The sequence below is a fragment of the Ixodes scapularis genome, unplaced genomic scaffold, assembly GCF_016920785.2.
Source record: "Ixodes scapularis isolate PalLabHiFi unplaced genomic scaffold, ASM1692078v2 PGA_scaffold2__306_contigs__length_199485367, whole genome shotgun sequence".
NCBI lineage: Eukaryota > Metazoa > Arthropoda > Arachnida > Ixodida > Ixodidae > Ixodes > Ixodes scapularis.
This window is the reverse complement of record NW_024609857.1, coordinates 169,656,516-169,900,308: the sequence shown is the minus strand read 5'-3', so window position 1 is coordinate 169,900,308 and position 243,793 is coordinate 169,656,516. Positions and strand designations below refer to the sequence as shown.

General features: G+C 45.9%; 4 protein-coding genes across 5 annotated transcripts; 1 reads left to right on the top strand and 3 right to left on the bottom strand.

Moving 5' to 3' along the window:
- Window positions 1-5,387: 5,387 nt before the first annotated feature.
- LOC8029092 (diacylglycerol O-acyltransferase 1) lies at window positions 5,388-159,800 on the bottom strand. Of its 2 annotated transcripts, none has more exons than XM_029978203.4 (15): window positions 159,544-159,800; window positions 74,252-74,339; window positions 68,603-68,643; window positions 68,463-68,548; window positions 67,226-67,278; window positions 67,068-67,170; window positions 51,244-51,381; window positions 41,106-41,183; window positions 38,005-38,108; window positions 34,575-34,655; window positions 32,175-32,219; window positions 23,900-24,012; window positions 14,090-14,243; window positions 13,968-14,030; window positions 5,388-6,275 (listed from the first exon to the last, which is right to left on the bottom strand). In XM_029978203.4, the coding sequence occupies exons 1-15, from the start codon at window positions 159,663-159,665 to the stop codon at window positions 6,114-6,116; spliced, it is 1,431 nt and encodes a 476-aa protein (XP_029834063.2). In that variant the 5' UTR covers window positions 159,666-159,800; the 3' UTR covers window positions 5,388-6,113. The 2 variants fall into 2 exon arrangements, with proteins under 2 accessions (XP_029834063.2, XP_040358122.1); XM_040502188.2 differs by lacking the exon at window positions 159,544-159,800 and adding an exon at window positions 74,412-74,668.
- Window positions 159,801-173,695: 13,895 nt separating this feature from the next.
- LOC120842656 lies at window positions 173,696-179,082 on the bottom strand. Its single transcript, XM_040213807.1, has 2 exons — window positions 177,969-179,082; window positions 173,696-174,434 (listed from the first exon to the last, which is right to left on the bottom strand). Exon 1 carries the CDS (start codon window positions 179,069-179,071, stop codon window positions 178,025-178,027), a length of 1,047 nt encoding a protein of 348 aa, XP_040069741.1. The 5' UTR covers window positions 179,072-179,082; the 3' UTR covers window positions 173,696-174,434; window positions 177,969-178,024.
- Window positions 179,083-187,354: 8,272 nt separating this feature from the next.
- LOC120842657 lies at window positions 187,355-191,042 on the bottom strand. The gene is made up of 2 exons (XM_040213810.3): window positions 189,356-191,042; window positions 187,355-187,451 (listed from the first exon to the last, which is right to left on the bottom strand). The coding sequence occupies exons 1-2, from the start codon at window positions 191,032-191,034 to the stop codon at window positions 187,355-187,357; spliced, it is 1,776 nt and encodes a 591-aa protein (XP_040069744.3). The 5' UTR covers window positions 191,035-191,042.
- Window positions 191,043-193,255: 2,213 nt separating this feature from the next.
- Window positions 193,256-198,035, top strand: LOC121836653. Its single transcript, XM_042291612.1, has 3 exons — window positions 193,256-193,283; window positions 193,380-194,271; window positions 197,993-198,035. Exons 1-3 carry the CDS (start codon window positions 193,256-193,258, stop codon window positions 198,033-198,035), a joined length of 963 nt encoding a protein of 320 aa, XP_042147546.1.
- Window positions 198,036-243,793: the final 45,758 nt, after the last annotated feature.

Below are 243,793 nucleotides of genomic sequence, written 5' to 3'. Positions count from 1 at the left end.
GAATCGCTCCAACCAGTTACTTTCCTAACTGGTTCCAGTGCACTCCATTCCCAACTGGGAGTCAAACCAGTTGACTCCCAACTGGGAGTCAAACCAGTTGACTCCCAACTGGGAATGGTTCAAACCAGTTGACTCCCACCTGGGAATGGTTCAAACCAGTTGACTCCCAACTGGGAATTGTTCAAACCAATTGACCCCTCAGCTGGTCCCAGTTGGTACCAGTTAGTCCCAGTTGAAACCAGTTGAGGTGCCAACTGGTCCCAGTTAGAAATTTTCGCCTGGGCAGCAAAACTTTTCGTGGGACTTTCGATTTTGGTCGTCATTACAGCTAATGGATCAGGCATTAGCCTTGGTGAAGACGTCGAGAACGAGAGCTTTTTCGAACAAAATACGACGGGGCAAGTTAGCTGACGTAGGTAAATGTTAAACCTGATGATGTTGCCCAAGCCTCGAGTAAAGTCTCCATCTTTAGCTTTCTCGTATGCCTATTGGGCAGTCAGAGGTTTCTGCTGGGGGAGTTTTTGGCGACAAATGTTAAATTTTTCACCCGCACATGGATGAGAATAAAAATCTCGGGGGCCGCTGATGCGTTTGTTCTGAGCATTTCTTGACACACTGGTATATTTCAGCGTCTGTACGGCAACAGAACGACTCAAGACCTGCAAATAAAGCACGGGTTGTTAATTGCTTCTTTCATGAAATAGCAGACGCTCATAATTCAAACTCGCGTTTGATTAATATGTTGCCCGCGGGACGCGATTTCTATCAGAAAATCTACTTCTTTCTTTTCGGGTCCGCGCAACGAGGTAGTTGGTTCCGCGACACATCGTAGCAGACGAACCCTCCGTGGTCTGCTCCCGCTCCTTGCCGGACTCGCCGGAGCGAGGCATGACGGGATTGCATTTTGGCGCACGCCCGATTTTCTCGGTGCAGCGAGTGCATGCACGCGTGTGGTGCTGCCGCTGAAACGAACGCGGAGAGTGCAACCACTCGTGGAGTGCCTGCCGAAACGAACTCGCTTTACGCCGCGAGTGGGCACGCGTGGACACGAGTGCCATGAAACGAGAAAGTCACGGATTACGTTTTGTGGTAGTCACTTTTATGGAAAGGCAATGGTAACTATTGTTAATGTAATTCCTTGCCTTTCTTTTTTAGTAACGTGAAAAAGTCTGGACGAAAACACGCGCGCGTGTTCGTAGCTTTTAGCGAGTTCGTTTCACGGCACTCGTGCCCACGCGTGCCCACTCGCAGCGTGGAACGGGTTCGTTTCGGCCGACACTCCACGAGTGGTTGCACTCTCCGAGTTCGTTTCAGCGCTGACACCCCACGCGTGCATGCACTCGCTGCACCGAGAAAATCGGGAGTGCGCCAAAATGCAATCCCGTCATGCCTCGCTCCGGCGGGGCCGGCGAGGAGCGGGAGCAGACGACGAGGGTTCGTCTGCTACGATGTGTCGCGGAACCGAACGGGAAAAAAAGTAGATTTTCTGATAAAAATCGGGTCCCGCGGGCCACGAAATCAAACGCGAGCTTGAATTGTGAGCGTCTGCTGTTTCCCGAAGAAAGCAATTGACAACCCGTGATTTATTTGCAGGTTTTAAATCGCTCTGTTGCCGTACAAACGCTGAAATATACCAGTGTGTAAAGAAATGCTCAAAACAAACGTAACAGCGGCCCCCGAGATGTCTATCGCCATCCGTGTGCGGGTGAAAAATTTAACATTTGTCGACAAAACTCCCCCAGCAGAAACCTCTGACTACCCAATAAGCATCAGAGAAAGCTAAAGATGGTAACTTTACCCGAGGATTGGGCAACATCATCATGTTTAACATTTACCTACGTCAGATAACTTGCCCCGTCGTATTTTGTTCGAGAAAGCTCTCGTTCTCGACGCCCTCACCAAGGCTAATATCTGATCCACCTATAATGACGATCCAAATCGAAAGTCCCAGTTTTGCTGGATATTCCAACAGGCTAGTTTTAAGCCGTACCCTTTCAGTGGTTCACGCATAATACCATGCTCAAACGGATCAAGCTTCTGCTCGGACAGCATCATCAGTTTTCTTCAGTGTAAACGGTATAAGAATAACCAGCTGCTTTGTAGACAGCTGGTTGCGGAAATTTACGCCGTCTGTAACTACCTCTACGGCAGCCGAGCTGCTTGAAGTCATCGTAACTATAAACTACAGGTTGCAGCGACCAACGTTCGTAGATAAACGTTGGTAGCGACTGCATTCACGCATTCCCACGCATCACTCCGAACAGAAAGGCGCTAGTTTCGGTTTGAAGCCGGCGCCTTTTCTACAACATAGATGGCGGCAGCATCAGTATTCTGCACTCGGTGCATTTGGCGAGTTCGTTTGAGTCCAGTTTTCCGTGCAACACTCTGTGAGTGCCATAAGCGCCAACTACGGGGGGGCAGTGGGGCTCGTGCCCCCCCCGGACGGCTTCACGGGGGGGCAGAGCCCCCCCCCCGGCCCCGGCCCGGGATTTTTTTTAAAGAGCTTGGCTTGGGTCTGCGCCCATCGACAGTGGACTGTTGGCCGTCCTGACTGGCAGCTATTTCACAGGGGCCTGTTTATTCCCGCTTCTTATTTCCTTTCAGGCTTTTAAATGGTGGATCTCGGGACAGTGACAGGTCAGACATTCAGTGGAAAATTCCCCTCAAACGGAGTTAGATGCGCGGAATATGTTGTCTGAATGAACAGCTGAAGTGCCCGCTTCAGCTATGACAGGCTAAAAAAAGTCTTGAAAGCGTCGCGACATCTCTGTCGGTTTTTAGACAACAAAAATGCTGAGAATAGGAAGCATCCCCGACACAGTGAGTCAGTGACTGATTCTGCAGACCTGCTCGCCAAGAAAAAAATTTTAATTTCTTGCGCGTCTACAAATGAATGCCCTTTCGGCCAAGAAAATATTGTACACATTTTTGATTGGTCAGTGAAGGGCTTTACTACCAGTCTTGTCACCGAACAGCGACTCGGATACTCGTCCAGAAAACAACTTTTGGCGGAAAAATTTGTAACCCCAGCTTCGCACAAGGTATAGTGGTATCAAATGGTCTTTGCTACCGTCTGAGAATTATTTTTGGCAGTGTACGATGCAGTGTACGATGAAATGCGCGAGCAGATACGTCGTTAATGCTTGTATGTTTGCTCTATACTTTTTTTTTAATTGTAAGCGTTTTCTAACCGTTGCATTGAGAATTGCTCAACGTGTGCCTCGTGTGTCTGTTCATTATAAATGTACCACACGAAAATAAAAATATTAAAATATTTTGGTTACAGCAGATTCATTTTCTCCTGTTCACCATTTTCAAAATTAACACTTTTGGTGCGCCTGCGTATCCACTCGGGGAGTTTGGTACTATATGGGTATCTCAAAATACACTTTACACACAAAATGGCCTGCAAAATTTAGATCCTTGGTGCAACAAGTAGGAATATTCCTGAAATACGTGTTTTACTGGTCACATTTATGCAACAAAATTTTAGACCCGAACTACCCCTGCAGAAAAAAAAAAGATTCGCTTTTTTGTACTGGTAGTTTAGTCTTGCAATATGTTTGCATAAATGTGGCCAGTAAAACACGTATTCAGAGAAATTTCTACTGGATGCGTCAAACCGCTGAAGTTTCCGGGTCATCCTTTTGCGGAGCGTCTTATTTGGGGACACCAGGTAGTTAGCTGTCACAATGTCCGCGTCCGTTTGTTTATGTCCTTGTCCCTTTTTCTCCAGTCTCGGGTTTACCGAAATGCTCGGTAAAGGCTCCAACTGCTGCAGGTGACCCTTATGGGGAGAACCCACGGAACAAATAAAACAAGGACCTTCTCCTCCTCTCCCCCCCCCCCCCCCCCCCCCCCGCAGCCTCCCCCTCCCCCCTTTTTTTTTTTTTTGAGCCACATTCCGGGTCTGCCCCCCCCCCCCCCGGGAAAATGGAAACTCTACGCCGCTGGTGAGTGCGATGCATTCTGGGAGAGAACTCGAACGGTGCCAGTGCGTGTGAAACGAACTCGCTATTTGACAGCGTTGTATACGAACTATGAAAAGAAGTACAGACGATTTAAAGCAGGGCACCTGACCGCCGCCATGTGTCTGCTCGTGCTGGCAAGTGCGCGCGCATTTACAAGCTTGCCAATGCTTAGTTCACGCGCACGCTGCAAATGCTTGCATGTGCTGATGCCAGTGAAGCACTAGCCATGTATGATGGTTCAACACATGCTGGCTTGACAGCTCCAATTCGCTAGTTTGTAGATCTCAGTACCAAATAAAAACTAACAATAACTTTAATACATTAGCATTTTTGACCAGACCTGGTTTTATCCCAAGTAGCACACTTCCTTGGCCCAAGCTTGCGCCAAACTGGCCCAAGTATAAGCCGGGAAAGTGTGCAGCTGCTAGGGATGTAGTGCTTCGTTTGGAATCTTGCTCACTTGTTATCAGTTCAGCACTAATTTGCTAGAGTATCACCTGCGTTCTGTTCATATAACATTAATGTGAGAGGTCGAATGTCATGTGTCTACTTTCAGCTGCTACCAAGGGTGAAGTACAGGATGTTTGGCTAGAGTAAGTGTTTACCGATATCATACAATATAGGGGAAGTGGGTGTAGCCAACATTGGCTGAAAATGTGAACCAATATTGGTTAATATAGGGGGCATCGACGTAGCCAATATTGGCTAGAAAATCTGTACCGATCGTGGTCAACATTGGGGAAGTTTTCGTAGCCAATACTGGCAAGAAAACATGTGCCAATAGTGGTTAATATTGAGGCAGTTCGTGTAGCCAATATTGGTAAAAAATGTGCCCCAATATTGGTGCACATTTTTACCAATATTGGGAAAGTTGCAGCAAATATTGGCTAGAAAATGTGCACTAATATGGATCAATACTGGATCCACAGTAAATGACAATATGGGCACACAATGTGGCAATATAGTGCCATGTTACACTTTCCCATATTGGCCAACAGTAGGCTCGTTCGATTTAACCACACCTGCTGCACCGGTGCAGGTAAATCGAACGAGCGTATTGTTGACATTGTTTACCGATATGGGACGAATATCGGCGTGCTGCCAGGGTTAGCAGAATGTCACAAGGTACACACTGTAGCCCCATTTGGTGCAGGAATCCCATCGACAATTATAAACATATATACCCCAAACACGACGCGCGATTCTATTCAGTATCCCTTTAAATTCAGTTTTTAGACACAAATAACAGCAATTTTGTTATTCATTTAAGCTTAGACTTGAGCAAATAACAAAAATTCGGTGGCACTGGATGCATTCAAGATGCTCCAGCAGGATAAAAATTTGTGTCCTGCACTTTTTAAAGGGAGCAGCACTTTGGGCATCAAAATGAATTCAATAGATTGTAGCTGAAGCACATCAACAACGAGGCAACACTGTTTTTTGTACAACTCGCTTTTATCACACTTGTCGAATAGGTACATTAACTTTTCCCTACTGAACTCAATCATGGCATAGGCGACACATTGACATGTGACATTCATTCCGAAACGTGCGCGGTAACAACTGAGATAACATGGTAAAAATACTCTCAAAACAATAACAGTACCTGAATTCTGCAGAAGTGACTTGCATAGGGTATGGACGACTAGACTGCACTAAAATTATGGCGCCATTTCGATGACACTGGGGAAAAGAAAACATCGGCTGCACTTTCTAGGAACCTCAAACTGCAGGGCGTGCACCTTTGCGTTGTGCAAAAGTTGAAGATTTGCATGCCATGGTCCCATTATTTGCCAGCGCAGGAAGGGTAGCAACCCTGGCACTGACTGTTTCTATCTTATGGGCACGCTGTTGGACCGTGATGCAATGAAAGTACACATTTGTTCAGACGACGGACCTGTAGAAAGAGTACCCCCTCGGCGCCTGTAGACGAGTAGAGTGGTGCAGTAAGTACATTTTTCCAAGGGGCCTTCAAAAGTGGCTCCCCCTCGAGACGACAGACACTTCTGACACGAGATAGTCGACATCGTCTTGCTGAGCGGCTTTCGTTGACCGAAGAATGGCTCAGCCGGTCCACGACTTCAGCGAGCCACAGCGAACAACCCACCGATCGGCGAGAGGCACAGGTTCTGCCGGTTGGGACTAGGTGACTCTCGGCATCCCGTAGTTAATGATGTAGTAATCGTGGTAGTACATGAGAATTGCCAGAGGTTGGCCGATCATGAGGGACATCCAGACGGCCATGTTCCCCAGGTTGCGGTACCGGTTGCGCAGGCAGTTGTCGATGAAGAAGGCAAAGGGCACCTGGAAGCGAACACATCTGTTTCTGTAGAGCAGGGTCTAACTTATGCATCGCTTAATTCTAAAAAGATGTGGCTGATCAAAGGGCAAATGAGGTATCAATAAAACGAAGCCTATGCAAAAAAAAATCTGCGCAGCAAAGATTCATCATGGATTACGAGTAAGGCTATTGGCAAATAAGCAGGCTGTCGAACCAAATCAAACTATGATTTTTGACCCAGCTGAAACAAATCCAAAATCAAACCTTTGATATTGAACCCAAACCGGAACAGAACCACAATCTCGGGCGGCGGTTACCGGTTCACTAGAAAACAGTTCGGCGTAATCAAATTTAAGTCGTGCCTGATTTTGCGAGTGGCAACATGAGGTCCATTTTAGAATTCGGGGCTGTGGCATCAGTGGTACTGATGCCAATGTTGGCAAAAACACAGCAGCAAAAATAAGAAACTCAATCGGTTGTCAGCGCGCGTTTCTTCTGCTGTGAAACACTTGAAGGCGCCAAGAGGGCTGGACAAGCGACGGGGAGCATGACACAGGCTGCGTGGACATCAATTGGTACAACTACGAATGCTCTTCATTTTTCTCTCCTTACATTTTACAGCTGTAGCTGGCCAAACCCAGCAGGATTTCTAGGCAAAAACCAGAGTGATCGTGGGAAAGAGAGATAAAGCCACTGTGCTACCACTCTCTCCCCCCCCATCACTCCTCACACAACCACATTATCTATGATGTGCTATTGCTCCCCTGCTCTCTGTCCCCCCTCTTGCCACTGCAACTTCGGGGTTCTAAAAAATGCTCCAAAGCGCCCGCAAAAAAGAGCTGTGGGCTTGGGCAGCGCTTGCTCAGCTCTCCCTCTCCCACCCTTCCCAGACATGGCCAGACCACGCAAGATTCAAGTGTGCCGCTCGGAGCAGAATAGACGGAGGTCCGCAGTAGCACGAGCATAGCAAAGGCTGCAGTATCCGACTATCACGCACGAGAGGCAGCGTGTGAGCACTTTTGACACCTCTCCTGAAGCACATTTACACTTACTCTGCAAAAAGCAAAGCTCCGAAAGCAAACAGCCCGGCTATAACAAACACCGTGGGAATCTTAAATCAGTTCGCTATATTTGTTTTTTGCCATACTGTTGAGACCGGTTATAACGAAGTCGATGGAAATCGGAAATCACTTCGCTATTCCCACTTCGTCATACCTGAACTCCATAAAACTAACATGCAAAAAAAAACACCTAACACGGGTCATCACTGGCACATGTTTACCATGCCTGCAGATCCCTGCACGCGCTCTCTGCTCGTTTGAAGAAAAGATCCTGTGAGCTACATACGGACCATGTCGACCACTTCGACGGCCACAGCGGAGGACAGCGGCAGTGGATGGCACTTTTTACGTTTATGCGCACTTCGTCGAGGATGATGCACTTTTGTTTCAAGGAGATTGCCTTAGTCCTCCCGTCAAGGTGCCGGCAGTGCCAGAACTATCATTGAGTGGCGGTGATTTGCCGAATCGGTGCTTGAGCGAAGTTAGACTTTGGCGTAGAGAGCGACCACATCGACCAGTGACATTGACATTAAACACGAAGCCAACAAAGAAGCGCATAGAGCATTGAGCTCGCGCTCAAGAATGCATTTCGTCGCTATAGAGAGCCTCGATTTAAGAGAGGAGACAACTGCTCGATCAAGGTTACATGGTTTATGGGCCGCATTTGCAAAACAAGCAGCAGTTCTGCTGCTTGTTTTGCAATTGCGGCAAAACACTTTTGAGTTGTGTTTTGCAAACACAACTCAAAAGTGTTCACCGTCTGCAAACGTGTCCGCCCCTCCGCCGGTTTCCTCGCCATGCTAGCCACGCGACAAATGCGCCAATCTGCCCAGGAGGCGTCGTTCATTAAACTGCAAATGCTCTCTATGGTTGAAGTTGCTCCCTCTTCTAAATTTAGGCTCTCTCCGTCAACTTTGTCGGTACGTTGTCGCTAGCACTCCAAACGCCCCTATCGGCATGCCACGACGGCTCTCTGCGTGCGATGCGGAAAAGTCGCTTTTCAGATACGGATCGGGGAGCAGACGATGATGCAGAGGCTGCCGCCAGCGGCCTTACTTGCGGCATCATTTGCAACCTCTTCTGGGTGGCTGCTCAGCCATGGCAGCAAAGTGCAGTGGACTGCAACTTGCTAAAATTTCCGAACTTGATAATTTTTTAAGTTATCACAAAACTTATCTTCGTTGTATCCGCAGGAGCCGCTCAACTTCTTTCGCTAAAACAGACACAAATATATTAAAAAGTGCAACAAGAATGGGAAATTATGATCGCTTTGCTGCAGCTGCTATTTCGTTATAACCGACTTCGTTATAACCGGGCTCTACAGTATATGTAAACTTAAATAAAAAATACTAAATCAGCTATTTTAACACGTGATAATAATGCACTCCAAAGTAGCCGTCGATCTGCCAATGTATGCACCACGCAAGAGATGCCTTCACGACCGACCGCCAAATCATGTCAAAGTGTGGGAAAAAGCTTTGTCTGAGTTCGGCCCGTTTAGCCTAGCGAAGTACTCTCGGAGGATATGTGCCCATGTTGCGAGATGGAGGGCCGGAAGACAGAAAAACCCGGAACGGAACCGCCAAAAACCTATAATGCCCCGCAGGACATGTGCACGTCATGCATACCGCGGAGAAGGCGAACTCGCCGAGCAGTGCGAGTTCCTCCCTTGCTCGGACAAAGTGTAGCAGATGCATTAGTTGCGTTATTGGAGCCCAGCTGTTTGTTGTTCTGCTTTGCTTCCAAAAATACACCATAAAATGATTTTTTTAAAATTTAATCTGAGTTTTTTTGGGTTTTTTTGTTATTATATTGGTAAAGTTTTTAAGAGTTTTCATTAAAAGCAGTTTGTCATATTCAATATATCCGTTTTTTTCGCTATTTCCGGGTCTGTTTTAAGTGGGCTGCAGTTCTAAAGCCCGTGGACTAAGTGCACATATCCTACAGCACATCTTTCGATAACAGCTGCTGCTGCCAATTGCAGCACACTTTGTTTTTGGTCGTTAGCTATATTTTATTTCAATAATCTTTCGACTGTCCTGCATTGTCTTTCTTATCTGTATGCTGTATGCTGGCTGATTGACGTTGCTGCAAGTACTGTACTTTGGTGTCTGTGAGTACGACCCCATAATTTGCATAGAGTAGTGTTTGCAACAAAAAGTCATGGCTGCAAAACAAAATTAGCATACCGTATTTGCACAAATATAACGCAAGTTTTTTTTTCGGAATTACCTGCTCCAAAACGCACCTCGCGTAATATTCATAATCGAGTTCAGCCACGAGGCGCACGAGTCTGGATAAAGCCAAAGGAGAAAGCCATCCCTCCGGCTCAATGCACGAGATCGGGTGGGAAAAGAAGTTGGGGTGTGGGAGGGAATTTACTCGCTATTGGGCCATGTGAAGGGGGAATAGAAAACATAAAAAAAACATTTTTATCGCTTTTGTGTTTGTACAACACACTCTGAAAAGCACGCCGCAGAAATGCAGCGCACCATGGGGGAATGTGGGCACTGGCCAATTCAAGCCAAGAAAAGTCAACACAAGCCAAGCCAAGACCAAACACAGAGTTTGCGCAATCGTGCAACACGAAGTTTGTTTATGCGGTGGTACCAGAACAAGAATCAGTGTGATTGTGTATAGGGTTCCACAGTCTTTTCTCTGCTTGCGCATTGTTTAGTTTCTCCTCCAGAGTGGTCTGGTGCTTGTGTGTTGGTGCTTCTGCTTCGTGCCTTGCTTTGCTTCTGGGCTGCCGAGGAGCCCATGCCAAACAAAAAAGAACTACCAGACAAAAAACGCCCTGCTGCTGATTATCTGCGTAGTTGAGAAGCGGATTGCGAACGGAAGGACCTGAGCAGTGAGGACAAGTGCAGTCAAAACATAAACTGATATTTCTTTCATTTCTATTGCCTTTTCACCTCTGCTATGCCCCCGAGTGTGGGAAATCCAGGCGGCCTTGGCTTGCGTTATAATAGTAATAATTTTTTTTTTCTCTTTGAGGGCATCAAAACCTGCTTTCACGTTATATTTGTGATCGGTATTTTTTAGGGGTGTGCAAATACTGGCAATTTTCAAATTTGAATCATATAAAAATATTTGAAAAAAAAAAAAAAAAAAACTTTGAATATTAAATATGTTTTATTATGAATGTACCACTAAGAAATAACAAAAAAATATGTAAATAGTCTTTTTTAATATCTTCAAATCCAAAAATGATGTTAACAAGTTCAAGTAAATGAAACTGCCTGACTATGAAGCATATCACCGATGCAACTGGAAACACAGCTAATGTACCTTGACTAGTAATCAACTGCCAACTCTGTACATGAAAGCAGAGAAAAGGTGCAACTGATAAGTTATGCAAACTGACAGAATTAAAAGAGTGTACAAAACTGCACATGTCTGCTAGCTTGTAAAAATGCAACCTGTGTCGCAAAAACAACTGGTAGCGACCTTTTATTAAGAATATATTTAAAATTGTCTTTGACTAGCCAGCAAAATAGATATCAGCTGCTAATGTAATTATTACAAATTATCACGCAAGAGAATCGCTCCACATGTTCAGTATATACGCGCTTTCTTTTCACGGTAACAACTGCTCCTGCAATACAAATTATAAGGTCACTAGAAAAGTGACTCACAATGCAGCTTGGCCAAACGAAAACCAAAACCTGCTCCTTTGTTGTGAGTTAATACATACGTGTTTGCATGATTCTAATTCACACTTTTTTTTCCCGCCAAAATCTGTGCCCAAAAATACATGCGTGTTACAATTGAAACCAAAAACCAAAACTCACAAGAAAAATGCAATACTCGGTGTAAGGTACCCAGCCCCATCGCCATTGTGACCATTTGTTTACATTTACAAAGGAAAATTGGGGCTCCCTTTCGCATGGCTTATAGGCCCAAAGTCTCAACCCTGTCTCTCAGTGGGTCTGGTGCTGGGATAACGCCGACAAAGTTCAATCAGAGAAAAATTGGCGACTTTTTTTTTCCCCCGAAGGTCATATTGGTGATATCCCACACTGCCTGGTGATAGTTAGGGGGAGAAAATTGGCCTTAGAAGGGTGGGAGGAATCATGTTTTTGTCGTTTTAGATTTAGGCTAGGTGGCGCAAGCTACCGCCCGTTACAAAGGGTATAGGCATTAACATCCATCCATCCATCCATCGCCATTTTGGTATCCGTATCACGTGAATTCTCTCGCGTTTACGGACTCGTGTCTGCTGTTAAGATGAAAAAACAAAAGAACTAGCAGGTTTTATTTGAGCGAATGGCCTTCACTCCAGTGGGAAAAGATAACAACGGAGTAGCACTGCGGGGCCTCCTGTTCCCAGCGACTTGACGAGCTCGCAAAGTGTTGTTTGGAAGACGACCCTCCCAGAGGCGATGGTCGCGCACTCTTACAAGTGTGGGAAACGTGGCACCTAAGACGCCTTAGACGAAAGCAAGAATTACCTATCTGAAGAGCAAACAACCATCGTCGGACTCCGACAAAGGCAACAAGTGCACAGAATTTATTTTTGTGTTGGCGTGCGTTTCATAAAATCTGTTCTATGAGGGGAGTAAGGTATGTGTTCAACCTAGATTAGTTTGCCTGCATGGTAGAATTGACATAAATTTACTTTTTGAATATCTGGGAGATAGATCTGCCTGCATGTCAGATTTGGGTGCACGTTAGAATTGTGCAAACATGGTAGTTCTACATATAACGTAAACGGCAAGGGTTCATAAAAAAATGGCTAAATACCTGCAATAGACCATTTGCTATATTAGCCAAGCATCAAGGAGAATGCAGGGATTGGTGTTCCACACGCCACACACGCACGCCTTCCTCGTATGAATGATTCAAAGTAAATAACCAGAATAAAGCGTTGACGAACGCGTGTGCAAGGTGCCATTTGTTTTAGGTATTTGCTTTAGAAAAGGTACAGCTGCAACGGAAAAAGAGTAGCACAAGTGACCGACGACCGGAGCGGCAAAATCGCGACACGCGGCGCTATTGTTCCCGAGCGCGCCAATAGCGAGAGTGCCAGTCACGTTCCATGTCTCAACGGGGGGGTGGCCGGCAAAAAACAGCCCATCCTAAAGCCCTCATTTTAACAGCTATCTTATCTCTCAATTTTCTGTCGGCCACCCCCGCGTTGAGACATAGAACGTGACTGGCACTCTTGCTATCGGTGCGCTCGGGAACAATAGCGCCACGTGTCACGATTTTGCCGCTCCGGTCGTCGGTCACTTGTGCTACTCTTTTTCCGTTGCAGCTGTACTACTGCCGAGGCCAGCACGTGCAGCACATGGAACACCAATCCCTGCGTTCTCCTTGATGCTTGGCTAATATAGCTATAGGTCTATTTTGCGCGACTAAACACTGCTTTTTTTTTTAATGTTCAGGGCATGTCCCGCACGCAGATTATTCACTGTTTGCTCGAATATTCAGCCATAACTAAATATTTTGAAATTTCCGAAGATTCATATTCGGAAATTTCGATTATTCGCTCCTCCCAACATTTTTGTTTCACTGTCCCACTTTCCGCAGCACGATTTCCGACGACCAGACTTCCGTCTTTTTAAAAGAAAATGACACCAAGTTAAGTAGGAATATGACCTCGAAATTTCAAATTTTTATTAAAACATGCTTTTTAAGAAATGTTATACAGTCACCGACCGATTTCTCGGATGCCGAAATTTCAGACATGCCCGATTCTTCGTATAATTTTACGGAACCGTCGCTCGGCCTATAGAATTAATGTATTGTAACAGCGACTGAAAATCCAGAAAACGCACACCTTGTTGGTAGATTTTTCGGCTTTTTAGCGGCCATCATAATGCCACCACGAAGCAAACAGCTGCCATTTTTTGTTTGTTTCGGATTGGCCTGTAGCCTTGACACCATGTTCTAAAACATGCCCTATGCTAGGAGGCACTGTCCATGCAATACAGAAGTTAGGTGAAGGCTATAATCAGAATCATCAGCTCTCTTTCTAAAAATAGAGGTTGACTTAATTGGCACTTTTGTTTTCTGTTGTTCCCGGAGGAATCATGGTCGTCTAAATGCCCAGGCACTGTTCGCTGCCATTCCGCACGTGCCTTCCTGCTGTCGTCCTTAAAGGCCGACGACCAGACTCGAGATTCTGCAAGGCAGAAGACCCTCCTCTCCACGCCTTCGGGCGAGGGAAGCGAAGGATGGAAAGAAGGGACCAAGAGGGGCGGGCGTGGGTGGAAAGGGTAGGAGGGAGAGGAGGAAGCGGGCGAAAAGTGGAAAGCGCGAACTGGTCGTCGGTCTTTAAGCAATGTCAAGTGGCGTGACTGACTTATTTGATAAGTCTCCATATTGCTTAGTGCAGGAAATGCATGGGTTGCCCCGGTCTAAGGTATAGAGCTATGAACCGGTTTACGCTTAGTGAACCGGTAACCGTACCAATATTTTGCAAGCACAACCGAACCGGGATTGAACGAAATGCAAAACTACCGAACTCTAGCAATAACCTGTTCGGCACCCCGCTAATAAGAAGTCCTGTGAAAATGACACACGGACTTCCAATGCATAAAAGAAAAGGAGCGGCGACGTTGTCCTGGCAGGTAATTTCCGAGGGAAAAGCGGCGACGAGCGGTTTTGTGGTGGCAGACGTAAGAGCCGCCGAGGAGAGCGCCTCACCTGAGCCAGCATGCCGAAGAAGGCCCAGACGCGGAACATCTTGAGGGGCACGCTGACCAGGTACTGTGGCAAGAGCGAGCACATGTGACGAATGCCTCCTTCAATTGGACGTGGCCGCTCACCTCGTGGAAGAAGGCGGACAGGAGGAAGACCATGACGCAGGCCCGGGACCTGGACATGCCCGCAGCCACCAGGGGCTTGTACAGGTGGCGCAGGCACCACTGGTGCACCGGGATGTTCCAGTTCTGCCAGAAGTACTGCACAGTCTCGGCGTTCCTGGGATGCAGAAGCCACACAAATGCACAGCTCAGCGTCCCGTTCTGTTCATGTACCCAAATGACGTCGCAAAATCCGGAGTGCCGCGTGGTTGGTTGGAGCAATCCTGGGGGTCGGCCGTAGAAGTTGCGGCAAAAAGCACGAGCAGACGCGAGTGTCGCTCTCGTGGCAGCGTCCCGACTCCTTGCTGCTGAGTTGGACCTGCAGCTGAACAGGCGCCTCCCACATCCACATTTTTTGACCATGGTAAACACAGCAGTCGAACACCCATCCCATAACATAGCCGACGGCCTCGTCGATTTTATGGACATTCTCTATTGTAGCCATCCCTCGGCTCCAAAAAAAGGTTTCTGGTCCCGTCGCAGGCCGTGATTATAAACTCCATGCGACGCGACCAATGCACCGCCGAGCGGCCGTTACCGAAGGTGGGCTGCGAGTACTCCGGCGAAACCAAACCATGCCGCACACATCAGTATGCATCGAGGTTGGAGCGGTACGAACTGCCATGTTGTTAAGTGCTCCGATAATTATGCGTCATATCTCACAGTGACCGAGTTTTGTAGAGTGGCGACGACGACGACGAAACCACGCAGTACGATGAGAGACGTTTGGTCTCCTGATCGTGTCTGCCGTTTCACGTGCGGTGTTTGCTTTGGTGCTGGTAGTGTCCGCATATTTCTGCACTGATAGGACAAACTCGAATCCCTTACCAAGCTCGCAGTGCCTATTTTGTCGCACGCGTGCCAACCAAAAACGTTTTGTCCCCATTGTATGTGTCGATGATATTTCCAAACCACTATCGTGCCCGGTTTGTACTATCCAAAGAAAAATAGACCATGAAAAATTGACTCCTGCACGAAGCAATCTAAACTCTCTGTGAAAGGTATATTTCACAGGTCCGTTTTTTTCTTGTAAAATTTCAAAACAGAGCTCCCTTTCTGTAAAAAAAAATAGGGCCAAGAAACTTACCAGGGTCCACAGCGGGCGGCGACGCAGGGGACCAAGTCGAGCGGTGGGCGCACTTGACGCACATATTAAAATAGATGGCGTCGGGAGCAGCGTTGGAAGGTGTAGCCAACCAGCGAAAGAAAGCAGATGACACGCGGACGAAATCTGTCAGCAGCAAGAACGGCAACCACACTTTTCTTTTTTTTTTTCTTAACTTCAAGTTTTGTTTTTATTGTCCACATTTATTTTTAAATCCAAAAGTGTCCCACAAAAAGATTATCTTCATTGTAGTAAATCACGGTTGCTGCGAGCAGTCTCGATAAAGAGGTAGCGCCATCTATCAATATGTGAAGCAAACGCGCCCCGCCGCTCGACTCAGTCGTCTGCGTCGCTGCCCGCCAATTACTCTGGTCAGTTTTTTGGCCCAATGTCTTACAAAAAAGGGAGCTACGCTTTGTAATTTTACAAGAAAAAACCGACCTGTGAAATACACCTTTGACAAACAGTTTAGACTGCTTCGTGCAGGCGTATATTTTAGAGCGCAGCTCCTAGGCGCCCGTTTCTGGCTTGAGCGGTGTCACCGTCGCCGTCGGCGTAATTGTGCGGTGCATTATGGGTTAATTTCCCCGCTAAATCTAGCGGAAAAATTTTCCCGCTAAATCTAGCGGAGAAATTTTTTATAGTCCATTTTAGGTCGAGCCTGGTGACCTCACATACCCTATACATTGCAATCCACTTATAACGATATCACATATAACAATGTAGTGCTTATAACAATCAGTTTTTAGAGTTTCTACTCTAAAAACGATCAGATTATACTGTAATTACCCGATTCTAACGCGCACATTTTTTCAAGGAAAATACAGCTAGAAATGCCAGAAGACGAGGAGCTCAGCCCAAGCTGGTGTTTGTCCAAACGGCGAGTCCTCCTTTCATCCCTCCCAGAGAGGACCATTCGGTGCACACCAAGTTGCGTCTCGAAGCAGCAGCCGCAGGGGCGATGACGCACAAGATGGGAAAAGTCCAAGGCGTGCGCCCAGCGAGGGAGCAGTACCCCAACACCAACAGCGACGCCACACACAAAAAACAACAAAAAAAAAACATTCAAAGCAAAAACAAGAAAAACAAACACTGAGGGTTCCGAGGCACCCTCCCCCCACCCACAAAGAAAAAACAATAAAAAAAATGCCGGGAACGCCGATTTCGGATCGCTCCCCCTCCTCTTCCCTTTCCCGGGTTACGGAACGCCGATTTCGGATCGTCCCCCCTCTTCTTCCCTTTCCTGGGCCACACACTCTACGAGGTTCCGATCCCATCGGGTTGCCTCCGGCTACGCGTGTTGTAGCTGTGCCGCGGTGGTCCCAGGAACTCCTGAGATCGTTGGTGCCCGCGAATGCCCCTTTGCGGCCGCTTGACCGGCTCATCCCCTTCCCTGGGGAAAAAGGGTTTCAGTTCGCCGATGTGAACTGTCCCGCGGACGAGATCAGAATTCTGGTCCCTCAGCGTGTATGTCAGTCGAGACTTCTTGGAATCGATGACAAAGGGGCCAACCCACTTGGGGGCCAACGCCGCCGAGAAGAATTTCCTCGCATCGCTCTGCACGTGACTTCGCCGCAGAACGGTGTCGCCCACCTCGAACTGCGCATCGCGGTGCGCTTTGTCATAGGTGTTCTTCTGCTCCGCCCGCGCGCGAGCCCTGTTTCCGCGGGCGGCGTCCAGCGCCCGCGACAGTCGCTCTCTTGTGCGCGTCGCGAAATCCTCGTACGAGGGCACCGCTCTGGCCGCGCTCTGTCGCGGGCGAAGAACCGCATCGGTCGGCGTAGAGAGTTCTCTGCCGAAGTTCAAAAGCGCAGGCGTGAACCCAGTGCTGCGGTTGAGGTTGGACCGCAATGCAAACGAAATCGAATCCAAATGCAGATCCCAGTCCCGCTGCTTTCGAGCATACGCCCCGAGCAGCGGCTTGATGTCGCGGTTCCGCCGCTCGGTCACATTTGCTTGGGGATGGTAACACGAAGTCTTACAATGCTTAATCCCGAGGGCCTGGCAGGTTGCCGCGAAGACTTTCGAGCAAAATATCGAGGCGTTGTCACTCACCAGTCTCTCGGGGAACCCGTAGCGACACCAGACCTCGGACAGCCTGCTCAGGACTCCCTTGGCTGTCACCTTCCGCATTGGAAACATCTCGACGAACCCGGTGAAGTGGCAAGTTACTATCAACACATGTTGATAGCCTTCGCTTGACCGCGGCAGGGGTCCCATCAAGTCGCAGGCCGCGATCTCCCATGGCCGCGTACTCACGATGGGCTCGAGCAGGCCGGGTGGTCTGCCGCCCCTGGGCTTGCGCTCTTGGCACACTGCGCAGCTACGGACATAACGGCACAGCTGCCCCTTCATGCCCGGCCAGGTAGCGAAACGGCGCAGCTTATGCCACGACTTCGGTGCACTGCCATGACCGTCCGCATCGTGGTAGTGACGCAGCGCTGCCACTCTGAGATCGCGGGGAATCACGGTCTTGAACGACTCACTTGAATCGCTCTCTTCCGGGAAGTAGCGCAGCAGGACGCCGTCCCCATCGATCAGGTAAGACTCCAGCTCACCTGCTTCAATGTCTGACTCCTGGGCGGTGGCACTTGGCCCTCTCGGTGTTCCGGAGTGCCGAAGCGTCTTTTCGCCCGTGTGGTCAGGATCCATCTCTTGCCTGAGCCGGTCGAAGATAGCGCGACAAAACAAATCGCTCTGCTGTGCTTCGTACAGTTCCGTTCGGTTGAACGCCGGTCCCAGTGAGGTAATCGCCTCAGCCAGCTGCGCGACGTCGCCACAGTGGGGAGCGGAGCGCGAGGCGGGATTTTCCGTCTCCCGGGGGATGGCCCCGCCTCCATAGTCTGCTGCCTCGCGCGGTGGGGGATCCACGGGTGCGCGGGAGAGCGCGTCGGCCACCACATTTGTCGTGCCCTTCCGGTACCGAATTCGGTACTCGTACTTCTGCAGTGTCAAGGCCCAGCGCGCCAGTCTTCCGGCGGGTTCCTTGATTCGGGAGAGCCACGCGAGGGCCATATGGTCCGTCTCGATCGTGAATTCCGTCCCCTCGACATAATGATCGAACTTCTTAAGAGCAAAAATGATGGCGAGGCATTCGCGCTCACTCACCGTGTAGTTCTTCTCCGCCGGGTTCAGCGCCTGGCTGGCAAATGCCACCGGGCGGATCTCTCCCTCTGTCTCCTGCAGGAGCACCGCGCCGAGTCCCTGGTCGCTGGCGTCCGTCTGGATCGTGAAGGGCCTATTCAGGTCTGGCAGTTTGAGGGATGCTGTACGCGCCAAGGCCTCGGTCAGCTGGAGGAACGCCTCCTCCTGCGGCGCCTCCCAGCTCCAGGGAGCAGCTTTCCTCAGCAACTGCGTGAGGGGTGCCTGCATGGCGGCGCAGTTCGGGATGTAGGCTCGGTAGTATCCTATCATGCCGAGAAAACGGCGCACTCCCCCGACATCGGTAGGGACTGGGAACTCCAAGATCGCCCGCAACTTGTCCGCGTCGGGGGGAACTTTTCCTCTCTCGATCCGGAATCCCAACAAGCTGATCTCAGAAGCTCCAATTTGGGCTTTAGTCGGGTTTAGTGTGAGGCCGGCGATTCGTAGTTTGCGCAACACGTCCTCGAGGTGACGAAGGTGGTCCTCGAAAGTTTCCGAGTACACAATGATGTCGTCCAGGTACGCGAGCGCGTGCTGCCACTTGGCATCTCCGAGCACCCCGTCGATCAACCGCTGAAATGTCATCGGTGCACCTGTTAATCCGAACGGCATCCGAGTGAACTCGAACAAGCCTCGGTGACACACGAATGCAGTTTTGCTTTCGTCGCCCGGGCTCATCTCCACTTGGAGGTAGCCTTTGCTTGCGTCGAGGGTAGTGAAATACTTCGCCTTCCCCAGATTCGAGATGATTTCTTCTATGCTCGGAAATGGATACGCATCTTTTACGGTCACCGCGTTCAAGCGCCGATAATCGACGCAGAGTCTCGATGTTCCGTTCTTCTTGGGCACCAAAACCACCGGGAATCCCCAGGGTCCTGATGACCGGCGAATGATTCCCGACTTCAGGAGCTCATCGACTGCGGCGTCTATCGCTTTTCGCTTCGCCAGGCTCACAGGACGCGGATTGGACTTCCAAGGGCGTGCGTCCCCAGTTTCAATGCGATGTTGCACCTGCTTAGTGCAGCCCGGCTGTTCGGTGAACATTTCGTCAAAGTTGTGCAGCAAAGCCGCCAACCTCTCTCGCTCTGGTCCGGACAGTCCATCGGCATTGGCCAACGGGTGGCCCATTTCGTCGCAGTGCTCGGCGGAGCTCGGAGTTGGGTGACTCATGGGCATGGCGTCGTCGCGGTCGGTTCTTTCCCATTCTGTCGCTTTTCCCAGCGCTGCCGCCATGGCCCCCATGGAGCGCTCTCGGAAACTTGAAAGGGGTGCATGTGCCTCCTCTCGGTACCCGCCACTTGCCACGTCAATGATGATGCCAGTGTGGGCCAGGAAATCCCGTCCCAGAATGATGGGCACTGTCAGCCCGGCCAAATGGACGAACCGCTGTCTCTGCGCGCGTTGATTCCAACGTACCACGAGACGCACTGCTCCCCTCCAAGTCGTCGACCCACAAGCCAACTGGAAAGTGGTCTCCCCATGCCTCACCCGAACGGACTTCTGTTGGAGATGCCTGAGGACCTCGTCCCCAATTAGCGACGCACTAGCCCTCTATCCAGAAGAGCTGCGAACTCCTTTCCCGCCACCGTCAGGGAAATAAATGGGGCCGCGGTGCTTGTCGCTGCTCCGACTCGATACGCCGTCGGCACGCACACGGTCGAAGGGGTGTCGGGGACCCGCTCGTTGGTCTGTTTCGCCGCCGATAACTTTATCGGCGGCCTCCTCCGTTTCCCGGAATCTCCCTTGTGCAGTCGCGCCTATAGTGCCCGATTTCGTGCCACCGAAAGCAGCGGCCTCACCAACCTGGGATAGGATTCTCCCCAGTGGGACGTCCGATGCGCTCACCCCTTTGTGGCAGCGGGTCGGCGGCAGCCTGCTCCTGGGCTGCGGCGATCCGTGGTGCGCCGGTCGAACGGAATTCCGTCGCGTGGACGGCCGCGCTCCCTCCTCGGCGCGATCCTGGCTCCAAGGTGTCATCCGTGAGCCCCCAGGGATTCCCGCTCGGCTCCCCGCTGGCCTCCGCCATTGCGGCCTCCCCCCATCGATACCCACGTGGCACCGGCCCCTGCCACGCGCATCGGGGTTCGAGCGTGTCGATTGGTGCTGGGGGAAGGTGGTACCTGCGCTCCGCCAGTATGTCGGCCTGAACCCTGCGCGCCTCCTGTGCGAGCTCACTCAGACTTCCGAATGGGCGCCCACGCAGATACCGCGAGAAGGTGGGATGCGCCTGCCTCACCACCCGCTCGACCTGCTCCTGGTTCGTAGCATTCGGATCGGCGATCTGCAGGAGTTCCTGCATTGCCCGCAAGTACTCTCCGAGGGGCTCAGCGGGAGCCTGCGTTCTTTCCTCCAGTTCCCTGCGCATTCTTGGCAGGTAGTCTGCCGGCAAGAATTCTTGTCGGAAGAGGGCCGTGAACTCGTCGAGTGTTCCGGCTGACTCGCCCACAAGGCGATGCCACCTGGCTGCTGGGCCTACAAGAGCCACCGGCAGAACTCTGCCTAGCGTCTCCTTCTCTGTCAGGCCGGTAGCCTTCCGATATCGCTGGATTTCCAGCAAGAAGTCGGTCGCGCTCAGAGCTCGATCGCTGTGTCCGCTGTACTTTGGCACCGGAATGCGGATGAGGGTTCTTGGCGGCGGCGTTTGCCTCTGCATGCTCTGTAAGGCCTGAGCGAACGCCGCAACCAACGCCGTGGATTCACGGGACATCTCCGTGCTTTGCGGCATAGACACGACCGGCGCTACCGTCGGCGTGTCCGGACTCGGCGCTGCGGTCATCGCCGCGCCGTTCCGCTCCGCCAGCCCCGTCGATGTAGCGACGTCGGCCAAAAACATTAAATCTGTGAGGGCGAAATTACCCGTGGCCATCTCGAACAGTTGTTTGGACGTACCCTTCCCACTTTCGCAGTGCCGCGGTATAAACTCGCCAACCAGGGGGACCGCCCCGCGTGAACTTCCACGCAGTGTCGTCGACGGACGTTGCGACTGTAATTACGGCTCGCCTGCCCCAACGTTGATGCGCCATTTGTAGGAAATCGCGTACCGCCGCCGATTCGCCATTTCCCACGTGGTCCGTCAACAAACCGAGTCCAGCCTGGTTCTTTCACGGGAGCGGGATTCCGCTCCCCGTTTATTCGTACAATAAAACACAACACTACAAAACACTCAATCTGAACTACAAATACAAGCTACACTACACAATTATTTACAAATGCACGTTCAGGCTAAAGCTAAACACAAAGGAGGCCCTTAGGCCTCGCGTCCCGCGATATCCTAGATCCGGTCGCCACCCACTTGCCTGCCAGTGCCTGCGTCTCGGTCGCGTCCGGAGTTCTTAGAGGCCTCTCGCCCCCTGCCCCACCGAGTATATCTCTCGATGGGCGAGGAGGTTTCTCCTCGCCTGCCACGGGGGCGCCTGCAGCGCCCTCCAGTGGCTGGGAGAGAAAGCGGCGCGTCGGGAGCCGAATTCGAGATCCCGATTGACCCCGCGGCAACACGACCATGTGATCGTGTCGCGGCCAAGATTGGCCGAATGGTTTGATGGGCACCCTCGTGAATTCACGGTGCGCCATAACCTAGCAAGGCTCCCGATTAAAAAACCGCATAAAAGAACCAGGGACGCAGGTACACACGGGGACTGCTGAAATCGGGGTCGCCGCCGCTCGCAACGGCCCGACGGGAAAACTGGCCGCCCCATTAACAGAGACGCCTCCGCTTGTGGCGCTGAACGCAGTCGCTCACGTGGCGCCGCCTAGCCTTGCCGGCTGCCTATACTCGCGAAAACAAGCTCCGCAGGTATTGCTTCTCTGCGGTGCACCGGTGCTCGGAAAGAAGCGCACTCAACGAGGCCGCGAGAACAAAAAAGTATGAATTAAGCGAAAACGCCGTTCGAATTAAGCGGCTTTTAAATACATTAAAAACGTAGCGGGACAACCAAATTTTCAGATCTGTTTGAATTAACCGGAAGTAAGAAATATCCGAGTTTGAATTATCGCGAGCCTACTGTATGACAGCAAATGAAGCTTTCTAAGAAAGAAAAAAAAAGAAACATTCAGCCTTTCCAATCTGGTGAAGAAGAAAGAGCAGCGGAGCTGTAGCTTCTGTTCTCGGCGGTGGCTTTCCAGGCGAGCGATCTCCTCTTCTATCGCAAAAAATCTGAAGCGCCCGACGCAGTGGAATTTTAAGCGATAACGGCCTTGTGTCGGTTGCGGAACCATTCTTGCTGCTGTGCACATTGCCGCCCGTTCCGTTCCCGCGCTTCTTCCTCCGAAAAAATGTTGCCGCCATCTACGAGTGACGGCGGCAAAAAAAGAGTTTTGTGTCAACATTTGTTTGGTACTGAACACAATCCTGGGGAAACTAGCCCTTAACAGCTCTGCTGTAAAAAAAGAAATCAAGCAACATGATTTATGTTGAGGAAAGAGTTTTCAATTAATCTGCATTTTACGATATAATATAAATTTACAGTGAATCTTTCTTTTACACTGTTTTCAGTGATTGGGCGGATTAAAGAATTCATTTCCTGCGCTCAAAAAGACTAGTGAAAAACAAATAACGGACTTGTTTTGATAAAGTGATTTAAATAATACATGCATCTGACATACATTTGATTTAAACTTGGACTATAACAGATTAACTGATGTTTAAAAATTATAATTTCTTAATTTTTTTTTATTGAGACATTACCAGTTTCTTTCATTAATTTTATCGAAAACAATTCTGGCGTTTTGTTTTGCAGGCAGCTGGTGCCTACCAACAACCCCATATGTGAAGAAAGGTGATAACCACATCCAAAAGAAGGCTGGTCAAAAAAAGAAAGCACACAACCTAAACTGCCATACTCAAGCGTCGACTGCCCAGTGAGTCCAAGCATCAATGTAGTTTTCTTTAGATTCACATTCTGACTTCTTGTACCGTCCAAATCTTTCTTCATGAAGTACAGACTGCAGCCACACAGGTCCTGAAAGATCGTCGTCACATACGATGGGAACGTAACGTCTTTGAGGACATCCCTTCAACGAAATGGGCACTGCATACCCGCGAGTGTGGGATGGCATTTCAGTTTGTCCCATTGGCGCTAAAATATGCAGGCCTTTCTGGCACAAAAACAAACAGCGTGTAAAGCCACAGTGTAAGATGTGTCAGCTATGCCGACACATTGGCAGACATGATCGGGAGACGAAATTTCTTGCATCATATGCCACGGATCCACCGTTGTTGCTGCCCCACAAAACAACGGTGAGTTGAAAAACAATAAAATGTTGCCTCCACAAGACATGACGCACAGCTATTGGAGCACTTAACGACGCAGCAGCTCGTGCTGTCGACCCAGTGCAACCGCACCGCTTCGACTTCAATGCGTACCAAAGTATGCGGAGTGGTTTTGTTTCACTGGGGTTCTCACTGCCTACCTTCGGTAACAACCACGCGGCGACGTGCCGTTCGCTTCGCATGAAGTGAATCGCGTAATGCACCGAAAATTGTGGCTTCCAGGAGCTGGAGTCCCAATGGAGGCCAGGGAACTCACCACCAGTCCTTGTAGAACTCTCGGTCGGCAAAGCGCATGAGTTCCGCCAGGGTGTTGAGGGTGGAGTGGAAGAACCAGTAGAACATCAGCAGCCAGATCAGGATGTTGGGCACCTGCGGGCAACAACGGGGCAGCCCCACATACAAGATCAGCCGAGCCAGTTATTCTTTCTTTTGTTGTTGTTGCTGGGCGCAGCAATGGACCTTTTTCCAGTAAGCTTCTGCGCATGCGTACACTCCCGCTGTCGCCATTTTCGCAGGACACCGGGACGCGGTGCCCTGCGAGAATGGCGACCGCAACATTATCTTCGCGCGTATTTAGTCTATTTTTACGCTTTGTTTTTAGTATCGGTAGTAGGGGATATAAAGCACTGAAAACCGATACAACGGCACGATGCCAACGTGTTTTGACGGGCGGAGGCGTGTTGGGCTGCTCTTCTATTATAGTTCGCAGACAACTCCCCAGACGGCGCTCGTTACTTGAAAAAGGTCCATTGTGTACGGACGAGCAGGCAGTTAGGTTGCTCATGTGTTCTAGTCTGTTTTATGAGCAGGCGACAAAAAATTACAAAGACACGTTAGAACTTTGCATAGACCCCGTCTGCGTTCAACGCAAAACCAACAACGCAAAGATTAATGACTACACAAACATGAAGAGGTTGCAACAGTATTGAAAAAGCGAAGAGGTTATTTGCTACTTGTGGGAACATGTAAACGAGCGAGTAGGTGAAAGTCACGTGTGAACGAGAGTGAAAAAGCGAAGAAACTCTTTGCGATTTGTGGCCCCCGTTGCGTGTCCTATGTATGCCGCTAAATAGGGGAAACGAAAAGACGGGTCAGGAAAGTGGTTCTACAATTTTAAAGATAAAAGAATACGCAGCTTGGATTTTTATTTTTTTATACCCTTTCTCTCAACACAAGCGAAAAAAAAAATGTACTGCCTTTCCCCAAATTACTGTGATTCTGCCGCTTATATCGCTGAGGAAAAAACAAATTTGTTCCCGATCCGCGGCCACGTGTGGCGCTCATTAAAAGCCCCAGTCACAGGGAGTACGCAAGTTTTCGTGATGCCATCTGTCAGTGGTGAACAAAACTACACTTTTCCCTGCTATCCTCCCTGTGTTTCCCACGGTGAAGCGTCTTTTGTTTCAATTGCTCACTCCGACTTCCAACGATGGTAGGCGGGTGCGGTGCTCTACTGTAGCCGAATCGGCCCTTGAAAAGCCTACGATTGCAAAAGAACGGCTGGGGAAGCCTCAGGTAGAACAGAACACGGTACTCCCAGTGACAACCCTGGACACATACAGGGCGTCACAAAAGAAAATTTACACTGTCTTTTTTACCGCAAAAATAAACTAGGCATCTCTGAACGCTCATTCTCCGCCCAAAGGTAGCGCTAGAGGTCACAACCAGATGCCAAAGTTTCAGCCCGATCCGATACCTTAACCCAAAGTTATAAGTGATTTTCTGAAAATTTCAATGGGAAAATGGCGGCCGACGGAGTTTTCGTATACATGGGGCTCTATGGCACCCGAAACCGAAAATGGCCAAAAATGGGCTCCATTTTCCCATTGAGATTTTCAGAGAATCACTCATAACTTTTGAATAAGGTATCGGATCGGGCTGAAACTTTGGCACCTGGTTGTGACCTCTAGCGCTACCTTTGGGCGGAGAATGAGTGTTCGGCGATGCCTAGTTTATTTTTGCAATGAAAAAGATTGTGTAAATTTTCTTTTGTGACACCCTTTATATCCAAACACTTTGCAAGTTGAAGGGGAAGCCAGCCTTTCATTTGTTTTCCTGTCTTAATAAAAACTAACACATGCAATAAAAATTTTTTTTCTTCTATTCTTTATTTTATAAGTGATATTAAACAACTCCCAGAATTAATTGGCCAGTCTGTAAATCACTGCAGTGCCCTTTTCAATAATAAAAATGCATAAAAAATCGAAGAGAAAACAAAAAGCACGAAGAGATTTGGAAGAAATTAAACTCTTGTAAGTTCCACAACCGGCAAAGGACCGATTAAACCCCAGTCTTCATCACCATCATAAAACATTGCTCTCCAACCTTTCGGCATCTTAAAGGGGGTGTGAAATGTTTCTCCGAAATTTTGAGCTACCTATACGTCTAATTGGAACCCTTGTCATTTATTATACAACTCACATTTATTCGTTTGATTGTCCTAACTCATTTACTAGCACTAAAAAAATCATCTTGGTTTCCCGGGGAGGTTCCGTCTCGGTTTTACAAATGTGTCAAGACAGGTAACCAATCGGGAAGTTTTGTTGTTTGCGCAAGATGGCAATGTAGACCGGACGTGATGGGCGGAGGTTCAGATACCACTCCAACAGCGGCCCCATAATTACGTCGGGCACTCAAGTCAACAGATGACATCTGACGTCAGATGTTAGGGTGAGATACTTGTAAGATGGCCTGTTACACCACGGTCGGCTTTTAGGTTCCGAGGCGTACACTGACACCGCATGTTGTTAGGGCTACCATGTGTCGTGCTACATAGGAGAGTTTAAGAAGGAACCGCCGTCAACTTCGATCGGTCAAGCCGTGTCCGTATAGGATTGTCAAATGACGAGACTCGGCGACCAAAAATTGCTGATCCGTTTGCAGAAAAAAAACAAAAACAGGAAGGCTGGAAATATAAGCGAAATAAAAAGCCTTTGAGTACTTGAGAAGTGGCAAGTCAAGTTTTTACTGAGAGGGATTGTGGTAAAAAAAAAATGGAAATCTCACAATCATAAACGCAGTCATGGCAAAACCACACGAGGAAAAGTCGTAAACTATGCAACGTCTTAAGACTACACACGCGAAAACAAGCAGCCCAAGACGGATGCACCGGTAGTGGAGAGCTCACGCCTGCGCGTCTGCCCTTGTAGCTGATTTAGCCAAGTCCTCTTGGAATTACGTATTATAATTTTTTATTGCTTCACTTTATGTTTTATTATTATATAACTCTACTCTGCAATGAGGTTACACAACCGCATTCCACAACGTGTGCGAGCCGCGGCGGGACGGGCAGCATGGTTACGACGGTCACCAAACGACAGGAAACCTAAATCTGTTTGAAACTGAAACTGTATCCCAAAAGCGCGACGTAGTGGTGTCCAACTAACACAACAAAGCCAATAAATATTGTTTTTATCGCTCCCAATTTGTTATTGCAGTGCCTAGAGTGCTGTCCGACGATGTCCTTGAGGAACGATGAAATACCGTCCGGCGGTCCTTTGTGCCCACATTCGAGTGTCGCCCTACGGTGCTCCTACCGAAGAAATGCCGTCTTTTAGCGAAGGATGTCTTCATAATGAAAAACCTAGAGACAAAGCACAGAGAGGACAAGGTCAACACAGTGTTGTCTTCTCTGTTCCTTGTCTCTAGGTTTTTCATTAGGAATAAGCACCAGCTCGCCTGCATTTTTACTCTAATTTCATTTATGTCCCGCTTTGGGCACTTCGTAACCGAAATTAGTATGCCTACTTTCGCTGCACTTTTTTCTGTGTTAAATTTGCTTTTATGAGTATACTCAGATTCCATAAAACTTTCTATGCAACAAATAATATCTGAAAACCAAAGAATGACATCCCTGGCTCGTTTCATAGCCTAATGCAGCGGTTCTCAAATGAGGGTCTGCAGACTCTTTGGGGTCCGCAAAGGCATTCAGGGGTCTGCAAAGCCCTGCCTCATCATTCAAGCCTGGCAATAAAAGTTGTCTTTTATCTGATTAAAAAGAAGTGTCCAACTTTCGGGCGAGTTTTCTAGTGTATATCATACCTCAGCAAACCTCACTCATGAGGGCCCTCACTCACCCTCACTCACCCTCATCTTCACAGGTGAGGTGAGGGTGAGTGAGTTTCTGAAACAGGAAAATTCATGAGTGTGAGGGTGAGTGAGGGCCGTGAGGGCTGTGAGGGCGGTGAGGGCCGTGAGGGCTGTGAGGGCGGTGAGGGCGGTGAGGGCCGTGAGGGCGGTGAGGGCCGTGAGGGCGGTGAGGGCCATGAGGGCCGTGAGGGCTTTGAGGGCCGTGAGGGCGGTGAGGGCCGTGAGGGCGGTGAGGGCCGTGAGGGCTGTGAGGGCGGTGAGGTCCGTGAGGGCGGTGAGGGCGGTGAGGGCGGTGAGGGCGGTGAGGGCCGTGAGGGCCGTGAGGGCCGTGAGGGCCGTGAGGGCGGTGAGGGCCGTGAGGGTCGTGAGGGTCGTGAGGGTCGTGAGTGCGTGAGTGCGTGAGTGGTGTGAGGGCGGTGAGTGCGTGAGGGGTGTGAGGGCCATGAGTGCTTGAGGGCAGTGAGTGGCATGAGAGGCGTGAGAGCCGTGAGGGTCGTGAGCGCATGAGGTGTGTGAAGGCCATGAGTGCGTGAGTGCGGTGAGTGCGTGAGGCCCCTTCAGATCGAGCATCTTTCTCAGCAATTTTGGTGTTAATGGCGGGCTGTTCTCTAGTTTTCCTTAGATCGGCATGAATTGCTGAGATCGGGTCCGGCTCGAAATAAGCAAGCAACTCGGAACAATTCGAATGCGTTTGAAGCGGCTGCATCCAATCAGGGACGCAAAATTTTCTTGTGATACCTCGTGCCGGTGATGATGACACCGAAAGACTTGGTTCTGGTTTGAAATCGATCGTTCTTTTTGGAAATAAACTGTTCAAGAAAGGTGCATTAGTATTCTTAACGAGATTTAAATGTATAAAAACACGTTTATAACGCGTAATTGTGTCTAAATAGTGCAAGAAAAATAAAATTTTATGGTGACGATGGCAAATTGCAGCAATTGGTTGCTGCGTGTGATCGCGGGCGGCCCGTGTTGCTGGTGTTGCGACGTAAAGTTTCTGGGCGAATTTGCCCCATCTGAAGCTGGCCTGAGTGGCGCGAGGGCCATCAGTGCGTGAGGGGCGTGAGGGGTGTGAGGGCCGCAAGGGCGGTGAGGCGCGTGAGGGCGGTGAGTGGCGTGAGGGCGGTGAGTGGCGTGAGGGCCGTGAGGGCGGTGAGGGCGGTGAGGGCGGTGAGGGTGGTGAGTGGCGTGAGGGCTATGAGTGTGTGAGGGCCGTGAGGGCGGTGAGGGCGGTGAGGGCCGTGAGGGTGGTGAGGGCCGTGACGGCCGTGAGGGCGGTGAGGACCGTGAGGGCGGTGAGTGGCGTGAGGGCGGTGAGTGCCGTGAGGGCCATGAGGGCCATGAGTGAGTGAGGGGCGTGAGGGCCGTGAGGGCGGTGAGTGCGTGAGGGCCGTGAGGTTCAGTGAGGGTGAGTGAAGGGCTGAAGGTGAGTGTGACTGTGAGGGTGAGGGTGAGTGAGGGGCTGAAGGTGAGTGTAGCTTTGAGGGTGAGGGTGAGTGAGGGGCTTAGGTGAGTGTGGCTGTGAGGGTGAGGGTGAGTGAGGGCGACCTAAAATGCCGACCTCTGGTGTATATGTCAATGAGAGAAGTCTGCTTCACACTAGCCCTTAGTAATATCCACTTAATAAATCTTTATCGTAATTAATCTATAACTTGCTCTTCCCCACACCACGAACGGGGTCCTCCATCATCTCCGCCGATCATCAAGGGGTTTGCGAATCACCACTGGTTGAGAACCCCTGGCCTAATGGCTAGCCTGCCTGGCTAGTATTCTATGGTCTCACAAATATTTAGGTGCAATATTGCGTGCCTTAGAGAAGTTCTCTCAATTTTTCGTATGTTATTTTTGTTGTACTTTGTAGAGGTTGTTGTCGCCACTCGACAGTTTTGAGAAGTACTTTAAGTATATTGTACTTAAGATATACTACTTCAAGAAGGTTTAGAAATTTGCAGTTTACTTGAAGTACATTATCTGAGTATGTACTTGTGCTTTACCTAAAGAATTTTTTTCTGGTACTTTCCGAGAAAAGTACAACCCCCGACTTCAAAATACGTTTCCCAAATTTGATCTCGGTGAAATACAGCTCTTTCAAGAAACATGCGCTTGTGTCCTTGGCTTTCCCAGTATTATAAGCAACTTCTAAGGTTGAATCAAAAAGCTCACAAACCTCTAAAAAAACAAAACAAAAGACATTTTTGTATTATTATGTGAAAATGCGTTATTGTCTTTCGAGACGTCATCCGGCCATTTTTGTGAGTAAATTAATGGTGGCTATAAGGCCAATAGAGTTAAGTGCCTTATAAATAGGGTCCCTTGTTATTTCTCGTAAAAGCCGGAGGTGGTTTTTCAGAGTTAATTTTTCACTGCAAATTCGGGGTTTATCATAGTTTACGTTCGTTTTTACTGCATTCGAGTTTTTGAAAATTCAATGTAAAATATATTTCTGCAGCTGCGTTTGACGTTTTGCATGGCGATGAAACTTTAAAATAGCCAAGCTCCTGGACGTAGTCATTGGGAAGCATAAATGCTTTAGCTAGATATGAACCTTCATGTTTCATAAAAGGAATCCTATTAAATATACAGGTTCACATCCTTCACTCTTATAAGAACACAAAAAGTTGGGACGCACACGAGCTGGTTTAGGACAAACTTTTGAGATGAGAAAAGATGATGGATAACACAACACAGTGTCTCAAACAAAGCCCTGAGCTGTGTTTGAGACGCTGCGTGTTCTGTTGCCCTTCGTCTTTTCCCCAGTCTCAAAAGTTTGTCTTAAAAAAAAAAAAGCTTTTTTTTTTTTCTTTTTAATTTAAGAAGCACAAGAGTATGGTCCAAACTGGAAGCCAGAACAGTGCTTTTATCGCCACCCAGAAGTGCAGTGACCCATTGTACCGCACAATGTACTGACTCCCTCTCGTCAATGGTCCTAGACTAAAAGAAAGAAAACAGCTGATGGGGCCTGTTTTCAGGGCTACTAACCATGTGCACTCACAAGCTTTATTTGCAAAATATAGCCATTTTTGCCCTTTTTTTTTCCGCCATCATGACCTCGAAATTCCGAGTTTTCTGCATAAATTTGAATTGACGAGAATGTTATCGGCGAGTATTTTCACGAGTTTTTCGGATTCATCCGAAAACACGGGAATCTTATTAATGTAAGTTGATTGTGTTGAATGGTCCATCGGCGAGAATAAAGCAATTACTATGTGGCCAGTTGACTTTATCCCATATCTGCCGCTATTTCCGAAAATAACTAATGCATTACCCTTAAGGCAATGCATACCAGTTAGAAAAAAGAAAAAATCTCTATAGGGAAATGAAAGGACATCTTAAAAGTTTATGTCAAAAAGTACTTGTACTTTACTTTGAAAGTACATTGTATTTATAGTACTGTGCTTCAAGTACATTGCACCCAGTGTACTTAATACTTTACTTGAAGTATATAAGCTCTCATTTACTTTGTACTTTACTTCTAAGTAGTTTCTAGATCTACTCTACAAAAAACTGGCACTTAAGAATGTGAGATTTAAACTCAAAATTTATTTTAAATCACAATCGCAACCTTCGAGTGTCAACTGAGGGAACTTGAAGAGATTGCGCACCTGCACTGCGCACACATAAACATACGACAACTCGCCCAAGCATCCATCCTCTCAAAATAGATAAGAAAGCATGCTCCTCGCTCCTGCAGCATTTGTCTCGCTCACTCTTTACGTTGAAACAAATTGTTGGCGAGGGGCTGATGGAACACATGTCAGAATAAGCGTTGTACTTAACACTTTCGGATGGCACTTAAAGGCAAAGCTGGAGTGCCAAGGATGACACCCTAGACACGGCCATTTATTATGCGAAGATTAAATGAAGTTGAATGTCTGTTCAATCTTTTCACATAACTACCATGACATTTTGTCGTTCGTTCTGCCGTAAGATGTCGAATGGTTGTTACAGACAGTCCAAAGAATGTGATATTTAAAGACTGTTCATAAAATGCAGACGCAATATTTCGCCGTAATACTTGGGAATGAATGTCTTTGTGGTTTAATGAATATAAGAAAATTAAAATCCGACAGATACACTTTCTTTTAATTACCCCTTTAAAGACGTGATGCAACAAACTATTTTACTCAGAAAAAATGTGAACACTAAAAGGGAAATTTAAAACCAATACAGAGAACCTTATTAAGATCATTAGACAAACTGACAAAATTATGATTTAGCTGCAACTAAAAAAATTAAGTAATTTAAATCACAATTTTGTTCTTGCTAATGTAAAAGCACTGCAAGTGAATCAGGGTTGACTTGCTTACCGAGACCTTAATGTTTGGCTTCTATGAAAGAAGAGCCTAAATGAGAATGAAAATATGAGATGATCTTAATATCAAAATCGTGGCTTTGAGTGGGCCAGTCTAGAAACCCGTCTCAATTTTGACCCAAGCACTCACCGCCAGTTTAAGAAGTCGTTCCAACATGGCCGGGAAGTTCATCTCCTGTGGCAGAAAGAATAGCGGCTCACGTCAGTGTTGTGCACATAGCTCAAGAGTAAAAGGCTAATTCCTGTTACAGGTTCCACAAGTTAAAAAAAAAAAAGAACCTGCTTCTGTTACAGTCCCATAAGCATAACATATGGCTCCACTTAGGTTACACTTGTGGGCTATGGCAAACGTTGTGCCAGGATCACCTCTAAACAAAAAAAAGCCCCAAAAAGAGCAGGGTGTGTTATGTTATGAGGATGGTTACCAACCTTACAAACAGTTGTAACCAAATTTCAATTTTTATTTTACACCCAGAGTACACAGGGGAAAAAACTGCAATAATGCAGGTTGACAGGGCGCTCTAGAGTTGTCAGCTTGGTGGGCCAAAAGTCATAAAAATACTTCAACGGGAATTAAGAAGATGCACACGACAAAGAATCCACGCAGAGAAAAAAAATTAGTACAAGGTAGAGTATAGAAAATGAATGGTGTTTACCTCATTGCGAAATTCCCTCGCAAGTTCAATTAGGGATTTTCTTAATCTACACTAGAGCGATTCAGTACTACAACAGAAAACTTCAATATCACAAGGACTTAATTTTCACGAATTAAAATAAATTGTAAGAACTGTAGGAGACAATAGCACAAATACAGGGTATGACCAAGATAATCGCACAAATGCAGTATGTGACTGATACAGGAGGTTCATACAGCAGTTCATCCCGGCTGTGAAACCTGGTTCTCGCAAAACATTCCAAAAAGTGGCACTTGCACAAATTTATTAACTCAGGCCCATGCACCCTGTACAGCCAGCTTAACAGAATATGGAAGGCCGTTCAGTGATGTGATTGGTCAGAGTCACTTCGGAGCACCTTTGGGAGCAGCAAAAACTACTTCTGGAGCATAAGCACATATTACATTTTTATTCATGCCAGTGCAAATACCATGTTAGCATTTGTGTGTTTATGTCTATTTTTCCTTCCTGCTTCTGCACAACCTTTTGATAGCATCAATGGCACGGCAGGGTTGGCTCCCTAGCTACAACTTTAATTGCAAATAAAAGCACAAGGCCCAGTAACAAGATGCTAATTGATGGAGGGCAGTACAAACTGCTGTGCATGGTTATTTTAGGTGCGAAATCAAACGTAAACCAAAGTCCACTGAAATGATGATATATCAAAATAACTTCAACCAGCTAAATTGATGTTTTCTTTTAGTTCTAAAGGTAGCAATAAAACTGCATTTCTTAATTTGTGCAAACTACAAAGCTTTTGACTTCTTGAAAACAAAAATGGATGTCTAAACAAAACATGCTAAAAAAAATGCCAGCGAATTTCTTTAAATTATTCACAGGCTTGCATTTACTGTTACAGCTAATTCAGTTGTAATTTTCTGTATTCACTGTCCATCGAATGGATGGAACATACATAAGGGTAATAACTAAAGACAGTAAACGTAAAGATTAAACATATAGAGCACCTCGTATGAGTTGCTTTGCAATACTCAAGTATCCTTAATGAACCTTGAATGTGAAAAAAAATATTGTCAGAACATCGCAGTATATCCTACATGCCAGCCGCAGTTTTTTCTGGAAACCGTGGCAACGTCCTGCTTTGGGAGAGTATTTCCCCCTCAGCACGTGGTGCACTGCGGCAAAGCATGACACGTAAAATTGCGACGCCTGCAATGCGGTTGTTGCTTCACTGCAGCAAGCAGTGACAAGTGCACGCAACAATGCTAGCTATGCGGAGAGCAAGTCGTCTGCTTGTTGTGCAGCAGTTGCGGTGACGTCAGAAAGACGCCAAGCTTCAATTGGCTCTGATTGAAGGATAGTGGGTAGACCTGTATGTAACCTGCTTCGAGGTCTACTCACTATCCTTTAGTCAAAGCCAATCAGAGCTCGGCATTCTGACGTCACCACAACCCCTGCATAAGAAGCAGACGAACTTGTGCTCCGCATTTAGTCAGAGCAGACACGAGCACGAAATGTACCGCGAAACTCCTGGCTATACTGTGACTGTTTGAGATCAAATAGAATATGATGTTATTAAGCAATAGTGAAAAGTTTTGGAAATTCGCACTGGCCTACCATAACAATCCGGCCATGTAACTGGGCCGGATTATTATATTCTTAATATTAATAAAGCGTTTCCGCTCAACGTTGACGCAAATTTCTCACATTTCGGCAAAATGTAGCAGGACGTAGCAGAGTAAGTGCTTTGGCACAGTTTGACGCAAATGGTGCGGCAATAATATCGCTGCCTTTCTACTTCCACCGACGCAAAACCTAACGGTGACGCTCTTAAAACAATCCCGGGAATACCGCTCCACAAAATGCCGCGGGAAGGCGTGCAGAGGGCGACCGCTCACCTGGAAAGGCTTCAGGGAATTCTGCATGATGGGCACGATCCACTGCTGCGCGAGGGCGAGGATCAACTGGAACAGCAGCAGCTGTAGGCAACAGCGACGGCTCAGGAAAGAAACCAACCCGATCTACAACTAATTGCGTCCACAAAATCCGAACAGTTAACTTCCTTTCGCAATCCTAGATTCCATTCTTTAGAATTGCAAGAAACATAAAAAACCAACACTGACGAATTTCCTAAATTTCATAGCACCTTTACATGCTCCGCTCACCACGAAGTTGCTGAGGTAGTGCGAGTCAAGCGCTCGCCGCTTGCACAGAAAGCGCGTTACAGACAGGACGAATATTCGCTCTCGGGTTGGCGTCATCTTCTTAGATTCCGCAAAGACCTTTGATGAGGTCTTTCACGACAAAATACTGCTCAAACTGCACACGACACTTAAATCCGACTTGTTATTAAAACGGTTCGAGAGCTACCCCAGAGAAAGAGAGCAGTTTGTCTCTTCCAACAATACTTCTTCCACAACATTGCCTCTCATTTCAGGTGTACCCCAGGGTAGAGATCTGCGAAGGCTCGGGTTTGCCTGAAAGCCCGAGGCCGACACGACAGTCGGGTCAGGTTCGGGCCAATGTACAGGGACACCGTTTGTCGGGTTCAGACCAATTTATCCCGAACTGCGTGGGGCTCGGGTCGCTACTTGACATTCTGATCCTTCTATCCATGCCATCGGCCATCAAAACCAAGACAACAGAAGAACAAAACGAAAGAATGCGAGGACACTTCTGGCTACTCCGCAGTAAAGCCGTTTCACGTGGCCCAATCCCGCTTGCGATTTTCGCGATTTTTGGTTGCGATGTTTGTTGCTCGAGAGAAGGCAAATGAATAAAAGCTGCGGAGAGTGACTTATGTGCACGCATACTGTGTCCACAAGCTCTTTGCCGCGTGAGAATGAAAACTGCAAGCAGAATCGCACCACGTGAAACGGGTTCAATGCTGAAAATATGTGTGCAACTTTCAACTGCCATTTTCTCCAAATGGATTTTTCCACTGGTATTGGCACTTACCCCAGCGATATCTCGGGAACAGTTAAATAAGTTTGCATGCATTTTTTTATTCTGTTCCTAAATAACTTTGTGAGGGCATGACAAGTTTCCTTTTTTAGCTCTGATAAACTAAGATATGACCAGCAAAATAAAATTCAATTTGTCATGACCTGGTGTGCCTATCCAGAAAGGCTTATAGTAAATTTTACATTCCCACTATGTTCTGCTATCTCTCCAGGCCTGGGATAAAGGAAGCAAGTGAACCATCCTTAAACAAATGTGCAACTAAAGACTTTAACCCATAGGCACAGCTTTATGAAACATAGCAGTTACCCTTATATATGTGCTATGAATGTACCTTGAAAATTTCACACAAATAGCACTGAAAATAAAAACGTTCAAGCTCAATGCCAGCTTCTCCCTTAACGTAATTCCCACAGATTTTCCATCTCCCCACACTGCGGATCCATCACTTCCGCCGATCCACAAGCGGTTCCTGAAACATCATTGTAGTAAAATTTTCAAAATTAAACTGTGGCTGTTAAGCGAGAGTATACGTTAGGCCGGGATGCCCCTACAACCTGCGTTCAACATCCGTGGTAACTTTCTTCTCTTTATTTTTTTTTTTAATTCGAGATTGAAGAAAGAACATTTGCACACAGCAAGGTTTGTAAATCCACTCAATTTCAATTAGGTAGAGCTACACATCTTCATCAATTTCATTTTGCGTCCCATCCGTCATTTACTCCCTATCCCAAGGCATTGGACATTCTGAGGTCAGAGTCCATAAATATAATCAGACTAAAATTAGCCTGTAGATGGACAGGTGGAAGCTTGGGAATAACCTTCACGAGTTTAGCTGGGTTTTCATTTAAGCATGGTGCAACAGTAGCGAAAGGCTTGACGAAACTGTTTGATTAGAAAATATTTGAACACAACCACTATTTGCTTTGAATTCGCTTCAAACTCAAAATCCACTATTTGCACATGACTAAAAACATCACAAAAAAAGCCACTAGTAAGTTACAGTATTTGAAACAACGAATGTTGTCTACAGAACCATTTCTAAACCAGCCTTTAACATTTGAGTAAATATGTTAGTGCTTTTTTTGTTTTGGTTTTGTTGCTCATACATGGCTGCCACTCATTGTCTTTGGAAAATGCTGCACCATGCTCGTGAGATCCAGTGTTCATCGCAATGCATGGTAGGCGACTTCATTTTTTGCCTAGGCTTTTACTGCAATTAAGCTGATTTTCATATTATGCCCTTCCTATTGTAATCTGGCCAAGGAATTATAGTATCTGTCAATAAATAAATGAATAGGTAAATGCGACAAGCTGGCAACTTACGTCTGCCTCACAATATGCAGACATACTCCCATATAGCTCGATCCGGAATATACGTTGACCCGTATACTGGAGCCTTTGCAGAAAATATAAAAAAAATATTCAAACATAGATTTCGTTTTCAAGGAAGTGGAGTGGAGGGAGACTTCCCAGTCGCTGCCCCAACTGAAGCTTGCTGGAAGTGCACTGCCACGTCCAGCTTTATCCTTCCCATTAGCTAGAAAATCCCCATGAAAAACAGTGCAAAAAACACAAGGACAAAGAAAAAATAAGCCCAAGGTACACCTAAGCACTTCTTATGAGCTGTGAATACGAATGCATGCAAGCCACTCGTCCGCTCCCTTTTTCGTCTGCTGCGTACTTTACGTCGTCGGTCAGTGCGTGCTCCCCTGGGTGCGCTGACCTTGGACGCTCCATGTTAACGCCGCACCGCTCCGTGTTAGCACCATGGGGTGAGTGGTCGTGGAAACTGACGAGCGCAGCGGCCAATGGGAGCCCCGTCAACGCGCGCCAGTCAATGGAATTGAAGGCAAGATTCATCAGCTTTACTTCGCTCCTTTGGGACCGGGGAAACTAGGTGCCGTTTTCGCGCTTCAAACTGATGACGTCAGCTCGTTCCATGGGACAGCTGACGCTTCCGCATTAAAACACACAGAACAAGGCGCTGTATGTTCTTTCCTCTGTGCACTTCTGTTTTTCAACATGAACATACACCAATTACCAGCCCAACCATCCATTCGAGAAAATCACTCTCACTGCAGGTCGACCTTCCTTGGTTACAACCATAGAATGATACCATTTCTAAAAAGAAAAAACACACCACAACCGTCGGATAACATTAAAAAAATAAATGGGGAAGCTCAGTGGCCTCCTCCGTCTCAGCAACGACAAGATGTCTCAAATTGTTACACTACAGTCAATGCATTCTTTTACCACTACTGTTAGAACTTAAAATACCATTTTAGCTTGCATCTCAGTCTCGCTCCTTCCCGCGCACAATTCCCAGTCTCCAAAAAATAAGTATGAAAAGCAGCGGCAACGCACCGACTCGATGAACCTCCGGAAGAGAAAGCGCTTGCGGATCCTCGATGAGCGAGGAAAGTTGAGCTCGTAGCAGAGCGTTGGCACAAACATGAAGTAATAGATGTCTGAAACAAGCAGCACCAGGAAGCAAGATTAAAGGCCTGCCTCTAACCACTTCCATGAGCCCAGCCCATAAGTTCGTGCATTTCTCTAAAAGCACATGCCTGATTATAGGCAACAAGCAGTATCTTAAAGGAGCTGTGCAACGATGGCTCTGCCACAAGAATCTGTAGCTTGTCACTTTTTTTTTTTCTTTATCTTAGCCCAAGTTGGAGATAATGCATTGCCTTCCCCCCGAATACACTAATTCTGTTGTTTAATCGCAGAACAAAAGGAAAGGCCTATTTCCCGACCTGTGCATGGCAGCTAAGGGAACCATCTAGTGACATTCTTAGATGCGTTGTGGTCAAGTAGTGAGTTGCACAAATAAAAACTCAGCTAAAAGCTAGTAGGTTCTATGAATTTGTTGTCTAAACGTGAACAAACGCGTCAAACGCCCTGTATCGTCGCCAAAATTCTATCGAATGAAGTTTCTATAGCGTCATCTAGCCAAAGTCGAGAAAGCCATCACCTCTCCACTGAGTTCATGATGAATAGACAAAACGTTTGCCCTAGATTTCTAGCTCATCTGAGATCAGCTGCCCGCTGTGAACCCCCAGCAATGCCTACTGGTTGTGGTATTCTGACGTTGTCCATCCGGAGGCTGAAAGGTATTCTGAATCGAGGTAAACACCTATGGACTGACCAACCGAAAATGCTTATTCTAACCTACGGAGAACTTGCGTGTGCTGGCGGGAAGAATTCTCGCTGCAGCACTGCACTTGCTAGGGCCGCTAAAGACAGAGCACAACCAGAAGCTCTCCAGCCTTCTCGAGCATGTCACTGTGCACACAACTTAAAAACAATAAAAAAGTTGTGAAAGAAAACATAAACTACCTTATGTGAGGAAATATAATATTCTGGTCTTCATTCTTGAAGCAACAGAGACTAATTCCAACAAGTATTAGGCTAATGTCCGAAAATCATTGCACAGCCCCTTCATAGTGCCAAAACATACCATAAACCTTCTACCAAAACAAACTTTAATGCATGATGCCCCCTAAAAATACAAAAGTTTACAGCATTTTGTTCATAAAAAACTAAACTGTGCACCGCCGAACGTTCAGTCTCCACCCCAATGTAGCGCTAGTTGTCCAAACCAGATGCCAAGGTTTCAGAAGTAACCATTATTTGAATCAAGAAAGTAATAAACAATATTCAAGACTTTTCAACAGTAAAACGAAGGCCGGCAAAGCCCATGCAGACGTTGGACTGAATGAGGCAAACTATCGAAAACAGGCCCCATTTTCCCATTAAAACTTAAGAAAATCCCTTTTGAATAAGATAACGGATACAGTCGAACCCATTTATAGTGAACCCGAATACACCAAATTGCTGTCTACCGTAAAATACCGAGCATGGGCCCCATGTCACGTTAAGGGCCCACCCCCTATTTTTGAATGATTTCAAAAACAAACAGAGGACACATCAACCGCCCACCCCCAAATTTGAGGGGAATTTAAAAAAAAAAATATGCGAAGGACATGGCAAGCGCCCAGTCGCCGCGGACGGCCGCTATCTCCTGAAGTTGAAGCGACCAGCACAAGTTATGAGTCACGACGGCGCGGGCGAAGGGCGCCGCGGGAATCGGGCGAGGCTCCGGTGCAACACGGCAGCACTCCGGTGCCGCGCGAATCGGGTTCAAATGGCATAAATAAGAAAAGATACAGGCGAGCTCGTGTACAAAGGAAAAGAGGCAAAGGCACCTTGGCAAGAGTGAAGCAGTGCAGATACATTACGTTGGAAAGGAGGATCTAGCGAATGGAAAGCCGCACAGAGCTTAGCGCGTGTGCTGCACACGTGCCGTGTGCCCGTGTGCCTCTGCCCCTCCGCTTCCGCTTGTTGTTCGGTGGTTCGGATTGTTCCGTGTTCATCGCGCTGCATTGCTTGCGTTTGCTCAGTTCGCTTGTTTGGACGATGCACTCGTATACGGTCGCTAGGAAAGTCGAAATTGTTGAACGGCATAGGCGCCACGGAAAGAAGGAAAGCTGGACATCGCATGAATTCAAGATTGACCGTAAAAGAGTGCGCGACGCAGAGAAACCTAATGTTTTGTTCCGACTCAAAAGAGTTTTTTGACAGCTTCACTGACGAAGACTAGAGTTCATTAGAGCTTCCTTTTTTTTCATTTCTCTCAATAAACTGTTCCTATCCATGCTTCTGCAAGGTTTCTCTGCTTTTATACGTTCGCACGCTCAAGGAATGACGGCCCTTTTCCAAGTGCATCAAATGGCCGCCATTTTTAATTTGGCGGTCGGGCCGAGCAAGGGCCCACCCGACTATGCGATCCTTCTGCGTTTTTGCTCTGGGACCTTACAAGCGCCCATCCCCGAGTTTTCCGCGATTATCTCATAATTTTGAGTGGGCGCTTGCTCGGTATTTTACGGTATATTGAACACTCAAATATTAGAACAAGATTGCGTGTAAACAAGTACCTTTATAACGAAAAACCCATTGGCTATTTCGAACTAAAAAAAACGTGACCTTCGAAAACGTGCGAGCACCCATCCCGTATAAAAAGAAAATTGCAAATACACGAGTGCCCCTTAAAAGAGAAAGGAAAAAGGAATGTACAAAGTTAAAGCCTCCTAAACAGCAAACAAAAGGAGTGAAAGGAGCAGAAAAGACAAAGAGAAACAAATACAAAAACGAAAAAAGAATAAAAAAAAAAAGTCAAGGTCAGGACACATGGTTCAAAGCAGTCTCCATTGATTGTTTTACTAACTAAAAAGTTAATTATTGAAAACTAATTGAAAAAAATTGAAAACAAAAAACTGATTGTCTTTAGACTAGTCTTTACAATAACGTCCTCCTCTCACAGAGGCAGCCTCATGATCACTGCCAACATTACTAAAAGCTGTCCATCAAAAGTGTGCCCGAGAAAAAAAAAAGAAAAAGCAGGACAAGAAACAGGGAGACCAGGTAAGCTGCTGTGCAAGGGCATCACAAATGCAGTTCCTTACCGTAGAGGTTGAGGTTGTCAGGGTACGAGACGGTCTGGGTAGTGCAGCGACCATTGTCCACAGGCTGTAAAAGCGACTCTGGTGGAGAAAAATACCTGCGTGTCTAGCTAGGGACACTCGGAAAGAGGGGCAGACAGGTACGTGAGAAGCTTCACTGAGTGCACACCAGACATATCAGACAATAACAATGTATCGCACAGTGAAAAGGTTTACGACATATTGGTCACAGCTAAGGTACCGTAAAATACCAAATAAGCGCTCACTAAAATTTGAAGATAATCGCGAAAAAATAGGGGATGGGCGCATGTGAGGTCATTAATTTTACATATCTATGTACTGTGCATATTTTTTAAGATATTTCAATTTTCGGGGTTGGGCGCTTAGTGTGGAATAGGCGGATGTACGGTATTCTACGGTAGTTATTTAGCATAGTGCTTCGATATTCAGGTAATTAACTAGTTTTCAATAATTAGTTTATTAGTTAGAGTAACTAGTTTTCAATAAAAAAAACTTTTTGGTTAGTAAAACAAAAGATACAATTTCACTTACACCACTAAATAAGTCACTTTTAGAAAGACAAAGCATGTGGAGCTGTTTTAATGCCTCCCAAAAAAGGAATCAATGTCCAACAATCCTACTGAATAATGCCCCAGAATAAGAAAGGTAGCGCCATCTTCTCCCTCCTCCTCTGACGCGCACACCTTTTATCTTTATGTTTTGCTTTTCTTACACCCGCGCATCGACTGTAGTGCCGCCTGGATCGGGCCAAGATAGCAGACGGCCTTCCTATACTTGAGTCAGAGCGCAGTCAAAGGCTGAAAGACACGCGCAAATACATACATATAGTCTAAAAGCACACGGTCACGGTCTACCAGCCTGTAGGAAGGGCTCAAAGAAAGACGATGAAAGCCGTGACGTCGCACAGTCGGCGTTATTCGATTGGCGGCATGAGCTCATAGCATGCACTGCACTCCGACAGACTAGGCATTCCTTCTCCCTCCTCCTCTGACGTACATACCTTTTACAGCGGAGCTGTTAAGGGCTAGGTTCCCCACGATCGTGTCCGTGTATGTCGACACAAACCTACCTCGACAGCTGCCGCCATCTATAAGCGACGGCGGCAAGCACACAACCAGTATGGTTTCCGCCGTCGCTCGTAGATGGCGGCAACCTTTCCAGCTATAATAGAAGAATGGATAGTTGGGTGCGTTGGTGGAAATTTATCGTAGGAAACAGTGCGAAAAACAGACGGCGACGAAGAAGCACACAGTGTATCGAGTACAGTTCCGCTGGTCTCCCTTCTTCACGAGAGTGGAAAGGCTGAACGATTTTATCTTCATGTCTTGCCTTTTTACACTCGCGCATCGACTGTAGTGCCGCCTGGATCGGGCCAAGATAGCAGGCAGCATTCTTCAAAGGATGGCGCTACTTTTCCGTATAAAGGGGCTTTACTACTAACTGTCTACTAGCGCTACCTACCCTGCTGAGTTAAGTACAGTCAGAAAGACGGGACTGGGTTCTTTATTGGTTATTAAAATTCAGCGTGTTGCAAACTGTCATCCTCGGGCTGCCAAGAACATAGCTATCTCAGTGATGTGATTGGCCTAAGCCGTTTTGGAGCACCTTTCGGAGCAGCCAAAACACTGTTTTGGAGCACCAAAAGTGGCTTTCGGAGCAGATATTCTTAGAACAGGGATGGGCAAAATACATTGAAATATGTATTGAAATACAAATACAAAATACTTCGTCAAAAATGTATTTAATTACAAATCTAATTTCATTTCCAAAAAAGCATTTAAGTACAAGATACAAATACAACCAAATGTATTTGGTCTCCTCCAAATACTTTTCCAAATACATTCATTCCTCAAAATTCGCGTCAGCGACTTCAGGGCACCTCCAACAGGTTTCTGAGTATCTCATTTTAACTTTGCATAGCACACTTGGGAGCTAGTGTGCGAGGCTCTAGTAACGTAACAGAAATATAATCACAAAAAAAATGTAATTAGCTTGGACGTAATAGGTGAAAAAAGTACAGAGCTTCAAGCAGCTTTTTTTGTCGACTACATTTTGGTATAGACCAACAAAGAACCGAGACGACCAAGACGCGCAGCACTAGCTAGAGAATTTTTTATTGTTGCAACTCGCACCAGTTACGAAAATCTGGACGACCCGCGCATTTAGAATGTTCCAGGCAAAAATATGGATGGAAATCAGGCTGGAAAGCATCACGACTTGTCATAGGCACTTATTTAGCCAGTCGGACTGTGAACGTCGATCTCGTCACTATTCTTGCCCTAGACTAGCACCGTAATCACAAAGTCACTAAACGCTTGTGCTTGATTGAGACACTGCATTCGGTGCAGAACGTAGTTTTCTTCCTACTCTGGACAGTGCCTTTAAAATAAAGCCGGAGGAGAAAAAGAAAAAAGCCCCATGGCCGAATAAAGGATGGAGACTATATCTTACAATTACATGCATAAAAACAAGAATTGTAACTTTGGCAACAACATTTATGTAATAGAGGCAAGTGCGACATTAAAGAGGACACCTTCTCAGTACAGTGTAATTTTCTTGGTTTGTTATTGGAGTTGAGATGAAGAAACAGCAGCTTTGGACACGTCTTAGGATGAGCAAAATGAGTCGTGACAATAAATTTGAGGGATGTATTTTTGCCCACAAAATTGTATTTAATTACAATTGTGTTTGAAACACCCACGTTTTAGTATTTAAATACACACGTCAAATACATTACCCAATTTGTAATTAAATACAGATTCAAAATACACAAAGTATTTGAAATACGTATTTCAAATACTTGTATTTAAAATACTGCTCATCCCTGTCTTAGAAAAATAAAAATATTTGTTCTAGGTGCTGGACAAACAAAGTGCACTTTGCTCGCCGGAGTAAACGAATTATGGTCAAGTTCAATCAACTAGGAGTCATCCAAGATGTAACTGAAATGTCAATGACATGACACATTTTGCAGCGTTTCAGTTAAATTATACATATATATGTACCCACTATAGATAGATAAGAACCAAACTTCAATGTTCAAATTTATTTAAAAAACAAACTTCAAATATTAAAATTTGTTTGAAAATAACCAGCTTAGTAGTAAATATCACAGCATTAGGTTGACTAGTCATATAATATAATAAATGGAAGCAGTCCCCGACTGATGAAACACATAGCTACTGCAATGCAATGCGAAATTGCACACAAGAAAAAGGTGCATTACAACTATAGCGGGTACTTTTTGCTTTTCAAAACTTTCTGCAAAGCTGCCGCAAGCTTCGGTTTGGCTTAGGTTAGTAACGAATGTCCACTTTCAATGTCTCCAAAGAGACATTGAGACATCTTACAAGTGAACAGTGCTGTAGGCGTTGCCGAGAAATTCTAAAAAACCGCTTGCCACCGTTTTACTGATTCCCGATGTGCCAGATTTTCGTCAAAAATAAACATCAAACCGTGCACTGCAAGCGTCCTGGCCGGTGCCTCTGTCATGCAATCATGTTCGCAAGCACGTCAGGGCAACTTCGGCAGGCTTGCAGCTGCACGTGCTTCGTCGCGCGAGTGGAGACGGCTGTTCGATCGAAACCGAAACCATGCCACTCCGTTCCGTCACCAACTGTTCTCCATAAATGTATGTAAAATGTAACTGTCCCGCATGCGATAAAACACAGTTCAGCGGCGCGTGCTCGCAAGGCCGGCAGGTGAGGTACAAGCTAAACATACAGAAAAAAAGAACCTGAGCACATCGATGCAGGACATCACAAGTCAGGGTCAAAACGTTCTTGGAGCACTTTGTACAACAACTGAACTCGAGACAAACAAGCGCGCTGTGTGGGTTCAGCGTGCAGACATTGCCTTCTTTGCTTTAGCTCACTTCTCTTCACCAACTTCCTTGCGCGACAGATTTTTCATGTACCGGGGTCCCTCTCGAAAGAAAGCCAACCAAGAGAAACCTAGGTAATCAATACTTCCACAGAGCAGTCTTCGAGTTAAAAAGGGATCTTTGTAGTAGCGCATGTTTTAAACAAGACCGGGAATGTTGATGAACATGCGGCGGTCCTTATGTTTCAGTTTAGGAAGCTCCATATCTGTAGCGACATGCAGACTGCAGGCAGGACCAAATATAGTTTTCCCACGGCGACTGCTTTCAGGAGCGAGTGCTTCAGCTCAAAAAGTAAATCCCGCCGCGCAAAAATGTAATTTCGTCTCACAGTGTGACGGGATGGCTGGTACCCAGCACGTTAGCGTCGGGGCGTCCGCACACGCCCATACTTATCGTTAAAAAAACCAAAAAAAAACGCGAGACGAGATTTACGAGACGACGAGAGCGCGGAAAGAAGGCACGGCAAGAAAAACCATGCGAGACCGGATGGACGATTGATGTAACTAAAGCAAGGGTGCAGCCTGCAGGCGAGCTGGTTCAATACTGACATTGGAGTTTTGTGCCTGTCCTACGTCCCTTCTTTTCTCCGCCTCCAGGGTTTCAATGTCACGATTGATGCAGAATACTTTGTGTCAGGTGGCTGCTTACGCCACCTAACTCACGCATACTCCATTACGGTACACAGTTTAGTTTCGGTTTTGAAAGGCGACCATAACTGGTCCTCTGGTGCTAGGCTTGGCGCAGATTACCCATATTTTTGCAAAATGTAGCAGGGTGTAGCAGGGTTAGCCCCTTGGCGCAGTTTGGCACAGCAATCACATCACTGCTATCACAAGGTACTAGATGCATACCTGCCAACCTGTGGACTTTCAAATTCGTAAAACTCCCGACACCGCGGGGGATTAGTCAGAGGCAGGCACTTTTCGGGATGAATGATGGTTTATTCTGTTAGCAATTTTTCTGTTGCCGATTTCGCCTGCTTTAGAAAGTTCTCAGAGTACACTTGTTCGACGCACTCCCCATTCTGATGCTCCTTCACCATGAGGAGATTTTCGAGGATCCTGTTGGAAACTGAGGAGCGGAACTCCGTCCGGGTCCTATTTACAGTGCTGAACAGTTTTTTGCATTCAGCGTTGCTGTGGGGAACTGTCAAGATCCCCAGCATGAGCACTGCACTCCTGTGAAACATGGGCGTTCCGTCGACACTTTGAATGTCCCCTACCTGCACCTATTGTATGTCGCTCCTTGGTTCGCTCAATATATCCAACAAAAGGTTATTATATGCTTCCAGGTTGGCGAACTCAACTTGCAGTGCGTCCAATGCCTCAACCTTTGACTCATTGCTCCGCCGAGGCAGCAGTGCAGGGAATGCCGTAACAAAACGGCATATGCTGCTGATACCGAATCCAAACTTCTCTCTCTTTTTGGACAGCATGACACATGTGAATTTCGACATGTAAGACTTCAGGAACACCTGAAAGTACATTTTTTGAGGTTTGGAGTCTTTCATTGCGCCGCGAAGCCACCGCAACTAGGGGAATGCTTTAATGATTCCACGTGCAACAAACACAGACGCGGGACTGCTTGCCACGAACTGACCGAAACAGCGAGGTCGAACCACGGCTGAACATGCCGAAGCAATGTGCGCCACCGAACACACAAACAAAGGCTTTGGGCTTTGAATTGCTTTTGGATCCGTGGTGGCCATCTGATAGACGGATAGTAGAAACCACAAAGCTGCCATGGACGGTACCTATCTAGGGCAGAGTGGTCAAGGTACTGCTGGTACCTTTACCGCTGATGGCTGTGCAAAGTACCGCCAGCAGTGGACTCTTTTTAGCATTTTTTTGTAAAATTCAAAACAAAATTCGTAAAATCATAAAATTAGTCCCAATTCATACATTTTACAGAAGATTCGGAAGAGATGGCAGGTATCTAGATGTCACGTGATCCTCTACACAACAACGGGTGGGATTGGGGCAGGCGTGTGCCGGGTGTATCTCAAAACGTCCCATTCGCATTTGAACCTTGCGCATTTCGACCGATTCTCATTTGGTCCTTCTTGTTTGAACCTTCTCATAAGATCCGAATCGTGTTTTTCGCAACTGGGCCCATTCTCATTTCGCCCGTTCGCGCTACGACCGAATGGCACTAGTTCGGCATGCCTCTAACGTCGTTATGCCTTCGCGGCTTTGTTGATGAGCCTTACCTTGCTTGGACCCCCAACACACCATCAGATATATGTTATGTGTAGAGGTACGCACTGAGAATCGTACATTGACGCCTGCTTCCCTTCCTCTAAGCAAACGAGAGAAAAAAAAAAGCGATGAACATTTAATTTGGAAACTTTGTTTGAACAGAAATGGCATACATAATAGCAGTGGTTCTCAACCATGCATGTTTCTCGGACGCCTTGTAGAAAGGCGGAGGTGATGGAGGACCGCATTCGGGGTGAGGGGAATAGAAATGTATAGGTTATCATGATAATTATTTAATAAATGGAAATAACTAATTGCTAGTGTAAAGTAGACTTGTCTCATTGGCATACACACGAGAGTACTCTCCCGAAGATTGGAACGTTTCTTCTCAACGTGAAGAAAGACGACTAATATTGCCGTGCCTGACTGCTGAGACAGGGCTTCGCGGACCCCTAGGATGTCTTCGCAGACCCCCCTTTGAGAACCACTGCATTATAGAAGTGGTGGCATTGTCCCAAGTCGAGAGACCTCAAACAACGCGACATTTCAGAATATGATCTGGCTGCAATAAATAGTTGGTCTGCTTTATTGTCAGCTAGTAGCTTTTCACGACGACCTTGACGCACTGCTAAAATCCTTAGCAGAGAGAATATGCCTGTAGTGAGGAACACACATACACACACACACACACACACACAAATTATGTCAATGTATTAATATTACCCTAAAGAAACGACTTTGGTATGAAAAGAGCCAAGTGCGACGGGTCAAAGTGAGATATTTTTGAGAATGGCTGTTTTGAAAAGGGCCAGATGGAAAGGGTGAAACGAGAACGGGCCGAAATGAGAAGGGTTGGAATGCGAAAGACGAAACGGGAAAGGACCAAATGCGACAGGTCCAAGAGAGAAGATCTTTTTGAGAATGGTTGTTTTGAGAAGAACCAAGTGAGAAGGTCGAAACGAGAACAGGCTCAAATGATAACCACCCGCGTGTGCCAGGCGCAAATGTCGTGTGCAACACACTCTTCACCACGTTTTAGTGTCTACGACATTCGACGACGTCTGCACAACTGTGGCATAAGTCTGAGCACAAAGTATCAGTAGTGTGGACAAAACTCCAAGCAGAGTGTCTAGCAAATTATTCTTTTGAAATTCCTGACTTTTCCAGGTCTTCCCTGACAATTTCAAGTGAAATTCCCTGACCACTGTAGAGGCGGTTAAATATATAATACCATTACGATACAAGTCATTGAGCATTGAGCACTGTGACAATAATTTTGCATGGGCTTCATTAAACTTTGATATTCTGAAATATTCGGGTTCGTCCAGTATGGATTAAACAAGCACTTTCTTGCCGCCGACATCGTCAGTGAAGAGGCCACTTCCAGAAACACGATGAAAACACAACGCTCAACCACACACGTCAATAACCGAATGGCAACATGGCCGCCAGATGCACACTTTCAGTTACGCTCGTCTTAAGGTTTGGAATGGGGTCGGCGGCTTTCTCATTTTTTACTAAATCTAGAAGCTCTAACTGGATCTAGTCTAGTATCACGCTCTCAATTCAATTCAATCCAATCCAATGCAAGGCAAGGCAAGGCTTGGACTGGATTTGTCGGCTCTTCTCTTTGCATCGGGTAACTCACTCTACATCAGGTGAGCAGAGCCCGCGCTCCGCTCCAAATTTATTACCGATTTTTCTGCCCCCCAGTCCTCACGTCTCAGGGCACTCGACGGCATTTCTGGTTCATTTTTCATGGCTGGGCTCGCTTTTCGACAATATCCTTGAAAATTCCAGGATTTTTCCCGGTAATTAAAATTTCCCAAAATTTCCCCGGTAACTAAAATTCCCGGTTTTCCAGGTCACTAGACACCCTGTCCGAGAGAATAATCACAAACGATGAGACGACGACGGCAGTTGTGACGCGGGAGACGGCGCTAACGGCGGGGCGGCCGGATGGCTCCCAAGAAGCGCCCTGCGCAGGCGCAGGCACGAAAATCACGTGGACACCGCTGAGCGCCGAGAGAGAACGTTGCTGATGTCACCCATTACACTTGGCCGGAGAAGTAAAAACAAACAGAAGGGGCAATGGTGATGAAGTTTAGCTCAATGTTGGCTACGCCCACGCTGTGTAGCCTTGACTGCGTCTCTGGTTGTGCCTCAATTCGCCCGCTCAATCAGCCGATTTCGGCAACTTGGCGAGTTGCAAAGTTTGCCGGACCGTTTAAGAAACATTTAGACAAAACTACGTCGTAATATTTGACGTGTGGTCTTCCTAAGTGATACTAAAAAAGACTGCACTGTTAAAAAAAAAAAATGAAGCTGAGTTGCTTTTTACTTTGGCGATTTTTTTTAGCTACCCCAAATAACTATATATCCTGAATCCCCGGCCTTTACCCTATCGAGTACGCTATTTAGTAGAGCGAAATTCTGAATACTTATTGTGAAACCGGCAAATGAAAATGACAACACAACAAAACCAACATTCAAATATACCCACACTTTTTAGTGCTGTGACTTCAGTGGCAGGCAGGATCGCCAGTCGAACGGGCAGTGCAGAAAATGAACAATGCAGAGCGTTTGTTTGGTGCTAATGCGCCAGTGCTGGAGCGAGCATCCAAAGTATTCATTTGACGCCATGAAACTTCTTGGAATCAGCTGGGAACAAATCCAAACAGTCCAAAGAGTGAACCCCTCCCTGCCACTGGCGTCACTTGTCGTTGCTGCCAGTAAAGACTTTCAGTTTGAAAAACACTATGAGGACCGAAATTGTGAATTTGATAACTTTGCAAGAAAAAAAAAGGAATATTTTGGAATAACAGTTTAGTTATTAAAGGGGCACTGACACCGCAAAGGTCGTATTTTTTTATTGTATAAAACGATGCAAGTTGCAGTCATAGATATGCAAAAAAAAACGTATTGCGAAAAAAAATTTTCCCACACGCGCCTTTTTATTTTTGGCGTTTGATTCTCCCGCCTCTCGCCTCCTCGCTTCTTTTGATTCGTGACGTCAAGAATCATGAAATTTAGAAGCTTTGTAGGCGACATCTTTATAACATTTAATAACGGCAATCCTAAAACATGTTTTTTAATGCAACTGCGAACGCACTACGGCCCTTCTTTTTGAAATACCAAAAATCGGGAGTTTGTTGTGGTGCCGTCTCCTGGATTTGTATCCTCCCACGGAAAACAGGCGACACCCCTAAAAACCGGTCCGCCGCAACGCCGGCGCTCGCTTCTTTCCTCCTCGCTTTGGGTCGCCATGGCAACAGCAGGGAGTCGTGAAAGAAAGTGGACTCTCAGGACTCCGCAATATTTGACGTCATCGCACCGGCGCGGATCGCACGAGAACTTCAAATTCGGCATTTGGAAATTGTTTTTTTACTTCAAAAATACTAAATTCCCAAATTTCAAATTTTGAGGGTAATGTCCCGCATCGTTTTCAATCGTTTCGGATAATAAAAAAAAAAAAAATTTTGATGTGTCAGTGCCCCTTTAATTCACCGACGCGTGTTGGTGTTTTAGAAAATTTCCAGACAAATCGTGGACCGCAAAGAAAACGCCGTAGTACTCTTTTAATGGCACAATGCTACATAGACAGCTTATTTTGCAATTTTTGTACCTAAAACTAGTACTTTAAAAATTAATTTAGAAATATTATTTAACCTTTTGCAGTCAGTTTTTGGATATATGGCAACTTAGCAGCTATTATGTGAACATCGTTTTGTGGTCAACATGCACATGACCACAAAGGCTAACACCAGAAATACAGAAAAAACTCTCGTACGACTTTGTGCCATTTAATCGTGCCATGAAAACAATTTGGTAATCATACAAGCTGTGAAACGGCTGACATGGTCAAGTTTCGTCTTGTCCTCTTCACTTCTGCGTTCATAAACAGCAAAATGTCTATTCAGTGCAACAGACAAGGAAAATGCCAAAAAAGCCAACTTATTGTGCTCCTCAAACTCCCGCTTGCCAGCTAAGACGCGAAGAAGCACGGGGGAGCAGCGTGGTGCTCTCATTACAGCCTTACTGTCGTTTCCGGAGGAGGACCGCCGCTTGTGGTGCTTGTGGGAGGCCCTCTGTTGGCGGCACCACAGGTTCACCATGTGGTACGAGACCACCTTGAGGAAGAGCATCGTCACAAAGCCCAGGGCCATCGACGAGGCCACTGTAAGAAAGCACCCCCTCAGGGACCGTAGCAGCGGCAAAAGGAACCATGCTCCTACGAGCGCTAAACATTTCAACACCTCGGGCTTTGGTGCACTTGCCGAAAGTGACGAGAATGGCAGGCTCAAAATAAACAAAAGGCCACAGTTAGACACGTAATCAGAGATACTAATGAAAATAAACCAAGTGCGCGAGGCAATTTAAAAAGAGGCACTCTTTAATTAATTAATTTTAAGCTCCAAAGTAAATCAAAATCGTGTGGAATACAAGATTCACAATTCTGATTTAGCCCATACTGGTAATGTATGCGATAGCACTTTTACTCAGATTGTGGAATATCTGGAGGAGGGGTGTGCCGCACAAAGCGAAACGGTACATTGGTTACTTTAAAATTGCTGGACTGGACATGCCCGACACGTAGCGATTTACTTCTTTGGAACCTTGCCATTGATAGATGGCTTCTGTGTGCCACTTAAATTCGACTTTGGCGCTCGGGAACAGGTGGCACCATCTCGTGGATAGCCGAAGGACTGTACCGTAACATCTCTAAAGATGCCCCACCCCCGAAAGATAACCAGCCCCCTATTTTTGGCACGACTCGACATTGTTTTAAAAACACCGAAAGATAGCCCACTTTCAGTAAGGACAGGGCCCTGGCCAATGGTGAGCTCGGCAGAAATGGTGTTACTTGGCCAATAAGAGAAAACTGCTGTCCGGGAAGGACAGTAGTTTTTGGTTCATCACTTCTCCCCGCAAAAGTTTGCAGCCAACAAAAATATCAAACTAAATGTTTCTTTTCAAGTTCTTTTTTTATCACACAACGAAAGTTAGCCTTGTCATTTTCACCCAATTTGCTTTCAATTTTAGGTGGGCTATATCTCAGGGTATTACGATAGTTTCAATTTTGATTTAGTTTTCCACTTTCTTAGAATCTATCTAAACTACATTTCTGCTTGGTGGTGGAACTTGCCAAATGAGGCATCCTGCTGACATTGGGACCATATCTCGGCAAATTCATTCATAAACTCGCTCATTCACCTTCGTTCACATTCACGGCGTGAGTCTGAATGGCTCTGAATGAATTCTAGAATTCGAAAAAAATCATGATGTGATGGTGAATGACTTCGTGAATTTGAATGAATTCGTGATGTGATGGTGAATGAATTCGTGAATCTGAATGAATTCGTGATGTGATGGTGAATGAAGTCGTGAAGTCATGATGTGATGGTGAATAACTTCGTGAATTTGAATGAATTCGTGATGTGATGGTGAATGAAGTAGTGATGTGATGGTGAATGACTTTGTGAATTTGAATGAATTCGTGATGTGATGTTGAATGAAGTCGTGATGTGATGGTGAATGACTTCGTGAATTTGAATGAACTCATGATCTGTTGAGATTGTGAAGGACTTCGTGAAGTGAATAGAATTCATTGTGATGTGAATGACTCAACGAATTCGTGACGTGATGGAGAATGGCTCGTGAGCACGATGAATTTGTGATGTGCGTGGTTCGTGAACTTGGTAAGTTCGTGATGGGAAGTAATACCGTGAACTTAATTCTCGACGTGATAGTAAATGCGGTTATGCATTCAGAATAGGCGGAAAACATGTTACGCAGGTGCTTGCTTGCTTGCTGGTTGTTTCCATCCTTCACCGCAAACCACAGTAACCCATTTGACTTTAGCGGTTTGGGCTTCAGTCTCGCTGCGTAGCCGTGCGTGCCTCAGCGCGGTGACCCTTTGTCGAGCAATTTCGTAGCAACAGCGTTTATAAGGGAAGTGCGGTGGCAGTGGCAATGAAGGGGAGGAGAGGGGGGGAAGAGAGCAGGCTAGTCTTTTTTTTTTTTTTTGGCACGTGACACTTAATTTTGCCGTTGTTCTGAGCGGTTCCTCATGAATCAATTGAACTCCTTGCCGACCTTGTCCTTCCGTGTCTCGGGGCATATGGTCCGGAATCTCTGAAGGCTCTCGCTGTGCCGCTTCGCTCGCGAGTCGTGCGTGGTGCAGCCGCGCTATCAGCGGGCAGTGCGTGGTGCAGCCGCGCTATCAGCGGGCACTAATAGCAGCAAGCGCCGCTTCGTCTACGCGGCGCAGCCATGTATCATTTCAGAAGAGACGAAGCCGAAGCCGACGTCACGAGCAGGCGCACCTAATCCGGCGCCGAGACCATATCATGTGACCTCGCGGTTCCGCGCGGCGGCGCACGGAGTGCATTCATGTGGCATGATCGCAGCGCGGCATTGGCTGGGTTGGCGCTCTATCAATGTGGGTTGTGTTTCGCGCACTCGAAATACCCCACTTCCCCGGTGGAGTCAGGTCCTGGTCTCAAATGGCTGACACAAAAAGGCGCCATAGTCCTATTCCGCAAGAAGTGCGAACTCGTGAAGGGCTACCAGCCATGAAGTCCAATTTAGTCAGAATGAACCTGAATGACTTCGTGAATTATGCGGAATGCATGATGTAATGGTGAATTCGTGTTGACCGTGATGGTGAATAACTTCGTGAAGTGATGGTGAATTCGGATGAATTCATGATGTGATGGTGAATTCGGACGAATTCATGATGTGATGGTGAATTCGGATGACTTCGTGAAGTGATGGTGAATTCGGATAAATTCGTAAAGTGATGGTGAATTCGGATGAAGTCATGATGTGATGGTGAATTCCGATGAATTCACGATGGTGAATTCCGATGAATTCGTGGTGATGGTGAATGACTTCGGGAATTGGTGACGTGATGGTGAATGACTTCGGGAATTGGTGACGTGATGGTGAATGACTCCGTGAATTCAGAGGTGACGGTGATGTGATGGGGATGAATTAATGGCGTGGATGAACGCCGTGATGTGAAGGGGATGAATTTTCGGCGGAGTTTGAAAGCAGTGATGTGAAGGGCATGAAGTTTTGGCGCGGTTGAACGCCGGGATGTGAAGGGCCGTGACTTTGGGAGGTCGGAGTACCTTGTGACGTGAATGCGAATGAATTTGGAGACGTGATTTTGTTCGTGATGTGATGGTGAATGAAGGGCCACTAAAATGCCGACCTATGATTGGGACTCAGAAAGAAGGCCTCAATCGTGCGATTTAGCGGCTTTTGTACGTGCTTGTCCATGAGTGTGTATGGCTTTTCTTGTCGTCCCTTCGTCCCTAGTTTAAATTATGTGTAACTGCTTTTGTTCCTCGTTTTTTGGATAACAGCAGCAGTGAGGACTGTGGATGGTGTCGCATCATTTGATTTGAGTTTTGACCATACTTGGGTAGTAATTCAATTACAGTAATTAAATTACTGTAATTTAATTACTTTTCCTGGTAATTTGTAATTGTAATAATTACTTTTGGCTAAAAGGAATTGTAATTGTAATTTAATTACTTTGTAGCGTCAGTAATTGCTAAATTTCAGGCACAATTACAATTACTTTTGCAAGATTTTGTGGCGGCGGCGCTTTTCCCCCCTGGCCACGGAGACGACAGCACAGCCAAAGCGACAGGGGAGAGAGCGTCTCCCAACCTGCTAAAAAAATATGGAAAAGGGGATGGGAAAGAAAGGCTGGGATAGAACGGAATGAAGGATTTTGTAGACTGTAAAACGATTTAATGAAGAATTTGAGAAATAATTTGATAAATGAGGGCTACATTCGCGTCCGTTTTCGTTTCTGTCGTAGTTGAATCTGACTCTTCGTCTCGTTTGCTTCCTGTTGCTCCTGCTTCTAGGGGTCTTTCTTATTTCTCATTCCCACACGGGGGCATCGGAGGTCGAAGTCGAGCTGGTTGGCTCCGATCACATCATCCGGTTGAGGCGGGGAGGTTCGAGGTTCTCCTTACGCGTCTTCGCCGCTAGCATATTCGCTTACATATTTCAGTCAAGTTTGGAACTTTTTTGTTCATGAAATTATTCTCTTTTCTTTATGAGTTTTTCACGTCCTTCTCCTCTATCTCGTATGTTCATACCACTAACAGTAAGTCGTGCTACTCTAACATCGAGGCGAAGAAGGAAAGAAGCAGCAGGTCTCATTAACACGACGCACCCTGCCTTACTTCCAACTGTTGTTGCTACACTGCTCTTCCTTCTCCCAATCCTCGTCTACCTTTTTGTATAAATCTTCATTATTTAGTGTTCGCTCTACCTAACCCTTTCAACCGTTTGTCAGCCTGATTGGACGAGATTCCAAAACTTACAAACCGCGGCTTTAGCTGTAGGGAGCTTGTTTTTGCATTTGTTGTTCGTTGAAGGCTTCTTTTTTTTATAAAGGGCTTGGCTTGCACTTTGTTTTTACACCTCTATCGTGACCCTCCACGCGTTGTCCTCTCGTCTTGGCCTGTGGAACCGTCCCGAGGAGCGCAGTGCTGCTTTGCATTGAGAAGCTGCAACAGTCTTATCTACAATGGAAAAGGAAAGGCTGCCGGGGCCTTGTTGCGAAATATTCTCTAAACAGATTAGCACCAATGTAAAAAACTATAATCGTGAGGAGCAAACTCTCCGCACCGTTTCTGAAAACAAATTCAATAAACCGAAAGGCGACCTCCAATTTGCGGAAACACTTGCAGGTAGGCAACTTTCTTGTTACTTTGAATAATACTCACAGTTATAAAAAAAAAATATTAATAGCTAGTCTATATCTTCCAGCTGAAACATGCTCAAGTAAATCGTGAAATCGAGACGTCCAAGAGGCCGCAGTTTTGGAATAATTCGCGGACTCTAATTTTCGCGACGCGGTGCGGTCGCGATATAGATTCCAATGTGTTTACATTTTTTTTCGCGAATTGTAGGCGATTCGCGAAATTCGCGAAAATAAAGTCGTTTGCAGTGTATCATGAATTTTTCGAGGTTGTTCTTGCCATGCTAAATTCAAATCGGTCTTCTTTATGAGACGCATAACATCGATACAATCATTGCTATCCTAACGATTAGCTACATGACGATCCTAAATTTATTATTTATCTCAGGAGCTTTTTGGGTGTTACCGTGCACTGAATTAACCCACAATCCCTGGCAATAGAGTTGCTGTTATTGTGACACTAGTTTTGTGGAAGCGACCACAGTTCGTGTGCTACGGTTACCCACATCCGGCATGTTACAGGTCCACAGACAGGGAGAGGCAGCGAATCATCGTGGCTGAAATGTTTTCTTTAGTTGTCGTATTCTTTAAATGTTTGACGTCGTTTACAAGTTTCTCTTATTAGCCATTTTTACGTGACTTTTATGATACCAGTATTGTCGCATATTTGTTTCCTTGTATTATTTTTAAGTTTATTTTTTCTTGATTTGACTTGGATACCCTTTGCATAAGCTCTAAGGAGATTCACCTCGCACCTGTGAATTTTGTCGCCATTTTTTTATGTTTTGAGAATATATGAACGCAGGAGTTCATTACTCCAAACTATTAAGTTCTATAATCAATTTAACAAATTTCATAAAAGGAAAGTACAATGCACGACATTTATACAGCGGCCATATAACTCGTTTACAGTTATATGGCCCAATGTGGGGGGTAACTCTCGGAAATAAGTAATTGTAAAGTAATTGCATTACTTTTAAAAAGTAATTTGTAATTGCAATGAACTACTTTCGCGTAGTAGTAATTGTAATTGTAGTTAAACTACTTGTGGAGCTAAGTAATTGTAATTGTAATTAAATTACATTTTGAAAGTAATTTATCCATGTATGGTTTTGACAGCAACACCTCATCTCCGAGGTCTGGAATACAATTAAAACTTAATTTATATTGAAAATAAACTTTTTCCGGCTTTAAAGAGGGGGGGTGCAACGATTTTAAGATTAAAGGAATTTGCATCTCGTCATCTTTACTTTGTTTATCGTGTCCCGGAGGATAGAGAAAACATCTCCTTCCTTAAAAAATGTTGCGATTCCACTGCATAATCGCAAAGCAAAAGTCAAGCTTATCCCCCCACCTGCAGCCGCAAATGGCAGCCAAAGGAACTATGGCGAAAAGATTACGTGACCTCGCTCGGCTCTAAGCTGCAGCATAACGCCTGCTAATGTACGCAGAGAGAGGGATCGAGAGAAGACGTCCTCCGAGAGGGCACACGGGAAGCTACACGGCACCCTGAATCATGTCACTAGAGGTGCGACCAGGTGTGACCCTGAAGACTGGGAGTGAGTTGAGGGATGCCAGAAATGCCAATATTTATCTTTTTTTTTTACACAACTAGGGCACGCAGGCGAAATCGGTTTTCTGTTCTTTACATCTGAAGTGTCAGAGGGCAAGTTCCAGAAATTTTTGACCGAAGTCCGGAAATCGTTGCACCCCCCCCCCCCCATTAAATATGATAAACTTGTAGTTTTAATGTAACAACATCTAGGGAGTTACTGCATTCCTTCAGTGCTCACACGTCGAGAATGCGATTTACACGCGAAAGAATTTAGTCCCTGAAGACGACACACACCGCCAGTGCATGAAGGAAACCTTGAAACCCTCGAGGAAACAAATGAAGGTTGTTCTTTTTCTGTCACCACAATCCGTACTCCTGTGAGAGCCAGCCGGGGCTCACACTGAAGTCCGTATACTCCACCAGAGACGCAAGAGTGTTCTTTTCGATCGAAGCACGAACGATTTCCACATTTTCTTCGAGGGTGAACACGTTTTGTTCTTCAGGGCTTCATTTGACAGCGACTTGTGCATTCACGCTTGAAGATCACAAGACACGCAAGTGTCGAGTAGAAAGCTCGTGCCGGAGGTGCGACGACTCAAGTTCTTTCTGCTGTTCTTGTCATTGCGACACCTTGCTGTTCATATCTGCCGTGCCTGTTGTTAGGCATGACCAGGGATGAGCAAAATACATGTAAATATGTATTGAAATACAAACACAAAATACTTCGTCAAAAATGTATTTAATAACAAACCTAATTACATTTCCAAAAAAGCATTTAAGTACAAGATACAAATACAATTAAATGTATTTGGTCTCCTCCAAATACCTTTCCAAATACATTCCTCAGAATTTGCGTCAGCGACTTCAGGGCACCTGCAACGGGTTTCTGGGTATCTCATTTCAATTTTGCATCGCACACTCGGGAGTTAGTGTGCGAGGCTCTAGTAACGTAATAGAAATATAATCACAAAAAAATGTAATCAGCTTGGACGTAATAGGTGAAAAAAGTACAGAGCTTCAAGCAGCTTTTTTTGTCGATTACATTTTGGTATAGACTAACAAAGAACCGAGACGACCAAGACGCGCAGCACTAGCTAGAGAATTTTTTAATGTTGCAACTCGCACCAGTTACGAAAATCTGGACGACCCGCGCATTTAGAATGTTCCAGGCAAAAATATGAATGGAAATCAGGCTGGAAAGCATCACAAGTTGTCACAGGTACTTATTTAGCCAGTCTGCCTGTGAACGTTGATTTCCTCACTACCGTATTTACTCGCAGAATGAGCGCACTTTTTTTTTCCGAAAAATCGATGCAAAGTTGAGGGGGGCGTTCATTGCGCGAAGTAAAATTTTTGCGTCCGTATTAACTCTAACTCGCATAATGAACGGACCTGTTATCCTGAAAAAAAAAAAAAATAACTTTTATGTTTTTCTTAGTTCCTTGGTTTTTTTTTTTTGTTTTCTTTTGTTTTTTTTGCCTCCTTTTGCAAGTTTTGTTTGCTTAGGCGTTGCTTAGGCGAGGGCTCTCCGCTTATCTTTCTAATCTCTTTGCCCCCCCCCCCCCCCCCCCCCTGTAACCAAACTGCGCTGTGCAAAAAAAAAAAAAATAAAAAGAAGAAAAAAAGCTCCTCTTTTTCTTTTGTTTGTTTCTCAGTTCCCTAAGTTTTTTTTTTTTTTTTTTTTTTTTTTGCCGCCTTTCCCAAGTTGTTTCGTTTGCTTAGAGGGCTTCTTCGCCCCTCTTTCTTACCTCCTTGCGCGCGGCGCGCGACTCCCGGTAACCAAACTTCGCTGTGCAAAAATAAAAAAAGCTCCTTTTTTTTTTTTCCTTAGTTCCGTGTTTTGTTTTTTTTTAGCCGCCTTTCGCAAGCTGTTTCGTTCGCTTAGAGCGCTTGTCTCTCTTACCTCCTTGCGCGCGGCGGCGCGCTAACCCGAAGTCCAGACTGCGCTGAACAAAAAAAAAAAAGCTACTCTCCATGTTTTCTGTTTTTTTTCTTGCTTCGTTTGGATCTTTGCGAATTTTTTAACGCCTTTTGCAAGGCGTTTTGTTCGCTTACGCTGCCCATGCATTCGCGACCTCGCTGCACCAGGATAGAAAAGTGCGTTCATTTCGCGCGCGTGGGGGGAGGCGGTCAAAATTTTGACGTCCGAGTTGGGGGTGCGTTTATTACGCGAGTGAAAAAAAAAGTCGAAATTTTGAGAGTCGACTTGGCGGGTGCGTTCATTACGCGAGTGCGTTCATTGTGCGAGTAAATACGGTATTCTTGCCCTAGACTAGCACCGTAATCACAAAGTCACTAAACGCTTGTGCTTGATTGAGAGACACTGCATTCGGTGCAGAACATAGTTTTCTTCATGCTCTGGATAGTGACAATAAATTTGAGAGATGTATTTTTGCCCACAAAATTGTATTTAACTACAATTGTATTTGAAATGTCCGCATTTTAGTATTTAAATACACATGTCAAATATATTACCCAATCTGTAATTAAATACAAATGCAAAATACACAAAGTATTTTAAATACGTATTTCAAATGCTTGTATTTGAAATACTGCCCATCCCTGGGCATGACTGTAGGGTGAACCTCTACTGAACGCGACCAAACCAACGAAGGTAAACTGAATGACTGGCGAACTCTACCAGTGCCATCTGTCGCATGCGCCATGAATGAGATAGCATGAAACAGCCAGTGCCATCTGGTATAATTGACTAAAAGCCACGAGTGCCAGGGTTTGTTTTCTCATAAAAATAAAACTAGGGTCGTGTGATTTTTACGCCGGCACTGCTTGAATTAACATTGAGGCATCCTAAATAAAATACCTACTCCTGAAATTACCCTTTTTTCCAATAATTATTTTTTGGGAGTGCATAGTTAGATTGGATTGAAGCTCAAATTTATTTTGTTATTTCGAGTTCATAAACACACGAAGCCCTATGGGAATCTGCGGGTAAATTAGAATTTGTTCATTAAATTGAGAATTTCCTAAAATCGAGTTTCAACTGTGTGCACCATCACATGCAACAGATTTCCTGAACAACACTGGTGCCACAAAAGCTAATTTGCCAACACAAAAAAAATAAAAGGCTTGAGGTACACTTAAGCACTTCTTACAAGTTCTTAATGCGAAAGCATGCACGCTGCTCTTCGCTCCCTTCTTTCGTCTGGGGCATACGGCGCGCTGACTTTGGGTGTGGAAAGGTGGAGCCGCTGCCTCGCGGATATGCAGCGCCATCGGGTGAGGAATCGTTGAAACTGATGTGCAGCAACCAATGGGAGCCTCATCGACGCGCACCAGCCAATGGGACCGAAGCCAAAAATTCACCAGCTTTACTTTGCTCTTTTGAGATCGGGGAAACTAGGTGCCGTGTCTAGGATTTTCGCATGGTTTCATAGCTGGGAGCTGGCTCCACTTGAAGAAAGGATTTAAGGTGCCATTTTCGCGCTTCAAACTGATGACGTCGGCTCGCTCCATAAGACAGTTAATGCTTTTGCATTAAAAAGAAATAGAATGTTTTAGATAGAGATAGAACTTACAGTGGTGGGTATAGGTTGACAGTACAATGAAAGCACAGAGGTTTCATCACCACTAATCCCGCATCCCCTCCGTTACGTCCAACCATCGTACCAGCTTGCCAATGCTACAAAAGGGGCATCTTACTTCTCAAGACCACCTCGCGTTGAGACGAAGGTTTTTTCAGAGGCAGTGGCTCTGCAATGTCAGAAGAGGGTATTGTCTCTTTGCACCTTCCAACCTGGTGTTTTGCCCAGCCCTCGGAGATGTTTCGTTCATCAAATATTTTGACGTCAACAAACACACGGTGGTCTGTGGTTTGCTTTCAGAAAGTGAAATTGTGAAAGCGGTTAGGCATGGAACGGTTGCACTGTTTTCCGTGCAAAGTGCCACTGATGCGATAATTTTGTTGATTGTTGTAGGGCAGCTTTTCTTTGGCACAAAGGATACTGCAGCGCCGCTGAAAAAGGTTTGCAATGCGTGAAGCATGGTTATTGCGGTGTGCCTACGTCACCTGGCACAAGCCACAGAACCGCCCGTGGGACAGGTGCCTCAAACCATGTTTATGCAAAATGTGTTAATATACAAAATATTACCCAGTGTAATGAATGCACCCCCCCCCCCCCCAATCTGCATCAATTTTCAGGAACAGAAAATGTGTTCATTAAACGGGTAAGTACGGCGCTTTATTTCTTCTAAGTAAAACGAGTTCCAAGAAGGTGAACTACACTAACCACCCTAATGGCGCGTTCACACTCCAAGCCGATCTGCAAACGCGAAGTAGATTTGTGCGTTTTCAACCGCAAAGCGGCTGGGATCAAGCGGTTGGAGCGCGTTTTTGCCTACCGCTTCCGGACCGATATATCTCAACCGCTTTCATGAACCACAAGGTGGCAACCAATCGCAACGCGACGTCAGTGACTTTGGAAACAAGACGTCACCTGTCGCTGGTGAGGCATCCAAGGCGCTGTAGTCCTAGCGTTACAGCAGACAAATCAACGGAGAAATGTGGTGTTCACGTCCGTCATTTGAACCCCCGCGAAAAGAATTCACTTGTGATCTTAACGGGCTTCGCACCGGTGATTTGGCTCAGGTAAGAGTTTGTCTATTATTCCGGGTGCCAAAGCCCGTCACTCACTGCCTTGTTAGTCTCTGCCCGTAGAACGTCAGAACCCGCCACCGATCGGTAGAAATGGCAGCTTTTGTAACCACTGAGGCAGTCACGTGAACTAGTGAAAGCTTTTGACACCGTGAATGACCACCACGAAGGCCGATAGAGACGTCGTGAGCCTTATTGTGTAGCCAAGGCACTACCGCGGAGGGGGCAGGGTACCTGCGCTAGCTTGACCTGTAACGGTTACTACTACCAAAAGAAATAAAGGGAACATACTTAAGAAATAAAGTGCCCGTACCAGACGATGCAGAGGTAATCCATACGGCATTTATTTGAGCTTAATGTCAAGCAAATACCGTATTTGCCCGAATATAACACGAGTTTTTTCCGAAATTACGTGCTCCAAAACGCACCTCGCGTTATATTCGGAATCGAGTTCAGCCACGAGGCGCGAGTCTGGAGAAAGCCAGAGGAGAAAGCCATCCCTCCGGCTCAATGCAAAATATCCGGTGTGAAAAGAAGTGGGGGTGTGGAGGGGAGTTTATTAGCTATTGGGCCACGTGAAGGGGCGAATAGAAAACATAAAAAAGCATTTTTATCGCTTTTGTGTTTGTACAACACGCACACGCCAGAAACTCAGCGCGCGCGTGCGCCATGCGGGAATGCGGACACTGGTCAATTCGAGCAGAGCCAGGCCAAGTCAAGCCCACACAAGCCAAGCCAAGACCACCGACCGCGTTTACGCAATCGTGCAACACGAGGCATTTTTTTATGCAGAGGGACCAGAACAAGAAGTGTGATCGTGTATCGGATTCAGCAGTCTTTTTTATGCCTGCGCATTGTTTAGTTTTTGCTCCCGAGTGATCTGGTGTTTGTGTGTTGGTGCTTCTGCTTTGTGCCTTGTTTCGATCGCGGGCTGCCGAGGAGCTCGCACGAAAGAAAAGGGAACTACCAGTCAAGCAGGTGCCGTGCTGCTGCTTATCTGCGTAGTCCGTAGTCCGCCAAGTGGATTGTAAACGGAAGGACCTGAGCAGTGAGGATGAGTGCAGTCAAAACATAAACTGATATTACTTCTATTTCCATTGACTTTTCACTTCTGCTATGCCCCCGAGTGCGAGAAATTGACGCGGCCTCGGTTCGCGTTATATTTGTAATAATATTTTTTTTTCTTCTTGAGGGCATCAAAACCTGCCCTAGCGTTATGTTCGTGAAAATATGGTAGTAGACTCAATCGATGTGCGAGTGACGGAAAGAGAGTCCGCCACCGACGAAGCCATGACCGGCTAGCACCGAACAGATTCCCCCGCACCGCAGTCCACCCCACCTCTCACAACTTCAGAAATGGTAAGAGCGAACGAGGGAGGAAAACTGGCCCTCTATCCCAAAAGCAAGGTTAGCCTATTCATGCGGGAAGGGTCCACTTTGAAGAAAATGTCGGGGACATCCTCTTGTGAGTCAGCAAGGCGTGCCTAGCTGGGCTTTGCTTGTGGGCGAAGTCGAGGGAAACACAGGCAAGTTTTGCGGGTCCATGTCTCTTCTTTCGTTGCCTGAACTCATGATGCGTGCAAACATCCCGAAAAGAAATCTTCAGAGTGCCAAAATAGAAAACTTTTGGCTTTGGATCATGGAATAAAGTCGATTTTGGATTGTAAAACAGGGTTGCCTAACGCAAGTCTTGAAAGATCAAGCGTGATCGCCAAGAAACCGCCAACCGTTTCTCGCCAACCGCCTCTCGGTGGTTCTGAACAGGGTCGCTAGCAAACCGCATCCGCAACTGCTTCGCGAGCGTGGATCCGCTTCCAGTGTGAATGTGCCATAACTATGGACTACCATCAACAACCGCCAAAGATATTTCAGAATTGGGCTGTGACTGTCGAAAGCAAGTAAATAAACAGAAGTCCTCTGGAATTTTATCAATCCCTCCCTGGAGTTTCACGAGGCCTTCCCAGGAGTTTCACGAGTCCCTCTCTGGAGTTTCAAGAGTTAACCCGGTCCCAACAGACACATTATTCTCTTACGTATGCCGGAACACGTATAGATTTCCGCTTCCGGTTCCGATGTCACCACTCCGTTTTTACATGTTCCGGTAGGCCTATTGAAAGTTCAAATATTTCTACCTTTTCGGGTGCTTGTATTGTTACGTAGGTGCCCGTATTGAGAGAGTGGTCAATCATAAAGCGCATTCGCCGTATTTTCTTCCTGCTCCATTGTCGGTGATCACTTGCTTAAAGGGATACTTCAACGAAATTTGAAATATTCCCGTCGTGTTCAAAAATAGGTTGAATATGATCCACAATATCCCTAAATGACAATCACACGTTTGTATTTTGAGCCTGGTGGCTGCATTTTTCGTTATAAACGGCCCACTCCGGCAAGCGCTCGGAGAAGGCCCAGCTTAGAGCATGTGACATTCAACGCAATCGTGATGTAGGTCGTCTCAAGACGAGCAAAGCTACGGCGAGGCTGACGTTGAGAGGATGGCCTAGTCGTTCCAGCCACCGAAGCGGCTGCTTTTGTGCGAATTTTGAGTGACGGGTTAATCTTCTATAATCTTCTAGGGGGACAATAGCGACTTCTGCGACACACAATAGGGATTCTCTGGAAGAAGGGAGTTCCTCCTTCCCCTCTTCTCTCGTCGTGGCCGGAGACGAGACAACCTCCGTCACTAGCTGTCAAGGTTCCTAGACGAGCATTACAAACGAGGCGTCAGCGACATCCACCAGGTGCTCTTTGCTAATCGCTTAATTCGTTTTAAAATTCATTTTGACACTTTTTTAACAAGATATTGGTATGTTCCATGTGACACTGCTCTTTTGAACACATATAGATAAAAAAATGAGCGCCGAAATTTCGTTGTAGTATCCCTTTAAAGCGTGCTTGACAAATGAATGACGCACTTGCAGAGCGCAGGGCTGGACAGGCGCTGTTGGCTTCTTGCAGCAATTTTTCTGCGCTTTACATCTCTCTCGTCTTAAATTTATGTCGGTATCCATTTTTGTGCATGGCAGTTTCTGCGTGACGACTTGAAAATTCGCCTGGTGTGCCACCGACGAGTGTTCAACATCCTTAAGCTTGGTTGACCGTGCAGATGAAGTGCCTGTCGTCCGGAGGAACGTTTGTCGGTGCCGCTTTTCTTTCTTTATTGGCTGTATGCCTCTGACAAGTTGTGTCACCAACGTCGTGGTGGTGTGAGCTTCACTCGCGGTGGTTTCTGTGGGACGGCGTGAAAATGCTGTGCTCACAACTATCGGTGCTATACAATGTGCGAGTTGTTCCAGTGTGCCACCGTCGTGCTGCCTCACCAGAATCCGTCGAGTCCTCTACTGGCTTTATTGAATGAAGGATGCATATTAAAATGATGCATTCAAAGCAATATTTATTTATCTAAGAAATGAGGTGTTTATGCCAAGTCTCGCAGTTTGTGATCAGTTGAGTGGTAAATCAGGTGAGCAATGACGGCCTCGTCCTACCATTGTCGTACATAGAGGCTTCGTAGGAAAAAAGGTGCAAGGAGCCTGCAGTCACCCACAACGACACAAAGTAGAAACATTTCTGTCCCTCTTCTTCACATTGTGCGAAATAGTGCAGGTAGTTTTGCTGCCTCACGACGATGTAAAACCGATCGATGTTGCTGACGTTTCCATGTCACAGAGCAGGCCATGCGCCATCTTCTCGACAGCGGAGGCACTTGCAGTGGCCGCATTACACCAGTGGCCAAAGTACCTGCGCCAGGCTCCACAGCATTGCCTATCCTTTCCCTCCTTCACCTCTTTATAGGTGCACAGGAAGGCGTATATTTATAGGTGTACCGGTGTACATAAGAGAAATATGTGTTTGGACCGCGCTTTACAGTAGTCCTTCTCTGGAGTTTCATAAATCCCTCCCTGGAGTTGCACGAGTACCCAAGGTGTCTAGGAAATTATTCTTTTGAAATTCCCTGACTTTTCCAGGTTTTCCCTGATAATTTCAGGTCAAATTCCCTGACCACTCTAGAGGCGGTTAAATATATAAGACCATTACAACATAAGGCATTGAGCATTGTGAGGATCATTTTGCACGGGCAATCTAACTTACGTATTCCGAAATATTTGGGTTTATCCAGTCCAGCTTAAACAAGCACTTTCTTGCCGCGGACATCGTCAGTGAAGAGGCCACTTCCGGAAACACAATGAAAACACGACACTCAACTACACACGTCAATAACCAAATGGCAACATGGCCACCGGATGCACTTTCAGATACTTTCCGGTTGGACTGGATTGGAGTCTGCAGCTTTCCCATTCATTACGAAATCTAGTAGCTCTAACTGTATCTAGTTTAGTGTCGCGCTCCCAATCCAATCTAATCCATGGCTTAGACTGGAGTTGTCGGTAGTTCCCTTTGCATCGGGTAGCACACTCTACATCGGGGGAGCAGAGCCCGCGCCTCACTCTAAGCAGAATTTATTGCCTACATTTTTGCCCCCAGGTCCTCAAGTCTGTGCTCAGGGCACTCAATGGCGTTTCCGGCTCATTTTCCCTGACTGGGCTCGCTTATTGACAATATCCCTGACAATTCCCTGATTTTTCCCGGTAATTAAAATTTCCCTGACATTTCCCAATCACTAGACACCCTGATACCTCTCTGGAGTTTAATAAAAAGTCCCTCCCTGGAGTTTCACGAGTCCCTCCCTGGAGTTTCACAAGCCCCACTCCGAGCTTCACGAGCCCCACTCCAAGTTTTACAAATCCCACTTTGAGTTTTAAGACTTCGAGTTTTACGAGTCCCATTTTGAGTCCATGAGTCCCTCCTTGGAGTTTTTCACAAATTCCTCTCTGCAGTTTCATGAGTACCCCTCAGCAGTTTCACGAGTCCTTTTTAGGAGTTTCATAAATCCCTCTCTGGAGTTGCACAAGTCCCTCTCTGGAGTTCCACGCGTGAGGTAACCGAATGGTATTGCACGGCACCTACCTGGGTTGCACTCATAGGTGAACACCACCACGGGAGGAAGAAGCAGGATAGAGGACAGGTTGAGGACCTGGATGTGCCTGGCAGTGCCCTCGGACAGCATACCCTGGAAAAAACCCATGTGGCAGCCGGTGCTGCCACTCTGCGAGGGACTTGCTTACCGTGGAGAGCAGCTTCTCGACACCAAGAGCGCAAAGGATGCACAGGTTGAGACCTGTAGGACAACCAGGCAACTTATATTTCTTGACAACTTTATATGCAAAATCTTTGCAAACAGAAAAATTGCAAAACATTCATTGCTCAAATATGTCGCCCACGGCAGGGAGTGAACGGACAAGTTTGACCCTGATTTCAACAATTAGTTTCCGCAAAAAATTTTAAAAAATGTTCCGTTTGGTTATTAGCAAAATATTAAGCCCGCTAACATACCGCAATCTACAATACCCTATTTTCGAGCGTACGACAATCCCGCTATGCGCAAAGAAATTTGGAAGGGTCCCAACCGCGACGTGTCCAATATTTGTAGCTTCTGCACATTTATTAAAAATCAGTCTAAACTCGGTTTGTACTTGGAAACCTAAAACATGTAGTACAGCAAGTGGCAAGATTGTCGTTGAAACGGTTCCTGAAAGTGCACTTGACCGGTGCCTTTAGCGTGCTATAGTACCGATGCACCGAAAGTGGCAACAAATCGCATCAGAAGTTGCGATTCCAGCAGTTTGTTGTGGAAGGCCTGCAAAAAGGACAATGCGAGCATCGTCCTAACTCATGGCTTCTGGGTTTTTCATGGATTGTCCAATCAAAGAGCGACCTAGAGCAGAACGGGCGTTTGCTGCATCCCCATCCGCCACCATTGAGGCCGTTGCAACACGAGCGCGACGTCGTCCGACGGAAATCAAGTGTCGAAAGTTTGCGGTGGGCGGTCAGAGACACGTTCCAGGCACCGCTCCGACGCAATGTGCGAGGGGACGCGACCAGAGGGGTAAAGAGGGGAGAATTCTAAGCGCCCACATCAATGGTCCCGAGGCCGAGAAAGAGAACAACGGAGAAGCAGAAAAAGAAAGGTTGGGGGCATTGAAACGCTCGACAGCTCCAACTTGTTCTAGCGTTTGTCAACTTTATTTCTTTTTTTACATTGTGCGATGCTTGTATTTTCTGCTAAGTAGCAAATAAAACTAAAACAATAAGTACAGATCTTGCAAGTGATGTTTTCCTGCTTCCTTGAATGGTTTAAAGCGTTGCCAGTGATCTGGGCCCACTGAAGCTGCCAATAAGACCACCAATGTTTGTGTCTATGTCTTGCCGTTTCAAAGCGGCCCCAATCCATGGGACCTTTCCCTCTAGATTATTGTATTGACTCTACGGCAACGGCGGAAACGGAAGGGCGGGCAAACCCACCTGCGAGGATGTAGAGGGGTGGCCAGACGCCCGGGTCCAGCAGCATGTAGCGCACCCATTTGCCGGGGTCCACCAGGATGCCGTACCTGCGTCGCCCAAGATCAGCGGCCGCCCCGGCAACCCCCCGGGGCTGCACTCACTTGAGCAGGTTCTCCAGCGCCACCCGGCCATTGGACAGCACCTGCGGTTGGCCAGACTCAATCTCGGATCTCAAGGAGCGGCACTCTTGGCAAACCACACCTAGGATTGCTTTTGCAAACATTCAAACGACTGCAAAAGTATGCTTAACATTGCACCCACAACCGCCCGTAGGGCGGAGAATTAGATGTGTATCTGTCATCTACAGATAATGCTGGCTGTTGGGCCGAAACCGGAGTATTAAGATTATGCGCATGTACAATGCACCTAAGCGCACAATGTACAGTCGAACCTTGATGTAACAAACATCTATGTAATAAAACCCCTGATGTAACAAAGTACATCAGGCATTTCATTGTGCAATGTAATTTAATGAAGTACATTGTGGTACATGCAAAAGAAAAGAAAAGCATTTGCAGGAAACACCCCCTGTGTAAAACAGCCGGCATGAGCCCACAGGAGACGTTATCTCTGGGGATGCAAGGTTTTTCAAACTGTTGTGATGAAGAGGAGAGACAAATATTTCATCTAGGCAATAATTAAAATCGACGAAGGAAAAGAAGTTTTCCATTAAATGAAAGTCGACGAAGAAAAAGATGTTATTCAGTAAATGATTGTTAGTCCAGCGGAGTGCGTGTGTTTGTTCCTTGTGCCTCTCTCTGTCTAGCATATTTCTTCCTTTGTTCAGCTGGCATATCCTAAAGTATGAATAACCAACCTGCTCAGCTTCAGGCAATCATCACGCAATCGTAACGAAGTACATACCTTTTCTAACCGCAAGTGTATGCACGCCATGTATTTCTTATCTCTATGTAATGAAGTCCCGTTCGCCGAAATTGTGATGTAAAAAAGTTTCACGAACAATTTGGCACTAACTTTTGGGTCCCAGAGGAGATTTTGGGAAGCAAACGCGCTGAAACGGGCCCCCGATAAAACGCAAAGGGTGAAACGGGCCGCCGATCTGGCCCAATGTAGAGTTCCGGAATAGGCTTTCTACGGGAGCCAGAGTTGCGCATCTGCTTTCCACGTGCCGCCGTGCCGCTATTAGCCGAGATCCGATCACGTGAGGAGCCGGATCAAGTGCCGTGCAAGAAAGTAGACGTTGCACGCGCCCCGGCGTACGTTCCCCTGCTTTTGAGCGCGCCTCGAATGCGCGGCACCGCTATTCGCCGAATTCAGTCATGTGAGGAGCAGGATCAACATGCTGTGCAGGAAAGACGGCGCTACGGGGATGAATGCGCAACTCTGGCTCCCGTAGAGAGCCTATATAGAAACTCTAGCCCAATGCTGCAGAGGGTGCCCTCTGGGGAGAAGTCGGCGAATCTGGCAAGTGTGGTGTAGTACAGAACAACCACTAGAGGACACTAGAGCTGCCACAGTTTCGTCCGTCGGCTTCGTTCGCGTTGCGCAGTTCGTTTCGAAGCCTAACTAAAAGCATGTGTTTCTCGTTGTCCTGGGCGATGGAGCTTTCAAGATGGAGCCTTCAAAATGGAGCCGTCCCTGCCAACGTCGACCTCGACGACTTTTTATACGCCGACTCCGTTGTCATTGCGACGAAGGAGGTGACCGACAAGGCGATAGCTAGCGATGTTCGTGGAAACTCGCAAGACGGGGACGATAGCGAGCCTGATGAGCAAGATACCAGCGATGGGCCCAGTAACCGTAAAGTGATGGACTCCATCGATGCCTTGAGGCGGTTCACGAGCACACAGCAAGACAAAGACGCGATGCAGGCCGTCTGGATATGCAAACTTCACATGATGCCAATAATAATGTCAAGAGTGGCTCAGAAAAAAGTGACAGACTACTTTCAACCGAAAAAGAGGCGTCCTCGGTGAGTTTTGTGCACCCAGGAAACATTTGCGGAAACTTTCTTTAACAGCCCCGAATTTCTATGTAGCGAAATTTCAGTCTAACGAAGTAAATTCAGAATTTTACCAACTTCGTCACATTGAGGTTTGACTGTACTACTTTCAAGGAATGTGGCTACATCTACAGCACTCGCTAGAAGATAGTTTCATTTTTTGGTAGTTTGGGCAAAAAGGTTCCTGTACCATATTTTCTACACTGTAGTCCGCACGTAGTCAGTTGGAGGGTCCTTGTAATGGTGTAGCTGAGTACAGGTAGAATCGCGAACAGCATGAGCGGGAATGCTGGAGCAGGTGACCTTCGATGCATGCTGCGCTACCTCGAAGCTGATAAAACAGCGTGGTGAACAGGGTCTGCACGTCAGAGCTCACACTCTCGCAGCCCCTCTCCACTTCACAGCTTCATTAGCCTCGAGGCATGTATCAAAGACTGAGCTAAGGCGTTCCCGCTCGTACTGTTCGCGATTGTACGGCTACTTTCTATTTTCATGTCGAGATTTACTGATGGCTGGATACCTGCCTTTTTGTACAGTGCAGGCATCGCGATACAAAGTGTAGAGAAAGATAATATGGTTACATAAAGGTCAAAGTCACAGTTAAATGCAATGACATCTACAATTGAGAACAAAACAAAAAAAAACAATAGGAAAGCAGAAAGCATGGCGTAAGGAGAAACATCAGGGGACACTAACAACCACGAAAGTTTGTTTTATTTTTTTTTTGCCAGGCGATTCATTATGGTGTCAGAAGGCTACCCAATCAATGTTTTACTAAAGCGATGCGTGTATTTTGAATAAAGTAAAAAAATGCAACTGCTCAGAACCAAAACTGGACTGGGGAGGAAGAAGAAATATAGAGGAGTACAGAGTTGGCAAAAGTCACGTGGCTGTGCAACTATTTTTTCTTTCAATCAAGGTATTTTCAGCTTTTTAGAAGCCACAAAAAATGGGTATCATATTGATTTTTTTTATTTTTAATACTGAGTGTGGTGCTTTCGATGATTCACGACTTTGACTATCTTTGGTGGTTGTGTCTAAACCATAGAAAACGGCACGTGACAACGGAGAAGAGAGCGAGCGCGACTCAAACCGGCCAGTTCTCGGTCGGCAGTTTTCGGGCGGAGAGAATACGAATTTCGAGCCGCCAATTCTGTTGTGGGTAGTTGTGCTCTCATATGTCACATATAAATAAAAACCTTGGCGAGCATAAATACCCTGCTAGTGTCCCTTTAAGGGTAGTGCAGAAACCAAACTTGAAATTAGAAATGTGGTTGGAACACTTGGAAGCATCTCAGTTTTAGAGAGTAAAACAATGAGATGTTTACAATTCTCTGTAATGCTGAATTAGACCGTAGCTCTTGAGGAGGAGGAGGAGGGTATGCCCCTCTTCTCCCTTCTCTCCCGCTCCCCTCCCATTTAGTGGGAAACTTTTGCTAAATGTAGCGGAAAAATTTCCCCGCTAATTTTAGCGGAAAAATTTCCCCGCTAAATTTAGCGGAAAAATTTACCCCGCTAAATTTAGCGAAAAAATTTCCCCACTAAATTTAGTGAAAAAATTTCCCTGCTCAATTTAGCGGAAAAATTTAGCAGGGAAATCTTCCTGCTAAATTTAGAGGGAAAACGTCCCATGATGCAACGCACGGTTACGCGGACGCCAAGGTCGCTCAACCCAGAAACGGGCGCCTAAGAGCTGCGCTCTAAAAAGCACATAGGTATAAATTATTTAATTCTGAAGCTTTTACCACGCAACTCTTAGGTGCCCGTTTCCGGGTTGAGCAGAGTCAACGTCAGCGTAACCGCGCGTTGCATTACGGGACATTTTCCCGCTAACTGTAGCGGGGATATTTTTCCACTAAATTTAGCAGGGAGGGTACGTCCTCAAGAGCTGACGTCTAGTTTTGTATTACAGATTTGTAAACGTCTTTCATATTTTATCTTGATTTTAGTGATCATGCATGTATACCTCTGAGGAATTGACACTAAAAATCACTTTAATTCTTCAAGGTGTTAAACAACAAAAAATAATTGCAGCCTATACGTTTTAAAGAATGGGCTTCGTACGACAGGTCGTGTTCCCCGGAAGACTGTAGGGGACTTGGTACCAAATTCAAAGACGTCCAACGTCAGAGTTGCGTTGAGAGGCCAGCGACACCTGGAGACCTACTTGTTCAAAGATGATTTGGCCAAGAGCCTGGAGAAGCTTTTTCAAGCAAACTACTTTTATTTTCAACGTATTTTTACTGAGAAATAAGGCAACATACTACAATTCTATTAAATAGCGAACAAAAGAAAATGGCTCTCCCACGACACAACTCAGTAAGGAAGTTTTAAAAAGCTTTCTGTAAAACATGCTTATATGTGTAGTTCATTCGTGGAAAATTAAAGGGGTCATGAAACACTTTTCTAACTTTTTCCCTGTTTAGATTTCCTCCCGAACTCATAAATCGCACATTCTACCTAACGGTTCAAGAAGACTGAAAGGGGGGAGTCCCGTCTTGCTCGGACTCTCGTTTCTGTACAAGGACACAGCCATTCTCCCCCTAGAAGATTAGCTCGTCGCTCAAAATTAAGACAAAAGTTGCTTTCTCAACCCCGTTCACCCCGAAGCTGACAGTGCTGTGGAAGCTACGTGCTGTTGGGCCAGCCACACTTTTGCCACGTGATCACGCTCTCTCGCGCATACCGACCCGCAGAGAATGAGGTTCAATGATGAAAGGGAGGCTCCTGATTGGTCCAGCAAGTGCGTAGCTTCAACCACAATGTCAGCTTAGGGGTGAAGGGAATAAGTGAGGTCCGGTGTCGTGCGACGTGCATTTGGACCCGGTGACACGCTTTGGGTTGTGGAAGTATCGCAGTGAAAAGGCAGAGAGCTTATGAAGGGAAGGAGGTACGAAATAGTCCACTGTGTTTTCAAATTTTTGTTCCAAAAGTAGGGCTTTTGACTTTCTACCTTTTTTGTATTTGCACACTGAACCATGTGCTATTAGTAAAATCCCAACCTAAATTGATTTATCCCAGCCCAAAATTCGTGTCATGGGCCTTTCAACTTTACAAAATAACAGACTGAAGCAGCAGTTAGTGGAGGCTAGCAGCTATTTTCTAGTATTACTAATGTCGCCTCTCCTAACAATATTGCCTCTTGTAACAATATTGTTTTTTTCTCTCTCTCTCTGTCTGTCTGTCTGTCTGTCTGTCTGTCTGTCTGTCTGTCTGTCTCTGTGTGTGTGTGTGTGTGTGTGTGTGTGTGTGTGTGTGTGTGTGTGTGTGTGTGTGTGTGTGTGTGCGTGCGTGCGTGCGTGCGTGCGTGCGTGCGTGCGTGCGTGCGTGCGTGCGTGCGTGCGTGCGCGCGTGCGCGCGTGCGTGCGTGCGTGCGTGCGTGCGTGCGCGCGTGCGTGCGTGCGTGTGCGTGCGTGCGTGTGAGTGCGAGTGCGTGCGTGCGTGCGTGCTTTTAGGGGCCCATTCGGCAAGTCTCATTTTAGCACGCTAAGAGGCTTTAACACGGCTCTCCGCACGGCGCGCGTGTCCGCCTTTGACACTTATCCCATATCGTGCAAAGTTTACCTAGAATCGGAGGCTTGGCGGCAAGCCGGCCGGGTCATCAGAGGCGTGCTCCTTGCCCCGTTGGCTTGGCACGTTACCAAAACCGTGCCCCAGACAAACGGAAAACATTCCGATGGAACGATTGCTCACTGTCGAAACTTGCGAACAACCGTGAAGGAAAACTACGCGGTGCACGCCCGCGCGCGCCAGTCAAACACGCGGCGCAACGGGTTGCCGGACTCACCAGCAGGATGATGCAGAAGTTGAGCAGGCCACGGTAGTTGGTCCATCCCCGCGTGCCGCTCAGCAGCGAGTCCCTCGGCTTGTGGATCCTGCAGCAGAGCGGAGAGTTGGCTCATACCGATGTGCAGAGGACAAGTTGAACGGAACAGTCGGGCCACAACCTGTCCGAGAAAGGAGACTTGAGCTTGGGCACGAGCTTCTCGTCCACGTCGTTTGTATCCCCGCACGACAACATGATCCGCGGCACGCTAGAGCCACTAGAGCAGCTACAACCACGAAACCCCTGCCCTACTACGCTGTTCGTTGCGGCAACGAGCGCAAAAAGTGAGAAAGTGCGCGAGGCCGACCGACCAGCTGACGAAATAAACCACCAGACAGGCCAAAGAATCTAACGACGGAGAAACGACGGCGAGGGAAAGAAGAGAGGGGGAAAAGAGGTACCAGGGGTGGCACTCCGTTTTGCGATGATGAACGCAGATGGCGCTGCTTACATGATATCAAAAGAGCGGGAACATCAAACTGCGCAAAAGGCAATCAAAATGTCGTCAGCTTTATGCTGTACTTTTCTCTTTTCAACTTGGACTAAAACTCCTGAGCTGCTCACTTGGAAAGCGTGCTGGGAAATTCGCGAGCCCAGTGCAACCTTGTACATATTACAAAAAAAAAAAAAAAAAAATTTGACATTCTTATTACTCTTGGACTTACTTGAAAGGAAACGTAATTGACCATTACTGGAAAAGTAACCATTACTTTTTAAATAACTTAATATTTTCAAAACAGCCTTTTTTCTGCCAGTTTGAAAACGGGCCTCTCGATTGATTGTTCCTGGACACTATAGTAAACACTGACTGATTGATTGTTTGATTCATTCATTCATTGATAACAAACTAGTCATCTTCTATATTGACCACTTTTGGTAGACCTTCCCCTTATCGGAGGCTTGGTTCGAAGGGACGGCGCCAGGATCTTCATAATGGGGGGGGGGGCAGTGGGGAGGCCAACCAAATTGGGGGGGGGGGGGGGGGGGGGGGTGCTCTGAGGTGCCGTCGCCCACGGGCTTATCGAGATAGCTTATGCGGTGTGCTCATTAAAAAGGGAAATGAGGAGACACGAGAAGGAAGAGGGGGGGGGGGGGGGGTTATCACAGCAGTGACCTCTGCCCCCTGTGCTCATGACTCACAACCAGGTTTTGCTTGCCTTTCTGAGACAGTACGGAATTACCTATGACCTCGACTCCCCTTCGTTCACGTCTCCGGTCTCCGCTGAAGATAAGCGCCACACAGCGGAATGCGGAGAGAAAAGCCAGCAGGTGTCACAAAAGGGAGCTGCTTTTTCTAAAGCGCTCGATAGCTTACTCGCCCGCGGTACGACTTCCAGTGGCTGGAAGTTAATAGAAAAAAAAATAATAAAAGGCAAGAACGGCTCTAAAGTCTGGACACTCGTTCCATTGGGTTTTCAAGCCGACATCGTAGGCAATTATTTGTGTACAAAGCTGCTTCATCATGGGGTGGCAGAAGAAATTTTAGGCGAGGCGCCCGCCACCCCTCACCTTCCCTTGGCGCCGTCCCTGTTGGTTCGAGGATTCCTTGGTAGAAAGGTTGTGGATACAAAAAACGCCATTAGGAGGAGGAGGAAGAGGAAATAGTAAGGGTTAGCGAGTGGTTTGAACTGCGCCTTGGGTGCATTGGAACGCAAGGAGTCAGTGGGCAACATAAAGAACGCGCGATGACGAGGCAGCCGAGTCCGCGCCTTCATTGCTTCGGGTCAGGGGAAAACAAAAGCACGACGTGCGCAAGGAGCAGACCAAATTGCACGCCATGCCGTATTACTTTCAAAAGTATTGTGATTACTGCCCAATGAAGGTAATAAAATCATTTCAGAATTACTCTGAAAAGCAATCGATTACAAGCAATTGGATTGCTTGTAATCAGTACAGTACAAGTCTGGCCCAGTGCTGTCTTTCGTGTCGTCGCAACTAGAGCCGGCCGCTGGCCCTCTGGCGGACGAACGAAGAACTGGAGGAGCGGGGACGGTGGCGGGGACGGTGGCAGAGACTTTCGGCCTTTCTGCTGCTGTTCTGGTCGGCGTGTTCCTGCATTACGCAGTATTCACGAAAAAGCGAGTGCTTTCCCTAGTGAAAAATAGACCAGGCCAAGGGCTGGTGTGACTTGATGTGACACCAGACTTTTTCACAGATGTGATTTGGGACATTTTAAGGGTCATTCCATGTCAAGCGACCTAGGCGTGACGTTCGACCATCGCCGATTCTTTCGTAAGAAATTACAGGGGTTTCTTAAAGGGACACTGACAGGGTATTTATGCCCGCCGATATTTTAGTTGTACGTGACATATGAGAGCTCAACTACCCAGAACAGAATTTGCGGCTCGAAATTCGGTTTCTTTCCGCCCGAAAACCGCCGATCAAGAACTGGCCGGTTCGAGTCCCGCTCACTCTCTTTTCCGCGGTCACGGGTCGTTTTCTAAGGTATCGATGCGACCACCAAATTTAATCAAAGTCGTGGGTCACTGAAGGCACACACTCAATATTAAAAATAGAAAAAAATATGAAACCCATTTTTTTGTGGCTTCTAAAAAGCTGTAAATACGTTGATTGAAAAAAAAAGTTCCACAGACAACCGGAAGCATTCTGTGCGTTCGTCGTTTCGTGTATCGTGGGACTCGCGGGGACGGCGATGGCAGCGGACGACGGGCGTGGGACCTCTATTTCAGAACTGTCGTTCGCGGTACCGGCGAATTCTGTTTACCGTTAAAAGAGAAATTTGGGACTGATAAAAAGAATTGGTATTCATCCCGTACGACACGCCCGGCCACCAAGCCGATTTGCACGAAGACGTCGCCGAGCCGTCGCTCCCTTCTCGTGGCTGAAGACAACGCTCGCGCAAACGTCAAGCACGACGTGTCTACTTCGAGTTGAATATGCACGCGTACGATTTCTTTACTAGGTGCGAATGTCCCCAAAGCGGGGTGCTTCCCGACTTCGACCCGGGAGTGCTTTTGCTAGAGAAAAATCGACAGCAAACTTTCCAACTTACAGTTTACCGGCTGAATTATTACTAAGGAAAGAGAGCCACCAGAAAAGAGATGCTCAGTAGCTCAGGGGGAAGGACGTCCGCTTCACGCGCGGTAGGACCAAGTTCGATCCCCCGTGAAACTTTTTTTTTTTTTTTTCAAACATTTTTTGATATTTACATATTTTTTTTCTTTTTTTTACAATCATCACTGAAGAAAAACAAAAAAATAACAAACAAATGTTGTGGACGATACTTCGCAGAATTGAATGGTATGGGATTCCCGTTTTGACACGTGCGAACTCAATGTAATCACTTTCCACAAAATGCAAGAAGCATATAAATCAGGTAGCGTCCGCTTTCCGAGGTGCCCGTAAACGTTCTACAGGAATTGCGGCCAGCCATTGGTCCCGATCCCGTTGATCTTTCGGAAACTCTGTCGCACAATGCCACTTTTTTTCGGATGCAGGACATGTGAGCCAGCTCTTCACGCAACATGTTGAGTGTATTCTTTTCCGAGCCGATCATGGAAATTCACCACGGGCACTCACTACTCATCTCCAACTCCTCAATGTACAAAACAACTCATCTTGGAGTACAGAACAACGAGCGGAACAAACATAACTGCAAAATAATCGCACGGCGAGCAGTTCCCGCACGCCGCATCGCACGCCGCATGTCGTGTCGTCTGCTACCGGAGAGGAGAGAAAAAAAAAAAAACGCACAGTCGGGTGTAGCCACGTGACTTCCGCCACTCACTCTCTTCTCTCCACTTCTCCGACCTCCGTCGGGTTTCGGTTTCGGTTTTGAGCAGTTGCGTCTTTTGGCTTTATTAAAAAAATACGCTACTCTGTTGCAAAATATTAATTGGGTAGTCCTCCGACACCATAATAAAGCGCCTGGCAAAAAATAAAAAAATTTTTTTGGGGGGTGTCAGTGTCCCTTTAAGGGGTATTCACACGAGGGAGAAATCACGGGGACCTCTCCACGGCACGCGCATCCCGCGCCGAAAACGTCAGGATTTGCTGTGGGCAAAAGCCTTGCGTTTTCATCTCGTGATGCGCGCGCGCCGGGGAGAAATCTCCGGGATTTCTCCCTCGTGTGAATACCCCTTAGTCACTTGCCTAAATATTTTTGTCCACAAATTTTTTTTTGGCCGCGCTAGCGCTGTTCGAAATTCCAGGAGAGGCGCGAAACTAGGCACAAGTAAAAAAATTGCCAAAAGTACAGATCTCTAGTTACCGCGTACCCCTCTGCGCCAGTTATCTCCTCTTCTAAGGCATCATATTCGACAGATGGCTCGATTTCTTGAGCTCACTGATGTCGGTTGGATCCGTGGCCAGCAGGGCGCCAATCTCGTTGATGATTTTTGTTGTGGTGGCTCGCGGGGTAGTCCTCTTTCGCTTCAGGCGGTCGACGCCCTGCTGGCTCGTAGTAGGCATGATCTGGCCGTTAATTCTCGGGTTTCGCCACCAAAAACTGTAATAATTACTAGCTTTCTTTGTTCTTTCGCGACCAGACCAAGCTCGACGGAAGTCGGGAAAGTGCACCAGCACACATCTTTTCGGCTTCGACCCACAGAGAAGACTTCTTTCTTTTCTTAAACTTCAACAAGAATTCGCGACTCCAGCGACCTATAGGGGGCGCCACCACCAAACAAACATGGCGGCTGAGTCCAGGTCGCGGCGGCCCGGCCGGGCCACCTGAATGGGTGGCGCATTCAATTTAACAGATTTTCTTTTGTTTAATGCCCAATTTTATGGGTATTTGAACTGAGACAATTAAGTGTAGCCGGTGCGCATAAACTTGCCGAGCACAGTTTTGTTTTGCCGGTGTTTTTTTGTTCTTTTCGTGTCAAACTTTCGTTTCGGAGATTTTGTTCAAAACCGAAACTATGGGCTCCGGAGAGACGGTAATATACTAATCAGTTTTGATCATCTAAGGAAAGCGGCGATGACTATAGAATTGTTCCACAGAGAGTAACTTTTCAGCTAACTCGCATGCCTCGACCATGCGACTTATCTGTCCGCGAAATCGAGCTTTTGTACGTATCCGCGTTTAAGAAACAGCTCCAGTCGTCTGCACGGCCAACAACACAGGCTGCAGGAAAATTACGAAAATTAAGCAACCGCTTCTTGAGCCAAGGACCATGTTAACCCGCCGGCGCCCCACTAAGCAGCTGATACTCGTATTTCAATTCAGGTTTTAGTAGCAGTCGAGAAGTCATTTTGACGAGCGGGTTATGTAATACATTATGTACTATGGGGGGCGGGGGTTCCCACTAAAGCGATATTAGTATATCCTTCGGGTTGAAATATGAGCTTAGTTGACTAGCTATTAGGTGAGCTGCTGAATAAAAGTATATTTCACAGACGGAGACATACTACTTAAACTTAGGCAAATGGTTCTATAGCCGGCAGCACGGAGACAAACTGAAGAGAGCCTTCATTGAAGATCCACGCAGAACCTCTCTGCATTTAACTTTGCTTCGAATACTGAACGGAGAAATTTAGTATTTTTTTGTGGCCGGTCCACTTGACCAATGTAGACGTATATTGCTGCTGGCTTCGATGTCCTCGTAATATAAATATTGGAGGCGCGATAGGTCAAAATGCCGTGACAACATCTAACGTTGCGAGACTTGTCTCCCACCTTTTGAAAACAGACAATTTCCCTCATTCATCATTTGCAGCGAGCAAGTTTTCCTGAATCAAGTAAATGCGAAATCAGCCCAGCTCCTTCAGTGTGGTCCAGAGGCTTTTTCGGCGAAAAGCAGCCAAGATGAATAGCCAACGCACCGACCGGCGTGGGTGGCTCAAACTTGAAGCTAACCGAACACAACCAAACTCAAGAAAAGCAGCTATCGAACCTTCCCATTCACTTGACTGCAACATTGATGTTCCCTCCAGTATCAGTTACCAAGCAGTCGTCACTTTGAATGTGATTCGAGAGAAAAGTTTTTCCGTGATTCCTCCCCATCCAAGAAATCGAAAGCACGTGACCGTGCGCTGTGGAGTAAACGGGCTTTCAAACACGTAATAGAAGAAAACAATCTACTGAGGCTTCACCACACTAATGATCACTCAGGCGAACTTAAGAAATATTCGGACCTTCGTCAAATTACATTGTTCGCCACCGCGCCGACAACACGTCTCCGCGAAAGCCACCAGAGACGCGGAGGGGCGCGGAGCGACCTGGACCGGCTGGTTCCCGGTTTTCCCGCTTGGCGGCGTCTGTTTTGCTGGAGTCGCGAATACTGGCAGAAAGGGAAAGGGAAATCTCCAAAGAGGCGAGCGCCCCAAACTGCTCAAGGCCGCCTGGGAAAGTGCTGGGGACGAGGGGACACTTCTTGAGCACAAAGGAGCCTGCCGCGGGGCCTCCGGCGACCACCAAGACGGGAGGAAACGAGGCACCACGTCGGGGGACGGGGCGGCACACAAACTAGTAGAAAACACGCCCGCGGACGGGGGGAAAAGTCAACAAAAAACAACACTGGTGTCACATCAAACTGTGTGGTGTGCACACCAGGCTGCCTGGTGGGCACTGAGCCCGTGTGGTGTGACACCAGACTCTCTTGGTGTGCCCACCCGCCTGGTGTGCGGGTACACCAGCACTTCTGGTGGGCACACAAGGCTGGTGTGCTCGATATAGCAGCACTGCTGGTGGGCACACCAGGATGGAGTGCTCGATACACCAGCATTGGTGGTGGACAAACCAGATCTTCTGGTGTCATACCAGGATTCCGTGATGTCGCACCAGAATTGCCTGGTGTATTTTTCATAAGGATTAAAATAGCGTTTGTTGTAGTTAGTTTTGCAACAGCGTTGCACGAAGGGACCGGGATGTCTCATTTCATTAGGGGCTTTTAGTAGATCGCATACGCTGCGGATTTCGGGTCCTGCGGTGGGAATCACAATCTTTGCTCAACATGAGCGCAAACCTCCTACGTAGTGAAATTAAGAAATTTAGTTTTGTCAACACTGATCTCCATTTTCCATTCTCGACACCATGCTTGAATATCAGACAAGTCATTTTGCAAAAGGGTACAGTCGGTTACACTCATTACTTCTCTATAAATCACGCGCCCGTCCGCGTATAATCTAATAGTGAAGTTCAGAAGATCTGGCAGGTCATTTATGTAAATTAAAAACAACAACGGACCCAGCACGGTTCCCTGCGGAACTCCCGATTTAACAAGTTTCTGGGACGAACAGACGTTGTCGATAGCAACTTTATGTGTTCGGTTTGAAAGGAAGTTTTCAATCCAATATAACGGACGTTTCTGCTTGGTGTGCTTTTCGACGGCGATGTGGGGCTTTGTCGAAAGCTTTTCAAAATCAATGAAGATAGCCTGAGTTTTATATTTTTATGTAGATTATGGTGAATGTCCGTTAAAAATGAAAAGGAAAAGTTGAGATTTACAGGAGTATGACGCCGGAAACCGTGCTGGTTGGTCAAGAGTGTATTGTTTACACATAAATAATTAATTACATTGGAATAAATGACATTTTCCATCAATTTACTTACTACAGGGCTTAAAGATCTGGGTCTGAAATTTGTAGGAACTTCTTTTGCACCATCTTTAAAAATCGGAACAACCATAGTAAATTTCCAGTCAGCCAGAACAACAGCAGAATCAAGGGATTTTTGAAATATGCGAGATAGGAGCACACTAGATATGTCACTTGTAATCTTGAGCAACATTAGGTCAAGACCGGGAGCCGAGTTAGATGGTAAATTTGATATTAAGTTTGAAATTCCGTCATTTGTTGTAATGATCTGATCCATTTGGGTGGTTATGAGATATTCTGGGCCGTGAAGGGGTAATGGAAATAGTTAATCAGCAAAAACTGCACTCAAGAAAGTACAAAACCGCTCACAAGTCACGGTTGTCGGTAAACTTTTTCAAGAAGCGTCCGGCAAGCTAACCGAGTCATTTTGCCTGGTTTTGATTTATAGCGGACCAAGACTTGTGGAGGTTTGGTTTCATTATATTACAAAGATCATAATTAAAAAATTTATCTTTCGCATTTTTTATTTCATAATTGCAGGTTGAATAACACTCTTTATTTTTACCATCAAACAGCAATCTGAGACGCTTTTGCGGCACGAAAAAGCATATTCTTTTTATTGGCCAACCTTTTCAAACGTGTTCAAAACTACGTACGGGTTTGAAATGACATGTGAAAGATTAGTTTTAAAAGAAATTTGTCACGCAACTCAAAAAATTTGCACTTAAACAAAATCCAGTTTTTATTCAGAGACCTACAGTCGAATTCCTCTAAAAACCAAGCTTAAAATAGCGATAAATGTTGGTTAAAAACGTCAAGGTTCGACCTAGAATAACTAAATATTGTTTTGTGCCTCACGTTGTTGCTCACATGATGGTATGGAAAATTCAACATTAATAAATATGTGATCACTTAATGGTTGCATATACACATTATTTGCAACTGTACCGGATTTTGAAATAAGAAAAAGGTCAAGCATGGCTGCGCCACGACTTGCTTTGTTAACAATTTGAGAAAGTGAAAAAGAGTATATAACGTCAACCAAATCACGAGATTGTTTTGGAAGGTTCTGCCACGCTAAAAATGAAATTTTATCAGACAAAATAGGCGACTTAAATTCAGGGTAGTTAAAATCTGGAATACATTTTAGCGCTCAAAAAACAGGGACAAAGAGGCGAGAAACAGACAGCACAGTGCGCTACTACTAACAACTGATTTTATTACGTGAAACGACACTTTTATACCATCTGAGTTTCTGATTTTGCTCCATCACTAGCCAACTAGCCCAGCAATCGACTCTACTGATAGTTAAAATCACCAGAAATAATAGTACATCATTTGGTTATAAAATAATAAGCGAATCCAGAAAATCATGCAGTAGCGGCGCAAAATCCAAAACCCTTGGGGGCTTATAACGAGCAATTACAATAATAAACATGGTAAGCATTTTTATTCTAACCACAACGGCTTCAAAGCTTGGAAGAGTACCAGAACGATCAGTGTGGTATGTCGTTTTGACTGCTACGAGCACACCTTCTCCCTTTCGGCCTGCTCTATCATTACGAAAATTATTTTTGTTCTGCGCTGCTAAGGTTTACAAACTTGGACAAAGAAGGACGACACTTACACACCAAAGGCGCACAAGTAAGTGTCGTGTAAGTGTTGTCGTCTTTTGTCCAGGTTTGTAAACCTTAGCAGCGCAGAACAAAAATAACGAAAAACAAACTAGCCGAAAACCAAGCTTTGTTGAACTTCACTACGAAAAATAAAGTGCGATGGGTGTATGGTTAGTTCCGAGTTAGAGAGATAAGCAGTGAGCCAAGTTTCTGTTAAAATGATATTGTCGGCTGAGCATGAATGCACTGCCGAAAGAGGGTCGTCCTGGTTTGAATAAACGCTTCTGGTGTTGGCAACGAAAAAAAAAATAAACTTGAGTCGGGGCGAGAGCAGCTTTCGGGGGAGGAGGAATGCGGTTGATGACCGCGGGATTGCTATGCAGGGAGTGCTTTCATCGAGTTAGATTGCCTATCGTAAATGTACTTTAGGCCATTATCATCTTGTCATGACGACGCTCTCCTTCTTGCCCCTTGGAGTTTGCAAACGAACGTGACAGGTTTCTTGCGTTACAGACATCGATTGAATAATAATCACTTAACCGAAAACTAGTTCCCTTTAGTTTAAACGCTTTGGACAGGATCAGCTCTTCTTCTTTTACAAGTTTAATTTTACAATAATGGGCCTCGAAGACGGCCGATTTTCTCGAAAAGAACCAAGCCGGTGAGCACGCTCGATAGCAGGAAGGGAAATAACGACGCCAAGCATTTCGTTGCAAAAAGGAATCAGGCTTTCTTTCCTCAGCTTTTGCCCATGTTTCACCGCGAACGTCAAGGAGGTTGAAAAACAGAAGGTTGTTACGTCTAGATTGGTTTTCTAGGTTTTCGCATTTCTGAATCAGACGTTTAAGATCTGCACTGGCTCTCTCTTTCATTGTGGAAATTGAAGCGGCTTCAGCTTTTATCACTTTTAAGCAGAGACGTCTCGGTCAATAGCGTTCGTTTGTGTCCTCAAGCCCCCAAGAACTTTGTCAGTTTCTTTTTGTTTCTCTTGTATAAATATTATCCAATTTAAAATTGCTGCCTGACCCGCAGAAAGGCTGTTTAATGAGGAGAGAATATAAGAAAGCGGGGAGTTGTCTTCAGAAATTACAGTATCGGGGCCGGGATTAGTTTCAATATCCCCAGGCAGTAGAAGCGAGTTTGCTACAAAATCAGCAATATATGACATTCTCGCGGCACAATGAGATACGCCTCACAAAAATCAAACGAGACATCCATGATTTTGGAAAACATTCTCTACGCATGCGCAGCCCCGCGCAGACGCAGGTTCAAAAGTGTGGAGTATGAAAACACGCGATTACATGTTCGAGCAAAATAAGCAACGGCCGCCTCTCGAGAAGGGAAGACAGGTTGCGGTGAGAAGCCACCCGCTCTGCTTTCTTATAGGGAGCCGAGCAGCTTTTCATCTTGTAGACAGCCGACACAAGAAGCGCAACTCGCCACTCGTCCAATATCTACACTGTCATCGGCAAGAGACGGCACCCGACATTCTGCAATCAGCTGACGGTGACAACTGGGAGGTTATACATGATGATTGAAAACCTGAGACTAGTTTGAAAAATGAAAAATGAAAGTAGAAAGAAAAACGGACAGACAACGTCTCAAACTCAGCTAAAAACTTTATCGCCTCGACGTCTCTACGCCCCGGACGCCGAACGTCGCCACTACCTCTACGGCTGATCCTTGAACTACAAACAATACACCGGAATGACAATACACCAAACCGCAACCAATACATAAAAAAAAAAAAAAAACGTTATACAAACAGAAACCCAAGGTCGTCACCACCGCACCCGGAAGGACTTCGACGCGGACAATGTAACACCAGCACTTGGAAACACAAAAAGACCGTCTCTAACTCAGCCCCCCTTTCCCCTGTACTGAACCGTGGACTACACACAGTCGCCAACAATGCGCCCCTTTACGATCTTGAGCCCAACAATGCAAACAACTGCGAAGCATCTTCCTCCCCTTTTACGTTCACCCTACACTAGGTGTTTACAGTCGAAGAAACTTTTTTGACTCACTTCCACTCTGCAGTGACGCTTGGCTAATGCAATTTCCTGATGTTCTTATGCGAACAGTTCTCGCACAACACGTCTCATCTCCTCACGCTCTTTGTGTACGATTTCTGTCTCCGACCAGTTTGCTGTACATGCATTACACTCCTCGAGATGCCTTGCTAGTTCAGAGTTTGAAGCGTTAATGCGCACATTCCGTTTATGTTCTGTCAACCTATCGGTAATGCATCTTGCAGTCTGACCAACATATTTAAAGCCGCACTCCAAAGGAATTTCATACACTACTCCACTGACACATGGGACAGATCTGTCGCGATGCATTTTTTTACATTCTTTTTGTCCTGCCTCAAAAGGAGTCAGTTTAGCTAATTTGAAATCACATGTGAAAACGGTGTTAACCCCAAATCTCTCTGCACATCCCTTCAAGTTATGCGAAATGGCGTGAAAATATGAAATGGCAGCCCGTCGGTTCTTGACACTTCGCCTATCTTGCTTATCTTCGATCTGTAAAGCAAGCTGCCGTTTCATGAAGGACTCTTGATAGTCATGGATGAAGAAAGAATAAACAATTAAAACAGGGACAACACAACCACATCTTTCAACTAGCAACAGACGAGTAAACTTTCAACAGCGAGCAGCCGACTATACCCAGTAGGAGTAGGGGAGAGAAGTGGAGAGAAGGAAAGATAAAACACGCGAAGTGCAAGTCAGGGTGGTAGGGTTATCTCAGATTTTAAAAATTCAACCTCAGTTTTCGTCAGCAGGAGGGAAGGGTTAGACACGTTATTTTTTGCTGTGGTCATGGCGAATGATTCTATGATTTCCCTGCCGAATCTACTGTCATGCCCCCCAAGGATTTTTGTGTCATCAAAGAGGGGATGACAAAGCAAACACGAACGGGCATGTATGACTATGGGATGATAAGAATCTGGAGAGGCCTTAGAAACTTCGTTGTGATGTTCGCGGAGTCTGTGATTGGTGCATCTGCCGGTCTGTCCTATGTATTGATGGCCACAGCTCAATGGGATGGAGTAAACTTTCTTCTCTTTGCATGGAATGAATTTCTTTTCGTGTTTGACAGTGCAGCCAATCGGAATCCGGTTGTTGTTCACTTGTTGACAGAGTTGTTTAAGACGCATGCGGCACGAGAAGACAACATTCGTGTCGAACTTTGAGGCAATGGATTTTATCCGGTGGGCTGAATTGTGAACGTAAGGAATGACGGCGAATCGGGCTTTCTTTTTTGTGGCTGGTGACTGGCGATCAGGCCCGCGAATCATGCTTTCCATTACAGATCGGAGAAGGTCGACGGGAAACCCTGCCCTGACAAGCCTCATGTGCTGCAATTTGAAGCTATCTTCTGAAAGATGACAGCAAGACTTCGTGAAGGATGAAGAAAACAACGATTTGATGATACCGTGTTTTACCGACTTCGAATGGGCGCTAGAAAACGGTAGGACAGGTTTGGAAGACCTTTGTTGAAAGGCCCAGCAGAGTCCAGTGTCACTGACATGAAGCCGCAAATCTAGGTACTGAAGACCTTCATTCGATGGTTCTTCCTTCGTGAATGTAAGGCCTGACGAACAAGCGGAAAAAACAGCTGTAATGCTATCTGGAGAAGTTCGAGCAGGATGAATGATTAGGTAATCGTCTACAAATCTGAAAACATTGATAGCCGGCACTCCCCAGCCTTCCTTATTGTCTTTTTAAAGACTGCTCCATGTAATGAATGCATGACCTTTGTAGAGCGTTCTGGGTCAGAGACCGTCACTACCCCTGCCTTCACAATCTTAGAATGACAACTCCGGTTCGATAGGACGGGTTTGGTGCCTGTTTCCCATATTCCCAACACAGCCCACTGCCCACATGAATGCGTAAATTAAAAAATTCAATGACATTCTCCTCCGGCTTTTCCACAGTGAAACGCAGCTCTGGGGCCGCTGAACTTATTACATTTTGTACAATATCCGCAAGGTTATCTTGAAAAGTGCACACAATTATATCGTCTACATATCTTCGGACAAAACCTACATCTGGGGGCAACTCTCTCATCTTCTCAACCACAACTCTGTCTAGGGTGTTGAGGTAAAACTCGACCAAAAGTGGCGCGACCGACGATCCTATACAGACACCCTCCTGCTGTACGTACATCCGTTCATCATACTCAATAATTGTTGACTGCAGGTATCGGTCCAGAACTATGAGAAAACCATCTACCGACACTCCCGACTCTGACTGAAATTTCACTAGGAGTGCGGCTTTAAATATGTTGGTCAGACTGCAAGATGCATTAACCATAGGTTGAAAGAACATAAACGGAATGTGCGGATTAACGCTTCAAACTTTGAACTAGCGAGGCATCTCCAGGAATGTAATGCATGTACGGCAAACTGGTCGGAGACAGAAATCGCAAACAAAGAGCGTGAGGAGATGAGACGTGTTGTGCGAGAACTGTTCGCATAAGAACATCAGGAAATTGCATTAGCTAAGCGTCGCTGCATATTGGAAGTGAGTCAAAAAAGTTTCTTCGACTGTAAAGATCTAGTGTAGGGTGAACGTAAAAGGGGAGGAGGATGCTTCGCAGTTGTTTGCATTGTTGGGTTCGGGATCGTAATGGGGGGCATTGCTGGCGACTGTGTGTGGTTCATGGTTCAGTACAGGGGAAAAGGCGGTAGGTTAGAGACAAGAGTCAAAGTACAGGCTAGCTGGTGGAAGTCAACCATTTTGTCGTTTACCCTGAGACTGGCGTTTTTTTTTTTTTGAAGAACAGAAGTACTTCTGCTCTTTAAAAAAAACCCCAGTCTCAAGGTTAGAGACGGTCTTTTTGTGTTTCCAAGTGCTGGTGCTACATTGTCCGCGTCGAAGTCCTTCCGGGTGCGGTGGTGACGACCTTGTGTTTCTGCAACAGGGTACTGCGGTGGGCTAGTTGGTTCATACTTAGTGTTTGAACAGCGCAAAGACGACAGGAAGATAGAAGAGAAGAGGACAGGACGAGCGCTGTTTGTATAACGATTTTTTTTTGTGTGTATTGGTTGCGGTTCGGTGTATTGTCATTCCGGTGTATTGTTTGTTCTGTAATCAACCGTTGTGGTGGTGGCGACGTTCGACGTCCGGGGGAGGTGTATATAAGACGTAGAGGCAATAAAGTTTTCCCCTGAGTTTGAGACGTTGTCTGTCCCTTTTTCTTTCTACTTCACGATTTTCCGTTTTTCAAACCACAGTCTCAGGTTTTCAATCATCATGTATAATTTAGGCCAGCTCGCCTGCACTTTAACCGTTTTTGAACTGGGAGGCGTGCTTGGAAGTGTGACGTCAGCAAACGACAGCGCTGGCGCCTTCAAAAGCGACCGTCCCAAGGTACCTGACGGTACTGGGCCACTGGCCTAGAAACACTTCCTTTGATTTCCTGTTTCTCAATGCTCTGACTAATGCACCTGATGGCAGTCCGGCGTTGTGCCGGTGCGGAACATAATCGCCTGCTTTTCATCTTGTAGGTAAGACAGCGTTAACTACGTAAAGATGTCGGGCGTTGCATTCTGCCAGACTGCCAGTTTGCCTGCTTACTGTACGTGCGTTTCTTTTCTTGTCTTTGGTATAATGTCTGGGTCTACTGAATGTTTGGCATGCCATAAAACGTTGACAAAAGATACCCTTTGTATCTAGTGAGCCGAATGCAAGAATTGCTACCATGTAGGGAAATGTTCCGCTACGACCAAAACATTGTTTAAAAACATGACTGGTGAAGTTTGGAAATCCTGGTATTGTGCCACATGCAACACACGAACTAGGCAATTGAACAGTCTGTCAAAGCGATTGAGGGTGACCTGATGGCTCAGGATTCCCAAAATTTTAACTCGGCATCTATCATGACTAGGATGTCACAGATACAAAAAGTTGACTCACGTGTTGGGAACGATTGAAAGTGTGAAAAAATCGCTTAGTGCACAGTCGAGCAAAGGCGATGCCATGATGCAGAAAATCGAGAACCAGACTAGTGGAAAGAATGGAAAAGAGCTTGAATGAGCTTAGCACCAAATATGATAAGGTTCTCTCGATGCTAAAAACGCACGAAAACACATTGAAGGAGGTGACAAAGAAAACGGAAGACCTAGAAACGAGGCTAGAGCAAAATACCTATGAGATGATCGAGCTGAGAAATGCACTAAGCGAGGCGGAAATGTACTCTCGTGGAAAAAATATTGGGATTTAGGGAATAAAGCAGCAACGACAAGAAGGTGTAATGAAGATTGGTCAGGATCTTGCATCAAAGCTTTAACTTCAGGTTCCCGCTCCCGAACAGATCCAGGCCATGCACAGGCTAAAGGCCAGAGAAGGAAAAATCTTTCAGACACTGTTTAGGTTCACGGAGAGAGCGAGCAGGGACTTGTGGACAGGGCAACACTCAGGACTGAAGGAGTATTCATTAACGAAAACTAAACTAGAGCTCTTCGGGGGCTGTTTTGGGATACAAAGAATGTGGCCGAAGAAAAGTCGTACAAATTATTTTAGGTGCGCAATGGTAAGATATTTGTAAGGCAAAAAGAAGGAGCTTCTACTATTCGAATTGATAATGCAAGAGGTTTGAACGAAATTCGTTGAAATGGAAAGCTCATTTCATTAATTCCAAGATTCGGATGTTTATACACAACGTACAACAGTAGAGAATAAAAGTAATGGCCTTAACACTGCTACATATTAATATTAGAAGTCTGCAAAAACACTGGGATCAATTGAACGTATATCTGTTAGACAGGTTGAGTAGACTGGATGTTCTAATATTAACTGAAATAAATGTCGATGAAGCTGCCTGTCAAGGATTCAAATTAAATAATTTCAGTCCACACTACTTGTGCCGCTGAAAACGTAGACGTGGGGGTGTGTTGACGATTGTCCGGGACAACTGGGTCTCAAAGCGCGTGGAGGCCACATTTATTACTGCAGAAGTGGTAACAGTGTCAATATACCGGCAAAACGAGTCGTTTACAGTGTGTGCTATGCACATACCGCCCACCAGTAGCATAGTTCTCTTTTGCGACGAATTGAGTTTTTTTTTCTTCAAAATAATAATAATAATAATAATGAACTGTTACCTAATTTTAGCGGGTGATTTCAACATTAACATAAAAATCTGTCTAGGTGTGGGTCACCTCAATACCTAGATATTTTAGCTGAGTTTGGGTTGGATAATACTATTAACGACTACACAAGAGAAGAATGCCTAGTAGATAATATTACACGGAGTAGTATTCATCATATTATAGTATGAGTAAGTAAATTGAGAACACTATCTGGCAGGATTAAGCAAAAAGTTGCAGATCACTACTTTGTAATTGCAACCATAACCTCCTCTATACTGACAAAGCCTGGCAGATCGCCACGAGACGCGGACGCCGGAAGTGAAAAGGTAGAGCGGCAGACAACAGGCATGTTAGGGGCGCCCCGCTGCGGCGAGACGCCGAAACACACTTGTCCCGAGCGATGGAATGTTCGCTCGTGCTCCTCGCGTTCTTCGCGCTACCGCTTCTTTTCTCGTCGGGTTTGAAAACCACGTTTCGGGTCCTCGCCGCTTCAAAAGATGTGCGCTAACTACAGGCTCCCCGAGGAATGCTCTGTGCTACCAGATCCTCGCGCTCTAAATCTACCCCCTTCAGACATGGCATCTACGATTGCACACGCGAGATTTACTATTTTTATTCTGAGCTTCTAGCATAGATTTTCTCACTTTAGACACGGCGTCTTCATTTGTACACACGGCTCCCATGGATGGTGCTGCCATCTCATGACTGCGACATCAAATGTTTTTTTTTTTTTTTAAACGAAGAAGATGGATGCCTCCTGGTTCTACGGTGGACCGAGTAAGTGGTCTTGCATTTTTTAACCCCCACGCCATAAAATATTTCAAAAGACAAATGTATGGCGTTTATTTGTGTAAATGAGTGACTAGAGATGTGAAATGGAACAATACTTCGAGCAAAAATGAGCGGATTATTAAAGTGCAAAGGTGTTCTTGCGAGCGTGCGCGTTTGTACACAGAGTGTTCCAAGGACACTGTTTCGTCTCCTTTCTTTTGATTTGTGCTTGTGGCGTTTGCCAGTGTGTAATAGCAATTCTCTTTTTTGTAGACGTCCAAGACCATGCCAAAACATGACACAAGCTTCCTAACTCTTCTGCTGGGCAGCTCTTTGAGTCAATCGTAAATGGTGACGAGTCGGAGGCCGAACTATCCGACGATAAAGTCAACGAAGTTACCGGAGGGGACACAACTAACGTGGTATGTACCAAATACACTGTTTTGTTCTGTTTATTTTTATATTGTTTATTGATAGCTAAATTACTATTTTAGGGAGCCGGTACAGATGAAGAGATTGGTCGTTCCGGGAGCTTACTGGGATTGAGGACGACGTCGGAATTGATGAGGAATCGCCTACAAATAAACCACCCACCAAAAAGAAGAAGCCAGTTGTGACTTGGTCCACTAGACCGTTCGACCCGGTGGACACACGGTGTACCTACCAGCCACTTGGTGGTTCAACTCCAGACGAGCCGCTGCAGTACTTTATGCGGTACTTCACGGATGTAGGCTTTGAAGACCTCACAAGATTTACGAACATCTATGTCTTTCAAAATACGGGAGTTGAACTTTCTTGCTCAGTTGAGGAACTCAAGACGTTCTTCGGCATTCTCATGTACATGGGAGTTCTGAAATTTCCAAGGTGCGGATGTATTGGCAGGTTGGCACCCGCATACCAGCTATCGCAGACTCGATGCCGGTCAACCGATTTTTTAAGATTCGTAGTGCTCTGCACATCACAGACCAGAATGCAACAAGAGATCCGTCGAGCGCAGACAAGTTCTGGAAAGAAAGGCCTCATCTGGAGGCAGTTAGGACGCGGTGCCTGGAGCTGGAAGTACTTGAGCACAGTAGCATTGATGAGCAGATGTTGCCTTTCACAGGGAGGGTTGCTGCCAAACAGGTAATTAAGAGCAAGCAAAACCCTGTTGGCGTTAAAATCTTCGTTCGATGGAGCAGTGACGGCTTGGCACATGACTTTGAAGTCTACCAGGGAAAGGGCACCGGCATTAACCCTCAGTACTCTCATCTTGGACTTGGCGGGTCAGTTGTGATGAGACTTGTGGATAACTTTCCACATCACAAAGAACCTGAAGTGTTTTTTTGATAATTATTTCACTTCAGTTCTACTCCTGAGGGAGCTAAAGGAGATAGGCATCCTAGCCACAGGAACTATCAGGTCAAACAGGATGAGTGGCTGTAAGCTGAAGGGAGAAAAAGAGATGAGGAAAGATGAAAGAGGGACGATGGACACCAAGGTGACTGAAGAAGGTGACGTGGTACTGATCCGATGGAAGGACAACAACCTGGTGAACGTAGCATCTACACAAGTTGGTGAGGGTGATCTCGGACATGTGAAAAGGTGGAGTGCCTCAACAAAAGAGTACATTGAGATTGAGTGCCCCCAAGCAATCTTGGAGTACAATAAGTGGACAAGCTGGACTTCATCATGTCCCTCTACCCCTTTCGTGCCAAGACAAAGAAATGGCCTGAGAGTAATCTCACATTTCGCCTCTTTCGCTGTTGCCAACTCCTGGGTACAGTATGTGAGGGATGCGACCACGGAAGGCCTTCCGCGGAAGAGCGTCAAGGACATGCTCGAATTCCAGACGGACGTAGCCCTCAGCCTGGTGTTCTCCTACAAGCCAGTTGAAGAGAAGAGAGGACGGCCAAGCTCCGAAAGTGCGCAGAAGCAATCCAAGCCAGCACACAATGCTGAGCCTCTCCCAACGCACTCTGTGCGATTTGATGGCAAAGAACACTGGCCACAACATGTCGCAGCATCGTTTCCACAACGTTTTCGGAAGGAAGGCTGCAGGTCAAAGGTCACGTGTGCGCTGCAGGAGATGTAGAGTTTTCCTGTGCTTGTCCGCTGCGAATGACTGCTTTTTCGAATTCCATACGAAGAGCCATCTAACGGCTTTCTTTGGCAGGATCCCAGACAAAAGCGTTGAAAGTGTAGTTGTTTTGGGCATAATGTTCGAAATAAAGTAATTCTTCGGCCTTTCTGAATCTGTTGGTGATGTGTCACAATGTGTACAAATGAGGACGCCATCTCATTTTTTAATTTTTTGAACCATGGTCGCATTTAATATTTTTTTTTAAAATTAAAATAGTACCTTCTCAGTATACATATAAGGAGTTTTACATTTTTTACTTCAGTTTTACATAATACGTGACTGAAGGGGCTACGACCGGGCCCTACATGGCTCCGTCGTCGAACTGCCCGGTTTTGTGAGTATAGAGAAAGCTATGTTACAACACTACTGCAAGAGAAGATCTTTGAAAACTCGCGGACCGAAGATGATAATATATTTATTTTTGATAACAAAACTATTGACAGGCAAGGTTACGATTGGAACCTGCTCATTGAAAGTGATCTTGCTACATATACGCGACTAGTTGACAGATTCCAAGAAATTTATTCTAACTCACAAAAAAGAAAAGACTAAAAAAAAGATAAAAACGTATGGATTGATAAATATATAATGGAACTCTGCTATTTAAAAAACAAGCTTTAGACAAGATGTAAAAAAAAAACCCTGATAATGTACTCCTTAAGGAGGAATTTCGAGAAGTGAGAAATAAGGCAACAGCTACGATAGTACTAGCAAAAAAGAAATATTAGTTGAAGGAGTTCAAAGACTGCAAGGGAACTTCTCGAAGAATATGGCGACTAACATGGCAGTTATCAGATATAAAGGCTAAACAAAACATTTACGAATTAATTGCAAAAAGTATTGGAGAAACAACACATTTTCGAGTCCTTGAAACTCTTAACCATGCGTTCATTCATTGTGTACCAAATTTAAGAACCATGATAAATAAAAACAATGAGACTCTTGTCGATATCGGAACTAATGTAAATTCAGCGTTTTTACCTTTGATGACGGAGCACGAGCTAGAAAAAAAAAAAGATACTTTCTATTATGTCTTTATTGAAGCCAGCTGGACATAACCTAATAAGAGTGCGGTATCTTTACTGTAACTCCTATAAACTGAGAGGTGTTTTGTTTTCAATTGTTAATGGCATATTTGAAAGCGAAAATATTCCAGACAGGATGAAATTGGGGAAATTAGGGCAATTTTAGCGCACGCTAGCGCTACATTTTGCGCTTGCGTTAGCGCACCCGACGCATGAGAGTTTTAGAATAGCGTTTGTCCGCCGCGACGCAAAAGCTCAAGCATCTCGCTCTTGCAACGCCACCAAGATACAGTCACCGTTTTTATTTCACACATGAAATGCTGGAACTTGAGAAAAAAACGAGATTTTGGTCCAGAGTAACATTTTACATTTGTTTAAATGAGAGAATGCGACGCGAGCGGTTGACCGGTCGTGTCCGCATGCGTCGCCTCGGCAAGAGAGGTCTCGTGTACTGACCTTCGCTGTCTTGGCAAATGCATGTTAAACATATAGTAAATAACGCTAACCGCATGCTTGGATATTTGCGTCGTAACTTTTCTATGGCACCATCATCTTTAAAACTTCTCCTCTACAAAACTCCCGTCCGCTCTAAACTGGAGTACGCATCTTCGGTGTGGGACCCAGGCCTGGAATTTCTTACTAATAACTTAGAATCGATACAGAATCGCAGCGCGCGTTTTGTCTTGTCGAACAACTCCCGTTCATCTAGTGTATCCTCTATGAAGGCAACCTTGAACCTTCCGAACCTCTCTCTGCGCAGAAAAATATCGCGACTCACGCTATTTCATAAAATATATCATTATAACCCGCACCTCAAAACTGAACTTTTTTCAGAGCCATCATACGTCTCATCTCGTTCGGACCACCATAACAAAGTAGGCGTGCCACTTTGTCGCACTAACTTGCTTTTCGATTCATTTATCCCAAGGACTAGTAACGAATGGAACCACCTGCCCGCCTCCATCGCAATGATTACCGACGACTTCACTTTCAGATCCACCATTGAGTGTTATGTACTTCTTAATAACCGGCGTTGTCTGCATTTTTCATTCTCTGTTTCAATTTCTGCATTTACTACCTGTTGTTTGTTTTTATGTTTTCCACCACTCCCTTCTGTAACGCCCCCTGGGCCTTGAAGGTACTGAAATAAATAAATAAATAAATAAATCTTCGCGCGTCGCAAGCATCAAGTCCCCGGTGATTGTTGCCCACCTTCTAGGTTTTCCGAACCGAGTGCAATGTCGTCCCGTATTGAAATCGCAGTCGCGAGGATGCCGCCGACGTCGCACTCACGACGCCACCAATGCGGCCGCAGCCATGGTCCTGGGAGCCGCCATTTTTTAACTGTGCTTGTCTTGGCTTTAGCCAACTTCTCATCACCAATCCATCTTGGAAGAGCGCAAAGACTTTTTGCGTACGCACGCAATTCCCGGGAAATAGCGCACGCTAAAATAACGCACGCAAAACGCAAAACGTGGTCAGCGTTCGGCGCTTGCGACGTGGCGACGACGCTATCTCTTGCGTACGCAAAGCTTTAGCGTGCACTATTCTAAAACTCCCTATTGTCTATAATAAGGCAAGTACACAAAACAGGATTAAAAATAAAACTAACAAATTATACACTACTATCCATACTTCCAGCCATGACACACATCATGGAAAAGTATTCAGCAAAAGTGAGGACCTCATTCTATGACAAATTTTCTTTAATACCCTCAACAGAATACAGGTTTCGAAAAGAAAAAAAAAAACGACTTTGCTGATGGAAAAGTTTTCGGATATCATTTATAAGGCTTTAGACAATAATCAAATCGATATCTGTTTCTTGGCCAATTGGCCTTTGATACCATAGATTATTCAATCATGTTAGCAAAGCTATACAGAATGGGTTTTAGAGGGCAATTTTATGCCGCTCTCAAAAGTTACTTTACTAACAGCTTTCAAAAGGGTGAAGCTTACCGGTCAAATAAGTGATAAAATTAAAATGAAGTTTGGTGTTCCATAAGAATCTACACTGGGTTCTTCACTCTTTAAAATATATATTAATCACAAAGGTCACCTGGAGCTCAAATCAAATTTATTTCAATACGCAGATGACACTGCATTAATATTACCACACGAACAATACAATCTCGCTGCTCCTATATTCCAAAACGATATAGTAAACTAATGAGCTGGTTCACAAACAATGGTTTGTGAATCGCAACAAAACTAAACTCATCTGTTTCCGAAACCCTCATAAACAAGTTCCATTTGATGTTCTCATATTCCTTCATGATCAACATTGTGATCAGTACGACTGACAAAAAATGAATACTGTTATAACAACACCCTACCTTGGTTTGCATTTCGACGGAAATGTTTTACGTTTTATGTCACACAAAAACTTCGCGTTGTTTCTGCATATCTATCTAGACTTAAAAGTGGATGCGACGTCAATCTGAGGTGTGAGGTGTACCCATCATTGGGGGAATCTGTAATACGTTACACAATTACTACATATAGAACTTGTCTGATATACAAACAACCAAAAATTTATAATACCATTAAAGATGTTATAGTATATGGGTCAAAACATGAAGTGAATGAAACCAAGGATAAGAAGAATGCAGTCAGATTATTATTTTTTGAAAATGTTTTTAAATTTGTTGTTTTAAACAGCCATTATTTTTCTAAAGAATTCAAATAAATAACCCACAGGATAAAAACACTCCGGTACACAAAAACCTATGCGATTCCCAAGCTATATACAAACAACAACAACAACAGAGAAACTATTATTTTCCTGTAATAATTAATAGCGTTCCTAAAGACCTAAGCCTGTCATTTAAGAGGCAGATGTATAAAAAATAAGAGTGGTGTTTTTTTTCGGTTTGAAATGCTGAACAATGAGGTATTGCGTAAGAGCTTCGCGTTTTCTATCGGGCTTCTCTCTCTATATACGTGTGGATACCTGACATTATGTGTTTAACTTCGCAATGTTTCTTTTGTAGCCATTAAATGATTGTTATTGTCGAATTGGGCGTTTGTTAACAAGCGAATTTTCTACTTGGGCGTGAATTTCGTTGTTGACTGTTTTATTTTGAATGTTTTCTCCATGTTTTACTTACATTGAACCACCATCTGTGTCTACATGATGAAAATGTATGTACTGCCATGTACCGCATACAAGCCTATCTACGCTTAAGCGGTCAGGATTGTATGAGTGTTTTTCTTCTGTAATCAAATAAACTTATCTTATGGGGGAAGTACGGTACTCGTGTTTTGCGCATCTGGGGGCAGGACCGCGGGCGCAGAGGTGCGCTCCGATAAGAAACCGATACCTAGAAACGCGTCCAGATGAAGCGTTTTTATTTTTACGGAACGGCGTAAAATTCTGCCCCTGTCTTATATCTTTATAAAAAGAGTTAATTGAGTGGTTTTCGGTTATGCTTAGCAAGTTTCTAATTGAAACCATATATTTATTTTCGCTAATGAAAAAGTTAATTAACACATTTTACTTCTTAGTTGACTGATCGTTACTATTGGCTCCCTATACTACGTCCCACTGGCCGTATAAATCAGCTGCACAAACCGCATAAGTGTAGCTTTCACGTTTTTTTTAAACAACTCTGTTACATTTAAAAAGAAACACCCTGTATAAACGTTGCGCGAAATGGTAACGCGTGGCGGCAGCAGGGATTTTGGCCCACTCATTTCAGCGTCCCTTTAATGCTCTGTAGACAAAAGACAAGGTTGTGGCATCCTATTACGCAGTGCCTGCAAAGACCAGTAAATATTCTTCGAAGAGCCGCTGATGCACACCACAGAATAAACAATGGCACAATGGGCCGGAGACGGCAGGTCCCCCACTGTGCCACTGGGGCGCGTGGTGATAACCGACCCCCCCCCCCCCCCCCCCTCCCCTTTCCCCGTTTTTTGCGGCGACAGTGTGCAGATGGCTTGTCAGAAATAATAATCCGTGGCCACTCGTACAAGGTGCTTGGTGGCGCCCCACCGGGAAGGGGGGAGGGAAGGGGTTTTTCAACGGCGCATGTGCAGCCTGAGAAGGGGCTATTTTTCGTTTTTTCTGAGGTCCTATTAAACTTTCAGTTGTGAGGAAGTGCCTGTCTGTCAACGTGTCATCTTTTTTGTCTTCTTTTTTTTTGTGCGCTTTTTCTTTTATCCTGAAATACTACAAACTAGCCCAGCTTCACCCTGTTGTCGTTGTAGGTGTTGTAGTTTTCATAGGGTGTCCGTCGGTATCGCCAACTGGCTGAAAAAGATCGCCCTTCCGCTCTCGGGATTCGGGTCCGCTGGGTGGGAAGCGGGCGCGGTGCCACGGAGCTACGCCGCAGATTTGACAATCCGCTTCGTATACGGTATTTGCGGAACAAACATGGGCGCATGAGTCTCGTGTAGTGCCCGCTAAATGGCCACAGTTGCCGCGGACATCGCGATAGAAAATTCCTCGTCATTCAATCGTAAATTTGATTGGAGTTCATCGTTGAAATTAAAAGCTACGGCCGGGTGGTTACCCGTGCCCGAGATTAATACCCGTGCCACACGGGCAACTCGAATTCTATTTACAACGAATGCCATTTGTGTGATCGGCGAATCAGCTCGTAATCTGTCGAACGTGGAATGCGCTACGCCCGGAGTGACGCGAGCTGATTGGCCGTCCGCTCAAATGTCATTCGTTGTAAATGGCATTCGAGTTGCCCGTGTGGCACGGGTATAAAAGGGTTCAGCCTTATCCAACTATCCTATTGGCGACGTGAGCTATCGAAAGCGTCGCTGTGGTCGGCCCACCACAATTGGCCGAACGCTGACTATGACGTCAGCAAAGGATGTCTCATCGGCGGAAATAAGAGGAATGTAAGAACTTCAATTTTGACGGTGTTGGCAGTGTTGCTTTGAGAACGCTATGATTTCAGGCTTTCACCATGCTCCTTACAAACAACATCGAACTTGTTGTTCACAAGGTAATGACGTCACGAAAGGTAACCGAACGAGGGCGCCACCGAAACATCTCGCCGCTAATAAGGACTATTCACTGGGCGCCATATTTGTGGGCGATGTCTAGAGCGCATGCTCTGAACGAGCCCACATTAATAGGCTGCTAAGACCGGCAATCTTGAGGGTGTGGAATGCACGTTGCAAAAGAACTGTGGAAGCCCGCCATCAGCGCGCGCTCAGCAGTCGCGCACACAGCTATGGCCGCCAGTGAATACTCCCTACACCACCTAGATGACGGACCTGCATCATTACGTCAATCGTATACTCCGTTCTTAAGCTTAAACTAGAAGCTCCGCCTTCAGCGCGAGCTCGCTGGCTTTTGCAGTGCTTTGGTTGCGTGTGCCTGCGCGTTCACACTTGTGTTAGCAAGGTCAGAAAGCTCGCGCTGAAGCCGGAGCGTGGGTGAACGGAGCACAATGGATCCCTGAGCCGCCCCAAGCGGAAAATGTGCCGAAGCTTGTCGAGAGTACGGCAGAAAGCGGCAGTGCGCATCTTGGCGTCGCCGCTGTGAGACGCTGAAAGCCGCACCCGTCTCGCCGTTCGTCGCAGGGAGAAGCGTGAGGTGCGTGTTCGTGAGAACGAAGCCAAGAGCAGTGATTTCCCTACACTCCCCCCCCCCCCCCCCCCCCGCTCCCCTCCTTGTATTTCTGAAGGCACCCATTAATTCGCAACGATCCTCTCTTCTCAATGCCCCCCCCCCCCCCCCCCCCCCCCATCCCCCCTTAAAAATTTAGACCCGCTCCCCTCATTTCAATTCCTGGGGAAACCCCTGGCCAAGAGACTTCGCCGTCAAGGCCCCATGGTGCGTGAACGCGACAACGATGTCCAGCGACTTCACCTTGTAGCTTTCGCTTGGACCGGACTGGAGATTAACGCGGGTCTGTTCAATTGTTTCATTTAGGCTTCACGCAACTTGAATCTTTCATTAGACATCGCGGGCCCGTGTTGTTTAGTGGTTAAGAGCGTGGCTCACAATTTGTGCACCGAAATAATCGACAAAATAACCGCCGCATATCAAAATATTGACATTGCATAGTCCAGAGAAGTGCTCTGCCAACGTAACTTTGGCCGTAATGCATAGACGTAAAACGAAACCTTCTGTTTCGTGACTCACGTGGCAAACTGACAAAGGGCAACCCAACAAAGGACAAAGCCCCAGCGAAGGACGGAGCATTTATTAAAACCAGGCTGGAATCTTTTGGCGTGCTATCGAAACCTCGGCTACACGGAACCTAATCCACAACATGCCTTGTCAAAGCGCGTACACATCGTTCGGGATTCGAATCCGCCCACTTAAAAATGTATGAGACATTTTGAAACGACACGACGTGGTCGGGTTCCAGTTGTGAGCCCGAGCAAATATGTCAAATTGATGTCCCGATCCTTGATGCGTGCGGGACACGAACCTCGCTCCAAATGCACGTCCGGTGTTACGGAAATTGATCGCAGGCTGCTATTGTGAGAAATCACTTCGCCTCTCTTGGTTAGTAAAGGACGCTAAGTTTTATTGTCTTTATAGTTGTGGTTCTGCGTCACTTTTATTAGTTTGAAACATGCGGGAAGCTGCAGAAGTGCGGTAAGCTGGGCGAGTTGGTGGTCCTTCTCCTTGTGGCTCTTGTCTTTTTGTGCGCTGTTCTGTTCACTACGCGGGAAGCCAGTATTTTGCGAGAACCCACCATGCACCAAGATACCCTGCTTTTCTGATGTAACAATAAACTCACAAAAACGCTTCCTATTTTTTTTAAGAACCCAACACCTTTCTGAAGCATGCAGTCTCAAATACCGCTTTCGACAGCATCTAAAATATATTCGGCTTTAAATCCGCTTTTGTTAGTACTTCCATGAATTCTTCTTTATGAAATAAGTCTACAAAAACGTATATATATATATATATATACCGGGTGTTTTTGCGAAGACTTTCAAAAATCCTAAAAATTAGAGCGAATGAAAAAAGAAGAAACTCTCTTCGGGACCAAACTACCAGCCACAGCGGACGTCAGGAATTGCGAAAAACCTACTAATTAGCCAGATAATTAATTAAAACTTGTTAATTAACTTTTTAATTAGTGGAAATAGACATATGATTCCAATTAGAAAGTTGCTGAGCGTTATCGAAAACCACTAAATCAGTCATTTTCAGAAAGACTTTAAGCGCTCGAGAAGAGTAGTAGCGCACTAAAATTACCACTCGTGGAGCAGGTACAAGGCTGTGGCTAGATAAGAGGCGGAAAAATCGCGCGGGCGCCTTACCGCAACCGCTAGCCTTGTACCTGGTCCACGAGTGGTAACGTTAGTGCGCTACTACTCGTCTCACGCGCTCAAAGTCTTTCTGAAAATGACTGATTTAGTGGTTTTCGATAACGCTCAGAAACTTTCTAATTGGGACCATATGTCCATTTCCCTAATTAAAAAGTTAATTAACAAGTTTTAATTAATTATCTGGCTAATTAGTAGGTTTTTGGCAATTCCTGACGTCCGCCGTGGCTGGTAGTTTGTTCCCGAAGAGAGTTTCTTCTTTTTTCAATCGCCCTAATTTTTAGGATTTTCTAAAGTCTTCGCAAAAACACCCCATATAATCTACCACAAAGTTTGCTGTATTTTGCCTATCGTAAATGGCATTCACGGTTAAACCTCTACAAAATTTAATGCTGACTTCGACTGAAGTTATGCGCAATATATTTTGACGTGTTTGAGTTTTCTTTTTCACGCCATCCATGACATCGGCAGAAGCGAAAATAATGGCGCATTGGCCATGTGCGTCGATCTCACTTCAAATCAAGCGTAAGAAGCCGTTTCGCTCGCTATGACAATGCGTTTCCATAAATGATGCATCTGGTCGTGAATTGATCGAAGGATAACACGGTCAATAGAAACTAATAAAAAAAAAACGAAACTTCGTATCATACTCGGATTCAATTACTGTAATTGAATTACTGTAATTTAATTATTTTTATTGGTAATTTGTAATCGTAATTAATTAATTTTGGCTAAAAGGAATTATTGTATTTTAATTACTTTCTAGCGTCAGTCATTGCAAGATTTCAGACACAACTACAATTGCTTTTGCAAAACATTGCGGCGCCGATGGAACCTTTTTGAAAGCCTCAGCGTTCACACAAGTGGCCTAGCTCTTGGTAAAGCAATCTCACATAGAAACTCACACACACGCGCAAAATAAATAGCGTCGCATTGTTCTTTTTTTGTTGCTTTCACTGCGGGCTGAGAGGTCATCGTCCTTGCAGCCTACCTCAACGGCGCCATGTAGCGCCGCCTGCGGTGCGAGAAGAAAGCAATAACGTAAACATGCCAAAAAATATTGAAAGAAAAAAAATTGAGCTTCAGCTTTCAGCCGAGGTTGGGAATTTTATTTGTCTATGAAGTTATTTTTATTTATTTTTTGCCAGGTTTTTACGCCCCTCTTCCAGTACTGTCGCATATGTATACCTTTGTATTATTTTCAAGTTTATTTCATGTCGGTTTTACTTCGGATATTATTTGCATAAGCACTTTGGAGACTGACCTCGCACCTGTAAATATTGTCACCAATGATTCGGGAGCCCCGATTCGGTACTGAAATATTTCCGAGTCATTATAATTTACAATGCCATGATGTTTCTATGTGTATGTCGTCGTATTAGGGTGTGTGGATTTTACCTATATATTAACACTTGTAAAATATTCCTATAAAACTAAAATAGTCACATTTTTATTTGCAGGCTAACTAAAGTGTGTCCACACAATATTTTCTTCAGCGATGTGGCGTCTTGCAGCATATCAACTAATTTATTATTATTTAATAAAAATTTAAGAACGTAATACTTAATTTCCCCATACCGTCAAGTTCTATCATGAATTTAACGAAATTCATAAAAGGAGAGTATAATTTGTGAACATTGGAGTAAGGAATGAACAAATACGTTGCATTCTATACAACTCGTTTAAAGTCATATGGCCCAAGTCGGTTCGCTCGCATCAAGTAATTTTAAAGTAACTTCATTACTTCTTAAAAGTAATTTGTAATTGTAATTACTTACTTTTCACGTAGTAGTAAATGTAATTGTAGTTAAATTACTTTCGAAACAAAGTAATTGTAATTGTAGTTAAACCATTTTTGAAGCAAAGTAATTGTGGTTGTTATTAAATTACATTTTGGAAGTACTTTACTCATGTATGCTTCGTATGGAGCGATACGAAGACAAGGCTATTTCACGTCGAAGTGTAGCACTTGATTAGAGGAGACTGGAGCACCCTGCCCTCCCCAACGTTTCAGTAGCCCGCAAGCCACGTCACTCTGACATGAAAAAGACGTAACTTCATTATTTAGGGCCGTAGGAAAATTTCTGTTCTACGTATTCGAGGCCAGGTCAGAGACAGCAACATCGGAGTACCCCAGGGAGCTGTTCTCTCTCCGGCTCTTTTCAACTTTACCAGGGCACCCGCGGCGTGAAAGCTAGATAGGATCCCAGGAGTCAAATTCACAATATATGCAGATGATATTACCATCTGGACCTGTGGAACTACTGCAGAAGGAGGAAGGAAAACCCTTCAACAAAGCCTTGATACCTTTGCGCCATTCCTCAAGGACACTGGACTTAAACCTTCACCAGAGAAAATGATGTACATGGGCTTCGCCAGCCGAGGAAACCCGACTCTACACCTAACTTTCGATGGTGCAACCATCAAAAATGCGATGCCGCACAAAATTTTCACCTTCCATGCAATATCCTCGGTGGAATATATCACCCAATCACCACCACTCATTCGACGCATTGCCCATAAGATGGGTGGATCCGGAATGAACATCGCAAAGATTCTAATCCAAAGCATACTCACGTTGAAGGTCATGTATGGAGTCAACTACTACAAACTCAGCAAAAACAATCAGAATATGGTCGAAAATCTCCAAAACGACGCAAGACGCTGCATCGCTGGACTTCCAAAACATAACAAACTAGAGGAGCTGCTCAACTGCGTTCCCCTCCCCAATCTGCAGGACACGGCAAGGACTCAAGAAAAAACTCAGTGCGTTGCTTTTTGGCACTCCAAAGGGGTCAGAGCTATACTATTCGTCGCATGGGAAAAACATCTTCGAGCTACCAAAACTAGGCGGCTCCTGGAAAACAACGGTGCCGTTTCAAGCTGCCCCATCCCTGAGAACATGGGTTCAGACCACTCTGAGAGAAGGAAAAACAGAAGCAGATTGGCATGGTGGAGCAACTCAAGCGAAGTCCCTGACAAAACCGTTATCTACAGGGATGCGTCTTGCTACTACAGGGATGCGTCTTGCTACGTTATCTACAGGGATGCGTCTTGCTACGCAATAGTAGCGACAGCATTGCTACTATTGCGTAGCACCTTCCTAACAAAGGTGCCTGGTGCAGGATAGCGAAAACAACGAAGACTTCGGAGGAAGCCGAAGCTCCGGCCTCACTTGGGGCCCGTGAACACGTTCTCCAATCCCCCACCAAATAGATTCTCATCTATACCAACTCTCAGGATGTCATAAGACGATGCAGAAAATAAGACCCCACCAGTCCTAACGTCAAGATAATCCTTTTCATGGCAGACAAGCTTAGAAAGCTGTAGAACGCCCAGGTCATCATTCTCTAGATCCCCGGCCACGCTGGGATTCTTGGTAATGAGGCGGTCCGCCTGCGAGTGATATAGTAAATTACCTTCTCTTCAAGCCAACATTGGCCTCCTCCAAGCTAGGGAGCTAAATTAACGGACGGTGGCCAGATGTACGACCCCGAAGACACACTAAGAAAAGCCAAGCAAGATTCAAAGAAAAAAATTGCTCGGCTCACTTCCACAAGACCCGCACCCTATCGCCAAGGGCGTCTTTAGGAGACACACTGTGCTGCTAAGAATTCAAACGTCCAGCGCTACCACTGTCCACACCAGAACACTTTGGGAAGGCAGTGCTCTTAAAGCCAAGAAAGCGGACAAAAACAAGACCAACAATTCTTCGAATTCAAGCAACCCTACCAAGCCCGAAGCCTGCCCCCACTGCTCCAAGACCCTTGCAGCAGATCTCACCCATCTCCTATGGAACTTCAAAAACTTCAAGCACTTTCTTTGGATCAAAAAGTCCTCGATTCCCTCCCCCTCGGAAAAAGAGAAGTTTGCCATTCTTGAAAGTTGCATCAAGTTACCCACGGGGTAAAGTCGACATTTGAGCTAGTTGGAAGTCTAACATATTGAGGTATTTAGCGCACAAAGTAGAGAGAAGAACAGGGGGGCTAAGCTCGCCTTCGGCAGTAATCTCTCCGATGCGACATCACGAGGGAGGGGAGGAGCTTCTTTTGACTCCACCCCGGCGAGTTTCCCACTCCTCCTCTTACATTTCCGACCCCCCCGGCGGCGGCGAGTTCCCCAGCGTAGCTCCGATTTGTCTCTACGCTCCGCTCCTGGGTTCAATCCTCACCCCTGCCCCTTTGGATCTTGATGATCATCGCACCGGCGTGCGGTCGTGTATCACTCACTACTGCGTGGTGCACGTCAAAGACCCCAGGCTAGCGGTTGTACCGCACTGGCTAAATCGCTTATCTACAGGCAACAATGTCGGCATGTTCTGGCATGTTCTGCCGTATAAACAACACACGACCGATTTGTTCGTCAAAATACGCTGTGGAGGGAGAAAGATGAGAAAGAAATTACACAGTTGTTAGTCTGCGCCATTCATGTAGATTGCTTTTCTTCTATCCTCTTTTAGTTTAAATCTTATCAAGGGCGTTTCTCTTGCATCTACGCAGCGCATCAAACCATGACAATAATTGTAAAAGCCTGCAGGTAATGAGAAATTGCGTTCCTGGTTGCAGATTGCCGTAAAAACACATTCGTTTCTAGGATTCACTTCGTAGAATTTGTAGGTTTTACGACGGGGACGACGGTTCATTCACGGCTCCATCGCCTCAAGCCCAGTTCGCCACGCAGTTCATCGCACAGCCACCTTACCACGTATTTCGAGAGGCGATAGTGTTGTTGAAAATCAACGTCGTCTATGTCAAACACAGTGGCGTGGCTTAAGTACCTACACCGACGGCGAAACACGCACAAAAACGCTGCCATTTTGGACGCGCCTCCCTCATCTCGCGCCCAACTCGCCCAAACTCGCCTAGGTCGGAGCCGGCAAGCTTTTCCTATCCGCGGCGGCTTTTGCCACGTCAGAATGACGTCACAGCATCTCGCCGCGAGTTCCGAATATGCCACTCTCCGACGGCCTCAAACCCTCCGTTCTGACGTCACGATCTAGGGAGTGACGGCGCGTGTCGTCATGCACGGCGCCGACCAATCGCGGCGAGCGGCGAGTTCGGTGGGGAACTCGCCTTGATTTCTCCGAGCCGAGCTTAGCCCCCCAGTACAGAAAAGGGCGCTCTTTTCTGCCCTTTTCTTAATTTCTCTTCTTTGTGCGCCAAATACATATGAATATGTTACCTGGGGATCCAATAAAAGTTGGTATGGTCTTCGAGTCCCTGCTCCTGCATCTAGAGCAGTCGGGCCGGGGGTCGTCCCTCTAGGCGTGAATCCAGCGTGCGAAGCCCAAGCCCCACGTCACGCGATTGCTCGTTGCATTAAAGGGCAACTCCGCTCAATTCCAAAAAAATATGGGCTTACGTGTGATTCCATTTCACAAAGCACCACTAAACACCTCTACGTCTTCGGATTCGCGAAATGTGGAATATGATTCGTGCAATCTTAATTTAAATATCAGCAGATACCGAAACTTCGGTTGCGTCAGGCAAGATTGGTCTCGTGTCGTCAGAGTCATGGCCACGTCACGTCGAACCACGTGGTCTTGTGACGTTCCTGGGGGCGAGGTACAGGACACGTGACGCGGGCAGGTCGCTTTGAATGGCGTGAACGGTGATGGCCCGGGGAAGAGGGGGAGGGAAGAAGACAAAAGACGAGAGGGGGGCGGAGAAACCGGTCATGGGGAACAAGTTAGGAATGGTCGGGGAAAGTGAGTCCGAGCGGGAAGACACACCGAGAAAAGTGCCAGGGAGCGCGCTGGAGAGAGCGCAGGAGACAACGCACCAGAAAAACACAACGGAAAGGCCACCCGCTGACGTCAGCGCCCCAGGCCCCCGAACCTTGAGAATTAAGCCCGGATCGCCTCAACCGCAAGGCCATTCGCTAGCGTCAGCGCTCCAAGCAGCAGAACCCTTTAAGCCAGACCGGGAAAACACAACGGCCACCCGCTGGCGTCAGCGCCCCCGAACTCTCCGAGCCGAAGCCCGGATCGCCTCAATCGCAAGGCCATTCGCTAGCGTCAGCGCTCCAAGCAGCAGAACCCTTTAAGCCAGACCGGGAAAACACAACGGCCACCCGCTGGCGTCAGCGCCCCCGAACCCTCCGAAGCCCGGATCGCCTCAATCGCAAGGCCACCCGCTAGCGTCAGTGCTTCAAGACCCTGAACCCTGTGAGCCCCGGAGCCAACTCGCCCAGGCACCGGCACAGTGACGGACAGCCCGGGTCACCACCCCTTCAGAACGCCACGACGGTCGGTGAGCTGCGGGCAGCGCCAGCACCGACTCCTATTGTTATTAAACAGTAACTATCGTTTTTGCCTCGTCTCTCCTCACCTCAGCATGGGCCAACCAAAGGCGCGTCTGTGCCTCCCTTACGGGGGTCGTCACAGTCTCGACGGCGGGCGAACGCAGAGCAAAGCACAAGTGTCGTCTGCTCCGCAATTTTCGCCCATGTAGTTCGCTACAACAGCCTGTGGAAGCTTGTGAAAGACAACTCGCGGGCTGGTCAACTGATAATTCTAGCAGGCAGCGACACAACATCGTGAGCCTATGGATCTTTCGACATTCATCGCAGCTAGATATCGGAGATGCGGCCCGCGCTCGTATCGTAAACAAAACGTCCTTCTCAAGCTAGAGCAGCGGCGAGACCAAACAGACTGCTCCCAGCTCTGAGCTCCGATAAGCGCGCAGGGCAGCGCAAACTAGCGTATCCGCGTGACGGTGATCACGCGGACGCCGTTCAACCAACACCGGGAGGAGAAACTCATGACGTCATCGTTCAATCTCGCTCTGAAAACAAACAAAACGTGAGAATGACATAGTCATGCCTCTGACGTAGCGGCTCAATGTTGGCTGCTCCAACACCGTGGCATTGACTGCGCTGATGATTGCGCCTCACGTCGCACGCTTGAGTTGGCAGATTTCGGCGACTCGACTCATTTGAAAGTTTGCTGGCCAGTTTATTAAATATGTAGACGGAATTAGATCGTAATATTTGACATAAGGTCTTCCTATATGATACTGAAGAGGCTGCATATCTTTCTAAATATCAAAATGAAGCGGAGTTTCCCTTTTCCATTTGCTCTACACTTTTGTAGATTTCGATTGATCCCAGTTTTGTAATAATTATTTTCAGTAAAAAAATGTACAACTTAGCCGCGCGTTTCGTCTAAAATGAGACTATCCTTGTGTAAAATATTTTACTATTTATTTAATTACATGGAATGCCTGCGGCCCAAGCTAAAGAATTGAAGGTTTTGGCTATTAGTTACTTTGTTGTTCTTTTCTAAGCAATGCAACGTGAAGCACGCCGGGGAAATGTTCAGCCCCAGTCTGGCGAACCTTCGCCTCAAAATCCCCAAATTTCAGCAAGATCCAATCAATAAACTAATCCTATAACAGTCTTCTAGGCAGACAGCTCCTCATCGTTACCAACGGTACGGCACCTGTTCATATCTTTACCGCTTAACCAATTCATAGCGGTACGTAGCAGGCAGAAACTATTCACACGAAGGCTCCAGACTGCGGAGGTTCCCGATGTGCTCACTACGCTTATTTCCTCCCGAGAACGACAAAATGTCCAACGATGCTTTAACGCCTGGTGAATCTGCAAGTCGTTTTCAATCTCCTCTCGCAAACAGATCCGCCTTTTTTTTTTTTTTCGGACGTGTCTTACGCCGGTTCGAGCGGGTGGCGTAACACCGGCTTGCATTGCCATGCAGCGAGACAGGCGTAATGCCACGCTTATCGGAGGGGGTGCGACGTCGCGGTGACGGGCCCTCTGCCGGCCAGCGTGTCCAGCGTCGTCAAGGAAGTGGGCCCTTTTAGAACCGATCGGCGCCGACGGCCAGCGGGCGCGCGACCCCAAGGTCGACAACGCTAACCGATGAACGCCCGCCCGCTGCGATGTCCCGTATCCGCCGGAGTTTCCTGCGCTGCCGCCGCATTTTTTTTCCCCTCGAGGAAGTGAACAATGGCAAGGAGTGAACGTCTGCCTGCAATTATTGGCCTCGCCTCCCACCTTGTTTGTCGATCGAGACTTTAGGGCGCGTACGCTGCTAAGGTCACAAATTAAAATTATGATGCGCCTGACAGTGACGTCAAGTTAAGTTATGAGATGCGGAAGCGCCATGCCTCGTCTCACACTGACGCGAAGTGTCCGCAAAGACTGCAAGCAAGCTCCACGAGCTCGGAGCACGTGGAGCGAAAGCTCGCGCTGCAGAACCCAGGATCCTGGGTACGCCACTGCCCGTTTAGATCTGGATGAGCATCGTACCAGCGTGCGGTCGTGTATCGTTACTGCGTGGTGCACGTTAAAGACCCCAGGCTAGCGGTTGTACCACACTGGCTAAATTGTTTATCTCAAGCTGGGAGACCGTCGTCCGTTGAGACAGACCAGGTTTTAGGCTGTATAAACATACAGACAACACTTTGCTTGCAAGCACGCAGCTTTCACTGGTGTGAGAAAACGCAAGAGCCTCGCGCTTGTAGCCCTTTCGGTTAGTGGCCCTATTAAGACAAAGTATAGAAACCGATGACTCGTCAAAACGTGAATATGAGGTGATTTTACACCGCCTCGTGACCAACTCGTCGTGCTCCGTCTCTGCAGTGGGAAGTGAGGTACTCCCCTTCCTTTGAGTCTTCGCTCGGTCACGACATCGTTGCAAAAAGTTTAAAGGGCAACTCAGCTCAATTCCGAAAAATTTAGGCTTCCATGTGACTCACATTCACAAAGTACTACTAAACAACTCTACGTCTTCGGATTCGCGAAATGAGGAATATTATTTGTGTAATCCTAATTTAAACATCAGCAGATACCGAAACCGAAACTTCGGTTGCGTCAGGCAACATTGGTCTCGGGTCGTCAGAGTCATGGCACGTCACGTCGAACCACGTGGTCTTGTGACGTTCGGGAGGGAGCGAGAAAGAGGACACGCGACGCGGGCAGGTCTTTTTTCTTTTTTTCTTTTTTATTGGACGCGGGCAGGTCGCTTCGCATGGCGTGGACGGTGATGGCCCGGGGGAGAGGGGGGAAGGGGGGAAAGGGAGAAGACGAAAGAGGAGAAGGGGAGCGGAGAAACAGACCGATAAGCGCGCAGGGCAGCGCAAACTAGCGCATCCGCGTTACGGTGATCACGTGAGCGCCCGGTCAGCCAACACCGGGAAGAGAAACTCATGACGTCATCGTTTCATTTTACTCTGAGAAGTAAAAACAAGCAAAACGTGAGAATGACGTAAGCATGCCTCTGACGTAGTGGTTCAACGTTGGCCGCTCCAACTCCGTGCGCTGATGTTTGCGCCTCGCGCCGCACGCTAGAGTTGGCAGATTTCGGCGACTTGACTCGCTTGAAGGTTTGCTGGCCAGTTTATTAAATATATAAACGGAATTAGATCGTAATATTTGACATGGGGTCTTCCTATATGATACTGAAGAGGGCTACATAGTTTTCTAAATATCAAAAATGAAGCGGAGTTGCCCTTTAAATAAAAGGCCGGTAGAGTTAAGAACCTTAAAATTACTGGGAAGGGGGGAGAGAATACACTTAATGTCACCAACTTACATCTGAGTCGCGTTAAGGGATTAGAGGTTCGTCGCCAAGCGGGACTCCAAAGTGGAAATGTTCCGTGTAAAGCTAAAAAGTATTCGTGATGGCCGCAGTCACAAGCGGGACATTCCAGCAAAATGTGCAGCCCAGTCGGAGGACCGCTCAATTGTCACAATTTGCACCCTATCCTTGGCGAGATTACTCAACCAATTACAGAAAACAGCGTTTACAGCATCATATAACTCACTAAATTATGAACACACCCGATATAAAAAAATACAATCATTTACGATATTTAAAAAAAAGAATGCAGATCACTACAGGTAGGCAGCGATATTTAATTTCAATATAACGTAAACCACATTGTATTATATATAAAAAAAGAAAAAAAAAACATGCCATTTTTGTTTTTGGTGTGGTTAGGTGTTTGCGTATATGTTTACATTAAAATATAAAACAAGTCCGGAGTTCAGCACATTTTATATTGTTCGTTTTTTCGTGTTTTTTATATCTGCATGGTATCATGACGGTCCCTTTGTATGAGTTAACTTTGAGCGCAACGAATTCTTCATGTGCATTTACGTAAGTACTTCTGCGAACCGCAAGGGACAAGTGCCTCCTCATGGGTTTCCTTTATTTCGTTTATAAGCTCGCAGAAAGCATGCTGGCAAAATGAGTACATCAAGTCCACAAACCCCCAGCAGCCCAATTTGTCCAGGCTCGACACATTTCCCTCAGCAGGAAGATTGATCATCCGGACCATGCGGAAGGCACCCACGGTCAGTCGAAATCCCCGATGATGAGCAAGATCGAACAGTTTTGTCGCCGGAGGTACAATCTCCACCAAGCGAATGGCGGAGACAGCTCCGAGAGAAGGCGCGTCGTCAGTGCGCGCTGATTCAGTTTTGCTGCGTTGTCGTGTTTCGCTGCCCTCGGAAGAGCGATATGACAATGTTGATAACGGGCGCCACGACACGATCAGCGACCGTCTCGGACGCCAAGTGGGTCTTTGATATTGGTGGAGGCTGCCTCGCAGTGACGTCACACAAACAGCTATCGTTGTGGTGGTGCTGCTGCTGAGTGCACACCTTCAGCAGCATTTCCCACCTCCGTGTTTCTCGGCAAGAACAATCAAAAATTACCACTAGCAGAATACGCAAGCCACGTATGTAATACTGCCAACATACGAGCGAGTCACCAGGCTGAAAATTCGCAGAAGGCAATACCAAAGCGGTGCGAGAATATTCGTAGATTTTTGACAGTTTAGTTGAAGACTGATACGCGGAGGGAACGACAATGTACGGAAGAAAGGGGCGCTAAGCACACTGTTGAAATGGAAACGCGGTGCGTAGTCAATGAAGGGCACAAATCAACGCCTGCTCCGCTTCCAGGAGAAAATTAACATGATACAATCTGCCTGTTGTCCCTCTTGTTTCCCTTCTCCAGGGATTATTTTCGCCGTTTACTGCTCGTTTAGCCAAATGGCGTTATTGCAAGGTACTTAAGTTTGAAAGAATAAAAACACCAATGACGAGGACAAACAAACCAGTCCATACTTGTTTCCTGTCCTTTGTTTTCATTTTTTCAAACTACAGTATACCGCTCACAACACGCTCGCATCGACTCATTAAGGGATCAGACGGAGATTTGGAGATGATTTCTGAGTGTAAAATATTTCTTCGCGTAAAAATACCAATACCAGACGTAAAACACATTCCGTATTATTTCAATGCATTACTCTGGACCTTGTGGATGCATCTAGAGGAGATGTTATGAGCGCCGACTGGATAGCGGTGCTCGATAAGGACGATACCGATGGAGCATAGAACAGTTTGATTGGCCTTTTTCATAACCTATATACAACCCATTTTCCGATCAAATCCCTCATAAAAGCAAGGCGCATTTGGAAGTCACAGATAACAGCGGGTTTGCTGAGTAAACTTCACACAGAAAGCACACTATATAACAAGTTTGTGAAGACTAGAAACCAGGATGTTTTGTAAAGATTAAAATCGCATGAAAATGATTTAACAAAAAAAAAAAAAAAATCTACGCGCCAGGGTTTGCAATTATTCGGATGTTTTTAAATCTGCAAACGTACGTGTGAGCATCGTGTGGGAAAGGTTAAACTCAATTTTAGGCCGCAATCGTGAACGACATTTTATCGAGCAAACATAATGTAATAGCGCAAAACTGGTAGGTTGTTCGTTACCTGGCGCTTTCAAACATAATTTTGTGAGTATAGCAAGTCCAAATAATAGAAGTTTTACCTCTACGTTTTTGTGATGAAAGGCATATCGCCTCCTTACCTTTTCAACCAGTTAACGAATCGGAGACAATTTTTCTTGTTTTGCGATTGAAAAATAGCGGAAGCTGCGACGCCGACGGCATCCAATGAGAGCAGTTAAGTATGTTGTAGACCTGATAGCTTCATTACTAAGTCATATTCTGAAACTGGCTTTGGTAACATAGACATCCCCAAGCGCATGGAAATAGCTAAGGTTTCTGGATTGCATAAGAAAAGAGAAATAAAGTGGGAAACTGGAGACGCATATCAATACTACCTGCATTTTCGAAAGCACTTGAAAAGGTGATTCAGATCCGTTTGACAAAATTTCGTCATTCAATACGATGTGATGAGATATTCTTAGTATAGATTTAGTAAACGCTATTCAACTGAGGCTGCATTAACCGTTATTAAAAATTATCCCGCAAAGTTTTGAAGAAAAAAAAATGGTTTGGTGCATACTTGTGGATTTCACTGAAGTACTGAAATAAGGGCAGTAACGAAGGCTGGTAAATGGTCAACTTCTAAAACCCCTAGGCAAGAAAGAACAAATAAAAATAAAAAAAGGACAACACAACGCGTCTCAAGACACAGCTTGAGCTGTGTTTTGAGACGTCGTTGTGTTGTCCTTTTTTATTTTTATTTGTTATCTCTTGCCTCGGGGTTTTATAAGTATTTTTATTAAAACCTCTGGTTGCCTTAATCATAAATATTTGATTAAAAAAAACTTGACACTTATGCCATACGGGGACAGGAATTACAGATTTGTCGGTCATATTTAGAACACCGAGCGCAATATGTTTACCTAAATGGGAAGTTTTCCCTTAAAACCTTTACCTTGTGGCGTTCCTCAGGGAACACCAGCGTATTAGGTCCTCTGCTCTTTAACCTATATGTAAATGAGGTGGTCAACATTAAACAAAATTTAAGATGTGTAAACTACGGCGAAGATTATACTCTACTCGTTTCTACAGAGGACTGACCTGCTAGCGAAAACGGCTAATCTGACGTTGTCCAGATTGGAAATTTGGAGTCAGGAAAACTCATTACAAATTAATATAAATAAAACAAAGGCAGTTTTTTTCGCACAAAAAAAATTGGTCGGAATAACGAGAAATATTACTGTCAATTCAACTCCGATAGAGATTCTGAGTCATTTCAGAGTTCAGGGAATAACGTTTTTTTGTGAATATGTCCTAGGACAATCACGTTATTTATGTAATAAACAAATTATCATAAATTGCTGGACTGATATACCGCCAACGGTTAATTTTGCCAATGAACGTCATGTTCCGAATATACAATTCTTTGATTTATTCACATTTAAATTATTGCCATCTTTTCTGGGGCTCAACTACCTCATCTAATTCGGAGAAAATATATATCTTACAAAAGAGGCTGTTGAGGTCTATCGGCGACTTCCCGTTGGACTCTCATCCAGCTGGTCTGTCTAAGGCTTTCCGCGTTTATAAAATTCATAATTTATAGGTTTATAGACTTAGCAATGCTTTTATATTGAAAAACAGCAGTAATCCATGTTTCCTTACAAATTTAGCACATCTTCCTGTGGAGGAACGAGCCTACATCATCGTCACGCGGAACGTTGAGAGCTAGTTGCGCAGAGAAAAAAGTTATGGCGCTCAGATGATTAGATATACGCTGCCTAAATTACTTAACACATTAGGTCATAGGGAGTTGGGTTTATAAACATGTAATCAAAACAGCTTAAACAATCTTTCGCAAACGTTGAAAGGTAGTAGCCGCGTTTTTTCCTTCATTTATTACTTTACGATATGTTTGCTCTTGTTTAGTAGGTATGCGTACTGAAATCCTTCTGTTTTTAATTCAACTGTTTTTATGCATCTGCAGGTCAGCCTATTTAGAGAGTTGCAGGCCTCGCCAACCTGCATTTTTACAGCTTTTCCCCTCGACGCAAGGCAGACCGTGAATCTGAGGAATATGATCTTGTCAAAAACTCGAAGAAATTTTGGCAGGTACACAAAATCACGTTCCGGGAAGGATATTGGATCGAAAATTGTTTTGGATCATTATGAAAGTGCTACGAAGTGCATGCCTGCTATTTTTTAGATCATTTTAGTTCAGCCTACAAAGAAAGTAACCTACCGTCCGCTACTGCACCACGCTGCCTCACTCGAATGGATTCGGTGACCTGCTAAGTTACATTATTATCGATAAGAAATGTGTAAAGCTATGCATTAAAAATGGAAGACATACTATCTGCGGAGACGATGGCCTACCATCTGCAATCCTTAAACATTTTCGTGATATACTCAAGCCAATACTAACATCGCTACCACAAGGAGGACTTTCAATGTTCAGCTTATGACGCCATGTTAGAGCGTGTTGACCGGCTAACACTACATCGGCGTACAGAAGAGGCGGACCTTTTGTTTAAATTGCTTTCGATGGGCCAGCTGAACAGAGATTACATCACACAAAAAACAGACAAGCCCATTCACACTGCTGGACTTGCAAATGTTTAATGCTCCTCCTTTTGTTTTTCTGTTTACGTGTAATTCATATATTTTTTTTTATCGCGTAATTCAGAATTTCTTTAGGCCGCTTTTAATTTTTTTTCTTTAGTGTATGGAGGGGGAGGAGATGAGGTGGTTGCGCATTTTTCTTTCTTTTCTCCTTGACCAGACAGCGTGGCTCCCCATAGGAACGCTTCCTCCTTGTGGTGGAGTGCAACTGAAGGGGCACGAACACAGTTCTCCTCCTGGTCCTTGCGCGGAGAAGCGGTGCCCGGGCAAGGAGAAAAAAAAAAAAGAAGAACGCGCAACCACCTCATCCCCCAAAAAAGAGCAAAGATTGAAAAGCGGCCTTAGAGATTAATACAAATAAATTATGAATTACGCGATAAAAAAAAGAAAATATTGATTCCTCCCAAACAGAAAAAAGAAAAAGAGGCGCATTAAACAGTTACAAATCCAACAGTGTGAATGTTTTTTTTGTTTTCTTTTGTGAGGTGTAATGTTTGTTTAGCTGGTCCATCGAAAGCAATGAACCAACTAGCTCAGGTTAGGTCCGTGACAAGGTATGTTTTGTTTAAAACGTTCAATGGTCCGATCAATGCTCAAAACCTGTTTTCCTGAAGTGTGTCTTAGGATTCCATGTGTGCCCACTCGGCTTCAACTGTCTTTTTATACTTCCAGAAAGTTTAGTCTTCTCAGCCCAATTATTAGACTGGGTGAGTGTTGTAACCATTACCCTGAGAAACTTGATACTTTCAAATTGTGTCACAGTACATTGGTAATTTCGATTGTATACCTGCACGGGCGACTGAATAATTTGAGAGTGGTTCTGGCATGCCTGCTATAGGAATGCCCACACGTTGTTTCTTTTTATGCTGCTGCTTGGCATGAATTGTTCGCTTTTAGAGCCTCTTAAACCTATTTTACTTAAGTGCAATATTCATCCCTGTGCAGGTCCTAGAAATGTTATATTTGTTATTATTCTGTTCGTAAAGTATGTAATATCTGAACGATATATACTTACTGTATAGTGCATCCTTTCGCTGTTGTTTTATGCATTAATTTCCATTCCGTGTGCCAGTTCCAAGACCGGAAGGTTGTTCTCAGGCACTATAGGAACATTTACTGACTATTAATGCAATTATTATTATTAATATTAGTATTATAAATAATATAATTAAACCGATCCTTATTATAATAACGACCGGTGTAATTCTAATAACCTTAAAAACAGCAGTTGTGAAATATTTATTAAAAAAGGGCGCTTAATTTGACCTGAGCCTTTACCTTGACAGTGACCATGCTTGGAACACCCGCGTTTTATAGCAAACTCAGAAGTGTTACCTCGCTTTTGTACATTATTAGACATCTTGCTCTAATCTGTGTGCGCAAAGCTATCGCCAGCAGTCTTGTATACGGTGTTTTAAGGTATGGGATTACTATTCTTGCCAATGAAATGCAATACTTGCCATAACATAGCAAGTACAAATCAGTAATATTGTGCGGAACCCAATGAAGAGCGTGGCGTATAACTGTGACCTGACCGAATGTAGAAGTATCTTTGAGTATCTTGGTTTGCCTTCCTTCCAAAAGTTTCTCCTGAAGTCAGTAATATTGCGCCACTTTATGAGGTTCATTAAAAAAAACAAAAAAAACATATATGCCATCCCGAGTTCTCAGAGAAAGTCCTCGCTATGCTGTACCTCGTTCCTATACCCGCTACGGACAGGCTACTCGTGATATTCATGTCCCGAAAATAATTAATTCACTTCCTGATGACATTTTTACGTTTACCTCAAAAAAGCAACTCAAGATTTTCTCAGTGATTGGACTCTAGCTTAACTACTCATTGTTTCCTTCCCTTTATTTTGACGACCTTGCCAGAACCTTTTTACTCTACCTGTATATATCTCTACCGGTTCACTGTGATTGACTATTTCTATCAGATGAATGTACAAGTAGACTGACTACCCCCACCGGACAACAATGATTGTGTATCTGTGTTAGTTTGTTAACTTATTATGTACATAGTGACTTAATGCCTCTCCCAGGCCATGTCTTATAAGTCTTTTATGGCTTTGACGGGCCCGAAAATATCAGAAACGAACATGAAAGTGGAATAATAATAATAACAATAATAATAATAATAATAATAATTATTATTATTATTATTATTATTTTTGTTATTGCGATAAAATTGACTCTAGCAGTAAATTACAAATGAGGGCTGGTGTCCCCCAAGGCTCAATTTTATCCCCGTTGCTTTTTAACATTTTTATTAATGATTTCGCTTCAACAGTTAACACAAACACTGTGTTCCAATACGCAGATGATACGGTTCTGCTTTCAAAAAACTTGTGCTGTGAAAAGGCAGTGAACAACCTACAACGTAACGTTGTCAAAGCAATGTGGTGGTATTATCAAAATGGCATACCTGTAAATGTGCAAAAGACAAAGCTGATTTGTTTCAGAAATCCTTTGAAAACCAGAGAGATGGACATTTCTCATTTTTTGCACGGTCACGAATGTTCTCCGTGTAATTGCTCTGCGGTTCAATATGTAAATACGATTCCATATATTTTTTTTTGACAGTGACCTGTCATGGCAAAGTCACTTAGCTTTTGTCTGCAGTAGGTTACGGAGCGCAGCCTGCTTACTTTTTAATCTCAAAAGTATTGTCCCCGTTGAGATAAAGATAACAATAGCTCAAGCTCCCGCTTACAGCATAATCAGAAATGGTATAATTGCCTCCGCTTCCGTTTCACTGCGTTGGCAGAGCCGTGTTGACAGTCTACTGAAGAACATAATGTCAGAACGCCGAGCTCTTGTTGGCTGAATGAAACAAAAAAAATAGTGGGTAGACCTTAAGGTTGAGGTCTACCCACTATTCTTCCAATCAAAGCGAATCAGAACTCGGCTAAAGAGTATTGCGTGCCACTCTTCCTTTTTAAGTGGATCAGATATTTTTCATGACGTTGGCCTTCCTTTCTTTCCATCTTTATTTGAGCAGACGATGGTGACACGGCATTTTTGGAATTCTGATTTTAAAATCGAACGTGTTTCTCCGAGATTGTTAAGAAAAGGCCTACGCTTTACAGTGCCTTGGTGTTCATCGCGATACGGTGCGGCCAGACGCTGTGTGTATGTTGCGGATATTTTTAATCAATTACCGGAAGAAATCCTTTCCGTGACTTCAAGAAAAAAAAATTAAAAGAGGTGGTAGGGCTGCTATAAACAATGCCCGTGGTTTCTTGTTTTCTTTTGATTATAGGCTTTGATGCGCGCTTTTTTGGTGTTCTTTCATGTACCAAGCGTGTCTTACTTGTTTTTGCTTTTGTGTTTTGAGTGGGAAATTTGTGTTAATACTGTGCAAATGTTACCCTGAAATATGTCTGGTTTTTGTATACATACGTTTTTTTCAGTGTTGTTATAATTGTATTTTTTTTCAACGTTGTTACTGTCCCTCTAGCCGATGTTGCCGGGCCAAGTCATACAGGTGTGTTACAGACATCGACGGGCCTGTTTTTGACTGTATTAAGCGTTGTTTGACAATAAAGATATTATTAATTTTATAGGGGAGATCGGTGGCCGAGTGGGCTAGCGCGCACCAGCTCGGAGCACGTGGAGCGAAAGCTCGCGCTGCAGAACCCAGGATCCTGGGCTCAATCCCCATCCCTGCCCGTTTCCATCTGGATGAGCATCGTACCGGCGTGCGGTCGTGTATCACTACTGTGTGGTGCACGTTAAAGACCCCAGGCTAGCGGTTGTACTGCACTGGCTAAATTGCTCATCTACAGCTGGGAGACTCGTCGCCCCTGTGAGGCAGACCAAGTTCTAGGCTGTATAAACATACCACACAACCCAATTTTTTTAAAATTTTATTATTATTATTATTATTATTATTACAATTATTATTATTTCAGGGTGTCATTCCATAAGTTTATCGCTGGCTTTGATGTGCCCGTAGACATATTCATCTTTAACAGTCCAGCTGTGTCTATAAATATACTTATGCATTTATGTTTTAGTATTATTAATTATAATTATAGAACTACGAAGTGTGTCATGTAGATATCTTATATTCTACAAAGATGTGTCTGCCCTCTTGGGTTCGAAAGGTGATTGTTAATGCTTTGTGTTTTGGCCTACGAAGCTATGGTATCACTGTTCATTCGAATTGTTCTTTGTTTTGAACTAACAAAATTGATGGTGGCCTGGAGGGATTTTAAAGGGTACAGATCATTCGATACTCCTAGTGACGAAATGTTTGAATCTTTGAGTCTTCCGCGTTTTCAGCTCCTTTTCAAAGGTCTGTTATCAGCAAGGATATTTGGTAGAGACATTTTAAAACCCCTCGTGCTGTACGACGCGCTTTAAAGGGATGGTGAACCGGAATTTAGATTTCAGAAAACAATGCAGAAGATGTAGGCGGGACGCTACAATCCCTAGAACACTACTCGTGAGGCGATATCTCGAATCAACGGCCGTATTTTTGGGAAAAAAAGGTCGAGATTGAACGAGGCCGACAAGGTGCATGACGTCAAGATATCTCGTTTCCTCCTCTCTTCGCTTCGCCCCTTCAAGGTGGCGAGGCGGAGAAGACGTGAGGCCGTTCCCTCTCCTTCTCGGAGAAAGAAGACGTGAACATATCTGTCAAATTCGCCTCCTTTTTTTTTTGTTGAAAAATACGGTTATCCGTTTAATATAACGTTGTATGAGTGAGGTTTTGATGTTTGTAGCATCCCGTGGCACGCTTTTGCCGCCGTGCTTTGTGGAATCCAGATTTCTGTTCAGCACCCCTTTATAGGGACACTGACTGGGTATTTATGCTCGGCAAGGGTTTTATTTGTACGTGGCATATCAGAGCCCAACTGCCTAGGACACAATTTACGCCTCAAAAGTTGTTTTCTTTGCACCTGAAAACTTCCGAGCGAGAACTGGCTGCTTTGAGTCGCGCTCACCCATCTCCGTGCCCACGTGAAGTTTTCTATGGTTTAGACTCAATCACCAAAGATGATCAAAGTCGTGGGTTATCGAAGAGACACATATAATATTAAAAACAAAAAAATAAATGTGATGCCGTCTTTTGTGACTTTTGAAAGGCTGCAAAATACCTTGCCTGTGTGCTAACTCAGTTGAGGAGTGCGTTTTACTGTACTGCAAGGTGCGTCCAAAAGGAAATGGTATAACCCTAGCATCGTTGTCAATCAAGAAAGACGAAGAAATCGATGTAGCTTTGTGGGAACCTGGCGATCACTACTCAAGAAACAAATGGGAAGTAACGCATTGTGCAATGCGCTCAAAAAGTGCGTAACAAAGTACTTCTCCCATTAATTCATGCCACATGCTCAGCGGCTTGCTATAAGCTTAGAAAAGTTGCATCTCAATGCTCGTACCATCGTATTGCATTTCGGTTTGCGGAAGACTGGAGTGTCGTTCTTCCGCGAGTGCTGCAATGCGTTCATTGGAAGAACCAAATGGTTGTCTATCTCCACCTCACTATACAACGAAGTGCAAAACCTACAGCTTCGGGGTCGTCAGCGTCGACATCGTGCACGATACAGCCCACGCAACATTCGCTCTGCGAGCAGTTTAAGAGTGACTGGAAGAAAACATCCCGATGTTTACAAAACTTGTCCATATCTCCGACGAGGCGGCTAGTCATTTCGAAAATAGGTCTTAACTGTACGGGATGGTGAAAAGACAAGAGGTGACAAAACTAATTGTTTTCAACTACGATGCACGACAAAAGTGCGTGTGATGGCGTGGGGGAGTCCTCAAGCAAGTCTCAAGCTGATTGGGGCTAATGCGAAATGCTAAATCTGTCGAAAATTTATTTTAAGCGCAAAAATGCGGACGTTGATTTCAGACTGCATCTTGCAATAAGCGCCGGTTTATTAGCTAAAAAATACGCAGCATAATTGTTCCAAGTGAGGTAGATTTTTTAAATTCTCTACGTATCGCAGGGGGCGCACCTAACCACATCTACTGATTACCTCAAATAGTTCTTAAAAAAAAAAAACATTTTAGTACTAGTTCTTCTGTCCCAGAAAAAATGTATCCCTGTATTTGCATTTCGAAATACTTTACCAATTTTCGGACATATTTCTGACTCGTGCCTACGTATCAGAACCTTCCCATGAGTGCATTTCGTAATCACCATTTTAGGTGGCTTTGCCAGGTACATTAGCATTTGTACTTACAAATACTTTTTAGAGTATTTCTGCCCATCCCCGAGAACCCCTTTAGATGCGCTGGAACACACCGTAATAAAGTTGAAAGCTGAGCTAGTTGGTAGTTGTTGTACGTGGTGATAAAAAAAAAAAAAAGAGGCGCCAAAGGCACAATGGGGCATTGCTCAAGAAACTTGGAAGGCGACCTGTATGCCCGGGGGGGCTGCGGGAAGGAGTCGCGTGCAAGGTGATTGCGCTACAAGACGCCGGCCAAGCGGAAAAGAGCGAGGAGCGTGCGGGGCGAGCACCAAGGTCGCCACGCGGCGACGCCGTCAGATGCGACCAAATCAGAAGCTCGAAAACAGTTTGATCCAGACCTGGGTTCCCAGCCTCATTGTGACGTGAGCCGCGCTCTCAAACACACGACAAAAATGATCCGAGAGACAGCTGAATCGTGTAACCGACGTGTGGTCAGGCAACGAGTTTTTCGTCGATAGACCGACACGCTGTTTACCAACAAGCCCGCGTTTGCCCACACCAGGTGTGGGCACTGCGCGTGCGCAGAAACGGAATTCGCGTGAAGCGTCCGCACATGCGCAGTGCCGTCGACAGCGCCACCGCAGCTGCGTGACATCAGGGACGCGTGTTCGTCTATAATGTTTCGAGTCCGATGACAAGGAACAAACAGACATAAAAGCCACTCGTGGTTTCTTTCTTATTTTTTTGCGCAGCTGGCTTCGAAAAGGCACATGGCACAGCGTTGGCTCCGTGAATGTTCACTAATAATAAACGGCTTTAATGTAGCGCTTGTGGCTCTTGCGAACGGCACTACGCGAGAGTAGGGTGCTCGCCATAAACCCCCATTAAGACCGATTTGAATTGTCCGTTTTATAGGCTTTTACGACCATATGTTCTCGCTTCTACATCTATGTACGATTTCGCATTTCTGCGTGTCGTTCGTAATATTTCGAATATTGCGTTATGTGAGGGGCATCGGTGGCCGAGCGTGTTAGCGCGCAGCAGCTCGGAGCACGTGTATCGAAAAGTCACGCTGCAGAACCCAGGGAGTTGAATCCCCACCCCTGTCCGATCTCAATGAGCATCGTACCGGCGTGCTGTCCCAGGGTAGCAGCGCGGTACTGCTCTGGCTGAAGTTCTTTTCTACAGCGTAAACCAGTGTCACCACATCCTAAAGGCAGACCGAACGGAAGCTATACAAACATAAACGTCAAATTTGGTTTGGCTTTTGTTATTCGTGTTATCTTTCCGCTGGAAAACAGAGCCCTGGCGAGCGACACCCGAGTTACTTCTTCCTCTGCCTCTCCTCTCCAAATAAAGGGAAATAAAGCATTTGAATTTAAATAAAGGTATGATTAGGATTTGTTTACGTTCCCAGCGGTACAAAGTGACCCGGTGTAAGTCTCAATCTTTAATACTTTCTGAAGAAATTTTAACATAAATAATAGTTTTAACATTTGTTATGGGTTGCAGCGTCTTTTGTTCTTAATTCTATTTCGAGATTAAAAAGAGGAAACTTTCATTAGGGTTCTTTTAGGCCTTGAGCCAAGTAGGTGGCAATGGCGGCCACTAGGAAAGGTGCGAAATGGCTAAATTAGTTAGCTGAATAATTATGATGTTTCAATAAACATTTTTTTTTATATTTCCATCTTTAGATGCATTAATTGTATTTGGGGAATTGAAGCTCGGCCTTAACATAATCTAGCCATGCCGCAACCTTAAAAAAAAAAAAAAAAAAAAAAAAAAAAAAAACTGGCAGTGGGTATTACGGGGTAAAAAACGTCAGCCTTATTACACATGGCGACAAACCGAAACTAAGCGGGCAAACGCGCGCGCTCTTCGCCCGCTCAGTTTCGGTTCCAAGGCGTGTGGCACTTCCCCCGTAGCGCCCATAACGAATTGTTTAATTTCACGACACTGCTACACCATATTGATGTGGAAAATTCCTTCTCCAAATACATTATGCCCGAAAAATAATAAATAAAAAAAGTTAATTATACCGCTCGTTAATAAGCAACTAATTAAAAAATTCCGCTTCACTTCTAGCGATTGTCATAACTACCAACTTGGTCACCAGACTAAAATAACCTTTACAAGAGATCACATAAGAACTATCTGAACCAAGAAAAAGAAAGGTATATTTTGAAAATAATGACAATAACGGTCAGCTGAGCCTTGATAGTGAGCCCCGAAACTGCGGAGGAAGAAAGTTACAGCAGTAAGAGAAAGTGGGAGAAACGATTAACGCTTCCCCCCCCCCCCCCCCCTTTTTTTTTTTCTGTTCTCTTAGTGGAGTAATTTTCTTCCAGTCCACTCATCATGTTCAATATAGACCAGCTCGCCTGTACCCGGCCGAAGCATTGTTTTGACAAGTTATTTATACATAGCAGATTCTGTTTCCAGGGGCGGACTTACGAATAGGCAGAGTAGGCAGCTGCATAGGGCGGCAGAATATTTAGGGCGTCCAATTTGAGGCCGCTCACCAAATGAATTATCTTTTTTTTTTTTTTAAATCTAGCTCCAAATTTAGCCACTTTGGGAATTCTAGCTCTAAATCAAGCTACTTTTTGAAACTTTTAACTCCAAACTCAGCTACATATGTGACTGAATAATTAGTGATCACTGAATTTTATGCGTTTATTGCTATCCCATAGTTTCTTGAGCGATAACCTCTAAGAGATAAAACTACTCTTCTTCCAGAATTACAAGTATAAAGCTGGCTCGCCTTGGTCTTTGATTAGAAGGGGTCGACCGAAGTGAACAGATGTGCTTCATTTTAGCCCGGGAAAACTTTCGGCATTACTCCTACAATTGTGACTAATATGTAAAAAAGGAATACGTCATGCTAAAGTACTTTTTACGACAATTGCTCTTCATGACACCCATAACCTTGCGGTGAAGTCAACATTCCCGAGTCAAGCATTGATAGTCAAGACAAAAAAGCGGCTTATTTAACTGGTTGTCCCGAGAAAAAAACAAAAAGGCTCAAGGTAGACCTAAGCAGTTCTTATGAGTTGTGAATGCGAAAACATGCAAGCCACCCGTTCGCTCGCTTATTTCGTCTGCTACGTACTTTTCGTCGCCAGTCAGCACGCGTGCTCCCCCGGTGACCATGGACGCTCCGTGTTAACGGCGCGCTGATGGACACGCAGCGCCATGGGGTGAGTGGTCGTGGAAAGTGACGAGGGCAACGCCCAGTGGGAGCCCTGTTGACGAGCGCCAGCCAATGGAACCGAAGGCGATCACGGAAACTAGGTGCCGTTTTCGCGCTTCCAAGTGATGACGTCAGCTAATGGAACAGTTAATGCTTTCACATAAGAAACTGTCGACCAGACTTTGTACCCAGTGATTCTTTCTTTATCGGCAATCAATAAAAATTAAAAAGCTGAACTTATTTTTAGATTTTTTAGATAACGTACGTGTCTCGAATATCTCTAAATGTTTGGTTTTCAGCAAGCTCTGAGGAAGAAAGCGTCATATTTAACACATTATAATGCAAAAGATACGCACTATGATGCAAGAGGTCTAACGATATCTGTATACTGTGATTCTACGCTGCAACCATTGCGAACAAAAAAATAATAAAAAAAACTGTTTTATAGAATGGCAATCTCAATTAGTGTGGCGAACGTACGAACCGACCCTAATCTAATCTCAATGAGGGTTGGTTCGTACTGACAAAAGCGCGCAAAAAAACAAGGACAATGATAGCTGAGAGATTGCATTTTAAGACTCATGTTAATGCGAAAGCATTAACTGTCTCATGGACCGAGCTGACGTCATCAGTTGGAAGCGCGAAAACGGCAGATAGTTTCCGCGCGCCTTCGTTTCCATTGGCTGGCGGGCGTCCACGGGGCTCCCATTGGCCGCTGCGTCCTGGCCTCCGAGATCCTCAAGCGCGCGCGCGCTGGTACGGAGCAGACGACACAGGGAGTGGACGAGCAGACGACGAAAGGAGCGGACGAGCGGCTTGCATGCTTGCGCATTCAGAACTCATAAGAAATACTGAGGTGCAGCTCAAGCTTTTTTTTTTTTTTTTTTTTTTGACTATCTTGTTATATTGCTTATTTCTGAAATTTCTTTTTTATTAAAGTTTAGTTGAGAGTTGACCCTTGTCCTGTGCACTTCTCCTATACCTTGTGGCTGTATTTTGCGCGCGGCTTGCCCTTCTGACGGCAATCTAAAATAACTTTACATTTGTTTGGAAGACAATTGGGGCAAACAATTGGCTCATTAAACTGATCGTCTCAAGAATACAACAAAAAAGTTAACCAATATTTATATCCTGTAATGCTTCACCTTACCGGCATTCAAAAAAAGAAGTTTAAAGGGAATACATAAAAAACTAATTTTCACGGATCTCGAAATTTTAGTTTTCATTACATGTTTGGAATATATATATATTTTTATTATTATTAGCTACACGAACAACATATTATATAGCTTAGGTGTATAGCTAAGCACTGATAGTTGTTTCACCTCATAGTTCTTAATCCTCGGGGAAAAGGAGTGAATGACGGTGCCTTGGATTCTTCCAAGGCACCGTCATTATTATTCTTTCTCTCCCTCTTTCATAGTTCTTAACGGTTGATTTTCTACAACAAAGTGAATATGTCAAAAATTTTATTTAATCGCAAGTTTGCAATTTTGTACATAACTAAAATAAAAGCTAAGGATAGGCAATTTACTCCTAAAAAAATGGACAGCCAGTCTCTGCTACGTGAAACAATATTCGAAAAGGGAGTGCAGTCAACAGTGCAAGAAAACTATTAATGTTCCGAAAAGATTGAAATCGAGTTTGGCCTTTTTAATCATGGGACACTTTCCATAATAGAGCGCAGCTTAGGCGCTCGTTTCCGGCTTGAGCGGCGTCGCCGTCGCCGTCGCCATCGGCGTCGGCATCACCGCGCGTGGTATAATGGGACGTTTCCCGTAATAACGTCCCACGTGAAGTCACGTGTGACGTTACGAGGGTCATAAGTGACGTCACGAGGATCGCAACGGTCATGAGGGACGTCACGAGGGTCACGTGGATCCTAACGGTCATAAGTGACGTCACGAGGGTCACGAGAATCCTAACGGTCATGAGTGACGCCACGAGGTCGACGTCACACGGCGCCTAAATATGGCGGGAAATTGTTCCCCTACACGTAGCGGGGAATTTTTTTCGCTAAATATAGCGGGCAATTTTTTCCGGTAAATTTAGCGGAAATTTCTATTTCCGCTAAATTTAGCGGGGAAATTTTGCCGCCAAATTTAGAGGGGAAATTTTCTCGCCAAGTTTAGCGGGGAAATTTTTCTGCCAAGTTTAGCGGGTGATTTTTTTTCCTCTAAATTGGGCGGGGAAGTTTCCCGCAAAATTTAGCGGGGAAATTTCCACTATATTTAGCGAGGGAATTTACCGGGAAATTGTCCAACAATTTCCCAGTGAGTCCCCTCCTTACTCTTCCTTCCTATCCGTACCCCTCCCTTCTCCTCCTCAAGAGCTGCGCTCTAACTCGTCATTACAGAGAATTGTAAGCGTCTTTCATTTTTTTTTGTTTGAAAAAGCTCCAGGTTAATGACACTTCTACGTTCATCGCAGTTACGCTTTTCGCGTTCAAGGCGCAGTTACGTTGGTTGCAGAAATTGGACTAAAACATAACTTCTCTTTTTTTCCGGAAAAGCATGAACACTTTTTTTTTTTTTTTCTTGACAAGTTTGGTGGAATTTAGATGAAACCATCCTAAACATACGAGGTCTGGAGTTCGGTCTCTTCCTAGATCAGAAAGCTATGACTTGATCCGCAAAGACTTTGGCGGATTGATCCGTAGCTTCTTTTAATCCGGTCAGCGCCTCTTAAGCTCCTCGTGCGATCTTAAGCAGTGTGAACAGCTATGAAGATGGCCACGTCATCTGACCAGCTGGTTGCAACAAGGCCAGCCAGCGGGAACAGTGGCTGTTCCAGGATAATGCCCAAACCGTCGAAACCTCGTGATCGTGTGGCAACGGCAAGATAACAGATGAATACAACAGTCACGACAAGAAACTAATCGTCTTCAGCGTGTGCTCGTCGTAGCACCATCGATTTTCTCATCAAATAGCAGAGAGGAGAGAGCTGCAGACCCGACCTTTGTGCGACAGCACAATCAGTGGAAGTAAGTTATGCCAGAAAGATGTTGCTACATTACGTTTTAGCATAGCCTGGTAAGGGGTGTTAAGCCTATGATTCCTGTGGTCCAATTAGAGCGAATGAGTGAAGCAGGTGACCGTACTCAAGAGAGGGAATGCACGTAGACTTTGCGCCGCAACGTGCCTCTCAGCTACGCTCGAATTCGCTAGTCGGGGTCGCAACTTTTGCCCATTCTGTTTGTAGTACTGACTCAGACGGAACATTTTGCTCCAGTGGATGTTGAAGTGGATAGAACACCACGTGTAGAACACGCATTAAAAAAAGCTGTTGTTATATTATCAACCTTTTTTCTCTACCTTTTCTCTGGCTTTGTTCTCATTAGGTTTGCACTGGATATTGAGAGGTTTTTTGCTGCTCGACTGGGCCGCACTTGCCGTGACAACAAGCCGTGGGACAGCACAGACAAGGAAAGCACTTCTGTTTGTTCCCGTCTCGAAAAGAGTGAGCTCCAGGCGACCGGAAAATGTCGTCTTTTGTTTCTTTCGCCGCTGCTCTGCGCGTTTCTGGCCATGATAAATACGCTTGGATATTGGAAGATTAAAACGTAGCTTTACTTCAATTCAGAACGATGGGGGGAAACCAAAGAAAAAACTGCTTTTCTCAGCTTGACCAGCCCTTGGTACCCCTACAAGGCAAGCAACACCAACATAAGAGGGAAAAAAGATACAAAAGGCGACATCAACCAATAAAACAAACACGCAAATATACACAATGTAAGGTATGTTCAAGTAGCAAGTATTATACAATGTTAGGTATAACATTTTTGCTCAATGATATAACATCAGTTTCTATAGTGACGCGATATGATCAAGTAGCTCAGGAAGTGCACGTTGAATTCTTTGACGCCTAAAGCTTGTTCGTGATGGTGGTATGTGCCAGGGATGTACAGTGCCCCACAAACTTAACGCCGCCACTCGGTTTCGCAAATATTCATCCATTCAATTTCATTGCATGCTACCCAAACATGAAGTGATCGCTGCAGCTGCTGGAATACCTTCCCCTGGTTAAGTTTTCATCGGGGACGCAAATCTTCACCGACAATTTTGACTTCCATGTTCAGGAATAGCTCGAAAAGTGAAGAAACCGAACCATCTCATGGCGGCGTTAAGTTTGAGGCGCACTGTACCTGACGGGTTTGACCATTTGAATTTTGCAAATGAAGGTCAGCAATGGTGAGAGATGTTCTGAACTTTCCTTTCATTGTGAATAAATTTTTGATAATCAAGTATAGAGTATTTATTAAAGATAGGCAAGGATAGAGAGATAAAAGGGACGTCTGCTACATCTCGTATTATCTTTTTTTTTCAATATCCAGAGCATGTTTAAATTTGTTTTACCAGTAAACCCCCACACTAGATGCGCATAGCATAAGACGGGATAGAATAGTGATTTAAAAAGTTAAAATTTGTAACCTCTGGGTAAAATGTTTTTATATTTATTTATCACACACACCATTCTAGATAGTTTAGTGCGAACGTGTTTAATACGCTCGTTCCAAGACTTGTAATAAGAAAACATACAACGAGTTTTTACATTTTAAACATACTTATTGTATAATGTCAGTGCCGTATTTTAGGGTAGAACACGTGTTAAGTTACAACAACAAATCGTTGTGTGTATGCTTAGACAGCCGGAAGTTAGTCTGCCTCAGTGGGCGTCTGGTGTCTCAGCTGTAGATGAGCAATTCAACCGGTGCAGTACAACCGCTAGCCTGGGGTCTTTAACGTGCACCACGCAGTAGTGATACACGACCGCACGCCGGTACGATGCTCATCCAGATCGAAACGGGCAGGGGTGGGGCTCGAACCCAGGATCCCTGGGTTCTGCAACGCGAGCTTTCGCTCCACGTGCTCCGAGCTGGTGTGCGCTAGACCACTCGGCCACCGGTACCCCGTATATTAGGTTCTTGAGTGTAGTTTAAATATTATAGCCTTGCTCGTGCTAGCATTTATTTGAAGGGAGTTATTTTCATACCAGATTTTTTATTTAGAAAAGGACATTATTAGGTTTGCTAAAAAGATGTTCATTATTTGAATCAGAAATAATCATACTCGTAACATCTGCATAAATATTCAAATATACAGCAAAGTCACTGATGATTAGAATATTTATATAAAAAAGGGACCTAAGTCGATGCTTCCTTGGGGCACACCTCAATTAATATTAAGAAAAAAGGACCTATGTTCGCTTATGGAAACATGTTGTCAACGGTTCGCAAAATACGACTTAAGCCAGGAAAATTAAAAGCCCCGAAAGACACTCGAAAATAGCTTATCTAGAAGTATACCATGGCTGATGCAATCGAATGCTTTACGAAGTCAAGGAAAAAACAATTGTTGATAACTTATTTCCTAAATTGTCTAAAATAATTTCTTTTTGGTGCAAAAGTGCACACTCGGGGGACCTAAATTTTCTAAATCCAAATTGATATTCCATTAATAGATTATGGTGATCTGAGAAATTCGGTAATCCTTGAGTGCATTGGCTTTTCTCAGACGTCTGAAAAAATTGAAAGAATGGATATTGGACGATAGCAGCCCCCATACTATTTCTATCTCCTGCCTTAAACACTACTATTATATTTACTGTTTTTATGCCTGTGGGAAACATACCTCATGAAAGCCCTAAGTTAAAAATGTGTTAAACAAGGCACAATTCTGTCTACAACGAATTTCACGGGTTTAATGTTTATACCATCAGCATCGCAACTGTAATTGTTGTGCAAGTTATTTATCATAAAAAGAAACTTCATATTCATTGGTAGGATAAAAAAATATTGTTTAACAAACTCTGGGAATATTTTGTGCTGCATCACTGCAGTAAGTAACAGACCCAATGTTAACAAAATGACGATTAAAAGCATCTAATAGTGTAGATACACACTTTTCCATCCCATCATAACTAACTTTTTGATTCTATCATTGTTAGTATTCTTGCCCAAGAGAGCATTAGGTATTTTCTAGAGCAAGTCGGGATGTTTTATACATTCAGAATAAAAAAAAAGTAGGTTATAATTGTTTCGCTTCGCACGTTTCAATTCTACGTTTAGGCGGATACTTAGCGACTTAAATTCTGCTAGTCTGACCAAGTTTCTTGTTTTTAAAGATGCTTTATATAAGCCAGGGCTTTCAGACGCTTTAATTTTAAGTGATCTTTAGTAGGCCAGGGTTTACAGGCATATTTATTGGTTCCAACGAATTTTAATAGAAATCAAGAGGTATAAAAATCTTTAAAAATTTCGATAAATGTGTCATAGGCCTTATGTATATAATTTATATCTATTATACTGCTCCAGTTTACGCATTAAACGTTTCTTCTAAACGTATGAAAACTGTTTTCGTTAATATTTTAAATGCAGCTGGGCGTTGCACCCCCGTGACCTTCATTCTAGTTTATGAATCAGCATAGTTATGAACCTATGATCACCCAAATTTAAGCACATCACTCCAGCAGAAATATTAGAGCCATCATGAAATGTAATAAAAAGGTTGAGCATAGAACATGACGCTGTTATTCGTGGGATGATATATAACATTTTAAAGATAATATGCAGACAGCAATAATGAAATTCCGATCGATTATGTGATAGATCAAGAAAATCAATATTTAGGTCATTTCAAACTTCCAAGGATGACATTGCATTTGACTTCAATCATAGCGCTAAACAATTTTCTTAGAAATTCGAAGAAGTCGAACGCATTTTTATTTTGTGGGCTGTACAGAACACAGTACTCTTCAAGCTCTTTACGTATGAATAATATTTCGTAATGATCTGTATTTGCTGATAGTTTGGATACAATCTCAAAACCTGTGTTCGATATGAAGATGGATACACCACCGCCACGGTTGCGTGCACGGTTTAAATAGAAAGGTTTATACCCCTGCAAAAGCAAAAGGTCGCCGTCATCGCTGCACCAGGTTTCAATGAGCATGATGATATCGAACATGGGTTGAAACGTGTAGTCAACTTTCCGAAGGAGGTTGTGCGGTCAAGATGAAAATGAACAACAATCACAACACCCCATGCCCCAGAAGTTGCAGAAAAAATAAGTTGTTTGGCCCCGCTGAGCACGTTGTGACAGGGCAGACGTTTAGTGACCAGTATGGCCACATTTATTTACAACGGCAAACAATATACAGGAGAAAATAAACTTGCGTTAAAAGAATAAATCTTCACCCCTTTTTGGTCCTAGAGACGAATCTCCCTGAAAGCTTTCGCGCTTCATTTATAGGCGCCTGCGAGGGATCCCCTTTTCTTTCTAACCAGCACACACTGGGGCCACGAGGGTACAGAGGTTGTGACGTACACACCCCAGTCCACAGCACTGAGCACTCGCGGCCTACGTGGCCAGACACAGCGTATGCTCTGAGTACTGACGTGAGCGAGCTCCGGTGCTTTATGGCTATAGGCAGCTATACGTGCGCTGGAGTGTCGTATACAAAGGTAGAATGCCCAGACCCAGGTGCATTTCGAGTGCGTAGGTGAGCGGGTACCAGTGCCTGCTGGCGGGCTGCGCTCAAGTATAAGATTCCATGCGTACCAAAAGTACAAAGAAAGAGAAACAGCCGACTACGTCATGCACGGCTAGGAATACAATACTCCGCGAGAAACGTAACATGGCACCCCGTGAGAAACTTCCTCGTCTAAAGGCCCGTGGAATAGAGCTCGATCGCTTCAAGGGGAAAGCTGACTCGTGTAAAATTTGTACTGCGCGCCCTTCGGCAGAGTAGAAATCACTCACAAAGTGTACACAGGAATCACACTCACACAGAAAAATAAACCTTCAAACTTAATACGTTTTAAAATGTAGAAAAATGTATTCGGTTTTAGGTCGCGCTGACCGAACGTTAAAATAAAAGAATTTGAGAGATTTCTGTTTAGTTTTTCCAAAAAATGCGTTCACTTCATGTGGGTGGTAAAAGCAATCATGCATCGCCATCTCGAAATGTGAAGTTATACAAAATATGGCAGTCACAGGCACGTAGCCAGGATTTTGTTTCGGGGGGGGGGGGGGGGGGGGGGGGGGGGGGGGCATGACAAACTGCTGTATGTGGGGGAGGGGGGAGAGGCGGGTCCCAGAAAAATGGAAGATTTCGGGGGGGGGGGGGGGGGGGGGAGGGGGGAGGGTGAGGCCAGGGCCCCATGGGCCGCCCCCCTGGCTACGTGCCTCAAAGTATTCAACGCTAACTCATAATTTTTTCAACATCAGCCAGGCAAGTAATCTTAAGTACGTCAGAATTCTCATCTTTACGCAAAAATGTTTTGCTGCAAGAGCACCACACAGACTTGCACCCACCCATCTTTTCTGGGCGATAGCCGTACGCAGCAGTTTCTTGTTCAAGCCTGTTAAGTGTTCGTTCACATAAACCGATGACTCGGCCCCGCCGAAATCGAGGGATGTAGTGTATAGTAGTGACCGAGGGACGCAGTCATGTAGTTTTAACAAACGTTAGTTTGTCCATCACAGGGGTAGCTCTCAGATCGGCAGGATTGAGCCGTTGAAAGCGACTGCTTGGCTTTTGCCAGTCATGCGACGCAGAAGTGTGACCGTCTTTCCCTGGATTGCGGTGAATGGTCCTCAATGGTCAGGACGCAGTGACTTAACGCGAAGTTCCTGGCGGATGTTTGGCGGCAGCTGCAGGGAGAAGCTCGAGGACCAGAAGTTCGTCGATGACACTGGCAGGCTCTCCGGCAGGTTGAGGCATCGGACGCAGAAAGTGCGATGGACGTCGACTGCCCAGGTCCTCAGCGGGAACGTTCGGAGACTTCGGTTGTTTGCTTATCGCAGTCGTAGGTGACGTGCTGTACACTGCATGTTGAACGCCTTGCCGTTTGCTGCTGGAGAAATATCCTTAGCGACGTTATGATGGTTACGCCCCCCCAGCTAATGACGTCTGTAAGGTGGAACAGCGACTCGACCTGGGGAAGCCCTGGGTCCCAGTACGGCTGAGGCCGAGCGGCAGTAGCCGCCACTGGAGCTAGGCTGGAGGGCGGTGACTGCTTTTGAGGCGCGCCCCAAGACTCGTCCCGGGCATACATCAAGATACACGCTCGGAGACTTGTCTCGTGGAAGAGACGAGCCAAGTAGAACCGCCCGGTCGGTGCTTCCGGTCTTCACTTTGTACTCCGAGGCACGCGAGGTTTACTCGACCCAAGAACATCAACCTTTTTGTGTGCCGCATCTATGTGTACCTCTGACGCTATCAGTTTATCCAGCAGTGGAGGCAGTCCTAGAATTTGACGTATCTCGCGCACGCGGCACGAGCCATTTACTTTGTTCCTCGGTTAGTGTGCTCCCATGTTATTAGCAGCCCCAGTGCCAAGTCGATGAGGGAATAAATGTCGTTTTTGATTTCGTGCTTGAATATTCTGATATTTTTATTATCATATTCTAAATCACATGGCTTTAGGAAGGTATGGCATGTGCATCAGTGAACCCTCAATAGTTCTGAACCAAAGAGAAATAAAACTGCTTAAAAAGATCCCGCAGCATTCCAGGGCACATATGACCTCTATTTTAGCAGCAGCATAGACACACACCATCTATATCAAATGTGTACAAATCTCGGAAAATACATTAATCGTCCCGGTGATTTCCATGATTTCTCAGGTACATATTCGTCATCCGGAACTCCAGAATTTCTTTGTTTCCGAAGACACCTGTGTCTGCTATTGTCCGCGATGGCATTAATCATCTAGTCTTCAACTCCAAGAATTATCAGGCAATTTTCATCCTTCAAAACAAGCGTTTAAAAGAGGAAGCTGAAGAAACCAAAAAACAAACAGTTGAATTAGTCTGCGATTTCACATGTACGTCTTTTTTCTTTATCAATCGTCTTATAGTTTACGTGTCCAGCGTAACTTCGCGGCGCAGTACACACTTTTTTTGCATAACCTCATACGAGCGCGCAACTGGCGTGCTCTCGACCTGGTACAATTTTGGATTGCCCGCCGACACAGAGTATGCAACCGCCGAGGGTATGGGTAAAAAGGCTTAGAAACGGACGCCGTGCGTGAGGTAGTTCCGAATGATTCTTTTTGCCGTGTTACAATATCCGAAAATCTACGGTTGTCTGGCTGTCACTGGGTCGTCGTCGGGCGCACAAATAATTTAATAGGCTTAATAGAAATCGCGGAAAGTGTGCCACAAGAAGCTGGAGCGCGAGTGTGGCTGCAATGTTATTGAGCCTCGCATGTTCCCCAAGGATCCTTATTCATGAAATAAGTCGATGGCGAGCGTGGATTGCGAGGGCTTTGTATCAAACTTATCGTCACGTTTATGCTCACGACTAGTTCCTCTACGGCTAGAGGACCAATTCCAACCCGGTGCAGGTGCTCCGATTAGGTTATCACTGTAAGGTATGTTATCGTTTCATGGCATGTGGAGGGCACGAAGACGTCTACGTGCCACCACTCAAGATGCAGCCATGAAATGCCGAGAGCTTACCTGCATGGGCTACATTAAACTGCTCATATATATACCTTAGTTGTAGGAACTCAATAACAACACCCCACCGTGTTCGTCCTCGTTCTTTTGAGAAGGCAAGCTAATGGCCCTATCCACTGGAGAGGCATGACGGCAGCCCCGTAGCTTTCCCAAGCCAGCCTCCCGTGTCGTTCGCCACGCCACCTTCTCATCCTCCTCGCCAATCCTCTTTTCAAATATGAACCACACGTTACCATAAGATGGTACATGGTTGCGTATACGAACTGGGTGGGACCAGGTTCTACCGTGGTTGCTCATAATCGCGACAGCTGACTGCGCCTGCTGCCTTTTATTTGGTCGCGAAACAACGATACACTCGAACACTAATGTTATTTTTACACTCCGTTACCACCGTGCAAGTAGATGCTAGCGTTCTAACAACCTGTGTGACTTCGTTCCGCTTGAGAACTGTGTTTTGCATGGATAGAAATTTAGATACAAATTCCAACACCGAAACTTGTGCAAGCTGGCGTCAAAAGTTTTGTGGAGTGCTAACACAACCTCACAATACGTTTGAAAATGTTTTTACTATGTATCCCGAACCATATTCAACCATTCCGTTGAGTTTGACTATAGTCTTTTATTAATATCTATCGTGACCAACGTTAGACCACCCCAATTTCACTTGGCAGGGGTACCTGGTACAACTGTCGAAGTCATCAAATTTGAAGCAAACAAAACTCCACTCGACTTCGATGAAGTCCAGTCACTGTTGCAACAAACGGCCGAAATCCATTGTCTGATCAGCTCGGTGATTCTCGTAAATCTAAGGCAACCGCTTATAGAAGCTCACGTTAGCGCGAAGTCCGGGACGTAATCCAACAGGGGCAAGCTGGTGAACGAAACTCCGCGCGGAAGGTTTCTGTCGCCGTTCACACTGCAAAGTTGTATCCTGGTTTCGGCAACGCCACGCACTTTCGTTTACTCAAACCGCACACAGTGGTGGTTCATCGTCGCCCATCAGGGTCGTCTCGCCGGTCTCGCTTTCACGCCTGACGGAGAGGACGCGGTTCTCCGGAGCGCAAAGCTAGCACATCGCGGACCACGTCCTCTCCTGAAGTTTTGTTTGGAAAAACTTTCCGGACGCACGCTGGATCGCGACAAGCTTATCGCAGTCCGTCGTCTGCTCTTCGGGGCCTCGCCGCCTCCGCCTCGCCAGCCTCGCCTTCTCTTCGCTTACGTAAACCCTACCGGGCGGAAGCGAGCGTAATACTACGGTCACATCCTGTAGAACCAACCACCCAACTCGCATGTCACAGGTTCACATGCATCCCACGTGGGTGCAAGCATAGTTTAAATTTTTTTATGTCTGGGCATAAAAAAAAGTCACGTGATGCCCTCCGCGTGACTTTATCTACAGTCACTGAGGCTGTGTTCCAAATTTTACCCGAATGTATCCGAGTTACTCCGGCGCATCGTATCACGTAACAGCACAGATTGAAAAACGCTGGACGCGAGTAGGTTTTAGAACGTCAAGGGTACAAAACCTTCACCCTGGAGTAAGATCGAGTAAATTTTGGAACACGGCCTGAATGTTCCCAGGGTACCGAATGCCATTTAGTCCACTAACCGGAAGTCAATCCCGCAGAATTCAGTTCTGATTGGCTGGTTTAGCCCGGCGGGGAAGTTATCAGTCGGCCATTTTGTGGATCGGCCCAAAACAACAAAAAGCGTATATAAAATGTTTCCGCGTTGCCATTGTTACGCCGGGTACGTACGGGTACGCTCGATGAGCTAGGAGCAAACGGAAAGTGCGTCGATTTTTTCTATATCGCTTTATGTCAGGTAGACGCTAATCTGGTTCGCCAAGCAAAATTTCCGGTTCGCTTGGTCGCTCCGGTTGCGTTGGTGCTGCGTTTCAAACTCTACGCCCCAGGAGCTAAGCCCAACACTCGAGTTCGATATGTTTCGAGGCAAGAGAGAGAGAGAGATGAACACAGCGAAGAGCAAGTCACGCAAGGCTCGGAACGAAGGAAAGAACTTTAATAAAAACAAACCAGTGTCGCCACAGGCCAGGAACGAGGATTAAAGAGTTCACACGAGAACGAGCGCTACACTGAACATGACATAAACCCCGAGACTGCAGACAACAAACGGCACGAACACTAAAAGGACTCGAACACAGCTGTGTTCGAGTCCTTTTAGTGTTCGTGTAGTTTTTTGGCTGCAGTCCCGGGGTTTATATCATGTTTAGTCTAAACCAGCTCGTTTGTGCCCTTAGATTCACTTCATCAACGCTACACTCTATGCCCTTCGCTTCGACCGCACAGGGAAGCCATGTTGGGGATCGCGACTGGCGCGCCGCGACTCGGTTCTGGAACGAAGCTTGGGAGTTTCGGTACTCTGGGAACATTCAGTGACTCTAGCCCTATCATTAGCCAGCTCGATTCAACCGGCCATGTTCCAGCCAAGTTATTGTAGCACACCATAGTATGGTGGCGCCTGGAACGCGTCTCCGACTCGTAGGTTTACCGCGTCCATGAAAGTGGTCCCTCCATTTCCGCCTGATGACGTCCTAGATGTGTCATGCTGTCCTTAGCCACGATCCTGGCGGCGTCCCAACAGCCGTGGTGTATTTGGCAGACGCCCTGTTCTGCTGCAGGTCGCTCTCCGGTATGGCAGTCCAGGGAAGCTTCGGCAGTCAGAAGTTGGGACGCCGTGACGACAGCTACACTCGCATTCGCTCTTGCTACTCGCAGCTTCTCTTTAGCATTTCTAGGGCCAACCGCCAGGATAGCGACATGCAACAGCATGACACTCCGGCTTCTGTGGCGTCATTTGTTGCCACTTGGGGACCACGTTTGATGTTTGGGCAGCATAGGACGCTGAACGCACCACTCGAAGACGCGCTCCAGGCACCATGCACAGTCATAGCCCAGTGACGTTCCCCCCATATCCACACCGCTGCCTACCGAGATAGGTGAGCTGCCAGAACCAGCTGGATATTTCAAGCTTTAAGCCGCTAGACGGCGTCGTCGGCGCTGCAATTCTCAAGATGGCGGCGCCCTTAAAAAGAGGGTATTTCATAAAATCCAACCAACTAGCCCAAGTTCAAGCATTGCTGGGGTAACATGAAGTGAGTACAGATGATAAAAGTATGAACACTGTATACACTTAAAAAAATAAGAACTAAAACCGGGGAGCGGGCCACTATTGCTAACGCTGTAAAATTGCGCGACGATCACACGACGTGACGCGTTTAGACAGCGACAGCTGTGTTCCTTATTCGACGCTATGACGATGACGATAAATTGCCATTGCGCCCATCGTGCGTCTTAAAGAACCCCTGAAAAGAAAAAAAAAAGTTTTTTTAGACACTTTTCTGGGACAAGCGTGTCAAGGAATAAGTTTTACGCGAGAAGAAACATTACAGCAATATTAACGGCGAGGGATTTATTTGAAATTCTCCCCGCAAAGTCTATGACGTGACGGGTCATTCCGGAGTGACCATCTCGGTCGTGAAGGCGAAGCCGATCCACCTCTCCCATAGAGTTATTATAATGTACGCTAGAGGTTCAAGTGGCGCTAGTGTGCTGACGCAAATTGAAGCAGACAGCAACCAGTCAAAAATTGACTTCCGGTAATGCATTTCTATGGGGAAAAGTGAGTGCATTTTCTCTCTCCGCTCGATCATAAGAGCAAATATCCCGAATAATTCGTACGTACAAGGTAGCTTGGAACATTTCTCAGTCAGGCCGACGAAATAATCGGTCAGTTACGGTGTTTTTCTTTTAAATTCATCGCATTAAAGACGGTGCTAAAACAGCTTCGTACGTTTATTTATGGGCACTGTCGGACACTGTTAGCGCGAACACGACGTCGGCGCTTTTCAGCGTGGGGGATCTGGAGATCAAACGAAGGGATCTGGAGATTAAGAAAGACTGCAAGAACTACGCAGTAACACCGGATCAGTAACTACACGTGCATATACGATCAAAATTAATTGAAGGCCACGTAATCTATTCCTATTTTAAATAAGTAAGTACCGTTTTCTTCTTTCTGCTCTGAGCGAAGCTGCTTGTTCTACGTTCAAAATATCACTCGCACGCTCGAAATCTTTGAGAACAAGTGCCCGATAAAAGCTGCCTAGCAGAGAAAGCAATACGAAGAGACAACTTTTATAGCCCACGAACTTTATTCTCTACGTTTTGAATGTTTTTATCCGCTCATGCACGACGGGGTCATTTTTATATAGTGACAGGACTGTCATATTATCAATATATAAGCGTCACCGGATTGCTGGCGAGCCTTGAACACACTCTACATTCCTTTCGATTGTAATTTTGCTTCGAATCGTCGCTTGTTTTTACACACCTGCTGCGGAACACACGTTTGGGACTGAAATGTAGCGAAGTTAAACATCGGTCACTGGTGAAGAAAAACGCGCTAACTAAAGCAATTACACTTTTACAGTGTTAATCAAGGTACATACTATTCGGTACGACCCAAACAACCAAAGTGTTCCGTGTTATTTTGCGGCGAAGAGACAAAATGCACGCGCGTTTTCCCATAGGAATGCACAGGAGCACCGCAAAACTAGACTGGTTGCTGTCTGCTTCAATTTGCGTCACGGAAGTCGCATAGACACTAGCGCCAGTTGAACCTCTAGCGTACATTATAATAACTCTATGACCTCTCCTCCACGCGCCGTACATGCCGAGAGAGGAAACAAGTGGAAAAAAGGTGACTGCCGACTAAATCGCGTCTTGCGCCGACAATATTCCTCTAAAAATTTTTTTTGGCATAAAATTTATTTTTTGACACGCGTGTCCCAACCAGATTATTAAAAATATATATATATATATATATATATATATATATATATATATATATATATATATATATATATATGTTTTTCTTTTCAGGGGCCTTTTACGTTGATCTTATATTAGAGAGTTTTGGGAAACCGTTTTTGCACCGGGGTTAATACCGGAGGGCCAATCGTACCGATACGGTACGATCGGCAATCCGGTACCAACTCTGATGCACGACCAATGACCGAAATTGACAGTCTCGTTTTGTTACCAAAATTTCTATTTTGCTGTCGGAGGCAGCGTGCTGAGGCCTTTTACAGGAACAAAGTAACTCGTGGTAGTGCCCACCAGGAGCGCTATAGGTGACATCGAGTCTATAAAGTTGGAGTCAGCAAACAAGGAATAAAGTTCAGAACATAACGCAATAGAACTTCCTCTTGACAAATAATTTAACGGTTAGTAAACGCTAGACGCTTGGCACGTAGTAGTGACTCTCTCGTTAAAATTTCCTCTTCGGCCAAGTCTCCTCTTTCTCTCTACTACGCAGTAGCTCTGAGCTCGTCAAAGCGCTAGTTTCGGACTTGAAGGAAAGCGAATATTATTATTATCATTATTTCAGAATACCGCCGGCCAACTTTTGAGAGCCAATACATGATAAGACAACACAAGGAACGATCAATGAGTCGAATAAACACAACTACAACTATTAACAACTATCTTAGTCATTGGTAAGAGGAAAAAGTTCATCAACCACACTCGCTTATAAATCGGTAGAAGCAACCGCCCGCACAACTGGGTGCAAATCATTCCACTCATTACAGAAAGAGGAAACAGAGAGGATAAAATTCTTTCTTTTGTAGCTTCATGTTTTTTCTACTTCAGTTTGACAATGTATATCTCGTTTAGACTCGTGTAAAACTGTCGTGATCTAGACTTTTGGATCTACCACGTATATGTATCTAATACTTATCTGTTTTAGTATGTCTAAACTAAAAAAAACTGTATATTTGACAGTATTAAGATTTGGCTATTGAACTCATATGAATTTAATGAATCTGTACTTAATATGTATGATGTATTATATATGTACTATGTATTATATGTGTATGGTGTATTATATGTGTATGATGTATTGCATATGTATGTTGTTGCTCGCTGCATGCCAAGAGGGGGTTAAGGCCTCGTCAGGCACTTTGCGCCTTTAGCCTTAAACCCCCTCTGCGGAACATGTATCCGCAGACACAAATAAAGAAAAAAAAAAAGCATACTTTCTACCACGGAACTCAAGGAGTAAATTCCCGTGCTTCTGTCTTGTATCACGACTCACATTGTACTGCAAATAATCATCAAAATTTATACCACCTTCATTATGAGTTATGTTATGCAAACATTTCAAACGCTTTACTTTCCTTCGACATGGTAACATAGACACTGCGGAGGCGGTGTACAATGGTGTCACGTGCGAATCATTGCTGTATGAGTTAGAAATAAATCTAAGAGAGTTCTGTAAGGCCTTTCAATTGGTCAATGAGAGTTTGTGAGTGTGGGTCCCATACGATGTCCAGCGTATTCCAGCAAAAAAACGAATCAGTGATTTATAGGTCGTCAGCTTTGTCGCAGAAGTACAGTGGCGCATTTTCCTACGTAGCGACCGAAGTTTATTTGACGCTTTTGTGATAATCTATTCAATAGGAATAGCCCAGTTCAAGTTGGACGTGATAGTAACACTCAGATGCTTGTCCTCATTAACTACTTCTAATGCATTTGAATGAATAGTACGTATACAAAAAAAAATAGAGACATCATCTTCAGTGTAACTGATATTAGATGGAGGGTTCATATCCGGCTGTCCTGCAAAATGTTGTTTCTTTGTGTTCACTTTTAGTTTTTAATATTTTTGTTCGAACATTGGGATGTGTATTTCGGGCACTTATTCCACCTTTCTACAGCTTCAATTATGACTATGAGGGTTGTCTATAGTGACAACAGAGTGTGCAGCAATCTTTTGCATCAATACTCTCGAAACTTATTTAAAAAAAAAAAAAAAATGTTGCATGAAATACAAATTTGTGTACTGACGCTAATCACATATATCCTATAAAACGAGCCCTCTCAATATTGGGAGAAAATCAAAAAAAGGGCAAAGCAGTAAAGTGACAACAAGATTTTCTTTTTCTTTCGTGGCCGTACCGTACACGGTGCGACGATCGGTTCGCAGGCGTACGACCGTGATCGTCTGCTATGTGTACTATACGCGGCCGCGAGAGCAACATGAGCGCCGAGGCGGTTGGGGTAGGCCAGCCTCCCCAGCCCGATCGCGAGGACCTCGTCCCTTGACATCCGAACCCAGCCGTTAGTTTTCAGCGTCTCAGGGATGCGCAGCGCCAATCATCCAAAGGTGACATTCCAAGCTAACGCTACGAAGCACCTCCGTCTTCTCTTCTACAATACTCTCAGTCAGCAGCGCCGATCGGAGATGGGGCAGATCCTCCTCTGTGGACCTGAGCTGCCGTACACCGTCCTCCTCGTTCATCGACGCCAGGTCGAACGTCCCATGCCTTGCAGCCAACACGCGCCTTCTCTTAGTGCGCAGACAGTCGCACAAAATAACGTTTTCTAACTTGTTTTTTCCGAACAGATCCAACTCCAAGTCGTCGTCAAAAATATCGAGCGCCAGTGTTGTCGGGAAGCTCGTCTGCTCCTTAGCAGACGAACATTCTATAGAACTTCCTAGTGCCCGTGGCCACACGCCGTGGGGCGCCAGGTTTTGTATAAGGAGAGCGCATTCACTTCAGTAAAGGAAACGAGACGAACTATGAGTGGATATATAAAGTTAGATACTCTATATTTTCGAGATGCTTTTCCACTGCTTTGTCCCCAGACGGACGCCTTCAGCGTTTCCCTGTCATGTGGGTAGGAATACTAGCGCAATGAAACAGAGCTGGAAAACATCGGCACGGCAATTCAACTCTTGCACTTTTTTCTTTTTCAGAATCGTTCCGTTACGCAACAAAATAGGGGTATTCCACTGAAGTGTTTTTATCGATGTAGGTTTGATTGTTATACATAGCGAAATAAAAATAAAAAAAATGTTGGTGTAGGCATATCCCTAGTTGGGAAATGGGTTTCTGTACGAGAAGATTCTTAATGTTAGTAATTTCAAAATGAAAATTGCTATTGCCTCTAACGAAACGAGCACCACGGTTGTGGATGTGGATACGTTCCAGGATGTATAAAGATCAGATTTTGGGTCTAATATCATACACGGATATTCTAGAATTGTTGACATAAAGGTGTTCCTTAATTTGGTCAAGACACGAAAATTGAAAGGATAGATTATTCTTAAAATGTAATGATCATAAACTACATAGTATATAAACATTTTCGCAATTTTGGAACTCTAGTGATTGGAATAATCAATTAACGAATGTTGAAAATTTTCGTCTGGTGGCGAGGCAACACTGGCCAAGTAGGTCACACCATGGTGTCCTTAAACCATTCGATCGTGAAATGTAGTTGAACGTTCTCTCATTCTTAGGAGCGAAGGGGTGCAGGCTACATGGTCAGGGAACATCGTAACCCTGAGACAAGGAGAAATAAAATACCGCTCAAGACATGATTTTATTTTTTTCTTGTCTCGGGGTTTAAATTATGAAGCTCTCATTCAAGTCGCCCCCATGCTCGACCAGGCTCGCCTCGCCAAACCGGCCACAGGACAACCGCACACTCTCGCGTTACTCGGCTCCCCCCAACGCTACTCTCGCTCTCACTCCTCTGCCATTTCACCTTCCACACTGCATGCACGTGCGAGATCGTCGCAGACGACGACGAGTTCGCCCATGACGATCTCCTCGTTGTCGCTGCAGCTGGTCGCCAGCGGGTCGAAGGCAAAATGACCAGCTTCCAACGTCTCTCGATAACAATCGTTCTCATCGCTGCTCTATGACGAGGGAGCGACGTCGCGGACGTCATCGTCTCGAGACCACGCGCTCAGAACGCGGAACGTAAACGAGGAAGCTGAAGCGCGAGACGCCGAGAGTCAAGTCTGCGAGTGCGTGCAAGGGGACGCCGCACGTTGGGCGAATGACGTCGCTCAGGGGTTTCCCCAGGAATTGAAGTTAGGGTGGGGGTGTCTAAAGGTGTAGGGGGTTGAGGGGGGGGGGGGGGGGCATTGAGAATAGAGGATTCATTGCGAATTAAGGGGGTGCCTTCAGAAAAATAAAGTGGGGGGTGTAAGGAAATCACTGACGTCAACTACCCAACAAACATGGCGGCTTGTCAGAAATTCTCCCCGGTGGTCCCGCAATTTATGTGTGGGACCCTCGGAATCGGGCTCCGAGGCTCCTGCGTAAAAATATATTTATCCGCGAAACTAAAGCCTTATCAACGTCATCAGTAAATAGTTTTGGCCATCGCTAATGTCGGGAATGCCAACTGCGTCCTGCTTATTATAGTTTAAGCACTTCCAAACTCCCTTCAGGCTATAGTTACCAATTTCTTTTAAGAAAAAAAATGTTTAGGCTTTTTTTATTTGTTTATTGAAGGATGAGCCTAGCTGTTCAAGCTCATCGCGTGCGTCATAGTTGCGTATTTTATGATACCGTAGAAATAGCCGACGTTTTCTGTTGATAATTGTGCGTGCATCTCCATATTAACCAAGAGTTTATGTTTTCTGCGCGGGTAAAATTTTAGGCGGTGCATGATGACCAACGAAAACAGGAAGCTTTCACTGGAAAAGGTTCCACAGACTATTACCTTTTATGCATAACGAACATTCCTGAACTCATGCAGGGACGATGATAGGTCATCCGAGATGCCGTCATAATTTTTTGTCGTAAAAACAAACAAGCAAACACGCTTAAATTGGTCATTGAACACTTAAATGTTCGTAAACTAATTTACCAGCCGCTAACTCATGATAATAAATTCCTATTATTGTAAGCTATCGAACAAGAGTAGGGAGACTACCAAGTGCATAAAGTCGTGGGGTAAGCTGGGCGAGTTGGTATGATGACATGGTGAAGGGTACAGCGCACAAAAAGAGGACCGGGAAAAGAAACATGCACGACACACGAGTGCTGAGTCGCAACTGAATTTATATAAGCGCGAAAGGAAGAGAACGTAGGGAAAGTCACGCTGTGGCAAAGCGTGACGCACACCGCTCAACATCACCTATAGTATGCGTTTGCCCCATAGGTCCATCTAAAAACAAGGTTTCGGATTCAAGCAGTGTGACTGATGGATGACTATTGCAGCGGTCCCCCAAAATATTAATGCAATGCGCTTCCAAAATTTCGTGAGTAGTCTCGTCGCGATAATGTCCAATATTGTCGTGCCGTGAAGGGTTGGAGAGCAGGAGCAGGTATTGGAATGTACGGGGAGATGACCACTCACCGTAGATTTGAGTGAACAATCATGCTCGAGAAGGCCGTCATTCAGGCACCGACCTGTTTGGCCCACATAGCTTCTGCCACACGTTAGTGGGATTCTGTACACAACGCCAGTTCAACACAACACATAGGGGTGGCCGTGGCGCTTCTGGCACTTGGCTTTTTTAAGGTCTTCCGCTATTGAGCGAAGCTTGGAGCAGTTTTGCACCATTTTAGTGGGAGCAGAAAACAGCACGGGCCCGCTTATTATAGTTTAAGCACTTCCAAACTCCCTTCAGGCTACAGTCACATCGTACCTTTTGGCTACCTTTTTAAATTATGTGATGTTTTCTGCACATATGGAACGACCACCACTTCTTCAGGTGATCTCTAGGTTTGGTTTGCTGACTCCCTTTGATCTTACGCACAAAGGCCCCCAGCACCTGGTTCAAAACACGTGACGGGAAGACCGACGAACGGAGTCTCTCAACTTGAGTGTTAAAACTATCCCGGACGGTGTGAAAGCAGGGCTTCGTAAGCGCAGGCCCAAGTATGCAAATCGCAATCCCTCTTTTAACAACTTTCGAATGTGAGTTCTTGTAATGAAGGATGCCTCTTTTTCACGCAGGTGAGAAACTCCAGCGCTTGTCTGTCAGCTTGTGTGTGACTCAGGGGTTTTGCGTCGTGCATATTCATTTTCTCTGTCCTCGTCTTTTTGTGCGCTGTACTGTTCATGTACCTAGAGTTGTTGCGCATGATTCACCATATGCAGTGGCAATGTCAGAAATCGATAAAGTCCGCATACATTTTACGGGCTTTATAATAATAAGAATAATATGGCTTATTTTCCGTCAAAAACACGTATGACAGAGAAAGACTGAGGGAAAAAGCTGTATCTTGCAGCTTGATTGGCCCTCGGCCCTCCCAGAGTCCTTACATATGGCAGCAGTGGCACGGCAAGTAATAATAATAAAAAAACAAAAACAAAAAAACTAACGAAATCAGAGATGACAATTAACGGGCCAATATTACAAAAAAGGTGAGGCTATATAAGAGGATAACAAAAACAAAGTACATAAGAACCATGCAAGCACAGCATTATTCCACTTAGCAAAAATTGAGGTTATAAAACATGACAAGTAAGCAATCATGTAACAGTAAGAAAGCACAAAAGGAACAGAAGGACGAAAACAGACATGTACAAGCTAGGCTTTAATATGTCTGTTTTCGTCCTTCTGTTCCTTTTGTGCTTTCTTATGTTACATCTGTTCCAACACGCTCGTGAAAATCTTCAAGCAATCATATTTGAAAAAAAAAAACAACAACGAGAAATGCTTAGATATTTTTCACAGATGTTGTGGGAAGATCAATGCTGTGAGCTACAAGAAAATTAAACGACCGCGGAAGTGCATATCTTAACATTTGTTCCCCGTAGGTGGTTTTGCGAATAGGGAGCGCCAAAATTTCCGTGTTTCGAGTAGGACTTGTTGCTACTCGTGGCAAGAGGGCCGCCAATTGACTAAGGGCATGAAGAGTTGTTTATAGTTCTGATTTATAGGTCACGCATAAACGATGTACATTTACAGGCATCAAATTTAAACTTTTAAAGAGAAGTATGAGACATGACAAATAGTTCGCAACATTTCCTTTTGTGTTACAAGCATTTTGTTTAAATTTGTATCTGTAATATTACCCAGACTAAGAAGGAGTAATGGATGTGGGAGAGGAATTACGAATTATAAATAATTAATTTCACATTTGTTGGCAGAATATTATTTATAGCATATTCGCATATCTGATTTTATAAATCGCAGTTGTAACAGTCTTTGTAGAGTCTTCAGCACCGAGTTTACATAACTCTGCACTCGCGCAACGGCAAAGATGCTCTAAACTACAAAAAAGAAAGTTTTATTTTTTGAAGTTCCTGAATAGAACACACATATGTCAGGATGAAAATACGGCTGAACACGTAAACATTGTGGTAAAGGATTTTTTTTTTTTTAGAAAGTTCACTCTGTGAGATTTATTTACAATCCAGGCATTTCAGAAAATATTTGTTTCAGAAGTTGAGTGTCTCTAGAGGTGATTCGAGAACATTCTTTTGATTTCGGCTCATTGCCAAAATATGAGAATCGCTCCCAGCTAGAAATATGCCTCGCGATGCAATAACCTTTTTTTTCTTTTTTTTTTTTTCTTTTTAGGAGACACGTTTTTATTGACATGCGTATCCCATCCTTGAACTTAACAATATATATATATATATATATATATATATATATATATATATATATATATATATTAAATTAGCGTTCCTTTAAAAATAAGGATCGAAGCGCGTATTTTGTGGCAAAGGTTCTCTTTTCCCTCAAACACCCGGTACGTCATTTCGTCCTAAGTCAGTTTGCAGTTAAAAGGGATGCACAGAAAGACGAAGAATGCTGGGCCGTTTCGAATTCATCGGCTCGCAGCGCCGGTTATGCCCTGGTCAGATCGGGGTCCACCGCCCTCCGTGGACATAGACGTTACGAAGTTATGCTCGAAAGAAATTTTGTTAAGCCGGCAAAATAACTAACAAAAATACCAAGTGATAGCACACCCGGGCGCCGCAATTAAAACAAACCTTTTGTCACATAAAAAAAAAAATATATATATATATTGAAGGATTTTTTTTTTTGGCTGGGAAAAAGAAGCACGTGAAACGCACTACGTTTCAAACGCATTAATCGGGTGTTTCTGAAGGCCCTCTACAGCTTGCCAATTGGCACCTCGGTTCTTAAACTAACTAGGATAGGGCTAGCTTGAACTTGAGAGAACTTGGGACAAAAGAAAAACTGTATTTGCGGTGTGTCATGTCCTGCTGAAGTGCGTTTTTTTTTCAATCTGCAATTGCATGTGGAAAGTATGTAGCTCTCATTTAATTTAATTTGATTTCATCCTTGGATAGTATGGAGTTGTATGGGGCTCTCAAAACGAGAAGAAAAGAAGAAGCATATAGTCGAGGCTCAAGAAGAAGAAGAAGCATTACACCCATAGCTAGTAGTCCAGAGGATGTATGCAAGACGGCGGGACGAAGGGACCGGGACATCGTCGCCTGCCCCGATTGGTCGGCGCCTCGCCGCTGACCGATCGCAGCAGGCGGCGAGTCGGCCCGGGCCTTGCGTCCCGCCGTCTTCCCCCAGCAGTATCTCTAACTCTGCTTCTTAGTTATGCACCAACTAGCCTCAACTCAAGCCCGTTACTCTTAAACAACATTTAAAACGTTCGCTAATTAAACTTTCCGATTAATCAATTGGGCCCAATAAAAAATTAAAACACTGGTTCTTTTTGAGAACGCTCATGCTAGCGACACACAGTTAGTTTATTGGCGAATATTGCTTTCTTTTTACAAAATTGTGGTGTATGTTCCTTACGACTGTCAGTATGCACCTCCTGCGAGCGAGATATGTAGCGACGCCTTCCAGTCGCCCACACGAGACGCATTCGAAGACGCAACCAGCCACCGTCACCCACACTGTAAGGCGGAGAACGCGTTGACATCGAGAGAGCTCACTGGGAGAGCAGCGTGAGTCGGAAAGCGAGTTTCCCGCAACACGGCCAGCCGTCCTTCAGTACCGGGTGTACCGACCACCAACTAGCCTCGACCTATAGTAAATGAACATTTACGCTGCGCCAAAACGTAAAAGAAAAAAAACAAAAACAAAAAAAAAAACGCCGGTTGTTTTGCTTGTTGCTTAGTCGAGACGCGCGTCTCCCGCTATTCTGTTTGGTTCAACAAGCTTGCTAAACATCGCCAGTTTGCGACCCCTTATCCCAGCTTCGTCATACTGCCGGGCAAGTTGAGCAGGGTCAGAATCCCGCCACCTACAACGTTTCTTGTAGTTACGTCGTCTATTCTGGAAGGTTCAGTAGCAGCAGCGAAGTTTACGAATATTTTGAGATTTCCACCTAGAGACCGCCGGGATGCTACCAAGTCGCGCTCTGACTCAGCCAGAGTATCGGTATGTATCTGATCATCGATGAAGTTTGGACGGTGCAGCCTTCGCTGACGTACTGCCGGCGAATGGCCTCGCAGATGCTCCCGTCGTCGCATCTCTCGTTCCGAGCCGTCCAGGATGCCAAGGCCTAGCCACGATCTGTCCTCATCGTAGGCGCTGGTGAGATTTCGTCCGGTGAAGGTCGTTGCACTCATCCACGCACTTCTGAAGGTCTGCGCGTACATATTTAGGAGGGCCTGCGAGGCACGTGACGGGACAGCCGGTCCAGGGGTGCGGGGATATTCGCTCGCGTCGTCGTTCGTTCCACAGTCTTAATAGCACATAACGGGATTTCTACCTAAATAGATTATCACCCGGTGCTCAACAAAGTTCGTTCCTAGAAAGCCGATAGCCTCACGAGGCTCGCTTATCTCAGCTTTGAGAGGCCTGAGGGCGAAATAGTTTGGGACAAGCCGTGCCCGGGATTCCTCTCCGCGCCCGAGTCTGCCAACCCTGCCCCGGCTGCAGTGGAGATAACGGCCTATCGGCTGCCCGACCGACTTCCCCGACGGCTCCGGCAGTGACGCCCCAACGGAGACCTATTTGGTGGCTGCCACCCCCGATCGTCGGTGAAATTTCCTGTCGTTAGCACTCACTTTGAAAGCATAACGTCGCGAGAGTTTTGAAAGGGGAGCTACATCTTTCCCGTGGGACAATACTTTGTTGTTAATTGGCAACTTAATATGACAGAGTGACGTATTTGTTTATGAATTCATCGCACTGTTTCCGACATCATGACCAGAAACATAGATTTGGTTGAAGCACGTGATGGTGTTCTCAGTGTGTATCTGTAATTCGGTGTCACGTTAATAAAATGAATGATGGCGTGTCACTACACTGGTTTTATTTCATAATTACATAAAAATATCTTCAAAGTCATATAAAAAAGCAACATGACTTGCTCACCCCTAATTGACGACGTTCTCAAACAATTATACATAGGCTGATTATAACAAAATTTCGCGGCTGTATAGGTAGGTCATCGTTTTGCCAAAGATTTGGATGAAATATATGCCAGCATCAGCAGCAGTAAGCCTGACGTCTATCACTGAGCCGGCAAGCCAGTGTATTTATGAGTGCTGAACAAGCCAAAACCGTAGGCTTCAGTCCCACTCTCTCAGTAGATAAGGCATTCTATTCAGAGCTCTCGGCGTACTAAGAACTACCAACGCCTGAGCGTCCATATCACTAGCAGAAAGTTACGCATCACGTACGACGACAGGTGACTCGCAAGCAACCAGACCAGCATGCTGATGCGGTGAAAGAGACACGCCGACCGCCACGCGGCAAGCGGAAAGTGACGTCACCGGTTTCAGTTAAATGCCTCCCCGCGGGTAACTAAATAAGCAAGTAACGGGGTAACTACTCAAGAAGTTCTAAGTTGAAGCATTACAAGTGTCCCAAAGGAAACGCTACTAGAGGCATAGTTACCCCAACCCGTGCCGGAGTAACTTCTATTTCCTCTAGAATGTAGAAGCGCTCACAACGCTTCTACACCGCTACTTACCATATCTATGACGCGTGTCTTTCTTTTTTTTTTTCCCTTCAGCAATTAAGCCACCGATCTCGGCTTCTATAGCAAGTAACTCGTAGTTTGCTTCTACGTTTCGAGCTAGACATGGGCAGCTCTATTCAGCTAGCGAACGTAAGCAGCACCAGACTCCTGTAGACTCGTGAAAATGGTTTACCATACTTTAGCATTCAAAAGTTGTACCGGTAAGGACTCGTTCCATGTGGCGTGGATTGTGACATGCCGCCTTTCAGACGTAAAGTTTCGTGGCAAAATACAGAGAAACTACTAGGTAAGTTTTTATGACATTTCGTTTGAGTAGCGCCTTTCCGAAGAAAGTGGCAGAGGGAGGCAGCATGTTCTCGAAGAGCGGCAATAAATACCCAGTCAAGAGGGATCATAGCGATATTCGTTTAAATCCTTAAAGTACACATACCTATTCCGTTTATTTTCTGAGCAGAGAGCCTTGGTGTGGCACGCCGGAAGCGAGTTTCTGTTCTGTATCGATTTGTTTTTTTCCTCGTTCTTCGTTCATCACTAGTGTTCGTTGCAGCCTCCTTTTTGTTTTCAATGTAACGTCTTATCCTGCTAAATCAGGCTCCCTTTCATCTCCGCGTTGAATCCGGAGTCCTTGTGCAATCCGGTCTTTATCGCTCATGCGGTGCTTGGGGGTTGCTCGAGGACAACTGAGACTGGAACTTCCCGAGTGTCGGCGTTTAGTTCTCCTCTCGGCGCTGCTTTGGGAACGCACGAAAGGTAGTGTGCGACGCTAGAGCTACGCCCAAGACCAATTTTTACGTATGTTTCGCCTCTTGTGTTTCCCATTTAGTTTCTCGAGAATCAGTGACATCCGTTGTTACATCTATTTTCAAATATTCAGAAACTATTTGAGGTGTAAGCCACACAATGTCAAGGAGGCCAGTAGTTTCCAACAACAACGTTTTGTTGCAAAACGCATGACGTAGAGGATTGGGAGAGTTGGTTCATTATTAAAGAAAAACAGCGCAAAGGCAAGGACAAAGCAAAAGAAGACAGACAAACACCAGCCCTGGTGTTTGACTGTCTTCTGATAACTGATGCATTCAGTGGTACACAGATTTTCCAAAAGCGTCAGCAATCTAAAATTTTGCTGCAAAAAGAATCCCGGAGGAAGAATACATGATAACGGTTTCCGCAAGACTATCACTCTGCATTCGATCATTCAACGGAGGTGCTGATTTAACTTTTGAAAGTTGTATCATCAGATACTGAATGAAATTGAAGAAATCACGCTATGCACAGATAATCAAAACACGCTTTTACGTAACACCTCTTGCAATCTAGAAATTAGCTCGTCCAGAACTGCCCGTATGAACACTTTATTTATTTGAAGTGACAATATCCAAATAATTTGAGGACACGGCCAAGAAACGTTGAACAAGTTTGATTTGTATTTTCCCCCAAGGAAGCACGCCAAACCATTATTATTTGTTGCGAAGAGTTTAACTCTCATCTTTGGGAGCGAAATATATCAACGAAATAGAAATCTTGCAACAATGCAGTTTAGAGACGCCGACCGATCGGCATCGTGTTTTGACTTCGAGGGTCAAGAAACTGCGGAGAATAACATTCGATCATCAGGCAACACTGCCTCGCAGAGTTTGTACGGATGATGCAAATTACTAAGCTGAAGTAAAGCCTAAAAACGACCCAGAAAATAAAAAATTATGCACAAGATTTACACGACCAGGCCTATAACAAAACAATTTAATTAACAAATTAAACAATTAACCTATGGCTATAATAGCTTGCACTTGAATCCCTAAAAACAGTGGTACTAATTTGTAAGCAAACCTACTTTTGGGTATATATGTTTACATTTTTTAACGAATTAAAAATGTTTTGTAGCCATTCAAGATGGCTACCGTTCAACCGGAACCTCCGGTCATATACAAAAATGCATTAACGGCAGCGTCCCTATTGTAAATTTTACTTTTTAATTGCTTTACTGTTTACACATTTAGTCTAAAATGATTTTATGTGTACACACTTCGACATACATTTGTGCCCTGTTTTCGTACTACAAGCAAATACGATAAAACAATAAGGTAACGACCTATTGTCAGGACTATTTCCCGTACTATTGCCTAAAGACATGATACGGAACCAATTTATAGATCATTAAACGTAAAAGGCACATTTTGGCGCCTTCACAAAGAAATCGAGGAATTAAAATTGAAATTTTCAATGCTCACGTCAGTGTTGGTTAGAAATATAAAAAAAGTGCTAGCTTTAAACGTTCCTGAGATACTTTCCACCCACTCTAAAAAGTAAATACTTAGAAAATGTTATCGGCGTCAGTTTAAAAGAAGCAGATTTCACCTAGATTTTCTACAATAATGCACATATAAAAAAAATAGACTTGTGAGTTGCATTTCACCTAGATTTTCTACCATAATGCAACTATGCGCGTGCCCATGAAGATCGTGCTTCCTAGTGTGAGCACAACTAAGCATCACTTGAAGTATTTTACAACATACATACATACATACATACATATATACATACATACATACATACGTTTCTGCACAATGAACAAGTACATGAACATGCATTATCCAGGTCCGCAAAAACGAACATGTGTTGCCCGTTTCAAAGAAACTGATAATGGAAAGACCGCCGATGTTTCAGATTCAATATTTGAAGCTTTCGACTAAAATACAAACGCCCAGTGTTACATACAGGAAGTCTTGCATTCGTCCGTGTGTGCACCGTGTTTTGTGGACAGGGTGTAACTTACAATTAATTACGACACAAACGTTCATAACTTTCGGCAGGGGAAACACCAAAATTCTCGTGAAAGGTTCACCGAAATGTACCTTGGACGACATTGTAATAACAGTAAAATAATACAAACACAAAATAGCTGTTTTTTAGGTACAATTTAGACATGATTGTCGAAGTCGACTTCAAAACGATCTGTTTAAGGTTAAGCAAAGCTGTTCACAACACTTAATTAGATACGTCAGCGAAGAACTACACTATGTAGCAAAAGTTCACAATTTCATTTGAAAAGCAAAAGCGTTTAGTTGCGATTGCGATGCAGTACTTTCCTTAATGCCCCTGTCACCTAGAAAGATAAGGTACCTTGAAAGAATTCCCACAGCTGTGTTTAACGTATAGTTGAGAACATCTTTCTGGTTTACGCTAGATTGCGCTGGTTAATATAAACCCTACAAATATGAAAACTCCGCTATATGGACAAAATTTTAAGGAAAAAACTGGGTAAATGCACTAATTTCTTGTCTTGTTATGGAAAAACTCACATTATGGACGTTTAGGGGGGAAGGGGGGTGTCTGTAATAGACATGACTGTATACATTTATCAGGAAACCATTTGCCACCAACAATTGTCATGCCTTTTTTTTTTTAATGCAGACCGCCACACTTCCTACTATCTCCGTCAAACGCGACATGTGTTTTCGGTGCCGCTAGCGTACTGCAGGTGGTCGTCATTGCCCGGAAGTCTCCAGATTACTCAAACCGCTTTTTGCACGCTGGAAAATTTTGGGATACAAATTGTTCGGAAAGACTTGAATGAGAACATGCTCGACAGAAATCTGTCTGGTTGGGAAAAGATGAGGTTTAGATGGAAGAGCTCCAACCAATATCCCCAAAAAACGATTAAGCCCGACGTTTCAAAATCTGCGCGGTTTTGAAACGTCGGTTTTGAAACGTTTCAAAGCCTGCTCGCAACTAAGAAGAAGATGAAAACTGCTGCTGCTCCTCGGCGATTTAGTCGCCCCTAATGAATAAACCGAGCAGGTTTTGAAACGTCGGGCTGAACTTTTTTTTTTTAAATTTTGGTTGGAGTTCTTTCGTCTAAACTTAAAATTAATCGGAAATCATGCAAATCGGTAATCGGTTTGGTGCTCACAGTAATAACACTGCTCGTAGATATATCGAAGCCGCTGACTTTTTTTTTCTTACTTTTTGTTATTGTAACGCGCTCTAATCAAACAACAGGGAATCAACCAGCGGCGAAAGTCAGCCACATGTCCTGTCAATAAGAACGCACGCGTGTGATTGTGCGTGGGGCGTACTGGTCACGGGAAATCCAAGCATGCATGACAAACGCCACGGTACGCGCTGGCTTGGGAGGTGGTATCCTCCATCGGTTAATTTTTCCCCGTTCTTTCCGACTCAGGGTGGCATGTAACATGTAGCCATGCGCTACTGAAATGTTATTGATCTTGGTACAAAGCGTTTGAAAATGTTCAAACAAAACGCTTCGTAATACACGAAGGGGCTATTGAACATTAAGAAATGTCCTCGTTCAAATAGCAGGCGAGCTCAAATAGCATAAAATTTCGAAAACGCGCGTCCGAATGGGAGAACTGTACTACCCGCGAGCTCGTATGCTTGGCGAGGCGATGAAACGGAGTTTTCTCGGCATTCTATTGGCACGCCTCTCTTGACCCTTTTACTGAGGCGGTCGCCCTTTGCACAGCGCCCCTGACTTCTTCCTACCATATCGCCTGACGCATGCCGGAAATGACAACACGCCCTCCTCGTGAATTTTACGGTTGTTTCTAAATAAATCTAAAAGCCCACATCAACAGCGGCGAATCTGTGAGGTAATAATAATAACAAACCATGCTAGTTGGTGCCACGCCTTAATTTTTAAGTCTTTCCTCTACTGTCGCAACTTGCTGCGAGTACCAGAGTCGTTATCGAAACTATAGATACGTTAAATACCAATTTTAAAGTAATATCTCAACATGCCTTACTTCACAGACAAGATAAATAATCAGAAGAAAGATTATCGTACGCTCCAATTTTAGGGCGCAGATATCCCACGACGAGGTTCCTACGAGGCGACCAGCTCGCTAGCGATAAGGGCAGCTGATTGCCGGCGAGATTATTGAGAAGATACGTGGCTCCGGAGCCAAGAGAGCAGACTTCGAGAGCCGTCCAAGAGGTGAACAGGCGCACAGGATTAGTTCAACCGTTCTCGAGTATCCCACGGGCAACTGGATCCGAACGCTTGCGGCGGGAAAAGTACCGTATGATCTGTTCGAGTTCAATGACCTCCCTTCCCCACATACGAACACGCGCTCTTCACGACTCTGAAGTACGTGACATACTTCGCGCTTCACATCACCTCGTACGGAATCGCTGTCCTTGAGCATCACGTCGCGATAACGCAGGGCATCGTCAAATTGTCACGCTCAACCCGAGAGGACGTACATGTCTATGGTGTGCAAAAACGCAGTCTTCTATGAAGGCTTGTGCCACCGATCTGGTGTCAAAACCCATCTTTCAATAGAAACCCTTAACATACAATCAAAAGGTACCAAAGGAAAATTGTCAAGAAAGCAATTATGTTGGAGATTGACGACAATCCCTGAAACCTACCAAAAGATATGACCGGCGTTGATATTCCAAACATCTCTCGAGCTCAAAAAATTGCGAGGCCGTCATGACTCTGCCGCAATTTGACACTAATTAACATGCTCGCTAAAGCGTAAATGCAAACGATTTAATCGAAGCTGGATAAATTTTAAGCAGCGCGAAAGATTGTTATAACGACGATGTCGATGGGCAGGAATGGTCCCATACCCCCAAAGAGGGGCATGACAGCATAACATTTGGTCTTGATTTGCATATCCCAGTCCATCTGGCATGATTCGAAAATAACACTCGTTAAAAATTGATTCAACGGATCGAATCGTGCAGAAGTTGGGGATCGAACCCAGGAGGTTCTGCAGCACAAGCTGTCGCTCCCCTCTCCGAGCTGAGAGGTATTAGCCCACTCGGTCACCGATCCCCCCGACTTGGTGCCCAGAATATGTTTTGATTCACTGATTGAGAGCAATGTTATCTGTCTCCGGCGTTCCTGGAAATGCTTATGTGGCTCGGTATCCTGCAGAATATCCAAGTTAAAGTGACTCGTTTCACCGAACACGTGCCCATACAAAAGTGTCCTATGGTCGGCTAAAGAAAATTCTTTGTATGGTCGGCTTTAGCTATTTGGCCCAATCAGCTAAAGAATTTTCTATAACCGTCTTTATCATTTTAATAGTCGTCTTTATAGGCCTCTTTAGCTTTGCCTATGGCCCTATCACTGTCCAGCCATAACGCTGTTTAGCTTTTCTAATAGCTGACTCTCTCAGCAGCATGCTATAGGTGCCTACGGCTTTTCCTATGGTGTCTTTAGCGATTTATATGGTTTGCTAAAGAAGACTGTATGGGTTTTCCTACGGCTCTCTTTAGCCCGCACACAATAAAAAAAAACTTGTTTTTCAAGTTCCCCCGACTTTTTGAACGCTACATAATAGATACACATACATATGCGTCACTGAACACGCAGAATACACAGAACACACGCAGAACACTCCTCCTCATAACAGCAACAACGCAGCGACACCGCACCCCGCACACCCCTATACGTATGCTAAGTTCGCACTACCTCTATATATGGCAGTCTTATTTTTGAATCCGCCTTGGCCGGTGACTGGCGTCATTTGTCGCATAAGCACGGAGAGGCGGAGCAAACATTACTAGTACTTAATACATTATTTGAATTGTCTCTTGGAATAGCCCCTATCTCTTAATTAAATACCATGAAAAAAGCAAATGTACATCACTAGGATAATTAACTAAAAGTTAATAATTATATTTTTAATAAGTTTGATGAATCATGTTGACAATGCAGTCATGAAATAAAGTACGTTGGCGCTGAAGATTGCAATCTAGCTATTGCTTGATTGCAGTCTTCGGTGCCAGTGTAATCTATTTTCACCATGGGGGGTAATAAGTAATTTTAATTGTTGCACACGCATTTCAATTGATTTTTCAGACAAAGAATATTACTGGTTTTCACGACTCGTTGCAGCAACAGTGAACATATCTTGGCTCGTGCTTTTCAACCGGTATTACAGAAATTTAGTATTGCTCTAATTTTCTAACCTGGAGTGTATTTCCTATAAAAAGTAAGTGCCGGTAGTGATTTTCTATAGACGGGTAAAGACAATTTATTGGTTCCCGGTCTTTACTCTCGGGGTCATAGAATTTTCTAGAGGTGGGTAAAGAACATTTGTTACTCCCCTGTCTTTAGAGACAGGACCATAGATTTTTCCATAGCTGGCTGTAGCTGTATTAATGGAATTCTACAGCCGACCACAAAGGGTCATAGGGGGTGATAGTTTGCCATATAATTTTCCATAGACGACCATAGACCATTTTTTTACGGGTGGTGCTGCACAATGGTGTTCTTGCCCTCATCTGGGTAGGAGACGGTTATGACAGCACGCACTCGCGGAATCAACAAGCAGAAGCGATTTTTTTATATTATTGTCAAATATCCATTGGGCAATCATTAACATGCCAGCAAAAATATTACATCAAACGTTTTTTTCTTATTGTGTTTTCTATTTTTGGAGCATTACTACTTCGTGCACTGACGCTGCATATGTCACATGCTTTTACGACTCTGACTGCGTATTATTTCAGTGATCCGTTAATAATTGTGGACTCATTTGTGGCTTTCTACGGGTCTGTCTTTTTAACCTTCCTGTCTGGACCATCTATTGTTCCGCAGTTTGCAAAAAATAGAAATAAAGTCATTTATCCCGGCATAAAACGTCGCATCAACGAGGTTAGTGTACGTGCGACCAGAAGAAACATTATAAACTACGAAATACTGTAATTCGACTTTAGGAAAGGGCTACGTATAGTTGACCGAAAACATGGCAAAACAATTCGATACTAAAGAAGTTTATGCGCTCAGTGCCGTAGTGCAATCTCCGACGCCTCCCAGGCCACGACAAGCAACGCAGGCGCGAGACGTTCACCGGCAAGGAGTCGGCGGAAGCAAACAACGTCAGTGCCGTCAGTGGTCCCCGCCCTTCGCGCCCGGTGACTCCGACGCGCTGCTCGATCACTTCAGCTGTCCTTCGGCGCTCTTCGACGGCTCACGTCGCGCAACGGAGTGCCTCGCCGCCCCCGCACACGATCGCGTCCGCTCGTGCCGGCGACTACTCACGGCGAGTCGGGGGCCCGTCGTCGCTCCTTCTCTTCGTACTCCTTCACTTGTTGGGCACTGGCGAAGCTGAGCGTGCGGCGCATGCGTATTCCACCGCCTTTATCGGCGGGCCGTTCCGACATGCTGTCAAGGCCGACCACCCATTCGATTCTACTGCTGCGCGAGGAGCACGAGGCTCGCCAGTCGCGCTCCGCCACAGCGCCCCTGGCGGAAGGAAGCCGGCCTTCGAACACCGGCGACAAGACGACTGCTGCCCCGACAGTGAAACCGGTACTCGCAGCGCCATCTGGGAGCCTGCGGCGCAGACAGTCGTTACAGCTGGGGGTTACCCGCGCCGTCGGCCGGCCTTAAAAGTAAATGTGAAACGAGGGCTGGAACATCAGATAGGGCTTCCGCGGGCATCGACGGGGGTGAAAAAACAAAAAAAAAAGTTCGCTCTGTATTCCCTACAGCGCGGGTCTCCAAACCCCGGCCCGTGGGCCAGATCCGATCCGCGGAGGTCTTCCGACCGACCCGCGGCTGGCAGCGGTGCTTCCAATAAATCCAGGCCCAAGGCGCGCTTCCAACATCATTAATGTGCCAGTTTGGGCCAGTTGGTTCGAACAGGCCCGCTGCTGGAAGCGGGTCTGCTGGAAGCGACTCGCTTCCGTACACAAAAAGACAAAAAAAAAAGAAAAAAAAAGAACTAGGATAAATTGCACATCGCAGGGTGTGTCCTCTCGTCATATTCATTGAACATTTTCATCACCAGCATCACTATTCTTGGTCCTCCGATGCATATCCGTGTAACTATGTGCGTTGCGTTATAATTCCTTTGCGCTCCTGTGCACATTGTACTTAGTGTTCGGTGTAATCAATTGCATAATATCAGCACCCATTTTATCATTCTCATTAGTATTCTGCCCTGTTGGAACATGGCAAAGTTCTTATAAACATGGATTTACACCCGCTTAGTTTTCTGGGTCCCAATGATTGTGCAATGTCAAAATTAGTTAAATATTGGATTTATAAAGCAAGTAGATGCATTCATCTACGTTGTATCCTTCTTTTGAATGTTCACTCTTACTCTCAATTTTGTATTTAATTGCTTATACATAGAAGTATGTCGTGGGTTTTTTCCTTATTTATATTTCCTTATATATTTTCTGGCCCCCAAGAGAGCGATAGATGCCCGATCTGGCCCCATGGCCAACAGGTTTCGAGACGCCTGCCTCAGAGCTTTTGGGCCGACTGTACCTATGCTCAAAAGATTTCAAAGCAATTAAAAAACTTAATGACCATCAAAGAAAACAAAACACGAATATCCTATTTTTTGTACAGTAGTAACTAACAAAACTTTAATCACGATGTTTTTCTTAATAATAATATTAATATTTATTCCGCTTTCATGTTTGTTTTCGATATTTTCGAGCCCGTCAAAGCCAAAGTAGGCTTGTGGGACATGGCCGGAAGAAGCAGTAGGCCATTATATACATACTTAGTTCACAAACTAACACAAATAAACATTCAGAGCTATCAGGGTGGTGGAGAGGGGGGGGGGGGAGGCGGCAGGCAGTCACTCAGTTTGTACATGGCACAGATAGAGATAGTGAATCACAGTGGACCGGTAGAAACACTATACAGATACGTACAGTTATATATAGAGATACATATAGAGTACACATGTAGAAATGTATACATGCCACGGGCAGAGATAGTCAGTCACAGTGGACCGGTGCAAACACTATAGATATATATATACAGGTAAAACAAAAAGCTTCCGACAAGGTTGTCAAAATAAAGGTAAAAAAAAAAAACATTAGCGAGAGGTTAAGGTAGAGTCAAATCAATTAGAAATTTTTTTAGTTGCTTTTTTGAGCTAAGCTTAAACATGTCATCAGGAATTGAATTAAATATTTTCGGGACATAAATATCACGAGTACCTTGTCCGTAGCGAATATAAGAACGAGGTAGAACATAACAAGGACAATCTCTTAGATGTCGGAAAGACATGCATGTCTTTTTTTTTTTTAAATCCTCCATCCAAGAGTGGCGCAAAATTACCGAATTCACGAGCAACGTTTCGAAGGAAGGTAAACCAAGATACTCAAAGATACTTCCACATTCTGTCAAATCACAGTTATACACCACGCTCTTCAGTAAGTTCCGCAGAATATTATCGATTCGTGCTTGCCATCTCATGGGGCAACTGAAAAGAATAGTAATTTCATATCTTAAAACGCCGTGTACAAGACTGCTGGCAATAGTTCTGCGCACACAGATCGGAGCAAGATATCTAATGTTGTACAAAAGCCAGGCAGTACTTCTGAGGTCGCTACAACTATAGAACAGGTGGGTGTTCCAAGCAAGGTCGCTGCCAAAATAAACGCCCAGGTCTTTAACTGAACTGGCATAACAAACCGCCGTACAGGAGCAAGAAGCACAATCAGAGGTAGGTAGGAATGAACATAGGAATATTCGTCACAGTCTGTTTTAAAGGATTTCTAAAGCATACTAAACTTGTTTTCGAGGTGTTAACTTTGATACAGTTGTAACTCGAAACTTTGATACAGTTAACTTTGATACAGTTAACACCTCGAAAACTAGTTTTCGAGGTGTTAACTTTGATACAGTTGTAACGAAACCATTCAAAGCAGTGAAAACAGCTTGTTGTATTATTTGTACGGCTGATGTATAGTTGGTGTGACACGCGACGTATCATCCGCATATTCAAATATATGACAATTTAAGATGTTTTCTACAAGATCATTCACATAAATATTAAACAGTAAGGGGAATATTATGGATCCTTGTGGAACGCCACACGTAAGAGACACGTTTCTACTCATGTTTAGACCTCCCAGAGCAAGAACCTGCGAACTATTAGAGAAATAATTTGTAAGAAGGATCCGAAAATTGCCACGAAATCCCGGCTTGTGTAATTTATGAAGCAGTATACCGTGGTCGACCAACTCATAAACTTTAAAAACATCTAAAAAATTGGGCGCAGCTGTAGAGATTATTGTCAAAAGCAGGATGGAGGAGGTCCGAAAATTTTTCTAACAGTGAAACAGTTCGAAAACCCTGTACAAAGCCGAATTGTCTCGGTGAAGTTACTGCATGAGAACTTGTTGAGGAATTCTGACGTAGTCATTAGCAAGTGCTTTTCTAGAAGCTGACCTACGACAGGCAATATAAAGATTGGTCGGGAGTTTTCATATTTGTCGTTTTAACCCTCTTTGAATAAAGGTTTAACAAGTGTTGTTTTTAAGGTTCTTGGAATTACACCGGTCGTTATGAAACCGTTTAGCATGAATAAAAGAACCGTAGTTAAAGCCGCAAAATTTCGTAGTAGATTTCTTATCGATATGCCATTAATTCATTTCAGTTTCGTTTCTTTTTTAAACTGAACACCAGAGAATGCAGGTCAACATCAGTGATGGTTGGTGAAATGCTGGTTCCCAAATTGAATTCTTCAGTCTGAAAACGCCGAGAGAAGCCTCAGATGATACTCGTGATGTGCTCGCAAAATAATTCTTGAATGAATTTGCTACTAGCTGGGGATCGTCTTTAAAGTACTGCAACGGAGACTCTGGATGTGTAGTTTTCCCATGGAGTTGGTTGACGATGGACCACGTCTGTGTTGGGTTATTTGCGGCTTTGACAAACTGTTCTCTAAAGTAGCGTCGTTTTGAAGCGATTATCAGCGCACATAATTTATTTCTTTGTTTCTTAAATTCAAGGTGGAGCGCGTTATTGCTCGGGGAACGTTTGGATCGTCTGCACAACAGATCTTTGTATTGGATTGCTTTAATAATATCTGGGGTCATCTAATGGCTTTCCTTTTTTATTCTCCTAAAACTGATTGGACGCTTCGCCTCATTTCTGCAAAACTGGATTTGTTCGCCAAAGCTTTTGTACACTTGACAAGCGTCGTTTGAGTGAAGTAACGAGGACCAAGTGAAATATTTTATAGACAAGTCAAATTTCCGACGATCTACGGTTGAAGTGTCAGTCGTTTTATCTTCGCCTGGATACTTTTGCGTATCATGACAGGAAAGCAAGGGTGTCCACTGGCATGCGGTAAAGTAATGGTCTGCCAGTTTTTGATTGGTTACGATGGATTGACTATTAAAACTAGGACCACGCACGTTTATGCGATCAAGACATGGTGTAACTATTTATCCATTTAAAAACTTTTCCCTTGTTGGAGACTGAATGCTGCATTTATTACCATGAGAATAAAGAAATGCAAGGTAATAAATTACTACCGGTTTGGATGAGACTAATGTATCTATGTTAAAATCCCCCATCACGCACACATGTTGTTCTAACGTTCATGATGATACGACGTTTTCAAATTCTAGAATAAAAATGGAAGCACTGTTTGACGGAGGGCGATAGACTGCCATTAGCAAGAACGAGGTAAGTTTCGTAATTATCCGCAAAGCGACAGATGCAGCATAAAGTAAGGAAATCTTCATTCGGGTTGTGGTGTATACGTCTCTAACAAAAACTGAAATTCCGCCACCGCGTCGATCGGGGCGTGTATAGCAGAAAGATCGATATGCAAGCAAAACAAAAAGTTCCAGCGACTCAGAGGGAGTATTAATTTCTGTTAGAACAAAAGCGTCAATTATGTCTTTTAAATTTAGAGCAATCATCAAAAACCCATCCAAGTATTTTCCTATACTACGAATGTTCAGGTTAAGCAGCCTAAATGAATTACCAGAGGCATGCCTAAAACAATCTTTAAATGCGCATACATCGGGGAAAGTGAAAAAAACTGGTACCCATGAACTCACTTGGTCTTGTCTAAATCGCTCTTTCTGGCATTATGAATAACTGCTGTTCCCTCAGACTTTTTGACGAAAATTCTACCTTCCTTAGTCAAAAAAACAATACTTTGGGTGCCTTTTCTTTCGCTAGCCAGAAGAGTTCCCGCTTTGCCTGTGTTAAGTTTTCATTGAAGAACATTTTGGCAGTGCGACTTTCTCAGAAAGGTCGCGCGGTTTTTTCTAGCTGCAAACCATCGATCCCTGATTGCGACATGGTTGAACTTTACCTTTTTTTTAGGGATTGTGCCCTGTTTTGCAGGAAGGTGGTGAATTGATTCAATATCCTAATGTCAAAATCCCTGCAGGTCGAGTTTCGCCGCGATCTCCGACAAGCGGCGTGTCAGATCCTCGTTTTCAACAACTGGAAAGCCGCAAACCTCCATATTGGCTCTGCGACACTGCTGCTCGGATTCGCTTATTTCAGCCCGTAAGATCTCAAGCTGTGAGGCTGGGGCTGTGATGTACCTCTCAGAAAAGACACCTCAGGTTCGCCCATATTCGCGCGTAGGCTTGCGAGTTGTGATGCTTGGGCAGCAACCGTATCTTTCAAAGCTGCCACTTGAGATTTACAAGCCTTTACAGCAGTTCCGTTTGACTTCAAGCCCTCCATCACGGAGTCATATTGCTTGGAGACAAATGACACTGTGTATTACATCTCGTTTACAGTCTTATTTAGGTTTGCTACTTCTGCTCCTAGGGACAGCAGGTCTTTGGTCTGGCTTATCAAAGCTTTGACTTTCAAGCTAATGTCAGGTACAGCTTTAAGCTGAGCCTGAATAGCAGACAGCTGTGATGAAACGCACGCGTCAAACTGTTCTTTGTCTGTTTGGCTACTAAGATTGCATCGCCTGCTGCGAGGCCTGCAGCTCTTGAACTTCCATACATCTCGTTTTGTATCAGTCATCGCAATAAATGTGTTCGGTGCGATGCCCGAGCAGCCCTGGCCTAAATGATAGCTGCAGTAACATTCAGAACATGTCATGAATCTACCGTCAGCAGGCGTTCGCTTGTGACATGAGATGCACTCGTTGGAATCACACATTGCAGTGCAAATTAGTGCGGGTGACGCTGGAGCAGAGTTACTCGAGATGAGCGGGAACTCGGAAGTTGTCGGTGATATCAACGTAGGTCGTGAACAAAACAACGCCGAAAATCAGCGGCGTAAGGGCAGGAGGCGTGTCATTGACCAGCACAGACCAGCAAGGAGCGGTGTTGTGGCGAAGAGAAACAGGATGGCCCTTCACCAAGTGGAACCGCAAAAAACTTGGAAAGGCCGTCTTTTTGTTGTATTGTGGCGAGCTTTAGGCGACTGAGAAACAGCTTCTGTGTCACGTAGGTCGTCCTGAGTGGAGGCTTCAAGAGAGCCTCTTCCGAAAGCGGCGAAGTTAGTAATCACCAGTGAAACCTAACCGCCAACGATGGTTTTAGGGTCCATGTTTCAACCGTAGAATTTGGTTGCAGAGGATGATGACCCACGTCGTGTCCTCGGCGTCAGTCGACAGGGTCTCGGTAGGTCTCAACTGGAGGCAGCAGGATGCGAAGGGGAAGCGCTCAGTACCAAGCTGAGGAAATAGCGCACCGTGAGATATGTACGCGTAATGAGCGCACGATTTCCACCGTGAAAACAGTGTGTTCAGAGATCATGAAGCCTGAAGGTCTGGGCGGATTCGACGTGGAGCGGTGGCCTGGAGCGATGTTGAACGCTCCGATGCCAGGCACGCAAGTGGCGTCAGTGGTGCTTGGACAAGCTGGCCGTAGGGAACATGGCGACGATCGTGCAGGAGGTTCAGCGATTGCCTCAGACGATTTGCCCGCCTCACGTGGATGGTAGGACGTCCATCGACAGCCCCATAGATACTCACCTTCTTGTCGAGATGGTGGGCCCTCGCAGAAAATTTAAGTCGACGAAATCATTAACATAAAGGCAAATATATGGCAGCGGTCAAAAGGAACGGCGGAGCCCGATGACTGACTTCTTTTTCTTCTTTTTCATATAATAATAATAATAATAATAATAATAATAATAATAATAATAATAATAATAATAATAATATTAATAATAATAATAATAATAATAATAATGTTTATTTTTTGCATGTATCATAATATGTAGAAATACGGGTCTGTCAAAGCCAGTTGAATGACTTGTGGGACAGCACCCTTCAGTTCATGAGTACAAAATGTCCCTCTGATTTGTAGTTCCCGACTCAGGCACTGTTACCACGCTATGGTACTGACGATGATAATTAAAGAAAGAAAAGAGAGAAAAAGATCACGTTTGTTAGCGTTCAGGCAAAACACACACAGGGTCACGCACACACACAGACACACAAATTCATGATGTTTTGCTGAGATCTTGGAGTGCTCGTTTTAGTTTCTTCAGGGAGTCCGCATCATAAACGTCGTCTGGTAGGCTGTTGAAAATCGCTGGTACATAGAAGGCCCGAACCTTCTTCCCATATTTTGTTGTGACAAAAGGTACCTTAAATCGTTCTGTGTGTCTAAGTGATCTAGTAGCCACATGGGGTATCTTATATATATCGTTCCAAAAGTACTTGAGGACTACAGTCTGAACCAAAAAAGCCCTGAAGAAGGGCAAACCTAAGTTGGCGAGTTTTTCCTCTTCGGTTTGCAACGCTGGTCCATAGACAATGCTTTTAAAAATGCCTTTTAAAATTGTATCTAATTTTTTGTACCAGACTTCAGAGCTATGTCCAAATATTGTTATACCATACCGCAAAATTCCGTATACTAATGCTTGAGCTATTGATTTTTTTGTCGAACTAGGTATTAAGGATCGTGTATTGTACAGCAAACAGGACACACTCCGCAGTCTTCTGCAAAGCTGTGAGAGATGACTGTTCCATGACAAATCACTATCAAATTCTATCCCAAGATATTTAACCCTATCAACGTAAGTTACAGGACTGCAGTTGCAAGAAATACACCCAGACGTGTGCATGAAAAGCGGATGGTTGGACGTTAGAATTTTAAGGGGATTATGAAAACAGGCAAGCTTGGTTTTTGATACATTTATCGTTAGACAATTTGCTTCAAACCAGTCGTGTAAACGGCAAGTGTCGTTTTGCAGCGAAGTGATTGCAGTAGCCGGATTAAGGTGGACCGAGAGCAAAACCGTGTCATCCGCGTATTGGAAAAGGCTACAACCGGAGATTGCTCTCGACATGTCATTAACAAAGATGTTGAAAAGGAGAGGCGATAAAACAGATCCTTGGGGAACCCCGGCCTTTAAGTCAATTTTGGAGCTTTGGTTATTGGCTATAGAAACTACTTGTGTCCGACCAGTTAAAAAATTTTGTAGTAAAGAAAAGAAAGGACCGCGGAATCCAAGGTTGGATAATTTTTTCAGCAGAATGCTATGACTTACAGTATCAAATGCCTTGGAAACATCAATAAAGAGCGCGCAGGCGACTTGATTCTTCTCGAAAGCGAGATGCAATTCATCTGTGAAGTTCTCTAACAGCGGTTGGGTGCCACGCCCACTAACGAAGCCATATTGTCTAGGCGAAATATTGTCAAACCTATCAAGGAATGCCGTCATAGTTTCGAGAATATGTTTTTCCAATATTTGTATTATGCAAGGTAAAATTGAAATTGGGCGATAGTTGTCAAGTTTGTTGCGTTCTCCTCCTTTAAATAGAGGCTTCACTAGTGCGCTCTTCAAAGTGTCGGGGATTGATCCGGAAGAAATAAAACCATTTAGCATATAGAGGACCACATGTTTTATGGAATCATAATTCCTCTTTAGATCCTCCGCACTGATGCGATCTACACCAGGCGCCTTGTTTGCCTTGAAGCTGAAAAGCTGGGATCGAAGGTCAGGCTCGGTCATTTGGGGAAGGAAAGCTGAGGCGGAGTTTGAATCTGAAACACATGTTGCAAATAATAATAATAATAATAATAAATAATAAATAATAAATTTGTATTCAGGAACATTCATAAATTCATACAGGAGTACGGGGGCAGTCAAAGCCAACGGTGGCTTGTGTGACGCCGCCCAAAAAAAAAAAGAAAAAAGAAAGAGACAGAGGTTGAATGTCCAAGAACACAGTTAGTAAAAAATTAGCACAAAGAAAGCAGAAAGCGGGAAAGAAAACGATCATAAAGCAGTTAGGAGTGCACAAGACAGGATGACTAATATATACTCAAATGCAAACGTAGTAAATATAGACACAATTGTGAAACGACCAAGAACAAAGTCAGTACAAAAATTCGCAAGAATAAAGCAACGTGGACGTGAAAAACAAGAATAAAGCAGTTAGGAGTGCACAAAACATGAATAATATGTACACAAATACATACGCAACTAAATATAAGCATTATGTAATCTCTCCTCCAGAAAGATGAACTTTCATATTTTTCTTCAGCTGGCTCAAAGAATTAGCCTGCAGAATTTCAGAGTGCAAATTGTTAAATGTCTCAGGCACATAATATTCGCGCGTATTCTTACCATATCGAGTACGAACAAAAGGGACTTTAAATGTTTCTTGAAAACGAAGGGAACGAGTAGGTACGTTTTTTCTCTTGAAATCATCAGACCAGAAGTAACGTTGGACAACAGTTCGAGTAAAAAGACTTCTGAGACATGGGAATTGCAGGAAATTAAACAGGTCACTGTCGTCAGGTATTTGCAAGCCGTAAGATACACTTTTCAAAATATTTTTTAAAATGCTATCTATTTTACCATGCCACTGGGTAGAACAGTTCCCAAACACTGTAATCCCATACCTTAACACGCTATATGCCAGTGTGTGGGCGATTATTTTACGTACAGAAAACGCCATAAGCGATTTGGTGTTATATAAAAGACAACTTACACTCCTTAGCTTTGCACAAAGTGACACGAATTGAGCATTCCAAGTTAGGCCGCAGTCAAATAACATTCCAAGGTACTTGACAGATTCAACATATTCCAATGAAACACACTTGCATGATACACATTTTGAGTGATGTAAAACAAAAGGGAAATCCAGACGCACGTATTTAAGGGGATTATGGAAACAGATAAGTTTAGTCTTATTTACGTTAACATCCATAAGGTTTCGCTGAAACCAGTCCATGACTGTAGTCGCAGCACACTGTAGTGAGCGGGCGGCATTTTCAAAATTAAGATGTCGAGTGACTATTACGGTATCATCCGCATATTGATAAAGCTTGGCTTCAGAGAGAGATGTTGAAATATCATTAACGAACAGATTAAATAGAAGTGGAGACAAAATTGAGCCCTGGGGTACCCCTGCTCTTAGCATTGTTCGCGGACTGCGGGACTCAGCTGCAATTACAAGCTGTGAGCGATTTAAAAGGTAATTGGACAGAAAAGAAAAAAACGGGCCACGAAAGCCGTAGCTATGCAGCTTTCTCAAGAGGACTGAATGGCTGACCGTATCAAACGCCTTCGATACGTCTAAAAAAAGGGCACAGCTTACAAGATTTCTTTCAAAACCGGAAAAGAGTAAATCAGAAAAGTCTTCCAGCAGAGGTTGAGTACCTTTTCCCCGAATAAAACCAAACTGACTAGGTGAGAGAACATTATGCACGTCTAGAAAGGATGACATAACTTGGAATACGTGTTTTTCTAGGATTTGAACAATAATTGGTAATATAGAAATTGGGCGGTAATTTTCAATCTTATTCGCTCCACCTCCTTTGTATAAGGGCCTTACAATAGCAGTTTTTAGTTCATCTGGAAGAACGCAACTCTCAATAAAGCCATTCAGCATATGAAGCAATACATGCTTGATAACCTCATAATTTCTGCGGAGATCGGAAACTCGGATGCCGTCAATGCCTGGAGATTTGGAAGACTTGAAGCTAAACAGTAACGAGTGCAGGTCGACATCATTGAGTGGTGGAAGAAAAGCAGAAGCTGCGACGACATTGTTGAAAGTGATGGAAGAATCTCTGCTTTTACCAGAAAAGGTCGCAAAAAAACTGTTGAAATCTCTTACAACAGTTGAAAGATTTGGACCGAAGTTTTTTTTCAAAACGTTATCAACAGAACTTGTAGAAGGGTTGCCACGAAACTCATTGACGAGAATCCAAGTCTGTGTCATGTTCGAGCGAGACTCTGAAAATTTTTTATGAAAATACTTTCGCTTTGCCGAGCGAATCATAGCATTTACCATGTTTCTGCAAATTTGATAGTTCGATTTAAGTACAGTATTACTAGGCGAACGCCTATATCGAGCCCACAAGTTATTCTTTTCCGCTATTGCCGCCAAAATGTCTGCATTCAACCAGTAGTGATTAGGCCGACGTCTTTTAACGCAGATTTCTTTTCTTGAGGAAACGTAAAACATATTAATGACATGAGCGAACTTTTGGTATATGTCAGTGGAACTAACTGATTGAAGAAACCCATTCCAGTCGAAAGAAGAAACAAGACGATCAAATTTAGCGGTGTCAATAACAGATGTTCTAGTGCCCAGTAAGCTATTTTGCGGGGAAGGGTTAACATTGGACCACCGACATGAAATAAAGTAATGATCTGCAAGCTTCTGTGTGATAATTGCTGACTGGACTCTTTGTGAACAAGTTCGGAGATTGATATGGTCTATACATGAGACGACCAACCGACCCGAGAGAATTTCTTCACGGGTCGGAGCATTTATCAAGCTGCTAATCCCGTTACCAGAGAGAGTGTTGAGGTAAGTGCATACTGAAGGCTTTGAGGGGGTCAAAATGTCGATGTTAAAATCGCCGAGGATGCATAATTGATCGTAAGTGGACAACTGCCGAAGAGCACCATCTAGTTCATCCAAAAAATCGCGTACGTGTTCTGATGGAGGCCTATATATTGCTAAAAAACATAGAGTTAAGTTCATTTGTGATATTGAGCGCAATACATTCGGCGTGATTGAACGTAACCGTTAGGTTATTGATGGACCAGTTGTCACGAACATAGACTGCAATCCCACCCCCTCTGCCACATGGTCGAGTGGTAAACGTACTGTTACAGTTTGGCATAGAAAACTGACTTGTCATTTCTGCTGCAATATTAATTTCGGAGAGAACAAAAACGTCAACTGAAGTGTTGATATCACTACATATTACTTTGAATTCATTCCAATGTTTTCGAAGGCTCCTGATATTAACATGAACTACTGTGCAGGATGAGTCTAGAGAATCTTCAAAAAAATTACGAAGTCTGTGAAAATCTGACACTCGAGCAAAATTCATTGGGGGCCTATACAATGCTGTCAATGTCCGTTATCTGGTTGACACGAATGAGGTCAGAACCCTCACTCTTCTTGGCAAATATTTTTCCCCTTTTCACCCATACGAATTTGTAGCCCTGAGCCTTGCCTTTCTGTCTTGCTAGCCAAAACAGCTCCTTGTTCGCTCGGGTCAGGTTATCATTGAAGTAAAGCCGTGGGATGCCCCCTGTTTGACTCAGCAAACGAAGGGCACCACGCTCAGCCATCCAGGCTTCCTTCAGACTGACTGAAGAGAATCGGATTAGGACTGGTGCAATCCCGTCCCGCCTGCCTGGCAAGCGATGTACTTCCTGAATATCAGAACACTGGAATGTCTTAGCAATAGACAGCTTACTCGCGAGCTCGGCTATAGACGCTACGAGATTTTCTCCCGGAGAGGTCGGCAGCCCGTGCAGTTCCATGTTAGCAAGACGCGAGTACTGTTCGCTGTCATTTTGCTCAGTACGAATTTTTAGGATCTCTGTTGCTTGGAACTGTACCTTGGCTTGGAGATCCGAGACCTCGGCCTGGAGGGCTTTCACCGTTTGATTATTTGATGTTGCTAGCGTTAAAAGAGAGTTATATTTTTCAGAGAAGTCAGCAATCGATGTTTGGCCGTCTTTCACTGTCGTCTGGAGGCACTCAACAATAGGCCCCAGGGCGAGGAGTTCGTCAAGCTTGGCGGGGAGCAATAATAATAATAATAATAATAATAATTTTATTGCAAATATGAAACATCAATACAAAAGAAAGCGAGTCTGTCAAAAGCCAATAGCGGCTTGTAGGACTAGACTCGGCATCGACGTAGAGAAAAAACAGTTATAAGTAAACATAGCATAAAACGAAACTAAACACAAGTTACAAGAATTGCAGGCAAACCTGCAAAAAAAAAAAAAAAAAACACGCCAAGGAAAAAAAATACTACCAAGCATAATGGTTCTGGAACCTTAAAGGGCAACTCCGCTCAATTCCGAAGATTTCCGGATAATGAGTGATTTCGATTTAAAAAGCCCTAGTAAAAGACACTACGTCTTTTGCTTCGCGAAAAATGGGATATATATTTTTAAATCTAATTTTAAACAGAAGCGGAAATCGAAACCGAAACTTCGGCTCCGTCCGGCAACATTGGCCTCGGGCCGCCAAGTACATGGCCATCACGTGGTACGAGAGGTCATGTGATCCTCGGCCCAACGACGGGCGGGATAGGGGCGGGCGGGCGTGCGGCAGGCGCGAGTGTCGTCTGCACCGCTCTCTTCGCCACGTTTTGGTGTCTACGGCATTCGACGACGTCTGCACAACTGCGGCAGAAGTCTGCGACTCTGCGCACGTGGTGTCCATAGTGTGGACGAAACTCCGAGAAGCAATAATCACAAACGGTAAGACGACGACGGTGGTTGTGACGCGGAAGACGGCGGTAACGGCGGGACCACGGCGGGCGGTTGGTCTGCTCCCATGAAGCGCGCTGCGCAGGCGCGTACGTCAATCACGTGGACACCGCTGAGCGCCGAGAGGAAACGTTGCTGACGTCACGCGCTACGCTCGATCGGAGAAGTAAAAACAAGCAAAACGGAGCCATGTAGATGGCGTTTAGCTCAATGTTGGCTCCGCCCATGCCGTAGCCCAGACTGCGCTGTTGGTTGCGCCTGAATTCGCCCGCTCGAGTCAGCCGATTTCGGCAACTTGGTGAGTTGCAAAGTTTGCCGGACCATTTAAGAAACATTTAGACAGAACTGCGTCGTAATATTTGACGTGTGGTCTTCCTATGCGATACTGAAAAGGACTGCATTGTTTTTTCAAAACCAAAAATGAAGCGGAGTTGCCCTTTAACAAACATAGGTAGAAAACATAATACAAAACATCGCGTTAAAAAAAAGAGTACTACTAACACGCCGAAAAAGAATAAAAAAACAAAAATATATTTTACACCTAATAATAATAATAATAATAATAATAATAATAATAATAATAATAATAACAATAATATTTAATGCAGGTGCTTCAAATACAACTTGTAGGGTCCGGTGCCACTGCTCGCCCGCAAGAAAGACACGCAAGCCAGGACATAGCAAAAACACACCTTTACTTTGTTCCGGTCCCTTCGAGTCTGTCCCGCGAGCCCCTCGTGAGCCACGCACAAGACGCTCGAGCTCGCGCCCCGTGCCCACGGTTTGTGTCGGCCACTGCCGCGCTACTGCACACTCCGCATGTCGCTTGCCACACACTTCCCCCCCCCGCAGCCCGCGGCGTTAGGAACTGTTCTCAGAGTTGCTCGTCGTCATCAATGTTTATCGCGATCTCCGCAGCATCTGGTGGTGACGGGTCAGCGTGGGATGGGGGGCGGAGGAGAGCAGGACGGAGCCTCCTGATAACGGTGATGGCGCGTGCTAGTTCGTCGTCCCTCATCCTTTCGAGGTGTAAGATGGCTGCCCTTGCGGCGGCTGCTGACTCCCGCGAGCGATGAAGTGCTCCAGCTCTGTGGGTACGGCGGTGGATTTCTGGCACCTCGCAGAGCGGGCACAGGAGTCGGCGCTCGTCTTCCGTGTAACTTTGTGGTGGGTTCGCCGGGCGGTGGGTGTTCAGCGTGAAGCCTCTGAAAGGTTCAGGCACTTGGGCGTCCATGTCAACCGTCAAAGGGCGCGGCTGGTCGTGCCAAGCGAGGCTGGACGACCAGGCCACTGGGTGTCCGTGATTGTCGAGGGTGCCCCAGGTGGCCGTAGACCGCTGGTGCGATCGTCTGGATCCCCGGCGGTGGTGGTTGTTCGGGTTGTCTCGTCCCCTGGGCTGGTAGTAGCGTCTGGGTCGCCAGTGTCGGGGTGGTGATGGGGACCGTCTGGCAGCCTGATTGACTCGCGGCATGCTTGGAAATCAGTAATAAAAGAAAACAGGTTGTCAGTAATGTCCATTACAAAAAAAGCAAACGTCTTCTACGTAAACGCAAGAACAGGTGAGCTAAGCTCGCGAGAACAGTCAAATGTATACCGCTCAAAGTCGCGCGCAATCAATCAAAATAGGCGGTAAAATGCTGGTTCTCGGCTAAACCCATTGTAATCTTCTTTCTATAATCTTCGTCTTCGTCACCGACGTTGAAGTCTTCGAGAGTGTAGGTGGTAAACTAAGTACCAGCCAGATCAGCAACACTTCCCACCTGCGAGAGAAGTTCATCAGCCGAATCATAATACTGCTTGAGGTCGGTGACATGAACAGGTCCCGTGAGTCGCCCAGACTCACAGTCGACGAGCGTGTACGTGAGGCGTGAAGCTTTCTTACGTACTCTATATGGACCGTCCCACCTATCAGCCAGGGATGCCGTGAAACCTCTGGCTGCATTACTAAGTGGGTGTGTCCGGCGCAGCACCAAGTCTCCAACGTGGAATTGCACGTCCCGGTGACCTCGGTTGTACTGCTCAGCCTGTTGCAGTCGGGCGACGTCCAAGCTCTCCCGGGCATCACGAACGATGTCCCTGAGTCTCAGTCGTAGATTGCCTGCAAACTGGCCATAGGAGCGAGAAGCACCCGGATCGTCGACAGAATAACTATTTTCGAGCGGGAAAGTCAGCTCTTTGCCAAAATTAAGGCGCGCGGGTGTGAAACCTGTAGATCGGTTAACCGTGGTTCGGGTCGCAAACGCAAGTTCTGGAAGCTTCGCATCCCAATCCCGGTGGCGCTCGGTGTGAGCGATCAACATCGACTTCAAATTTCGGTTTACCCGTTCGGTAATATTTGCCTGCGGGTGATAGGGAGACGTCCGCTTGTGTTGTATGCCCAATGCGGCACATGAGTCTCGGAACACTTTGCTGGCAAAGTAAGTAGCGTTGTCGCTAATCAATTTTTCCGGAAATCCGAAGCGTGTGAACGTCTCCATCAGACACGACCAGATTTTCTTGGACGTCAGCGATCGCAATGCAAATAGCTCCACCCACTTGCTAAAATGATCCGTGACAACCAACAGGTACTGGTTGCCACGCGGACTGCGTGGGAAAGGGCCCATGACGTCGACAGCGACGCATTCCCATGGGGATCGACTTACGACTGGCTGCATTAGACCAGGGGGCTTACCACCGCGCGGTTTGGCTTTCTGACAAACCGGGCATGAACGAGCGTACCTCAGCACGTCCTGACGAATTCCTGGCCAAGTTGCAGTACGGCTTAACTTTTCAAAAGTCTTGCAGCCACTACTGTGACCAGCCAAAGCGGAGTCATGGTAGTATCTAATGAATGACGTGCGAAGTCGGCGAGGTATCACGGCTCGAAATGGAGTATCTGTAAAGCCACCCTCCTCGTCGTCGATCTGAGGTATGTACCGGAGCAGCAGACCGTCTTCGGCCAGTAAGTACGAGTCGAAACCCATGTCAGCGTCTCTGTTGCCACGTCGGTCACGTGAAGACAACCACTCAGAGACCCTGTGACAAAGTCCATCGTTCTGCTGTGCAGCCCGAAGCTCATCTCTGCTAATCAAAGTACCCCAGCGCGAGCCAGCATCTATCGCAGCCACGACATTGGCATCCTCGGGCACGTGCTCTTCACCGAGCGGAGCGCGCGACAAAGCGTCTGCAACTTTGTTTTGTGAGCCTGGCTTGTGCACAATGGTGTAGTCATATTTTTGAAGCGTCAGTGCCCAGCGTGCTAATCGACCTGCCGGATTTTCCAAACGCTGAAGCCAGGACAAGGCTGCATTATCCGACTGGATGACAAAGCGCGCGCCATCAAGATACATATTGAATTTCTGCAGGGCGAATATGATGGCTAGGCACTCAAGCTCGCAAACGTTGTAATTCCGCTGAGCTGGTGTCAACGTATGGCTCGCAAACGCTACGGGTCGTAAGACACCATCAATGTCTTGAAGCAGCACAGCACCTAAACCGTAGCCGCTCGCGTCGGTTTGCAGCACAAACGGGCGGTTGAGGTCTGGGAGCTTCAAAGATGCTGTCTCAGCAATAGCTCTGGACAGTTGAAGGAAGGCATTTTGCTGTGCCTCCGCCCAATGCCACTTGACGCCTTTGCGCAGCAGTTCGTTCAGAGGCCGCGTTATCTCTGCACAGTGGGGGATAAACTGGCGATAAAATCCAACCATTCCCAGAAATCGCTGCAAACTCTTTGCATCATGCGGGGGAGGAAACTCAGTTATGGCCCTCAGCTTATCCTCGTTAGGGCGAAGCGATCCATCGTCGATTACAAAACCGAGCAGGTTAATCTTGGATGTTGCCAGTTGCATTTTTCCCGGGTGAACTGTCAAACCAGCATTCTGCATGCGTTCGAGTATAGTCCGAAGGTGCACAAGATGTTCTTCGAACGAGCGTGAGAAGACTACTACGTCATCCATATACGCCATGGCGTAGTTGTGTCGTGCGTCTCCAAGCACAATGTCCATAAGACGCTGGAATGTGGCAGGAGAGTTGCTCAAGCCGAAAGGCATGCGCACAAACTCGTACAATCCTCTGTAGCACGTGAATGCTGTTTTCTCAATGTCAGCGGGCTCGACCTCTATCTGGAGGAAACCGCGACTGCAGTCAAGAGTCGTGAAAAAACTCGCGTTTCCCAAGTTGTACATGATCGACTCAATCGACGGGTACGGGTACGCGTCACGAACGGTTACGGCATTCAGGCGTCGATAGTCGACGCAAAGCCGAGCCGTTCCATCCTTCTTGGGGGCAAGGACGATCGGGAAGGCCCAAGGGCTCTGCGACTCACGTACGGCACCCGTGTCGATCATCTCTTGGAGCGCCTTGTCTAGCAGGTCTCGCTTGTGTACGCTGATTGGTCGAGGGTTGCAGCGTAGGGGCCGTGTATTCCCGGTGTCAATTGAATGCTTCAGGACACCGGTTCTGCCGGGGTTCTCCGTGAACATCGGCGAAAACTCCTCCAGGAGTCTTTGGAGACGCCGCTTTTGCTGGTCCGTAGCAGGACACTTCTGCAAAGAATCGCTTACCGCACATGGGAGTCGCAAAGCAGGCGTTCTAACGCCAACGTTATCGACACTGACGATACAATCCTCTCGTCTGGTAAATGGGATCAGTTTCGAGTCACTACCTAACCGGTAGCCTTTGTTCGGAAAGTCCAGAACCAGGTTCTCCCCGAAAATGAAATCTCGTCCCAAAATAATCGGTACCGTGAGACCAGGTAAGCAAACGAAACGCTGACGGCGTTTTTTCTTGTTGAACTCGATCTGTAACCTCACGGCTTGACTCGCGAGCATTTCTGGTCCTGACGCTAGCTGTAAGCGCACGTTAGTCTCACGCAGGTTAGCTTTCTGCTCATTGCAGCGTTCAATCAGGTAGTCCCCAATAAGTGACAGACTCGCACCGGTATCAATCAGCGCTGCCACAGCTATTCCGAGCACTGTAACTGTCATACGAGGCTCAATTAGCTCAGGGTCAGGCTGGATTCGACATACCGATGGTAGTGCTGCCGGGTTGTCCATGGTCACCGCGGCCGGCGGGCGCTCAGGGGTCAACGCCGTCGGCCGTGCTGGTTTTCCGAGACCGCAGGGCGGTTGCCCACCAAATCCGGGCAGTCTCGGCGGAAGTGACCTTGTCGGCCGCAGCCAAAGCAGCGCACCGAAATGCGGCGGTCAGTGTCGCGTGTCTGGCTGCTTGGAGCCTGTCGTTGTGTCCTGTTGCTTCCCTCGTTGGGCCAGCGATCCGCGCCCCGGAGCGAATCACGGGGGAAGGACCTTAAACGGCTTTCACCCTGCCGTAGTCTCGATCCAGCCGGCCAGGCACTAGGCCGGGGGTCCAAGCCACCGGGTGGTGCTCTCCCGCGCTCCCGCTGTCCAAAGGCGTAGGGGTCCAGCGCGCGGGGGGGAAGGACCGCGCCATACTCCTGGGGTTGGCGCTGAGTCGGACCTCCTCTGGGCCCGGGAGCTGACCAGGCACAGGACGGTTCGAGAGCTTCCTCGGGCGGCGGTGGCGGCCGGTACTGGAGCTCTGCCAGAAGCGTCTCTTGGATGCCGCGAGCGTCCCGGGCCAGGTGCTCAAGGGTCTCGTAGGTGCGGCCATGTAGGTAGGGTCGGAATCTGGGATGGCTCTGCTGTACGACCCGAGCAACCCTGTCCGACTCTGGTGTCGTTGGGCAGGCCCTATCGAAGAGCTCCTGCATCACCCGGACGTATTCGACCAGGGTCTCGTCCGGGTGCTGGGTTCGGCGCTCCAGTTCTCGCTGTACTCGAGACTGGTACCCAGGCGGAAGAAATTCGTCCTGGAACCTCCGCCGAAAGTCTTCCCAGGACAGGAACGGGGCCACGATGCGCCACCAGCGGGCTGCACTCGCCTGCAACGCAACGGGCAAAACGCGCGCGAGGACGTATTCGTCCGAGGCGCCCGCAGCAAGCTTGTAGGCCGCCAGCTCTGCGAGGAAGTCGGCCACGGACTTCCGGTCGTCGTAGCCGGTGTAGGTTGGGACCGGCACCTGGGGACGCGGGCCACGACCTTGAAGTCCCGGGTCAGTCAGCAGCAGACGTTGTGTGACCGTGTCACATAGGTTGGCCACCCGAGCCATAAGGCCTTCCGCGTCCGGCTCGCCTCCGCTCTCGGCTTGGTCAGCGGCGGCTCTGCGGCGGCTCATCGCGAAAGTGGCCGCGAAAAGGAAAAACACAAAAACCGAACAAGAAAGAACACAAAGGAACAGAAAAAGAACACCTAATATACACTATGCACAGTAGAGACGAGGGCCAAGCCGCGATGGCAAAGGTGGCGTCCGGTGGCCGAAGCCTAGTCGAACGGCCACGTAGGCCTAACGGGCAGGGCAAAGTCAAAACGAGAAAAACCCGGCTAAAAACGCCTAAAACGGGCTAAAAGGCCTGCGGTCCATCCCACGGGAGAGCAGTAGGCCCCGCGTCAAGCGCCAAATGATGTAGGGTCCGGTGCCACTGCTCGCCCGCAAGAAAGACACGCAAGCCAGGACATAGCAAAAACACACCTTTACTTTGTTCCGGTCCCTTCGAGTCTGTCCCGCGAGCCCCTCGTGAGCCACGCACAAGACGCTCGAGCTCGCGCCCCGTGCCCACGGTTTGTGTCGGCCACTGCCGCGCTACTGCACACTCCGCATGTCGCTTGCCACAAACTATATACACATAACGGAACCGTCAAAGCCCTAAAGGCTTGTAGGACTAGTTCCTTACAAATTACTTAAGGCACACTCAAAGCAAGTTAGTATAAACCTTTCAGAGATCTAGAACGCGTGACAGAGAGAAATATATACAAACAGGAGAGTAGTGCACAGCGCACAGAAATCACATCAAGTAGAAAACAAAATGAAAACAAAAAAATTAATCGGCACTTTAAAAAAAGGCAAAGAGTCTTCAATCTACGTTTCAAAGCTCCTCGAGAACTTACGTCGAGTAGCAATATGGGATACATAATAGAGGCGAACGCATTTTCAAAAATGTGTTTTGATGCGCGGCGTTTGATATGGTCTCACGTCTCGAAGGGCACGACAGACAGTGTTGGGGTTCTTAAAGGTGTTATCCCAGTAGTGCTTCAGCACTACTGTTTCCAGAAACAGTGATTTAAAAGTCGTTAGCAAGAGGTCATTAAAGAGGTTATCAGATCTTTGGAGACTAGAACCGTAAGCTACACTACGCAGGATGCCATTTAGTAAGGAGTTCACTTTAGACTCTAATAGAGCTGTACACTGTCCGAATAAAGTTATTCCGTAACGGAGAATACTATAAACAAGGGCGTGCGTCAGAAGTCTTTTTGTTGTGATGGGAAGAAGTATGCGAAGATTATATAAGGTGCACGAAGCGGCTCGTATTTTTTTGAAAATATAGAAGAAGTGAGAGTTCCATGACAGGTCGCAATCAAAATAAAGTCCCAGATATTTCGTACAGTTCACATAAACAATTGGCGCACATTCGCAAGAAACACAGTCTGACGTGTGAAGAAAAATTGGTTTGTCTAAAAGAACCTGTTTTAGTGGACGACGAAAGCACACCAGTTGTGTTTTCTTCGCGTTTACTCTAATGGCATTTGCTGAAAACCAGTTCATGAGCCGTAATACATCTGATTGGAGTAGCTCAAAAGCCTCATGGTATCGTACATGACTCGACAACAGGACAGCATCGTCTGCGTATTGGAATACTTTGCAGAAGTTGACCGCTTTCGGAAGATCATTGACATAGATGTTAAAAAGGAGAGGCGATAGTATCGAGCCCTGCGGAACACCAGCCTTTAGGGACATTTTCAAACTCCGAGCTCCGCATATTGAAACGAGTTGTGTACGACTTGACAGAAAGTTTTCTAGCAGTCTGTAAAAAGGCCCTCTGAAGCCGAGGCTGAACAGCTTATTTAAAAGTACCTTATGTGAGACTGAGTCAAAAGCTTTGGAAATATCTAGAAAGAGTGCACACGTGAAAAGATTACGTTCAAATGCATTATGAAGAACATCGGAAAAGTCTTCAAGTAAGGGTTGGGTGCCTTTACCGTTAACGAAACCGTACTGTTGGGGTGACATAAGGTTAAATTCTTCTAAGAACGCTGACATTGTCTGGAAAATGTGTTTTTCTAAAAGTTTCGCCAGTGAAGGCAAGATAGATATAGGACGGTAGCTTTCGATGCTACTATGATCCCCATTTTTGTATAAAGGCCTGACAATGGTTGTTTTGAGATCTTCTGGAATATTACCTGACGTTATGAGGTCGTTTAACATATTTAGTATCACATGCCTCAATGGTGCATACTTTCTCCGCAAATCAGCCATCCGGACGTTATCAATTCCAGGAGACAAACCCGGTTTGAAACTAAGTAACATACTATGTAGACCTTGCTCTGTAATTTCAGGAAGGAGGGCAGACGCTACATTCACCGGAGCTGCTTTTGAGAGACAAACTTCACTATCGCGTGAAACATTTGAAGTTTTCCCGAAATGTACATTAAACGCATTTGCCGTGGACTGTTTGTTACAAGGGAAATATCTGGTGATCGTCTCGTCGACAGAATGTTTCGCGCTGTGGCCTCCTCGTAAATCGTTTACAACAGACCAAGTTACACGGGAATCATAACGGGAATCTATTAACTTCTGTTTAATATAGTTACGTTTAGCGGAGCGAATTAATGCAGTGACTTTGTTGCGCTCACTTCGGAATTCATTCCGCAGGTCTATGTTATCGGGAGAGCGACGACAACGCGTCCACAATATCTCTTTATACTTAATCGCGGCAATAATGTCATTATTCAACCATATATGTTCCGCTCGCCTCTTTCTGATAGTAATTATTTTTTTACTGCATCTAGTAAAAGTCTGCCAAAGATTAATAAACTTCGTGTAGAGTTCTTGATTTGAATATGTTAGCAAACGTCCCCAATCATAAGAAGAGATTAATTTGTCGAATAATTTCCGATCGACAACCTCTATAAGTCTTGTTTCCGGACAGGCGTGTCTTAGAGGCGTATCGGAAACCAGTTGAACTGCGGTAAAGTAGTGATCTGCGAGTTTCTGCGAAATGACAGCAGACTTAACTGAAAGGCCGTGAGTGCGTATATTCATGTGGTCTAGACAAGCAGAAACAAGGTGTTCATTCAAAGTTTCCTCTCTGGTAGGTGCTTGAATTGTACAGTTGAGACCAAATTCTGAGAGAAGATTCAAGTAGTCACATACGGTTGACTTTGTGGGTTTCAAAGTGTCAAGGTTCATGTCGCCGACTACGCAAAGTTGTTCCTCGGCCTGAAGGTCAGTCAAGCAAGCTCTCAATTCAACTAAAAAAGACGAAGCGCTTTCTGATGGAGGGCGATAGCAGGCGACTAATGCGATAGAGTATACTGAGTTGAAAATTTTGAAAGTGACAGACTCTGCATGAACGAAAGTATTTTTTAACTGTTCTGTACCCCATGAATCTTTGACAAAAATACCAATGCCTCCACTTGTCCTGTCAGAGCGAGTATGGAAGAATTGCTGATAACCAGGTATTGAGAATTGATCAACAGAAGCAGCTGGTACATTTATCTCCGTTAAGACCCACACGTCGACAAGATCGTACAGGGAACTGGCTATAAGACCAAATTGCTCCCAATACTTCCTAGCACTACGAATATTAGTGTGAAAAATGGTGAACCCGCTAGTTGAGGAGTCAAAATTGCACAAGATTGAATCGAAATCATCGCAGTCAAAAAATGTGAAGGTCATGGTTGCTAGGCAATGAGTTCTAAGTCATTGACACAAGTAATGTGAATGAGTGGGGCTCCCTCTGCTTTTTTTTGCGTAGATCTTTGCGTTTTTAACCCTGACATATCGATATTGTTTTACTTTGCCTTTCGCCCGGGCTTTCCAAAAGAGCTCCTTGTTCGTGTGTGTCAAGTTCTCGTTAAAAAAGAGTTTCGGGAGTTTTCGTTCGCGGGCGAGAGAACCCAGTGAGCTACGCAACCTCAACCAGCGGTCCCTAGCACGCGCAGAGCGAAACCTGACCAACGTAATGGGAATGGTATCACGCGAAGAGGGCAGGCGATGAACGGCCTCAACCTCTGAAGGATGGAAGTCGGAAATGCCGAGTTTTTGTGCTATATCATCAAGCTCAACCGAAAGATCTTCATTGGGTCTGCAGGGAAGGCCATGGATCTCAAGGTTAGATCGACGACTAAATTGCTCGGAGTTGTTGAGCTCAGACCTGAGTCGTTGGATCTCCTCTGATTGGATTAACATGGAGGACTTTAAAGAATTCACCTCGGTCTGTAACTCTGAAACAGTAGTATCCTGCTCAGCCACTTGCTTGAGCAGAGTGTCATACTGAGCTGAACAGAAGGCTACTGACTTAAGCACCTCATTGACAGATTGTTCCATGGCATCAACCGCAGATTTAACGGTGAGCAGCTCATCGACTTTTGCCGGAAGCTGGGCGAGAGAATCCACGCTACTCTTGAGAGAGAGAAGCAAGTCGATTTTCTTGTTTACTTCGGCTAACTGGGCTGCAAATGACGCGGACTCTATATGCGAATCCGCTTCCAAGCTTCCTCCTGTCGACTTAGTCACAGAGGTGCGGCACAGATGGCAGAGTCACTGTTCTCGTTTCGCTGAACTAATGGAGTTAAATGTGTTCGCAGCAACACCGACACATGACTTTCCGAGGTGGTAGCTGTTTTCACAACTCGCGCAAATCAGGTATCTCCCATCAACAGGTAAAGGCCCGTGGCACTTGGAACAGTTAGTGGAGGCCATGGTAAAACGGAAGAGGTGAAAGAAGCTATAAATATAGGAAAATGCAGATTGACGTTTGCGAGTCATACACTAAAAGATTGAACAGTATGCTCACTTGCTAAGCGCGAAACAAATCTGATGTGCGCGTGCATCATGGAACGCAAGTCGGGCTGTCAAACATCTGCTGGTTAGGTCGGTGTTTAAAGCGTTCAAGCGTAATCACTGGTAAAAACCTGGCAGAGGCATACACTTTACCGGTGCTCGAGCGGTGGTAGATGGGGACAATTTAGCAGAGCAAGAGCAGCTACCACATAGCACACACCAAGGATGGTGCTGATGGTGGCGATTCCGCTGAACAAGGCCAGAAGACCTTACAGCGGCCAGGGGTATGCCCGCCGCCAGCTGAAGAGACAGGCTACACCGGCAAAACAGTGATTCGACGACAGCCTTGTACGGTCACCGGGAAAGGCAGGTCTCACAGTGCGTTGATAGTCGGTTTCCGCAAAGGACTGGATGGTCGCTGAATCGCCATCAAGTCTCAGACGGTCGCTGGACGTCGATGGTAAAATGAGACGACGACCGCTGGCTGCATGATTGATGGACACCGATGAAGGTGGATGGGGCCGCAGTCGCGATCTTCGAGGCGGCGAACTCGCAGTCAAGACGGCAAATAGACGCCGCCTTAAGCCCGTGGCGACTCCAGGGCCCGACTTGGGCCACGAAGAGTCCGCCGGTAGCACATCAGGTTGAAATAATATGAATATTACTGGAAATATGAAGAACGATAGAAGAACGATAGAAAGCACGTATAGAAACGGGTCCGTCAGAAGCCAATATAGGTTTGTGGGAGAGTACCTAGTGAGTCAAGACGAGACATTCATAAAAAGCAAGAAAAGTAACGTAAAAGCTTTGTTCAACAATGCTAATTAAACTTCACGTTGGTTAACATTTTTTTTCAATTGTCCCTTTGTATTAGCCTTGAAAATTCTATCTGGAAGTTTGTTAAAGATAGATGGCAAGTAGTAGGGGCGAACTCTCAATCCGTAACGGGTCAAACATCGGGGAGTTGAAAAACGAGGGGACAGACGAAATATTCCTGGAGCAAGCATAGGGGCGCTTGAAGTCAGGACACCAATAATGGCGGAGCACCACACTCTGCACAAAAAGCGAGGTAAAGGTTTGCGATACTAGTGGGTCGGATACATCTGCTTCAGGGGAAAAATTAAAATTGTACGCCACACTTTTCAATATTCCCCTCAAAACAGGTCAATCTTAGTTTCCCATACCTCAGAACAGTCCGAAATCAAAGGAATTTCATATCTAAGTACACTACATCCAAGAGTATGCCCTATCAATTTTCTGATATATAACGGCATAAATACTTTGAAGTTAAAAAGCTAACAGCTAACACTTCGGAATTTTCGAGAAACGTCCAACATATGTGTATTCCATGGCATGTCTGAATAAACAGATACACCTAGATAGTGGACATTATCAGGAAATTGCAGCTGGCGACCATTAGAACGAAGACAGTCTGATTTATGTAACACAACTGACGACACCGTTGAAACGTCCACACGCTTAAGAAAATCCGTTGAAACGTCTAACATTTAAAAAAATGTTTGAAGCACACAAATTTTGTTTTGGACTCTTTAATTTTAATCAAATTAGCGTCAGCCCAGTCCATAACCCTTGTGGAGTCATCACTAAATAATTGTAAGGCATGATCAAAATTGAGACGACTAGAGACAGGCAGAATGTCATCCGCATATTGGAAAATTGCACAAATGGAGACATATACCACGATATCTTTAACATACTAATTGAAAGGCAGAGGCCACAGTACTGACGCCTGAGATACACCAGCTTTTATATCGACGCGGACAGTTCTAAAATGTCCTACCGACGCAATCTGAGAACGAGCAAGAAAACAGTTTTCCAGTATTGCAAACAAAGGACCCCGAAATCCATAAAGTAGAGATTTTTAAACAACAGCTTATGGCTAACAGCATCAAATGCTCTTGCTACATCCAAGAAAAGGGCACACGCATAGAAATTATTTTCAAATGACGCGCGATGATGAGGCCAGCAAACATTTCGAGCAAAGGCTGGGTGCCTCTGCCTCCTATAAAGTCGTCTTGACAAGGTGACCACAACTGGAACCTGTCCACAAACCTTGTCATCACTATAAAAATATGTCTTTCCGATAATTCTTCTGTGCATGGCAAAAATTTTGATTGGGCGGTAACATTCCACCTTGGTATGTGCACCGCCCTTGAACAGTGGTTTTACTATTGCTGTCTTCAGGCCACTGGGGATCAAACCGCAAGTCAAGAAACAATTCAATAGTGCAAGTAGGACAATCTTGATAGTATCGAAATTTTAGGCCTTCTATGCGAATACCGTCAAATCTAGGCGGTTTGCTTCGTTTTATGCTGAACAATAATGAGCGTAGCGTAGACTCATCGAGATGAGGTAGAAAAGCAGAAGCAGACGCAGCATATTGCTCTCTAACACCGACCGATGCCCCCCAACACAGAGTGTCTCTCCACCCCAGATGATGCCGCAAAGAACTGATTGAAATCATCAACAGCGGACTGCAGTTTGGGGCAGAAATGTTTAATCAGACTCAATAGAAGGTTCCTTTTCGATGCATTTCTCCAAAAAGAATCAATTAATTGCCAAGATTGTTTTGGGTTCGACCTGGCCTCGGAAAACCCTCCAGGGAAATAGCAGCGTTTAGAAGCCCTTATAAGCGCGTTTGCCCCGTTTCTTGCACACCGAAATTCAGCTTTCAAATGAGCATTATTCGAGGCACGACGACACCGAGCCCGCAATGCTTCCTTAACCTCAATTGCAGAAATTATTTGAGAGTTATGCCATGACATATTTGATCTTTGCTTGAAACGCACGAGTCTTCTTGAAGCAATCTAAAAGGACTCCAGAATTTGAAAAACAACAACAACAACAACAACAACAACAACAACAACAAGTGTACATGCAAGTGGGATCTGTAGACAGGAGAAAATCATCCCAGTCGTGTGCAGCGGTAAGAGAATATAATTTGCTTGTATCTATAACACTAACAGACGTGCGACTCCCCTCATTGCTTTTCCCACCACCAGCAAAACTCTCTAAACGACAACCTACAAAATAGTGATCTGACAGCTTCTGGGTAATAACAAAGTATTTAATAACGACGTCCAGAGCCCTAAGGTTAGCACGGTTCACGCAGGAGACCACTAGTCGGCCATTTGAAGGCTCCTCCCGAGAAGGCAAGCTGATAGTGCTCTCAACCCCATACTCCGACAAAAGAGTTAATATTTGCATTTTTTAGTGTGTCAGAAACTTTGTACATTCTATGCTGCGTTGTGGCGCCGTTGAGGCCAATCCTGGCCCCATGAGCGAGGTTCAGGCTAAGCAGTTCAGCGAAATGTATGATCTTTTACAGAGCTTGAATGATCGTTCACTGGAGTTTAAACAGGGACAGTAAAGGCCGCTTACCAGTGTAAAGGAGATAAAGAAAAACCAGAAAGTTATGCAAGTACAGGTGACTGATATTAACAAAAGGTTGCCATGTCGTTCAAACTAAAACAACCCTTCTTAAAACAAAATAGCAAGAACACGGTATCGCCGGTCAAGCAGCTGATAGCATTACGGAATGAAAACATCGCTCTGCAGGAGCGGCTTGATGATATGGAGGACCGGTCTCGTCGTAACAACGTTATCTTTTACGTAATTGCTGATCTTGCTTCAGAAACGTGGGGTGACGCTGAGCGAAAGATAAATAGCCCGCTCTCTTAATGCTCTTTACTTTACATAAACGGAACACTTGGTGTAGAGCGCTCAAATAGGCAATGTGTTTTTGATGCATGAAATGTCGCCCCATCATCGTACAGTTTTCTTCTTTTAAAAGGAGCGGTTTTACCTTACCTTGCAAAGTGCAACTAAAAAAGGTAGGCGTGACTATCAGTGAGTTTTTTTTTTGCTACTCGCCTGGCTAGCACAAAATTAATAGAATTGGGCAAGTTCTAAGGAAGTACTTTTAAACTGAGGTTTCAACGAGAATTATCAAATTAATAACTGCTAAACGCACAACCCCCAAGACGAATGAATATGTGTGTGAACCTCATTCCCTCAAACCGAAAGAAATGTTAGCGTGCTTCCACGGAATTCATTTCCTCTTTCTCAGCCCTCTTGCCCCGCCTAGTTGTCCGAGAGGGGCGGGGCACCAGTGAATGTGGCAGTTGTTTTACTAACATCGAAGTCTGATTAAAAAACGCGGTGACTCGTGCTTCGAGACTGACTTATGTGATGCTGGTTTAGTTGTGCTAACTGAAACGTTATTTTCCTCTGAAGTTAATGTTTGCAATGATTTAATTCTAGTAAAAGTTTTAATATTTACGCAATTACCACGAGGAACGTTCTGGTGAGGCAGTTTTGATAGCCACTGTGCTTGAACGTAATTTTTTTATCAATATAAAATCTGATCTTGAATTATTATGGGTACGTCTTTCCATTGGACAGAAAAAGCTAGTATTAGGTTGTTGCTATCGTCCTCCAGCACAATCAAATACTTCTGTTGAGCAACTTTATGATGCAATTAACCTTGTTCGTGTTGGCTTTCCAAACTTACCCCTTTTCTATTATGGGTGACTTTAATTATCCCAGCACCATCTGGTCTGATTTAAGCTCGTCATAGAAACACCCCTTAACTGAATGTAACCAGTTTTTAGATCTATTCATAATGGAACAGCGCGAATTATTGCAAGGACAGGAGAAGGAACTGGACAGGACGAGCGCTGACTAACAACTGAAAGGTTTATTCTCAGGAAACCACGAAGAAAAACACATAACACGACTCTCTAATCACGATGGAAGTGCACATGCGCCTCACAAAATTGGGTGCTATCAGTTACACAATGTTACATGCGTCATCCCCGATCTAAAAATTCGACCTCATTGTCCAGCAAAATCAAGGAAGCCTGACTCACGCAGGCTGACCCCTCCTTCTTTATTCTATGAGCTTCAACAATCTCTCGAGCTTTTTGGTCTCGGTGTTTATACAAAACAACGGCTTTTTCCAGTAACGGGGTGCAGGCGCAGTCCCTGCAGTGTAACGCCAAGTGGGAGCTTGCCGTACCTGTTAAAGAACTACGGTGTTCCCGCAGGCGAATGTTGAGGCACCGCCCCGTTTGTCCGATGTATACCTTCCCGCAGGTGAAGGGTATCTTGTATACTACACCCAAGGTGCATGGCACGAACTCAATGCGGTGTTTTATGCCGCACGGGCTCTCCCCCTGTTTCTCTACCTTGTTAACCCGCTTTTCCACTGCAGAGCAAATACTGCTTAGCTTGTTACGTGCCGAGAACACAACATCTACCCCGAACTTCGAGGCTGCTCTCTTAAAGCCGTGTGACATGTGGTGCACATACGGGATGACTGTGACCTGCTTTTTTACTTTTGTGGCTACTTTTCCCCGCGCCTCACCCTTAATGTTTTTCACTGTTGCTTCCGCCGCCGAGGCGATAACCGATTCCGGGAAACCGGCGTCTTCTAGTCTACCTACCTGGGCGGCAAGGCTTTGTCCCACTCTGTGGTAGCAAGACTTTGTTACTGCGGACAGGATACATGATTTTGCAATGCCCCTTTTGACGAGCTTGGAATGCCCCGATCTAAAATCAAGGAGATTCTTGGTGGTCCTGGGATGATGCCACCAACAAACGTGGCTCTGGCTCACATCTACGCTCAGATCCAAAAACTGGATTGTCTGGTCTTTTGGGGTCTCAAAAGTGAACCTCAGGCCCAAACCCTGCTCCTTGAACGTTTTTAGCGCGAAATCAAGGGTCCGACTAAAGTTACCTTTGTCGACGAAAACTAAATAATCGTCGACATACCTAAAAATCTTTTTAGCGGGGGCCTTCAACAGACCGTCAAGTGCCCTGTCAACCTTTGCAAGGAAGATGTTACTCAGCACGGGTGCTACCCTGGACCCTATGCACACCCCAGACTTTTGCACATACACCTTGTCATGCCACCCGATAAAGGTAGCCCTCAAACAAAATGACAACACTTCTAGAAACCCTTCGACCGGAATCCCGCATTGGGACCTAAACGCAACTTCATCGTTGAGGTCAGTAATGCATTCTTTTACGCAACGCATGAGGTCATCGTGGGGCATAGAGTAATACAGATCTTCAACGTCTATGCTGAACGCTGTACAACCCACAGGGTTACTATCCGAGAGATAGGAAACAACGGCATTTGAGCTAGGTATCACGAAAGGGTCCTCGGCATTTAACGTGTCCAAGTGCTTTTTGAGGTACCCAGACACAACACGCAACCAGGTGCCACGCTCAGACACAATGGTGCGAAACGGAATTTCCGCCTTATGCGTCTTGGCCGCGAAGAAAACTTCCAAAGTGAGGTTCTTTTCCCTTTTTACCCCTGCACACACCTGCTTAAGGCTCAATCTTTCCAAAAGCTCCACGGCTCTTTCCTTAACCTTCGCTGGTCTTTCTAGGACCGCCTTGAAGTTCTTCTGCACAGCACAGGTCGCCTTCTCAGCGAACATGTCCTCCGGCATGATGACGAAGAAGCCTTCCTTATCGGACACAAGTGCGCGTAGCCCACTAGTAGCGAGAAAGTCAATAACAGGTTCTAAACTCCTACTCCTCGTAGGGAGCCCCTCTGACCTCAACAGCACATCAACGCATCCTGCGACACACCTTGGTTTGTCCTCTTCCGGAACCTGGCGAGACACCAACCTTGACAGGGCCAGCTTGTCCACTCGTTTCAGCGCCGGCTCAAAACAGAACTTCGGGCCCAACTTGAGGATCTGCCTGTGTTGCTCCGCGACTGGTCGGTCGCCGAGGACGAGTACTGTGCCTTCCTTGACGCGCTGCTTTTTCTTCGAAGGTAGATTGGGGCGTACCTGGTTCCATAGAAACTCGGTGAGCTGGATGGATGTCCTTGACCAGTCTTGGAACCGGTGGTTAGTTCCAGGCTGTTGAGGCTGGCGACTGCAAGCTATCCGTAGGCAGTCCCTGAAGAAACGAACCTGCTGCCACCACTCCGAGCGAAGGATGCGGCACATCCTTCTCGAGTGACCCGTCGCGGGGGCCATCCAACCAAAGATGGCCTGTAGCTCGGGAGGGCACAAGGATGCCCTGGTGTACCGCGACGCAACTCTGGCCTTGCACACGTAAACCGCAATCAGTGAAGACAGCACGTTGGGATTAGACAGAAGGTCGTTAGAACACTGAAAAGAGCCCCTTGTACTAGAAATTAGACTTAGTAAACAGGATAACTGGGCGAGTTGGTATGGATTCATAATGGAACAGCGCGAATTATTGCAAGGACAGGAGAAGGAACTGGACAGGACGAGCGCTGACTAACAACTGAAAGGTTTATTCTCAGGAAACCACAAAGAAAAACACATAACACGACTCTCTAATCATGATGGAAGTGCGCATGCGCCTCACAAAATTGGGTGCTATCAGTTACACAATGTTACATGCGTCATCCCCGATCTAAAAATTCGACCTCATTGTCCAGCAAAATCAAGGAAGCCTGACTCACGCAGGCTGACCCCTCCTTCTTTATTCTATGAGCTTCAACAATCTCTCGAGCTTTTTGGTCTCGGTGTTTATACAAAACAACGGCTTTTTCCAGTAACGGGGTGCAGGCGCAGTCCCTGCAGTGTAACGCCAAGTGGGAGCTTGCCGTACCTGTTAAAGAGCTACGGTGTTCCCGCAGGCGAATGTTGAGGCACCGCCCCGTTTGTCCGATGTATACCTTCCCGCAGGTGAAGGGTATCTTGTATACTACACCCAAGGTGCATGGCACGAACTCAATGCGGTGTTTTATGCCGCACGGGCTCTCCCCCTGTTTCTCTACCTTGTTAACCCGCTTTTCCACTGCAGAGCAAATACTGCTTAGCTTGTTACGTGCCGAGAACACAACATCTACCCCGAACTTCGAGGCTGCTCTCTTAAAGCCGTGTGACATGTGGTGCACATACGGGATGACTGTGACCTGCTTTTTTACTTTTGTGGCTACTTTTCCCCGCGCCTCACCCTTAATGTTTTTCACTGTTGCTTCCGCCGCCGAGGCGATAACCGATTCCGGGAAACCGGCGTCTTCTGGTCTACCTACCTGGGCGGCAAGGCTTTGTCCCACTCTGTGGTAGCAAGACTTTGTTACTGCGGACAGGAAACATGATTTTGCAATGCCCCTTTTGACGAGCTTGGAATGCCCCGATCTAAAATCAAGGAGATTCTTGGTGGTCCTGGGATGATGCCACCAACAAACGTGGCTCTGGCTCACATCTACGCTCAGATCCAAAAACTGGATTGTCTGGTCTTTTGGGGTCTCAAAAGTGAACCTCAGGCCCAAACCCTGCTCCTTGAACGTTTTTAGCGCGAAATCAAGGGTCCGACTAAAGTTACCTTTGTCGACGAAAACTAAATAATCGTCGACATACCTAAAAATCTTTTTAGCGGGGGCCTTCAACAGACCGTCAAGTGCCCTGTCAACCTTTGCAAGGAAGATGTTACTCAGCACGGGTGCTACCCTGGACCCTATGCACACCCCAGACTTTTGCACATACACCTTGTCATGCCACCCGATAAAGGTAGCCCTCAAATAAAATGACAACACTTCTAGAAACCCTTCGACCGGAATACCGCATTGGGACCTAAACGCAACTTCATCGTTGAGGTCAGTAATGCATTCTTTTACGCAACGCATGAGGTCATCGTGGGGCATAGAGTAATACAGATCTTCAACGTCTATGCTGAACGCTGTACAACCCACAGGGTTACTATCCGAGAGATAGGAAACAACGGCATTTGAGCTAGGTATCACGAAAGGGTCCTCGGCATTTAACGTGTCCAAGTGCTTTTTGAGGTACCCAGACACAACCCGCAACCAGGTGCCACGCTCAGACACAATGGTGCGAAACGGAATTTCCGCCTTATGCGTCTTGGCCGCGAAGAAAACTTCCAAAGTGAGGTTCTTTTCCCTTTTTACCCCTGCACACACCTGCTTAAGGCTCAATCTTTCCAAAAGCTCCACGGCTCTTTCCTTAACCTTCGCTGGTCTTTCTAGGACCGCCTTGAAGTTCTTCTGCACAGCACAGGTCGCCTTCTCAGCGAACATGTCCTCCGGCATGATGACGAAGAAGCCTTCCTTATCGGACACAAGTGCGCGTAGCCCACTAGTAGCGAGAAAGTCAATAACAGGTTCTAAACTCCTACTCCTCGTAGGGAGCCCCTCTGACCTCAACAGCACATCAACGCATCCTGCGACACACCTAGGTTTGTCCTCTTCCGGAACCTGGCGAGACACCAACCTTGACAGGGCCAGCTTGTCCACTCGTTTCAGCGCCGGCTCAAAACAGAACTTCGGGCCCAACTTGAGGATCTGCCTGTGTTGCTCCGCGACTGGTCGGTCGCCGAGGACGAGTACTGTGCCTTCCTTGACGCGCTGCTTTTTCTTCGAAGGTAGATTGGGGCGTACCTGGTTCCATAGAAACTCGGTGAGCTGGATGGATGTCCTTGACCAGTCTTGGAACCGGTGGTTAGTTCCAGGCTGTTGAGGCTGGCGACTGCAAGCTATCCGTAGGCAGTCCCTGAAGAAACGAACCTGCTGCCACCACTCCGAGCGAAGGTTAAGGAAAGAAGAACTTCAAGGCGGTCCTAGAAAGACCAGCGAAGGTTAAGGAAAGAGCCGTGGAGCTTTTGGAAAGATTGAGCCTTAAGCAGGTGTGTGCAGGGGTAAAAAGGGAAAAGAACCTCACTTTGGAAGTTTTCTTCGCGGCCAAGACGCATAAGGCGGAAATTCCGTTTCGCACCATTGTGTCTGAGCGTGGCACCTGGTTGCGTGTTGTGTCTGGGTACCTCAAAAAGCACTTGGACACGTTAAATGCCGAGGACCCTTTCGTGATACCTAGCTCAAATGCCGTTGTTTCCTATCTCTCGGATAGTAACCCTGTGGGTTGTACAGCGTTCAGCATAGACGTTGAAGATCTGTATTACTCTATGCCCCACGATGACCTCATGCGTTGCGTAAAAGAATGCATTACTGACCTCAACGATGAAGTTGCGTTTAGGTCCCAATGCGGGATTCCGGTCGAAGGGTTTCTAGAAGTGTTGTCATTTTATTTGAGGGCTACCTTTATCGGGTGGCATGACAAGGTGTATGTGCAAAAGTCTGGGGTGTGCATAGGGTCCAGGGTAGCACCCGTGCTGAGTAACATCTTCCTTGCAAAGGTTGACAGGGCACTTGACGGTCTGTTGAAGGCCCCCGCTAAAAAGATTTTTAGGTATGTCGACGATTATTTAGTTTTCGTCGACAAAGGTAACTTTAGTCGGACCCTTGATTTCGCGCTAAAAACGTTCAAGGAGCAGGGTTTGGGCCTGAGGTTCACTTTTGAGACCCCAAAAGACCAGACAATCCAGTTTTTGGATCTGAGCGTAGATGTGAGCCAGAGCCACGTTTGTTGGTGGCATCATCCCAGGACCACCAAGAATCTCCTTGATTTTAGATCGGGGCATTCCAAGCTCGTCAAAAGGGGCATTGCAAAATCATGTATCCTGTCCGCAGTAACAAAGTCTTGCTACCACAGAGTGGGACAAAGCCTTGCCGCCCAGGTAGGTAGACTAGAAGACGCCGGTTTCCCGGAATCGGTTATCGCCTCGGCGGCGGAAGCAACAGTGAAAAACATTAAGGGTGAGGCGCGGGGAAAAGTAGCCACAAAAGTAAAAAAGCAGGTCACAGTCATCCCGTATGTGCACCACATGTCACACGGCTTTAAGAGAGCAGCCTCGAAGTTCGGGGTAGATGTTGTGTTCTCGGCACGTAACAAGCTAAGCAGTATTTGCTCTGCAGTGGAAAAGCGGGTTAACAAGGTAGAGAAACAGGGGGAGAGCCCGTGCGGCATAAAACACCGCATTGAGTTCGTGCCATGCACCTTGGGTGTAGTATACAAGATACCCTTCACCTGCGGGAAGGTATACATCGGACAAACGGGGCGGTGCCTCAACATTCGCCTGCGGGAACACCGTAGCTCTTTAACAGGTACGGCAATCTCCCACTTGGCGTTACACTGCAGGGACTGCGCCTGCACCCCGTTACTGGAAAAAGCCGTTGTTTTGTATAAACACCGAGACCAAAAAGCTCGAGAGATTGTTGAAGCTCATAGAATAAAGAAGGAGGGGTCAGCCTGCGTGAGTCAGGCTTCCTTGATTTTGCTGGACAATGAGGTCGAATTTTTAGATCGGGGATGACGCATGTAACATTGTGTAACTGATAGCACCCAATTTTGTGAGGCGCATGCGCACTTCCATCGTGATTAGAGAGTCGTGTTATGTGTTTTTCTTCGTGGTTTCCTGAGAATAAACCTTTCAGTTGTTAGTCAGCGCTCGTCCTGTCCAGCTCCTTCTCCTGTCCTTGCAATAATTCGCGCTGTTCCATTATGAATCCATACCAACTCGCCCAGTTATCCTGTTTTAGATCTATGTTCTAATATTAACCTTTCACAAATTGTAAGATTTCTAACAAGGACAACACACTCTTTTAGGCGAACTTGCTCGATTTGATACTGACACACCTGACTTAATTTCTGACATTTAATACCTTCCAGATCTTACTGATCACTCCTTACTTCATTTTTTTTGTTACTCCTGCGTGCCGTAATACAAAACAGGCCAAGCAAATCAGGGATTACAAAAGGGCCAACTATGCAGCGATTAATAGAGGTGTATGTTGTTTTTAGATGCCTTCTTGGCAGCGTTTTGCGAGCGTTCCGTTCAAACCAAATGGGATTCATATAAGAGCAAACCCATTTCTTTTTTTAATGAGCAACTTCCATTAAGCTCAATTATAACAAACATTCAGTCTCCATGGTTCACTACTCGACTACGAAGGCTCTCAAATAAAAAGAAACGCTTGTTCAGAAACACAAAGAGCATTGACTTGGAGGAATACTATAGTAACGTTATAATCTCGCAGCCAATGAATACAAAAAAGCAGTCGGGGAAACTTAATATTACTTTTTTAATGAGTGTCTCCCATCTATTTTATTGAGTAATCTTAAACAATTTCGAAGTGTAATCAATTCCAGCGTTGAGCGTTTCCTTTCACTTAAAAATGAATCGGGTGAAATGATTCCCGTTACATTGTATTCGACTATTCTTAAAGGGAAACTGAAGCGGTTTTGTATTTGAGAAAAAAGACTTTAATGGCCTTCATTAGACCTCTAGGATCAGGAATAGCAAGGTTGTTTTTTAATTTGGTGCACGGAGGCTTGAGCAAATATTCTTTAAGGTACCGCCGAAGCCCCTCCTTCCCAGGACGTGACGTCACACTAGGAATTTTCGGAATTTCTGCTCTCGCGGATCTTCAGCGCCTGTCAAAGCTATGCACGCGCACTGTTGCTATTTTCAAAAAGGTTAGAAAGAGACGTCACGACTGCCGTCAGTGCGGAAAAATATACCTGGCAAGCTTGTCATTGCATGTGCTGCCTACACGAGCGACACGCGCTTGGCGGCCCAAAGATCCTAGTATGACGTCACGACTGGTCGGAGGTTTTTCGCGTTTTCTCGCTTTTAGTCGCATCCTCGGGGAAAACGAATGAGATATTCAGATTTATGGGATAAAAATACGCCAGAATTCACCTCTAACTCGTTTTTTTTTCAAAAAGTGTTTCAGCTTCCCTTTAATGACATGTTTTATAGTGTATTTCACAATGTTACTGATACATTTTGTCCATCATATCCTTCATATGACTTCTTCTCATCAATCCAATTGTCATTTATATGAATAGCATTAAAACATTTAGAATCAAGTAAACGATCATCGTCGTCTGGTGTTGACAATATCAATTCAAAGTTTTCAAAGAATACGAAAGAATATACGCCAATCATTTCGTCTAAACTGTATGAGCAACTCCTTTCACCAGGTCAGCTTCCAGACAGTGTTGTACGGAACGGCGTTCCAAGGAACGGCGTTCCTGGAACGCGTTCCTTTTAGAAGGAACGAAGGAACGCCGCCGTTTCATTTTTTATCGCTGGAACTGGAACGCGAACTCGTTACATTCTTACTGGAACTGAAAAAGGAACGGCGTTCCTTTCTTTCGTCCAATGGGGTAATTTGTATTTCATTTCTAAGAGGCAAATTCTGAAAGTATAAAAACCATATCTTTACAAAAACCGTTAAATTTTCTCGTTAAATATTTGGTCACTTAGGGTTTATTTTGTGTAATCCTCGCTTGGTAACAGTCGGGTGCAGGAGAGCTAGCGGACATTTATTATTTTTGCAGTGCCTGAGGGTGCGGTACGGAACGCAAAACGTTTAGTCGAAGGAAAAGACACAGAAAGAGGAACGTTTCAAACTTAGCCACTTATTTTCTTCCACGAATACCCATACACCCAGAAATCTAAGGACTACGACAGCCATCACTAAACTTCCACAAACAGGCCTACAGTTAGAACAAAAGGACTGGTTACCTGACATCGAACGCACCCTTGTATCCCGAATATTGGTCACTTAAATGATTGTCATCGTCAATCGGGAAAAGAGAGAAACGACGCCCATGAGTGGATCAAACACTGAAATTATATATTTACAAGAAGGAAGATAGGAACGTGTCAGAGGCAAAACAATAGGCAAAGAATTAGCAATAAGAAAAGCAAAACACTGAAGGCAGTCAAAGTCACGTCGACACACTCATAGCCCGTTCCCGCTACAGTCCTTGCCTCAAGTTCAAGTCTTTCCCCGGTGCCTTGCGGAGCGTCGCCGCTTGATGTGATGATGCGGAAGCCGGTGTCTCGTACTCCCCCTGGAGTTGCTCGTAGCAGGCGTCGCCGTCCGTAGCGGCTGGTCCTCCCTCCGAGCTCTGGTGGTCGCCGTGCGTCGCGGCCCGACCCTGGCTTTCACCGCTGCTTCTCCTCTCGCGCCCGCCGTTCTCTTCTCGCGCTCGCCGTCCTCTGCTCGCGCTCGCCGTTCTCTTCTCGCGCTCACCGTTCTCTGCTCGCGCTCGCCGTTCTCTTCTCGCGCTCACCGTTCTCTGCTCGCGCTCACCGTTCTCTGCTCGCGCTCACCGTTCTCTGCTCGCGCTCGCCGTTCTCTTCTCGCGCTCACCGTTCTCTGCTCGCGCTCGCCGTTCTCTTCTCGCGCTCACCGTTCTCTGCTCGCGCTCACCGTTCTCTGCTCGCGCTCGCCGTTCTCTGGAACGCGCTCGTTCCCTTCCGCTTCTTTTCTTCTTCCACCCGTAATAATCGTCACAGGCACGTGACACACCCCGCTCACTTCGAGAACTTCACAACATGAAGTTTCTTCAGGAAGGCGACCTCCTCGATGGCTTGCTGTAGTGACCGCGGCACATTCACAAATACCACCACACTTGGTCCTTAGCACTCACGCACGTATGCCGTTTCCCCATCCCAAAAATTAGTATCGCCCAAATCACAAAAACAAACCGTGGTTACACTCTCGCGTCCCTAATTGCTTGTACAAATCACCTGGGCAACACACTCTTGTCCATACCTAATTCAACAACAAAAATGAAAAAAAAAAATCCTAATGGCCGGGTCTCATTAACCCTGTGTCCTGCCTTTACAACCAATTACCCCCGGACGGCTTCGCTCTCTAGACGACTTAAGAAGTCTGCTCCAACATTGTCTTTCCCCTTAATGTATTCGATGTGAAAGTCCTGTTCCTGCAATGATAAACTCCATCGCATTATGCGACTGTTGGAGTGCTTCGCTTTGTTCAAAAACTCCAAAGCTCGGTGATCCGTTTGTATGCGAAATTTTCTGCCATATAAGAACAACCTAAATCGCTCCACGGCCCAAACAATCGCCAGACACTCTTTCTCTACGGTGGCGTAATTCTTCTCCGATTTTCCCAGTGTTCTGCTTGCATATCCCACTGGATGCAGCAGTCCTTCACTTTCCTGGAGCAATACTGCGCCCAGGCATGCATCAGATGCATCCGTCCTCAAAACGAATTCTTTGTCGGGATCTGGCGCCAACAGGATAGGTGGTCTCGATAAGCAGTCCTTCAGTCTCTCGAACGACTCCTCCTGTGCTGACCCCCATTCAACTTGGTTTCGTTCTCCTTTCTTCGTGAGCTCCAGCAGGGGTGTAGCAAGATCCGCGTAGTTTGGGACGAAATCGCGGTAATAGCCGGTCAGCCCGAGAAATGACTTCACTTGACGTTTTGTCACCGGCCTTGGCGCATCTTGTATCCTTCCAAGGATCTCCGCGTGGGGTGCGACTCGTCCTCCACCCAACTCATGACCGAGGAAGGTCGTCTTTGTAAATGCGATCTCGCATTTCTTCGGCCGAGCCGTGATGTTAGCTTCTTGCAACCGATCAAAAACTGTCTGCAAAGTTTTCATGTGTTGCGTCCACGTATCCGAGGCGATGAGAATGTCATCGATGTAATGATGAGCCTCCGGAATTCCATGAAGCAACTTTCTCATCAGTCTGGTGAAGGTAGATGAGGCAGTCTTGAGCCCAAAAGGCATGAACTTGAACTGGTAAAGTCCGCTACTCGACGAGAACGCTGTCTTCTCCTTGGCCGAATCCTCCATCGGGATCTGCCAATATCCCTTCGCTAGATCCAGCTTAGAGAAAAACTTCTTGCGGCCCACCTTGGCGAAGGTGACGTCCGCCCTAGGAATCGGCTCTGCGTCATCCTTAAGCACGTCGTTTAACTTCCTGTAATCAACGCAAAACCTGTTAGAACCGTCTTTCTTTTTAACAATTACAACCGGCGCGTTATACGGTGACGTGCACCGTTCAATAACGCCCAGTCGGAGCATTTCCGAAATCTCCTTTTCGACTGTCTCTTGGACGGAAAATGGCAACGCATGTTGCCTTATCCGCACTGGTTCTTCGGTTGTCAATTTCAGGTCGCACGTGATCAAGTTAGTTTGACCTGGAAGATCTGAAAATATGTTCTTATACTGTTCGATCAACCTCCACACCTCATCTTTCTCATCATCATCCAAGTCATCGTTGACCGTGACCTCTTTCCAGTCATGTGCAGTCACGTTATCAGGCGTCGATGCCTTGTTGGCCTCTCCAGCAAGTGTAGCCTCGCCAAGTTCCTGCGTTGCCGCACTGCAGCTTGGCTGGCTCCGGTCGACCTCGACTCTTTCTTGGTATCTCTTGAGCATATTCACGTGGAACACCTTCTTGCGTCCTCCAACATCGAGCTCGTAGTCCACTTCGTTCTTTTTGCAGGATACTACAAATGGTCCTTTCCACTGCATTATTAACTTGTTGTGGTCGCTCGGTAGGAGAATGAGGGCCAAGTCCCCTTCTTTCAGTTGTCGGTTGACGCTCTTTTTGTCATAGTGCTCCTTGTACTTGATCTTGGCCTCTTCCAAGAAGCGGTGAGCCAACTCACATGTTCTTTGTAGTCTCTCTCTTAGCTCGAGTACGTGACCGTAGGACGTCCTCACGTCGTCTTCGAGCGTCTCGTTGGACCAGATCTCCTTAAGGATGGCCAAAGGTCCCCGAACTCTTCGGCCGTATAGTAGGTCAAATGGTGAAAACTTCAGGCTTGCCTGTGGCACTTCCCTGTAGGCGAACAGTAGTGCCGGGAGGTACCTGTCCCAGTCCTTGGGCCTTTCTTGACACATTCTTCTAATCATCTGTTTGATGGTTCCATTAAATCTTTCCACCAACCCGTTCCCCATCGGATGGTAGGGTGTAGTCATGAGATGCTTCATGGACAGCAGCCGGCTTACCTCTTTCATGAGGTCCGACGTGAAGCAGGAACCTCTATCGCTAAGAACCTCATTCGGGATTCCATACGTAGAGAACATTTCCACCAAGGCTTCTGCCACTTTCTCCGTGCCGATGCTTCTTAATGGAATAGCATCCGGGTACCTTGTGGCGACGTCCACCATGGTCAGAATATATCGGTTGCCCGAACTCGCCGTTGGGTTGATCGGCCCGATGATGTCGATCGACACCCTCTAGAATGGCGTCTCGATGGCAGGCATTGTCCCAAGAGGCGCTTTGCCTACTCTGCCTTTCGGCACCGTGCGCTGGCATACATCGCAGGAACGCACGTACCTCTTGATGTCACTCTGCATGCCCGGCCAAAAGAACTCTTCAGCCGTTAGCGCGAGCGTGTTCTTCATGCCTTGGTGGCCTGACATGATACCGTCGTGTGCCATTGCCATGACAGTTGGTCGAAATGTTGCTGGGAGAGCCAGCTGCTCTATACTCCTCCCGGTGGAAAATATACAGCTCCGAAAAAGCAGGCTGTTCTTTATCACCATTTCATACTTCGTACGACACTTGTGTTTCTTTACCACCTTTCCGACCTTGTCGAAACATTTCCTTAAGGACGCATCGTTCCTCTGTTCTGTCGAAAGCTCCTCGACTGTCGTTTCGAGAATCGGTACCTGTGGCACATTCAGTGGAGGTTCCGATTTGTTCCCGCTCTTATTCTTCCTCGACTCTCCCACTCCCGCGGTACTTGAAGGCGAAGTTATCAGTCCCAAGTCCGTGTTTTCCGAGTCGTACGGAGAGGCCTCTTTGCGGTCCTTCCTCTCTGGTACCTCGGCTCTCATGTCCAGCTGGTGGCCAACTCCCTGGACAGTAGGTGTCTTCATCTCGTCACTTCGTTGTTGATCGGAATCCCAATATGGGTTCGGATCGTTGGGATCTCTCACTTGTGGAACGTTGCCAAGCACTAAGTCGTATAGGGGATCGTCAATGCACTTCGCCACGACTTTTCCTGCCAGAAAGGGTGTGTTGATCACAATTTCCGCCTCAGGTAAGTATTTTACTGTTCGGTCCAGTAAATATACAGGACTACAGTTTCCAGTGTAGCACCCAACGGGCACTAAGTTCTTTCTTACGACTACTGTATTGCAGCCGGTGTCCCGAAGCACCGTAACTTTTCTCTCGCCAATGCGGCCTTCGACCACAGGCATATTCTCCACCAGAAACTTGGGTGGCCTCCCTACAGCTGCGTTAACCACTGGTATTTTGTCGCCGTTCTTTAACGTAAGGTAGGTCTCATCTGGTTCGCCTGCCGTTTCGTCGGAGGTTGTCCACAGGCAAGAAGCTTGTGGTTTATCACCAGCCCTCATAGTGCATTTGTCGGCCTTGTGTCCCATCCGGCCGCAGTGCCAACATGTCGATGGTTTGTATTGTTGATTGCGACCATTGCAGTTCTCGGCTTTGTGTCCTACCTTATTGCATAAAAAGCATCGGAGGATCCTCCGTGTGTCCTCTCTGAGTGCTTTAGGGACTGTACTTGCACTGGTTTTCGGGTCTTGTCCCTCTACCTTCGCTTTTAAAACGCTCGGCTGAGTCTGTGCTTCCAGAAAGACGTCGGCTTTTTCAGCCAAATCATCTAGGGTCAAGCAGCCTCTTTCTTTGAGAAAGACCATCAACTTACTAGCGCAAGTCGTCATGAACTGCTCCATTAGCATTCTGTCCCGGAGCGCCTCGAAAGTCTTCTCGACTCCTGCCACTTCGATCCACCTATCGAAATACCCCGTCAACCTGGCTGCGAACTGTTTTCTTGTTTCCCCATCTCCGGGCTTCGCCTCACGAAATCTTTCGCGATAACCTTCTTTTGTATACCGGAATCTTTGAAGCAGCGCCAGTTTCATCTTTGTATAATCCATCGCATCCGCAGGGGTCATGCGACCGACCACCGTCAGGGCTTCTCCTGTGAGACAAAGACTTAAAGTGGTTGCCCACTTGTCTTGTGGCCATCCGAGGCCTGTGGCCGTACGCTCAAACCTCTGCAAATACGCGTCAAGGTCGTCGCGCGTCTCATTATACTGCGGTATTAGTTTGTGTGGACTGGCGCTATGACTTGGTCTAGTCGAACCGCGTTCTCCTCCTTCCCCCCGCGCTTCGCGATTTCCTCTTTCCTGGGCCGCGATTCTGAGTTGTAGAACTTCCCGCTCCTTATCCAGTGGGACACATTCCGCTTGACATGCGCGTTCTTGCGCCGCGTGCTCTTCTCTTGCCGCCTCCCGTGCCTGCAGCCTTTCCTCTCTTTGAATATTTTTCTCCCTCTCAACCCAGACCTTCAGCTCCTCTCCAGTGTATCCTAGTTCCCTCCCAGCCGCCATCAATTTATCAATCTCTACAACCCCGGACCCAGTCATGGTCGCGAACTCTCTCCTCCGGACCAACGAGATCAGGCTAGTGGATTAATGGAATCCTGGCAGGCTCGCCAAATTGTCATCGTCAATCGGGAAAAGAGAGAAACGACGCCCATGAGTGGATCAAACACTGAAATTATATATTTACAAGAAGGAAGATAGGAACGTGTCAGAGGCAAAACAATAGGCAAAGAATTAGCAATAAGAAAAGCAAAACACTGAAGGCAGTCAAAGTCACGTCGACACACTCATAGCCCGTTCCCGCTACAGTCCTTGCCTCAAGTTCAAGTCTTTCCCCGGTGCCTTGCGGAGCGTCGCCGCTTGATGTGATGATGCGGAAGCCGGTGTCTCGTACTCCCCCTGGAGTTGCTCGTAGCAGGCGTCGCCGTCCGTAGCGGCTGGTCCTCCCTCCGAGCTCTGGTGGTCGCCGTGCGTCGCGGCCCCACCCTGGCTTTCACCGCTGCTTCTCCTCTCGCGCCCGCCGTTCTCTTCTCGCGCTCGCCGTCCTCTGCTCGCGCTCGCCGTTCTCTTCTCGCGCTCACCGTTCTCTGCTCGCGCTCGCCGTTCTCTGGAACGCGCTGGTTCCCTTCCGCTTCTTTTCTTCTTCCACCCGTAATAATCGTCACAGGCACGTGACAATGATACAAACAATTAATCTTCATTTCTCCCCTTGTCCCCAGCCTTCAAACAGAACAACGAATCTACACCCCACGAAGAAGGACGTATTTTTGAAGACTGACCTTCAAAAGCCGTACCCTCTTTACTTGCTCGTCTTGCGGACGTCAACATCGAGAAGCAACCGTCGTTAAGTTCCAACACGGTGCTTTGTTAGATTGGAACGTGTGAGGTTGTTGTAAAAAGCTCGTGCAATGTGCGGTAACACTAAATTTGGCTCGTCTGAATCGCCCATCCTAAACAGGAATATGGTAAAACGCTGAGATTTTTAAAGGTGATTATATCAACAAAACGATTCCTGCTGTCGTGTGTCCTCTTCCCCTGTTGCCCTGCCATAACTGCAGTCAAATTCGTATGTTGCCATTTAATGTGATAGATTAAAAAAAAACTTTGCTTGATCTAACTAATTATGGTAATTAGAAAAATGCGAATGTAACGTATATGTCACAATACGTTCCATTTTTTTAACTGTAACGGGAACGAGTTCCTTTCTCACAGATGGAACTTGTAACGGGAACGCGTTCCAAAAATCAGAAGGAACGAGGAACGACCTTTCGTTCCTTTTTTTTTTTCGAGGAACGTGTACAGCACTGCTTCCAGATGACTGGAAAACTGGAAGAGTGATTACACTACACAAGAGTGGAGACAAACACTCCCTTGTAACTTCAGACCCATTTCACTCATAAGTAGTTGTTGTAAAACAATGGAACACATAATTTATTCTAATGTGGTTAAGTTTCCTAAATCTAGTTCCTTCTTCAACGTTAATCAATACAGTTTTAGAAAATCATATTCATGCGAGAAACAACTTGTAAGGCTAACAAATGGTTTCCATCAAGTTCTACAGGGTGATACAAGGAGACGCCAGGCTCTTTAAATCGACCGGAAAATTCGGTTTCTTAACCTATTGCGCTACGACTTTGTGCAGTGTTGCCCACAGATGCTGCATTTGGTTTTGTGAAATTTGCAAAGAGCGAACTTACCTGAGGAAAAAGTAAAGAAAGAAAAAGGCTTAGCTCCAATGGAAACGCAGCGAAGCCACCGGTCTTCAAACAACACGGCGCCGTTTCGCACGGGAGACAAGGGATGGCGCAACGAACGCCGCCAACGAAGGAGCATACGGCGCCGAGAGCCAGCGTCTTTAGCAGACAATCTTTTCGACTCAAAAGCGGCGCGCGTTCCGCAGGCGGCGACAGTCGCAGAAACAAAAAAGACAGGCGCGGTAACAGCAAGGAACTGCAGTTCCTTGTCTGCTAGAAGGCCGGCTCTCGGCGTCGTCTGCTCGTCCGAGAGAAATCTTGGAGTGCCTTAATCAGATCCTTCCCCTGAACAAACGAAAGGTCATGGATCTTCATGTTTCATCGGCGGCTGTATTGCTCAGAGTAATGAGCTCTCCTTGCAACGAGACCATTTCGCGAGACTGCTCCTTCATTCTTGCTCTGATAGTGGATACTTCAGTCTGCAGTTCCCTTAAAGAATTTTCGTTTGCCGTCGCCATCGCGAGCACTGAGTCGTACTTCTTGGTAAACGAATCAGCAGTAGCCTCTACTGACGCGTCCGTAGTGCGAAGTTCCTTAACAACTGGTTCCAAGGCTAACAACTGGTCAACCTTAAATGAAAGCGGCACAAGTGAATCGACTGACGTTTTTAATGAGAGGAGATCGTTTAAATTCTCGTAAATCGATGCGAGTTGGTTTGTGACATTTGTGTGAAAGTTTGCGTCAACTGGGCTGTCTTCAAAATTGTCAGAGATTCAGTGGTCGCTCTCAAGCTGAACGGCAACATTCTCACACACCTCCGAGGAAGATTGGCTAGTGGCACACAATTGGGATCGGTTTTCACCCGTACGACATGTGTACCACCACCACCACCACCACCACCACCCCCACCACTACTACTACTACTACTACTACTACTACTACTATTACTATTACTACTACTACTACTACTACTACTACTACTACTAATACTACTACTACTACTACTACTACTACTAATAATAATATTAAACTTGGATTCAGGACACATTCATGAAAGCATACAAGAGTGCGGAGGCAATCAAAGCCAACAAATGGCTTGTGTGATGCCGCCCGAAAAATCACAGAAAAAAATTGATATGTCCACGAACAAAGCAGTGTAAAATTCGTCACACACACATCAGTAGAACAAACTGAAAAACTTTAGGATGTACAAAACTGAATCAGTAATTAGGCACATACACACTCATACTAACAAATATGTACACGCTAGGCGACATCTCATCCCAGTAGGTGAAGACTCAGCATTCTCTTTAGTTGGCGCAGTGAATTCGTTTGTAGAATTTCAGAAGGCAGATTATTAAAGAGCCCAGGCACGTAAAATTCGCGTGTACACCTTCCATATCTTGTTCGGACAGAAGGTATCTCGAAAGTCTCTTGAAAACCAAGCGAACGAAGAACAACGTTTTTTTCTTTTGAATTGATCTGTCCAAAAGTATCATAAGCCAACAGTTTGAATAAAAAGTGTTCGGAGACAGGAATATTGTAAATGTTGGAAGAGATCAGTACCATCGGGAAGTTGCATGCCATAAGAAACGCTTTTCAAAATATTTTTTTTAAATGTAGTCAATTTTCTCATGCCAGAAGCCGGAACAGTTTCCAAACACCGTAACGCAATACCGTAACACACTATATGCAAGAGCATGGGTGACTAGTCTGCTAACTGAGAGAGGCCATAAGCGATTTTGTATTATATAGCAGACAACAAGTGTCCTCAATTTTTTACAGAGGGACGTGAGTTGAGCATTCCAAGTTAAACCGCAGTCGAACGAAATTCCTAAGTACTTTACAGATTCAACATAAACTAAAGGAACACACTTGCAAGATACACAGTTTGAGTTATGTAAAAGAAAAGGGTAATCAAGACACAGATATTTAAGAGGATTATGAAAACAAATAAGCTTAGTCTTGTTTACGTTAACGTCCATGAGATTTCGTTGAAACCAATCCATGACTACAGTCGCAGCGCATTGCAGTGAGCGGGAAGCATTTTCGAAGTTAATATGTCGAGTAACACATACAGTATCATCTGCATATTGATAAAGTTTAGCTTGGGAAAGAAAAGTAGAAATGTCATTAACAAACAAATGAAATAGGCGAGGAGACAGGATTGGAGCCTTGGGTTACGCCTGCCCTTAATGTTGCTCGCGGGCTCCGTGCCCCAGCTGCAATTACAAGTTGTGAGCGATCTGATCAGTAGTTTGAAAGAAAATAAAAAAACAGACCACGAAATCTGTAGCTATAAAGCTTCTTCAAAAGGATATAATGGCTAACGGTATCAAAAGCTTTAGATATATCTAAAAAGAGAGCACAGCAAACAAGATGTTTTTCAAAACCAGAAAATAACATATCGGCAAAATCTTCAAGCAATGGCCGGGTTCCCTTTCCTTGAACAAAACCAAACTGACTCGGTGCAATGACATTATGCACATCTAGAAATGATATTATAGTATGGAATGCATGTTTTTCAAGAAGTTGTGCAATAATTGGCAAAACAGAAATTGGGCGGTAATTTTCAATCTTACTCCCTGCGCCACCTTTGAACAAGGGCCGTACTATAGCGGTCTTTAGTTCGTGTGGAATAATGCAACACGTAATAACGCCGTTAACCATTGAAGAAGTACATGCTTAATAACCTCATAATTTCTATGAAGATCAGTAACTCGAATGCCGTCGATGCCTGGTGATTTTGTTGGTTTGAAACTGAATAACAATGAAGAGAGATCTGATTCTATCATCGGCGGAAGGAAAGCGAAGGCTGTTACAAAATTTTCGAAAGTCATGAAAGAATCTCGTGTCGTACCTGAAAAGGTCGCAAAAAACTGTTAAAATCCCTTACGACCGTTGACAGATTAGAGCCAAAGAACCTTTTTAATACATTATCGATTGAATTTCGGGAGGAATGACCACGGAATTCGTTGACGACAAGCCACGTTTTGCGCATGTCTGAGCGAAATTCTGAGAGCTTTTTACAAAAGTATCTTCGCTTAACTGAACGAATCATCGCTGTAACCATATTTCTACAAGTTTTAAAGTTTGATTTAAGTTCTGCATTGTTAGAAGCGCGCTTATGCCGAGCCCAAGGTTTATTTTTTATCTGTTATTGCTGCCAGTATATCTTCATTCAACCAGTAGTGGTCAGGCCAGCGTCTTTTAACGTATATTTCTTTTCTGGAGGAAGCATCAGATGCCTTCAAAACTTCCACAAACTTTTGATAAATATCAGTGGATGCAACTGATTGGAAAAAGTCGTTCCAGTCAAAGGAAGAAACAAGGCCATCAAACTTAGAGGAGTCAAAGACAGATATTTTTGTACCCGCCAAGCTATTCAGGGGTGAAGGACTATCACAGAACCAACGGCACCCAACAAAATAGTGATCAGCTAGCTTCTGTGTAATAACCGCTTATAGGACTTTTTGTGAACAAGTTCTTAGGTTAATGTGGTCTAAGCACGAAACAACCAACTTGCCTAAGAGAGTCTCTTCTCGAGTGGGAGCTGTTATCAAGTTGGAAATCCCATTAGCAGAAAGAGTGTTGAGGTAGGTGCATACTGAGGACTTTGACGGGGTTAAGGTATCAATGTTAAAATCCTCTAAAACGCATAAATGATTGTAAGTTGCAAACTGCCGAAGTGCAGCATCAAATGCGACCAAAGAACATCGGACGTTTTCCGAAGGCGGTCTATATATTGCTAAAATACCGACAGAGTTAATCGAATTCGTGATGTTGAGCGCAATACATTCAGCATGAGTGAATAATAATAATAATAATAATAATAATAATAATGTTTATTTACGTGTGTGGTTCACTTGATAGTGAGGCGGACTTGTCAAAGCCAGACAAAAGGCTTGTTGGACAAGACCCTACAGTTTGTGATAAAAAAGCGTCCCCACACAAGTAAACTTCCAAGCTCCACACACATCGCAATATAAACGATGATGGTCACACAAACACATGCACATACACAGTGCAGTCAAAAATTTGGCCCTAAGAACATCGGAGCATTTGCTTCAGTTTGTTTAGCGAGTCCACAGTGTAAGCATCGTCCGGTGGGCTATTAAATATACAGGGTACATAGAAATTCCGAATTCTTTTTCCGTATTTCGTCACAACAAAAAGGCATTTTATAGCGCTTGGTGTGTCGAAGCGATCTAGATACGACATGGGGGTACTCTGAAATTATCACACCAAAAGTGTTTCAATACAACGGTCTGAATTAATAAAAAGGGGGGAACAATGGCAAGCCCAAGACTGCTATGATCTCTTCAGTTTGCGATATAGAACCATAAACAATGCTTTTAAATATTCCTTTTAAGACTGAGTCTATTTTTTGACCCCATCGTCCTGGGCTGTGACCAAAAATAGTTATTCCCTAACGCAAAACACTGTATGCCAAAGCGTGAGCTAGTGTTTTTTTCGTTGAATAAGGTATTAAAGATCTGGTATTGTACAGTAAACAAGATACATTTCTCAGTCGTTTACAAAGTTTTGACAGGTGAAAATTCCATGACAAATCACTTTCAGTTTGAATTCCTAAATATTTAACTAGATCTACATGAAATATGGGACAACAGTTACAAGATGTACAAAGAGAGGTATGCATATATTGCCGCGTCCAGGGCTGAGAAAGCAACGCTCGGTCACGGACCTCCAGAAAGTTCTCGTTTATTCATGTGCCGCACGTGATTTCTATCATTTGTTCCTGCTTTTGTTTTCTAGAAAGTGCGTGTTCATTCTCGCCCGATCACGCGACGGTCGAGCCGCTTTCGCCGGGTCTTCGAGATAGCGACGCACTCTAGATGAGAGGCCGCCCGCGGCCTTGTCGTGTCAGCTTCGCCCCAGCGTTCGACTCTGCTGACACGCCGACTTCGACGCCCGCGACGCTCTGCTTTCTTCTGTTTCCTTCTTTATTTTTGGCACAAGTTCGCCACATTAAACGTTTTTTTATTTCTGTTTATTTCTTGTTTATTTGTCACCACCCGTGACATTCTGGTGGAGGTGCGGGGTAATCGCATGTCCGTACAGCGCAGCCCGCCAAGTTCCCGCAGTACAAGTCCAAACCCAAGCCCCGGAGGACCCGACGAAGACCAGATCGAGACCCGGTCAAGTCGCCGCATCCGAGGTCTACCCCCGGAACACGGACTTCTGCCACCCACGACTAAGCCGAAGACGACGATGGCCAACCAGGCGCAGACCCCGGCCGCTTCTGCCGTCGTGTACCTGCCGGTCGCACCCAGGACTCCAACGCCGTTCCACGGAGACGTCCACGAGGACATTGCAGACTGGCTGCAACACTATGAACGTGTAGCCCGCCACAACGGATGGACGACTGAGCAATGCCTCCACAATCTCTACTTCGCACTCGAAGGGACAGCGAGGCATTGGTTTGAAAACCACGAAGCGTCCTTCACTACGTGGGAGTCCTGCGCCACCGAGTTGAAGCGAACGTTCCTCAACCACCACCGTCGGCAGCGAGCAGAGGACCTTCTTCAAACCAGGGTGCAGGGCCCCAACGAAACCGTGACAAGCTTCGTTGAAGATGTCATGCGCCTATGTGCCCGAGCCGATCCGGAGGCAGCCGATGAGAAGAAGCTTCGCGTCCTCATGCGTGGCGTGAAGGCTGAAATTTTTGGGGGCCTTGTCCGCCATCCCCCGACAACCGTCGACGGTTTTGTGGCTGAAGCCACTAACATCGAGCGAGCGCTGTCGGCCCGAGCAAGCCATTATCATCGACTCGCCGGCGTGCCTGCTCCTCGAACCGCCGCATCTTGCCGACTAGACCTGAACGCCACCGGTGTCGACGGCCTTCGGGAAATCGTCGCGACATCGTCCGGGAGGAGCTCCGGAAGCTGCTGCCTGCTGCCAACCAGCCGGCTGAGCTGTCCATCGCCGAAGTGGTGCGCGAAGAAGTCCAGCGGGCAATTCAACCGGAGGCTCCTGCCTGCGTAGCACCACCCGAAGAGCCCGCCCTGACCTACGCCGCAGTGGCCCGACGGTCACCGCCACCTCCTCCAGCCTATGTTGCGCCGCTCCGACGTCGTCCTCCTGCGCCGCAGCACGACCACCGCCGCGACGACCAGGTGCAGTACGCCACCCAAGAGCCCCGCGCACCTCGGAAGACCGACGTGTGGCGAACGCCCGACCGACGCCCACTGTGTTTCCATTGCGGAGAAGCAAACCACACCTACCGCCAATGCCCATACCGACGACTCGGGCTGCGGGGGTTCCACCCGAACGACCCACGACCTCGTAGTGGTGAACGCCCTACGGAGATCGACGAGTACCTGCGACGACCTCAGTCGCCCGAGCCTGCGTCCCGCCGAGAGTTCCGGTCGCCTTCGCCGCGACGTCCAGCTTTGCCCATGCACCGACCCCGACGTGAAAACCTGTCGCCCCTCGCTCCTCGCCGGGGAAACTAGGCGCGGCAACCCCTGGAGGTGGAGTTGCCGAAGACGACTGACGTAAAGAGCCTCCAGGAACGACGAAGCGCTCCCACTCTCGCGACGCTACGCATCACAACGACGCTCCTACTTCGGTGTCCAACAACCTAAACGTTGTTATCGACGGCCTCGACTCATCGGCACTCGTGGACACCGGAGCAGACTACTCAGTCTTGAGTGGGAGGCACTCTCGCCGCCTTCGAAAAGTCACGACGCCGTGGGATGGACCACAAATAAGAACCGCCGGAGGACACCTGATTACACCAGTCGGGAGATGCACCGCTCGCGTCGAGATTCACGGCGAAACATGCCCTGTGAAGTTCGTCGTTCTGCAAGACTGTTCGAGGGACGTCATTCTCGGAATGGACTTCCTGTGTGAATACGGCGCCATCATCGACCTTGCGGAGAACAAGCTGACGCTTCGGAAGCCTGTCCCATCGGTGGAAAATACCAAACCGACGTTAGCTGCAGTGCGAGTCCTCGCCAGCCACGTACACCTGCCGCCGCTGTCGAGTGTCTTTGTGCCCGTCGGGACCGAAGGAGCCACCTGCGGTGTAGCACTGCTGGAAGGAAGCGTCCAACTTCTCCTCGGACGAGGGATTGGCATTGCAAGAGGCGTAACAGAGCTCCAGGACGGGCGCACCGTAGCCCTTTTCACCAACTTCCGGCAAGAGTCGCAGCACCTTACAAAGGGTACAGCTGTGGGCTACGTCGAGGAAATTGAAGATTCAGCCGCGATCGCCGTGATCTCAGAAGACGCCTCTCCGACGCAGAACAAGACAATCACGTCCTCAGAGCTCGACATCGACCCATCCCTCCCAGCCCCACAACGACGACAACTTCGTGACCTTCTCGCCGAGTTCAGTGAGTGCTTCTCCGCGTCGTCGAAAGTGCGCCAAACGACGGTTGCGAAACATCGGATAATTACTGATGACGACGCACTCCCTGTGCATCGGCCGCCGTACAGGATCTCCGTGAAAGAAAGGGAAGCCATCCAGCAGCAGGTTCAAGAAATGCTTGACGACGACATTGTCCAGCCCTCAAGCAGTCCGTGGGCTTCACCGGTAGTCCTGGTGAAAAAGAAAGACGGGACTCTTCGGTTCTGCGTAGACTATCGCCGACTGAACGCTGTAACAAAAAAGGACGTCTACCCGCTGCCACGCATCGACGACACCCTGGACCGGCTACGCCACGCCCGATACTTTTTGTCGATGGACTTGAAGAGCGGGTACTGGCAGATTGAGGTCGACGAACGAGATCGTGAGAAGACGGCCTTCGTCACGCCGGACGGACTGTATGAGTTTAAAGTAATGCCGTTCGGGCTGTGCACAGCGCCGGCAACCTTCCAGCGCGTTATGGACACCGTCCTTGCCGGCTTGAAATGGCAAAGCTGTCTCGTCTACCTCGACGATGTTGTGGTCTTCGCAAGCGAATTCGACGAGCACCTGAGACGACTGCGAGCCGTGCTACAGGCCTTCAAAGCTGCTGGGCTGATCCTTAAGCCTTCCAAGTGTCGGTTCGCCTATGGTGAGCTGAAATTCTTGGGCCACGTCGTGAGTGCTCAGGGTGTAAGCCCTGATCCCGCCAAGACGTCCGCTGTCGCCGAGTTCCCGAAGCCATCAGACAAGAAGACCGTTCGAAGATTCCTTGGGCTGTGCGCCTATTACAGACGTTTCGTTCGTGATTTTGCGCAAATTTCTGCACCGCTGACGCATCTAACGAAAAACGACGTGCAGTTCCAGTGGAGAGAGGAGCAAGAGCAAGCGTTCGACGAACTCAAGCGAAGGCTCCAGTCGCCCCCTATCCTCAGACATTTTGACCAGTCGGCGGAGACTGAAATCCACACGGACGCCAGCAACACCGGTCTCGGTGCAGTACTCGTTCAGCGACAAGAAGGAACAGAGAGAGTAATCGCTTACGCAAGCCGGGCGCTGTCTAAGGCAGAACAAAATTATTCAACGACCGACAAAGAATGTCTTGCTGTCGTCTGGGCGATAACCAAGTTCCGCCCGTACTTGTACAGGATCCCGTTTCGCGTGGTCACAGACCACCACGCCCTCTGCTGGCTCGCATACCTCAAGGATCCGTCCGGACGCCTCGCCCGCTGGAGCCTTCGACTGCAGGAATTCGACGTAACCATTGTGCATAAGTCTGGCCGCAAGCATAATGACGCTGACTGTTTGTCTAGGGCTCCAGTCGAACCTCCAATCTCCGGCGCGGACGACGATGACGACGCCCGTTTTCTAGGCGCAGTTAACGCTACCGACATGAGGGCACTGCAACGCGACGACGCGGAACTTAGCTCCGTGATCGACAGCCTCGAGGGTCGAGGAGGCTCTGTCCCACGGGTCTTTTCTCGGGACCTACCGAGCTTTGTCCTGCGGCGAGGCGTTCTCTTCAGAAAGAATTTCGGAACCAGCGAAACCCCCCGGCTACTGGTTGTCCCCGCCAGCCTCCGAGAAGAAATTTTTCAAGCGTGCCACGACGACCCAACGGCCGGACATCTCGGCTACAGCAGGACCCTTGCCCGGATTCGTGACAAGTACTACTGGCCAAAGCTTCCGAAGACCGTCCATCTCTACACACGATCGTGCCATGAGTGCCAGCGACGCGAGAAACCACCGTCAAAGCCAGCAGGCCTCCTTCAGCCGATTACCCCGCCAACCAAGCCCTTCCAGCAAATTGGAATGGATTTGCTGGGTCCTTTTCCACCGCCGACGATGGGGAACCGCTGGATAATCGTCGCCACCGATTATCTTACTCGCTACGCCGAGACGAAAGTCCTTACTTCGGGGACTGCTGTCGAAGTCGCCAAGTTCTTCATCGAGTCCATCGTCCTCCGCCATGGCGCCCCCGAAGTACTGATCACAGACCGAGGGTCATCGTTTATGGCACAGTTGACCCAAGAGATCCTGCGTTTAAGCCACACGGAACACCGTCGAACAACGGCATACCATTCGCAGACCAACGGGTTGACGGGGCGGCTCAACAAAACAATCGCCGACATGGTCTCTATGTACGTCGACGTGGAGCGCAAGACCTGGGACGAAGTGCTGCCCTACGTCACGTTCGCCTACAACACAGCAGTGCAAGAGACCACAGGAGTGACGCCCTTCCATCTGGTGTATGGCCGGGCGGTGACGACTATGCTAGACTCTATGTTGCCGCACGAGTCAGTCGACGACGGGAGCGATGACGCCCAGGTGGTTGCTCAACGGGCAGAAGAGGTCCGCCAGCTAGCCAGACTACGAACTCAAGACCAGCAACATGTCGACGCTCGCCGGTATAATCTTCGTCGCCGCGACGTCCACTTCCAGCCCGGAGACAGAGTTTGGGTGTGGACGCCGATTCGTCGTCGCGGTCTCAGCGAAAAACTCCTGAAGCGCTACTTTGGGCCCTACAAGATCATCCGACGCTTCGGCGATCTGAACTACGAAGTTCTACCCGACGGAACGCGCCCATCTGCAAGACGTCAGCCGCGACCCGAGGTGATGCATGTCGTCCGGCTGAAGCCGTATTACGAACGATAGGACTCTCCACTCTCGTCGACGAGTGAACGGTGGACTGTGAACTCCGGCTAGCAATTCTGCTGTCCTTTTGTTTTTTGTTTTCCATTTTTGTGCTGCATCGGGACGATGCACTTTTAAAGGGGGGGATAATGCCGCGCCCAGGGCTGAGAAAGCAACGCTCGGTCACGGACCTCCAGAAAGTTCTCGTTTATTCATGGGCCGCACGTGACTTCTATCATTTGTTCCTGCTTTTGTTTTCTAGAAAGTGCGTGTTCATTCTCGCCCGATCACGCGACGCTCGAGCCGCTTTCGCCGGGTCTTCGAGATAGCGACGCACTCTAGATGAGAGGCCGCCCGCGGCCTTGTCGGGTCAGTTTCGCCCCAGCGTTCGACTCTGCTGACACACCGACTTCGACGCCCGCGACGCTCTGCTTTCTTCTGTTTCCTTCTTTATTTTTGGCACAAGTTCACCCATTTAAACGTTTATTTATTTCTGTTTATTTCTTGTTTATTGGTCACCACCCGTGACAATATATAGGATGGTTGGGCGTTAACATATTAAGAGGATTACGAAAGCAGACAAGCTGAGTTTTAGATGCATTTATCGTAAGACAATTTGTCTTAAACCAGTCATGAAGTTGACAAGTGTCCTCTTGGAGTAATGCGATTGCTACAGGATAATCAAGATGTTTTGAAAGCCACACTGGTGTCATTCGCATATTGGAACAATTTACATGTTGAAACTGAGTTGGACATATCGGTTACAAAAATGTTAAAAAGAAGAGGTGACAAAACAGCACCTTGAAGAATCCCAGCCTTTAAGGTAACTCGGGAGCTTCGACTATTACCTATAGAAACTAGCTGTGTCCTCACTGTATGTTCGATACAGTGAGTCACAAGATTTTGCTAACAAAATTGCTATATCAATAAAAAGTGCGCAAGTAACCTGATGCCCCTCGAAGGCTAGGTGCAATCCATCTGCAAAATCTTCTAAAAGTGGCTGTGTCCCACGTCCGCTGGCAAGCCCATATTGACTGGGCGACAAAATATTAAAGCGATCAAGAAAGGCCGTCATAGTTTGAAAAATATGTTTTTCTAAGATTTGGACATTACAGGGCAAGATGGAAATTGGTCGATACTTGTTAAGTTTTTTATGCTCTCCCCCCTTAAATACGGGCTTCACTAGCGCACTTTTCAAATCAACCGGGATCATCCCAGAGGAAATGAAACCATTTAACATGTGAAGGAGCCCAAGTTTTATAAAATCATAATTTCAGCGCAGATCATTTGCACTGATGCCATCGATACCGGGCGCCTTGTTAGTTTTGAAACTAAAAAGCAAAGTGCGTACATCAAGTTCAGACATTACGGGAAGGAATGCCGAGGAAACATTTTAATCAAGAAAATCTGCTGTGAACATAGTATCATCCCGAGCTACTTTAGAAAATGTAGCGAAGAACTTATTGAAATCCTCTACTAGTTTTGTCGTATTGTTACCAAACACTTTCTCTAGGGTGGCATCTATCGATCTTTTTACACCCGTGCCTCGTAATTGATTTATCAAACTCCAAGTCACTGAAATATTTGACATTGCTTTAAAAATTTTATCTCGAAAGTATTTTCTTTTGGCTGATCGATTAAGCGCGGTTACACGGTTTCGCATACTACGGAATTCTTTTTTCAAGTTGGCATTGGTTGGAAATCGCCGACATCTAGCCCAAGGAACATCTTTACAGCGGATAGCTGACAAAATCTCACTCGTTAACCATTCTTGTTCGCTACGACGCCGCCTCAGAGTGACAACCTTTTTAGATTTGTCCTTGAAGTAGTCAAATATATCTCTAAGCCCACAGTACACTTCATCTAAGTCTTGAATAGAGAGTAAACTATTCCAATCATAGGTTTTAACCAAATTATCAAATCTAATTTTATCAGTCATTTCCAGTGTTTTTGTTATCGCTATTATTGATTTCATCGTGAGTTGGGATGCAAGTTGACACGCCACAAAGTAGTGGTCGGCTAATTTTTGCTCTATTACGGCCAATTTTGCAACAACATTCGGAGCGGGTATGCTTATATGATCCAGACAAGAGGCCACAAGGTGATTATCCAAAAGTTCTTCTCGAGTTGGAGCTAAAATCTGTTGCTCCAGACCAAAATGCGCTAAAAGATTCAGATAAACACATACAATAGACATGGCGGGTTGAAGCGTATCAATGTTGAAATCACCGACTAAACAGATGTCGACATACTGAAAATTGCCAAGTGTATTTTTAGTTTTTCAAAAAATCTTAAAGGATTAACTGATGGAGTTCTGTAAAAAGCTAATAAAATTAAGGACCACTTATCATTCCATAGCCTCATAGACAAGGACTCGCAATGGCAAAACTCTACATCAAGTGTTTCAGTACACCACAAGTCCTTAACAAATATCGCAATTCCTCCTCCTCGTCCAATCGACCGTGTAAGAAAGAATGATTTATATCCCGGTATCCGGAACTCACCACAGAAATCGTCTTTAACGTTGATCTCTGTTAGCACAAAAACATCAAACAGTGGTGACATATTGTTTACAGTTATTACAAACTGGTCCCAAAATTTACGATTACTTCGAATATTTACATGTAAGAAGCCAAGAGTACTATCACTAGCTGGTTCCGAGAAACGTTGAAATGAAGAAAAATCTGAACATTGACGAAACTGTAGTTCCATTATTCAACGCGGTTGTTATCCACTGGTATTTCTAAGCCGTTTAGCAACGAAAAGAGTGAGACAATCAATTCCAGGCCGGCCAACCGGTGGATGCGAACCAGTGACGAGGTTCCTGACTTTTTTGCAAATAGCTTTCCATTTTTCACCCAAGTGAATTGGTACTGCTTGCTTCTTGCTTTCTCCCGTACCATCCAAAAGAGTTCCCTGTTCTTTCGCGTTAGGTTCTCGTTGAGGAAGAGTTTGGGCAACGAACCCTCTGCTGCCACAGTCCTCAGCTTACCTCGCGTGGCCAGCCATTGTTCTCTTAGCGACACTGAAGCCAATTTTACCAAGATAACTGGAGGGCCGTCGCGCCGCGATGGCAGACGATGCACCTCCAATATGTCCCTTGGCTGAAAGTTTTCCAGGCCTAGCTTGCCAGCCAACTCGCCCACAACGGAGACTAAGTTTTCACCTGGGGCATGAGGGAGTCCACGTATCTCAAGGTTTGAGAGACGACTGTACTGGTCACTATCGTTCAGCTCTTCTTTCAGGTGCTCGATGGTCTGAGATTGCTCTGTTACCACGGTTCTTAGCAATGTCGTTTCCACACGGAGCTCTGTTATCGCGGTTGAGTTGGTAGTGGCTGTAGACATCAGAGAATCGTACCGAGCCGACAGAAAGTCTACGACCTTTTGAACCTCCGTTACTGCGGATATCAGGCTCTCGACTAGAGGCTTCAATGGCAGGAGTTGATTCATCTGAGTTTGAAAGTCGAGGAGGGTGTCAACATTGGCCTTCAGCAAGGTGAGACACTCCTGTCGCTAAACTCGTCAAGCACAACTTTGTGCCCGAAGTTTGCGGAAAGCTCTAATTGGACTCTCGCGACGCTGACGTCGCGCCGAGCGAGGTGTCAATCATTCGAACGCTCATTTCTTTGAGAGAGGCAGAATGTAGCAAAGTTCTTCGAGGCGCGCGTGCGGCGCGTGAGGGGCGCGAGGAGCCCGCTGATTGAACGGCTTCGCCGATGGCGTAGCGCCCATTTGTCCCTACATCCCTACGCCAAGCTAAAATTAATGCTTTGCAGATTGTCCCTAGGCGACCTGCTGACGCTCAAAATCCCTCCGAACTTTGTGTAAAAAAGAAACCTGGTTTGTCGAAGTTGTCGCTGACGTCAAAGTGACGTTTCCGAACTTTGCGAGAGCCGCGGTTTGAGCTCGAGATCTTCGCTTCGGATCGAGGCGAAGTTAAACTTTGTCAACATGGCGGTGCCGTACACTGCGGCCGAGCTTATCTTCCACCACCGTCGCGTCGCTACTGAGACCACCGGGGACGCCTTTCAACTCCCCGACGGAAACTTTCGGCGACAGTACCGGCTATCGAAAGCCGTTGTGCTTTGACTCTGCGACGAGCTTCGTTCGGCGCCCGGGCTTCGAGGCGGCGGACAATCGCGTCCGTCTACCATGACCGTGGAACAACAAGTTCTCAGCGCGCTCCGGTTCTTCGGAACCGGTAGCTTTCAAGGCATGGTGGCGACTGATGGGCACCTGTCAGTCTCCCACATGACTGTGAGCCGGGCTGTCAGAGTTTTTGCGGCTGCCATCGTTTTTTTTTTTGTTTTTTTTTTCTGTAATTTTCGAAGAGGTACTAATAAGCTGGTATACAATTCAGAATATTGGGAAGAGAACAAGAACCGGGGTAATTCTGGGGAAGGGTCAAGTCTCCCGGCAGCCGGCAGAATTATTTCCCCGAAATTCTACTGGCAGTCGTCACTCATTGGCGGTCAAATCAGTTCATCGAACGACGTGTCATCAACAGATCGTTTCATCGGCACGCGATGTAATCACATGAAAGAGATTTTCTTCTGTTAGAGGTATATACACATTAAACATTTTCACACCTTCATATATGTAAGTGGGGTGTCCCATAACTAACACCCTAATAAGTGTAGCGATGTACCTTATAAAAGAAATGTAAACCTCACACCTTTAAAAATGTGTGATTTTTTTTTAAACACGGTTCTTAAAACGTGTGATAATGCACTACACCTTTTTATAAAGGTGTAAAACTACAATACCCCTTCTCGTCAGGCACGTAGCCAGGGGTGGGGGGTGCATAAGGCCCGCCGCCCCCCCCCCCCCCCCCCCCCCGAAATATTCCATTTTGCTAGAGCCTCCTCTCCCCCCTCCCCCTCACAGAGTACTTTGTCATGGGCGCCCCCCCCCCCCCCCCCCTCCCCCTTAAACAAAATTCTGGCTACCTGCCTGCTTCTCGTCAAGGCGTAATTACCACAGTACATTTCTTTTTTGGGGTGTACACAGTGGCCCGGGACCCAATAATATGACTGAACAAATAAATTACACAAACGAGTCGCCGAAACAGCACGTGGATTCTTGGCGAGTGTCGAGGCAATTTCGGCCGAAAACCGGCTTCAATATTGGCCGGATGTACGGTTTTTCGCCTCTTCCCGACATCCGGCATGTATGGGTGTACCGATGCAAATAAACGATTTATGTCTAATAGCACTGGCACCACTTATTTCTTAGGAGGCTAGATCGCGGATAGAGGACTGTATTGCTGGGGTCGAGCGGCACCACCGGCAGTCATCGCTTGACACGATCTTATGCATGCTATAGGAGAAACGGGAAAACTCAATTTTATTACGTTAGTAGGTTGTTCCCTACCATGAAACTTCTATCGTGTTTCCGGAAATAACAGTTAATATTGTGGGCAAGAATATTAAACACGTTAGAATACCAATCTTGTTTAAATAAATGTTGCGTGCACATGGTTGAGGGGCGAGGGCGGCTTTGTTGGGCGTTAACTGTGTTTAATGAGACAAGTGCTACCGAGAGTTATTGTGGAGTCATCCGTGACTTCGGAGTCATCAGAGCTCGTCAAGCGATAAGTTAGAATGCCTTTACTGGGGACATTCGCATCGTTTTAACCGATTGTACGTAGTACTTCATGGTGAAAGCTTTTTCTTTGAACTGCTGCGAGGGCTTTCTTGACAAACTAAAACTCGGAGCGTGCCGTTCAGTCGCTAAGCGTGCCATGTATTTAGCAACCGAAGCAAGCGACGTCGTTAAAGTCAATGGTGCTACGGCCGATTTTTTTTAATCGATGTTAAAACGCTTGACGAATGCCTATTTGATCTCAAGAACCCGACATAATCATCACAGCACGTCATAAAATGCTCGCCCTCGAGCACCGCGTACAAGATTAGACTTGCGTGTATTGCCTCATGCTGTAATAGGCCAAAGCAACAGGGACGAAAACGAAGGGAGAACTAGACAGGACGCGGCGTATTGCCTGTCGTCAAGCAATGGGCGCGCAGGTGAGGCCAGTGACGGGGCTCCCGATTCGCGATCCGGACTTGCGCTGTGAGAGTTTTAATGCATTACACCCGCGGAGTGCTGCACGGAGAACAGGCCCCGAACAACTTGCCGAATGCACCAAGTGCAGACTGATGCTGTCGCCATAGATGTTGTAGAAAAGTACCGACCTCAAACCGAAACCAGCGCCTTTTTGTTCGACGTGATGGGTGGGCATGCGAGGGTGCCCAGTCGCTGCCATCGTTTATCTATAAACGTTGGTTGCTGCAACGTTAAACTTACATTTGCGATGACTTCCAATTAAGCAACTTGGCTGTCAGAGATATCTACAGACGGCGTAAGTTTCCAAACCAGCTGACTACAAAACAGCATACACTTGAGAAAATTGATGGCACTGTACGCGCAAGAGCTGGCTTCGTTTTAAGCATAGTATTATGAGTGAACTACTGAAAGGATACGGCTTAAATCTAGTTCATTGGAACATCTAGCAATACGTTTCGTAAGACTTTTTATTTCCCTGGCGAGGGCATTGAGAACGAGAGCTTTCTCAAAACAAAATATGACGGGGCAAGATAGCAGCCGTTCAAATATGACTTTGCTTGAGTCTCGGGAAACGTCTCCATGTTTAGCCTTTCCGGACGCTGAGTGAATGCGTCACAGGTTTCTGCTGTGGGAGCTTTGTCGAAAAATGTTCCAATTTTCACCCATACACAAATGATGCTAGATCTCGCTGCCTTTGTGGTTGTCCTGGGCCTTTCATTACACATTCGTAGGTTTCAGCGTCTGTACGGCTACAAAACGACTCAAATTTTGCAAATAAAACACTGGCCGTCGATTCCTCCCTTCGTGAAGTATCAGACGCTTACAATTCAAGTTCGCGTTTGAGTTTGTTCATTCTTCACTTTTTGACGTAGCGGGGGGAGTCACCAAAAGAACGCCGCAAAGTTTCCTCCTCCCTGCGCGCGCTCAACTTCGCAACTTTTGACGAAAAATCCCCCGCGATCCCTAGGCGGTGCACAAGAGCACGAGACAGCGCGGGGAGGCGAGCGTTCGCGCCGCTCGCTGTACGTTGTCTTTGAGCCCTCTAGCGCCGACAATCCCGTCATGCCTCGCCCACGCAAGGAGCGAAAGCAGACGACGAGAGTTCGTCTGCTACGATGCGGCATTCGCACAGCGGAACTGAAAGAAAAAGTTGGTTTTATGCTCAAAATCGCATCCCGCGGGCCACAAGCTCAAACGCGAGCTTGAATTGCAAGCGTCTAATATTTCATGAAGGGAGGATTCGACGGCCCGTGTTTTATTCGCAAAATTTGAGTCGTGTTGTAGCCGTGCAGACGCTGAAACCTAGCAGTATGCAATGAAAGGCCAAGGACAACCACAGAGGCCGCGAGATCTAGCATCATTTGTGTATCGGTGAACATTTTTCGACGAAGCTCCCACAGCAGAAACCTGTGACGCATTCACTCAGCGTCTGGGAAGGCTAAACATGGAGACGTTGCCCGAGACTCAAGCAAAGTCATATTTGAACGGCAGCTATCTTGCCCCGTCATATTTTGTTTTGAGAAAGCTCTCGTTCTCAATGCCCCGACCAGGGAAATGAAAAGTCTTACGAAACGTATTGCTAGATGTTCCAAAGAACTAGATTTAAGCCGTATTCTTTTAGCGGATCACTCATAATACCATGCTTAAAACGAAGCAAGCTCTTGCGCGTACGGCGCCGTCAATTTTCTCAAGTGTATGCTGTTTTGTAGTCAGCTGGTTTCGGAAACTTACGCCGTGTGTAGATATCTCTGACAACCGAGTTGCTTAAGTGGAAGTCATCACAAATGTAAGTTCCACGTTGCAGCAACCAACGTTTATATAGGTGAACGATGGCAGCGACTGCACTCTCGCATTCCCACCCATCATGTCGAACAAAAATGCGCTAGTTTCGGTTTGAGGTCGGTACTTTTTGTACAACATCTATGGCGACAGCATCAGTTTGCATTCGGCAAGTTCGTTCGGGGCCTGTTCTCCGTGCAGCACTTCGCGGGTGTAATGCATTAGAAGTCTCACAGTGCAAGTCTGGATCGCAAATTGGGAGCCCGTCCCTGGCCTCACCGGCGGCCATTGCTTGACGACAGGCAATACGCCGCGTCCTGTCTAATTCTCCCTTCGTCTGGGTCCTTGTTGTTTTGGCCTATTACACCATGATGCAATACATGCAAGTCTAAGGGAGAAGCACGCAAAAATTGGAAGCTTGTACGCGGTGCTCGAGGGCGAGCATTTTATGACGTGCTGCGATGATTATGTCGGGTTCTTGGAGGTCAAATAGACATTCGTCAAGCGTTTGAACATCGATTAAAAAAAATCGGCCGGAGCACCATTGACTCTACCGACGTCGCTTGCTTCGGCTGCGAAATAAATGGCACGTTCAGCGACTGAACGGCACGCTTCGAATTTCAGTTTCTCATGGAAGCCCTCACAGCAGTTAAAAAAAAAAAGCTTTCACCATAAAGTACTATGTACAAGCGGTTAAAACGATGCGAATGTCCCCAGTAAACGCGTTCTAACTTATCGTTTGCTGAGCTTTGATGACTCCGAAATCACGGATGACTCCACAATAACTCTCGGTAGCCCTTGTCTCATTAAACGCATCACAGTTAACGCCCAACAAAGTCGCCCTCGACCCTCAACCACACAACATTTAGTTAAACAAGATTGGTGTTCTAACGCGTTTAATATTCTTGCCCACAATATTTACTGTTATTTGCGTCAACACAATAGAAGTTTCATGGTAGAGAACAACCTACTGACGTAATAAAATTGAGTTTTCCCGTTTCTCCTATGGCATGCATAAGATCGCGTCAAGCAATGACTGCGATGGTGCCACTCGACCCCAGCAATACAGGCCTCTATCCGCGATCTAGCCTCCTAAGAAATCAGTGGTGCCAGTGCTATTAGACATAAATCGTTTATTTGCATCGGTACACCCATACATGCCGGATGTCGGGACGCGGCGCAAAACCGTACATCCGGCCAATATTGAAGCCGGTTTTCGGCCGAAATTGCCTCGACACTCGCCAAGAATCAACGTGCTGTTTCGGCGACTTGTTTGTGTACGTTTGGGGTGTACACAGCGACCCGGGCCACTGTGTACACCCCAAAAAAGAAATGTACTGTGGTAATTACGCCTTGACGAGAAGCTGGCAGGTAGCCAGAATTTTGTTTAAGGGGGGGGGGGGGGGGGGCGCCCATGACAAAGTGCTCTGTGAGGGGGAGGGGGGAGAGAAGGCCCAGCAAAATAGAAGATTTCGGGGGGGGGGGGGGGGCGGGCCTTATGCCCCCCCCCCCCTGGCTACGTGCCTGACGAGAAGGGGTATTGTAGTTTTACATCTTAATAAAAAGGTGTAGTGCATTATCACACGTTTTAAGAAACGTGTTTAAAAAAAATCACACATTTTTAAAGGTGTGAGGTTTACATTTTTTTTATAAGGTCCATCGCTACACTTATTAGGGTGTTAGTTATGGGACACCCCACTTACATGTATAAAGGTGTGAAAATGTTTAATGGGTGTATATACCTCTAACGGAAGAAAATCTCTTTTATGTGATTACATCGCGTGCCGCTGAAACGATCTGTTGATGACACGTCGTTCGATAAACTGATTTGACCGCCAATGAGTGACGACTGTCAGTAGAATTTCGAGGAAATAATTCTGCCGGCTGCCGCGAGACTCGACCCTACCCAAGAATTACCCTGGTTCTTGTTTGTTTCCCATTATTCTGAATTATATACCAGCTTATTAGTACCTCTTCGAATATTACAGAAAAAAAACAAAAAAACGATGGCAGCCGCAAAAACTCTGACATCCCGGCTCACAGTCATGTGGGAGACTGACAGGTGCTCGTCAGTCGCCACCATGCCTTGAAGGCTTCCGGTTCCGAAGAACCGGAGCGCGCAGAGAACTTGTTGTTCCACGGTCATGGTAGACGCGATTGTCCGCCGCCTCGAAGTCCGGGCGCCGAACGAAGCTCGTCGCAGAGTCAACGCACAACGGCTTTCGATAGCCGGTACTGTCGCCGAAAGTCGTCGTCGAGGAGCTGAAAGGCGTCCCCGGTGGTCTCAGTAGCGACGCTGACGGTGGCGGAAGATAAGCTCGGCCGCAGCGTACGGCACCGCCATGTTGACAAAGTTTAACTACAGTGTAGTTTAACTTCGCCTCGATCCGAAGCGAAGATCTCGAGCTCAAACCACGGCTCTCGCAAAGTTCGGAAACGTCACTTTGACGTCAGCGACAACTTCGACAAACGAGGTTTCTTTTTAACACAAGCTTCGGAGGGATTTTGAGCGTCAGCAGGTCGCCTAGGGACAATCTGCAAAGCATAAATTTTAGCTTGGCGTAGGGATGTGAGGACAAACGGGCGCTACGTCATCGGCGAAGCCGTTCAATCAGCGGGCTCCTCGCGCCCCTCACGCGCTGCACGCGCCCTCGATGAAGATAGCTACATTCTGCCTCTCTCAAAGAAATGAGCGTTCGAATGATTGACACCTGGCTCGGCGCGACGTCAGCGTCGCGAGAGTCCAATTAGCGCGTTCCGCAAACTTCGGGCACAAAGTTGTGCTTGACGAGTTTAGCGACCCTGTACTCCCGTGTCACGTGAGTCGCCTTGATGTGTTGGGCAGGCTTGCGCGAGATGCTTTGCTTACCGTGGAGATCGTCGTGCCAGGCAAGCTCGCGCACAACGGGCGTTCCAGGAGCCGAGCCGGGCGAAGACGCAAAGTCACTTAGGCCTACCCGTTGGAATGCTGTCAGTGAAGACGTTGGGGACCGGATCTTGAGCAAAGTCGGTGCCCACTACGACGCAGAGGAATCGTCCGAGTCACAAAAAGCTCGTTGGCGTCGGATGTTCCGATTGAAAGCGATTACGAGTGAAAACTCGCAGAGCAGTAAAAAGGAGCGACGGTTCCTGGGGACTTCTTGATGATGATAATAATAATAATAATAATAATAATAATAATTTTATTGTCAACGTTGATGTACTGTACAAATGTGTATACGGGCCCGTCAAAGCCTATGATGGCTTATCCGACAGAGCCCTGCAAGTCGCCAAGTGCGAGCGAACACAAAAGAGCTGGAAATATAATCAACAAAAGGTACTATACATACACACACACACCAACTCAACTCAACTGCACTAAAGGCTGATTCAAAACCTGCCTGGTTATTCCCCCCCCCCCCCCCAAAAAAAAAAAAAAAAAAAACTGTTTAAAACTGTTTACACTGCGTCCGACATATATGCTCGGAGCCATGTCTTAACTTTCGTCTTGGAATCGAGGGGAAATGCACAATCGGGTAGCCGATTGAAGGTGTCGGGAACGTAGTAGTCTCGCGTTTTCATTCCGTATCTGGTGAAACAGCGTGGTTTCTCAAATATGATCGACTGCCTAAGAATACGAGACGACACATGTGGGATCTTGTAGCTGTCCGTCCAAAAATACCGAAGAATTAATGTTTGTTGGTACAGAAAAAAAAAATTGGCATCTCTAAATCGGCGAAGAGATTCGCGCTGTTTGAATACCTTGAATTGTACGCCACATTTTTTAAGACACTTCAAAACACTGTTTACCTTCTCGTGCCAGAGCCCTGCACTGTGCGCGAGCACTGTCACTCTGTAAGTACTTTAGCACACTGTACACCAAGGCATGAACGAGGATTTTTCTAACGTGGAAAGGAACAAAAACTCTAATATTGTGTGACAGACGAGCTACATTCCGTAAGACACGACGTATGTAGGCTAACTGCCTGTTCCAGGACATGTTGCTTTCAAAAATAATACTCATGTACTTCGTGCTGCCTACCCATTGAACAGGTACACTACTGCCAGATATGCTATCGACCCCGCGTAAATAGAAAGGCTTATCTATGAAACAATGTTTTAGCGGATTCCGGAAACAGATTAACTTAGTTTTTACTGGATTGACTTTTAAAAGATTGGAGGCGTACCAGTCTACCATTCTTCTGGCATTAGTTTGCAAATTAGTACATGTACTGTCGAAATTCACATGTCTGGATATGAGCAGAGTGTCGTCGGCATATTGATAACATTTACAACCCGAAATGACAGTGATAAGGTCGTTGACATAAATATTGAACAGCAGCGACAATAACACAGAGCCTTAGGAAACCCCGGCTCGTAGATAATAAACGGAGCTTGTTTCATTGCCCACTCGAACTCGTAATTATAATAATAGTAATCATAATAATAATAATAATAATAATAATAATAATAATAAGAGATATAGGCCTGTATTTTGAGACGCTTGTTCTTGAACCGGACTTATGTACGGGTACAAGTGCTGTTTTCCACAAGACGGGAAACACTTAAGTTTTTACGCAGTTGTTAGAATTGTGTACCAAAATAGGGATAAATATTGCACTGTAAGCCTTCAAAAGGACCGACGGAATGCCGTCATGGCCAGAGGACAAAGACGGCTTCATCTTCTTTATACAATGATGTAATAGCTCCTCATCGAAACCGCGCAGGGGGCACCTGTGAAAGCAGGTGTTTGCAGAGTGGCGTCTCCACGGACCCCGAGCCATGCGGGTTCGCCCGCCCACGTCTGGCTGTGCGTGGCTTTCCCGTATCTGAGGAAAAGGGCATCCTGGTGGTTGAGCCGATCCCGGGGCAGGTTTGGACCCTGCGGGGCCCCCCGGATGAGGCAATACACCACTTCGGCCCCCGCTTCTCAGAGACGGGAGTCCTGGTAAGGCCCGGCCAGGATGATTCAGTCTAGTCGCCACTTCTACTATCCCCTCCTAAAGGCCCGTTCACACTCTTGCGACTGCTTGCGACCTCTTAAACCTGGGTTCCTTAAAACTTCTTAAACCAGAGAACACACTGGCGCCATCTATTGGGAAGCAGTGTAAACTCGGCGGTCCGGCATATTTTTTTTTATTTCTCGCGCAATATCCTTTCTTTTTTGGCTCGAAAAACTTTTGTCAATGTTATAAACGAGCCTTTCTATGGGTATTACGCACATTTGACCTCGGAAATCCCGCAAAACCTTCGCTTTTGTGAAATGCAGTTCTAGGGTCACCGCATAGATGGCGCCACAATGTCAGTGTGTCCCCTCATTCTAGAAACATTTAAGAAGTTGTAAGAGATCTCGTCTCTCTCAGTCGTACTCGGTCGCAAGAGTGTGAACGGGCCTTTACTTTCACCCTTGTCTTCTCCTCCTTTTCACTCTTCTCATTTCTCTTCTTTCCTTTTTCAACTTTTTTTGGCGGCAAGGGCTAACCTTGGGTGGCGACAGACCCCTTGTCCAGAACCACACTTGGTTATAGTTAAAAAGCAGTGATAATAGCATAACGTCTCCAGCAAAGCTCTTTTTGTCATGGTGCGTTATCTATTCCATTGTTGGGCTCCGTGGTGGGCGGCACACCACAGGTTCTGAACACTTTCCGCCTATTATGGCTGCCTCCTCTTCTAAACCCAACACGGTGCGTCACCATAAAAGGGGTTGCTCCGTACTTACTTTTGAAAATGCATGTGAACCACCAAAGTTTCCAAGATTTTTTGTCCTTCAAGCCCCAGATGAAGAAAAGCCACTGGCTAAGCTCTCGCCTTTCTTTGTATCTAAATGCATTGATGCGATCATTGGCAAAGCTTTCAAGGCGAAAAAGCTTTCTGGCAATCTTCTCGTAGAAGTAGAAACTGAAGTTCAAAGCAGAACATTTTTAAAACAGACATGTCTAGGAGAACACCAGATAAGGGTCAGCCCGCACCGGACACTGAACAGTGTCCGAGGTGTCATCTCCGAGGCTGATCTCATAGACTGCAATGAGGATGAAATTCTGGCTGGACTCCAGAAACAGGCTGTGGTGGCCGTCAAGCGGATCACCATCCGTAAAGACGGGCAAGAGCAGCCAACCAAGCATCTGATACTGACCTTTGAGCTCCATACGCTTCCTACGACTGTTAAAGCTGGTTATTTGCACTGCAAAGTCCGGCCTTTCATTCCCAACCCACAAAAATGTTTCCGATGTCAGCGCTTCGGGCATGGCTCGCGGAACTGTCGGGGCCGTGAAACTTGCGCAAAGCGTAGCAGCAACGACCATGTTGCTGACATTTGTGAGAATACTCTCAAATGTGTCAACTGTCAAGGCAACCATGCTGCTTATGCCAGAACATGCCCACAATGGAAACAAGAAAAAATGAAAGCCGTTTACAACTCCCTCTAACGCCGAATTGGAGCGCAGCTTTTGAGGAGGGAAGGGTACTGGGGGGTGGGTCAAGTGACCTTGGGGGGCGGGGGGGTCACGTGACCTCGTGGGAGTCACATGACCTTGGGGGGTCATGTGTCCTGGGGTCACGTGACGATACCGATGACGTCATCAGTGACGTCACTGATGACGTCATCAGTGACGATCACGATGCGGATACCGATGACGTCGTCAGTGACGTCACTGATGACGTCATCAGTGATGATGACGATGCGGACGCCGGTGACGTCATCAGTGACGTCACTAATGACGTCATCAGGGATGATGACGATCCGGATGCTTGTGACGTCTCAGTGATGTCACTGATGACGTCATCAGTGGTGATGATCTCGGGGGGGTATCCCCAGGTCACGTGACCCCGGGAGAGGTCACGTGACCTGGGTAACCATCGTGACCCTCGTGAGGGTAACCCTAGTAACCGTTGTGAGGGTAACTCTCGTGACCCTCGTGAGGGTAACCCTAGTAACCGTTGTGAGGGTAACTCTCGTGACCCTCGTGAGGGTAAATCTCATAACCCTCGTGACCCTCGTAAGGGTAACCCTCGTGAAGGTAACGCTTTTGAGAGTAACTAACCTTCGTAACCCTCGTGAGGGTTACGAGGGTTAGTAACCCTCGTAGCCCTTGTGATCCTCGTGAGGGTAACCCTCCTGAGATTAACCCTCGTAACCTTCGTAACCCTTACGAGGGTTACGAGGGTTACTCGCGGTTACGCCGACGGCGACTCCGCTCAAGCCGGGCACGGGCGCCCAAGAGCTGCGCTCTAAAAGAAATCCTAACCCTCAAAGCACAAAAGAACATTACCTACCAGGAGGCAAAACAACAGTATTCCTTTTTTGCAAAACTGACTTTTGCCCACGCGGTGCAAAGGGGACCAGCACCGCGAACTGAATCAAAGGCCACCCAGGTCTCGCCTGAGGTCCTGGCAGTGGCTCTTCAGTCCCCAACCCCCCCAGCAGCGGTAGCAGCTTCCTCCGGTTTCTGGAGGGAGCGCACCAGCTGCTTCTCGACCCCGGGACAGGCAGAGAACCCTTCTGTCTGTCTCCACTCCGAGGTCCCCCCCACGAGGGAGAAGGAGCGAGAGTCTCGCCCCAACTCACGGGAGAGGGCCTCGTCCAAGGAGCGGCATCGCGCCGCTCCTTCAGCAGCTGAGGGGCAGGGACGGATGGAGTTGGGCGACGCTCAGCCCAGCACCTCCACTACTGCTCCTTTGAGTGAGGGCGGTCGTGGCCGGGGAGCTCGGCCCCGTGCCTCGACATTGCCCACACCTATAAAACAAGCCTCGTCTCAAGAGGTGGAGGCGAAAGACGAGGCCACCGAGCCTTCCGCTCTTTCGTCCGACCAGGACGACATGGAGTGGGAGAAAACCAAATCTAAGAAAAGAACAAAAAAGCCAATAATTCCACCAAAGTAGTTTTTTGTGGGAACTACATTCCTGGATTGGATTAATTGACTGTGTTCTGTATACCTACATCTACTTCTGATATTAATGCCCCCACTTCTCCTTCAATGAAACTGTCGAGGCTTACTTGCAAATTATGATGATGTTACTGACCTGCTAGAGGAACACAGTACCATTGCCTTCTGTTTGCAAGAGACTCACCTGAAGGAAAGTCACCCGAAAATCATGAAGCATTTCCAGCTGTTTCGCAAGGATCGTCAACATTCGAGCCATTCGTCTGGAGGTTCTGCTGTTGTCCTACAACGCTCAGTCCCTTGCACTGAAGTTCCCTTAAGCACATCACTAGAGGCTGTTGCTGTCCGTGTACTGATTGACCGTTTAATAACCATTTGTTCTGTATACATACCTCCAAATTATCACCTGGAGTATAAAGAGCTTGAAGCTCTTTGTGATCAGCTACCTCCTCCTTTTGTGCTCGTAGGTGATTTTGATGCTCTTAACCGTCTGTGGGGAAGTGCACGAAAGGATACACAAGGAGCACTTATTGAACGTTTTTTAGTTTCAACAGGGTTGTGTTTGCTCAACTCTAAAGAGGCTACACACTTTTCCACAGCAACACATACATTCACATCAAGCGACCTTTCACTTGTGCATCCGACATTACTTCCACTGTTGTCATGGAGAGTCATCCATAATCCCTACGGCAGTGATCATTTTCCCATTATTTTAGATTTCCAGAATCATCCTGTCACACTTCCAACACGTTCATCTCAGTAGAAGTTTGACAAAGCCAACTGGACACTTTTTAAGCAATCATCTCTTTTAGCTATTACTTCCCTCCATCAGCTCTCTGTCGATGAGGCAACAGGTCATGTCACAAAACACATACTAGAAGCTGCTATGCTTGCAATACCAATGACGTCCACTCACCTCCCCAAACGGCCTAAGCCGTGGTGGAATCAGGACTGCAAAGAGGCCAAGAAGAAACAGAATAAAGCATGGGGCATATTTAAGCGATATCCAACGCCAAGTAATCTTATTTCGTTCAAGAAAATGAAAGCGCGTGCACGATTTGTCCGCAGGCGGTCAAAGAGGAATTGTTGGGAGAAGTATGCAACTTCTGTAAACAGTCAGGCAACCCCAAAGGAGGTTTGGGATCGATTTCATAAAATTAATGGCTCGTATCATGCTTTTTCTGTTCCTCTTTTGACAGAAAATGGAATATGCCCTGAAAGCCACGATGAACATGCAGATAGCCTTGGAGAGCATTTCGAGTTTGTCTCTAGCTCCAGAAACTACACACCCACATTTCTTAGACACAAAGCACAGATGGAAAAAAAGGCTGTGAACATTTCGGGTGGTTTTCAAGATCCCTACAATGCCCCATTCAGATTGCGTGAACTTGAAATGGTTCTCCACTGTACTAAACAGACTGCACCCGGTCCAGATGGAATTCATTACATTATGCTCCAAGATCTTCATTCTTCAACTTTTGAGCTTATCCTATGCCTTTTTAATAAAATCTGGTCTGAAAGCTATTTTCCGTTCACTTGGAAGGTTGCCTTCGTGGTTCCCTTGCTGAAGCCAAGAAGGAAAGAATCCTTCATGTGCATCTAGCTACAGGCTTATAGCTTTGACAAGTTGTTTATCAAAGACTCTTGAAAGAATGATCAACAGAAGGCTCGTGCATTTTCTTGAAAATAACAACATTCTAGACAGATACCAGCGCCGCTTTCGATCTTCCCGATCCACAGTATATCACTTGGTTCGTTTCGAGACAGCCATGAGAGAGGCGTTTGTGAACAAACATGACTGTCTTTCCGTGTTTTTTGATCTTGAGAAGGCGTATGATACTGCCTGGCGATTTGGAATACTGCAAGACCTAACCGGCCATTGGTATCCGTGGGCACATGCTCGGCGCAGTTAAAAATTATCTAGAGTGTCGTTCATTTCGTGTAAAGCTGGGTACCACCTTCTCTCGAGATTTTTTGCAAGGAGAATAGGGTTCCCCAGGGTGGTGTACTTAACTCCATTGCGCGTGTAATACTTCGTTCAGTTCAGTATTCTTTCTACGTTTATGACATCCAAGTTTCAGTATCATCATACGATCTTTCCATCTGTGAGAGGAGGGTTCAAGTGGCAATCAATAATTTGACAAGCTGGGCTAGTACAAATGGTTTTACCTTTTTTACAGAAAAGACTGTCTGTGTATGCTTTTCTTGTCGTCGAGGATTTTTTCAAGCACCCTCTTTAACCATCTCTGGACTTCCTATAATGGTGAAAAGTGAACACAAGTTTCTAGGTTTTCTCTTAGATTCAAAGTTAACGTTTGTTCCACACATTAAGCAATTGAAGTCAAAATGCATCAAATCACTCAGCGTTCTCAAAGTGTTGTCCAATTAATCTTGGGGTTCTGATCGACTCTGTCTCCTGCGCATTTATCGGGCAGTAATTCGCTCCCGACTCGATTATGGCATTTTTGTGTATGGTTGGACCCCATTCATAATCAGCGGCTAGGGCTAGGCACCGGTGCTTTCCGCACTTCTCCGATTGCCAGCCTCTATGCAGAGGCCAATGAATATTCGCTGGAGAAAAGACGTTTCGCTTTGGGGTTTATGTTTTCACTCCGAATAAGATCAGTCCCTCTCCATCCAGCTCTTGAATCGGTTGAAAAAAACAAGTTTGAGAGAACTTTTCAAAATAAGCCAAGTATCGTCCCTCTCTTTGCTCTGAGGCATGCTAAGGCAGCAGAGTACTTTGATCTTGACCCAAAGCCCCGTGTGACACAGTACATAAGCTCTGCAGCTTCTTGGGAACATTCGTTCATTCACTGTAACTTCACTTTGACAAACCACAGAAAGAAAGATACCCCGGATGAAGTGCTGAGGCAAGAATTTTTTTTAAATACAAAGCCAGTACCAACATCACTTCAGCATTTACACAGATGGTACTAGAACAGCATTCTTTTGTTGGTTGCGCAATGGTTGGACCATCTATTCGCAATCTAAGGAAACTTAGCCCTTCTGCCACAATTTTAACAGCAGAGTTGCAGGGTTTGTTACTTGCTGTGGAGTATACACTTAAGAAAAGGCTTCGTCGCTCTGTAGTGTACACGGACTCTTTAAGTACATTAAAAGCCCTTGTTTCACTAAATTTAATCAAAAATCCTTTGGTTGCTCAGCTGCAAGATAAGGCAATGTGAGCTATAAAAACTGGGTACGAAATTATTTTCTGCTGGGTGCCTAGTCACGTTGGCATCCCGGGTAACGAGGAGGCAGATCAGGCTGCTCGCTCTGCCGTCATACACTTTGTGGACACAAGAGAAATTCCCCCAAAAGATTACTGTGAGAAGGTGAAACGTTCCATAATGCAGAAATGGCAGCATGAATGGGACCGCGAAGTAAACAACAAGTTACATGCCGTGAAGCACTTACTGAAGGAATGGGAGAGTGCCCGGCATCGCGAATGTTTCTATGAGGTGGTTCTCTGCCGTCTAAGGATTAGCCATAGACGACTAACGCACGGGCATCTTCTGCGTGGCGAAGATTCCCCGGAGTGTGAGCATTGCCATAGCCATCTAACCATACATCATATTTTACTTGAATGTAATGCGTATGGCCCAGAACGCCTCGACCATTTTTCGCAGCTATACAAGGAGGATACCCCCATTACATCTTTTCATTTTACTTAGCGACGAACCTCTTATTCCACACTCTTGTGTTTTTAATTTTCTCAAAGCAATCGGCCTTCTACACCAACTGTGATTTTGTTTTAAGTCCCTGAAGTCATGTTCATACCTTTTACACTTATACACACCTCATGTTCAAAGTTTTATCACATCATCTGCTACTAAAGCTCTTTCCTCTCCCTAACCCTTTTCGGCAATAGTTAATGTACCTGGCGCATTATAGCCGTAGATGCTTTTGCAGCATAAAAACCCAATCCAACCAACCAATCCTCATCAAAAAACGCAATACAGGTTGCATTACTAGAGGCAGCTGGCACGGCGTTAATGGGAGAGTTCGGTTGATGCCTAAATACGGACTGAAAGTGGTTGGAAAAAATTTCGCAGACATCTGTGGTCGAGTTTTCCTGTGAGTTCAGCAATGTGATCTCCCTCCCACATTTTGTTTTTGATCGAGACCGAACATAATTCAAAAATTCCATGAGATTCTGAGTTAAATGTAACTCAACAGAATTGACATACGTCTGACGATCACGCCTCATAACTTCCTTGCATGAAGACCTTAGACGCCTAAATTCTGAATTCCTCACAGGGAGACTGTTCGTTTTAAATTTTCTGTGAGCGTGCAACTTCTTGTTAATTAATCTGTGGAATTCAAGTAAGAACCAAAAGGGAAACCTAGAACCTGTGGTTCTTCGTAACGGGATGAACTGGTGCATCCCTTCTCGAGCGATGCGTGTGAACTCAGAAACCTGCTCATCAACGTCAGTGCTTCGAATGATCGATGACCAATCGTAATCGGCAAAATGGTTGTATAAGCCAACGTAATCTCCAGCGGAAAAAATACGACTAGTCACATTACAATGGCTCCGTGAACAACGCCTCATGCCCTCTCAAAGAGCTACCACGACGACGAGCTGCAACGAATAATAATAATAATAATAATAATAATAATAATAATAATAATAATAATAATAATAATAATAATAAATTTATTGCAGGTGCCTAAACGTCTTCAGAGTATCATTTCAGTCCTACAAGTCCTAAAGACTTGCAGGACTGATCTCAACAAAATATCAACAAAAGCACGCATGACAATGAAAAAAAAGAAAAAAAACCACACACACACACAAAAAGAAAACCAAAAAAACACAGAACAAAGAAGTTACAGAGATTAAGAGACGCGACAAGGTAAATATCGTTAAAGACGAATTGCACAGTACAAACTCATTACAAAAAGTCTTGAAGGTTGACGCTATTTTCCTATGGGCGAGCACATAGTCTTCAGTTTTCTTTTTAAGTTTCCACGAGAAGTAATGTCACTCAGCACAGGTGGGAGTTGGTTAAAGGTGTTTGGAACATAATAATTCCGAGTGCATGTCTCAAAATGAGTACTAACTCATTTTGGGACCTGGGTCTAGGAGCGACACGGGAGTGTGCCGCCTCCGAAGCAACCAACTGACAGAGAGAGAGGTGTGGTTCGCTTATATAGCGACCACCCCCTCTCCCCCCTCCGACGTGCCCCCAGCCAATCCCGAGAGGGAATGGGCGGAAAAAGAGTGCGGAAGGCGTGAGGGCACGTCGGCGGGGTTCTGTGCAGCGGGCACAGATAATATTAATAATAATAATATTTATTAGGCAGGAATTCAGAAACACAGTACAAATACGGGTCTGTCCAAGCCACAATGGGCTTGTGGGACAGGACCCGGCAAGTCGGACGACGAAAAAAATCAAGTGGCTAGTAAAAAGAGATGAAGAAATAAACAATGGGTAACATTTCGACAACACAGGGTGCACAAAGTGCTAGAAGCATAATAATAATAATAATAATAATAATAATAGTAATAATAATAATGTTTATTTACGCGTGTAGTTCACTTCATAGTGAGGCGGGTCTGTCAAAGCCAGACAAAAGGCTTGTTGGACAAGACCCTACAGTTTGTGATAAAAAAGCGTCCCCACACACGTAAGCTTCCAAGCTCAACATACATCACAATATAAACGATGATGGTCACACAAACACATGCACATACACAGCACAGCCAAAAACTTGCACTTTTAGATCGGAGCATTTGCTTCAGTTTGTTTAGTGAGTCCACAGTGTAAACATCGTCCGGTAGGCTATTAAATATATAGGGAACATAAAAATTCCGAATTCTTTTTCCATAGTTTGTCACAACAAAAGGCATTTCATAGCGCTCGGTATGTCGAAGTGATCTAGATACGACATGAGGTACTCTAAAATTATCACACCAAAAGTGTTTCAATACAACGGTCTGAACCAATAAGGAGTGGAACAATGGCAAGCCCAAGACTGCTATGATCTCTTCTTCAGTTTGCGATATGGAACCATAAACAATGCTTCTAAATATTCCTTTTAAGACTGAGTCTATTTTTTGACCCCATCGTCCTGGGCTGTGACCAAAAATAGTTATTCCGTAACGCAAAACACTGTATGCCAAAGCGTGAGCTATTGTCTTTTTCGTCGAATAAGGTATTAAAGATCTGGTATTGTACAGTAAACAAGATACATTTCTCAGTCGTTTACAAAGTTCTGACACATGAGAATTCCACGACAAATCACTTTCGAATTGAATTCCTAAATATTTAACTTGATCTACATAAGATATGGGACAACAGTTACAAGATGTACAAAGAGAGGTATGCATATATATAGGATGATTGGGCGTTAACATCTTAAGAGGATTACGAAAGCAGACAAGCTGAGTTTTAGATGCATTTATCGTAAGACAATTTGTCTTAAACCAGTCATTAAGTTGACAAGTGTCCTCTTGGAGTAATGCGATCGCTACAGAATAATCAAGATGTTTTGAAAGCAACACTGTGTCATCCGCATATTGGAACAATTTACATGTTGAAACTGAGTTAGACATATCGTTTACAAAAATGTTAAAAAGAAGAGGTGACAAAACAGAACCTTGGGGAACACCAGCCTTTAAGGTAACTCGGGAGCTTCGACTATTACCTATAGAAACTAGCTGTGTCCTCTCAGTTAAAAAGTTCCGGAGAAGAGAAAAAAATGGGCCGTGGAATCCAATGTTTTGCAATTTTGTTAGTAAAATATTGTGACTCACTGAATCGAACGCCTTTGCTATATCAATAAAAAGTGCGCAAGCAATCTGATGCCTCTCAAAGGCTAGATGTAATTCATCTGAAACATCTTCCAAAAGTGGCTGTGTCCCACGTCCGTTGACAAACCCATATTGACTGGGCGACAGAATATTAAAGTGATCAAGAAAGGCCGTCATAGTTTGAAAAATATGTTTTTCTAAGATTTGGACAATACAGGGCAAAATGGAAATTGGTCGATAATTGTCAAGTTTTTTATGCTCTCCCCCCTTAAATACGGGCTTCACTAGCGCACTTTTCAAATCAATCGGGATCATTCCGGAGGAAATGAAACCATTTAACATGTGAAGGAGCACAAGTTTTATAGAATCATAATTTCGGCGCAGATCATTTGCACTGATACCATCGATACCGGGCGCCTTGTTAGTTTTGAAACTAAAAAGCAAAGTGCGTAGATCATGTTCAGACATTTCGGGAAGGAATGCCGAGGAAACATTATAATCAAGAAAATCTGCCGTGAACATAGTATCATCCCGAGCTACTGCAGAAAATTTAGCGAAGAACATATTGAAATCCTCTACTAGTTTTGTCGTATTGTTACCAAACACTTTCTCGAGGGAGGCATCTATCGATCTCTTTACACCCGTGCCTCGTAATTGATTTATTAAACTCCAAGTCATAGAAATATTTGGCCTTGCTTTAAAAAACTTATCTCGAAAGTATTTTCTTTTTGCTGATCGAATAAGCGCGGTTACACGGTTTTGCATACTACGGAATTCTTTTTTCAAGTTTGTATTGGTTGGAGATCGCCGACATCTAGCCCAAAGAACATCTTTACAGCGGATAGCTGACAAAATGTCACTCGTTAACCATTCTTGTTTGCTACGACGTCGCCTCAGGGTGATAACCTTTTTAGATTTGTCCTTGAAGTAGTCAAATATATCTCTAAACCTACAGTACACTTCATCAAAGACTTGAATAGAGAGTAAACTATTCCAATCATAGGTTTTACCCAAATTATCAAATCTAATTTTATCAGTTATTTCCAGTGTTTTTGTTATCGGTATTGTTGATTTCATCGTGAGTTGGGATGCAAGTTGACACGCCACAAAGTAGTGGTCGGCTAATTTTTGCTCTATTACGGACGATTTTGCAACAGCATTCGGAGCGCGTATGCTTATATGATCCAGACATGAGGCCACAAGGTGATTATCCAAGAGTTCTCGAGTTGGAGCTAAAATCAGTTCCTCCAGACCAAAATGCGCTAAAAGATTCAGATAGTCACATACAATAGACTTGTCGGGTTGAAGCGTATCAATGTTGAAATCACCGACTAAACAGATGTCGACAGACTGAAAATTGCCAAGTGTATTTTTTAGTTATTCTAAAAATCTTAAAGGATTAACTGAAGGAGGTCTGTAAAAAGCTAATAAAATAAAGGACCACTTATCATTCCATAGCCTCATAGACAAGGACTCGCAATAGCAAAACTCTACATCAAGTGTTTCAGTACACCACAAGTCCTTAACAAATATCGCAATTCCTCCTCCTCGTCCAATCGGCCGTGTAAGAAAGAATGATTTATATCCCGGTATCCGGAACTCACCACAGAAATCGTCTTTAACGTTGATCTCTGTTAGCAGAAAAACATCAAACAGTGGTGACGTATTGTTTACAGTTATTACAAACTGGTCCCAATATTTACGAATACTTCGAATATTTACATGCAAGAGCCCAAGAGTACCATCACTAGCCGGTTCCGAGAAACGTTGAAATGAAGAAAAATCTGAACATTGACGAAACTGTACTTCCATTCTTTGATGCGGTTGTTATCCACTGGTAGCTTTAAGCCGCTTAGCAACAAAAAGAGTTACACAATCAATTCCAGGTCGGCCAACCGCCGGATGCGAACCAGTGACGAGGTTCCTGACTTTTTTGCAAATAGCTTCCCATTTTTCACCCAAGTGGATTGGTACTGCTTGCTTCTTGCTTTCTCCCGTACCATCCAGAAGAGTTCCTTGTTCTTTCGCGTTAGGTTCTCGTTGAGGAAGAGTTTGGGCAACGAACCCTCTGCTGCCAGAGTTCTCAGCTTACCTCGCGCGGCGAGCCATTGTTCTCTTAGCGACACTGAAGCCAATTGAACCAAGATAACTGGAGAGCCGTCGCACCGCGATGGCAGACGATGCACCGCCAGTATGTCCCTTGGCTGAAAGTTTTCAAGGCCTAGCTTGCCAGCCAACTCGCCTACAACGGAGACTAAGTTTTCACTTGGGGCATGAGGGAGTCCATGTATCTCAAGGTTTGAGAGACGACTGTACTGGTCGCTATCGTTCAGCTCTTCTTTCAGGTGCTCGATGGTCTGAGACTGCTCTGTTACCACGCTTCTTAGCAATGTCGTTTCCTCACGGAGCTCTGTTATCGCTGTTGAGTTGGTAGTGGCTGTAGACAGCAGAGAGTCGTACCGAGCCGACAGAAAATTTACGGCCTTCTGAACCTCCGTTACTGCGGATTTCAGGCTCTCGACTACCGGCTTCAATGTCAGGAGTTGATTCATCTGAGTTGGTAAGTCGAGGAGGGTGTCGACATTGGCCTTCAGCAAGGTGAGACACTCCAGTTTAACTTCCAGCGACCGAAGATGTTCCGTACCAGCAGGAGACGCGCATTGTGACGAGCTGGCTTCACTTCGAGACTCATTCCCGCTATGTCGTTGTCGGCACACACGGCAGCGCCAGACCTCTCGTTTTCCAACAGCCATGGCATTGAATGTGTTTACGCAACACCGGAGCAAAGCTTCCCCAGACGATACGATGGTCTGCACTCGGCGCAGGACATGTGCCGACCATCATTCACAATCTTCTCGTGGCATTGAGCGCACTTGAGTGGAGAAGACATAGCACACACGCAGAAGGGAAAGATGTGAAGTGCTGTACTCCCGTGTCACGTGAGTCACCTTGATGTGTTGGGCAGGCTTGCGCGAGATGCTTTGCTCACCGTGGAGATCGTCGTGCCAGGCAAGCTCGCGCACAACGGGCGTTCTAGGAGCCGAGCCGGGCGAAGACGCAAAGTCACTTAGGCCTACCCGTTGGAATGCTGTCAGTGAAGACGTTGGGGACCGGATCTTGAGCAAAGTCGGTGCCCACTACGACGCAGAGGAATCGTCCGAGTCACAAAAAGCTCGTTGGCGTCAGATGTTCCGATTGGAAGCGATTACGAGTGAAAACTCGCAGAGCAGTAAAAAGGAGCGACGGATCCTGGGGACTTCTTGATGATGATTGTGATGATGATGTGATGATGTGATGTGATGATGATGATGTGATGATGATGATCATGATGATTCATGAATAATAATAATAATAATAATAATAATAATAATATTTAATGCAGGTGCTTCAAATACAACTATATACACATATCGGAACCGTAAAAGCCCTAAAGGCTTGTAAGACTAGTTCCTTACAAATTACTTAAGGCACACTCAAAGCAAGTTAGTATAAACCTTTCAGAGATCTAGAACGCGTGACAGAGAGAAATATATACAAACAGGGGAGTAGTGCACAGCGCACAGAAATCACATCAAGTAGAAAACAAAATGAAAACGAAAAAATTAATCGGCACTTTAAAAAATGATGTCTAGGCAAAGAGTCTTCAATCTACGTTTCAAAGCTCCTCGAGAACTTACGTCGAGTAGCACCGAAGGGAGGTTGTTAAAAATATGGGATACATAATAGAGGCGAACGCATTTTCCAAAATGTGTTTTGATGCGCGGCGTTTGATATGGTCTCACGACTCGAAGGGCACGACAGACAGTGTTGGGGGTCTTAAAGGTGTTATCCCAGTAGTGCCTCAGCACTACTGTTTCCAAAAATAGTGATTCAAAAGTTGGTAGCGAGAGGTCATTAAAGAGGTTATCAGATCTTTGGAGACTAGAACCGTAAGCTACACTACGCAGGATGCCATTTAGTAAGGAGTTCACTTTAGATTCTAATAAGGCTGTACACTGTCCGAATAAAGTTATTCCGGAACGGAGAATACTATAAACAAGTGCGTGCGTCAGAAGTATTTTTGTTGTAATTGGAAGAAGTATGCGAAGATTATATAAGGTGCACGAAGCGGCTCGTAGTTTTTTGAAATTATAGAAGAAGTGAGAGTTCCATGACAGGTCGCAATCAAAATAAAGTCCCAGATATCTCGTACAGTTCACATAAACAATTGGCGCACATTCGCAAGAAACACAGTCTGACGTGTGAAGAAAAATTGGTTTGTCTAAAAGAACCTGTTTTAGTGGACTACGAAAGCACACTAGTTGTGTTTTCTTCGCGTTTACTCTAATGACATTTGCTGAAAACTAGTTCATAAGCCGTAATACATCTGATTGGAGTAGCTCAACAGCCTCATGGTGTAATACATGACTCGACAACAGGACAGTATCGTCTGCGTATTGAAATACTGTGCAGAAGTTGACCGCCTTCGGAAGATCATTGACATAGATGTTAAAAAGAAGAGGAGATAGTATCGAGCCCTGCGGAACACCAGCCTTTAGGGACATTTTCAAACTCCGAGCTCCGCATATTGAAACGAGTTGTGTACGACTTGACAGAAAGTTTTCTAGCAGTCTGTAAAAAGGGCCTCTGAAGCCGAGGCTGAAAAGCTTATTTAAAAGTACCTTATGTGAGACTGAGTCGAAAGCTTTAGAAATATCTAGAAAGAGTGCACACGTGAAAAGATTATGTTCAAATGCATGATGAAGAACATCGGAAAAGTCTTCTAGCAAGGGTTGGGGGCCTTTACCCATAACGAAACCGTACAGTTGGGGAGACATAAGGTTAAATTCTTCTAAGAACGCTGACATTGTCTGGAAAATGTGTTTTTCTAAAAGTTTCGCCAGTGAAGGCAAGATAGATATAGGACGGTAGCTTTCGATGCTACCATGATCCCAATTTTTGTATAAAGGCCTGACAATGGCTGTTTTGAGATCTTCTGGAATATTACCTGACGTTATGAAGCCGTTCAACATATTTAGTATCACATGCCTCAATGGTGCATAATTTCTCCGAAAATCAGCCATCCGGACGTTATCAATTCCAGGAGACAAACCCGGCTTGAAACTAAGCAACATACTATGTAGACCTTGCTCTGTAATTTCGGGATGGAAGGCAGACGCTACGATCACCGGTGCTGCTTTTGAGAGACAAACTTCACTATCGCGTGAAACATTTGAAGTTTTCCCAAAATGTACATTAGACGCATTTGCCGTGGACTGTTTGTTACAAGGGAAATATCTGGTGATCGTCTCGTCGACAGAATGTTTCGCTCTGTGGCCTCCTCGTAAATCGTTTACAACAGACCAAGTTACACGGGAATCATAACGGGAATCTATTAACTTCTGTTTAATATAGTTACGTTTAGCAGAGCGAATTAATGCAGTGACTTTGTTGCGCTCACTTCGGAATTCATTCCGCAGGTCTTTGTTATCGGGAAAGCGACGACAACGCGTCCACAATATCTCTTTATGCTTAATCGCGGCAATAATGTCATTATTCAACCATATATGTAGGGTTCGGAGTTTTCGGTTTAAACCGATAAAAACCGATAAAAGTCCGCCGAATGCATTTCAAAAATTCAGTTTAACCGAAAAAGGTCAGTTTGTAGGTTCGGCGTTTTCGGTTTAAACTGATAAAAACCGATAAAAGTACGTCTAATCTGTTTTCTAAAATTCGGTTTTAACCGAAAAGGGACTGTTTATCGAGGTGGGTGGGGGAGGGAGCGAGAGAGAGGGCTTTGCAAAGTTCGACATTGTGTGACGTCTTCGTGATTCCCCCTTCCAAGGTTCAACATGCAACAATAGAGGTCTTGGATTGGCCGTCGCGGGACATCTGTGTCCTTTCTCTGATCGGGTTGAGTGTGTCAAGTTCCCGGTTCCCCCAAAAAAAGTACGGATGTGGGCTAATATAAGGTTTTTCGCTTCATGCACTTCAGAGGACATCGAGGAAAGCCGTCATTACCTTTTTTAACACCCTCCCTCAAACTTGTCTAATTAAAAACAAAAATACACTGGATTTTTTTTTTTTTTTGCCTTTTTGCTGGTTTGTGTGCGGTCACCACCTCAGACGGTCATGTCGTCAGAATGGGAAGGAAAAAGGAGCGCACTGAAGATTATGCCCGCGAATTCCGCAATTCCGGTGTTTGTCCTGACGTAAGTTGTAGCGAAGACCACGTATGTATATGTGTCGTTATTCTTTGAGTGATCACAAATATCACAGCTACAAGGATCATCTGATCCGGTGTCCGATGGTGTTTCTTTCATATTAACCGAAAAAAACGGTGAACTTTTTTGAGAATAAATATGCACCGAAAAAAACCGAAAATTGACTTTTAAAATAAACACCGAAAAAAGTACGCCGAATTTCGAAAAAATAAAAACCGAAAACGCGGAACCCTACATATATGTTCCGCACGCCTCTTTCTGAGAGTAATTATTTTTTTACTGCATCTTGTAAAAGTCTGCCAAAGATTAATAAACTTCGTGTAGAGTTCTTGATTTGAATATGTTAGTAAACGTCCCCAATCATAAGAGATTAATTTGTCGAATAATTTCCGATCGACAACCTCTATAAGTCTTGTTTCCGGACAGACGTGTCTTAGAGGCGTATCGGAAACCAGTTGAACTGCGGTAAAGTAGTGATCTGCGAGTTTCTGCGAAATGACAGCAGACTTAACTGAAAGGCCGTGAATGCGTATATTCATGGGGTCTAGACAAGCCGAAACAAGGTGTTCATTCAAAGTTTCCTCTCTGGTAGGTGCTTGAATT

Coding starts and splice junctions, on each gene's coding strand:
- LOC121836653 (XM_042291612.1), top strand. CDS start 193,256: ATGTCCTTGACCAGTCTTGGAACCGGTG. Junction 193,284..193,379: donor GACCAGTCTTGGAACCGGTG/GTTAGTTCCAGG, acceptor GCGAAGGTTAAG/GAAAGAAGAACTTCAAGGCG. Junction 194,272..197,992: donor TCGGGGCATTCCAAGCTCGT/CAAAAGGGGCAT, acceptor TAATCGTCACAG/GCACGTGACACACCCCGCTC.
- LOC120842656 (XM_040213807.1), bottom strand. CDS start 179,071: ATGGCTCGGGTGGCCAACCTATGTGACACGGTCACACAACGTCTGCTG.
- LOC8029092 (XM_029978203.4), bottom strand. CDS start 159,665: ATGTCGGAACGGCCCGCCGATAAAGGCGGTGGAATACGCATGCGCCGC. Junction 67,279..68,462: donor ACCCCTCTACATCCTCGCAG/GTGGGTTTGCCC, acceptor GTTGTCCTACAG/GTCTCAACCTGTGCATCCTT. Junction 41,184..51,243: donor GTCCTCCTCCGGAAACGACA/GTAAGGCTGTAA, acceptor TTTCTCCACCAG/AGTCGCTTTTACAGCCTGTG.
- LOC120842657 (XM_040213810.3), bottom strand. CDS start 191,034: ATGAATCCATACCAACTCGCCCAGTTATCCTGTTTACTAAGTCTAATT. Junction 187,452..189,355: donor TCGGGGCATTCCAAGCTCGT/CAAAAGGGGCAT, acceptor ACGTTTCTGAAG/CAAGATCAGCAATTACGTAA.